The sequence below is a fragment of the Megalops cyprinoides genome, chromosome 15, assembly GCF_013368585.1.
Source record: "Megalops cyprinoides isolate fMegCyp1 chromosome 15, fMegCyp1.pri, whole genome shotgun sequence".
NCBI classification, from domain to species: Eukaryota; Metazoa; Chordata; class Actinopteri; order Elopiformes; family Megalopidae; genus Megalops; species Megalops cyprinoides.
In genome coordinates, this window is record NC_050597.1 from 30815995 (window position 1) to 31104352 (window position 288358).

Genomic DNA, 288358 nt, shown 5'->3' on the forward strand with positions numbered 1-288358 from the left:
GCTGAGCTCTGCTGACATAACTGTGAGTGGGAACTTCCCATTAGACACATTCATCTCTGTGAGTAATGAGTTGTGTGAGGTGCTTTGTACTCTGGTGAAAGAGTACAGATCTTGCTCCAGAGTGCATATCAGTTCCCTGACTTCAAAACAATTTAAATCCATTTCTTTTTCTTTTGCATTACTGTACAGTATTATTGCACTTGTTTTTGGAATTCATGTTTGCACATCTGCAGTCATGATGTCACTACTTACCACAGCACTGTGTGGCAGTTTGACACATAGCAGAGTGGTTTCAGTGATAAGGCCACTCCCCAAGACTTTTAGCTAGTGTCTTCATCTGCATCGGTGTGGGCAAATTTGCTTTAGCAGAATGGATACTGACATTGGTCATTATGATTAGTTGTGCGACAAGGGTTCCGATCTCAACTGGGGAGGTGCAGACCTTTTTCCCTGTTAGTTACAGATACATTGGCGGTTTTGTACGTACTGCTGTGTATGGGACGCTATTAGGTGCACTTCTGTACGCTTGCCTTTTAAGTTGCTGAAGTCCACTAACTAAATGCAAATGTAAACACATAGGAGTTTTTGAGTTGATACGCAGCAGTATCCGATTAGACCGTAGAACTGAACTGCTAAATCATAACTCCATATCGACAAGATCATTAGCACAGGCTTACCAGCGGTTTAAAAATGAAACTACAATGTGATTTCCTCCCAGTCGTCTAGCTCTGCATTGCGATTGGTTTTAGAGATAGCGGCATCCTCGAGCTTTCCATTGTGAAAATATGGAAAGTAATTCACAACCACTGAGGGGAAGGAAACGGCTGCCAGCTTACCGTAGACACTTGAAACACTGAATTAATTGTGCTGTCTGTAGTTTTGAATTGTGCTATCTGTAGTTTTGTATAATAAATAAATGATTAACAGAAAGTCTGCTTACTGTATGGGTGTCTGTTTAATGCCACACTGGAGATGTTCTATGTGCACTGACTGCAGAATCACAATCTCAATTAGACAATACTGGTGGCTGAATGTGACTAATGTGCCTGAATGTCTCTAAACCAATGTGTGTTTACATTTTTTCAAAGTACTTTTACCTTGTTCTTTATGTGTATTTCTCATGGTCTACATGTACACCAGGGTACCGCCCTCCCATCTATCGCTCAGAGTGCATTTGCTGTATATAGCCATACTTGCTTTTTATATATGATTTTAGATATTGCTCTTCCCCTTTTTGGTTATTGCCATCATTCTTTTAAAACTGTTTTGCACTCCTCTGAGTTTTCAGAGCTAGTGCTGTCCTCAAGATGATTTTATTAAATTGGCTAAGTTGGCTAATTGTCTGTCCAACCACTGAGGTGTTGTGGGACATGTCTTGGCACTCTGTTCAATGACTCCCTTCCTGGATGTGTGTCTCCTTGTCTTGTGTGGAAATGGCAAACATCTTGAGGGGCCAGCTGGGGTGCAGCATGGACAGACATACTGTGCACACATAGCCACTAGTTTGACAGTGTTTCTTTTCACAGTTTGTTTTCTCATTTGCATAGCTGTGGTCATAATGTAAAAAATGTGAACACCATAGAGAAAGAGAGAGAGAGAGAGAGAGAGAGAGCGAGCAAGAGAGAGAAAGACAGACAGGGGGGGTGTCTGCAAAGAAAAGGGAAATCACTTCTTGGAGCCTCAGTGGATACAGAACTTACTGAGGTCGTGCACTGCATGTAGGTCTCTTTTGTGTGAGCACAATGCCTTGCTACACCGTTACCGTGGCCACTGGTAGCCAGTGGTTTGCAGGTACAGACGACTACATTTACCTCACCTTGGTGGGCACCGAGAGATGCAGTGAGAGGACTCTGCTGGATAAACCGCTCTATAACGACTTCGAGAGGGGGGCGGTAAGCACCAAATTTTTCCTTATCTTCCCTTGCTCTCAACCATAAAGTAGCACATAAAGCTTTCAGATTTCACTGTCATACCTGCATGTAGATATTCATATACTCAATGTATACATGCAGTAACCACATACTACCTATGGCACTACCTTAGTATACAACCATATACTAAAAACAGGAAAGCTATGAAAAGTGCAGCATTATGCAGACATGCAAATTCTGGACTTGTATTAAGACAGCATGTTTACAAATCAGATGGCTACTGGAATACTCCATGTTACTGGCAGCAATATTCAACTTGCTGGTCATGGACAGGATTGTGTAGCTCAGAGACATTAGTTGTGGCAATGTTAGATGAGGACAGATCAATTACCTTTGATTCTGCATCGGACATTGCCTTTAAAAGGTTTAATCAGTGACAGACAGAATGAATGAGCAGCAGGTTTATGCCTGTCAACTTATCCTGTTATGTGGTGGTCAGTTTTGAATTGACTGAATATCCATGTGGTTTATTACATTATATTATTGGCATTTAGTAGACACTCTTATCCAGAGCAACTTACAATATTATCCATTTATACAGCTGGATATTTTACTGAGACAATTCAGGGTTAAGTACCTTGTCCAAGGGTACAGCAGCAGTACCCTAGTAGGGAACCTTTCGGTCATGAGCCCTGCTCTTTAACCACTATGCTACACTGCCACCCCATGAAGTCATTTATGAAGTGTATACACCAGCTGCCCAACTAGCAGCTGCTGGCTTATGGAATGTTCAGTTGAAGTGCACATATGACTTTTAAAGACCTACGTATGCAAATTCCAAGCACCAATAATTAGTTCACATCAACTATCTGTTGAAACATTGTTGCTCAATCCAGTGTGCTTCATCAACCCCATGTCCTACCCAGTCTTGCTCATGACAGGGGATTTTATAAAATGGACATACATTTCTAGCTGAATCTGACTTGGAATTCCTGTCATTTTCAAACAATAACAGTAACGCTAGTCAGGTTTTTAGCAGGATGTAATCACTCTTTTTTATGGTTGTTGGCTTTGTACAGTACACAAAAGCTATGTGGAAACGTTTTGTAAATAAGTACTATTCTAGATCCAACCTGCTCTACCTCAATAAAAAATTCCTTGTAAAAAAACTTACAGCTCGTTACAGGTTGACTGCAAACATAAAAACTTTAACAATAGTTTTGAAATAAGAAACCTGCATGCCTCAGGAGTTTGTTACTCAAAGACAACAAATATGGAAATGAATGCCCGAAACGTTTCTCCCAGAATCCAGATGCATCGCAGTCACAAATAATTCCCCATCGCAGAGGGGTTAGGAAGGAGTCAAAAAATGGCTTCCCTGAGAAGGACATGCAAATAAACCAGTGCAAAGCGGGGCTGGGGAGCACACATTTTGTTTAAGAAAAAAGAGGAAACTGGCGTTAGCACCACGCAGTCTGTAAGAAGAAGAACTGAGGAAACACTGCATGGTGGGCATGATGAAAGAGGTGAGGTAGCAATGAGACAATCATTCACAACCACAGTGATACAGTGCCAAGGTCTGTGGGTAGCTGTCATCTGTACTGACCAGAGGATGTGTGGTACTGGGTGCTCGTTAACAAAGCCACCTCCCTTTTTCTTATTTTTCCACAATTTTGAAACTGAATGCCACATTATCATTTTAGAGTGAATGCTCATCAAACTGATCGGTCCATCCTCTGATGAAAAGTGGTCATTTTAAAATGCAGTCGTTACCACCATTGTCAATTAGCAGACATGCTTATCCAGAGCAACTTACAAGGTGCAAGTACAAAATACATCTAATATACATGAAAAGTTGTACAAACAGGATGCTACTGACCTTATTAAGAATGTGTTTGTGCCAGATCCTGCTAGTTGCATGTATGTTTTGTTTTTGAGGTAAGAAAACAGTGAACAGTAACAGTTTTTTTTTTCTTTTTTACCAGCAAGCTGCTGGTGACAGGTTCCTTCCTCAATATGAACTTTTTTAGTCTTCCGCATAAGAAATGCTGTTTTTTTTGGCAGGAGATGCTAGAATTTTGTTTGCAGTTCTGTCCATACAACCCATGCAAATTGGATTATGAAATTGGTAGTTATCAAGTATTTCCCCAAGGCTTTTGACAATAGCAGTGCTATTGGTGGAAAAAGCTTGTACAGTCTGAGGGAGATATCTTGGAAGAGGAAGGACTCGGAGGGGATGTAAAGCATCTCAGATTACAGCAAATATCTACACACAATATAAATGCTGTGTGCCTTGCCTGGGGAGGAGCTGCACACTGCTTTGTAAAGGTGTCTGTACCATTTAACAGCACAGTGGCAAGCTCGTGGGAAAGCTCAGGCACATCCTCCTCACCTTACTGAAGATAATCGTGCATCACAAGATTGTCACTGCAATGACTAAGGCTCACTGAACTCTCGACCTTGGGGTTAAGTTCATGCCATCAGCAAATTCAGCAAAAAAATGTGCTGGAACAGACAAGACGTGAGCCATTGTGATGCAATAAATGAATTTCGCTCCTCCTATTGACGGATTGTGTGCCACAACAGTGGCTGTAAACATGACCCCAACCTCAGCCTTTTTTCAATGTTTTCCACCTTGGTCTGACGGCAGGTGGACTCCTATGACGTGAACGTGGCAGAGAACCTTGGCGATATCGAGCTGGTTAAGATTGAGAAGCGGAAATACTGGGTGCAGGATGACTGGTACTGCAGGTACATCACGGTGAAGACCCCATCCGGCGAGTACATCGAGTTTCCCTGCTTCAGATGGGTGACTGATGACAAGGAGATTGTGCTCCGGGACGGCCGCGGTGAGTGGAGCCCCCACACCACCGCTGCTGCCCTTCTGTCCCCATGTCACTGCGGGCAACCTGAGTGCACTCATGTAGAGATTTCGCTTTTCTTCCCTTTAGCGAGGCTGCCGCAGGACGACAAGACCAGGGTTGCAAAGCAGCACCGTCGGAAGGAGCTGGAAACCAGACAGAAGGTATACAGGTAGGACTGACACACGCCCCTGTGCACGTCCACACAGCTCCAGCGATGTTCCAGGAGGAAGGTGAAAAGTGAGTTCTCTAGGCCTGGCCAACAGGAGCCTGTATGTTTCATTGCTCAATGTTGCCATGGAAACAAAGCACCAAGAGCCTCAAATATTAATCTGTTCTCTTTCATAATCTTCTAGCTTACTTGCAAACACCACTAACACCTCTGTGAGCATGTGCCCTCATCTTCGAAGCGATGTTTGATGCTGAGATGGGTGAATTTACGGCAGTACTTTCTTGAAAAAAGGAAGTACAAATACACAGCACAAATGAAAACACTAATTAATGTTAACAGTAAGAGTTAAGGCTGTGTGCTAAGGCATGAGTTCGTGGTCCTTGTATGTCTGTGCGGTTTGATGGCGAGATGGCTGCATCATGCTTCCTCTCCCTCTCTCTGAAGGTGGAGGGAATGGCACCCAGGGTTCCCCATGAGCATCGATGCCAACGCCCACAAGGAGCTCCCCAGAGACATCCAGTTTGACAGTGAGAAGGGAATGGACTTTGTCCTCAACTACACCAAAGCGTGAGTGTGGAAGCGCAACCATTACACCTCAATGGCTGTGCTGTCCAGTTACCTGCTCAGTGCCATCAATGTATGCACTTAAGTGCAATTCATCCACAGTTCCCTTCTCAGCTCCATCAGTTTATGTACTCCAGTGCAATTTGTCCACAGCTGACTCATTAATTCTATCACTTTATGTGTTTAAGTGCAACTGCACTGCTTGTAAGTAAGCACATCAGATCATAAATACATGGATGTTGATTTTCAGTTTTGTCCTTCCCAGGAAAAGGCAAATAAATGCTTTGCCATTGTTGTCTGAAACGCTAGTATTAAACCCTTCACTAGAACAACGCAACAAAAAAGCAGAAAGAGACTGGCAGGGTCTATTTACTGTCTTAAGACCATCACACGACAGGGAAGTCACCATGTAAAACAATAACAAATAGACATTTGCATTTTGCCTGTGTAAGTCCATCCCAGCTTATAATCATACGACACGCAACACCTATAACATGGCACTGTCCTTGTGAGATCACCAAAATGATCAATCTCCTTTGTAGAATGTAGCTTACACAGAAATATTTTAGAAGTGGCAAATAACATTTTATGTAAACCAAAATGAGAGAACTGAAGAGGAACTACACAACGTTCTGTGGTTAGCTCAAAGGGTGGGGGTGTTTATTTATACCAAGAGATGTCACAGACATGATTAACCACTATTTTATTTGCATTGCTATGAGATCTGCTAGTCTGTACTGTCTCAAAAAAGCATGTGGCACGGGAATAGTTTGATCTACACCACAATCATCCATTAAAAAAGCATTTGAGCAGAAAATAATATATTCATTCTCATCCATCATTGCCAGTGTAATGAATGGTCACATGAAAACTGAGAAAGTGATCACTTTTCCTTCAAAAATGGAGTTAGCCTGGTCTCCATACATTAAATAGCCCTAATAACTGCATTTAGAGCGTACTTACCATACCTACATAGTTACTACCACATACCTTGATAATAACTACTTTGTACATACACACGCTACATGTAACTACACTATATGGCCAAAAGTATGTGGACACCTGACCATCACACCTATATGAGCTTATTGGACATCCCATTCCAGAACCATGGGCATTAATATGGAGTTGATTTTGGAGTGTGTCTGTGGGAATTTGTGCCCATTCAGCCAAAAGAGCATTTGTGAGGTTAGGCACTGATGTTGGACTGGCTCGCAATCGGTGTTCTAATTCATCCCAAAGGTGTTCAATGGGGTCAGGGCTCTGTGCAGGCCATTGGAGTTCCTCCACATAAAACTCGTCAAACCATGTCTTTATGGACGTTGGTTTGTGCACAGGGGCACAGTCAGGCTGGAACAGGAAAGGGCCTTCCCCAAACTGTTGCCACAAAATTGGAAGCATACAATTGTCTAAAATGTCTTTGTATGTTGTAGCATTAATGGAACTGGAACTAAGGGGCCTAGCTGAAATCGTGAAACACAGCCCCAGACTATTATCCCTCCTCTACCAAACTTTACAGTAGGCACTGTGCATACCAGTAGGTAGCGCTCTCCTAGCATCCGCCAAACCCAAATTCGTCCATCAGACTGCCAGATAGTCAAGTGTGATTCATCACTCCAGAGAACGCATTTCCACTGCTCCAGAGTCCAGTGGCGGCGTACTTTGCACCACCCCAGCCCATGGCATTGCGCATAGTGATGTTGGGCTTGTGTGCAGCTGCTCGGCCACAGAAACCCATTTCATGAAGCTCCTGACGCACAGTTCTTGTGCTGATGTTGCAGCCAGGGACAGTTTGGAACTCTGTATTGAGTGATTCAACAGAGAATAGGCGGTTTTTATGTGCTACATGCTTCAGCAGTCGGCGGCCCCACTCTGTAAGTTCGTGTGGTCTACCGCTTCGTGGCTGAGCTGTTGTTGTTCCTAGACGCTGTCACTTGACAAGAATAGCACTTACCGTTGACCGGGGCAGATTTAGCAGGTCAGAAATTTCACAAACTGACTTGTGGCAAAGATGGTATCCTATGACAGTGCCCTTTTCAAAGTCACTGAGCTCTCTAGTACGACCCATTATACTTCCAAGGTTTGTCTATGGAGATTGCATGGCTATGTGCTTGATTTTATGCACCTGTTAACAATCGTGTGGCTGAAACACCTGAACTCAATAATCAGGAGGGGTGTCCACATACTTTTGGCCATATAGTGTATGTGAATGTACACAGCAGTTATGCTATATGCAAAGAGGCACAGTTTAAATATGCAGATCTTAGTGCCACTTGATATAAAGTGGACTTCAAATTATTTAAGTAAAATTTAAATTATTTCCACAGTAACATGCACCATGCTTCTCTCCCCTGGCAGGATTGAGAACCTCTATGTGAACCGATTCATGCACATGTTCCAGTCCTCATGGAATGACTTCGCAGATTTTGAACGGATATTTGTGAGGATCAGCAACACGATCTCAGGTTGGGACAATCTCCTCTTCAAAACCCGTTCACACAGGGACTGTCTACACAGTACCCAGGAGATAAGATCTCCTACTGGTCTTTGATCTGTTGCTGTTAGAAGCTGATTCTGTAACTCTATGTGACAGTGCTGTCACTACGGTTGAGTATGCGCTCTTACTGCCATACTAACAAGCCTGGCTCTTTGGCATTGTGGTCAAGCTGCAGGTTTGGCACTATAGACCCGGGTTCGAGGCCGGATGGGGTGACTGCTCTCGCCCTTCGCTACATATGGTGTCAGAGTGGGATGGCTTGCCGCGAGGCCATCGGAGGAGTGCCCAGTGTGTGAGCTGTATGAGGGACCCCCAGGTTAGGTTGACCCCTGTGTAAGGGACCCCAGAGATGGGTGAAGCACCAGTGAGTGGGGCACCCTGGGATGGGCGAATGTGCAAGGGATGCCTTGGTACGTGAAGCACATGGGCGCGCTTCCCGAAGGGGAGGGCAGTGTGACAGAGTGCTGTCACTACGGTTGAGTATGCGCCCTGAATGCCATACCAACGAGCCTGGCTCTTTGGCGTTACGGTCAAGCTGCAGGTTTGGCATCCTATAGACCCAGGTTCGAGGCCAGGTGGGGTGACTGCACTTGCCCTTTGCTACACTCTAGCCATTTAATTCCTTGTATGTGGACATCACAATAACATCACACCATATATCAAATGAAATACTATTTAGATCACTATAAAACAAGATTCTAAATCAAGCAGAGGGAGTTATTTGAATCTAATGGTGACTAGGGTTTCACACTCTTTTTACAGCCAGTTGTCTTATTCGAGAAATTATTTTTTACCGGAAGTCTACTCATCTGCTGTTCTAGGTGCAAAAAGGTGCTAACTAAAAGGTTCTGTAATTGTAAAACCTGTGGGACTTTCCCCAGAACTGGAGTTCTAGAGACACCCACCACCCACCACTGTAACGAAATACAGTTACTCTCATTTTGTATTTTAAATACATAAGGCTGTTACATGTATTCCGTTACTCCTCAACCCTGCCCATAGATCAGTTTTTTATATGCGAGGTCAGATTATTTTTCACACCACTCAAAATGAAACTGATGAACAACAACCTGCTAAATGGCTTTGTCTTTTGGTGACCATGAAAAAATATGTACGTATAACAGACAGTGGTCAGCTGAGCAGCACTCTCCAGTAATGATTAAATTCTTCAACAGAATCCTGAGGTTGTGAGTTGCATGAGTTCTTATCACTTCAATACGTGGACTTTGACTCATATTCTGAGGGTTTACTGAGGAGGAGATTGAGAGGATTATTATTAAATTGAAAATTTTTTATAGAAATATTTACATGCACTAAACAGGGTGAGATTATGCATATTGCTGAGGCAATTTGAAGCCAGAAGTGTTTGCTGTCTTTGTGCTCCTCAGACGAATGATTGCTATTTTCATTTCCATGACATGTGGAAAACTTGCTTCTCTTTTGTTTAACCCCATGTTATATCTGGTGGTCATACAGTTACATTGTACTGTACATGCATACTGTATGAATATGAAGATAAAAAGATAATCTCATTGGTTAGAGGACAAAGATAACCTACAGGAAGGAAGAGGGCACAATGTTCAGGGCAAGGCGTGTCCGTTTTGCAGAGTACGTGATGCAGCACTGGCGAGAGGACTTCATGTTTGGGTATCAGTTTCTGAACGGCTGTAACCCAGTCATAATCCAGAAGTGCCACGAGCTGCCGAAAAAGTTTCCCATTACCCACCAGATGGTAGAGTCAAGCCTGGAGAGGGACCTCACCCTTGAAGAGGAAATCAAGGTGAGTCGCAAGCCTCGTATCGCCTCTCAAAGAAGTGTCACCCGTGACGGTGTCACCTGAGAAAAGCCTCAAGATGTGTGACAGCTTTTCCCACCACTTTATCAGATTCACTTTGCACTTACACTTTTCTAAGTCTCTCTGGATAAGAGCGTCTGCTAAATGACGAGGATTGAAGGAGGAGAATTTTTACATAATCCCTATGCAAGCAACCAAACTGAGACAAACCAGTCCCATCCACTAATATAAAAATACCACACACCACTTCCTTTCCCTGTCTGCTGTTCATGGCATCCCTGCTCCACCCCACCCCCTCTTTCTTTTTTCTGTTTATGATCTCCACACTGGGGGACAACAACCTCAGCCAGTGGGCAGGTGCAATCCCTTCATCAGACTCCAAGCCAAATAAAAGTACAGCTATATCCACACACATGCAACCTTCACCCTTTGATTGTATGGAAATTCATACTGTACTGATCTATGACCACCTTAATCTGAAGGCAGAAATTACATTTAGCCACACAAAATACTTCTCTCTCAAAATTTCCCTGGGCTTTCAGACATGGAAGATATAGAATATGCTAACTATTGAAAATGAAACAAACACCAAAAAACTCATCTGTTTACATTGTGGCAGATGGCAAAGACTAACTCCAGAAATGGTCTCTCTATCATTCAGTCACTAACCATTCCTCCACTTCGACCTAGTCACCCCCTGAACAGTGACTGTTTAACTCATTTATTGTAGCAGGATACCATCTTTCTTTGCAGCTCACAGTGCATTATTAACAATCAGGCGTTCACAGAAGGGCAGAAAGTGACTGTACCACTATGGGAGAAATAGTTTCCTTGTGACAGACAGAACATATTCCCATTGCCTTGTTTTGCTTTGCAGGCAGGAAACATTTACATTGCAGACTATGAGATCATGGAGAGCATCACCCCCAACAGCACAGACCCATGCACCTTGCAGTATCTGGCTGCTCCCATTTGTCTGCTCTACAAGAACATCCAGAATAAAGTCCTTCCAATTGCCATTCAGGTATTGCCATCACAACAGCATGTGAAGATCGGTAGCAGGATTATAAATGCCTGCTTCATCCAAGCAAACACTTTCCTTGGGTTTCATTTTACTTGTAGAACTACCAAAGGTGACCTTCAACACAGAGTCACTCTGCATTCTAATTTTAGGTGGTAAGGATTGGTCAGACTTATGTCTTGAAGGACAGAGGTGTCAATATGTTTATACTCCACATTTATACAAGCACTTGATTAAGAATGGTTTTGAGAGCTGTCTAGAAGAGCATGCTGGATTTTACAACCCTGCACTGCCAACATATAGCATGTAATAATGTTTCATCTATTTCCCATAACTGCCTTCTATGCTGTTTTCCAGGCGTTGAAGACAGTGTGGAGGCCAGGAGGTCAATTTTGATCATAGACCATAATCAAGCTCAAGATCGCTATTAATGCTTAGGATTTGTATTATGAAAGCACTCATTAACTATTTATCCTCATATTTTCTGAATATGATGTTATTATCAAAACCATTATCAAACTCATACTTGATCTTGGGATTTGCCGAGGCAGCTGTTGACTTACAGACTGGCCTCCGTTTTTCATAGCTGAGACAGACTCCAGGGGAAGACAGTCCGATTTTCCTCCCAAGTGACGAAACATATGACTGGCTGCTGGCGAAGATCTGGGTGCGGTCATCGGATTTCCACGTCCACCAAACAGTCACTCACCTCCTTCGTACGCACCTGATCTCTGAGATTTTTGGGATCGCCATGTTCCGCCAGCTCCCAGCTGTGCACCCTGTGTTCAAGGTAACCTGCTCTATGCTATGTCTTAGAAAGACAGATATAGTCGAAAACCAAAAACTAATCTTCCCATGGTCTTGATAGTACTGTTCTGGTAGGTATGCTATCATGATAGACTCTTGAGTTGGTGAGATACTGCCTATACCCTTCTGCAGTGGTGAAATCTAAGACCTTTCAGGGGCTTTCCTACTGACACATCCAAAATGACACAGAGGTTGGAGCCCTTACTGACATTGACTTGTGTGCTATCTAACCTCATTTAAACATACAATGTCAATACAGTTGAAAAGGCATCACAGCAGGTGCTCTTCTTGTAATGCTCTCTGTCTTCTGCATCTTAATCTTCCTGCCTGTTACATCAACATCAAAGTACCATTAAACTATAATAATACAGTGAGCCACACGTGGAAAGCGCTCCAAAACAGTGGTCCGTATTGTAATTTATCTGTGGACATGGAGTGCTGTCTCACTGGAGCATGGTGGGCAGTAAGCAACAACAACAAGCATGACCCAAACCGAAGAGTTCAATTTAATTCCTGCATATGCTGTGTGCATGCAACCATTTCATTTACAAATTGTTAAAATTTAACACATTAACATAAGCAAAAATAGATGTTTGTTAGCCGTTACATATCATAGGGCAATTTCAGCCTGGTAGCCTATTTCAGCTCTCATGGGCATAAAAATGCCTACGAGCACACCTTTGAGCATACCACTGCTCCACATGAACATTACCTTGAGTAAGCCAGCTTGCAGACACTGACTCCAGAAGGCGTCCTTGCTGTTTTGGTGGTGACTTCAACCAATCTACCCACAACACTTCATGGTCAACCAGACACAGATATCCATCATGCGCTCTCAGTAGGAGCAACCATCCAATCAAACACCATCAATGTCATGAAGTCAAAAACCTCTGGGACTCAAGGACCATAGCTGATGCCTTCATGATAACAATTATCCAAATAATTATATGTGTCTGAATATATTATATATGTTATCTTCTAACTCTGATTATTGGGACTTACATTAATTACAAAAATTAATACTGGTAGCACCTGTACTACTATTCTTACCATTAACCATGCTTAGTACATATTGTATAACTGTAGGAAAGATTACATTAGAAATATTTGCATTGCTGATGCAACAACAAACAACGAGTAACACTGGGAATTGTTTAAGCCACCTTCAACACGACAGTGCAGCTGAATCAGAATTGTTTTTCTCGAATACTGCTGGCCATTTAGTGCTTTAATGTGACAAAAAAGCCGACTCTGTCTTAAACAGGTCCACAGGATTAGAAAATGTAGAGCCAAGTCACATGAAAGGGTATACAGTAGCAAATATTTTATAGCACTGCTTTAAAATAGTGCACATTCAGTTTGGGTGAGCTGCTGTAGCCCATTCTGCTTTTTGTAACTTGGATTCATTCTGATTTTTTATATTTCATTCTGAAATATAAAAAATAAAAGTTTTTTCCATCTTGTGTGTCATGAGTTACATGACACACAAGAGTAACCTTTTTTTTGTTTGTTTTTTGTACTGTGCATTGGACATTGCTGAGCTTGTTTTTATAACTGAGAAATTCCTCTCTTTCTCTCAAATTGATTGCAGATGATACTATCCCCCAGACCCTCAGAGATTATCAGATTGATTGCGTTCCGTTCAGTTCCTAATTGCCAATATGCCGCTTGAGTGCCAATGCCTGACAGGATGGCAGAGTGATCTATTTTTCTCCTGTTGCCCTCATGCTCTGTGACTGCATGTCCCTCTACCTTGTCTCCCAGCTGATCCTTCCCCACATCCGATTCACCATTGCCATCAACACCAAAGCCCGGGAGCAGCTCATCTGTGAGTGTGGCCTCTTTGACAAGGTGGGCTCTGACAGCAAGGGGGTGGTGTTTAATGTAAATCCCTCCCTTTACTTTACATTATTGTCATTTAGTAGAGGCTCTTACCCAGAGTGACGTACATACAATTACAGTTACAATTTTATCCATCTATATAGCTGGATATTTACTGAAGCAAAACTGGGTTAAGTACCTTGCCCAAGGGTACAACAGCAGTGCCCCAGTGGGGAATCAAACTAGCAACCTTTCAGTTATGAGCACTGCTTTTTAACAGAATACCACACTGTTGCCCCTTTAAATGCTTTATGATATCCACCCCTCGTTATTGGGTCTCCTATTTTTACATTTAGGGTCACATAGTGTAAGTGTTAGCCTTGGCTGCACTATAACTAGACATTTCATAGACTGGGTTGTACATTCACCTTGCTGTTTTCACAGTAAATATCAAGGTAAACTGTCACCCCAGAGTAGTCAATTATTGTTATTGTATTTTTGTGATTTTTGGTTTTAACCAATATTACCATACTTAACTGTAGAAACATTGCGAACAGCCCATAAAAGTCAGTTAAACTTTAGTTAAATACCCAAACCCCAGGGTGCACTTGTCAGGATTGGATGTGAAGATCAGCACCATCATATGTGCGGTTCATAAATGCATCATGTGATGGATCACAGGCTAATGGTACCGGTGGAGGCGGTCACGTTGAGCTGGTGCAAAAAGCCATGAAGACGTTCACGTACCAGTCACTGTGCTTCCCTGAAGCCATAAAGGCCAGAGGGATGGACAGCAAGGAGGACATGCCTTACTACTACTACAGAGATGATGGGATGAGGGTGTGGGAGGTCACCAAAAGGTAATTCTTTTGGGGTGGGGGGGGGGGGGGTGTTATAGACATACATTGGATTAATATTCATACATTGGATTAATTCCTGAACTCAAAACAGAGGGACCTGAGCTTGCTCAAGGGTAGGATAGGTAGGAACCTTAGATTCATAACCAATGCAGATTACTGGACTAATTAAATAATTCAAGATAGCATTTGAACAAGTTGAGAAATGACAATCCCCGGATGTTTTGTCCAGGTGTTTATAAATGTGTCCGTGCAATTCTTATGAACAGTGGTGCTCATCGGGCATGTGTGCGATAATGTTACATCCGCAATACAATACAATCCTTACAATCCTCATTATAATGTATATTATACCAATGTATATTATTAACAATGTCTTATGCGTTATTTTAACAAGTTTGGAATAAAATCCATTATTTAAAATTTCAGTTTTTTTTTTATTTTTTATTATCAAAATTAAACAGGAGTTAGTGTTTGCATTTTGTGAAAAAGGAATGATGTGCAAGCAGTACCCTATTTGTGCTACTCATGATGGGTGTTCAAAATAATGTGTTGTGTTACCATAGTTGTTACCAAATTATATTACCATGGTACACAAAAATGCACTGACAATGACTATGTCTTTCTGAACCCTCCCAGTTTTGTGGAAGACGTTGTGAACATCTACTACAAGAACGATGAGGCTGTGCAGAAGGACGTGGAGATCCAGGCCTTCGTCAAAGATGTCTGCAGCTTCGGAATGCAGGATCTGGATCACTGTCGTGAGCAAACACAGCCACCCACCCACAAAATCAGTAACACCATTTCAGACATTCACAGCAGACTAGCAACTCTCATGAAATTTCGAGGAGGCGGTCGCTATTGCAAGCAGAGAAAGGGGAAAAGGATGTCAAATGACTATAAATAGCTCATGTGTGATGACCCTCTCTTTCCTTTTCCTCCAAACATTGAATACTTCCTTTGTAGGAAAGTCCACATTGTGGCAAGAAAAGCATAGGTTCCGCTGTTAACTGTGCAATTCTAAGAGAAAATAAGAACATGGGGAAGTGTTCCATCAGAGGTACAATTTATTTATAAATCGGTCTTCTGAGGTTATTGCCTAGAATGCTTGAAACAAATAAATATACTTTCCATAGGGTTCATTTTCAAATACATGACAACTTCAAATAACAGCATTTTCCCCAGAAAACTCCCATATAATTCAAGTGCCAATCAGATGTATTTGTCAGCTGAGAAAGGCAGTAAGTGAAATGTTAACTTGAAGAGCTGTTGAAAAATATTAATGTGGTTGATATGCACGCTAGAGGTTGTATGGAGCCATGAGGTCGAGACCACAGTAAACAAGTCTGGCGACACCAAACTTCTTGTGTGCTGCTCAGCAAAATAACTGTGGGTAATGTCTATCTCTTAGTGTTACGATAGGATGAATCTATCTTGCTCTCAGAAACAAAACATTTGAAGTCTTTTGGATTACAAACCTTTTGAAAAGATTGTAAAAAAGAGGGGTAAAAAAGTCTAACAATTCCTCTACATTATTCTCAAAGACTGAGGTCATTCTTTCGCCATAACACTCTCTGTGATTGGTGTTTGGCATGTGTCCAATCCATAGAATTTCCCAAGTCGCTGAAGACACGCGAGCAGCTGATTGAGTACCTGACGATCGTGATTTTCACCGCCTCGGCACAGCATGCAGCTGTCAATTTTGGTCAGGTAAGCCCGCCCACCCCCCTGTAACACTAAATCTCCTAAAACAATATTACTTCATGGAATATAGCTCTTTTTGCCCACTCTTTACTATTTGCTTCTACTCACAGTAACCATATTAGTACATATGCAGTAACCATGCATATGTACCATAGTTTCCAGTACCAGAGGATGCTCAGGCAGAAAATGAATGTCACGTCTGTCAGTAAAACTCTAGATTTAAACCTTTAACATCATTAACAGCAGAGTCATGACCGTGAGATATAGATGTTTCAGTTTTTAAAAAATGAACTGAGAAAGATTTAAGATCAGATATCGTATATACTCCTCTTGCATCACCACAGATCTTTATCTCTGCGTGGTTCTTTGTGGCGGCTGTGCGTCGGATCTGTCTGGTAGCAGCCCGCCATCTTCACGCCTCCAGCGCTCGCATGAATTTACCGCATTACGGAAAATCCTGAGTCAGGAGGTGCATACTGATGCTGATTAATAAACAACAAAAAAAGAGATTAATATCTGGCACTTCCGTGTCTAGACGCATGGAGGGCAATAAGCTACCCATCAATGATCATTAATAACTTAAATCTAATTGGCAGCCTTCCTATATCAACTTTATAATCTATTATATATTTTATGTTTTAATTTATTTCTCTTGCTGTTCCGATGTTTATTTATTTCACATCTATATGTTGTGTGTAAGTGACCATTTCATTCTCAAAATGTTAAACATGAATGCATTAACACAGGTAAAAAAAGATGCTTGTCAGCATTTGCATCTGATTGGAGAGTTCTATGCAAGTAGAGTTTTACACTGGTAGTATGTTACAAAACATGCTTTGTGGGCACATCTTTGAGGCCTGTTTCGGATGGGGATAAGCAACCTTGGGCCTGGAGCATTGGAGTCGATTCTGGTTTTCTTGCCATCTGAGCTATTCATTCCGGTTTTCTTGCCATCTGAGCTCTTCATCAGATACTGTAATTGCATCAGGTTTTTTATGCTTAATAAATGCAGGTGTCTGTGTGCATTTGGTCAAATGCAACATACCTCCAGGGCAAGGCAACAAGCCTCGTATGATAACTGATCCAGTCATGTGACTAAGAATGTGGGTGGACTGGGATCACCTCTGGATTTGTAGTGATCTTGCATATGGCCGCACACATAGTCTGTCAGGTGCAGGTAGGCTCTCATCTGGTGTGCTGTTCAGCAACTTGTAGGAGGGGTCTCTGAGCCTTGTCCATGTGTGCTGCAGTATGATTGGTGCTCATGGATCCCCAACTCCCCGCCCACCATGCGGAAGCCACCACCCACAGAGAAGGGTTCCGTAACGGTGCAGTACATCATTGAGAGCCTGCCTGACCGCGGCCGGTCCTGCTGGCACCTGGGTGCAGTCTGGGCCCTCAGTCAGTTCCAGGAGAATGAGGTATGCTCCCTCAGGGATGCTGGCATTGTCTTCCCAGAGGTTTCTGCTGGTCGTACTAACAGTCACCCATTTGAGCTGGATTAGCCCCTCAATGGTCCATTCTGGCCTGGGACCCCTGAACAGCTGCTTTGGATGGATGGACAGATGAACCTTTGTAAAAACAACTGCAAACAGTAATTTTAATGTTTAAAGACATGGTCACACCAGAAAAAACTGAGAAACACTCACCGATAGGACTTCAGGGGCTTATGAAGGTCCTGTCAGTTTGTGGGAAATATGAAACCCCTCTAAGGGAAAGTTCACTGATACCACAACTAGTGCTCTCTCATACAGAGACTTGCAAACTAATGATTCACTAATGCTGACCTTAGCCAGGAAGAGTTATGTCTGTGCCTTTCCTGCAGCTGTTTCTGGGCATGTACCCGGATGAGCACTTCATCGAGAAGCCGGTAAAGGAGGCCATGGAGAAGTTTCGCAAGAAACTGGCAGAGGTGTCCCGTGTCATCAAAGACCGCAATGAGGGCAAGAAGCTGCCCTACTATTACCTGTCCCCCGACCGAATCCCTAACAGCGTGGCCGTGTAGCAGAGGCTTGCAGTCCCGAATGGTCACAAGCAGTCAATTTGTGGTTTATTAAATGCAATTCATCACAAAAATCTGCATCTCTGAAAATCAGTTCAAATGAAACTTCGAGGAAGCTAGTTGTTCACTAGTCACTGAGTTGTTCCTCAAAAAACTGTACAGCACCTGTTACTTAATCTGTGTCCCGTTTGCAGTTATTTTCATTTGTTTTCAATCCTTTCCCTATTTTAATTGTGTCGATGTGTGTTATTTAATTACATCTCTTGCTTTTTAGGTATGTGGTGGTAATCTATAAAATAGCTTTGCTGTCTGGTTACTATGTGTGTACAGAGGTTAGGAAGCTCTCATCACTCAGCGCTGAAGGATTTTAAAATATTTTGAATTTCTCAATTAAAACAATATACACATCTCAAATGGACTATTTCTTTGCGTTACACCATACATTTTCTTTGCTATACAAAAAATGTAAATGTAAATCTAACTGGCAAATGGAAACACTGAGGTGACTAATGTTAGCTGGTTTGATTTATGGTTTATACAGCACTTTAAGGTGCCACAACCAGAAAATTACCTCAGTTTAATCTTTAAGATTGCAGCATGAAAAAAGCCAGCAGCCTCTCTTTTTCCATTTTAATTTTCTCATGCACTGTCTCACACACTAACCACTGACCATACAAGCCATTACCTTCCTGGAACGGCATTCTTCCTGTTCATGGGCCACATTGTATTGTTGTAAGGCCTGTAGCAGTTTTCCCAGTGCTAAGCACATCATATCACAGGTTCACCTTTTCATAAATGTGTTCATATTATAAGGGATGATATTAGTGATTAGAATCATTCCTCTAATGACTACTATTAATATTAAAATGCTTTATCATCGTATAATCATTCCCCTTGAGTGACTGCTGTGATGTACTTGTAAGTAGTAAGCTTGCGCAAAAGCTGCGGTCTCTGACCGGGGTTCCATCCCACTCGTGTCGTCACCGAGCCAACGGTGGAGGTACCAGTTGGCTTTGTTCCCCCAGGGATAGAGGTGGGTAGATCAGCCAAGGTCCCCTCCATCTCACCCCTCTCAGACACCCTGCTATTCACCAGGTGCCTCAGCGTTGCTTGGAGGATGCCATTCTCCACTGAGCTCCCTATGCAGCACGCTGTGTGACTCACAGTGTGGAAAGCAGCCATTGGCTGCAAGCTTGTGTGTGTCGCAGCGCTGCATGCATCACACCTCAGCACCCCTGCACAAGTGTAGAAGTTGCTGTGGTGAAATGAGCCTAATACACAGCTGCTGTTTCCAAAATAGGGCTGAATAAAGGGGAAACGCACAGCATACTATATAACATACAGAAAAGAAGAAGAAGCCAAAGCATAGTTGTGTCATTTTTTTTTCCCTCCCTAGCATATACTCCCACTTTGTGCAAGAGCCTATGTAAACTGCAGGCCCCAATTTCATGTCTGAAACTGCTTCACAAACATTTTTTAAAAACGCCAGACTGTTCACAAAATATCAGATATTTGCTACTGTACACATGTACGCAGTGACTTACATTTTGCTGCTGGAGGTTCATATGCAAATCCCGCAAGGTAGCAACACCTTCAGGGTAAATTGATGAGGGTTTGATAGCAAGGTGCTACACGGCTACATTTGGTCTAGCTGTTGCTCAGTATACACTGTCATTAATAGCTTGTATTTCTACACGAGTGAAATCAATAAAATCAGTAAATGCCATTTTTCCCCTCTTCTTTTGTTATAAAATCTGTTGGACTTTAAAGAGGCTATCAATTTATGAATTTTTGAATATTGATATTTGATGTGTCTTGTGCAATGTGATGTGATGTGCAATTATATATGTGGAAGTATATTTCAGAGCTTTATGAAATGGGGTATGTGGAGGTTTACTTGCATGTGTGTAGTATGTTTAGCATTATATTTGGAGTGATAGTCCTTAAGTTGTACATATTGCTTTGCACTTACACATCAATCTCAGCACACATTTGTGTTCAACATTTCATACTACTTTATTAGCAGCACTGTGTAAGTTGCTCTGGATAAGAACGTCTGCCAATGTAGTGATGTAATCTCTCTGGACTGTTTGTTCATTCTCTGTGTGTTTCATATTTGCATGCAGTGCATTTTAAAATGTAACTCATATAATCATTTCGATCACAAGGCTCATTCTGCTAAAAAAAATAGAAAAAATAGAAAAATAGAGGGAACCCATAACAGGTGTGTGTGTGTGTGTGTGGGTGTGGGGTGGGCCTTCGTAGGGGAGGTGAAGGCAGAGGGTGCCAGTGCATGCCTGTGTGAACACACAACATAACAGCAACAGCATTTTTGCAGCTGCATTACTAACTGTATGTCACAATAGTATAACAGGCACGACACTCTCTTTTAAAGTAGAGCCCAAAGTGCAATTTCTTACTCATGGAAAGGGATCAGCAGCAGAACTTTAAAGCAGCTGACTGCTTAAATACACTGACATGTGTTCATGTTTCTCTTGCTAAAGCTGTACTTTAACATCTTGTAACTAGTGTAAAAAAGGAACCTTGGGACTAAAAAGTTAATGTTGTTCACACCTATTTGGAGAAGCAGCCTTGCTTCTCTGTCCGTATAGCCCTGTTCATATATATTGTATATATGTTTTCTTTTTAAATCAATATTTACTTTTATTGCTCCAATCAATCACTCCTTGAAAACACAGCACAAATGTAGTCACTTACATCTGAATAAGACACTAAGGAGTCAACCTGCTAACAGTGTGATAATGCTGACAAAAAATATATAAACATACATAAAAGAATGCAAAACTATACATTTAAATTACATTTCCTTTTGTTTTTTGACAACAATCATATTCAGCTACTGAGAAAGCAATCAAGACTGTGAAGTGCTTTTTGCTGTAATTTCCCCAGCTTTCGTTTCCCATGTTATAGCACACTGTTGGAAAAAAAAAAGACTTATACCAACTCATATCTGACTAAAAGGACTTGTTGGGCCTCTCGTATGTCATTTTCTCAAGCAACTCACATGCAGTGTGAATGAGGGGCCCATTCAATCACAAAAGTAAAAGACTTTCTGTTAAAAGTTTAATTAATTTTATTTGGTTGGTTTCTGTTACCATAATCTACTCCTTAAAAATGGGAAATCAAATGACTCAAAAACAACAATATTCTTAAACAAACATACTCATACCAAATTTCTTCTTTTTTAACACAAGTTAAATTCACAATCAAATGTGCAGAATACAACGCAGGAAATAAAATGTCCACAATATTCGCTATAGACAGAGTCAGTAGTTCAGCACTGTCATTTTATGCAAATAACACCTTTAATGCAAAATTGTTGAATGTGATGGTTGTTAGGCCCTTTCTGTGCTTCCTGAAACTTGATTGGCTCGGGAGGGTGTGGGTATGTTCTGAAGTGTGCCCTGCCCAAGTAGCTTTGAAGTCACCAAATTGCCTCCTGTCATACTACCGTTGGCAAGACAACATGTGTGTGCTGCCATGGAAACTCTTCCGCTACACAATGCGACTGCATTAAACAGAGCAAACAGACGAAATGCAGACAGAATAGGACTGACTCACAGAAGCAAAATCATTTTTGTTCTTGCCATGTATACACTGTCTCAATAAATATCTGGCCAGTTGAAAATCTAAAAAGTCCAAATTCAGAATCTTAAGACATGTCACAATCCTGACGCAATTTAATGGGATGGTGATGTTCAGTGGTGAATAGCCTTTAAACGCTCACCTTTTAAAGGCTCAAACTTTTAAAGGAGCCAGCTCCTCTACAGCAATCAGAAAACAGTGATCAAACATCTAAATAACTTGTGAAAGAAACACATGTATATTGATATTCACACTGTACTGTGATGCAAAATGCATTACAGCACTAAACAGAGACCTAGAAATCAACAGACCTGAAGTTAATGTTTCTTCATATGGTAATCGGATGAATGCGCAAAGACCCTGCAGTTTCACGATCACAGACGGTGGCACGACATAACAACATAATGGTACTCGAGTATTAACAGTCTTGGCCAGAGAGTCAGAGTCTCATTCCCAGAATAGAAACAATGAGTGAGGCCTGTGATTTAAAACATTCAGTGTTAATTGCATAAAATCACATTGTATGGGGGGGGGGGGGGGGGGTGTGAAATTAATATATGTGTGTGTGTGCGTGTGTGATCAGTCTGTTTTTTTTTAATAAATAAAACATAAAAAAGTGTTCACACACACAAAAACCCTACAGGAAATGGCTATGTAACTATGTAAATCTGTTCAAATAGAGGGTAATTGCACTTCATATAACTAATTGCACAGAGTCTTTTCGGAATTGGTAAGATTACAGTATGTTTACAAACATCAGTCCAGCTCAAGTTCACATGTTGGCCACTAGATGGTAGCAGTGTTTGCTTGCCCTCTCAAAATAATGTGACTCATGAAAATAATTTCAGGGCAACTCAACTGAGTTGCAATTAGATTAGAGTATTAAGAAATGCAAAGTGACTACAAAAAAGCAAAACGACAACAACAACCACTAAAAAACCCATCTATGCCAGTTTTTATTGTCGTGATTGTTCCTCTGGAATTCCGTTAACACAAACGGTGATATTAACGATCCTATTAAAACATTTTAGTTGGAATGGCTAAGAGAATCTTTGCGGAGACAGCACCTCCGATATTTACGCAAGTACTCGCATATGTTGCTACAAAGTCCCTATAAGGCATGATTTGAGCTTGGAGAAATTCACAAGTTACGTTTTAAGGTGTGCTTTCATGGTCAGTCCACCAGATGGTGATCAAGTCACTTCCCCCTACTCCACATGTACCCTGTCTGTTTGCTGCCATCCCGCTGCCTCCACTTCAAACATTTTGGTAAGGTCAGATAGGATTTACATTACCACTTTGGCTTCGGGTTGTACTTCAGGTATTAATTTGGTATTCGGGGGTTATTCTAAAGTGTCACTATAATATTTTATGTGCATTCAAAATATTTAGAGATTTGGTAGATTTGTTATTGCCTTAGTAATAATACTGTGCTGTCGTTAGTCTCTTCAAAATGAAACTGCATTACGCATTAAATGCTGGTCTTATTTCATATGCTGTTACGTAAGAACATGCTCATAGGAAGATAAATCCTTTCGATTTTGCAGACAGATAAACCCTTTTGATATTGAAAAAACATTGCCCCTAAACAATTTAAAAAGTAAAAACAGCCTGTAGAATTGAGAAGTTTTCTCCCTAATGGTGTAACAGTATTTGTATTTAAGAAGCGTAAAATTACCACTCAAAGCTTGCAGAATGACACACCAAGGTGGTACCTGACAAAAAATTGGGCCACTGGGCACCAACCACTGATGTGAAGTCATTTATATACCATTTGCGTATGCAAACACTCCATTCAGGAAAAAATGCACAGTCCTACACCGAAAAAATCATGTATAATTATATTATGTGAAAGAATCGTGAGCTTTGTGCACAAACAGGAGAATCTTTTCCCAAATTTGTTTTAAATCAAAAGGTATGTATCCATGCTAATGAATAAGGGTGCAGAAAGGAATGCATCTTCCTTTGGGAAAGTTTTAACGGAATACCAGAGAAACGCTTTAATGAAAGTCTATAAATAAATACATAACAATAAAAATGACGATCAGAATATTGTTTGGTGGGAATTAGACAGAAACAGGTCAGTGAGGAAAGCATATTAAAATCCACCCAGCCATGTTTAAAAATGAACAGTGGCTGTCAGTCAACATGATGCCATCAGTCATTTCAAATCTAACATGAGCTCGAAATGATGAGATGGGAAGCAGGGGTATGATTGAAATTCAGCAAATGCGAATCGGAAAACCGACCTGACGGCCGCCCCATGGCTATCAGAGGAAAACACCTTTGTAAAAAAGAAAGCAGATCAAAGATTTCTCAGGGTCTTAGTCACAATTAAGCAAACAGACTAACAAAAAAGAAAAAAAAAAACACCACACAGACTACTAAAAGTATCATTCACACGATAGAAAACACCATTTTCATCTGAAAAGTTGTATGATGTTAATGGGTGTCACCTGGGCTGAAAAAACGACCTGGAATTGGTAGAAAAGTGTGTGTAAAAAGTTTTACATTCTCTCAGCTTCAAAGTGTACACTTGGGGAAAAAGTAAAGTTATGTTTGAATTGACTTAATATTTATTATATATTCTTTTTGTTATAAAGTAATAAATATCTGCCGCAGGGGAAGAGCGAGGTGGTGCTTTTCAGTTTACTTTCAGAGCGTTTTTCAAAGTGGAATGATCATTTCAGCGGAATTACATTTTCTAAATTTTTTTCTAATTCCTTTTTTTCATCCAAGGTATGTGTATTGGGTTACAAAAATTTATCGTATAAACTTCAAGTTTCTTTTCTAATATACACACATTACAAAGCAATTCATTATCGATAAAACCGAGCCGTGGTCGAGGAAAATAAAAGTGCTTGAATGCAATTTTTTCTACGGACTCCATCAGAACTTGAGCGGAGAAAGGTCGAGCCTCAGATAATCAGGTACAATAGCGGTAAACTGGCAGTAGCTGGAATGTTCAAAGTCTGGCACACAGATTTATACCGATTAGCCGACATCTTACAGGAAACAAAGAGAAATAGACATTATTTTTCCAACAGGAACTGGAAACACCGCTCAGTCAGTTTGGAAAGCCCCAGCGGGATTCTCGAGTGCGGCGTGGCTCCCGGCGGCCACGGCGGAGCTGGTCCTGGAGAGGGCGACAGTTTGGGGGGAGCGGGGTTGGCGGATCACACGTGTAGAATTTCCACACTGTAGTCCTCTGTCTCCGTGTACTGCGAAGAGTTTGTGTCCGACTGCGCGGGAGCCAGTACCTCTTTGTTCTCAAAGTTCGGCTCCATGAGGGCGGGCTTCTCGAAAACTATTTTTTTACAAGTCTCCGGGCGGTTCTGCACGTATATTACTCTGTTGTAGGCTTTCAGTCTCCTCCACAGCTGGATGTACACCTTGCACTGCACGTACATGAACACCAGTCCCCCGGTGAAGCCGATGGCAACCACCACCAGCTTGGTCCAGAAGGGCCACTCCAGTAGCCCTGCGGCACAGAGTGAGGGAAGAGACCAGGTGTCAGACAGCAGCAACGTCACCTGCGTCAGTGCCAACGAAAAACCCACCTTGGACTACCTGGAGGATAAACAGTTAAATAGATACTGGGAAGTGTAAACACACACACACGTACACGCACGCTCACATTTTGTTTTTAGTCAGGTATACATAGGTACACATTGCATGTCCCAAGTTTGTGTGCACATACGTATGTGCACTCTGCATTCCTGAATCATTGCCATTATGCTGCCAAAATCATCTACTGCACACCTGGGCTTGTGGACATTCTTACGGGCATTTCTTGGCACACCTTACAACGTATGTAGGTAAGGGATAAACATTGCCAATTTATATGTTCTCTTGATACGTATCGACACCTACGGGTGGAGGTGGAACCCAAGGCAAAGGCCCCTGGTGGTTCATTCTGCTTACACTGTCCCCAAAGTTTCTAGCTAGCTAGCTAACCAGGCCCACGACTCGTTCAGCTGTCACTGCCTTTGATATAAAGAAGCTACTTAGCTTTGGGTAACAATAAAAAGCACTTTGATAGTAACAGAACCTCTTTTTTAGAACCTCTTTTGACATTTATGAAGCCGTTTCAGGGAGGAAGTACAGTGATGTTGATCCTTTTTTGTGAGGCTAGCATGCGTTTGCATATTGTGGTGTTTGTCTGTGGAGTGGGGTTGGTTTCCCCTTGCCCCATCACACAGACAGGCAAACGGTACACCTGTTAACATGGGATTGAATTTAGAGGCAAAAAAGCTTGCACAGTTGTCATCAGCTTCAGAATCACACACTCAGAAACAAACACACACACACACTCTCATACACACACACACACATACACACACACATACACACTTAACTCACTCACTCCTCTGAATTAAATTAGGCAGGTCAACAAATGAAATGCAAATTCAATCATTTCTTTTGCATGAATACATAAAATATAAAAATTTAAAGGAACCAACACCACATGACTACTTTTTAACCAACATTTGCATTTTTTTTTTTTTCAAAAAGTAAGATGACTGAATGTATTAATTCCCCCACAATCAGTATTTTGTGCATCCTTCCTGGACTTTGATGACATTGAAAAGACCTCTGTCTCGGGACAACCCTTTGACAGCTCCTCCAGGTGCAATTTCCCCAACTCCATCTTTGAGTCTGCACCAAAGACACGCTGTTCACACTGAGGTTTGTAGATTGCCATGGGCAACCATGACATTGGTTTTGAACTCTGCAAACCCTTTTGTTGCAGGCTTGATACTCCACATTCATATTTCTATTTATCTGAGGAAAAAAGACTGAGTACAAACTTGCATTACTTCTTGTAAATCATCCTTTGTTGTTATTTATGAAGGTTTTGAATACCTTAAGTGGCCACACATACACACACACACACACACACACATATATATATATATATATATATATATATATATATATATATATATATATATATATATATATATATATATATATATATATATGTATATGTGTGTGTGTGTGAATAAATTTTTAAATACCCACTTTAAATGTAGTGATTTTGTGATTTTGGAAGCAGAGTGGCAGGAAGATTCTGGAATGTGACATGTGCACATACAAAAATGATCACAGACTACAGCTGAAATGGAGCGTGTGAGAGATGACATCTGAGGCACAGGCGTGAGAAACTGCCAACAGCCTGTCGATACAGAGGGCTCCTCTGCGCTCTCTCTTCAGCAAGTTTGGAAGTGGGTCACTCCGTCTGAAACGGAATAAGCTTTGGGAGGGGGTTTACAAGCTGGCACTGACATTTGCCCTCTGTCGTTTTCCACTTATATTTCATTGAGGTAGGGAGAATACAATTCATTCTTGTGTTTTTTGTACGTTCCCCCCAGCTCCTCTGCCCTCACAGCAGATGAGAGGGTGCCAGCTTGGCAAAATATTACACCTCTACATTGCCACTCAAGTGGACTAAAAGACAAAACTAGCTAGCAACATAAAACAATCGTAACTATAACCTAGTTAGCAGTTAGCCACCTGCTTGATAATCTAACTATGGTGCCAACCCTTCTTTGCCAGGTCATCTACCTATGTATAATTATTAATAAATATTTTTAAAAATATATTTCAGATATATTTAAAATATAATTTAATATTTAAAATATATTTCAGATTATAGCATATTCCTCACTTAAGCCATACTAACCTATCAAAAAGGTAACTCTTAACCACTAGAAGTACCCTTTAAGGAGTGTTGAGAATTTTTATGGATTCATTTTTTCAATTTTTAACAATGTTACTGTTACAAAGACACCTAAATGGACTGTTATAACAGCAAAGGAGTTAGAGAGCCAGGACCACAAATGGTTGTCCAAACAGCCTGGATTCCTGCGCAGGCTTTAGAGAAAATCTGTGAAGGTCATGCTGAATTCAAGCGGATTTCACATAGGGTGACCCAGTAATTCTGCACTTATAAAAGACCTGCTGTAAACCCACTGGAGACAGACTCAACATATGATCCGTTACACACACAGAGCTGCCTGTTACCTTAACAACTCCTGGGCAAAACACTGAAATGCATTCTTTAGCTTAAGAGTGTCTAGAGATACTGTAGACTGACCATACTTGCAGTTCACTTTAACAGCTACACATACTGGAAGTGCTACATCTGTCAGAAATACATCTGAGAAATGCTATCATCATGACAAAAATCTTTCTTCTGGACTGGAGATACACAGTTAACAACTGTGATGTTAGAATGTAGGTTGTGGGCCTCAATACTCAGAATGCGTCATCCATGCTGTCATCTGAAGCATGGCCTACTTGTCATATTTACAGGAATGCAATCTCTGCAAACCACTGTGGTCTGGGAGGTTTCAGGTATGAACCCACAGGTGCAATTTGTAGAGGATATTCTACAGTGGTCATCTCCTGCAGCACTTCAAACTGCCACTACCTTCAGACAACAGATGACAGTGCGAATGTAATACGCAACACATTCAGAACAGCATTTTCTTCATTCACAAGATTTGGCTTTTCAAGTCAGACATGAGGAATGTATCCACAAGCTCATCTATACCATATTGGGGTAATGAATAAATCTTTATTCATTGTTTCACGCCCTTTTCAGTACTTGAAAGAAATGGGGTATTAAAGGTGGAATGTTTACCTGGTATTCTTCCGGCTGCATGGTCAAAGAAAGTTTAAGTATAATGTATTACCAAAGACAGGCAGCGACCAAGAGGGAAAAAATAATGTCATTATTGGGTCAGATTAAGGACGAATTATCCATCTTGTAATGTACTGTACAATCTGGCATGTTCCCCCTCAATAATCCCAATTAGCATGATTTATTCCAGTTACCCACCATGGAAGGAAGGTTTACTACCAGATTACTAGCACATCCAAACATAGCAGACTGAACGGGGAAAAAAAACATCAGCGGGTACACTGTCACTTTGATTCTCAGTTCTGTTTAAAACCTTGTCTGTTATTGTGAAAGCTTTGATAATAATGCTTTGTACATATATATGTATATATGTATGGATACAATATACACATACATAGATATACATATCTGATACAACAGCACAGGTCCCGCCTCTCTGAATTGTGAGTAATGCTTGCCATGATTACTGGAGGCCAGAATCTCCCCTTGCCTCCGCCTCATTGTGTGGCAGTAATGACATCACCACTTTTGGGCCGATGGTAACCAGCCCACCTGCCACAGGAAGCCCAAGGGGGCAAATGGAACAAATGGGTCTTCTGATGTGATGACACGATACTCCTGGAAGGAGTGAATTGGTTTAGGAGCTGCACCTTTATCATAAAGGACAGTGTACAGCTAGGTGTAGCACCAGCAGCCAAATAGACTGATGTCTGACAGCAAGCACACGTGCCCTTTTATTTAGATGCCATGGCAGAGCCATGTCTGGGAACTGCTACATTGCTGAACGTCCTGCATAGAGAACAGTGTAAATCCCACAATCCTCTCCTTTTTCACATCCACCTTAGAGGTGATTCAGTGAGACACTGCTACTGTTCCTCTGTGGCAAAATCCTACCTCTGATCTTAAATGACAGGATAACCATTTTCTACATTTTTTTCGCAACACTCTCAGCAAAAGCTTTTTAAACAAAATACCATATACTGAGTCCTTTCACTTTTATTCCTCAAAAGTGTTTACAGTTATTTATTCTATTCATTTATTATATGAAATTTATTTGTATAAAAGTTACCTTAAACATAATATCTACTTTTTCCACAAAAAAGAAATTGGGCCAGAGGTAATTCTGCTGATAATTTAGCTATTGCCATCCTGCAAAGGCCTGACCTTGTTTGATCTCCTCGGCGGTGCGGTCAATCAGCACGTAAAGGGACCACACCACACAGGTGATGGCGATGACATGGAAGGTGACCGAGCACATGATCTTCCGCCTTTCGCTGGGCGTCATCTGCAGCTTCTCCCACTGTGGAGAGAGGAACAGTTGCATGACGTCAAGCTCGTTACCATCACAGCACTCACAACATCACAGGAGCCATGGACACACTCACAGCATGTCACACGCTTTCAAGATGCTCTGTCACAACATATATTATGCCACATACTTCACAGGCACACTGTTACAACATGTATGATGTCACACACATCATAAACTCAATGTCACAGCATTTAGAGACTAACTGTCATAGCATATGCATGCAAACCATAGGGCCTACACTCTACAGGGATTATTGGATGCCCAGATTAATCAACATCATAAAGTAGCAAAAGCAGTGGAAAGTGCATTCTTTGTTCTGTAGAGTGCTCTAACTGTGGAGAGTGTGTTTTTTTGACATACCTGCAATAAAACAACTGTTTTTTAATCCTAAACTACACAACTAAAATGATGAAACTCAGTCAATGGGATCTGATTTTATTGCTAACCACAGCTGCTGTTGAACCATTTCTTTTCTTCATCTCTTGACTTCATGAACCATTGCTATAATAGAAACTAGAGTCTCCTCCTGAGCAAATTACTAGCAGACAAGGGCTTCTGTTCAATGGACAATGAATAAAATCCATCATTCAAAAACAGCATTAGTTAACCGGGAAAAAACATCTTGAAGTACGCCCATTTTTGTATAATGGCATCATAAGATTTATGGCTTTGGGTCCGATTCGTTAAAAAAAGGCATATCAACCCAAAGAATAAGTGCCGGTAGCACAGAGCACAGAGACAAGCAGACTCTTCTCAAATGATCTGTCCTCGTGGAGATGGAGCATACTGCAGACTTTAAAGTTCCTGGCAGCAAGAAACACAAGCTATTTTGGTTTGAATAATTAATCATGTGGTGGCCAAAAAAAGGCAATTCTGCAGACAAAGCACATGCCGCAGACCGAAACGAGATCAAACTGCTGATTCGAGGCAGACGCAGCCTCGTTTTTCACAAACGCAAACATACCGGAGTCAGGTGTTCCAGAGGACAAACATTATTTCAGTCCTCATTTTAAAGCACCCCCCAAAAATAATCTTTGTTCTCTCACAAGGTAGAAGAGTTGAGGCAAACACTTGTGCCTCAACGGACCTCTTAGAAGGTCAAAGCCTCGGAAGAGATGACCTTCAAGAACTGGGAATGTCAAACCCCTCAGACACAGTTTCTGTAGATCTAGTAGAAATGCTGGTACGATCAAGAGCGGCATAAGAGACACAACTGCTCAACGCCTGCTTGGAACACATAGTTCCCATCCCGTTGTCATGGCGAGGCTGGCGTTCAGCTCTGGATGTCTGTTTAACAAGCCCCAGAGACGCTCTGTGCGGTCAGCCCCATTAAGCGGCACAATAACTCTGGGAGACGAAGGCTATTAATGCACAGACCAATGTTTACATTTCTTTGTCCTCAGATGTGGAGGGAGAAAAAATTAATTAAAATGTTCAATATTTGAGCAAGAACAACACGTTAGCTGGAATTACATCTTAACTAATCCACTAATCACAAAACACAGACGTAGACACAGCTCAGCTCAGACTGAATCATCACCATTAATTGGAGTCGAGAGTGCTGAGTTCTTTGCAGTATCTCTCTGGTTCTTAAACAGTGTTTCAAGTAATTTTTACATTATAAAGTCAACTTTTAATTATTCTGGTCTTCAGTTAACAGGCATGCTCTTGTTCAACAGAGCTAATGCCTTTAACAGGGACTTCAAACTATTCTATGAGACACCAAAAGCCAGGGACAAATTTCAGTGGACAGACCATGCACTTATAAATCATTCAGGGGCAATAAATTCTGCATCCTACTATCCGTGAGGTTCAGTTCAAGATATTCTGCAGAAAACCTCTTTCTAACTCCAAGCTTCAATTACATGTTCCATTACAACTGCATGGTTATCTGCTAGATTTTCAGAGGACAGTTTGAGGTCTCCTTCTAAGCATGTCTTCTTTTTTTCCAACTCTGAGCAATCAACCCCCCCCCCCCCCCCCCCCCGGTAATGTAGATGCTCTGATTGGCCAGCACTTGCCTTGCGCAGTGGCTTGAGCTTGGTCTCCATGATGAATTCGTACTTGCAGAGCTCGCAGCAGCGTGTGTCTGAGCTCTTGATCCACTGCTGCAGGCAGGACTGGTGCACAAATCGAAGGCTGCCAGTGCAGTGGCAGGGTGTGATCAGGGGACTGTCCTCATCTCCCTCGCAGTGGCAGATCCTGCGGAACAAGAAGGGAAAGGAAAACCAGGTTTAGGGCCCATTAGGGAAGCCACACTCCATCCCCCTGCCCCACCCACTACTGCCACTCTATTGGTGGAAGGCACACATGACACAGACACACAAATCAGTCCCACTCTACTGGTGCATGGCACACATCACATGGAAACAAATCATTCCCTCTCTATTGGTGGAAAGCACATGTCACATGGAGACACAAGCCAGTCCCACCAACTGGAACTCTTCCCATGGGTGTTTGCTGGGAGAGGGGCAAGAATGCATCCTGGGATTTTGCTACAGGCAACTGTGCACTGGGTTAGGGACAAGGAACAAAGACACAGTGCGTTTGTTGTGTGTTTGTTTACAGCAAGTTTGTACTGTACACACACAGCATGGGAAAGTCATTTGAGGAAAGCCAGCCACTGGATTACAGAGTAAAGAACACACATTAAGCACAAACTCTCTGCTCCCACATCGGCTCCTGACCAGAGCACCCTTTTCCTCGTCTCACACAAGGCTTCCTTCCTTTTCTTCTCACTGGGAGCTTTGTCTCTTCCCTGTCACTCAGAGAAATGTGGACGTAATTGAAGCCTCTCCTTGATACCTGTTTTTTTCTGCCCAGTATCACACAGCAGAGATCCTGACCAAGGCCAGCTAACCCGGTCCCTAAAACACAGTTGGGGCCTTTCTCCGGCTGTGACTGTGTCTTAATCCACTCAAACTGTCGGATTCAGTCAAGCTCTAGAGGATGATCGATGCTGTCGGGGCATGTCGCTGGCAGGGCAGTGCTTTCAATGCACAGCGACCGAGTAAAAACTGTCTTCAGTAAAATGGCCAGAGCTATTCCTCTGTATTTGGACGTACATTTCCATTCCTTCTGTCATAAGGTATCAATATGTGAACTGACTCAGTGATTGCTTCAAGGAGGCTTTAGCTACCTAACAACATTTTTCTAAAACCACAACTTTGGAAAAACAAACAAAAATTTTTCAAAACAAAGACAATGAGCTAGAGAGCTATATCTGAAAGGCATCCATCTTACAAGCTGGCCTTTTCCTGTATAAGTCGAAGTCAAAGTCAAAGTCAACTTTATTGTCAATTCTCATACGGACATACGGAGGATTGAAATTGCGTTTCTCTCAGGCCCATGGTGACAATACAACAGTTAGACGAAACACAGTGACACTGAGAGACAAGAACAAGAATTTTCACAGATATACAATAAACACTAACTAAAACAACTAAATATACTAAATAACTAAAATAACAGCTAAAAACGAAGAATTCTATTGCATTACCATCACATTCACAAGGAAATACCAGTAAAACCAGGAAAAGTTGCTGAATGAAGTACCTGTCACCTCAACGCCTTTTCTTACTCTCTGAAGTCTTATCAGTGACTTAGCAATGTCTTGCTGATACAAAGCTAAATTGCACAACATCACAATGAGGACTCAACAAGTAGCAGCCAATCACATACTCAATGCAGACCTGCATTGTGTACATTCAATCAAATCTCTCCCTCCTCGCCATACCTATACAGCCCCGTTTCTTAAGCCCCTTTCACACATGCACTGGACGCTGGAACGTATCCGGCCCTTAGCCAGAGGAGCTGTATGTGAGAACGCAAATGTCTGAATCAGTCAGACCGGACATGTAACGGACTTCGTTCTGCCAGCTCCCTAGTACAAAGTCCGCCTCATGTCGGAGTGAGCCCATGTGTGAATACAGCAGGCAACGTTCCGGAGAATCCACCGCAAGTGAGTGGGCGTGTTGATGAAGTTTCTATTATGTGACTGGCGCGAAACCTGAAGAATACAAACATCTGCCTCGTACTCTTTTCCGCATGCCTGTACATAGCTTTCCACTGTTTAGTTGACATTGCGGATATGTCCAAATACATGCTATTTTGAGTCCAATGATCATTAAAGAGATAGTTAGCCATAGCTATACTGCCAAAACTTGTCTCTTACGATGATTAATAACGTTGGTTAGTAGTTTATTACCTGGTTAGTAGCTAGCTAAGCTGTAGCTAAGTAATAGTGATAGGTATAGTGAGAAAGGTGAACTGGTGACCTAACATTACATAGCGAACAACAAAAACTTACCTTATTGTTATAATACATGTCAAATTAATAATAAGTTATGTGTACTGGTAGCACCATTTGGATGGCTATATGTGATTTTTTTATAGGCTACCCAAAAGTACAATAGCTATGTTTGCCTTCTCCTCGTCTGTGCCACATTATGTACCTGTACCACCGAAAGGTAAGACATTGAAAAGAAAAAAATATTTCAACTCGCGAATACTTTAGGTGATCTCGTAAATACTTTTCACTCGTGAGAATGCAAGTGGCGTCTAACTGGAAAATATCACGAGGAAATCTGGACGTTTCTAAAACTCGCAATGATTTCAAGTGACAATGTAACATACTACAAATGTAATTATTAATGGTTGCATACTGGGTACTACACTGAAAAATAGCATGCAGTATAGAGTATATACTTGTGCAGTGCACAGTACACAGTATGCAGTAGGCGGTTTCAAATACAGCCACTGTGATTTCTGCAGCGTACTTTTTGCGTCATGTCCTGCCTCCTGCACGCTCTACCCAGGAGCCGCCTCTCACTTAAACCAAACCGGAGTATTTCCTGTAGGTGAGAACGCGTCTGTCACACACAATCTCCTGTTACGTGCTACATGTGGAAGGGAAATTCCGGCCAAGTTGCGGACCTGATTCTCCGCACTTCATCCGGAGTTCATATGTGAAAACGGCTTTAGTGTGAGATCAAGAGTGGCTTCAAAGAGTAGGAGCTCCCCCCCGTGCACCTCTGAATCCTGTCCATGCCAGCCAGGTGCGGAGCAGACAGGCCATTTGTCACTTCAGAGGCAGGGGATGGAAGGTGTCCCGGTTGTGATAAGACACGAAGGGCGAGGATGAAGGGGAATGCGGCATAAGAGATTAGCCTCTGTGCTGGAATGCAGAGTGTTTTTCAGGAGTGCAAGGGAAATAATCGCAAACTGTGTTTGCAGTGCTGAGACAGCCTTCCTTCTCTCGCGCACACATGCATGCTACCTGTTAGTGCTAGGTAGGGCATAATAAGGATACAGGGGCCGGAAAAGTGAAAGAGGCTGTCTCTGAAACCCTATGCTGGTGCTTTTACGTTAATTTGCTGGCATCACCTCGATGGGACACCTACTAAATCCGAATGCCACCATTTTGCTCCTGATCACATGACTGATATGCCAGCATTTAAAAGAGTACATCAGAGAACACTGTCATTCAGTAGATGTGATCCATATCACTATAGACAACTAACTGGGTTCTGGTGGGAAATGGCGATCAGTAGATATTTCAACAGCAGCATTTTATTGGTTAAAGAGGGCATGCCATATATGAAACAACCGTGTGACGGATTAATCTTAAACAGGTGGTAGGTGGCAGAGTGCTTTAAGTGCTTATAGAAACAGCACACTGCCAGAGGGCCTTTAGAGACGCTTAACCTGAGCTTGATTCAGTAAATAAGCTGCTTCAAACAAATTCTGTAAAAAGATATCTGGAGCTTCAGAAGTTTTCTGCCTTGTGGTCAGTGCCACTTAGTTGTGGAGAATATACTTCCATCCCTTCTGTTATAAAATATCAACATGTGATTTCGTTAACCCTGAGGCAGTGATACATGCCTGCAGCGGGTTGGGAATGATCACACAGCTCTACGTGCATTGCCTTCTATTAGAAAATAAGCAGCTACAAAAAAATCCTTCAAAAACATGTCTGGAGCCTCAAAGCAAAGCCTCTGCATCCTCATATCATGAGATTTGCAAGTAAGTCCACTTGATCAAGCCTGATTTAAACAACAAGGGTGAGCACAGAATTTGGAAAAAGAAAGGCCCAAAAGTGTTCTTGAGGACTGAGCCATGCCCACCGGCAAATCAAACTGTGGGAAAATCTGTGTAAACTCAGATGAAGACGAGATTTTGCTGCAGGAAAGTGAACCCGTTGCCATGTACCATTTCAAAAACCACAGACAGAAGAGCTGCTGGAGCCATAAAGACAGAGCAGCCTCCCGGAGCAGAGTTGGCCGCTGAATGTGGAGGCAGTGCTACATGTACTCACTTGAGCAGATAATAGACTGCCCCTCTGCAAACATTGTCACTTCCCCTGGTCCTGTGGCCTCTTCAAACCCACTCTACGTCTCCACTGCAAACTCCCATTTCACAACATATGCCCCTTAAAATTGTAGAAGGGAGCTGTCACAGATGTATTTACACAAATATGCAGTTTTAGTTCAACTCAGACATCCCCCAGATGCAGCTGGTGAGAGTTTTGTTTCCCCCAATACTCAAACCTATCCTGGGAAACACAGTCAGTAATCATATATATGATGGTCACTCAGGAGAAAAGGACAGTGTGGGCTCAGCTGTGAAATGGAGGCTGAGCTGCATCTTAAAATGAGAAGAGGATTTCTCAGAACGACTGGCTTGGTTGGTGACTATTTCCAGCACCTTCTGATCTGGCCAGGGTTATACCAGATTAAGCGACAACGTGAACAAGGAGACGACAAACCTGCCTTATCACCACAGGAGGAAGATAAGTTACCAGGGCCTGTATAAATCCCATGCCAAATTAAGGTGCTGAGGACCACTTAACACCCTAAACATGCTAACTGCTCATTACTGGTAGAGCCCCCTCCTCAACTCCCACGCTGCAGAAGTCAGTTTGTCTTCTGTCAAGTCCTTGACCCACTGAGCCACTCTAAGGGTGGATGAAGGTTACAAAAATTCAAACGCTCATCCGTACGCTGTTTCCTCACAGCAAAATGCCACTGTTAAGTAACAAGCAAAACAGGTGAACGCCCGCGTAGAGATCAAGTCAATTTTTCCATTCCAACACCAACTGCCTGCCTACGTTAAACACACTCTTATAAACCACCGATAAACCTTACAAAGGAGACGTAAATGGTAGGAGACACAGAAAAAAAAACATGAAAGGAAGTTAGGATGAGAAGAAGGAGAAACAGGGAAAGGAGGGAAAGGGCTTTTGAAGGGGTGATGTGAGCATATATACAAAAAGCTGAGAATGTGCAGCTGGGGATAAGCTATCAGCCGTTCACTGGAGTGAGCGTGTGCTCACAGAGATTAGATCCATGATGCAACACTCCTCAAAGCTGATGAAAGGAGGGAAAAACAACGGCAGTGGATACACACAGCATCTGCGAGAGCTTGCAATGTGCGTTGACAGGCATCTCTGACTGTGCACGACAGGAAGACTTTGGTGTCGGCAAGATCAGTCAAAATTGACCCCATTCTGTTGGTTACAACAGCAACATACCAAATGCTCAGCGGAGTGTCTGGGCTTACTGAAACAACAGGCAACAACATCGAGAGCTCTCACTGCGTAAAATGCGCAAAGCAAACAGTCTACACAACAATGAATTAAACGATCAAATGGTGAAATGCAGTACATTAGTCTTCAGACCACAAACATGGTTGTGTTTACAATCAAGTCTTCTTGCTTCAGTTTTCATTGAGAAACAAAATTAATATTTCATAACCGTTCTGTTTACAGTATGTGACTATGTAAAACAGGATCTCTTCTTTGTGGCCACAAAGGAGATAAAACACCAGAGATTTCATTCTCCCGTCTTCAAATATTTCAGTCAGAATGTCTTTATAAACTCCATGTTAAAAATGCAGAATTAAGACATTTCAAAAGCATCCAGCTGGGATCTGATCCGGATAACCTTTTATTATTTTCATGGACAACATCTAAATTGGAATTGCTTCATTACATGTTTCCAACAGCTATCAGTTACATGACTTCATTTAACCAAAGCATTGTTTTTCTTTCTTGTTCTAAATCTCTTACATACTCTTTGAACCCATGTAATCACTAAATCAACTTAAGTACCTCAGTTGTGACTGTATAAACATGGACTCACATGAGAACCAAACCAGGCATTACCCAGTTCCAGAGTACACACCTTCCTGCTGTTTCCCTCCCTTCTGTTGGCATGCCAACCCCTCACTTAGCTCCACCTTATCTGTGGTCCTGAGAAGACACTTTTCCCAATATCCCTCCTATTAGAGGGTGTGTCAGTGCCCATTAGCGCTACCCCCAGGTGTGTCCCGAGTTCCTAGAGACAGCCTTTAAAACGTCACACCCGGTCCCTGCACACACTCTCAGTTGCCCAACCGCTGTGCGACCGTTGCCCGCCCGTAGCCTGACCGTGACTCAAGACGAAAATAACTGAAAAATACTGAAAATAAATCTAGGACAATTTCAGGAAAAGTTGCACAAATTTAATAGGTAACAGCTGTATCTGATATTTGACCAATGGGATGTTGCACTTTGGGCCCACATGCTAAATATCAGTTACACACATTTTACAAATCCTTTAAAGCAACTAAAATAATACAAGATAAACACAACCAGACATGAAAGTGAAATCTAAAAGAGGGCAATGAGTTTCTTATGTCACGACTGTAGCTTCATTACTAGTGAGTAATGTAACAGCTGTAACTTCATTATCAGTGAGTGATGTAGTAACTGTAGCTTTATTACTTGTGAGTGATGTAGTGGGTTGCAGCCTCATTACAAGTGAATGATGTAGCAGTTGATTCATCACCAGAAAGTCCATAGCAGGGCTTCGATCTCTGAATCCCTGTGTTAGAGGACTGTAGCATACACTAGCCTGACATTTTCCCAAGAGGCTCTGCAAATTCTGTATATGAACAAGGACTTTTCCTTGCTCCAAGTGTCTGGTTTTGACCTACACCCTTAATCCAACTGCACTGTCAAACCTGTGTCCTGCAACAGAGCTGGCAACAGTGGTCAGACCTGGCCCTCTGCCCTCCACCTTTTATCCTTCCTTTCTACCACATAGATAATTCAAGCGAGTTTCTCAAACTGTAGCTCCTGTAGTTTATACTGTTATAACATGCTCTCAAACTCCCAACCTACATATACATACACTGTGATATGGATCCAACCTTATGTTCAAACATAATAACCATAAGCAAATACACAGTGCAACTGCCACAGTACACAATATTACCTATGAATGTAAACAGAAACCCTTTCTTTGAAAAAGCCTACTCACTCTAGGCATAACAATATTGATTCTTAACAGTGAGAATGATCTCTGTTCAAGAGATGTAACTCATCTGGAGGACTTCAGAGGCTAAATGAAGGTAATGCTGCTACTCTGGGGGAGCCACTGAGCTGTCGCTACCAATCAACTGAAGCCAAAAACTGTAGTCAACAGTTTTCCATTTCATTTTACATTTAGGCAGAGGTGTTTTATTCATTATAACCTTCCAATTTTTAAAAATGTTTTCAAATATTAATATATCCGCAGGTGGAGTCTTACTCTCTGATAAAACAGCACACAGAGGAATAGCTTTGATCTAACTGTGAGAGAGGGGGAAGGAAGTTGGGATTGGTTGAGCAGGAAGTGCGGGGTACGTGGCTCAACAGGAAGTCACAGACAGGGTTGGCAGGGAGTCCAGGAAACCAACCTGCACCAATCGCCTGACAGCGAATAGGGTGAGAGTGGGGCGGTTTTCTCTGACAGTGGGGAGGGACAGCGGTCGAGGTCACTGTCCTCCTCCAGGGAGCACAGAGGGGCAGTGCGCGGGCCATCTGCCCGTGACCGCCACGTGGGCTCCTCCTCGAAGACGTCGTCGTCACTGGTGTTGTTGTCTGACTCGCTGCCCTCCAGGAGGGCACTGGATGATTTGGACATGTGCAAGCGGGAGGCATAGCTCCCCATCTCCGAGACATGGAGGCTGCCCGTGGTGGACGAGTGCGGGAACGGGAGGAGGAGGCGCAGCAGGTTGGGGCTCCGCTGGAGGTCTGGGGGGAGGATGGACAGGCCTGGGTGATCAGTCCCCAGCCCCGGAACAAGCTTGTAGTTAGTGGAGAACGAGGGGGCGTGGGCCAGGAAGGGTGGGGCCAAGTGGGCGGGCTTGCCATTGAGCACTTTAGCCCAGGTCACTCCCTCCTCCTGGGCCTCAGGTTTGGGGCCCAGCTCTCCTTCTGAGCATGTCCTGTCAATGAAATGCAGCCCGCTACAGAGGGTGTCCATCCTCTGGGCCACATCGTTGAGGGACTTGGAGAACTTGAGTGCGCCGTCCCGTTTGAGGTTCACAGGGGGCCTCAGGACGGACAGCCAGTCCCTGCATTTCAGCCTGGGGGAGGGGTCTGGGCAGAGGGTCGTGACGGCCAAGCCCTGTGACCCCGACCACTTGCCATTCGCGTTCAGGAGCACGACGGCGGTCTGCACAGGATTCTGGGAGCCCTGACCTACTCCGCTCAAACTGCACAAGTGGGAATGTGGGAACCAAGGGTACCAAGGGTGGGGGGGATGGGGAGGAATGCAGAAAAGGAAAACAAAGGAAGGAGGAAGGGAAAAGGAAAAAAAGAAGAGCATGCATTAAAGGCAAACAAAAAAAATAAAGAAAGGAAAGAGCTGAAAGGGAAGATGGAAGATCAAATCTGTGTTGGAGGAGAGATGAGAGCCTCGCAAGGAGTAAACCCTCATGGAAAGGTTATATTTCTAATGCACCAGGGATGGCGCACTGAAAATCCTGTAGTAAACTGATCCAACAGTGCTTGGGTCTTTCCTACTGGACGTCTGATTAAGTTAAGGCGGCAAACATGGAGTGCACACTTTTTAAGGCTTTTTAAAATCCCTACGGCATCCAACTATGAGTTTACAGGGGAGGTGTGGTGCTTGATGTGCCGAAAAAGCAAAGGCGTTGAGAAGGGGCGCACCGTGGAACACTTTTGTGAAACGTACCTGCAGATGTCCTGGTTCGAGGGTGTGACCGACGTCCGTGAAAAGCTGCAGGGGGCATTGATGGAGGTAGGGCTCCCCGCCTAGAAAGGCAGCAAAGGCCTGAGTTAGTGGTTGCACTCTGTGGTGCATGGAGCAAAAAACATATTCTCTCTGGATGAGCAGTGCTGTGATACACAGGACAGCCTTGCCTAATAACACAATAAACACAGTGATTACGACCTACATTTATGTAAAAATGCTATAAATGTGTGTAATGTGTAAAACATGGGAAATTGGAAGGAATATGGGAACTGGAAGTGGTCCCTGGTGCGAATATTCGAAACTGCGAATTGTAAATGACAAGGGCCTCCTGTCATCCCAACACTTAGATGCAACTGAAACATTTGAGTCCATTAAAAGCTCATTGCTCAAAACCAGTTGCATTTCAGCAGCAGTATGGAGTATATGCAACATTTAAATGAGCTGGCCTCTCCCAGTCTGGACCTGCCAGACACCCCTGGTGTCATGCACTTCCAAGAATTGGTCAACTCCAAAAATATCTTGACCTCGTGCTTTGAACGCTTGTGATAACCTCTGAGGGATCCCCAACATGGCTCTATTCTTTCCGTTTTCAGTTTTGTCCCACAACTAATTACCTATTGATTTTATTTACAGCTGAAGGAGGATTTCCAGCTGAGTGCTGCGCAGAGATCAATGCGGAATCGAACCTCCATTGTGGGCCTTCACACAAGAGCCTTTAAGAAGGAGTTCTCAGAGTCACTCTAATGAGCTCAACAGCCATGCAAGCAGCACATCGAATACCGATAACAAGAAAATGAATTACATATTAAAATATGAATGGAAAATGGAAGCAGAACAACACATAACAAAATGAATGGAGGAGATGGGAAGGACCTCTGTCCGCCAAATTTCATAGCACACAAACCATGCTTGTCTGATTATCAAAAACCAGTGAACTCAATCAATGACAAGCCTTGTTGCTTACGTACATTAGTATCTATACGAGCCGTGAATAAACACAGTGATAAACATCAGCCCTGCTAAATAAAGCCATTCTTGGACATGTCTGCGCTTTTACAAGATATTTATATGAATGCACAGATACACATTTCAACTTCTAATTATCTTCCGATTTCATTTCCAGTTCAACCGTGCAAATTTTTAGTCTCAAGTTTGGCTGTCTTGGGGGACACGTGTCACAAGGTAAACCTGGTTAGCATATTTAAATCACATGAGGTGCACTTCTTGTGTGTATGTGTGTGTTGACTGGAAAATATTTTTAAGACTACAGAATGCCATGTGGACCTGCACGAGTCTTTGGAGACGTAATAATCGCATTCTCCCAAACACTCTGAGCACTTTGAAAAAAGGGAGAAAGTCCCTGCAGATCCATAAAACTCTTTAAAAAAAAGTCAAAAAATCTGCATATTACTCATCGTCTTCAGAATGTGTTTCACATAGAGGACTTTCAGTTTAAAAAAGCTTTTAAAAGCTTTGTGTCATTATAGACAATTCCCCTATACTGGAAGGGGCACAAGTTACAATTACCATGCTTTTAAATGAACCAAAAACCGAGCACAACACCTAAATGTCAAAAAAACATTTATATCGGGCATTTATTTCAGGTGAAAGTCTGAGTTAAAAGTACTGATTTGTTACTCAAAGTGTTAACCCCTCTGATAGTTACTCAGAAACTATCAGAGGGGTTAACATTTGGGTTCAATCCCCTGCACAGGCTCTAATTGCATAAAAATGACAGCAGCCGAGGATCTGAGAGTCTGAAATACATCAAGACTGATAATCAAATAAATCAGTAATGACTCGCATTAACATGAATTCCACACAGCAACGCAAACATTAATAGAATTTCCACTCAACGAAATGATCCTTCTCACCCCATATCCATCAAATGCTCATACATTTGTCTAATTGTTTATTTTTCAGGCACGACGGTGATAATGAGTCCACAATGATTACGCACTATGCTGCGATTTCAATCATGCAATTGTCCCATCTGCCACGAAGCAAACAGAAACGGAATTAACTCAAAAACAAACCTACTCCATGCTTGAATTCTAGAGCTTTGTCTTTTATGTAAACATTAGCGACACTATTGTTATGAGATTACGTGATTGGCTAAATATGAAGGTGAGGACACAAGTTGATGATCTTGATCTTTCTGGAATGACGTCACAGGGTCACATTCTAGTGACATGAATCTGCTCGGGTGAAGCCAGTCAATTGGAAATCAGTATTTTCGTACAATGGAATGTTCAGAAATAGAACACTTCCCCACTGTATGGATGAATGTTGTGAGGACAAGCAGAAGGCAAAAGCATGTGTAAACTCATATTCAGATAAAGACAGCAGCATGTAATAAATATATCTGTCGTACTAAGTGACTGTTGCAAGCGTGTCAGATATATTCCTCGGGACCAATTAGCCACATCCATTTTAGTTTCCGGTCCCTGAGAGCATAAATATGTAAATATTGAAAAATAAGCCCCAAGATTACAGCTTGGTCTTACATGACGATAATGCAGGGAGTAACCACACCGCAAACTGGTACACAATTGGTCTATCTGACCGAAACAAATTCATTTCCTTATTACGTTTTAATTCCCCTAATAAAGACTGACGTTATGCTGAGTGGCCAAAATAAATTTCATACACTGAATGCATATGTTAAATATCATGGTACAGTACAGTGCTGTTTAACGATGATAAAAAATGTAAATTGAAAGCATGCTTTAAGCGCCCTAGGCTAGAACTCAGTGCAAAAATAATCTCACTAGCGAATCATGAATTAAGACCCAGGATGCATTAGCAGCTGTTATATTGCTCAGTAGAAAGTGAGAGAGAGAGCCCTGGCTGTGCTGCCATCAATGCAGAGCAGGCTTGTATTTTTGATTAGCAGATGGAGCTTTGATTTAATATGACCCCTTTCTGCACATAGGTTGAGCTTCCTGTAGTCAGACAGGGCAAGTGCTGTAAACCAACATCTGGCACACAACAGCCAACAAAGCATGGGGCTACTGAAAGACACAAGGCCCAGCAATGCTGTGGGACATGGGTTCCAGCACTGAAAGCTATTGTGGCATATCAGTCTTGCTGTAATATCACACAATAATGGTTCCTTTTAAGGTGCTGGTATCTGCTTTATAGGGAAAGACAATGAAGAGATAACGTTCAAGTAGAGCTAACACATCCCATAGCCTGCTTTGTCACCTGTGGCAGCCAATCAGAAGGATTAGCAAAGTAGTACAGTTTCAGTGTGTAAAACTGAACTGCTTTAAAACAGAATCCAAGGTGACCTGAAGGAGGTAAATGAGGTGGAAGGAAGAAAAACATTGAAATAATTCTCTATTGGTTTAAACAGTATCTTTTGTTTAACAATGACTACATTTAATATGCAACACGAACAAATGAAGGTTGCAAATGGAAAAGGTATAACAAGCATTTTCTCTCAGTTTATGAAACTATATTTCGTGTTTAGTAAGACTACATTTCATAAGCAACACATGAATGAATGCATTGTTCAGGAGAAAAGTGCAACGTGACTGTCTCTCTTCACCACACACAACAACAGCAGAAATACACACTCCTGCCAATCTGAGGAGGTCACCACAAAGTCAAATTGATCCCGTTTCACACGAAAGGGCACTGGTTGCACTGGTTTCCGCCATAACCGCATGCTTCAGATCACTGCTCCTGTTCAAACAAGGTTACGGTCAAGGCACAGTCAATAACAATCCCATCGACCAACCAATTTATCCAATGCTCATCAGTTACATACAAAAGTAGAAAGTGGAGCCCAGCAAGGGTTCAACCACGTTCTCATCAAAAAGGCTGACACACAGATGCCTATTTCAGTCACCACAAACACTGAGTATGGACTGAGATGAGCATTTTCTGATTTGCTTGTGGCAAATGACCAAGTCACAGTAATCGCATTGTGGTGTATTGGTTAAGGAGTACGGCTCATAACCCAAAGGTTGCTGGTTCATTTCCCAGGTAGTACCCTTGGGCAGGTACTTAACCTGAACTGCCTCAGTAAATATCCAGCTGTATAAATGGATAACATGTAAAACAACTGTAAGCAATGTTAGCTTCTCTGGATAAGAGCATCTGCAAATATAACATAAAATGAAGCATACACATCATCTAAATGATAAGCACATGCTGAATGCATTAGGCCAGTGGCTTGAGACAATTACAGCAGCTTTTCCCTCAGAATTCCAGCCGTGAGCTCCTTGCCTGTGTTGCAGCAGCGCATGCTCACTGAGGCACGTAGAAACAAACAATTGTATGGGCGGCTGAAAAGAGAACAGGACGACGGCGACTGCAGATTAAGCCCCTGTAACACCGCGAGATGCTGCGAACTAAGAGCACATGTTCACCAGACAGCAGCTGCCCCCAGTGCTGGAAAGAGAGGCCTCGCCAAGAAGGCAATGATATCGCTGCTGCTTAACTTCAGGATTATGGACTCAAACAGACCCTGCTGAAATGTGTTCAGCCAGGCAGTGGAAGACAGGTTTCTATATTAGCAGGCTAGTGCTTCATGCTTGCGGCAATACACTAGCAGTACTGCAGACCTCATACATAATGGCTTGGGGTAAGTGTTGTTAGCAGACATAGTTCTGTGGCCTTTAGTGAGCTCACTCACAGTACAGGAAAACATCCCCATTCACTGGAACACGTTCTAGGGATCCCTCCAAATGTGGGAAACTGTAACTGGAACTGTAACTGTACTGTACTTCACTATTAAGGAAAATAAATAACTCCACAAAAGGGGGATCTGCTCCCAAACAACCACAGTCTCAGGATAAAAACAATGCAATAATACAAGTAACCAGTGAGTGTGTTTAATACCTGTTTCTATAACAGTGCTATAAATGTGTGTAATGTGTCATATAAAAGGAAATGACTGTGGGTTAGCGTGGTGCTCTGCAGCCAGCAAAGTCAGGAAATACAGAGTGCTGCCTGGTGTGAATATTCCACACTCCCACACAGGAAAAGCAGTAAATAATTCATCCAATTTCACAGTGATGATATGAAGTCCCTGTGGCCAGGATGTTGGCCCTTAGCACGACTAAAGATCCACCTTAGCCATACAGGGGGCTATTGTAACTATTGATATTTCACAGGGGGTTCAGTTGCTGAGCCATGCAGGAGGCTATGCAGAGAAACAGGGGGTTCAGTAGCTTAGCCATACAAGGCTCTATGTAGAGAAAGAGGGGATTCGGTAGCTTAGCATTACAGGGGGCTATGTAGATAAACAGGGGGTGCAGTAGCTTAGCCATACAGGAGGAGACTGTAGAGAAAGAGGGCGTTCAGTTACTTAGCCATACAGCAAGCTATATAGAGAAAGAGAGTTCAGTTATCAGAGTCTTATAATGCAACTCAGTCAGGGGACACATTATTAAGTACAGAATCAGTGTGCCTCTACAGGTGAACAGTACTTCACGTGATTCTGATTTGGATGTCCATAATGTGTTTCTGTAAACAGAATCCTGGCAGTGGAACACCAGTTTGAGCTGAACCCAGTGAGTCAATAAAAAGAACTGGCATTGACTGTAGCAAACTATCATGAACTAATATTACAATAGGAGTGACATGAATAGGAACTGGGGAGGGGGGATTGTTCTCACCTTTGTATAAGTGATCTGCAGCATCTTGACAAACTGGGGGTTGGGAATAATCCTGACAGGGGTCCTGATTGGAGGGCAAGGGGGGGCTTTGTGTTCTTGGCAGTTGGCCAATTTTCCTGCCACCCATTAAGTGAGAGGATGTTGGGGCGGTTTGGGCATAAGTGGATAACAAGTGCAATGGGGCAATTTATACTCCTTATTGTGTCATTGGCAAATAAGCCTGAGGATGATGAGGTGCTGCTTCCACTCAAGGTGCGCATTAAAAAAAAAAAAACGCTTCCTGCACGATAAATGTCAAACCTTTACCTCCATCTGTAGTGCACCAGGATTACAGAGTATCTGAGCTATACACTTCAGTGGAGTATTTATCAAACAAACGCTTGTTTTCTGCGTTAATCACATTAACAGAACACTTCAGTTCACAGAGAAGTCAAAAAGTAAATATAAAAAATGTGGAGTTCACTGAATGTGCAACTGACAACAAAAGCAACCAGTAATTCCAATCAATTTGCAACTTGGAACATCTACCATACCAAGAAAGATAGACTATTTAAGCCAGGTTATTTTTGGTTGCAATAGCGATCACAAAATGCACATTGCCACCTAACAACAACCAAAGGAAGGCAAACAGGTAAGACAAGCCAGAAGAATCACCTTAAACATACACACCCCAGTGCACTGACATCACAAAACCTTACTGTCATGGTTACGCAAGCAACCCGTGTTTCACCAGCACTGTTATTTTTCTGCTATTGGCAGTATCCAAGGAATTACATGTACTACTACACATAGGCTATGTGCTTAATTGCCCACTGGCATACAAGTGTGTGATTTGTGACAGTACACAAGTACACAGTTACATCAATTATAAGCACACTTCTTCATCAATTAATAAATTTTGACCTTAGCTACAGTAGAGGCTAGCTAGCTAGGTACAGTATTTTGTTCTAATAACAAATACTAAAACTGCATGTTAAGCAACATGACAGTACATCAGGTGATCTGGGTTAGCATAATACTGGTAAAAAATGCCCTATTTGATAAGTGGAAATGGTTGTTTGCCATCTAGCTGCTTGTATCCTGACTACGTACAAGTGTTCAATCTTTCCGCCATTTTTTCCACTTCTGGACCCCACTTCAATTCTGCACCCTGATCCTTTTTGTTTTGCAATGAATTCTGGGATGGGAAACAAGAAACATTTCCTAAATAGAGTGCAGCCTTCTTTTTTCTGCCAACTGCAGCATGACATTGGATACTTCCAAGCATACTCTATCCATACTATCATATGTGAACTATAGAAGATGCGGTCACTTACTGATCAAATTATCTGAACCACATCAATACCCCAAAAAATAAAAACAGAACAGCACAGCCATCTATCAGCAGTTCTAAGCCTTGAATCTGGTTATATTTAACATGACAAATTGTGCTTATGTAATCCAATGTTCTTACTCCACCTTCTCATTGGCAGTGAATGTCCTGACAGCTTAAGCTGTACAGAAGTTCTGAACTTCATTTATGAAACCATAGGGGGAGGGGGTGACCCTGACATCAATTAGTGCATTTAAAGGGTTTATCTGTTAAGAGGCTCACCCCACTGCAGAAGACACCTAAGCCTTCCCCTGGAGACAGAGATACGGACCCAAGTGAAAGTGACTGATGCCTGTGAAGCACAAAGCCCTCACTGCTGAATTGTCCTGTAGTGTCACTGCCAATGGTATGGAGGGAGAGGGGCAAGTCACTGCAGGCTACGGAGGTAAAGGGGCACGGCACTGCAGGCTGTATGGTGGTAGAAGGGTAGAAAACAACAGGAAAATTCATGGAGGACAGAAGCATTCCTGGGTACAGACGGGAACAAAAACCCTGACTCTTACACAAACTTTTTTCCCATCAGATTTCACACTATGTACAATATGTACACAAGGAGGTCGACACCCACAAAAGCGGATAAAACAAAATACATGAACACAATCCCATTTTCGAACGGATTCATATCCACTTTCCTGCACTTTCCTCTCCTTTTCTGTGTTTGAGAAGGCCCCCACCATAACCCTCCTATCTGAACTAGGAGGAAGTGCACAGCACTGTGGAGGGAACAGGAAGTGGATGGTGCTATTCAGCCCCCTCTGAGCATCCAGTGCATCTCTACACGCCTGTCCCTCATACCCACAGGTGGAGGAAATTTCAGGGATTTCCATACCTTTGAAATGTTGCTGGACCGGCTTGCTGAATGACCAAGTGGCTTCTCATTCTGTGACAGAGAGAAAGAAACAGAGGGAAAGAAGTAAGTATTTCACTTACTGCTACAGGAAGCTATTCTTTATCCTGTTTACAATGAATATAAATATCAGTGTTGCAGTAATGTTGCTGCTGTGGTTAAATTCAGTCTGCTATTGTGGTTACAGCAGTTACATTCTCAAAGCTGCTCCAAAATAACATGATGTTGTAATAGAGAAACACTGCAGAGAAAGTACAACCAATAAAATCATGATTTCATCCAATATTTTTAGACATTTCTGAAAACAACCGGCAGATGATGTCTTTAACACTAATAAAGTTGCTCCACTTAACCGCATTACCATGGTGTATATATTCAACTTGTCCATCAATGTTCACCAGCTGGTTGGGAACTTTGCCAATAATCATTAAAACAGAACAGGTATTTGTGCAAGATATATTTATCTGTGGTAAGACCTGGGATTTGATAAACAGGCATTTGCAATATTCAGCACAGACGTGATAGTAAGCATCTATGCAATGTCCAATATGCCTTTAACCGTAGAGAAATTGCACATGAAAACATGAGGAAACTACATTTGCTATACAGTAGACACAGCAATCAATGAGGACAGCTCAGCTGATAAAGTTAAGATAAAGACATGAAAAGATCAGTAGATCATATCAGCACAGTGGAGATTTTTACTCTCCTCTTGAGTTAATCATGCGGTCACAGACCTAATCGTTCTCAGCTGCTTAAAACTGCAGGCAAACCATAACCTGAAAAGAACCACTTGCGCTCATAGGGACATCCAGCGACCAAAATAAAACCCTCCTTGTGCTGAACCAATTTTAATGTTAGTTATCATGGAAGAGAGAGTCTGACATCTTAAAGCCAATATCGGTGTTGTACAGGATCGACCCTTAGATGCTCAACTTTTGAACTGCATTCTGAACAGCTTATCAGTCCCACTTTACTGAGGCTCAAAGTCGGACTAATAGAATAATGATGCAGAGGAAATGGGAAAACAGGCTCCATCTCTTAGCAGCAGCAGATTCAATGTTACAGTAAGTACTAAGGTGTTGCTCCTAAATACTGAAAAAACAGTTCTTTTGTGATGCATATGAGTCCAACACCATACATAAGAACATAAGAACCTACCTATTCCATGTATTGATAACTCTTTGTGTAAAATAATATTTCCTTATATCAGTGCGGAACTTACTCTTAACTAGTTTCCATTTATGTCCTCTTGTTTTACAGACTGAACTCACCCTAAAGAATCTATTATAGTTAACCTTATTGATTTGTTTTATAAATTTAAATACCTCAATTAAATCACCCCTAAGCCTCCTCTCGCTTAGTCTAAATAGGCTAAGTAACTTGAGTCTTTCCTCGTAGCTTTTATATTTCATGCCAGGAACTAATTTAGTTGCCCTTCTTTGAACCTTTTCTAGAGCTTCGATATCTTTTTTATAGTGCGGTGCCCAGAACTGCACACAGTATTCCAGATGCAGTCTGACTAAGGCATTGTATAATTTCAATATAACCTCTTTAGATTTATACAAGGGATAGGGGGAAAATAACAAAAAAGAACCAACCTCACCCAATCAATTAATAAGGCGATGAAATCTTTTTAATAAAAATGTCAGACGCACTTCCTCCATGGTTACAAATGGTGCAGCAGGTTTCCCCTCCACCTTTTGCAGGGGCAAGGCTAAAAATTAACCAATGCCTGGTTGCTCCCAGCAAGCAATCCTCTAGTTCAGGCCAACATAAAATTTGACATATTTACAATAAGCACTAATTCTTTGGAGTGTCGTTTTTAGACTATTTTTTATTTTCTTTTAACTGGACATACAGATTACACACGTTCATTTTAGTGGTCTACAAGCACCCATCCCCACCAGTGTTCACAATAAATTATACTAGAGACCCAGACTAGTACAAAGCTCAAGACAACACAACAGTGTGTTACGAGACAGAAAATATCTACAGAAAATTTGTCAAATGTATATTTCTGTCGAGACCCATGTTATTGAAATGTTTGTTATTTCACACCCTGTTTTCCAGCAATGGCAAACTGTGTGAGTACCACAGGAGCTGATCTATGGCTTTTTTCTGACCCCGACAGGAGGTTGAGAGGACCATACCTCTGAGATGCAATCGGGGGCTGGAAAGCACAACCAGCACTCTAAAAACCCAAACCTGCTTCACACTGTGAACAGAAAACAGAACTGACTGATACAGCTGTTTGCTATGTTCTAAGTTCTCTCTACATACATTGTAAGGATGCAACAGGGAAGGTGGTGAAGTTGAGAAGAGGACTTTCAACAGCAAAAACAGCACAGTGCAAACTGACTCAACAACAGAAACTAATCTAAGTGCCATATAGGCCAGAATTAGTCCTGTGCTTCAGTGTCTGGAAGCATTAATCATGGTGCTTTTTAAATGTGGGTGAATAGCGCACCTAATTAATCTGGAGAGGTGGTCATCAAATTAGTCAGTTTTTATTAGCGTGCTAACTTTAATCAAATTGCATTTGAAAGGCACACATCTTACTTTATTCAGGGTATCTAGTTTGCATTTGGTTTGTACTCTTTTTAAGAAGGTGCATTAAACTTCATTAGCTACATGCAGACAGGTACAGCCCTTGCGAACAAATGAAATGACCAGCCCTTCACATGCAGTTCTATTCCTGTAGCATTGTGTTCGTTAATCTACCTCAGTGAACTCCAAAACAACTAATCAACAAACAGATGGGACTGACTGCATTGCCTGGGAGCACAAAGATTCTTCCAGCATTCCCCTCGTGGGTATCACAATGCACCCTCAGATACATTATACCTACCAATCACTACAAATGCATGTGACAGTGGAGCCCTGTAACCCTCCACTATCCCTATACAGTAACAAATGCTAACAATGCTATGCTAATATTAACACAAACCCACACGTCAATGGACCTCTGTAACCCCACATTACCCCTATACAGTAACAAATGCTAACAAACACTAACAAATGCTAACTATGCCACACTACTGCTAACACACATCTGTTTCGTCTCCAGTCAGCAGGAATTCACCACCAAAACAGGACGAGGTGAATCAGACTATTAATTCAATGGTAAGTGTGGCCAGAAAGCCCTCTATTTCAGGATCACACACAGGCTACACTACAGAGACACAGGAGTGCGTCAGTTAGACACAGAGTGTGACCGGCATTGGAAATCATTGTCCTGACGTTGTCACTGACCTGGATTACAGTTCAAACTGACAGACGGCACAGGAACATACAACAAGGACGTATTACACAGCAGCTGTGCTGAGTTTGAGAGAGCACAGAAAAACCCAGTGCTACCCTGAAGCTCTTTTGGGGTAATCATTTGGGGAAGCTCTTTGATCAAGGGGGGCCGGCAGTGTTCATGTTTAATTATGGTCATTTACTTGTGGTCTTCGGGGGGTTGCCATGGTGATGCTAATGCCTGGAGCTCCTCTCTCCTGTTGGAGAAATTCGAGCCCTGAGACACCAGTTCCCATGCAGTGTGGACTGAACCAGCACTCAGAATACCCAAAACGCATGGCGATCGGGCACACATTCACTTTAACCTCCGGTTAAGCAGCTATCACCCCTCCCCCCTCCCCCAATGAGCTGAAACCAAGATCTTAATGCCTTGTGGCAGAAAAGGCTGGGGTAGCCCCCTGTCTTTTTCAGAGAACACTGTCACAAATCGTACGTGCTCTGGAGTGTCCTGTCATCAATGATCAATCAATCGTGACAGGACCTCTCATGCGTTGAGCTGATGCCAGGACATGTATTCGGTCAAACTTCCTGTTTCATTCACAGTGCTGGCAGGCACACTGCAGCAGTTGCTAACCATTCATCCTGCTGTTGAATAGACAACCTTTTTTACAGGACAGGTTTAAGCACATCATTATGTGCACAGAATATTTACAGGGCTACATCAGTATGCTGGCCACTGGAGACTTTATGGAGCAGAGCCACAGCAGTCTACCTGAGGCATTACTATGTGTTGGGGGTGGTGGCAAACCATTGTAAAATTGCCTCTTATGATGTTATGGAAAATGCCTGATTAAGATGACAACAGCACAAAATGTAAACATGCATTCAACCTTGAATTTGAGCACTTAAGCCCTGCATTGGAAGATGTAACCTCCGTTCATATCAGTCTTTCATGCAGTCAGTGTGTGGTACTGTTTGCTATGAGAATACAGCATACAGGATTCTTAACACGTCAGACACCCTACAAAGCAGTCAAGTGGCTCCGTCTCTCCTGTGCATGGTTGTGACTCTCAGACTGTCAGGTGGGTGGGGAAGTGGGTAAGGATGTATGTCTGTTTTAAGGGTGCCCTCTGGGGTGAGGGGACAGGCCAACAGGTGTGTTTATAAATCATTCACTGCTCCAACACACCTGTCCTTACTCCCTACAGAATGCACTACTATCCCCACACAACACACTACCACCCCAACTCAAAGCACTACTGTCCCAACACAACACATAGCCATCCCACCACAATGTACTACTGTCCCAACACAACGCACTACTGTCCCAATGCAATGCATTACTGTCCCTGTGCAACACATAGCCATCCCAACACAATGTACTACTGTGCCAACACAATGCACTACTGTCCCAATGCAACACATTACCATCCCAACACAACCAATAGCCATCCCAACACAACAAACTACTGCCCCTATGCAATGCAAAATAATGCAATACTGTCCCTACACAAACACACTACTGCCCCAACACAACCCAGTGCCGTCCCAACATTATGCATTATAGATATCATATTAATGCTAATTAATTATGTTAATTAATGTTTATGTTAATATTAACATATGGACATATACAGCTTGTTCATATACATCACTACAACAGATGGGAAGTAACGAGCACATAGCAATGAAAGAGTCTGCTGTTTCTGCAAGCCCCCTTCTCTGCAGTCACTCTCCCTCCACTTGGCTTAAATGCAGGTCATTTAAAGCCCTCCTTTAAAATGATGCCGATGATCAGTCACTGCACAACGAGCATCATGTGCTTGTTAGCTCCTGGAACTCTGTGCCACTTGGCGCGGTTGTACCCTTTAATACAGGAGACAGCTGTTCATTGCAGTCGAACGGCATCAACATGAGCCCAGAGCGGCAGTGTTACAGCACTCTAGCATTTCAACAGAAGGGCTCTACTGTTCCTACAACTTTAAGTTTCTCTCTAATTCTATCTGCCCAGTGCCGGCCAGAAGCAGATGGGCTCCCCCTCTGAGCTGGGTTCTGCTCAAGGTTTCTTCCTGTCAATTAGGGAGTTTTTCCTTGCCACTGTTGCCTTAGGCTTGCTCTCAGGGGGTCTCAGGCCTGGGAACAATGTAAAGCTGCTTTGTGACAACTTGTGTTGTAAAAAGCGCTATACAAATAAAATTGAATTGAATTGAATTGTTGCTCTTGCTGGAGGATGTCAAATGAAATAAAAACCAAAGCATGCGGGGAGGATTTGGACATCCCTTCTAAAGTTGAGGCAGTAAAGCCCTCTCTCTGGCAGCACTTGAGGAGCTGAGGAGATTAAGAGACGGACTGTCTTTCCGCTTTGCAGAGGATTTCCTGTGTTTCAGAGAATGAGCTCAAGAGAACAAGAGACACGGCTGTCAGTTCTGTCCATCAACTCTGTGTGTGTGCAATCCAGCAGTAGTACATAACCTTGTCAACAATGTACATTCCACCAAGCTACACCTACCAATGAGTCACCTGAGCGGAGATTAATCTGATCACAGTAGACGATAAAACATAGTCATGTATTTACAACATATGAGAAAACAATGGCAGATACCCCAGCGGAGACATAATGTGACATCATGAATACCTGGTGAGCACGGCAAAAAAAGAAAGTGCATAACCTTATGAACAGTTATTTTCAACACATCATATGCAGCCGCAGAGCTGGCATAAAGAGATCCAATTTGCCGGTTTTATACGAATGGAAAACACTGTCTTCTCCCTCAGTATGTTCTGATGTCATCCCAGGGAAAGACACAGAAGACGGTAATAAAAGACCAGAGTGTGGAGCTACAGCTGAAGCTGCAAGATGCACGGACAGGTGATGTGTCAGGGTGCTCTCTGATTAAGCAGCAAGCTGCAGCGTCGAAGGGCCTCATGTAATCTGCTCTGGAGTATTTCACACTGCTGTTCCCATCATATAGCTCATATAATAACCATGCCAGTTTAACAGTGCCAATGTCCACAGCGTGCAGCTGTGCTCGCGCTGAAGCCTCGATACGGACTCTGACATAGGCAGGGGGTGATAGGGTAGCAGTTGGTAAGCAGCTTGTCAACTGACGTGTGCACGAATCACGGTGTACTTCTCTCTGTCATGGTTCCAATCACAGCAGAGCGTGTCTGCTTTGTACTTCGGAATGAACGTCTCCGTCTCCTGGATGAGCTTAGAGGTGGTGACGTTAGAGGTGCAATGCTCCAATCTGTATATGTTCTCACCTGCAAACCTTTGATAAGAGGTTTAAGTATTTCAATCCGAAAATCCTTCAGCCCTCATAAAGTCAAAAGTCACTGGCCTCCTGATATCTGAATCCATATCCTGAATCCTGAGCCATAAGCACCAGCCTCCACACCTAACCTGAGGAAAATCAAGATAAGTCAAATTCAACAGGTACCCGAACTGGCACTACCAACACTTTTGTGCCAATCTGGTTCAAATTTTTACAGAAATGTGAATGACTCGCCTGTCAGCAATAGGCAGAGGTGTTGAGAACTTGTCAGTCAGTGACAAAGAGAGGTGTCGGGAACTTAGGGCCTCTAAGACTGTCACCATGGCAATGGGTAGCTTTGGCAGCATTGGTTTGATGATGCATGTTGCAAACAAACAGCCACGGTGCCGTAATAATCTAAAACACCGTGCACTTCCACACACAAAAGACTGCACTTATCCTACAGCTCCCTTACATAAAAGAACCAAATGAAGTCATTTCAATGGTACGTGCTCAGCAATGCAAAAGCGTGCTCAGCAATGCAAGAGTGAGCTAATGGAGCTGAGCCATACAGGAAAATTGGATTCTTAATTTGCATGTAAATTTTGCTTTCGTTGCAACTTAATTCTTGCGTGAGCTCTGAGCTGTTCCACTGTTTCACTCCACCTTCAGTCCGAGGTAATTCGTTGAGGGCCAAAGACGCACCTGAACCTCAGCGTTCATTTAAGTACATAAACTGCTTAATTAACTGTTGGTAGCAGCATTTGCAGGGTACCATTAATAGTTGTTCTGGGCTGCTCAAAAAAAAAGAAATCAGAATATATTAAAGACCTAAGTAACTAAATTTTGGCACAGGGCCAAAAAATACCATTCTTCATTTACTTATGTGAAATGAGAGTGGCAATACCCAAGGATGGCGCAGTGATGAGAGAGGTCAGGCGCTGGACCGCCTAATCAGAAGACATGCTACAAGACACGTTGGCAGATGTAGACTGGGTCATGTTTCACTCCACCTCTGACGACGTCAACGAATACGCGGAAGTAGTGACGCGCTTCATCACCAAGCTGGTGGACGATGTAGTTCCTGTGGCAAAAGTTAGGACCTTTCCTAACCAGAAACCATGGGTAGACAAATTCATACGCAAAGCACTGAATGCACGCACTGCTGCCTTCAAGAACGGTCTTCTGAATGGGAATATGGACGACTATAAAGTGGCGTCATGCAAACTAAGGAGGGCAGTGAAAGACGCAAAGCGACAGTACAGGAACAAAGTAGAGTCACAATTCCAACTCTCTCACACCCGACGCATGTGGCAAGGACATCAGGAGAACCCTGAGACAAGTAAACACTAAGAAGGCAGAGGGTCCTGACGGCATACCTGCGCGGGTGGTAAAAACTTGCACAGATCTGCTAACCCCTGTGTTAACGACCATCTTCAACCTCTCCCTGGCGCAGTCCGTAGTACCCACATGTTTCAAAAGATCTGTCATTGTTCCTGTGCCCAAAAAGCCCTCCCCAACCAACTTAAATGACTACCGCCCTGTAGCCCTCACATCACAAATAATGAAGTGCTTTGAGAGGATTATGAAGGACTACATCTGTTCCTCTCTGCCATGCACTCTGGACCTCCTTCAGTTCGCCTATCGCCCCAACTGCTCCACTGATGATGCAGTCACTCACGTACTGCACACCGCCTTATCCCACCTTGACATCGGCAGAGGGAACTATGTTAGAATGCTTTTCATTGACTACAGTTCAGCTTTTAATACTATAGTCCCCCCGTACTGGTCAGTAAGCTTCTGGACCTTGGACTGCATAGCCCTCTGTGCAAATGGATCCTGAACTTCCTGACTGGTAGACCACAGGTGGTTAGGGTGGGCAGCCTCACTTCCACCTCTCTCACCCTCAACACCAGTGCTCCTCAGGGTTGTGTCCTCAGTCCCCTGCTGTATTCTTTGTACACACATGACTGTGTGGCAAAGAGTAGCTCCAACACCATCATTAAGTTTGTAGACGATACTGTGGTTGTGGGCCTGATCACCAACAACAATGAGAAGGCCTACCTGGAAGAGGTGGAGGACCTGACAAAATGGTGCCAGGTTAACTACCTCTCCCTTAATGTCAGCAAAAAAAAGGAGCTCATAATCGACTTCTGCAAGACATGACAGAGGAGCTACACCCCACTCTCCATCAACGGTGCCCCAGTAGAGAGGGTGAGCAGCTTCAGATACCTCGGCGTACTCATCACCGAGGACCACGCACGTGGCCCACTCACACTTCCACCCTGGTGAAAAAGGCACGGCAGCACCTCTATCACCTCAGACTGCTAAAGAAATTCAGACTGCCAAAACAGATTTTAAAAACCTACTCTGGTGCCATCGAGAGCATTCTGGCAGGATGCATCACTGCCTGGTATGGGAACTGCTCTTCACAGGACCGTTTTGTTACTCTCAGACACACAGAGGATCTGCAGTGACGCACTCCTGACTGAAGGAACAACGAGCAAACTGAGCAAATGGAGAGAATGTGCTTGCTGATTAAAAAGGGCCCTGCTCATGCCAATGTATTTCAGGAGAAAACTGGATGACAGCTTTCATTCCACATTCATTCAAAAAAGACAATAAGTGGAGAACAAAGCAGCAGTAATAATGACCGTCTCTGAGCTGGTGCTGTAATTGTAATGGGCACAATGGCAGTAAGGTTCTTTGTCAATGTGTCATATTCAAATGAAATGACGGGAGATTAGAGCATGCTCAAAGAGCCACTCGTGTAAAGCCATCTTCACTGTGTGCTAACCAACTAAAGAACTTTCAACTTTCATGGAACGTTCAACTGAACCTGTTTGCTGAGCTGTGGAAACTGTGCTGGCAGTGCACGAGAGGGAAGGGGGTGTGGCCAACTGATGTTTGGCCCCTCTTCTGCGATATCCCATCACCTTTTGAGCGAGTCATACATACAGGTCCTTCTCAAAAAATTAGCATATTGTGATAAAGTTCACTATTTTCTGTTATGTAATGATAAACATTAGACCTTCATATATTTTAGATTCATTACACACAACTGAAGTAGTTCAAGCCTTTTATTGTTTTAATATTGATGATTATGGCAAAAAAGTAAAGAAAAACCAAAAATCCCTATCTCAAAAAATTAGCATATGTCATCCGACCAATAAAAAAAAAGTGTTTTTAATACAAAAAAAGTCAACCTTCAAATAATTATGTTCAGTTATGCACTCAATACTTGGTCGGGAATCCTTTTGCAGAAATGACTGCTTCAATGCGGCGTGGCATGGAGGCAATCAGCCGGTGGCACTGCTGAGGTGTTATGGAGGCCCAGGATGCTTCGATAGCGGCCTTAAGCTCATCCACAGTGTTGGGTCTGGTGTCTCTCAACTTCCTCTTCACAATATCCCACAGATTCTCGATGGGGTTCAGGTCAGGAGAGTTGGCAGGCCAGTTGAGCACAGTAATACCATGGTCAGTAAACCATTTACCAGTGGTTTTGGCACTGTGAGCAGGTGCCAGGTCGTGCTGAAAAATGAAATCTTCATCTCCATAAAGCTTTTCAGCAGATGGAAGCATGAAGTGCTCCAAAATCTCCTGATAACTAGCTGCATTGACCCTGCCCTTGATAAAACACAGTGGACCAACACCAGCAGCTGACATGGCACCCCAGAGCATCACTGACTGTGGGTACTTGACACTGGACTTCAGGCATTTTGGCATTTCCTTCTCACCAGTCTTCCTCCAGACTCTGGCACCTTGATTTCCGAATGACATGCAAAATTTGCTTTCATCCGAAAAAAGTACTTTGGACCACTGAGCAACAGTCCAGTGCTGCTTCTCTGTAGCCCAGGTCAGGCGCTTCTGCCGCTGTTTCTGGTTCAAAAGTGGCTTGACCTGGGGAATGCGGCACCTGTAGCCCATTTCCTGCACACGCCTGTGCACGGTGGCTCTGGATGTTTCTACTCCAGACTCAGTCCACTGCTTCCACAGCTCCCCCAAGGTCTGGAATCGGCCCTTCTCCACAATCTTCCTCAGGGTCCGGTCACCTCTTCTGGTTGTGCAGCGTTTTCTGCCACACTTTTTCCTTCCCACAGACGTCCCACTGAGGTGCCTTGATACAGCACTCTGGGAATAGCCTATTCGATCAGAGATTTCTTTCTGTGTCTTACCCTCTTGCTTGAGGGTGTCAATGATGGCCTTCTGGACAGCAGTCAGGTCGGCAGTCTTACCCATGATTGCGGTTTTGAGTAATGAATCAGGCTGGGAGTCTTTAAAAGCCTCAGGAATCTTTTGCAGGTGTTTAGAGTTAATTCGTTGATTGAGATGATTAGGTTAATAGCGTGTTTAGAGTACCTTTTCATGATATGCTAATTTTCTGAGATAGGAATTTTGGGTTTTCATGAGCTGTATGCCAAAATCATCAGTATTAAAACAATAAAACACCTGAAATATTTCAGTTGGTGTGCAATGAATCTAAAATACATGAAAGTTTAATTTTTATCATTACATTATGGAAAATAGTGAACTTTATCACTATATGCTAATTTTTTGAGAAGGACCTGTATGTGTAAACCTTTCATAAGAGTGTAGGGATCATCCTTATCTTAGGCAAAAATTAATCTTCGGCAATCAATCTTAGGCGATAAAGTCAATTAAACTGAAATAAATGTTGTTTATTTTTAAAATAAACAATTTTTAAAAACTCCAACAGAGTAAAAGAAAGGAAAAAAAAGTCATGGTCTTTTTAGATATAAGAAGATGTAGGGACTGCTGGGCACATAGGCTAGCCTCAGCACTTTGGAATGGGGATTCTGAGCAGGTTTGCTGAGAGATTTCTGGCTTTGGTACTGAGCTATTTCAGGCTGGGGCTGTTACAGCAGAGTGTATTATACCGTCAGCTAAGGAATTATTAACGAAAACACTGGTGGTACCAGATCATGAGTGCTTACACAGTGGATGAGGGGGAAAAGTCAAGAATGAAACAGGTACAGAGCGCATGAATCTCTGCCTCCATTTAATAAGAACCAGTGGATCTACGTTCCATGTTACTTAATTCTGAGCCCCCCAGATCAGCTATCCATCCATGGTTCCTAAAACCCATGAAAAATGAACTGAAAATGAAAGTCAAAACAATGCAGCTGTTCTGTTGTTTTCACAAAAATGAAAAAAAAAAAGTAAAGTTGCAGATCATTTGGGTGTTGGTGTCAGAGTTGGGGTAAATTCCATTTCAATTCAGTTGATTCAAGAAACTCATTGAAATTTAATGAACAAACTGAAAATTGCCCATCACTTCCATGAAGATTTTTCAATTCATCAACTGAATTTCATTTCCTTAATTTAATTAAGGAATTGAGGAATTAAGTTAATTAAGTTAATTTCCCAAAATTAGTGAGCTGAAATGGAACTGACCCCAACTGATGTCTATACGTGTATCTTGGAATTTCAGGCAGCTCAAAATGATTAAAAAGCACAGCTCTACCACAGTCAGATGGCACTGTGAACAGCATTTTCAGGGTTCACCCTCCAATCTGACCCCACTGGGCAGGTTCCTGTTAATGAGCCCACTGTGCCTTGGCTCAATGGGAGCTATCAGCAGACAGTGGGGCTTGAATGACAGCATGGTGTTGGACTGCCGCACTCAGGGGGTACACTGTTGCACCTGGCCTCTTTTTACAAACGCCAACATGGTCCATCCCTCCACGCAGTTCTGCCATCAATGGATCCATTCACAATATTCAATGGTGTCAAATAAAAGTGATTAAAAAATCCTGGCTGAAGTTTTTAGTTACACACCAGGGGCTGAAGCAACAAGAAAAAACCTCCACAGGCCATCCATTTGACTCTTCCTATAATGCGGACCCCTGAGAGCGATCACACTGTTTCATCAGATCATGACAGCTGAACCCTCAACGCTCATGAAGCACCAAATGAGAGAAATAAAGGCATCCAAGCCCTGGTGCAAACAGTCCCCACAGACTGTATGTAAAGGGTCTCTGCTATCCACACCAGACAGTGCTGGACAGAAAAACAGAATTGTAAATAGCTAAATCAATACCTCCATGCTATCCTTATGTGATCCTGCTAACACCGGTCTATATTAACAATTCAGATAAATTTCCACTGAAATGGGATGCACTCCAAAAACTGCCTCGACAGCATGTGCACTTCAAAACAAGGCCTCGGAGTCACATTTTTCATAATTCCTGACAATGCTGATAAAATTGACTGTTCCGTAGGGGAAGGCCTAAAAATGCCAAACCTTCAATATGTGCAACTGACGGAAATGCTCCAAAACAGCACAATGGAGGTCTAACAGTCAATGGTCTGGTCATTTTAATAATGAAAAATATAAAGTTTGGTGATTGTCGATTTGTTAAAAAGAAGACCTCTAAACCTTGCCATGACAATAGCAATGGATGGTCAACAGCTGTCCTTTTCTAAGCCCATGTGTACAAGTAGGTTTACATTTACAGTAACAATCAAAAGTTTGGACACACCTACTCATAGAAGGTTTTTTTCTTTATTTTTACTATTTTCCACATTTTAGAATAATAGTAAAGACATCAAAACTATGAAGTAACACAAATGGAATTATGTAGTGACCAAGAAAGTGTTAAACAAATGATACTTATACTTTAGATTCTTCGAAGTAGCCAAAAATATATATTTTTGAATACATATATTTTTAAATATATATTTAAGAAGAAATTCATACATCAACCACACTATTTATGTTTGTCTATGAAACAAATTTCAAGCATTTCAGCATAGGTTTTTCATCAAAATGTCTTTGAATGCATGTTTTCTCTTTCTATCTTAATCAGGTGTGTCCATACTTTTGACTGGTACGGTACATTTAGTCGCTTTGCAGAAGTTCTTATCCAGAGCAACATACATGGTTATGCATTTATACAGCTGATTATTTACCAAGGCAATTCTGAGTACCTTGCCCAGGGGTGCAACAGCCTAATGTCCCAGGGAATCCAGTAACCAGTAACCCTTGGGTTATGAGCCCTGATTCGTAGTACTACATCACAAGTCAAGTTACAGTTTTGTCACTACAAAAACATGGTTCAAAGCCTGGTGTGAAACAGACACCTGGCACATGAAGACTAAAATGCCAGAATCTACACATGTTTACAAAAACTCCAAAAAACACATGCTGTACAAATAACAATATTTTTATCTCCCATTTCAGTTCAGCTATCCTGCACAGCACTTCCCCAATGTGTGTACCACATGTGCAAAAAGTTTGGTGCGAATACCTTAAGGCAATCAAATTCCATGAGCATTTTTCCAAAACCAGGTCCAAATGTTATTTTTGGTGCCAAAACTCTCTCACAGTTTGGATAAATGTTTTTAGCAAGCCAAATGTGATATGCAATAGTTTTTTTGCAATAGGCTTTATTTTAATTTAATTTTTTATTTATGGATAACTACAGCCATGTATTGTTTCAAGTGTGCAAGCTACACTACACTACCCAGAAGCAGCTGGTTTTGACACATTGTAGGGTCATTTGGTGTATATTAGCCAATGAAGGCTTATTTTAAACATTAGAACCTTCCCAACATCACAGCTGACTGATCTAGAACAATCCTATCACTGCCTAGAAAGCCACAAACATAACATTCCACCAAAAGTAAGAATTGAATGGGCACAACAGACAGAATACAAAGCTAGTATTTTTTTAAAAATAACATTTGCCAAACCTCCATGACACAAAAGTGATAAGACCTTTCACAGAACAGAACTATATAACAAGCAGAAGTGTTACTCAAACAGTTTTCCCAGCGTCAACCTGGCCCTGAAGCAGTTAATATCAACAACTGCAGGTCAAGCAGGATGTTAGATAAAGATACCACACAAAACCTTACCACTGTTACTTTCCTGCCAGTGCACAAACTGAATGTAACCTGAGAGCAAAGTGTACATAATCTTTACATAAAAAGCAACATGTGTTTTTTTTTGTGTGTGTGTGTGTGTGTGTCCGTATACCAACACATGCAAGCATATATATTATTATTTAAACTTTAAAATGTCTCATCTACCTCAAAGCAGGACCTTCAAATCCCTGGAGGGTGCAAAACTTTTTTAGCTGGTCACACATTTAAAAATAATCATGATAGATGGCACACATAAATATTCTTGCCTTGTCAAGCCCATATTAATAAATCATTCCTTTAATCAAAGATCAACAGGGAGAGGGAGCTTTTGAAGATTTTAGGCCAAAAAGTAATACATCTGAAACACAAAACTGCACATCTATTTCCCATGGATAATACACACACACACACACACACACACATATTTTCTAACAGCAATAACCCTCTCCACAAATACTAATTTCTGTATTTGCTTAAAATCTTTCTAAATAAAGAAAACTGTCTGTAATCTAAATGTGGTCCAATAGAAACAAGTTAATCTGTGATAAATATTAATTTGAAACCAACCTTAATTATTCAGTTTAGAACATGCGCCAGCTGTAAATGTAACATGAGGTGTGCTGATTTCACTATGAGGCAGCGCCTGTTTTACCAGGCCAAAATGACTGCATAAAGCAGACCACAAGTCTTTTTCAGGTGACCTCCTGAAAACCTAATGTTTGATGCACCTGTTTCTGTCAAACTCAACAACTGAACCAAAAAGGATCAGAGAACTTCATGAACTTTTGCCTCTCATGAGCCTTGAAGTAGGCAAGGCTATTTTATTTGTACTGGTTTCTTAACTTGACAAAAACTATTTTTGCTGACATCTAGGGCTGCCCCCTAGTTTTCATTGGTCGGTTAGTCGCAGAGAAAAAACCCTCAAACTCCATCCGGGAGCTGCGCCTTGTCGTTAAAAAGTTATCAGACTATGTCGGGCAGGAAATCATCCAAAGTGTGGCATCATTGTGAGCGTGTAAAGGACGACCACCAAGAAGGTGACATGTAAACTCTGCATGCAAAGATTCGCCAATCATTCATCGACCTCAAACATGATTTATTATGGCGTCAGATTTATGTCAAAAGTTGCGAGCGGGGAAAACATTCTCGCGCACAAAACACTCACCACACGCCAGAGAATTTCTGCTTGGTAAGCGCTGGAGGGCATATGCGCTCGCGCTGATTAACAGTGCTCTCGAAGTTGAATTCTGCTTATCCAAAGCGACATACAAAAGTGCAAATAGTGAGCAAACAACAGGCACAAGGGCAAGATGTGTACAGGTCATACAATGCAGATAGTGCTGAAGCTGAGGACAAGGACAGAACTAATCTGATCTGAGATTACATATATCAAATACAGTTACTGGGACAATAAAGTGCAGCTATACTACCTAGGCAAAAACGTGCTACAAATACAACGTAACTTGCTACAAGTACGAGCCAAGAATCTTAGATTATCAAGGTCAAATGGCAAGGGTGTCAATCCAGGAAGAGTCTGAAGAGGTGTGTCTTCAGCCCACGTCTGAAATTTCAAACAACTGAGAAATTTCAAACAACTTTCAAACATTTCAAACAACTGAGTCCTGACAAAGTTCGGAGTTGAAGGCACAGTGGACGGAACAATGGTGGCGACACCTGAAGATTTATATGTAAGTGATACTGATAGATGGCTTCGTCTAACAACCCAGCAATTTACTTAGCTAATTAACGTTAGCTATGCTTCCCCTATCATTCATCCAATTGCATGCATTAGACCTAACGTTAAATAACATAACGTAAGTAAATTGCTGTGTTCATTCCACATTTATACAAAATAGCACCTGGTATTGATAGAACACACATGTGAGTTGTTGATCACATTAACATTAACATTAACAAATTGCAAACTTAAGGCTATATGCAGCTATGCGCTATTAGGCTTATCCAAGTGTTCGTGGGGACTGGGGAAGACATATTAGGCCTACCTCGCTTACCGCATGTTTAGCTTCATGATCTGGTTTTTATTTATTATTTGTTTTATAAGTTATTGTGTTGGTGCTACAAGTTCATAAGTTGCATAATGTTATACTGTGTTGAAATAAACCAACAAAATGTTCAGTCTCCTTGCTGGTTGTTCCAACACATTCAGAATCATTACCGCGGCTTACAGGCGGCTTGCTTCCTGCGTGCTCTTGTAAAATTTATATTTTAAAGGCTCATTATTACAGTTTTGTATTTCTCTGTAACGTAGCACAGTGTTAGCAATGTTACTTATAACATTCTTTCTTGGCCCTGGAACTTAAACCATTTTCTGATGCCCCCCAAAAAATATACATTTAAATAATTAAGTTAATATCATAAACGCGTGACGACTAGTCGACTAATGGCTTGAACGAACGACTACTAGTCGACTAGTAAAATCTTTGGTCAGAGGCAGCCCTACTGACATCACTACCTTATTCATGTACTGCATAGGCTACTTTTGCATACTGATGATTTGTGAATCGCTGTCGGACACTCTGACTCCTTGGCCAATACAGAACCATGCACAGCTCTTTCTGGAATGTTTTACAGCTATTGCTGTCTAAATCCTGATAAGTGTCCAAACTTCCATGGCTGCATGTAGCCTCTGAGTCACAGTGTCTGCCCAGCAAACTTGCTTTAAAGAGACACTCTTTTTGTCATATGCTCTGAGGTCTTCACCAGGGCCAGCCTGACGCATAAGCAAACTAAGCGGCTGCTTAGGGCCCCCGTGGCCACCAGGGAGTGCTTGGAATGTCCCACAAGAGAGCTTGAAATGTTTTTTTTGTGATGTATTATATTTTGGGTTGTCAAAACAACACATTAATATCGATAAATTAATTATAGAAAAATAACACATCCAAAAAATTTATGCAGATTAATCGCTCTCTATGATGCCCCTTGACCCCATACGTCATTGTGCATTTAAGCAATAACAGCACGACCTCAAGTGTGATATTGCTTGTATACAACAGTTCTACAAACAAGGCTTATTATGTAACGATAATTTGAGACAACAAATTATTTTTTTTTTTTTTTTTTTTTGTCATTTATTCGGCTCCGCAGACAAAAATAGTTCCTTCAGGATTACATTTACACCTGTTCTCAAGCAACTCACAAACAGTTTCTTGTCTGCAGGTTACATTACATTACATTATGGACATTTAGCAGACATTCTTATCCAGAGTGACTTACATTGGTTACAGCTTTTTTTTACAATGTTATCCATTCATACAGCTGGATATTTACTGTTAGTTAGCTAGCTAGCTAGTTTCCTGCTTTTTTTATCATACACGAAAAGGCTAGCTAGCTACTTTCTTTCAAACCCGACAGCAGGCTCGCCAGCTACTTTTTATCATACTCGAAAGGCTAGCTATACGGTAGGCAAGCAAGCCACTTTTAATCATAGCCCACTACACCCTAGCGAGCTACTTTGTAGCATACATGGATGGGCTAGATATACGGTAGGCTTGCTAGCTAGCTATTGTTTATCATACCCAATTGCAACTGAAATGTATTCACTGTGCCCCAGTGAATACAAAGCAAGGACTATAAAGACATGGTTTGATGAGTTGGGTGTGGAAGAACTTGACTGGCCCGCACAGAGCCCTGACCTCAACCCCATCGAGCACCTTTGGGATGAACTGAAACGGAGATTGTCCGATTCTCGTCCAACATCAGTGCCTGACCTCATAAATGCTCGACTGAATGAATGGGCACAAATTCCCACAGGAACACTCCAAAATCTTGTGGAAAGCCTTCCAAGAAGAGTGGAAGCTGTTATAGCTGCAAAAGGGGGACCAACTCCATATTATAGTATATGTATTTGAATACAATGTCATTACAGTCCCTGTTGGTGTAATGGTCAGGCGTCCGAAAACCTTTGTCCATATAGCGTGTATATATATATATCCACCATATGTTACTGTTGGTCTATGTTGCCTAACTAATTTTAGTTTAGTTTTTTTGGCATCTAAAATATGATACATTAACAATCATTACAATGTCAAGGATAAAATGAGAAACTTATGGACTTATTTAGATCATTGTTCTTGCTGAAACATTTCTGATTTTTTATTTCCTCAATTCATTAGGTCATATTTTTGATTGTTATGGTAGGGATGCACAATGATATCAGCACGACATGAAAACTTAGGAAGTTAATTATCGCCATCGGCAGATATGAAAATTTCTGCCGATGTGCCTGGCCAATAAGGTGATGCGTTAACGCATGCAATGAAGCTAAATGTTTATTATGAATGCCAGCAACAAGCTTCAACATGTCAGCTGTATGGAAGTAGCCTATTTCAAAGCATCTGAAACAGATAACAAAATAGCTATTTGCAATGCTTGTAAAGCACCAGTGATGCGAGGTATAAGTTTCTCACTCTGGGAGGAGGCTAGCTGTGTCTTGCTAAGCTTTTTTCTGCTTCTGGAGGGGCATGAGACCATTAATATCGCGGCTCGGTAAGTAGAGAATGCGATGGGTAATAAGACAAGAAAGCCTATGATCGTGGAGCTTGTGCTTTGGGACTCGGAGGTCCTAATGGTTTTGACTGACCCCTAGCTATGTTTCTCACCCTGGTAGGATGCTAGTTATGTGAGACCATTTTTCAATTACGCGGCACCTATATGTACACTATATCGGTATCAGCATCAGCACTTACAGAAATATCGACATATTGTTAGGCAAAAATCCAATATCATGCATCCCTATGTTATGGCCATTATTGTGTATGAACAGTGAAAAAATGTTCTGAATGTATGGGATGTTAACCTTAAAAGTTTATAATGTCTGTTATCATTGATGCAGTCATCTACCAAAATTCATTTGAACTAAAATATTTTCAAATGCTTCTCACGGCAAATATTGATATATGCAATTAATTTAGATTAATTGATCAAAAAGCATATAATTAATTAGATTAATTTTTTAATTGCTTGAAAGCCATAATTACATTATGTCAATGGTAATCATACAAAAATATTATTCAATATGCAATATTATATTAACAATAGTCAACAGTATTAGTGGCGCCGAGGCGGTGGGGGGTCCCCAAATCAAATTCTGCTTAGGGCCTCATAAAGGCTTGCGCCGGCCCTAATCTTCACCATCATGCAAACATGCCATCAACATGCCTGGGGTAGTACCCCTCTACCAATATACATGCAACCATGCCTAGGAAAGGTCAGAGGTCAAAAAAGAGGGTGTCCTACAGCACGGTCAGCTTGCTGCATGACATGGAGCATGAGTGGACCAGGCTGATGTGTTTCAACCTACAAGTGCCTGTAGCCTGGAATCGGGGGGAAACACAAACCAACTCCCACCAGTCATGTTCCACCAGCCAGCCATTGTGGCAAGGCAGTTATCTTGTATGTCAACAATACCACTACTATTACTACTAATAATGTCATTAGCATTATCATGGCTATAATATGGTATTATTTCATTTATTTTTATTGGAGCATGATGGTTCAGCAAGAGCTCATATGTTTATGATTTTCAAAGGAAGAAAGTGGCCTCATTCAAGAGCAGCTTTAGCAAGTCCTTTAAAAAGACAGCTTCTCCTTACCACTTAGAGCCCTGCGAACAGGAGCACTATGGCCATAATCTGACAGTCAATGACCATGCTGCAATGAAACCCTTAAATGAAAGGCTGATCACTGATCTTGCATTAACCTGCACAAAGCAGGAAAGCCGAATCCTCTCAAAAGTGAGGCTTCTATGTATACCAGCGGGTGGCTTATGCCTCCACCAAAGTCCTTGTAAAATCATTTCAGTGACCCTGTTTGGTGAATGTATTTGCTAGATGAGTGTTTGCTAGAAGTGTGTTATTGTGTGTTTGTGTATGTGTGTGTCTGCATGTCCCTGCATGGGTATGAATAGGATGTTGGCCTATTTGTAATGTTAGGTTTTGTTTTGTGTTTTATTGTTTCCTTCACCTGCCCAGGGACTGCAGATGGAAATTAGCTAGTAGCTAAATCTGGTTCAAAGCATCTTTCCTCTTTTTGAGATTAATGTATTTTGTACATGGTCCCTGATATAAATAAATACATAAAAAATAATGAGCCAGTGCAGTGGTAGTTTCAGCGTGATGCATTTTACAGAGCCCAACCACACAGTAATCATGGGAAAAACGGACAATCTTCAGCTTCTCCCATTACTGCTGAAGCATAGTGGCCTGTTCATAACCACCAACCCCCTATCCCCCACAAAAAACATATCCCACTTTAAACCGGGCAGAGACAAAAAGGAAAAACAGATGGGAATTCTAACTATGTTGAACAATAACACTGAGCACGATTTGGTCTTTGCCCTCTGTGAACTGCAGAGCGCAAGCGTCCAGCCTGGACAGTCCGAGTCCCACGGAAATCACTGAGCTGATTGGGATGCATGGTATGGTCTGGGTCTGGTGTAAACAGGACGGTAACCATTAGCTCAGCAAACCGCAATTCCACCGAGCGCGACCATAAATACCCCCTTTGGTAAGCAGCAGGAAATAGCTCTCTTTTCATCTGGAGGAAGCCAGCATGTGGCTTTCCACTATCTCCCAGATCCCTGGTCATCTCTCCTGGCAAATTGCATCAATATGTTTGTGCAGGAAATGAGCAAAATGCAGCGACCTGCATTCTCTGTGACTTCTGTAATGCACCTGCAAGGCAGTCCTGTGTGAACACAATGGGGCTCCTCTCTGTTCTGCTGTGAAAAGGGCTACCTCAGAAAGTCACAGAGACACGTAGTTTCAGTAATCCTGGCCATTTCCTTGTGGAACAATCAGTAGCAGGAACTAAAATGGAGGAATCTGGCATCAACCTAACTGACAGAGATGTTTTTTTGTTTGTTTGTTTTTTTTTCTTTGGAAATACCAACGACTGTGTCATGTTGCTGTTTGCCTGCTTTTAACTTATTTTCCACCCGTTCACTCCTGTCTCGGCAGAGAGGCCAAGAGAAAAGGCTCAAAAATAAGAGAGATGTAATGTACTATAAATCAGATTTTCCAGTGAATCACCAGATTTTTGCTTTCAATTCCACATCAAAACACATCGGTGCTGAAGAGTTTTGTCTTGATTCTGACGAACAAAGGAGTGATCACATTTGGCCCTTTTGCGAGAGAACAGATCGTTCTATTCCAAGTTAATGTTCATTTGGGAAGGTATAATACGATGCTGAGTCAAATTTAACACACAAAATTCAGAATAATCATCTGGTAATGCCTTTTCAGAAACACCTTCAGGTACGAGTTGGAGCTAATCAGTCATGGCCCACTTTAAACCACAATCAACAGTTTAGGACAGTACACCTAGAATTTCTATACTTTGGTACATTTCATATTTAACAGTTAGATTGACAAGGTAATCTGAGATGATGTTGCATGGGAAAAATGACATTGATGAATTGAAAAATGACAAATGAATTTGTGACTGTAACTTCATCTGTAAACATACTGTACACATTGTTGCATTGTAAGCATGTTGCATTGCCCAGTGGAGGAACTCTCAAGGTCAAACCTAAGTGTCAGTCACTTTATGCTAACAAAAAAAAAACAAAGGACCCTTGATTGCAAAGTGAAATTATTTATTCAACTTTTTCACAAAACAACACCAGTCTTCAATAACAAGAGACAGAGCAGGATAAACAGCTACAGCAAGAACAGCATGTATCTGTACACCTTGTACTAATTTGCAATGGATACTGAAGCCAATTTACCTTGTTCCATTTGCTTTTTCTTTTCACACCGACAGCATATAAGCAATGTGAAGTTAGTGCCACAAAGATAATCCAAGCTTTCCTCTCCTTCTTCGATTTACAGTAATCTCCCAGTAACAGCACATGCTCTGGATCACGGTGACATTATGCACTTAACCAGAGCATGTATATAACAGGAGCAAGTAGGAGGATTACAACAAAACTGGCTGCACATTATGCAATAAAACCGTATGTAACTATCTGATATTCAGTTAATATAAAGTCCAACACAGTGTGTGCCTCTTTTGAATAACCAATGACCTTCTTCCAATGCCTTTTTATGTTTATATAATCCAAATACATATTACACAGTGGATGCCCCAATGCCTTTATGCATTATGGAGAGCATGCTGCATGCAGGAACCTAATTTGCAACATCTGCTTCACACCAAACATCGCCATGTGCTACTGTATGTCCAAACAGGACTGGTTTGGTCTACAGAGAGGCCTTTGAAAGCCAGTGGTGGCCTTTCTGATTGGTCTCCTGGATATTGACATCACCTGTACATTTGTTCTGCCCACCAATGTGGGAGCTTAATTGGTGGCGCTCTAAGATGCACATTAATCTCCACCCGGTGTGAACATTGCATCTTCTGTGTCTTTGAGGTGCGGCAACATGAACAGTATGCCCACAGCATGGGATAATGGGAGGTTTTCCGGAAGAACGGCAGCAAGACATGAGACTAGGAGACAACCCCCCCACTGAAACCTCAGTCAACCCTGGGAGAGGGGAAATGAACCTTCTGTCTGGGAGTGCAGCAGACAGCTCCTGTCCCCTTCTGCCACCCCCTCCACAGGTTTTAAGCTGCAGTGTGGCGGGGGGGACATGTGACCGCTAATCCCCCCCGCCCCCCCCCCCCCCCCTTCTGCTTAGGGATTTCACACAGAGCCACCGAATTTACGCATCCATCAGCATGGATCGTCTGGAGAAACGTCACATCAAGGACTAGAAACGATCAAATTAGGGAACTTAAAGGGGAGGAGCAGCCCAGCAAGTGGGGACTTGAGAGCTAGTCTTTTGGAGGCTTGCACAGCGTATGGCTTGTTACCTACCTTGGCGGCTTAGCCCCACGTTGGGATTTGGGGGGATGCTACGGGGGGAGGTCAGACCTGACCTGAACAGGCGCACATGACCGTACACGCTTGTCCTCAGCACCAATGGAGACAAGGGGTCAAGCACCCGGTGCCTGTTGGTTGATAATCCTGCTGCCCTTTAATCAATCAGTGACAGAGGAGAGAGGGCCGCCACAATGGGGACTCTCTTTGATGTTTAACACAGAGTGATGGCTCGAGATGTTTACTGCACTCGGCCCAGTCTGTTATGGCTGCCACTGTCAAAACAAATAAACAAAGACCCATCTAAGGGTGCACAACCTTGACCAAAAGTGGAGAAAATAAAGTAAACTAGTCAGCTGTTTTCTGTACCATCACCCACAAAGGCCTCTTTCTTTCAGCGCGGCCACCCAGCTGTTCCAACGTGACTTCCTTCCCCGCATCTGAGTCTTTTAAGTGTGGAGCACAATAAGGGGAGAGGAGACGTGGACAGAAATGGGGTCAGCCATTTGCATTGTCCTGTCAGCAGATGCTGTTCTGACCTGACACTGAAAAACAGAGGAGCCAGGAAGTGCAGGGGGACAGAGGGCAGACCCACATCTGAAATCCAGAAACCCCCCTGTCTATAAAGTGGTACTCTCCCCCCCGCAACAGTGAGCAAACAGGCCCATCTGACGTAACAGGTGGTGAAGCGTTCGAGCTGCCTGATGCTAGAGAACAGACCCACTGTGTTAACACACATACACGCGCGCACACACGCACACATCCTGTTAACAACAACAGCCACAGAGAGCTAAAACAAAAAGCAGTCTAGTCTGCCTAGTCTTCCTACCTGCAGCTTCATCTTCCAGCAGGAATGCATTGGTGGGTCCTTGAGCGAGGACGGCGCCTCCCCCACACACATACAGCCAGGCACTCCTTTTTGTTTTGTCTTTTTCCTGCAGAGAGGTTACATGCCCTTCCGTAAGCCCTCTGCGGTAGCTGCGGGTCGGGGGGGAGACAGGGTCCGTAAACACAGCGATGGAGTGTGGGGAGGCTGCGGCCGGCTACCCTACATTCTCCAGGCCCCCCGCACTCGCTCGCGACGGCTGCTGCTGCTGCTGCTGCTGCCTGTCTGGGCTCGCTGTGCCGCTCCGAAGCAGAGCCTGCCTGCCCCTGTCCCCGCGATTGCATTGGATGAGCCACTTCCTCCAGCTGACTCCAATCCGGGAGATGGGCTGATGCATAATTCATGAGCCGGGTGAGGGAGGAGAGGGTGAATCCTCTGCGGCGCTTCACCCCTCCCCCATGGCCCACGCCTCCCTTCGAGTGCTGAGAGCAGCTATTTGTCGACGAGAGAGGAACAAACAGAGCACTCCCTTCCTCCTCATTGGCTCTCTGTGGAGCTCAGAGGCAGGTCTCTTCCTCGTTCGCCGGCTAACCCTTTTGGAAAGAACAAACAAGGCAGGCTCCCAGCCATGGCTTGCCTGGGAAGGCCCAAGGAGAAAGAGACCCCTAGCTGCTTCATAACACCCAAGAGGAAGAGCACTTGGAGGGCATTACTCTGGTGTGTGAAAAATGCTAATTTGTTAGAAAAATGCTCACAGCTGCATCAAGGGGTCCTTTAATGTGGATTTACAGCCACATCAATACCTAGAATGCAGTATTGCACATGGGAGAAAACAGCAGGCAGTGTTATTTATGCCACTCTATTGGGACTTTCACTTGTGTTCATTTCCGGCGTGGAGCACAAGGACGTAGGCACAGTGGCATTTCACATTCATTAAAGGAAAAGTTGAAACAACACAGCTGTGTGCATCATAATATGCACTGTACGCATCACAATGCCCTCTGTACGAATCTAACTTTCAAACCATTGGACTGAACCCCAAACCTTGGGGTGAGGCATTTTGACACACTGCAGGTCTATTTTGGACACAGCTGAATTTAGCAGGATTTGTAGCTAACCTCGTTAGGTGCTGTGTATTCTGGGAAAAAGTTCCTGTCTCTCAGGGCACGTCCCACAGAGCAGCACGATGTGGTCGCCCTCGTGTCTACGGGATTAACCCCGTGTGATCTGCTGCCTGGGGACAGAGCTCCCTGCCAGGCATGCATGTACTTGGGGATTCCCAGCTAAGCGCAGGGTAAGCCATTTCCACAGGGTACTGAAATACCATGCCCCTCCCCCGTCACTTTCCTTTCACACCAATAAACAGCTACCTACTTCACCAGCCTAGAAGCTATCGCTAACTCAATTAGACCCCTGTCACTGGACTTTGGTTGGTCAACACATGAACAGATTACTGATTAACACATTTTTGCTCTCTGCAGCAGGAAGCACATTTTTCCATGCGTGTGGGAACCTGGTGAGATACATCATACTCCACACTCCACTTCCCAGTTGTCATCTGCTAAATAGTAGATACAGCAAAAACTAATGGTAAAAAGAATAATTCTATGTGATTATGCCATTTAGCATGCCCTATCTAAACATGGAAGTGACTAAAATAATACCATTTCAAGATGAATTTGTGCTTAAGGGCAATAATAGGTAATACCTTTTTACCTCTAGTCTGCCTTTCACAGCAGGGAAGAAAACTTCATTTACAGTCCATGCACAGACAAAAGCAGTGAACAATTCAAACTTTCAGACAAGGTCCTGAAAGAAGCTAGGAAGCCATACACATCAGTGGCTGTTATAGAAAACTATGTGACATAGAGTGACATAAATACAGATACATGTATGCGCACTGTATATAACATTTAAAATGACCTACAGGAGTATGTATGCAGCAACACTAGAGACCCCAGAGAACATGTACAGTATATGCACCACACTGTATAATATATGCACTGTATATGAACTGTACCTGCACTGTATATGCACTATACATTGTGTTGTATATGCACTGTCTACTTAAGCAAAAATGAACAGGTTTCACACGTTTTACAATCCCATAATTTCAAAGCAGCAGCTCCAGGAGCTGAGCACTCTCCATGACAGCCCATTAAAATAAAAAATAAACAAAGAGTTAGATTTATATTTAAATTTTCTATTTATATTTTATACAAATTGAAGCTGACACAGATTTATTATGTTCATTCACCGCTGGGCTGTTTAATTAAACTTTTTTCATCCCCAAAAGATAAAACTGTCACACCATATACAGTGTGATGACTTTAAAAAGATATAGCTGAAAGTAGACATTTCTCGTTCTGGCTGAAGCCTGCTTCTTTGCCCTGTTTGCCTCCACTATCTACAGCATCTTGTTGTGAGGTCACTGTAAATGAGCGGGACGTGGTGCAAAGGGACTGTGTGTGTAAGAACGGTATCTGGGGCTCTGCTTCACCTGCATCACCTGTGATTAACTGCCACCCTCTCCAGCGGCCTCCTGGTGCATCCATCACTGCAGCTTAAACAAACTGTTATCCCAGGAGAGAAAGCTGTGACCCAGCCACAAGGTCAGAGGCAAGGGCAAGATGGGGGGTATCAAGGGGCTGGGGGGTCGCTGCTCCATCATCAAAACCAACGTGAATCAAAAATATATCAATCTACTGTCTGGCAATAGTTTGAGACATTTGTATATTATGCAACAAGCAGAGAGACGTATAATTATTGTTGATAATGTTGTCATGTTGTAAACAGCTGATTACCCACACTAATGCTAATTGTGCAATTAACGGCAAGACCACTGTGACTGTGACTGAGCACTGACTGTGAGGGTGGGAAAGGCATTCATTAGGCATGTTTGATGTTGAGAGCAGTGCTATGAAAGAGTCAGGGAAAAAGGTACATCAATTTCCTCGGGGAGAGCCAAGATGCAGCCAACACTGAAAGAGGTCCACAGACACACCACGTGCATCATTCTCCTACGCTTGAAGCACGTGCTAAGCATTGCACATTGGTCATGTAGTAACTGTCACCCTCACTAGGATAATGCAGCGGTAAGGAGCAGGGCTCATAACCCAGTAGTTGTTGGCTTAATTCCCAGATGGAGTGCTGCTGCTGCACCCTTGGGAAAGGCTCTCAGACTGAATTGGATGGCACTGCGTATGTCGCCATGGGTGAGAGATAGGGGCATAATGTAAATGACAAACAGTGAGAGGTTTCTCGGTGTTGCTTTCCCTCGCCTTGTTTCACTCCATGCAGCAGACCACAGACAGTGACCTCCAGCACGATCATGACCAGTCCTCCCAATCCTGCTCAGAGTCAACTATAAGGGTGTCAGCTAATACATTTAAATACAGTAGGATTATGGGTATGGCTTATTAGCCAAAAGCCAGCCTCACAGTGCACTTATAATTACAAATATCTATGGAATGACATTGACTGGAAAAGCACCACAGCTGTAAACTTTGGAAAAAGTGGACAATGGAGGATCTTCATTAAAACACAAACACACAAACACAAAATCATAGTCTATTAAACATTTTTTAATTCATGTGGAGACTTTTTTCGATCTGGTTTCATGTATTCTCATGTTATTAGAGAATATTCATGCAGTTTTACCACATTACCCTTACAGTTGTGTGAAGGAGAGCCATCACCACCTCCCCCAGCTTCTCTACAAGTTGACTTCATATGCAAACATCTGTGAGTGAAAGGTGTTTGAATTTGTCAAAAAGAGTCAGCCATCATGCATGTGGCAGTCCCTCCACATTCCTCTCTATGGCGTCAGATTTATGTCAAAAGTCACGAGCACAGAAAGCAGCCACCACACACGAGAGAGTTTCTGCTTGGCGAGCGGCGACCTGAGTTTTGACAATTTGGGGGCGGAAACCAAGGGAGGCACTGGCCCTCTTATAATTCGTCACCGCCCCCAAATTGTCAAAACTCAGGTCGCCGCGTGAACAGAACTCAACTTCGAGAGCAGTGTTAATCCGCGCGAGTGCGTATGCCCTCCAGCGCTTACCAAGCAGAAATTCTCTTGCGCGTGGTGTGTGTCTGTCTGTCTGTCTCTCTCTCTGTCTGTCTCTCTCTCGTTCTGTCTCTCTCTCGTTCTGTCTCTCTCGTGGCCATCAGTGTCTACTGATCAAATTCTCCACACGACTGCTGGCTTATTATACCTCCAAACAGGTGTCAGGCCTAATTAAAAATGTCCCTCTTCTCCAAATTGCATGCTCACTACATTGGAAAGAAAAAAAAAACATCTATCTGCAAATATCACAGAGAGAGATGGGGAGCATCCAGAAATTTTAAAAAGCAAGTTTAACGGGCAAACCCTCATGCCTTCAAAACAGCAGACATGAGTGCTACAGTATCTTTAGTTCACAGAAACCAGAAAAGGAAAAAAAAGGTTTCACATTAAGTGTCTTTATCACACTGTTTTCTTTGCCTGATAAAAGGAGGATGGGGGAGTATCAGAGCTGGATGAACATCTCCAAACAGTTCTCCGGTAGCATGAGGCAATGGGGCGGGTTTTGGCTGATGCCTCAGTCAGTAAAGTCAGTATTTCGGTTGAATATCCTGTTACTTGTCTGCTATTAATAACACATTCTTATTAATAACGTGGAAAGAGTAGATGATCATTTCACGATTGGTGTAAGAAATGAATCTGCTATTTACATTTTGAAAATGTCATTGGCTGGTATGTCTTTCCACACAACTGTTAAGCTGAAGTAACAACAGAGGGTTGGAGGTCTAGAGAGCCAACAGCCTCACAGCAGGGTGGACACAAGGAAGACCATGAAGGGACTGTGGACACACTCATCTGAGTAGGTGAAAGATGCCACATAATCTCTGGCGCCACCACACAGCACTGCAACAGCTCCTAAGCCCCCTTTAAACAGCCCCACATTTAAAGATAGACCACAAGGCGACAGGTACCGGTATCATCCAGGGAAAGTGGCTGGTTTCTGTGATGCCCTGGTGCTGGGTTTCCCAGAGTGCTGAGTTCCATTGGCAGCATTTCCTTGACGTGAGCTTTTACACACATTCCCTGCGAAGCTTGTGCAGTGTCCTTCACATCTCATGCTGCTTTTAGTACTGCCCCTGTGCGTGTACTCCCATGGAGCAGAGGTTCTGTTTGGCAGTGTAAAACTGAGTTCTTTCTGACAGCGCCCTCTGAGTTTGTTTTTTCTTGTTTTGATTCCATTTTTAAAGCAGTGCGCAGAGGGAAGCTAAAAGTAAGCTTGATCCAGGTCACCCACATGGCCCCCCACTGAATGTAGGCAGTTAAGCTTCAGTGGAAGGAATGCCATTCCTGAGCAACAGGAACCACAAACATTACATTATTGTCATTTAGCGGACACTCTCTAAAATTGGTTACAATTTTATCCATTTATACAGTTGGATAGGGTACAACAGCTGTGCCCCAAGCAGGGAATTGAACCAGCAACTTTCCAGTTACAAGCCCTGCTTCTTACCACTACACCACACTGTGGCTCGTTTTGAGACCAGGCTCTGTGGTGTGTTGAGAAGGTTAATGCACATGAAGCTCATGACAATTTTGGGTCTATGTGCACAGGTAACAGAGAAGGTAATCAGACAAAACAATAAAACAAAATTTGACTGGACACGGTGAGGCTATTTGTAACCAACCGTCATCTCTGTTGCAAGGCAGAACTTACGAGACACACAGACAGCCACAACCATTGAATGTGCGCCACTTCTAAAATCCCCCACAGCAAGCGTGTGGTTTGAAATGACAGTTTTCTACACGGGTATCTGAATCAGTCGCAACCATTTGCGTTCTGTTCTTCCAGTAACACAGTCTGTGACAGCTTATTTTCATTTGAAAGGGCCTCAGTGTTATCAGCCACGGTGAAGTGCTCACAGTACCGTATCACCGCCAAACTCAGTGGAAAGATTAGAGCCTCCAACTGCTTTTCCCAAGGAACGCCGTGTTAAGCGGACCATGATTCATGTTTGGCTGAAGTGTAAACAAATAAAGATTGCACAGAGGTGGCTGGATACCTGCCAGAACTTTTTTTTTCCGCTATAAAGTCCTCCTCATTTTGGGGTAAATAAATTTCAGCACAGTAAATTCCCAAAGGAAGAACGTGACCTCGGCTGGCACTGCCATTATTGAGAGGTTTTTCAGCTGCCTGATGAGGTGGATGTTTGACAGTGCTTTGAGGATTAGAATGTGCCTTGTGGCAAACATCTAAGAAGCATCAAAAAAATTAAAAAAAAATATAAATGACACTTGAGACCTTCAGCATAAATTACTATCATGCCCATCCACAACCTTATAAAATGTTCAAAACTTGTGTTTGAGAACAACACCTTTGAAGCTCCCACAGGTGAGGCAGGGCTGGCTGTGCAACGCCTTCAAAGGAGGATCTGATAGGAAGTCAAAGCCAAATGACCGATGCCTGAGGATCAAGTTAAGGTTCACTTTTCTCGTAACCACAAATTCATCTCATTCGCTAAGGCTAATGGAAATCTACAACATGCAAAAAGGCCCTTTTCATGGTTTTGCATCTAACAGAAAAAAGCACTAAGCAACATCAATTAGGACAGTAAGCTGTGGTTAATGGAAAACCAAACAAATGAAATGTCTCCCTCGTGCTTTATCCAAACTGAAAGGAAATCTATAAATGGCTTACTGTGGTCTGGCAACAAGGAGTGTCAGGCATAGTGGTCGGAAAGTGTAAACCTAATGTATGAGAACAGCTAACTGGTGCAAGTGGACACATTAAAACAAAGCTATAACGTGATCTGGGGATTCCTGGATGCTGAAATTCATGAATCCTCTTTTCCGAATCTGACGCCCACTTCAGTCTCAGATCCAGAGAATGGAAGAGAAACAGGCAGGGCTGGAAACCCCCTGCAGCTCACATGCAAGGCCTCCTTGTTTGAACAGAACAGCTGTTTGAGAAGCGGGTGCTACTTCCTGTATCGAGGTCTCCTCAAACCTGGCCCCATGGAGCCACAGCCTGGGCTGCATTCCATCTTACTCTGAGCCACCACCACCACCCTCATCACCAGGAAACAATTTTAACCAGGTTCGATCCAGATGGTGGTGGCTTGAACCAAACGGTTGAAGGTGTGGGTGTAACAAACATTCAGACTCCAAGACTATCCAGGAACTTGGTAGAACAAGTAGAACAAAAGGAACATACAACAAACATGATAAATACACTCCCAGCACATCACATCATTCTGCTGCAGTCTATAGGGGGACAGTACATTCACAGCTACAGGAACAAAATTTGTCAAATGTCTTTACATCAAGATACTTAGCTTTGTCTGTATTCAGTATAGTACTTGTGAAGGAAAGCCTTCACCTTCCTGCAGAACATTTTAATTGTTGACTTGTTAAATGTCGAAAGACGTTTTTTCTGTTTTCATATAGTTTATAATTGAGCTCATTTCAGTTGTTAATTTTAGTTAATTCAGTTAATCGTCTAATTGTTAGTTCTCACTCTGTAAGCCAGCCATTGGTTAACAAGCCTCACTAGACTAATCACTCTTGTTAAAGATGTGAGGCTGCAGTGCTGGGAGACTGAGTTTGTTTGGTTGTGTGCTAAGGCCAGTTCCTTTTGTTTGTTGGTTTAATAAAACCAACATTATTGGTTGTTTGAATGTTTGCTCTTTACATGTCATTTTTTGTGAGAAGTGTTGGCCAGCTTCTCCACAGTGCTAGTACTACGCGCTGTGAGCTGTGGCGGGCTAATTCTGCAACTCTTGGTCCACATGTGTGGTGGACCCCACCCTGGAGGGTGCGCTAGTGTTGTTTTGAAGGCAGACCAATGTTTCTTGTGCTGGAAGCCACATGAAAGGGGAGGGGGACGATGCAATAATGATGCCCCGTGTCTCCCGGCTACCCCCGAGGCAGGCCAGTCAGCCTGTCCCGTGACTCTGATCAGCAGATGGTGTCCAGCCAACCGACCCTGGTGGATGGGGTGGCCTGCCTGTCAAACCAAAAAAAAAGTCCCCACTGGGGACAGGAGTAGGGCTGAGCATCGATGCTTGGTACTTCTAAATCACCAACCAAATAACGTTGGTACTACTGAATATCGAAATCTGTTTATGCATTCGGTGCTACATTTCAGTACTTTGTGATAAGGACTCCCTAATAGCTTTCTCATTTAAGGCTTTGCTCACAAAGAAATTCTCATTTGATTGTTCAACAAATATCAGAAATTTTGTAAAATGCACCAAAGGTTCTGATTGGCTGACAGCGCGCAGCACTGCATACACCAAGAAGATTGGAACAGGAAAACAAGAATTTACAGTCGTAAAGTAGCTTGAACTTTAATGGTTACTGAATTGCGTATGAACATTGAGATGTATACGGATCGAGCCAGCACTTGCCAGTCAGTGATAATGACCGCAGACGGCCTTGTAGCAAAGCCTATCATAAACAGTTCCCTTTACAAGGGAGCTCCTGGCTGGAATGTTTTAACTTTCTGAATGAATGAGTGGACAACTACTCCAAGGTTTCTGACATTCCGATACGTAGATATGTAGCTAGTTTCCTCATTGTAGTGGGTTCTCAGCTAAAAATCTCAGACAAAAATAGAGCTAACTAGCTGCAAACGTTTGTCAGTGCCTAAAAGCGGAACATTGCAGAAACATTAGTGCGACTGTTGTCATTTGTCATTGTGCTTGCTAGCTTACTGGGAAGCTATATTGATTCCATTAGGATTCGTTATAAAGCTATATATGTAATTGTTATTTTAATTCCTGTGAGCTGCATATAAAGCTATTACATAAAAAATTACAAGTTATTCGCTCGCTACAAATGAAGACTTTTTTTCATAACCCGCATTTTCTCTGTCAGCTAGGTCAGGTTCACAAATCATTGCTAACTAGCATTAGCTACCTACCTTAGGCATTATTATAAATGGATTGAAAATATGACTAAACCTCTTTTTTTGGTAGAATAATAAAATGGTAAAATAATTTTTTATATTTCATCTCTCATTATTTTTTAAAGCTGTTCATACAGTTATTCAGTAAGAGAACAATAAATACTTTGAACTGTAGAAATTGAGAAGTGTTGGTTTATTTTGTCAAATGAAATTAAAATTTTGGTTATTGTAGAAAAAATTGCTTACAACAACATGGATAATGAGGTACCAAAAAAGTATTGTTTTGGTACCGGCACCGAATTCCAGGTACCAGCATCGGCACCTATACTGAAAATTTTTAAAGGATACCCAGCCCTAGACAAGAGTGGGTTGATTGGCCAGGATTTCCTTGTCTCTCTGCTCAGAAAACTGCATTCGTAACGGCCAGCAGCTGGTGATTTGGTGAAATGGAGATTCCACAAAAAAGGAGAAAATGGATTAAAAAAAGAAGAGCAAGCTGGTACAGACCCCTTTAAAGAAGATTACTATGAAATTATGAACAACTGTTATCTATGCCACAGATCAAAAAAAAGCAGGCTTCAAAATCAACTTTGCAACACGTTTGAATCATAATGTTGATGCACACATAACGAGGACACCAAGCAGCTCGTTTTTTCAAAGGTGCGCTACCCTGTAATTTCCATGCCGCTAAATCTGTCACACTCTGCAGTGCGGGAACATCAAACAAACTCCTTGCCAACTACCGCACATTCAAACTCGAGACAGACATTCCAGGAAAAGGCACCAATGTCGCATCTTTGAAAGTGTCTTCCTCTCTTGACACCATCTCTAAACCTGTCTGCCACCTTGCCTTCCTGCCTCTATCAGTATGCCTGATGCCTGGTGCCACAGGAGCGCTGTGTCAACAAATGGTTGCACTATAACACAGAGACAGCATTCGCACCTGCATTCAACTAGAGTTCTCTAGAAACATACTCCTTTCCAACTCAGCTTGAAACATGATTGGATCTTCCCTTTAGAGCTTTAAAACCTCTCTCACCTGGTTGTTTCCCCAAAACATCCCAGCTCAAGCTACACACTGTACTGTCTCTTCTGTGCAACAAAATGCGGTCAGCTGCCTACTTGTACCATTCAGCACGTGCTCGTTTCTTTGTTCAAACGGAAAAAGCTCTTCTGCTATTACATGTACACTTGTGAACTGGCAAACTTCATCATAGAATAATGCTGTCTACAGAAAGTCTTGCAGTGTAAACAGATCCGAGTGTATGGGGAACAACACCAAGGGTGAGGTGTCTCTGGAGCTGTGCGTTCTGTAAATGTCTTGACCCACCACTCTCGGTGGTGTTGCTTCAGTACTTCATTCGCACTCTGCTATTTCTCAAGGCCTCAGGCTCACTGCAAGCTTTCTTGTGAAATGCGTGTGATCTTGAGTGATACTAGTGGTCTGAGAAACATCAATGTAGTCTCAATTTGCAGGGCCACAAGGACTTTCCCAGTAAAGTCTGGTAAAAAGTAGAGCGCTGATGAGGAATATCAGAAAAAGCTGTTCAACCCCCTACCCCCCACCCCCAGCTTCTCTGTCTGTCAAAACTCCACCAAACCAGGGCGCGAGAGAGCGTGGCTTGGTGGAAGGCTGGTTTTATTTGTTCAAATTTCAGACATTTTTTCTGGTATAGCTCCATGAGGTACTTTGGGTACTTGTAAAATACTGGTTACTCTGCATTTCCCTCTTTGTCATTTGCTTCCTGCTGTGTAACTTCTGTTGCTACTGTAAATCATTTGCTTTGGATTTTGCTCTGCAAAATGAATAATGATAAGTATGTTCATAAGAATTAATAACTGATTAATAACTGAAGCACCAACTATTAGGAGTAGTAATTAGCTATCTTTATAAAAGGGACTGACAGATTTGCTGTAACAGCAGTGCCACAATCTGAGAATGCTCAGACAACCTTTTCAGAACCTCATAAGACAGCACAAGATTGAGTTCTGGACCACTCACTCTTGGAGTCAGTGGCATAACATTTCGGGACGATTCACGGCACTGGTGAGCCTGCCACTAACACAGACATAACAGAAGCGGTCCAGGACATTTTCCCTGTTCTATTAGTAATGACAAACTTGAGCAAAAATGGGGACAATACAGAACAGCAACAGGGGACACAAGTCACGTTGACCAGAGGTGTGACAGCCACCTTAAAGATCAAACTGAGCCATACTATTGCACTGTTTTGAGAACCAGCTCTCTGACACTCCTCTGGTGAGGCTCTCAGGCGAGCGGAGTGGGGTATCCGGGGCTTAATGGGGCTGAGAGGCACCCCAGTTGCAGCTCCAGCAGCAGGCCCAGTGAATGTGTGGGATCTGGCCAGCCCTCGCATGGCCCGCCAGCTCTGGAGGCTCCATCTGTCTGAGGGTGTCACATTTTTGGCATTGCTTGCAGTTTACTAGCGGGGCAGAAGAACTCCGGGCTCAGCCGGCAGAAAGCTGCTTAATTCCAAGGGATTTTATTAGGGAAGGAAGGCATCTGCTTACCGCGGACATCACGGCATGCCACTCACGTTGCAGGGTCACACAGAATGCTCAGAGAGATATATTCAAAAAATATCTCCCCTAGTTTCTGAGGATGAGGATTGCTTTCGGATCAACAGAGGTCACTGGAAACCCTCAGAACTGTTGTCCAATATGAAAGAATTCACAGATTTTTTTCTATTTTCTACAAAGATCTATTTTGACATTAGATTTTCTGCTCATGAACTTGTCATGCACAAAGCTAGAACTGGCTAGGCTGTAGCTACATCTAACATACTGTATATATTTTACACATCTCTTCATTTTCACTTTATGCATCTTCCTGTGTAATATCACATAACAATACAGTAATTAATATTATAATTCCACCACATATTCTAGCATGTTTGAATCAGCAGACAGATGAAATGGTGGCCTATGTTTTTCTCTTGATTTGCTTTCACCAGTGCAGCAATTGGCATGCCTGGAACATTACAGAGGGGAGTATTACATTACATTATATTCATTTAGTAGACACTCTTCTCCAGACACAGCACAGCTTCCTGCACAAGAGAAAAGAAGTACATTCCTCCAGGTTATATGAGCAACAGTGCCAGACATGGTTAACAGCACTCCCAGACCAGCAACTGCGTGCACAACACCATCCAAGCATCAATATCTTTACTGTTGTTGACTATGACAGCTCAACACTTCACCTGCACATTATTCATTTGGCTTTCATTAAATATGCGTATGAGTTGATTACTCACTAATTAATATGATACCATCTATGAATAATTGTGTAAGAAAAGGAAGGCAAGTTCCCTCTCACCTATTTATGTTTGCACAGGATATAACAGGACAGATAACAGGATTCCAGATGGCTGAATATGCAAGATATTCATCATACTCTCCCTAAACTCTATGACTATTTTTTCACAATCAGCGCTTTGGCTGTTTGATTCTGACTGAAATGAGAGGTTTTATTTATTTATATATTTAACATATATAACATACACTATATGGAAAAAAGTATTTGGCCACACCTGTTTTTCAGGGTTTGGGCTGGGCCCCTTATCTCCAGTGAAGGGCAGTCTTAATGCTTCAGGATACAAAGACATTTTGGACAATGCTATGCTTCCAACTTTGTGGCAACAGTTTGGGGAAGGCCCTTTTCTATTCCAACATGACTGTGCCCCAGTGCACAAAGCAAGGACTATAAAGACATGGTTTGATGAGATCAGTGTGGAAGAACTTGACTGGCCCGCACAGAGCCCTGACCTCAACCCCATCGAGCACCTTTGGGATGAACTGGAACGGAGATTGCGAGCCAGGCCTTCTCGTCCAACATCAGTGCCTGACCTCATAAATGCTCTACAGAATGAATGGACACAAATTCCCACAGAAACACTCCAAAATCTTGTGGAAAGCCTTCCAAGAAGAGTGGAAGCTGTTATAGCTGCAAAAGGGGGAACAAATCCATATGTAAGTATATGCATTTGAATACAATGTCATTACAGTCCCTGTTGGTGAAATGGTCAGGCGTCCAAATACTTTTGTCCATATAGTGTATATATTACACCAAGAAGGTCAGGCAACAACTCATTTCTAAAGTGATGACCCTGGGGATCAAGATGGGCAGGGAAAGCAGGGAATTGCACAGCCAATCAGCCATTGGGAATGAATAGGTGGCCAGAGGCAGACAGCCACTTTGGAAGTCAGGGTTCCCTGATTGGCTACTCCCTTCCACAAGTACTGTGAGGTATTTAATGAGCGGGAGCTGTCTCTCTCAAAAGGAGATAACACATGTCATCTTATCAGATAAAGGATCTTTTTAACAGTCATCTTTGTCACAGACTTGTCATGTCACTGACTTATTAAGCACTCTTTCACATGAAAGGGCCAGCCCTTTGGCCACGGACCCATATGAAAATATATCTTTATATGAGTGGAGATATTATTGTAGCAGAAAAGTAATTTTGTTCTTTAAAGGAGACACTTAAGGGCACACATTTAGAGCCATGAGGATGGGAAACGAGGGTTGAGTCGCGATATCTCAGGAATTCAAATGTCTCAGCTGTTCTCTTTCCCGAGGTTCAGAACACAGAGAGAAAAAAGTTTGTGTGCCAGAGAATATGGAGCTCTGCTCCAACCTGGCCCCCAATTGCTATCCCCTCCCCTTTTCTCTTTGTTCAGAAATTATCCTCCAGAATTTCACCACCAACAAAATATAGGGTCTTTGGGTTTTCATTTAAATTTAAAATGCCTTTTAAATTTCCATTTAAATGCCATTAGCTTCAAAGTCTGCATTTGAATGAGGGGTTTTTCCATTTGCATTTCTGAACTCACTCTGGTTAAACCTGGACAAGCTGCCCCAGCAAAGCATGCTAGGATAGTCTTAGTTGTGGTTTCATCAACCTAGCTAAGGCAGTAAAAATATCTCTCGGGTTGAGAGGCTTCGTGTTTAAACTACGTCAAGGACAAACTACGCACAACTGGTGCGATCACCCCCTGGTCTTTATCTTCTTGAGCTATGAGAGGGGCAAGTTTGGACTGCAAAATGATGGCACGATCCAGGAAACAGATGCAGGAATTTATTGCTGTCTCTGTTGATTTTCACCAAATGTTAAAATAATCTGGGGAAAAAATAAGAGAGAAAAAGGCAAATTTCAGGGAAATTAAAAGCATTTTTTTAGAAGTGAATGCTTCTGAGTAGGTCCAAATTTAGAGGATTTAAATTTACAGCTTTCAGCTGTAGTTATTTGTCAAGTTTTTATGTTTTGTTTTTTTTTTTTCTGCCCAAAATCTGTCTAAATTTATCAGAGTGACAGCTAACATGTTTGACAGGTGTTTCTGGAACCCTGTTCAGAGAGTGTTTGTCTTCTCTGTTACGGAGGGTACAGCAACATCGATTGACTTGGTTTCTGCCTTATAAAGCATCAATGATGTTAAATCAAATGCAGGGATTGATGCCAATCAGCACACCTCTGCCCTTGTTGCAAGTGAGACGTGGTCACATGACCAGGACGGCCATCTCTACCACACGGGTTTGGAGCTTTGACCAACCCAACATAATGGGATGACTCAGCCTTGAAACAGCGGACTATAAATATCCTGCTGGAAGCCCAAATAGGGTGTTCAGGCATTAATTAAACTAGAGCCTGACATACCCAGTTACTATTAGGGGCTCGTTTGGATCATGCTGGATTCACACCCAATGCCAAACACCCCCCTTTTCAGCAAGTCATGTGGCACTGCAATTAAAAACACACACACACCGTTTCAGTTCCAGGCCATTACATGAGAACCAGCATTCCAGGAACCAAGTCAAGTTCACAAAATATAAGCATATATCTTAGGTTAGGGCTGCTCGATTATGCCAAAAATCATAATCACGATTATTTTGGTCAATATTGACATCATAATTATTTAACACGATTACTTATTAACTTTGGAAACATCATGCATTTACACATCACGCATAACTTTTAAGGCACTGCTACCTGGCCTTGATTTGTCAGGCTACCCCTTATTTATAGTGGCGATTTCTGTGCTTGCATAGGAATGGGGGGGCTGATTTAATCAGGGGAGGGCTACCTACCAATTGATTTGGTAATTGAAACAACCCTGTGAAGTTCTGTTTAATTGAAGATCTGCACTCGTACAGCCTAGTGAGCGGTATAAGGGGACAGGTCTGTGAGCGACCTGCTTTGGTATGATGTGTAGTGTTTAATTCTCCTCCTTTCAGTTTAACTCACTCCATAACTTAAACAGGGATAAGGGTGAAATTGACTTAGCAAAGTGTGTCCCGTAATTGAGTGTAACCGTTCTGAATTACAGTGGGTGTTTAACATGGCAGCCGTCAGCTAACAGTGAGTAGAAAGTCACCTCAGAGACATAATTGCTGTGACATGCTCTCTCTTAGACTGCCGTGACACTATCTTAGAGCCAATTAATGGCACTCGTTTTAACAGACGAATCCAGAGCCAATTGTTAACTATGTGATGTTTCATTGGAAGGAGCACAGTTTAGCAGTAAGAAGCAGCACTGATACCCCCAGAGGTTGCCAGTTTGACTCCCACCTGGGGCACTGCTGTTGTACATTGGACAAGGTACTTATTTCCTCAGGTTAAATACACAGCTGTGTAAATTGATATCATGTAAAACTGTAAGCTGCGTAAGTCACTGGATAAGAACATCTGCTAAGCAGATGAGATGTAATGTTAAATTGCTGTAAGTTAAACAGTTAAACATGGGATCCATTTTATGGTAATATATTTGGTGTTGCTAGACACCTTTTATACCTTGCTCAGTGTAAAAATGCAAACCTAAGACAGGGCTAGACGATTAATCGAATTTTATTTTCAATTATGATTTTGGCTTTCAACGATTATGAAAACAAGGTAATGGAGATAAAACACTTCATTTTTTAAACATTTATTTTTTTATATGTCTTTCGGTTGAATTATATTTAAAGTTCAAGAAAACCCACTGTTAAAAAGAAAAGTTTTTTTAACTGTTTTGCACGTAATTTATTTTTATGCTATGTAGCGCACATGTTATGTTACATGGTTCGTTATGTTTTCATTAGCTTTACTAAGCTTCTCATAGTTTTCAGTTAGCATTTGCTTTATTTTTAAATGTTAAATCACTGTTTCCTCAAAGCTAAAATTAGCTAGAATTTTTCCAATCTAGTGTTCTAATCACACCAGTTTTAGCATACGCGCTAAACAGCTAATCACACCGGTGTGACCGTATGCGCGAAAGGGTTAAGCCAGTGTCAGCCTCCACCCTATCAGTTGGTCTTTCCAAAAGAGCAGAACAGACACAGGTGTTAGAATAGCTAGTGATCGATGAGGCCGCGGGGGGCACGCGTATGGATTTTAGTAATCCTTCATGTCCATTTGCTGCTGATCCCATAGTGGGATCTTGTTCTTCCCTCAAAACTACCTGGACTCCTATATCTGCTTATACTTAGATGGCCATTCACTCTACCTCATGACTTATTAGGTAAAGCATTTGTTCACCTCGCACAAGGAGAGAAGACCAGCACACTGTCTGCTAAATGCCTAGTGCAGAAGGAGTGAAATCCAGAGGTCCAGAGACTCTATTGAATGTGAAATCTTAATTACGTCACTTGAGCAATCACTGCTGACACTCTGTCACTAGCGTTGCTAGTTTTTGGTCATATGCATTCAAACCCCCCTACCTCCACATTTCACAGCATTGGAGGGTGAGAATTTTGAACCCACCCCCCCACCACCACCAACCCTCACACTGGCCTTCCTTTTCTAAACCCAGACAGCTTGCACAAATGTCACATCTAATTTAATATTCCCGTCAGATGCCTGCGCAGAATCCGAGCTGACAACAGGAGTGGGCGACGACGATGAAAAAAACCCTGCCCATCTGCCCACGCTGTCTGCTCCCTGCTAGCATTTGGGGTGGCGGCCAGCCATAGTTACTGCTGTCTCCCTCACGCTGGGGGGTCCCTGGTGTTACATTGACTCAATGTAACAGTGACTCAATTTGGCAGTGACTTAGTGACTCAATGACCAGTGCGTCCATTGCCGAACACATTTATATCCTGAAATACAGATTTATGAACTTTGCCCGACTGCATGTTATCCACTGATCTAATAAATTTAAGTGATTGATTTATCTGTGTATCCAGGACCTGTGGATGAAAATATTATTTAAATAGCCTAAGCTATGGAGTATATCACAGAATACATTCAATGTAACTTCAATGCAATTCATACTGCACACTGACTCATGCCACTTCATCTACCAATTAATATTTCTGAAAGGTCACAGTACAGAGGTAGCTATTAACAAAACATGTCTTTATTCCAAGAAATGAATAGTGGGTTAGCTTGCCTTGACTGCTTCAATGCATTGTGGAAGACTATTTTGATTTCTGCTAAAAAGCTGGTGGTATTGTGCTCCATCTTCCTTTAAAGCATTAGTGAGCTCCAAAGCTGAAGGGCATCGTCTTGGCATTGCCCTCATGCTGTATTCCAATTCCAGTTCATGAAAATATTCTGTCAGGCTGAGGATGGGGGCTCTGTGCTGGCCAGTGTAATGTTCTAATGTTATCCTCTTCACACCACACATAATCATACCCATTTCCCTCAGGTGTCCAGGAGGTTGTCCCATGACTTTCTAGGATAGTGTATATACAGTGAGAGGCATCCGTAGCTTCTACAAGATACTTCATGTTTGTAGCTGGATCCAGTCAAATGTTGGTGCTGGTTTAAGCACAGTGTTACTTCATGCAACATCAATCTTGATTGTACTACAGTTTTTCCCTTTTTTCTCCACAGCAAACAACATCCTAAATATGCACAGGGGTGTGGTTGTGGTTTTCTTATATTTTCAGTAAAAGGTCGAGGAATGTGATAAACACCATTCTGTCACCCTGGTTTACACTGTAATTAGTGGCTGTCAAAGGAGCTGTCAACATTAGTGCATGGCACACGCAGAACCTGCCAAGCACACCCACAGCGACTTAATCATTAATTCATTTCCTATCCAGATGCCATTTGTGCTTTTAAAAGAATCTAATCTTTGCTTTTATTAACACTTCATCTTTATATTTATCTCAATCTCAATATATGGGTGTTGAATCTGCCCCATCATAATGGGCATTGCCAAAATGCAATTTGATTACTGACAGCATTAACAGAATGGCATGACCTAACAGTAACACACGCTAGTCTTCTATAGCTACTGCATAAATGTTGTTCTTATCCAGTGAAACTCCTCCTTAACCACAGCCAAGAGTTCATGATTTCTTCCATAATTTAAAGGAAAGTTCACATTTTCTTTTCACTAACAGTAACATATGTTTATCCTGCATATGCCTTCTGCGATACTAGCTCCCTGATCAATGGCTGTTTGATGTTGCTTAGTTTAGATGCTGAATATTGTAGGGGTCGACTGATTATCGGCCTGGCCGATTATCGGATCCAATATTCAGAATTTTTACGATTATCGGAATCATTTTTTTTTTTTATCCGATTGCCGATAAAATAAATTAATTTAAAAATGCGCTACTTTGGCTCTGATACAGCTGTCTCTCTCTGTCTGTAGTCACCACTCTGTGGTCTCGAGCAATGTCCCGCCCACAGCACTATCTGATTGGTTACACGTCATGAGTAATAGCCTATCAACACTGAAGGCTACTGTGCCACAGACGGGCACAGAGGAACGCATTTGCAGACTGGAGCTGTGTTTGGAAGGTAAGACAGCAGATATTGCCAAAATTGCAGTAAGCATCACAATCCTCTACGCTGAAGTTGCAAAAACACCACAATCTTATGATTTATCTCTACGATGACAAGCATGCCCAGTTTCCCAGTTACACTGAAAATGCCCAAATAGTGCACTTTGTTGCAGTGATATACAGTTAACTATAACGAGATAATAGAGTTTATTCATGTAGCGATAGCTACATCCTTACGTAACGTTGGTGCCAGTGCAACTGGAACTTATTTTAGCTACCACATTGCAAACGTAACATTACTCGCCCGTATGAGTTGTGGTTTTTTACATGTTATAGGTAGCCAATGGTCATAATAACATAAGCTAATGTTGGGCCTCATAGAGCTGACTTCAATGCAATAGCGAAGGTCAACAAGGTCATTTGTTGATCCATAATTTAACCAGCTGACTGGCTGAGCACAACTCTACTCTCTGCACCACAATCTGGTGCTGCTGAATTGGGACTACTAACTGAGACTCAAATTTCAGTATAACTTTAAGTTTTACTAGTTTTATTTATTTTTACTTTATTTACTTTATAAAACTTCAGGGAGCTATTTTTTTATTTACGATGAAAATACTGTAATGTTCAGCAGACACTATAACAGGAGGGCTGAAACACTGTAATGTTCAGCAGATGCTGTAACAGGAGAGCTGAAACACTGTAATGTTCAACAGACATCACATGATGGAGGAAGCCAAAAAACAAGCACTGTAATGTTGCTAAATGAAAGAAAAATAAATGATCATGAAGTCTCTCTCCCTCTCTCTCTCTCTCTCAGATAAACAGTAACTACATGTCATTTTGTAGCATTTGTAGCATCTAAAACTGAGTGAGACCTGTCATGTACACAAGTGTCCTTGACATGGACGTGTACGTTTAGGTGAATTACAGCAGGTTGGCTGGACACACAAGAACACAGGGATACAAATGGTTAAATGAGCGTGCAGTAAATTAAACCGCTTCATGACAGAATTTGCTCCAGTTCATCTTCTTTCCCAAAGATCATCTGACAGACTACTGTGATATCCGATGCCGCTGCCCATTGTTTCATCTGTCATAAGTGGATCTGGTGACTGAACTTCCTCAACCCTGTCAACTCATGAGGCATGCGCTGTGCGGCATTACCCCCGGCTGCTGAAGCTGTGCTGCGGGTTCTGTCTGATGTACTTTCCCATGGTGCAATTCTGCACAAACGCATGTTCTTTCTCCTTTATCAGCTGCTGCAGGCTCCTTCGGAGCACTGCTATGCTTTTCATTCCACATGTTGCTAATTAGTGAGAAATGCTGATCTCGCCCCCCTCCCCCACAATCTGTGCATCCCAACCCTTTCTGCAACCACAGTCCCAGACATGAAAGGACTACAAGCAACTCTGCTGAAAAGTAGATGAGACAGAAATAGCATTATCTACACTATATGGACAAAAGTATTGGGATGCCTGACCATTACATATTATTACATGTAATGACATTGTGTTCAAATACATATACTTTAATATGGAGTTGGTCCCCCGTTTGCAGCTATAACAGCTTCCACTCTTCTTGGAAGGCTTTCCACAAGATTTTGGAGTGTTTCTGAGGGAATTTGTGCCCATTCATTCTGTAGAACATTTATGAGGTCAGGCACTGATGTTGGACGAGAAGGCCTGGCTCGCAATCTCCATTCCAGTTCATCCCAAAGTTGCTCAATGGGGTTGAGGTCAGGGCTCTGTGTGGGCCAGTCAAGTTCTTCCACACCAAAGTCATCAAACCATGTCTTTATAGTCCTTGGTTTGTGCACTGGGGCAGTCATGTTGGAATAGAAAAGGGCCTTCCCCAAACTGTTGCCACAAAGTTGGAAGCATTGTCCAAAATGTCTTGGTATGCTAAAGCATTAAGATTGCCCTTCGCTGGAGATAAGGGGCCTAGCCCAAACCCTGAAAAACAGGTGTGGCCAAATACTTTTGTCCAAATAGTGTACCTATCGGTCTGTATCTACATAACTGTATTAGCAGTATAATAGTAACAGAGGTGTATAAGTGTAAATGAACATTTACATTAGAAATTCTCATAACCGAAAGATTGCTGCTTCGATTTCCCGCTGGGGCACTGCTGTTGTACTCTGGGGAAAAGTACTTAACCCCCAATTGCCACAATTATAAATATCCAGTTGTATAAATGGATAAAGTTGTAACCTTTGTAAGCTTCTCTGGATAAGAGCTTCTGCTAAATGATAATGATTTTTTTTTTTTTTTTTATTCATTTAACCTTTATTTAACCAGGAAAAAACCCGTTGAGATATAACGTCTCTTTTGCAAGGGTGACCTGGCCAATAGGACATCAGGGAACATTAAAACAGTTACATGACATTACATTTCAAGTAAGACATTACAGCATCAAAATATACAGCAACATAACATCAATTAACCGATCCAGACTACAGGAAACATTTACACTCTTCCTGCACAGCACTGTGAAGCAAATATTTAAACTCACTGAGGGGCACTAATACATCTAAATGTAGCATACTTTGTAGACTGTTCCATGCCTCTGGTGCACAATAGAAAAAGCAGTCTTGCCTAATTCTGTAACAGCCCTGGGGACTCGAAGTAGTAACCACCAAGCAGACCTCGCTAAATAACTGTTAGTAGTGAAAGAGAGAAGACTACAGAGTTAAAGGGGTAGTTTACCCAACAGGCCTTTATATATGAATACATACCAGTGTAGCTGTCTGTGCAAGGACAGCGATGTCCAGCCCACTAATTCATATAAGGTGCAATGATGGGTGAATGACTTGGCATTTGTAACAAAGCGCAGGGAAGCATGATAGACTGAATCCAGCCTTTGCAGCACAGAGGAGGCTGCATGCATATATATTACATCTCCATAATCAATTATAGGAAGATGTGGACTGAACAAGCTTCTTCCGAGCCTCGAATGTAAAACAAGCCTTATTATTAGGGGTGGGACAAAATATCGATACAGGAATGTATCGTATTACTTCCTCTTGTGATCCGTTATCGATACACTGGTGCCAAATATCGATATTTTTATTAAAACATGCAGGCGCTCCAAATGGATTCCCCGCCAATTTGACTTACCAGAGTCACTACTTCATGACTCTTCGTGGTGGCGCTTATCAAATGAATGAGGGTAAATTTGCAGTGAAGAAATGCGCACAACTTCTCTTTCTCAGTCCTCCCTGGAAATGAGACCTGTCCAACTCAATTTCAGTATATAACGCTGACTAAACGGTTTGGATGGCAGAGACTGTTGTTTTATAAGTAGCTAGCTTCAGTTGAGTAGTTAGCCAACTTAGCTAGGTAGCTCCTACTTACAAAATTGTTAAAGTAGTAATGTTATTCAATTTAAAGAGGAAAATATATCTTCACTTATGGCTGTCAAGTCGGCCAACTGGTCCCTCATCACATTTTTTTTTCTACCAAAGTTGATTTAAAAAATATCAGCTAGCATGGTAGCTAACATTAACTCCCTCTTACGATGTAATCCAATGTCTTGGTACTATTTCCCAGAATGAAGTTGAAAGTGTATCGATTGTTGTATACGGTGATTGTCACGTTGAATTTTGCTGTTAACTTTGCACTATATAAGGATAAGCCACAATGCTTAAGGCTTTCTGTGGTTTGTGTCTTCCCTTACGGTTAGCCAACCTCCCAACTCCTCAAAACTAATCTGAACTGGCCTCGGAAACACCTCTTCACGTTCACGATTGTCCACACACGCCATCACTACATCAATGGAGACTGGAGAAAGGGCATATTCAGTAAAAACAGTTTCGTACTGATGGTGTGGGGTTGTGTAGTGCTCTAATACGGAAACTAGACTGAACGATGTAACCATTACAAGCCAATCCAGGTAGTTCGTGACACATAGGAGCTTGCCATCAACGTGTCCCTACAAGAAATAACGGAGCCAGATGATAATGGGAAATTGGCTAGTAACATGATGTAGCTTGTCACCTACACTATATGGACAAAAGTATTCTTCTATTGTTCATTTCGACTGCAGGTTGTTTTTTCGCCACTGATTATTTTCACCCACAACCACCAGTAACATCTTCTCAGTGTAGTAATGGCAGTTTATAACTTTATTCCAATACCTTCTCAAAATGCGAAGGGGCCGCAATGATGCTGTCGATTTTCAACAAAATGACAGAAGATACAAATGACCTGACTATTTTTGGAACAGAGTTTATTCATCAGCTGCTAAACTGAGTACATGTTGGCAAATCTTTCTTAACCAAATGCAAAACCCATCGTCCTAGATCTTGATAGCGTCATCAGCCAGCTGACAGCTGCTTTCAGAATGGGGAAGGTTCAGTACCAGTGCTTTTAGTACAACGTGCAGTATTCTAGGGGTTTTCCCCAGAGTAGAACAGCAGTGCCCCAGCGGGAAATCGAAGCAGCAACCTTTCAGTTATGAGAATTTCAAATGTAAATGTTCATTTACACTTATACACCTCTGTTACTATTATATTATACTGCTAATACAGTTATGTAGATACAGACCGATAGGTACACTATATGGAAAAAAGTATTTGGCCACACCTGTTTTTCAGGGTTTGGGCTAGTCCCCTTATCTCCAGTGAAGGGCAATCTTAATGCTTCAGCATACCAAGACATTTTGGACAATGCTATACTTCCAACTTTGTGGCAACAGTTTGGGGAAGGCCCTTTTCTATTCCAACATGACTGTGCCCCAGTGCACAAAGCAAGGACTATGAAGACATGGTTTGATGAGATCAGTGTGGAAGAACTTGACTGGCCTGCACAGAGCCCTGACCTCAACCACATCAAGCAACTTTGGGATGAACTGGAACGGAGATTGCGAGCCAGGCTTTCTCGTCCAACATCAGTGCCTGACCTCATTAGTGCTCTACAGAATGAATGGGCACAAATTCCCACAGAAACACTCTTGTGAAAAGCCTTCCAAGAAGAGTGGAAGCTGTTATAGCTGCAAAAGGGGGACCAACTCCATATTAAAGTATATGTATTTGAATACAATGTCATTACAGTCCCTGTTGGTGTGATGGTGAGGTGTCCGAATACTTTTGTCCATATAGTGTAGCTTAACCACTGTATTTTAATACACATGGAGGCCATACAGAAAACATCTAATGTAAAATATAGAATGAACTCATGACTTGAATTGAATGACTTAAATTGCCGCAAAATATGTAACACAACGGCTGCATTTTCCTACGCCTTCTGGAGTTTCATTTGTGAAGTTTAGATATTTAATTGTCAAATTCTGTGAAACTGACACCACAATGCAGTGAATAAATACATAATTCCTGCTTTTTGCCTTTTTATGGGTATTTTTTTTTTCTTCAGTTACACAGATGTATCGTAGATGATTGTCTTGCAATGTATCGGGTATCACAGAATCACAGTATTGTGATACCATCGTTATCGTGGGCAACATATCGTGATAGTATTGTATCGTGAGTCACTCTGCGATTCCCAGCCCCACTTATTACGATAACAAAAACCAAGTTTAAGTTTCCTCACGAGACTGTCAATATGGGTTACCCTGCGAAATAATAATGCTAAAAGACTGAGAACAAGATCTGGTGAAAGTTATGAATTTCGTTTTGTGCACATTCAGGACTAGTCTGAGACCATGTAACGAGGTCAGTAGTGACAGAAATGCAGTCTGGAGCTCTTCAATGGCTTTAGTCAGAGAAGGAGCAATTGTGTAGATGACTGTATCATCTGCATACAGGTGCAATTTAGCTGGATGCATCCCATTGCTTAGGTCATTGATAAAAATGGAGAATAAAACAGGAGCTAAAACTGAACCCTGCACACCTCTAGATATCTTGAGAAAACTTATAATTCTCAGCAACAACATATTGTGTTCTGTCTGCAAGATAATTTTTACACTAGTTTACAGCCCCTTCACATGAAGTCTAGCTAACAACAGCTGATGATCAACTGAATCAAATGCCTTTGATAGGTCAACAAAAAATGCAGCATGGTGTTGTTTTTTATCAAGTGCATTTATGATGTCGTTTGTCACTGCCATGTCTGCAGTGATAGTGCTGTGTCCTGATCTAAAGCCAGACTGAACCCCACTCAGAATGTTGTTTTTAAGTAGGTAATTCTTAAGTTGAACATTCACTAAAGATTCGAGGCCAGTATAGGAAGCTTGGTGATAGGGCGGTAATTATTTACATTTGAAGGGTCTCCACCTTTTAACAGGTGGAGAACATAAGCTGATTTCCAAACCTATAATATCCGCATTTGTGGTATTTGCCCAAATTCTAATCACATCCATTTTTTGGATAAGACTTTAACATTAAAATGAACCAACCAAAGACCTGTTCTATTCTTAAAATCATCCGGGGTAGTAGAGAATGCATGGTATCTACCGGGCCAGGGTTCGGTTGCACATTTCCAGAGATCAACAATAAAAGCATTACAATACAACTGTTATGCAGTTGGGTATGCAGCGGAGTGCAGGCACATTTGAGTTTGTGAATGATATAGGTACAGCTGGAGAAAGAGACAAGAGTTCCTGATGGAAATGGCATGAGGGTCTTGTCAGAATATTTACAAACTGTTGGGCATGAATGGAAGAGAAGCCACTGACCCTTTGCTGATTTTGTCCATTTAAACCAGGATGGCAATGGATGAATAGCAAACATAATACCAAGTACATGATGTCTGATCAGTAGTTTATTTGGCCAATGAAAGTAACACAGAGCCGTCAGTAGGCCGGTAGCCCACGCTCCGTGGTGGCCAGATTCGTGTGAATCAACGAGTTTCAGGAATCTCCTCAAAAGACTGACCTCGATGGTACAACTTTGTAGGACCTCCTCGTTCTTAGATGGTTCTTTGGCGATCCTCGTCAATGAATTCGCCTGTTGACACCCTGTTGGAAGTGTTGTGCTGACTCACTTTTTACAGAGAAATCATCACCGGGTTCTTCAATCTGGCAACCTCTTCTCTGCTCCAGCTGTTAGTCGTCGGGGCGCTACAGACACTCAGCAGGCCTTGCATGCACACAGGCACTCCAGGTTCAGCGCTTCCCGATGAACACTCCGACAGGGGTACGGGTGGTTCACGGAGCGTAAGCCCGAGGCAAAAGGAGGCCTACTTGGTCAGGAGATCTTTGTCCCGCAATACCATTTGTTAAAATAAATTATAAATAATAAATAAATAGTAGCTTAGTTTTAAGAATAAGTCGATATATGCTGTGTCCACATTTATATAAAAATGTTTGTTCCCATAGACAGGATCAACTAAAACATAAAACACTTAAAAACTCAGATCTCAGTGATTCAGACATACAAACTAACAAACTGCCTGGCTGCCATCTTGGATACACTAATGTACAATAATGTAATGAATGTAATGTATGGAAATGTACAGTATTGATATTAAACACTATATGGCTTCTATATTCTATTGCTGCCGCTGCAAGAGGAGACAGTGACAAACGCATGAGATATCTCAAGGCAATGAAAGGAGTCACCATGCAGAGAGTAACTACAAGATACTTTCCTTTTGGGCTTATTCTCTATGATGGGTCGAAGTGTAAGTCCACCACTAAGGGCCAGATGAGGCAAAGGAACAGAGGGGTGAGGAGTGCTGGACCAAACCTGCACCACCTTCATAACAGTGGCAAAAAGAGTTGCATGGTGAGGGCTCAAACAATCACGGCTAGGGAGCAGTTTCCATGGAGACATGCCATTCTGTTCCCATGCCAGAATGCTTGCTCACTTCACCTCACTCCAAGTCAGAGCTTTGCGCATCATGAACAGTCCCTGAGTTTCATGCCTTGTGGTGACTGTTTCCTTCCACTAGGTGTAAATAAGCAGAAAATCCCACTAATGATAGGATAAGTGCTGCATTACGCTAGTAGCAGGGGGTTGAGGGGCTGGGGGAGAAGACTGACAAAATAACTTTCTCCCAGTGACCCAAGAATACCTCACTGAACAACAGTGGGTAACCCTGGATTTAGATTCTTCTGTTAGTCTATTAAAAAGCAGACACAAGTTGATGTTACCTTTGCCGACAGCTCCTTGAGTGGACAAAGAACAGCCAGAGCCTTTAGTGCATTGTATTCGGTGTGAACAGAAATGTGTACGCATGACAGTTTGCTAATAATACACATTAATCACATATTCCACAGTGTGGAAGCCACCACATACTTCCATAGAAGTAGGTTTTCCTACAATCTGTGTCCTTATAACAGAGCTTTCCAGAGGGGATTTTTTGGAAAAGTACCTTTAGGAAATGCATAGCAGCCTGTAGACTGTAGCTTTGGTTTTAAACCAACAACCTTCCTGCCAGAGAGGCAAGACCCCTACTGTGCCTGAACCAGATGATGTCAGTATCAGGCCTGGAGCTGTGCCTGAGTGTCTCATTTCCCTGCACTGGGCGAGTTGCACTGAGGGAGGTGTAGTGTGGCATAGGCACAAATACGCTTTTGGCATACTGTATCTCCGAGGCACAGTTACCTCAGCAACCAGAGCAGTCTCTTCACCCTGCTCACTGTTAACGCCGAACTGTCTTCTCTCCAGGACTGTCGGTAGGTTGTGGCAGAGTTCGTGCTTCTGCGAGTGACTGGGAGATAACACTGATAATAATAACAATAACACAGTAGCAGAGTTTATAGTAGCCTGGACTCAATGATTCCTCATCCTGGCTCAGGTTTTGTTATGTACGCAAACACTGCAGCTTTACCTCAGACTAAGGAGTGATCTCTGTAAGCTTGCTCACATTGGACACTGGTGTGTTTATTATTTATGTGTCCATAAACACATAAAGAAATGCATTAAATGAAAAACAATCAGCATATGGAAAACGCCACAGCATTACGAACTGCTGTCCCACCTGGGTTTCAGAGTGACAACGTACGCTCACAGGGTCACTGAATGTACACACCCCTGGGCATTGAGCAGCCCTCTGTCAGATTCAACAACAATAAGTGCTGACAGTGGGAAAGAGACCAGGGACAGAGGCAACACCATTGCTTTCCAACTAACTAGCTGTACCAATTCAACATAATATTGAGCCATCCCTTTTGCAAATATTCTGAACTATAATAAAATAAAGACATAACTAACATCTTTTGTAAAAACCTCCAATAAGACACATTAAGAATGAAGGTACTGCTAAAACTGAGTATACTCAATTATTTCCAGTTTACTTACTTACAATTTTGTTAATTTTAGTCAGAATCTGAGTTTTACATGCTATTACGTTGTTCGTTTTTTGTATGACACATCATTTCTGTACATAGCAAGCTGAAGTAGCACGAGGCCACTGAATCGCTCTGTGCTAAGAGAAGGAAACATAGTCACTAAATGAATTGCGTGAACTGAATGGAATGCAGAAGATCACACGCAGAGGGAACCAGGGGACCACTGAGTCATTCAGTTCAGTAAGTCAGTTCACAGGATCTTTGTCCAGAACTAATCCAAACGATCCAATTCAGAAAAAAAACAGACACCCACCAACCGAAAACCAAAGGCAGAAAACCAAGATTTCAATTCTTCTTGGAACTGAATGAAAATTTAATTTGTCATTTACATCAAGGGCGTAGGAGAGAGTTTTATATTGGGGATCCACAACTTGCTATGAATTTTATGTCTGTATACGTAATCCCAGTCCTTAAAGGAGCATATGTCTTGATTGCAGAATAAAACAATATCAGGATGGCTTGAAATGAGAAGGTACGCACGTGTAAACACCACTTAAGTGCTTTCAAGAAGAGCTGCACATCTCTGTTACTACTAAGCTCATCTGGACATAGGAGATGCACATCCGGGGCAGAGTTTGCCCAACATGAAGGTGTGTCACCCAACATTAGGATGTGTCTCATTAGGCCTATATATAGGAGAGTTATTTTCATCGTGGAGATGGAAAGTGTATGACACTAATCCACAACCAAATGTCACACTTTGATGTAATGATGGCATGCCATGTGATCACAGCAGAAGACTACCAATTATGGACTACACACAGCAGACAGGTTTTCCCTCACTGTATAGCCAGGGAAAACAGGTGCAACGTTGATGAAAATCTCTGGCTTTGAACAACAGGAAAGCATGGAAGTACAGTACATACTGTGTGCACGTTTTTTGTTTAACTTAATTAAAACATTTATTCGCCTGCAGCTTCTAAAACTTAGAATGTCAACTGAATACTGTGGTGAAGTTTTCTTCACAAAGTTGGTCACATAATTCTCCCACCGGTATTACTAGCTAGCTAGCTGATACCTCACTAACCTAACTTACCCAACCTAAAGTACCTAACTTTACTTCAGCAACCTAAAGTACCTAACTTTACTTCCTTCATAGGCCTATGTCAGTGAAAAAACAGCTGGCTAGCTAACGTTAGCTTGTTCATTAACGATCAGCGAAATAAGTAACAAGCTAAATATATATATCAAAATTTACAACACATTCAAACAGAATACTGTTCAGTTGTAGGCTACAGAGAATATGATACCGAAAATAGCGTGTGGCGAGCAGCCCAGAATACTTCCTACGTCCTTGATTTACAAAGGCAGTTACCTCGTGAACTCAATGTTTTTTTTTTTTTTAGACCAGTGCTTTTTAAACGACTGTTGTAGCTAGCTGTGTCGTCCCAGTTAATCTGCAGTGTCAACGAGCGGGAGCCCTGAGTTATCTTCGAAAATAAAAACCTGTTTAATGGGTCTACTAAGCTTGCGGTCGTCGTTTAACATGAATTCCTGAAATCAAATTTTACTTAACGTACAGTAGTTTCAACAGTACAGAAACTAGCTAGCTAGTAGCCTAGGTTACAATCGCTATCGCCAAATTATTCAAAAGATGACTTACGTGAAACTGGTTGCTAAATAAATCCACACACGCCTATCAATATCATCTACCATACTTAGTCTTTATTCCAAAAAACGATCTAATGTCTGTTTTTTTTTCTTTTCCCGGGGAGCGGGTGCATGTTTAAGACTTAGGTTCAGGCTGATAGTTCTTGCGCGTTCTTTGATAACGATCCAGTCAGTAAAAGTGGCGCGCTCACAAAACGTCATCAGGGAGAACGATATTCCATTTCCAAATCAAACTTTTATTCTAAATTCGCTGGTTGTTGTGACACGACTACAAATATTTTTTTTTTACTCATTTAGAGAAATTAATTTATTGGGGAACTAGTTGGGGGGAACAAAAATAGCCCACACAAATATTGGGGGGCGTGCCCCCCCCCCCGTCCCCCCGGTTCCTACGCCCATGATTTACATTAACCTATTCATTCTTAATAATTGACAATGTTTTGTTATCGCTGATGGGCTGCCTGTAAATAAATTAATGCGTTGTCATTGTTAGCGAGAAATTTCCATACTGAAACGGCTTCCCATGGGCCTGCATATAAAAGAGATTATTTAGTATATGGCTTCATGACGCAAGTAATGCCAATGTATAGGAAATTCACTCTGCCCTGCTTTTTTCCACAGCTGAGTTAAATACATTTCACCGTATAAAGCCATTAAAAAGGGACATCAAATGGGTTCATCTGGGACCATTGCTAAAGATCGGGTGTGCTTTGTGTCTGACCCCTTTGAAGCCGGTAGACATTAATGGCCATTCTTCCAGTCCACATGCTTTTTTTGCTCAGGGTTAGATAAGCTAAACACCCAATGCATTTGGATGGCCGCACTTGTCTTAACCATGGATCTGACTGAAAAAACTGCGGAATCGGAAATTCACAGAGGAGCTGCCTAAAACATTCCTCCCAGCATGGCACCTAAACTTCCAGTGTTTGCTTAACCTTTGAACCTTAAACCAAGATATGATACAACCAACAGTTACTGTGATTGTTAGGGATTCAAGGGCATGTTAGCACATAATGCAAGTAGTTCAAGTGCTGTGATTTATTCTCAGAATAGCACGCAGCAGACACAATTAGCACATAGCGCATGCAACACCGTCCAGTATACAACAGAAAAAAGCAATCATCTAGGTCAGTCAGGTCGTGGCCTGACAGAGAACTCTCACACCACGCTTAATTAGGGGACCTGGTGCCAGCTACCAGCTCCTGAATGTCTAACATTCCCAAGTGTAATGATCTGTCTTCGACCAAGCTGTGCTTGGGATGATCGCACACACTCACCCTCCACCTCCCTGTATCCCGGACGAAGGAGTCGGGCCCATTAAACAACTACAAGAAACTTAATTTGGAAATGCGCTCAGTTAAGAATGAGGGGTGTTTCTGTCTTGCTGAGTTCTCTGAATACATTATGGCAGTGTGGCATAGTGGTAAGGAGCTTGTAACCAGAGCTTTTAACCAAAAGATTTCTGGTTTGATTCCCCACTGGGGCACTGCTGCTTTACCCTTGGGCAAGGTTCTTAACTCACAAATACCTCAGTAAATACCTGTCCATACAAATGAATAAAATTGTAACCTAAGTCGCTCTGGATAAGAGTGTCTGCTGAATTACAAAAATGTAATGCAATAATATAATAACGCATTGGTGTGTCATTTTGACTCCACAACAATCTAACTTGACTGGGAACCTGATAGGCCGTGCCAGAGGAATATGGTGAATTCATTCACAATCCCACACACTATAAAAGTGTGACTGTCATGACAGCGTAAGAACCCACAGATCAAATCTTGACCTCCTTGGCAAAGCTTTATCAGTTACACCAAGATAAAGAGCAGCACAGGAAGCGATCCACAACCAGGTGGAGACAAAATGGTTTCAAACCTGCTGATGGATAAACGGGAAGAAAAAAAAGCCAGGGGACAAATATAATAAAAAAGAAAAAAGCCTTTGGGGAGATGTGTTGTGATCACGTATATTCCTGAACCTGCCCTGACAATCCCTGGAGCTTTGCCAAAGGACTGCATCACTCAGTACTCAAGTCCACACATTTATGTAATGGGTTGCCACAAATCCATACACTGGGATGTGGACACCCATCTTTCACTTTAAACAGATCCGTATCTGAGACTGAAACCTAACAAGCCTAAAATGAACAAGGGGAGATTTGGGAATGAATGGACAGGAAAGTCCATGTTTCCTATGCTCCTGAACCAAGCCGGTTTAAGATCCTAACTCCAAAGAGGGGAGGCAGGGATCCAGGACTAGACGCCTATTGGGTACAGGACTGAATGGCCCCTCATGACTGACTGTAGTGGAGGTGGTCCACATTTGGTAAGAGCCTGTGGTACAGGCACACAAGCAAACGTGTTTCTCCCCTCTTTACACCATCTCCTGTGCAGAATATCTCCTGGGCTTTTTTTTTCCAGTGAATCATCGGGGCTGTGGGAGTTCTCAGGACCGTAATCTACGTGTCACTCTTAATTAGGTGGTGCTCAAAGCAGCCCGGCACTGGGGGCTTGTATGGGAACAAGGGGACGGAGACGGGCCCTTTCCAGCGCTGGAGCCATTTTTCCTGGAGATAACAGGGGGCTGCATTTCCACAGCCCTCCTCGTCTCCCACCGTCTCATTGGTCAAGTAGCGGGGGGGGAAGAAAGGGGAACCATGTTCTGGGATTAATTAGAGGGTATCATCGTCCTCGGCCGCCTCTTCTCCCGTAATTGCTCTGTTGCCAAAAACGCGCCGGGAGAGAGAACGCCCCCACGCCAAATTGGAGCTGAATCGCTTTTCCTTCAGATGAAGCCGTGGTGTGCATTTTTGTCTTCGGCCACCGAGGGGATCATTTCCGCCGTTTGGTGCTTTCAGATGCGAGTCCTCTTTTAGGAAGATTTTTTTTCTATCTGTTTCCCACACATCAGCCAGCTGAAAGGGCCAGATGTGATTTTTTGGAAGGTGTGATTCCCCCCAGTTAATTTGATGTTTTTTCCTCTCCTTTCAGCTCTGCCTATATTTAGGCCTCTATCTTTATCTTTGTGGCATTGTGTTCTGGTGCAGCAACAAACCGACCAGATCGTGTAAAAGCAGGATAAACTTTTTGGAGGTTATTTTTATTTTTTATTTTTTAAAAGGGTTATCTGTCAAACTCCAGGGGTGCCCCCCCAGTCACGGTTGGCTGCCTTCGCAGAAACAGCCACTTGGTACAAGGGTTGCTCTAATTTCAGCTTCAAAGCGTAATCCTTCAAACCCCATTTGCTTACATACTGCATGCATGCATCCACTGTCCCTGATCCTGGGAGCTCAACAGCACCCCCCATGTTTGGCATTCCAGCAGTTGTGTGGTATCAGTGAAATGTCCTTCAAAGTTAAAGTGCTTCAGCAAGGCAACATGACATAAGAGGTCATTTTAGTATTGTGTCATGTGGAAGCAATACATTTGCTCACTGGAAAGCAGGTTTAAATGTGCATATGCAAACACGTAAATAGACAACCTGCAACAGTCTTAAGGTTCTAGTGTAAGTAGTTCAACTAGTTATATAGGTAGGTATATATATTGTTCAATATAAAAGTTACAGTCCAATGCACAATAATGTTTTACAATAGTTTTACATGATAGTAGTCATCCTAACACATAACAACCTATTTGTGTGCATCATAACACTAACAACAAAAAAAACCGTAAGGGAGACACTAAAATGTAAAACCAAAGGCAAAGTTTAGACCAAAAATGACGAGAGAACAACACAACAACCCCAGTGCCCACCCTCTCCTCTTACATTAACATGCAGGTGGAATATGGAATGATAATAGCGCTCCAGGAGCCAGACCTGTCACTCTTACCTTAAGATACCTCATATTGCATTACTTGTGCTAAGAAAAAGCTCAGGAGTGACTGACATGAGTTGAGTGACTTATACAGCTGGATATTTCCTAAGGCAGTACGAGTTGAGCACCTTGGCCAAGGGCACAACAGCAGAGCTCCCCACCTGGGAACCAAAATTGTAGGCCTTTGGGTTAAAAGCCCTGCTCCTTAATCACTGCCACAGTCTTTTGAGCTCAAGTGAAACTGTAATCCGTCTGGGGCTGGATAAGACAGTCATGTGAGGATACATCCCATTATAACAGCATACCTTGACTATGCAAACACCATGGCGACAAGATACAACATTAAAACACTCCGATTTGGCAGGTCATGTCATCTTGCTGGTGTCGTGATTTGTTTAGTACATTCCAAGAGTCAGAAAAAATTCCATTCCACTTTGATGTCTCCACTTGATGCTTTGGTAAGACGTCTCTCACTTCCTACCTTTAAAAACTTAAACCTATCACAGTGAATCACATAACTAATTGGGATGGTGCTGTATGCAAAACATCATCATAAGCTGTGACATCTGTCTGAGAAAAATGAGGGAACGCTTAACTATCATGAGCACAGAGGTGGCGCTTTAAAGGAGTAATTTATGTATTTTTTACATACTTTATATAAATGTTTCTCTAACGTGCACATCCAACTCAAAGTTCTCTGCCTCCTGTACTGTGCACAGCATATAATTACTAGCTTTTTCAACAATTCAATCCTGTGTGGCAAAGTTAGATCTACGGGGAACATTAAAGAATCTTCCAGACAGTCAGGTTCGCTAAAAATAACAAGCACATGGTTTCCTGTGAAGCAACCTCCTGGAGGGTTATGGGAAAAAAGAGGTGCTACAAGTGCGCTCACAATCACCTTCACCGTAACTGCACATCGCACAGGATGAGCTGTCAGCATTTCCCACAGCTAACAGGCAAGGTAATGGATCCACAGGCTTAAAGCTATCATTTGGAAATCCAAAAGGTACTGCCGGTTCAAGTACTGCTTTAAAGAGACTCTGTTTTTTTTTTTTCTTCAAAAAGTATCATACCTCTCTGTCTTTAAAGGCCATTCACAAATCTCAGCTATTAATGCCCTGGGGAACATTCAAACTTTTGATAAAATGATTACAAGGGTGGGAAGATAACTGCACTAATGTTTTCTGTGGTGGGAGCTGCGATTATTCTTAGAGCAATAGGCCTGGGAGGACAGCTGAGTCAAGAGCCAAAACCCAACGCCCAGCATGCCTTGGTGGGGTTTTTTTTTTTTTAGATTATAGCATAAATTACTCTTGGTCTTTACCAACACAGCTACCCTATAACAGCAATACAATCAATATTCCCCTTGTTTAATAATCCAGCCTCCTTCATAGTTCACTTATAGTAAACCAATCACTGCATTCCCATAGGTTTCCCAGCATTTTAAAGTCTAGAATTCAGCTAAGTAACGGTTCTATAGTAGTACTGTTCTATGGTAAAGTGTAAAACCTTAGTAGTTAAAAAGTAAATACCTTGTGGACATTTGTGTGGCTTATTTCACTCCCCTCTATACATGGTACTTATCTTTGTTTCAGATCTTGAACAGCAGGAAGCTAAACTGTATTGAATGTCTTCCTTCCTTTGAGAAAGGAGCAGTGTTTGGATTAGCTCTGGCTCAAAGCTGGAGCCAACACACATTTCGCCCCCTGTCAAATTTTCTACCTCCACTCCGTTTAAATAATGGTGGAACCAGTTGACCTGTACCTGCATTGTTGTGATCCTTGACATATGTGGGAACCAAATATGTGCATTTAGATGAAGTATTTAACTGCAAAACACAAGAATCACTGCAACCAGAAAAAAAAACTGTCCAGCCAGAATCTTTAGCTCAACGAAGTTGTGTTGTGTATGCAACACAACTTGTATGCTGCCTTCTGTGCAGCAACTCAGTACATTCACATTTTCAAATCACTTGCAGCAGTGAACCCCAGTAGCATTTTCAAGGGGGCCAGATAGGTAGGATTGGAGCAGATAGGCCCTTATTAAAGACTTACAACAGTAACAAACATTTCTGGCTCACAAACAGCAACAGTCAGGAAAACAAACTAACAGGAATAACAGAACATGTCAACAAAGAGAAAAACCTGGGAATAATATTTACTCAGGGTGCCAGGAGTAATAATTTTTTTCTTTGTTGTTGATCAAAGGGCAAAACAGGAAGTTGACATCTGGCCACATTTGCCCCCCAGGCCACTAGTTAAACAGGCCTGGTATCAGGCACAGATAAACTCACTCAGCGAAAATGAGGCCATGACACAGCGAATCTATTTTCAGCTTCCATCTTGCAGCCTGGCTCCCAAGACACAAACCAGATTTATCAGATTATAATTATGGCAAAAACCACCCCACAATTTTGCATGTCGTTCTGTGTTTTTTTTCATGGTGCTGGAAACAGATCTCCACCTAAATGTGCCTTGACAGTCAGATATTATAAATATTTAAATATTCTCTGCTTACCAGGTTCTTCCTATGATCTATTAATAATGTTGTGACAAGTAAACATCACATCTCTAGGCTGCTCACGGGAATGAAGTGCTGTGGATTATTCATATGTACACATATTTATACATGCATACACATGATTTAATTGCACATAAACATTCACTTCATGCTATGTAAATGCCCTTCAATGCTTTATTCATCTCTGATGATTGTTAAACTGCTTGTGCTGCTTGAAATAGGGGGAATCTAACAAACACAGGGTCCCCTATTCTGTCTCAGCGACGTACCCAATTTCTCCACTGTAAGAAAAATGGCTGAAGAGGCTTGTTCACCAACCAGGAGACAAACTGTTAAATAACACTGAGATGTTCTGTTTGACTGTAAAAATATGTTCGATATGATATGATAAAAAGCTATATCTTTGAAATGCAAAGAAGGGGCATGTTGTCTTGGGGTGCTGTTTCCTCTGTGACAAATGTGCACGCTGGATTCTGCTACTCTGCTCCCTCCCCCACCCACCACCTGAGACCGTCAGTGCGGGAGTGCGCTGTTCAGAGCAGCTGGTGCTGGGTCGTTCTGGGGAGTTGGACAAGGCGAAGGGGGTGAGAGGTGCGGCGCACCAGACAATTCCACATTTCAGCCAGATCAGACTGTCAGTCGATCCACCGCCAAATCAAGCCCTGACGCGGCCGCACGAGGGCTGGGGGGGGCAGCTCTACCTGTACATTTCACTGACTCCAGGAGGCATGCTGATGCATTGCGGACATCACAAATCATAAAACAGCGTTGACATGAGCACTTCAAACACACTGACCCCCTTCTTAATCGAGATGGACACAGCCAAACCTGCACTGTACCTGTTGCAAAGTATTCACTTAGTGTGGACTTTTAACTTTTACTTTTATGTCTCTGACTTATTACTGATAATAATAACTGGGCAGCGTCACTACACAAAGCTTTTATCAGTTACACACTAATCCTGATGAATTAAACATTAAAAGACTGTACCTAATATCCACAAAAGACTGAGAGCACTCCACACAGGGTTCGTTTGGCTCCCCTGTAGTGGGGGTGAATTTGCTCAAATTAGGCTTCATTTCTTCCCGATTATCATAATTTTTCTGATTAAAACCTTGAAACAGCAACAAACAGAACCACACAGCTTTCTACCATGCAACAACAGGAGAATGAGGATGTTTATAGTTGATAAATTAAGATTAATGGTCCGACTCATGGAATTAACAGCTATCACAATGTCACAGCTCTCACACAAGGTCACGGTGGCACATGAGTCTGCAGCTGACTCGTTGGCCTGTATTTTCGCTGCAGGACAAATCTTCAATTTGCAACATGATGACGAAAATGACATCAACCATTTCAAACAGATATCTTTACTGTATGGGAAATTAATGCACAAGACAATTACTATTTGATATCAAGCAAAATCTCAAATAAAACCGCAAACATATCATTAAAGCAAGTTTTGGACTAATTACACTGTGGATTTAACTATGAAGACTGCAAAGACAGGAATTTCATTTGTCTGTCTCTACAAAATCTCCATCAACATGCAGAAATCTGTTTCACACATCGCACAGGGTGCTTATAGCTTATTAGTGTTTGACACAGAGGTAGTAAGAGACCAGAAACATTGCTGTACATCAGAACTACAGCTTCCACACAACATTGCTGAGTGCCTGTGTGCCAAAAATGCAGATATTTATCAGAGTTGTTTTTGGCCACATCTACAATATAAGGATGAAGTTGCTTTCAGAGGGTATGAAAGGACATCTATCAAATGAGCACAGCACATGTGAGTCCGCTTGATACAGATTTTTTCAAGGGCCAGGCTGCAAGTGCCCACCACCTCCCCACTACTCGCCCCCTGCGGAGCCACGCCACCTTGTGCCACAGTTTCTGCAAGAGTTTCCAACAATCAAACAGCATGTATTGTGAGCAGAGCCATGTTTTTTTCCTAGAGCAGCGAAAGGCCACCCAGTACCTCTACACAGGTTTGGCCTGGTTTGATGTGACCGATCACAGACCCCCCCCCAAACGAACCTACTCAATCGGGTTCCGAGAGGAAAAGAGGAAGAGTCATTCTCCCCGTCCCAGGTCACGCAGATGTCCTGGGGGGCAGCGACCGCTTGTGTTTGAGCTGCAAACCTTATCAGGAAACGGCAGGGTGGGGATGTGGGCAAGCTGGATCATGGTGAGGAACAGACAGGGTGGAATTTGGGGAGGTGAGTGCTTGTCCTGAGAAAGCTGAAGTTCCCTTCCGCGGACCAATGATACCAAAGCTGTACGTCCTACTGGACCGCAACAGGGCTTGAATTTCAGTGCGGGATTGCGGGTATTGTGCATAATTTCATCGATTCCCACAAATCTAGCACTTATAATTCGGGAAATTTCCACACACATTTACAGCGATGTCTAAAGGTGTGTTTTAACCAAACGCGACGCGAAATTTACGAGCGACGTGAATGCATGAAAAGCCAATGGTAGGAGGTGAATGGGTGGAGTTAATCGTGGCAAAACTGAGAGCGACACGAAAAGGGCAAAATGATCGTTCGCTTGAGTTAAAAAAATGTCGAGTGAAAATTTCGTCAGGTGAAAGCCAGTCACCTTCAAGTAGGGCTAGAAGCCATGCCCCTTCACGCCCAAGCCACGCTCTCTTCTGATTGGTTGATACTGTGCACCCAAACTGACCGCCAACGCCGCGTCCAGGGGTACATCAAGCGAAGGTAAAGTGTAGCCAATGTGCTGACTCTACAAGAAATGACAAACTGCTTGTGTGCGGTTTTTATATATGTTAATTAGCTATCTAGCAGCAGTCAAACAACACAAGTTTCAGGCTAACTGGCTGAGAATATATCCGTGGCTCGAACCAACGGTGAAATGAGCTGCTCGATTTGTAAAATGTAGCCTACGGTGCTGCGCCTTTTACCAGCTGATGTTACAAAACGTCAACTTTAAGTCGCCACTCAGATGGCGTTTCTCATACAGCAGCCTTGAAAAGAAAGCGTGAGGCAGATTCAGCAAAGAATGTAATGGCTAATGCTATTGAAGTTGCGCAGTTGCCTTGTGAGGAGGAAACGAAGGGGCTTCTCAAAACCGCCTACTTCATAGCAGAAAACGAATTGCTAATTCAAAATTTGGTCATCTGGTTAAATTCATTAAAGAGATGGAGTGTCCTTTCAAAAAGCTGAACACAGACACATCAAGTTATGGAACCTACCTTAATGAGAAAGGTCTGTCAGAAATGCATCAGGCAATTGCAAGTACACTTGTGGAGGATGTTGACAAGGCTGTGCTAAAAAAACTATGTTTTCCTTACTAGTACTGGATGAGTCCACAGACATAAGTAACAGGAAGCGACTCATTACATATGTAAGGTACATAGATGACAACAAGATTAAAACAAAATTGTTATTATAGCAATGTATATAGTTCAGAGAATCCCTTAAATTGGAGGAGAGCGACGAAATGCAATCTGAGGTAAGAACAGGACAAGGTAAGACCTGTAGTTAAGCTCACAAGTAGTACCCCCCCAACCCCCAAAGTATATAAATCCCCCCTATGTGAAGCATTTAAGGGGGGAATTCCCCCTCCATTTTGAAAAATGAATTTCAGGCCCTGCAGCAACATGAGGAGAAGACAGTATGCTGCACATTTTCAGACATCCAACAGTTGGGCCTTCAGCTCAAATATACAGGGATGCTGCCAGTCCTGCTGTAACATTTAACAGTCTTAGAAGAAGAGTTGGGACATTTTCACTGGGAAGTTTTTGCCTCAACGACATTTTTTATCCCATGTCCCAGCAATACTACTGCATGCCTGAGCTGAAGGCCCACACCACATGAAGTCCTCCAATGTTCACTCTTGCAAGAAGAAACCTCAAACTGACCAAAAATTCTGCAGATTGTATTAGTATGTTTTTTTTAGAAATTACAACAAGATTACAGATTCCTAATAAACTGTGTGGTTTCTTCATCTGTTTCATCTTCATCTATTCTTTTGGAACACCACACAGTGGACCGTGGTGTACTGACACCATGCCCTTCAATGCTTTATTCATCTCTGATGATTGTTAAACTGCTCATGCCGCTTGAAATAGGGGGAATCTAACAAACACAGGGTCTCCTATTCTGTCTCAGCGACGTACCCAATTTCTCCAATGTAAGAAAAACGGCTGAAGAGGCTTGTTCACCAACCAGGAGACATATGGTCTGACACAATTCACATGCAGACATTTGACACAAACACGTTTGGTATGGATTTCCCACCATTTTGTCATGCCAGGTCACAGAGTCAAAAAACAAGCTGATGTTGGACCTACAACAGATATGAAAAGCAAGACAAAAACTACCCTGATCATGTGCTTACTGATACGTTGATAGGTTAGTCAGCAGGAGGTCATCTCCATAGCTCAGCTACTTTTGAGATAAGTCATTGTGTAAATGCTTTCAAGATTTCATCAGGACCATAAAACAAAACACTTTGCATGCAAAGGTAGGAAACCTCAATTGATAGATATTTAAACATGTATAATATCATATAAGAATTTATCATGATAAATATGATTAAATGCTAAACTTGCATCAGATGTGACTGTTTTATTGACTAGAGTTAGAAAGAGAAATGGCTGATTGCTTGATTGCTGGAGCTCTTCACCATATGTGCGATGAGAGGGGCCCTTGAAAACACCTGGGGTGAATAGCTGCCGTACTTGAGGCCTGGAATCTGTTGTTTGTCTGTGAAAGGCACGCTAACACGGCAACACATTGACTTAGCACATCTTTTGTTCTGACCAACTGGCTAAAAGCGCTTGAGAGCCCTCTGGGAGCAGCGCATGGGGGCAGTCCCACAGACCTGGCAGACGCCGAATGCAACCAAGCTAAGCATCCACACCCATTCGCTTCAGACAGGGGCCATGAAGAACTTGTCAGCAGGAGCACCAATGCAGGTGCATGATCTTGACTTGTGATCAGCATCAACCAAAAACAGAAGTCTTCTGAGCTGCTTGCTCAATAGCACAGTGCATAGAGGATGCAGCTGTGCTACAAACAGACAGTGGGGTCTTCTGATGAGACATCCAAGCACGTGTGTGTGATGAACCTGCATCTTTTCATGCTCATGAGGCTTCCAAGCCGATTCTCAACCAGCTTTCTAAAAAGTAGTGGTGACTGTCGAAGTTGTTGCCTATGGACTCACACATTCCTGTGGCCAGGAAAACAGCGCAACTTCTCAGACAAAACACAATTCTTTTGTCTCTAAGGCAGGGCATGTTGTGGATGTATATAGTCCCCTCCAAATTATTTGGCTGCAGATTATCTGGCTTGGAGATTATCCCTGCTGTAGTCTGTTCTGTCACCCTCTCTATATCTTGATGGCGTGTTGCTATGTTTTGGGGGCTTCATGTGGGCCTGGGGACGCGTCCTAGGTGTATGAATCTAATGAACGTTAATGTTTGCATCACATTACATTATTGTCATTTGCAGACGCTCTTATCCAAAGCTTACAGTTTTTTTTTCATTATCCATTTATATAGTTGGATATTTGCTAAGGAAATTGTGGGTAATGTACCTTGCCCCAGGAGGGAACTGAACCAGCAACCTTTTGGTTACGAGCCCTACTTCTTACCACTATGCTGCACTGCTGCCCACAAACTGCTGCTATCACACAATTGCTGACACAGAAACATACCATATTTAACGCAAAATGCAGTCAACCACCACAACAAGACACCCAAGATGAACTAAGCAGCTATTCTAGCTGGAAAAAAGGAAGCATTAATGAACTTTGCTTAAATTCTCCAGGAAACGTGCCCATCCTGCAGCAGTGTAAACTGCTCTGCTTGTTTCCCGAGGCTCAGCTTCGCTCAGGCAAAGGGGCAAATGGCTTCCCTCTCCCCTTCCACGATGAAAGCCAAACTATGCATCGCAGGACAGCCACATCCTCGCCGGTGACAGACCGCTCATTAGTGTCACCTATATGATCAACTCCCACAGGTGCAGGCTGCCCCTCCAAAACTGGACAGGCATGGGGAGGGTGGGCAGCATTTATTAGACATTTTTTCCTCCCCTTGAACTGCACACTACCAATAAAAATCTCTGGGGGGTGGGTGGTGGGGCTTCAGTGAACACCTGCTCTCGATCAGATGCTCCTAAATCAAACTGCTCACCCTGCGTGACTCAGTAGCTCCTCGGTGGTGCTGGTGCGTAAACAAAACAAACCACCCGGTCAGCTGGTTTACCGCTCATCTTCACCATCTGTGTCTTTTCCACGAGTGTGGCATGTCTGCCGAGCCAATGCCACATGGCTAAACGCTACAATCGCTTAGTGCCTCTCTCAGAGGGCGCTGGACTGCAGCTGACATTGCCCATGAGCACCGTTAATGCTGAGGTAGGTTTAATGCATCGTGACACAGTACTCCCCCTCTAAAGACTTCCTGTCTTGGTTGTTACTGCTAATATATGCAGAAATGTGCTGTTGCAGATTGCACTCTATCCGAAGTACAATATGAATTACCAATCTAGCAACATTGTGGTGGGAATAGGGGAAAGCTCGCCTGAATACACATCCCCTTTTCCCAGAAGCCCAGCTCAGTTACCTGTCCTCAAGTTACCGGTCCCCAAGGAAGTGCTTGTGGCTCCTCCTACCAGTCAAACGTCCTGTAATCCATTCCTCCCTTCTCTCTGGGAACATTGTTTGCTCAAGCGCAAGAAATAACACTTTTTGTGTCATTGTAATTTCCCTTTTGTACCAAAATTATACCAAGTTAAATCCCTGATAATGAACATGCTCTGACAGGTCATTGACGTACAGAAGAAAAGCCTTCCTGGAGCCGACCAATGAGAAGGGTCCCTTAACGTAAATGAAGGGTAACTTTAGATATGGTATCGTAAATCGAATGAAACAAACATGGCTCTGCTTCCCAGTTATCAGCCAATATAGAGAGCCTGCTGGGGGAGGGGGTGTGACACCCTACCTGTTTGTCCCGGTCCTTCTCTTTCGACTTCCCGCTGCCTGAGACCCTGGAGGAGGTGACATCGCGCGGGATCACAGAGATTTGGTGCAGTGGCATGCTCATCCCAGCCGGTCAGAGGGGCTCACACACACAGAAGCGGTCCCGACCACACCGGCATGCTGGCCCGCGCGGCAAAAGCAAACCTGCAGTGAGAAACAGGGGGAGAGGCCTGCCTCAGCCTGCGTCCTTCGGCGTCAGTGTTTACGAGCATTATGAAGATGCTGTGCAGTACTTCTGATTCATGCAGTTCACGTGCATGACAGAGAGTGTTCACAGAGTTTCTATATAACTGCTTATTCATATATAAATAACAACACTTTTTTTACATTCTGCAGTGAAATTAAAGAGGTGGAATTAATACAGCATCCAGAACAGGCCACCATCCAGAGCAGGCTACATGCAGCATTAGCGCACTTAACTTTCCAGCTACATTATAAAAAGCATATTGACCTGAACTGAAATATTACATTACACTATTGTCATTTAGCAAACTCTCTTATCTGGAGTGACTTACATAGGTTAGTTTTATCCATTTATACAGCTGGATCTTTACTGAGGTAGTTGTGGGTTAAGCACCTTGCCCACAGGTAAAGCAGCAATGCCCCAGTGAGGAACTGAACCAGCAACGTTTTGATTATGAGTCCTACTCCTTATTACTGTGCTAGTCTGTTGCCAATATGTGCAAAACTGACACATGGCAAGTAAGCAAAATGCATAATATGTAACAGCATATAAATTAATTTCCTTTAAAAAAGAGTTTAAAAAAGAAGTGCCAAAAAAAGCATAAGTAAAGTTTGCTGCCTTAGGCCCTGCCACGGTTTTGCATCTGGCCACTCTGTGATTATCAGAGAGGGAAGTGGCTCAGTGGTCATGCTGGGAGGCTGCGAACACTCAGTTAAAAATAACATTCTACTTCTCGTCCTGTAACCATCTGCTAAACCCGCGATAGCAGTCACACTGCTACCCCTGTCGCAAAATGTGTCTCCACTACAGCATGGTTACGGGGTTCTGTATCTAAAATGTCAACCCATGGAGCTGTGGGATCTGTCCACTAAAGGCAGGAGCATGTTGGGATTCTGCATCATTACACTAAGCGATATTTTATGCGAAATGCACAGTATTTAACTGATTTACAGTTTCCCAGACCTGATCCTGCTGGACTGCGGAGTATGTAGGTTTATGTTCTGACGAAGCTCAAGTGATCATGTTTGATTGGCCAGCTAATTGGATACTGACCTGGATGTGCCATCTCTGACAATTTCATGTTACAAGTCTAGGAAAGAAGTGTTTTTCTGGAGTTGTGCCTGTGTGTAAAAACATGGTTTCTGCAACTTATTTTGGTCAACCCTTACTAATTATGTTTTGAAAACAGTATTATTTTTATGGGACCTAAAACAATGAATCAACTGAAGAACTAATTGAGTGCATGATTAGTTTTTATTATTACTTTGGCCTTGTAAACAAAGTTTAAAAAACAGTGTTGCCTTTGTTCTTGTATTAACTCCAATAAATGTATCACTGCCTTGTATATTATGAAGCAGTTAGCAACTCTGGAATTTAAGTTTGTGAAATTTGCAAAATGAGCTAACGCTGTGCTAAAATAAACAGGAAAAAGAACAAACTCATCCAACTTGTTTACCCCTTCCTAATTAGAGCATCTTTTCTAAGTGCAGGGAGCATGACATGCACATTGTTCAAGCCCCCACGGCCTATGACTAAGGGCTACTGATGGTTCGACTGCAGACGGAGACCTTCAGTTTTAAACAACAGTCACAACTGGCCCCCTCTGTGACAAAGGCCACAACGCAGTGAGGTCACAAGGGCACTGCGCGAAAATAAAATAATCATTAAAAAAAATGTTTCCTCTTCTCAATCTAATGTGTGCACTGCCAGGAAAGGTCAGTCACCCTTCCAGTAAATGACTGTGGGAGGCTAATAAAGGGAAGTATTGAGATAGCAGCAGCACAGTGTCACCAGATGTGACAAAATCCCCCCATTTGTGGGGGGCTTAGTCCATAGCGAAAATCTGGGGGAACAGGGGTTGATGGTGCAAGGGAACACATGCAAACACATGCAAACACATGGAGGAGGGGATCAGATTAAGTGGATTATTATTATTTTTTTTTTTTAAAGAGGAGGGATTTCAAGGAGCTTGTTATTAATAGAGGCCTTAAATCACCTCCTTGTTTATTCTATAGTCATCACACCCCTACACATACTGCACAATATCTGTGTCTGATTCGGTTTATATGCACAGTGCTGGCAATGTTGTATATCTGCACAGAGAACAGAAGAACGATGACAGGTTGTCAGTGATCGTCACCCACATAATGAATACCAGTGCTCGTTATTCAGTTCACTGACCATGCCAAATGCTCAGTGAATCATCGTTTCTCAACCACTTAAGTACTGATAACACACAGCACGACACATCACTACAATGTGACATTTTCATCGGACAAAGAAGCCAAAACAGGGGATCCCAGAGCATATTTGACAACCGCTCCAGGACAGGCCTTTGAGCCAGGCAAAGATAACACTGGGGTATTACATGTGGGGTATCACACTATACACCAGTTTCTCTTCAGGGATTTGAACTGGTCACCATCTGATGGCTGTGCATTGCCGAGATCTGCTGAGCACTGCTGAGATCTGGGTGTGTTAAAGGCATGCCCGTCCATCTGCTTGAGCATTGGGTTTCTCCGGTTATGGAAAGGGCATATTAACTTGACAGGTTACACCAGTGAAGAGTACACTTCTCATGACGGAGAATGGATCTCTCTGCATCTCCCTGAATTTCTCAGGAATTAAACGTCGACAAAGACAGGGGTGAGGAGGCAGAAAACATGACAACAACAACATATGGACTTTGCAGCCAAGCCAGTATGGAGAGGGGGCAGTTCACAGAAGACCATTAAAAGCCCTTGAATGACACACAAAGGCCAACAACCACAAGGCATGACAACACTGCGTGTGGTTTCCAGCCACAAAACTGTGAGAACATTCGGAAGAGGGTCCCAAAACACAAGCGATGGCACCAACGGGCAAGATGCTCTGTGGGCGTAGCGCATTTCTATGCAATACCCTCACAAGTCTGCCAGTTAGTAAAACCCTCAAAATGAAGCCTGGGTTTTCAGTGTAGCATGTACAGGCAGTAACTGACAGCCTGTTTTGGCAGCTCTGAACAGCTGCTGAACCTTGCAATGGTGAAGATAAGTTCATCTGTTTTCAAAAAGCTTTATCTTCTAACAGGAAGCTCCTGCCAGTTTTGGAGCTACCATGTTGCTGGATTTTTTTCTGGGATGTTTACACCCTTATGTTTCCTTCCAAAGCAGTGAAGAAGACATTTAATTTTTCTCCATCCTCTGCCAATCTCTGCAGCCTCCTCTCGAGTGCAATCAATTGCACTCACAATGTCATGCCAGCATAAGGCAGACAGGTCTCATACGCTACTCATTTCCCTCTAGAATTAGCGTCACGGAGAGCTAACCTGAACCTATTATGTAACATGCAGTGGTAGACATGAGGCAAGTTTTTCCGTCAACATCCATATCCCAAATTTAGACAAGTGTGCTATTTGAATATCACCACTTAGAGAAAGCTAGCAAGATTTGACATTGCACTGCCATACTGAACGTTTTTTTAAATGTGACAAAAAGACTGGTTCCCACGCCTAAAAGTGATTTTTAAGAAATCCCTTGTTTCTGTGATAGCAGTTGTGGGGCACAGCTAAGGGTGCGGTATACAGGGTTTTCCCAACCATAGAAAGGCTTAGGTGCTGCGCCTAAGTGTTTTTGCGGAGCGCCTTAAGCCGAATTAACGTAAAAAGGCATTTCGGCAACATATCAAAATGAATGTAAAAATAATGGTGAGAGTTCTATGCGCTGGAAAAAAAAAAATGGAGAGGTGGCTTGATCTCAAACGGAAAGGTAAACTGGCTACAGGAATGACCTGCCAATCAACAATCAGTGTTTGGACGAACATTTGTGTGATTGGTGTGTGACAGATGCTAATTTTGTACCGTCAACTCGGGATGGTAGTTACAGCCATCGATTCGGATAAGCAAGTTGCAAGCCATCAATAAGGTAAGCATCAACAAAGAATAAATAAATGAAGTATAAACTTTTTTTTGTTCGGAAGTAATTCTTGTCGATGTTAACAATAGTGATAGCAAATACAAAGAAGATACAACTAATGCAGCCTATTTTACAACTAAAGAAATTACTAACCTAGCTAACTTACTTAGATATTCATGTACTGAATGAAGTTACGTTAGCCAGGCGAAGCTAGTTAGTCGATGTTACATAAAGATACCTCGACAGAACTAACATTAGAATCTAACGTGGCTTAGTAGCTAAACAAGTTAGGCTGTGTTCACATGTAGTGTCTTTTTCTGATGAAAACCAATGGTCAAAGCATTTTTTCATATAAAAAATGCAGCTGAGAGCATCCTTTCTTACCATAACTTACACTAACCTAGAGTTAACATTAGGTAACAGGCTAGTTTTGCTAGCCTTTGTTGTGTTTGAAATAAACACAACAAACACAACAACAAACAAACAAAACACAACAAACAGAAACTCTTAGGACCCAGCTGTTGATCTCAGATATCAACAATCTTTACCCAAGACTGAGGACTACACCTTTAAAATCAGTTTCATTTTTAGGTCAAGACCCCACTGAGAAACAGGCTGACTGATGGTCAACTGGAAGTTTGCTGCCGCGTGGCCATTGATGGACCTCAGCTTGGGATGTTGGACTACAAAAGATTCATCAGAAGATTTTACAGGGCCAACAAAGCTAGGAAAGTGTAGTGTTCAAAAGAGGCCTGCGATATTTGCAGTTGAAATAAATGTTGAAATAAATCAAGAAATTCTCTGTCTGTCTCCTTTATGTCCTTTGGTTGCTTCCTATGTGTACAAGTTAAGGCAATCCACATATATTTTCAGTAAATCTCATACATGTTATTTGGTGAAATGAATAGACTTTTGAATATATGTACAATATGTATTGCCAGCTTTCTTTCACAAATAGGGTAAGGATAATGGTCCAAAACAATGTGAAAAAAAAAACTTAAAATTAACTTAAAAATTCCTTTGAATAATTTCAAACCCCGCAACAACCACCACCCCCCGGAAGCCTAAGCACCTAAGCCATCTGAAAACCTAGGCAAAACCCTGGTATGTGCTGCTATTTCTTAGCACATAGTCACAAGCTTAGACTGCAGATGGCTGAGAATGTTTTTATATCATATTCCAGAAACATTTCCCCAAATACATATACTTGCCTGTTTTTAGCTAGCTCCCTCTAGGACAGGTCCATTGAGTTGCTTCATGTGGCAGCGCATATAAGGCAATTTAACGGTTCTGATCACTTTTCTAAAATACATTTACATTTATTCATTTAGCAGACGCTTTTATCCAAAGTGACTTACATAGGTTACAGTTCTTTACAATGTTATCCATTTATACAGCTGGATATTTACTGAGGCAATTGTGGGTTAAGTACCTTGCCCAAGGGTACAGTAGCAGTGTCCCAGCGGGGATCGAACCTGCAACCTTTCGGTTACGAGTCCTGCTCCTTAACCACTAAAATAAAGTGTATATTTTCCAATACATACTGAGGGTTCTACAAAAGCGAACCAAACTGACATAGAAAATTTTACCAAATTTGAACAACTTTTATAAAGGCTACATCTAACTGATATGAATTAACAAATGAATTGATAACTTTATTATATTTTTATATCCTTATCATATTTATTATATTATTATATGCTAACACAATGAGCAAGCATGCAGAAGGAGTGTTTTGTGCAGTGTTTATTTTTCCTGTCTTCCCGTCCCCTTAGGGTCAACCATGTGACCAATCAGAGGTCAGGAAGTACTGAGCAGTGGCCATTGGACATGACTCTCTTCCAGAATGCAGAAAATAAGTTCATTGAACTTGCTCATCTGAGTCTTTTGGCTTCACTTCAGTGGACTAAAGATGACCTTCAGGTTAATTTTTATTAAAGATGCTAGAAACTGAAAAAAGAACTGTGTATTTTTACCTGCGCTGAGTCATCTGAGTTACTAGAGAACTCATTGTGAAAGAACTTGACTTTCAGGAAAGAACACAACTGCCCTCCTTACAGTAACTGACATTAGAGAGGAACTCGCCTCACTTGCGTGCGCTTACAATTAGCAGTGCTGTACTTTTTTTTATCTGCAAGTCTCGGATTTACCCACATTCAGACCCCAATCTGGCCTACCATGTCACGCTCTCCTGTGTGACCTATCGAATTTGGGTTGGGGTACGGACGCCATGGTGCTTCTGCTCCTCACATCATGAGGCTCAAACAGACCTCTCACACCTCTCACCAGACAATCAACAACGCCACCTCGTCCGAAACCAAACAATGGGTGTCAGAATGGACAAGTTTACGTGTTGGTCACAGCAGTGATGTGGACGATAAACAGCGAAAAACAGTGTCTGCAGCTGGGCCCTGTTCAGCTCTGAATCACAGTCCCACACTTCTCACAACACGACTTCTCTCTTCTACCGGCACACAATAAGATTAAACAGCCCTAATAGCAGCCCTCTGAAGAGGACCCACTTACAGCACTTTGCCATTTTGCTACACTGCTGTCCTATTTTGTGAAACAATGCACAGTATGGGCTACCTTTTTTCTTTTCAGCCTCCTCATTTCCCTGTGACTGCCACACGAGTAACCCTCAGTTTGATAACAGTTTCAGCAGGCGCTGTAGACTTCAGGGGACTGTAACTGTGGTTTTTGGAGAAACCATTCTGTCAAAGGCAAGGGGCTTGATGTGATTAAAACACAAAAACATGATGTGTCACAACTATATCTTATGCACCCCTCACAACTTGCTCTGCAAAAATGACATGTAGTCACTGCACAGTAAGCCTGTCACACACAAGCCTTGAGAGGAACATTTAGATGAATCTAATGATGAATCTAATCTATGAATTCATAGACTCAACTCATTGACTTTGGTTGGCTTGTGTACAGTAAAGTGGTCTCAGTTTCAGTTGATGCGTCCCTTAAAACTGACGTTCCACCAATGAGCTGAAAGGGGCAGGGGTGTAGCGAGCGCTGGTTGAATAGGAAATAAAATGCACTAAAGAAGCGTGTCTTTGTGATAAACTACAGTCCGCCTTTTCAACAGGGTTGCCAGTCTGATTGCAAGTGACGTCACATAAAAAGCTGAAATCATGTTACACGCCATCAAAACCAATTCCTGACAAGGTTCGCTTTGGAAAAAGCACTAAAACACCACTCTGCCAAGTGTTTACTTACAATAAACTACTAACCGTGAAAACAAACCATGGCTATTTCTGCGCAGGAACGAGTGCTGAAATTGATGGCTAAAATGCATGTTTTATTTTGTTAAATCGACGCGATCTCAGTAAGGAAACCAAACTATTGCCATTTCAGTCATACAAGTCAGTGCAAAATCACTACCAATTAGGCAAAAATAATTATGTCAAACCTGGCAGCCTGGGTTAGTGGATTCTGCTGTATTTCCGACCAATAACCTGTTGTTGGTGTTATAAGTTAGCCAATGTTACTATAAAACGAAATTACCAAATCGTTCGGAGTGACGCTGTGAACGGGAAGCTAATTTTCGTTAATACGTTTTGATATTGTGGCTCATTAGATACCATATGGGGGCATTTTGTGATGATGTGAAACTTAAACGTTGCTCAATGTAAACTTAATATCCAGTATTGATTTGTTATTCAGTGTTGTCACTATGAAGATTAACTTTATATTCTCATCAATTTTTCAAGCTGAAGTCAAATTTCCACCCTTCATTACAAAGGTGGACAATACAGCTGTTTTCAGCTTAATTTTCTAAAGCACTTTGAGTTGCATGTACTTTCTGTCAGAAAGGTGTATTTCCTTTTAAATATGTTTATGCTCCCAAAAAGAAGCATATGGATGTTTTATGTTTTTGACAATCATCTCTGCAAATTAATAAAATTACTAGAGTAATTAAAGAGTAGTGTTTTTATTATTTTGAAATTTTATTTTAGATTTAGTTAATGTTAATTTTCTATAAAATATAATACATTTTAATGTAATGTAATTTCACATAAGATCAACATTTATTTTTGTCCCGCAGCCCTCCATCCAGATTAATTTTTGGCCCTTCATAGGAAAGAATTTGGGCGCACCTCTGGTGTAGAAGAAAATATTTTAAAGGGAGCAGGGGAAATTGAACTTTAATTTCTTATAGTTATAATGTCTTAATTAAGTTAATGTTCTGTTTAATTAGGTATTCATGTGTAATTTGTTCAATAAATGCATGTTCGAAATAATTTATTTCATTTCTTTATTCAGTGGGCATAGGTTATTCAATGTTTGGGGTCTATGTTAGCAGTGTACCTATTAAAGCAGAAAGACATAGGAACTGTATAGCTAATATGCACACTTCAATTTTTATTTATCACAAGTCATATCGTCATCGCAATTTTGAACAATGTTATTGCACATCGCAGATCTTCCTCATATCGTGCGGGCCTAATAAACACCCCCTGAAAATGGGAGCTTCCTGTGCCATCACGCCCCATCACCTACGCCCCGATCCTACAAACCACGGAAATCATGCAGAGGCCAACGATGGAGGCGACCAGTGAATTTTGGACCACGCCAAGTCCCCCACCCCCAATCTGGGACAAGCATGTTTTGAGGAAAGTAACTGAGCATGATCTCTTTCTCTCTTGGTGACCTATGACTGTAGGAGTGTCACCACGGTGACCTGTGGCTCATGTGGGTTTGCTTTGCTGGGTCTCACTTCCTTCAGTTGCTTGTGTAAAGCATCACATTACCAACCAGAGACACCTCAGAGATCAAATTCTGACTTCAGAGCTCTGCTTCATACATTTCCTATGGAAACTGCCATGCACACTCAAGTCTGCAAACAAAGCCCACTATTGCCAAGAGTCACAGCATACATAAACAAAACAAAAAGCTCCCGCTTGCAGGACAATTTTAACACACATCTATATATGACTCATGAGAAGAGATGACCACTCTAAATTTGGTACTAAATGTGTGGTCTTGAGGTCTTCTGTAACTGCTCTTTAGACAGCTCTATAGCAGCTGGAGCTGAAAGCAGCTGGCATGGCACAGCACAGACACTGATCATTCTCCAACACAAAAACATGTAATTACTACATGTGAGCAAAATTAACTGGGGGTGTGTGGTGTGTGTGTGTTATTGCATGTATGTAGTGAGAGAGTGTGTGTATGGTGTTTGTGTTTTGCAGTGTTCATTTCTCACCACAAATACCTCCTCATACCTGGCAACAGAAGAACACCAGGCAAAAATCCCCTAGCAGAGGTGTGGGAGTTATCAAATTTCAAAGTGCCCCTTTCAGAGCAGTCCAGTCAGACCACACAATTAATACCTAGAGTGCTAAACAGTAGCCAGTGTAATAAGTAGCCATAAGAATATGCAAGTGCACGCATGCTGACATGTTCTTGCTGAAAAAAATGAACACTTGTGGGATTGCATACATCATAAAAACTTCTGCCACATCACTGTATTGCAATGAGAAAGTTATTTTCTGGGCACGGCCGTCCTCACTCAACAACAATCTACTGCAAATAAGACTGTAGATTTCAAATAAGTGCATCTCAGAAAAGACATTCATTTTCAATCCAGATGTCAATTTCCTGAATTACACCTTGCTGGCAGAGTGTTTCTGACTGTGGCCCAATGACTCCACCTCAAGAGTAAAATTATCACTTTCGCACACAGGGGTGAAAATCTCAATGCAGCCAATGACATCTTTTTATTAGCTCAGAGAGAGATGGATATGCAAATTACACTGTAGCGGGAGGATTCATCTTTCAGTCCTGCCAAAACAACACAAACTGAAATAGTAAACAGTGCATTCCTAGCTGTCAAACAACACAAATTCAATTGGATACAAAGCAAAAATGATGCAGGCTTAGGACTACACTTTACCTAATTTATGTCTTCTTTCATCGGAAATTCTTTTTTGGCCCTCACTTCAAACTGGAAAACACTGAACTGTCTGTAAATCACTCAGTGACAGCTTACCGCAGCTTCAGCAAAGTTTACTGACCTTGGCACTAGGCCAGTTTAAAAGCCAAGATTCATTAAAAGCATCTTCCTGACAAACCAGGAATCAGGATGTCACTGCTAGCACTGTCTCTCTTGAGCAAAGGCATACTCCGCTGCTGCACTACTTCCGGGATATGTAATTGGTTAATTGGTCAAACTTAATAGGTTAATCAAATTTAATTGGTTAATTGGTCTTTTAATTTTACTTTTAACCCAGCCTGAGGACTAAAAGGCCATCAAAGTTCTAGGGCTGCCCCCTAATAGTCGACCAAACTGTTAGTTGATGAAAAGAGTCTTAGTCGATCAAGTTTTCATTGGTCGGTTAGTCGCAGAAAAAAACCCCTCAAACTCCATTCAGGAGCTGCGCCTTGTCGTTAATAAGTTATTAGACTATGTCGGGCAGGAAATTCATCCAATGTGTGGCATCATTTCGAGCGTGTAAAGGACGACCTCCAAGAAGGTGACATGCAAACTCTGCATGCAAAGATTTGCCTATCATTCATTGATCTCAAACATGACATTTCATTTGAAAAAAGTAGGGGAGAGCCGGGACGAAAGTAACACAGCGATTTTCTCTGGGCCCATACAAGTCTGATATGCCTGACGGCGTCAGCTTGTATAGCATGCAACACTTACCAGAACCCTAAAAAAGTGTGGATACGTCATACTTTTGCAGAGTTATACCCAAGAATCTGTTTTCGATCACGGAAAGTAAAGTAAAGAGTTTTCAGTTTAGGAGCAAGTCAGGTTTAACTGTCAGGAGTCATTGTCGGGACGATTGTAACAGTTGTTTCTTTCCTCCCTCTACAGTAACAATGATACTTCTTATATTATTATACTGAAGTCGTTCCACAACTGTACAAAATAGCACCTGGTATTGATAGAACACACATGTGAGTTGTTGATCACAACAAAAATTAGTTTCTGTCTGTAACGTTATCTTTTATAATGACGTTTATCTGAAAAATGTTACTTTCGTCCTGGCTCTCCCCTAAGTAGCCTAACATTATTATGCCTTTTGCACTTAACCGATTTTTCTGTTATATGTTACGTTACATGGTCCATTATGTTTTCATTAACATTATTAAGCTTCTCACAGTTTTCAGTTCGCATTTGCTATATTTTTTTATGATAAATTTCTGTTTCAAACTCAAAGCTAAAAATAGCTAGAATTTTTCCAATCTAGTGTTCTAATCACACTGGTTTTAGCATATGCACTAAACGGCTAATCACACCGGTGTGACCGTATGCACGAAAGGGTTATTCCATTATGCTTAAAAAATGAATGGCCTAATTAACATTAACAAATTGCAAAGTTAAGGCTATATGCAGCTAAATAAATATATTGTCATATGCGCTATTAGGCTTATCTAAGTGTTCCTGGGGACTGGGGCAGCTAAATTACCTCGCTTACTGCATTTTTAACCTCTGTTCATGTTCTTTTTTATCATTTGTTTTATAAGTTATTGTTTTGGTGTGCACTTGTAAAATTTATATTTTAAAGGCTCATTATTACAGTTTTGTATTTCTCTGTAACATAGCACAGTGTTAACAATGTTACTCATAATATTCTTTCTCAGCCCTAGAACTCAAACCATTTTCTGGTGCCCCCCCAAAATATATATATTTAAATAATTAAATTAATATCATAGACGTGCAACGACCAGTCAACTAATGGCTTGAACTAACGACTACTAGTCGACTAGGAACATCTTTGGTCGGGGGCAGCCATACAAAGTTCTGACCCACTCCTTAATCACAAACAGCATCCATCATATTTGATACAGAGTGGCTCAGTGAAAACAGCACAAGCTGTTGCAGACTGCTGTGGTCTCAGCAGGACTGCCCTGATGAGTCATTTCTTAGAGCTTCTACACATGCAGCATTCAAATCAGTCTTCTGATGCTTCACTTAGGTGTGAAACAAGGCGTGGGACATTTGTTTGGTTTCACATTAGTAAAATGCTGGCCATTAGCTACCCTGGAGATATGAGCCATATCCTAGCTCCCATAATGAACCGCATGCAAAAACATCTCTCACCATGTACCTGTCTGCACCCGGCTCACTGAAGCCAGATTGATCACTTTCCAGAAAAGTGTGACAGCCAAAAGCCCAAAAAGGAGAGCAATTAAGGCCAACATATTTTGATCCAACATTCTACATGCTTTCTGTGGCATGTCATTACAACCCCACAGAACCAATGCTAAATGCTACCTCCTAAATGGGAACTACAGGGTTTTTAACTGATGTGCAACATGTCCTTGTATCTTTATTAGTAACTGGTTAGTAATTAGGGGTGTGCAAAATATTGTTTTTTTCGTTTAATTGTTTAACAATTTAACAATTAAATTAATCGATTTGATATCGATCTGTAAAATTTATGGATCGAATTTTTAGGCTAGTATGCATTTTTCCGATTTTCTAGGTTCATTTCCTAAATAGTTAAACATAGCCAGAGAATTAAGTAGACGGGCACTGACATAGCCGAAATGTCGTATTAAAGGCAATTACTAGTCCCCTCATTAGGTGTCGCTCTCTCGTTTAACTTTTAACGTTTAACAACCTGCGAACGCATAGAGGAAAACCTGTTACATCGATTTTTTTAACTGATGCGACCTCTCAGTGTTCACCATGGCTAACCCTACGGTCACACGGACGACACAGGAGAGAGACAAAGCAACCGGCTGCCATTCATTTTCAACGAGAGTTGGCGATTTACAGCAATAAGACACAAGTGGCCTTTGGCTTTGCAACTAGGTGGGGCTAAAACAGACTAGACTCGAGGTCTGTTTTATGCAAATACTGAGCGATGCGACACGGCGAAGGCAGCGTGACACACGTTGCTGAAACGAATGATCCAACATTTTGGTTCCAGTCAGACATGGAGGACAAGTTTATCGTGGCTGTGTCGGGTTTCCCCATAATCTACAATTTGTATCTTGATACGTACAGAAATAAATAACAAAAAAAGATGCGTGGAGAAGGGTGCCCGAAATCGTGGAGATGCCTGGTATACATATTCATATACTGTATATTTGCACTGTAGTCACAGCTTTTTAGCTGTAACTTTAATACAGCGTACAACCGCCACCTAACTAGCTAGCTAGCGAAACTGAACAGCAACACTTGCTCACGAATGCAATGTAATTTAGCGCAACTCGAGAGAAACGTAGTTGTTCATGTTCGTTTGCTTGCTAGCTAGCTAGCTGTTCATATTAGGCTAGCAAGAAAACGTTCACAATTGCAAAGCTGCTACTGGCGGTCACCTACGTTTTGTCAGTCATTGTAGCTACCTTACACACCAGCTTTCCCTGAGCTAACTAACGCAAACGCATTGCTGCTTCGTGTCATTAATATAGGCAGTGATACACGTTGGTTTTGTTTTTAAGTAACTATACCCATGTGTTCCTCAAATAAAAAGGTTTTGGTATACAGCCATGCGTCGCTTAACGTCCAATATACGTTCTGTGAAATAGGACGTTATGTGATTTGGACGTTGTGCGAACACCATACTATATACTTAGCAAACCTATATGGAATAGGCACGAGATTGGATGCTGCTGCTTACGAGTCGAAGCATACGCTGTTATACGGTAAACTTTTAAATTGTAAGTATGCAAAGTTCACATTAAAACAACAACAAATACATATATATTATATGGTATACTGTGTACTGTACCATTATACGTCTGGCAGCGCAATCGCTTTATTTCCATGAGACATGAGATACACGTGCTGCGTGCGGTCCGGTTACGTGTGCTACGTGCCGTTCTGCGATCGGGGATTTTTAAACTTTACTATAACCTTATGGGAATACGGACATATATGCGAACGGACGTTGTCCGAATGGACGTTTAGCGGCGCATGACTGTACAAGCCTTTGGCCGTTTCTTTAGTGATTTTCACAATTTGTTTCCAGTGACTCTGCATTTGTAAATTTGTGTTCCTTGTAGAGCTTTTTAAACATCCCTCCAAATATGGAAAGCTGCTATAGTATTTCATATCTCATTCCTATCGAATCGGAATCAAATTGAATCGGATTTAATGGAATAGTTACCTTGTGAATCTGAATCGAATCGAATCGGGGCATCTGTGCCAATACCCAGCCCTATTAGTAATGTTAAAAAGAGTGTACTGTACAACAGCAAAAACTGGATCATAAATCCATTTTCTGGGACTCCAAATTCTGCATTTTGCAGGCTCTATGGTTTAACATTAGTAGCCCCACTATCCTTTCTGAGGGCAAACGGTTCTGAGTAGAGCCACTCAGGCTAGGACATGAGTCGTTCATAAATCTTCTTTTGAAATATAGACACACATAGGATAATGCTACTCTGAATCTGCCTTTATCGTCACCTTATGTCCTGAGAAGTGAGTAATAATTGCTGTCCCAGCCATCGCATAATTGAATTGTAGGATTTGTGAATGTGCGCCCACTGGAAAGCCTTGCAAATCCTTTGTGACTCAGCACTGTTCCCTGCCAAGCATTCTGACCTTGTGGCCCATCCATCTCGAATAAATAAGCTCAATACAAACAAAATCATCTAGTTTTTCTTTTTTTTGGGTGAGTTGATGTCAAATAGGTGATTTATCTCTACAAAAATTTCCCTTCAAGCTGAGAGCTTCATCAAGGTCACCCCAAAGTTAAAAATTAATGTTGACAAGAGGAATTAACCAGGGCTGAGTCTCTATGTTATGATCATGTGGAGCTGGGGATTTGTCTCACAGCAATCACAGCTTTACAGATCCTACCAGACCTTCACAGCATCCCACAGAACCAGACTCACAGTTGAAGCAATACAAGCTCAGGGGCAAAATGATATGTTTTATTCCAGCCTCATCTTAGGGAGGCCAAATTTCACATTATTAATTCATATCTTAAATCAGTTTCACGGTACTGGGAAATGAAGTAGCCGCACTGTGTGCTCTGCACACACATCTAACTCCAAATTGCATGGTGTCATGATTCTGTGAAAGATGTAGCTGGTGTTTCACTTGTGAGATCTGTGCGAGGCCGTGACTGGTTTGTCATAAGTTGTCGCAGTTGACAGTGACAGTGCAACCGGTGCAGTTTACATCCACCCATCCAAGAAAAGAAAACAAAAAACAGGTTGGGGTCATTCTGCAAGGTCATTCTGTTTCCTGTCCTACCTGGTGCTCTGACTTTAATTTAGACACCCAGTTGCTATGCAACAACTGGACACACAAAGTGAGGCTCTGAACATTTCTTTGGGGTCCGCACTTTACATCAGAGGTAGACAAGACTGAGGATTAAAGGAAAGGACATTACGGATAGTTGTACAGTTGATAGTTCATGCCCTTTTTGAGGACTTGAAAGTGATTCAGTTTTTCATTTATGAAAGTTAACACACAAAAACCAGTGAATAATGGTGTAATGGTGGTGTCACCCCTTCTGGCCATGCCAGGGTCCCCATAGTGATCTGGGGTCTGAAAATTTTGTTGCTTTAGGTGTTACCTCTGTAAGGTAACCACTAAATCTGGTCTGATCCAGTTTGATCTGACCAGTTCTGGGTGTGCTTACTCCTGATATTTGAACTATTCTTTGGCTGTTTTGAGTAGGAGTGAAACACTCTCTTCCATGTATGTACTGTACCAATGTTCTGTAAGAGAAATGGTCCTTCTCTAAATAAATATAAATTTTAAAAATAATTAGATCACCCCTGAGTCTATTACACGCAGAAATGGCAAGAGTGGCAAGAGTCCCGACAGTCATCAAGCATTCCAAGGAGCCCTTTAAAGCTGAGGCAGATCTGTATCTTCATTGCAAGCTTCAAAAGGACTGGTGAGGCAAGGTCTATCAAGCTGGTCAGTGAATTCCACTCTTTGATCCGGTTACCTTTGGTAGGTAACCCTGACCGTCGTCAAGTGTCTCAGAGCACAAGAAAATTATTTTAAAAATTCTGTAATTTACATCAGATCCTTTTGTATCAGGTTCTCGCCTATCACCAATACATTAAACAAGACACCCTTAGAGAATGAATGCAGATCTATACGTTAATGTCACATATTGCTGTGGTGGTAGTGTGTGGTACGATCCAGCATCTGGTGGATCAATGTTGCTTTGAGATTATGATAAAAAAAAAAACGTGTTCAGATAGTCGTGTTAAACCATGGGGTGGAATTGATGTGCTTTTTGATTTCCTCTGTGGTGAGCGGACTGTGGAGTGGAGCCATGAGTCTATAAAACACTGTGAAGAAGCCCCAAGATCACACTGGTTTTTGAACTGAAGAGGCCAGTTGGGAATACAGCTAATGAAACTGCGCTCTTTGATAAGCCTTTATAGCATCGTTTAACATTCAAATGCACTGCGTTTATGTTCCCTCAAACAGCCGGGGAGCCAATGTAAAACCCCTCAAACAGTGAAAAGAGTTAATTTATCGCTAATATCAGCACTGCAAAACCAATACCATCACTACTTTGACCTTTGCTCAAGCAGCTCTATGGCCAAAGCACGATGGTTCAAAGTCTGTCATTGACAGCATTATAGTCTGAATGCAGCAGTGAAGCGGTAAACTCATCACAATAAAGATTACAAAAAACAAACCATGTCTTACAGCTACTGATATGCAATGGTATAACAGGATAAATATAATTACACCCACCTGCTTGTGTTTAGGTGTAAACTGTGTAGTGCTGTAATTTGTCAGAATGTTTTTGCGTGACAGCCCATATTCTTGACGGGCTGAGAATAAAAGCATGGCCATTACGCTCTCAGACAATAATTAAAAACGTAACGACATTTCACATCATTTTAATATTTACCACTTAACACCCAGCTGTTAGCACCAGGGTAATGTGGAATGATATATATATATAGCCAGCTGACCTCACCCCTTGTAATTTACATAAGAGATTTCAATGAATGTTTGCCCTCGGCTCAAGCGACCTCATCACAGTAGACATCGTAAAATGTGCACGTGTTCCCAGGTGGCAATCGGAGCTTTGGTGCAAATGGCAGATACGAGGACCCTCCAGTGAAGTGCCCATCAGCCATGCCAGCTGTGAACACACACTCTGCAGGCCTGACCCTGGAGCACAACTCATGCTGAGCTCACAGTCCCAAGCCAACGTAAACCGAGCGGCCGAGAGGGCAGGTGTGTGTCTCAGGACACGTCCTTTATTTCTAGCCTGAACCTCAAGGTCACTTCTACTACCTTGAAAGTAGGGCTGGGCGATATAGCCATCGCAATATATCAAATAGCTATTTTTAGCGCAATAACAGCGATCCCCAGTATGTGGTTAGGTTTCTTCCCATTTTGTTTTCCCTTTAGTCATACCTGATGCGGAAGCACACGTCCAGTTTTCCGAGGCCATGTGAAATGCTTCTGGGGGAAAAAACACCACTCGTATCTATTCAATGTTGATATCACAGCAACAGCACTATGCTGCTCCCATGTGGTAGATAGAAACACATGGCTACAAAGATAAAGAGTGAAAACATATGCTATGTGTAAGCTAATAGGTAAGTTAACCAACATATAGATACCAGCAGTGGCTGTGAATTATTTATTTTATTGTTAATCAAGGATGATAAAAGGGAACAGGTTGAAAGTAATGATAGATTTAAAGTTCCAGCTGTTTCCAGCTCACCTGGATACAAGTGTTATTTTTCTTCCCTGGAAGCATTTCACTGAACTTTGGAGGTGTACTCCCGCATCAGGTATGACTAAAGGGAAAAAAAAAAACATGGGAGAAACCTAATGCCACATACTGGAGATCAATGTTATTGCGCTAAAAATAGCTATACGATATATCGCGATGGCTATATCACCCAGCCCTACTTGAAGGGAACAGTGAAGAAAACTATTAGTGCAGTTAGCACTACAGCTGTTTGCACATAAAGGGAAATTACAAATGTGGCTTTGATGTTCACCAAGGGCTTGTGGGAACGCATCCCTCACAGCAGGGCAGTGTGTCACCTCCCACAGCTGTGCCCTGCCTGCTATCCATTCAGGCTGAGATGGCACATTCCCCAGCTGCTTAACCTTATGAGCCTCATGCACATTACAGAGCGCCTCCTCACAGATACAGGTGAGCAGCCAAAGACCACGGGACTGCCACTGTACCATAGCGAGGGCAGAAAGGGTCCAAACACGAGCATGGCGGATCCACCCAAAACCCATCCAAGTCCACCCCCCCTTTTCTGGCAGTAGCATTCAAGATGATGAAGGACAATGGCCTTGTTTTGTGGCATTAGATCCTAAAATGGTACAAACCTGCCAATTTGTTTCCCAAAGAATCTGTCTCAAAGTATATCATGTATAGCAGGTTATTAGCCTTATGATGGAAAGTTAAGTAAACTTCCTCAGCAACTTGACAGGGTGATTTGACAGGAGCAACATCAAGGGCCTACCATATGGGAGATTCAAAGGAAAGGAAAGTGATGGGCAATGTAGTGATCATGATAATATGCATAGCAGTTACAGGGAAATAGCCAGCTATTTAAAATGTTATGCCTACACAGCTTGCATTTAGGAGGAAAATGTGGTCAACTATCCCATCAACCCAAACATCCTTTGATGAAAGCTAATAGGCATACCTTTGAAATACCACAGTGACATTATAGAAAATATTTTGCAAGACACTAGCTCACCTGTATGTGCAGGAGCACCATTAACAGCACAGAGAAGTACCTGGCTACAGCTAGCCAATTCATACGTTCATCTATCAAGCGCTAACATAAATATAAGCAGTGGGCACTTACCAGCAAGCTCTTAAGGGTGAAAAGCCTGCTTCTCTCTTTTTAGAGTTCAAAAGTAGTATCAATGAAATGAACCAAGGAGGTTTTGGTAATGGAACCATGGTTTGGACAATCAGTTCAAGCTAGGTGAAACAATACATTCAGTGTCAACTCTACAGCCACAGAGCAGTGTGTGGTCTTTCTGGATGAAATGATAAATTCAGAGTGATGGCTCTGTTGCCTAAACAAATTAGATTCCTGCTGGTGGAAATGATAAATTTAGTGTAACTATAGATTTAGTGACACGCCTGTACCCATTAAATGGCATGCGGCTCCAGCGGGTGAGAGGACAAATCCTGTGTCATGGTGGCGTCCTTAAACGGTGCGTCAGCGTGTCAGAGCAATAATGAAAAGCAGTCGAGACAGCTCAGCTGCGGCCTGCTGGGTCACCTTGCGCCATCCGTCATCCGGCTGATGCCTTGCCAGTGACGCTGGACGGATGCATCATTCCATGGGACGCCGGCTTGACTTTGGTGTGACTTTTGGGAGTCGGCACACACACTCCTCCAGCTGCGGTGTCCGGTTTTAAACTTGCATCCGACAGACTGTTTGTCTGGCTTACTTTTCGAAGAACACGTTTGGCAAACTTCCAAACAAGTCGATGAATGAGACAGTCAAAGCTGGTCAGAGCAGGCTTGCACTCCGTTTGACCAGCATCAAAACAGTCTGTCTGGCTCCGTGTGTTCCAACCGTCTTCTGAAGCTAGTGTGCCACTTCCTAACCGTTGATACCCCATGTCAGTGCCTAATTCCCATGCTGTGGACATGAGGTAGTCTTACGCCCTGTTCACACCTGGTATTAACATGCATCTTGGGTGATCCGATCACAAGTGGACAGCACTAAGTACAGGTGTGAACGCACCAAAGATGCATTTAGGACACATTGAGATCCGATCTCTCAGACAACATTCGGAGGTGGTCTGGGCCGCATATGGCCACATTCTTTTAGCAGTGTGAACGCAAATGCCTCCTGGGCCACACTGAAGGACCACCTACTCAACTGACATCCTCTGCTTAAGCGGAAGTACGTACTCATTTGCGCGCCAACGGCATTCACACCAGTGTGATTATCTGTTTAGCGCGTAAGCTAAAACTGGTGTGATTAGAACACGAGATTGGAAAAATTCTAGTTAATTTTAGCTTTGAGGTAACAGCGATTTCATGTTAAAAAAATATAGCAAATGCTAACTGAAAACTATGAGAAGCTAAATAATGCTAATGAACACATAACAAACCATGAGCGCTACATAGCATGACAAATAAATTACGTGCGAAAGGGTTTTAAAGTGCAATAACAGGCAACAACAACAGCTAGAGTTTGCAAGCTACCTCAAATGCTTCCAAGCCCCAAAGGTGTAATGAAATATATTACATGGAAAAAATGGTATTATAAATAATACATGAAGTGTTGTAGTTCTACAAATAAATGTTAGACTATTGTGGGAGTCAAGATTTACAATATCATGAATATCAAGGGGACATTCTAAAACGCTTAACGTGGCTTAACGTTCCAAAACAGCGATCAATGATCACCAAATTTGTCTGACATGTCACATATCATTAACATTACCTCCTATCAAAAAGGCATCCATACTAATAGAATTTCGGTTTTCATTTTTTGACAGGTGGAAGTGTTTATGACAAGAGATGTCCGAGAGAAATCTGGTGATCATTGATCGCTGTTTTGGAACATTAAGCCACGTTAAGCGTTTTAGAATGTCCCTTCTTCCATAATAAGCGTGCTTCGGTTTTAGAAAAGTAATTCATAGATGTATTCACAACACTAGCAAACCAGCAAACACCCTTTGATATTAAACTACATTATGAAACATTTTCATTGTAGTGAATAACATAAGAAACTTTGGAAATATCTTCCAAATATCTTGCTTAGCCCATTTAATTCAACCATACTGGCAAGGTGCCAGACAAATATGGCGAAGTTCAAAATGTTCTGATCTAGCGTTTCTGCTTTTTCCAATGATAAACAGAATTTAACAAAAGATCAGCTGCGGTATTTAATTTTAATGATGAACGGAATCTAGCTTGCTAGTCAACTAGGTTTTCATTTACAGATATAACACGCATTATTTCATAGTGACAGTCATAACGAGATTCGTTCAAGCAGACCTTTAAATGGTGCGTAAACTTACATTTGCAAACAGAAATGATGTACGTGTTTATTCGCATACAGATCGGGGAAGTGAGATCCGATGACAAGTGGTCACCTGAGACGTATGTGGGGACGCATTTTAATGCCAGGTGTGAAGACGTATTTAGAGCTGTCCACTTGTGATCGGATCACCACAGACACATGTTAATACCAGGGCCTTAGTGATAAAGCTACTTGAATAAGGTCCATATGAGTGTACTGTGACAAGGGGCTCAGCTGCAATGTGTCGGTATTCTGGTACTGGGTTTAAACGGCTCTCCAACAGGCATGACAGTCATATAAAAGCTTTTTAAATCTTGCACACTGAAACACTTCCATGAAGCAACAGGCAACAACAATCTCTTGGACTCCACTCCCTTTTCTGTTCCCCAAGCAGCAACTTTCAGACTCTGATGTTCCTAAACCTAGCAGTACGCTAAGAGGATCAGCTCCCAATGTTGATTAGTAACATTAAACTCACAATCAACAATAGCTGTTTGATTTTTTTGCCAAGAGAATGATATCGGTATTCACTAACTACATCCCTCATGTCCACACAAGCAAAATTAGCTGCCATGCCACCTTCTTCGTTTCCAGTTCCAGAAGAAATTTCAGTTAGGTCATGGCATATCTGGTGATGTAATTAGCATACAGTGGTTTGCGCAAGTGTTCTTCATCTTTCATGGCTCCGTGTTAATGTATGCATACCCGCCTGTCGTGTTAACCTGACTGGATGGTTTTTCTGTGCGCCAGTTTAATCAGCCTGTGGTCAAATGCGCAGCCACTCTCACCTTTGTACCACTCACAAGCAATACAATGAGACAACACAATGAAATATTAATCAATTGGCCCATTATAAATAAACCTCCAGAGAAAATACAGACGGAATTGATGGCATGCATTCTGGGCAAACTGGATGTAACTACCTAACTTTCCAGTCAGTTACCGGCTGATTCTAGGCTATCCATCACACACAAAGGCTTTCCGACTCTCATCAGCTAGTGGGGGAAAGCTCTGATTGAATTCTCTACAACTGTCATTCCAAATGGTGCACATTTAAAATATCTTCCATGTAATTTCTACCATATTCAGGCCACTCTCCCTACAGGGCTGTGAAAATAAGATGAACGTCGTCTGGGGCGGCTGTGCAGTCTAGCCACAGACACCTCAAATCATTCCTTCAAATACACTTCAATATACTTTCACAGATATTTAAAAGCCCAGCACAGATTTGGTTATTACTCATTTTCACATACAGATGTATAAGACTGACTGTTGAAGACAGTGTTTAACACGGTCTGTATTGCCTGCTCACAGAGAATGAATGGAGAACCTTAGTGCATTATTGCATTGTGGCACGTGTGTTCAGTATGGCACTGCTTATTACAGCACCATGAGGGACTAACTGTACGTTCACACCAGGAGCGGCGAGAGCATCAAAATTCGCTCTGGCTGCTCTGCTGACAATGCTGTCGAAGAAGTGGACGCTCTGATGTAGATGAAATAGGCGGCTACAAGTTCCTTTGGAATGCTCGGGCTTGCAAACGTGATTTAAAGGGGCCGTAAAGCAAACAAACGCGTTGACCGGTATCGTTGTGCCGACTGACTTCAAGTAGGGTAGTTAACCTCATGAAATCTTTTAAAGGAGAAGGTAAGAAATCGATTGATGAAGGAAGGATATAAACAATTATAAATACATTTATACATTTATAAATACATGTTTGGTAACAAAATAAACTAACAAAATAAACTAATTAAAAGCCATTTGTGTGGTGTGACTTTTGTATTGATGCTAAATGCTAAGTCAAATTTCAACATGCAGTTTATAGGACTTGTTTACTAGCCTTGATCTTTATTTAACATTAACGTTAATTTGTGTGTAGCCTCAGGTATCAACCTCTCCTCCATTGTTCTTGGGACCTAATGTTCTTTGGGAACAAAAGTCTCATCGTTGTGTTCTCTAGAATTCTCTAGAGTGTCACACTTCTATTCCAATTCGTTGCCGCCGAACCGCGTTATAGCTCAATTACCATAAAGTTGCCCAGACTTCAAATTTATTCTGACGCCCACACCACCCAAGATGCGGCGCCAACGGTCATGCCGCTGCAGGCCGCCGAGAGCCGCTGGCTCAAACAGAAAATGAATGACTTCCGGTCCCTTTGACACTCTCACCACTCCCGGTGCGAACGTAGGGTAACACGTAGTCACATGTGATTTGTCATTTTGTGTACATTCTGTTGCGCATGTCTTTATTAAATGCGCTTTCACACCCTTGCTTTTTGTTAAGTCACCCTGGATAAAAAGCATCTGTCAAGAAACTAAATGTAATGTAATGAACACATGTACACAAGCTCGTATATTTCACAGAAGACCACTAGCATTGCGTTACATCACATACAGTATTTTAACCTACCAGACACTCTTATCTACACTGAATTATAGCTTACAATTTTTACATTTCATCTATTTATACAGCTGGATATTTACTGCAGGAGTTCTGGTAAAGAAGAACGCAGCCCAAGGGTACAACAGCAGTGGGAAATCAAACCAGCAGTGTCTGGGTTAGGAGCCCTGCCTTCAGACATCCCTGAAGCTGTGGACTTGGCAAACAGGAGGGAGAAGAAGGAGAGGATATCAGAGCAAGCTGCTGTGGGGAGCTCCACTGCTGTGCCCTCCTTTGCTGACTCAGTCTGCTTCCACAGCTAACTCCCACTGGGCCACCCCACCTGCCCATTAAACTAGGGAACATGCAATGAGGATGAATACGAGAGGCAGCCTGACATGCTAACAGAACAGGCAGCTTGTGTGACCGATCTCGCAGCACGGCCTGCGAGACCCGGGTCACGCTGGTGCATGGGTCAGACAGTGTGGACCAAGGGACGGCAAGAAAGCAGCCGTTTTCCTCCAAAAAGCTTGTGTGTACTCTGTCTTTCCTGATGTGTTTGCAATGAGATCACGCTATTGCTGGCAAAGCATTTTTGTCAAACGTGGCATGGCAACCATTGGAGGACATACAGGATATCCTTTCATAAAGCCTAGGCAATGTCAAAAGCACATTTAGCGTTATAAATTAGAAACACTGCTACACAGGGTGTGCTATGAAAATGTTTAGGCTGCAGTTTTGATTCCTTTTGCACACCATGGACATATTTGATTGTTTCCATTTTATCCCAAGGCACACCTCGACCTAGGGGTCATAATCCAGCAAACACACAGGGGAAACTGTAATCTCCGGCCCTATGACCTGTATGATCAAGGATTCCTATATCAGACACACTAGACAAGTCTCAAATGATGCGATCATGACTCATTTCCATAGCAACTGTACCTCACATGTACAATTGAATCTCATCTGGGTATATCATTTAGCAATACATGCAACATACACAGTACATATTCACAGCCTACATAATAAAATGTTAATGCAATGCAAGATTTTCAATGTAAATAAAATGTTCCTGTTACTAGACTTTAAGCAGAAATACTACCCTTCCAGTGCAATTACAAAAAATTTACATTGTGTTGCCTGAAAAGTATTTAGTCCATGCAAAAGAGGGAACCTGTTTCATTGTGTGCAGTCCTTGCCATTCTATTATTGATTTGTGATAGAAAAATCCACTAACCTCGCCCCTGAGGACACACCTTTGAGAAAGGCAGCTTGTGCTGCAGACTATGAGCGGCCACAAGAAGTCTGACCACAAGTGGAAACTGCCACAAGCCTTTGGGGGGCACTCCAGCAAAAACAGCAGTTACATAGTTAACTGTCATTCAACTCAATGTTCAACTCACATTTAAGCATTGTTTCATTTGCCTTTTTCATCAAAATTTATGAAACAGACTTGAGCTGCATTTGGGAAAATCTTAAGCGGTTCAAGCCATTGAAATGCACGCCTAGGACAGACGGATCTTTGCTTCATTATGTAGGGTCTGCACCTCCCTCTCTACAACAATGCAGGACACTGCTAGAGAGAGGCCTGTGCCCAGGAATACGTGGCTCACGTTGGAGAGTGACTGTTTCTGAACTGAGTCTTGGAAAAGCCTCTGTTTACGCCTCTGAGTCTGCAAATCACAACAGTTTGCACCCTGCATTACATAACACTACCTTTAGCTTATTTAGACTGACTTACACAGCCAACCATTTCTACATATTATCCATTTATACAGCTGAATATTTCCTGAGGTGGGTTCAGCATCTTGCCCAAGGATGAAACCCCAGCTCATCTGTGAATCACATTGGAAACCTTTCTGTTAACAGCACTGCTTCGTACCACCATACCACAATGCTGCCCAGAAGAACAAAAGCATGAATGAATGATACAGGCCTACCACTCTGCCCTGTGTGGCAGGCCTACACAGGTATGGGGTTTGACAGATTAATCAATCTTTCATTTCCAGACTCAGAGACACTCAAAAACTACAAGTTGCAGTACTTGTTTTTGGAAGACTTTTCACAAGAGAATTCTTTTGGAAAATAAACAGAGAAGTTTAACAGCAATGTGGCTCAGACAGAGCCTGGAAGCATTTATGATTTTTTTAACACAACCTTTGCCTCACATTCTCTATAATTTAAGAAAAGTCCTGGCCTAACTGTAGCAAGCTGGTTGACATGACATGGGATCACTATCTGCCAAACCTCTTTCAACAAAACTTAACAGGTAGGTATTTTTACCATGTTCTTTCTTGGTATGCGAATCATGGCATTCTGGGATACCTGTTGAAGCAGCTGAGAAGAACTCTGTAGATCCATTAGTTCTGTAAATGACATCCACCACATCCTTTGTTTTCCGTTTCGGGGCCAGCGTGTACAATCTCCCCATTAACACTCAAATTGATACAAAGAAAAGCTTCACAAATTTATGGCCACTTACATGTACATGAAACTGGACAATAGAGAACTGCAGGAAACAAGCCCACTGGCTCTATGAAACACCTAGAAGAGGAAATGAGTACACCTGGCTCTATGAAACATCTTTGTGACTTGTAGTTATACACTGGGTTAACTCAATACATACACGACTTATCAGTCTAGTGCACTGGTGTGCACACTTTGAACCACTGGTATTCAGGCACCACCACCGCCAAGAACTGCAATGATTCAGCTGCAAAAAATCAGCCCTAGGTGGATAAGTCAGTGTCTGAGGCAGAGAGATGCTTCCTTTGGCTTGCTGTGAGGTGGGGCAAGGAAGAGGAAAGAAAAAGGGATCTGCCCTGCTGGAGGCTTCACTGAGGTGCCAAACAAGGCCAGAAACAAAAAAATGTTCATTTCTTTAAAAAAATGAAATAATTAGCTACTCAAGAGAAGAACACCCCTGAAAATTCCCGTAACTCCTCTGTTCCCTTTCAACCAATAAACAACTGGAACAACGGTTAGTCGTAATGCCCAGGAATGACCGAGGCATGCTGCTAAGTTAGACCTGTCTACCGCCAATGGTGAATGTCTTCAATGATTGCAGCCCAATCAGCCTTGTTTGTGAAAATACTGCATGGCAAAATGGGCCAGAGATATTTTCCTGAGTTAGTGAGGTGGAAACAAAGTCGTTTTTCCAGTCTTTTCAGGAGGGGCACAAACATGCCGAAATATGATCGCAATTTCGTTTTGAAACAGCGAGAAATATTGAGAGCAAACAATCTACTTCTCTACTGCCACATATAAACCTTCAGTCAGTGTTGTCTGCTTGTCAGGAAGGACTGGAGACTTACAGAGGCAAGCTTGTCCTCCAGACAGAAGATTTTGCTTCTACTGACATACATAAAAGAAACAATATGACATATACTTCAAACAGCCCAACTCAAGTCCTGTTTTATTCATATCTGTAATATATACATGCATAGGCTGTCTCTGTTCTGTCGACACACACAACAGAATGGTAGAAGGTGCATAGCGGGGGATTACTGTAAAATGTCAAAAAAAATGTAAAAAATTATAAAAAGCTCAACTGCACACAGGTGTCAACGGGAAAAAAGCTAGAAATGGCACATTGCATTTTACATCAGAAAATCTCATATTTCATGTGATAATGTGCATGTGCATGTGTGTAGCTTGAGGGATGGGAGGTGGTGTGGGGGTGACATTTATGTGTGCACACAGGTGACACAGCACCCACCCCTCTATCTTCAGATCCCAAGGAGCTGAAAGTGCAAGTTTAGCAGAAGAGCAGCACTGCCCAGCATAGTCCCTGGTACAGGTAAATGACAGCAACACACTAACGAGACACTACCCAGTGCAGGTAAAGGACAGTGACATGTTAATGAGATGCATCACTAATGCTTGCTACTCCCTGCCACGTTGACACCCCAGTCTGTTTGGCTTCTGTTCAAAGTAAACGAAGGAGATCTAAATTTCCCCTATCAAGAGGGGTCGAGCATGTGACCATAAATTAATCTGTCAAGTTCAACTCCCTGACGGCTTGAGCATTTTGAACAAAGAGAATTAGTGTTGTCACACACTGCGATCAGCAGCACAGTGTTTCTTTTTTGTGTTTTCCCCTAGTAAAAGAGATACAAGCCAAAGAAGGTTTATTCTTATGCAGAGAAGTAAGAATGATCAAGGACATCAAATGTTAAAACTAGAGACTAACTGCTAAATGTACAGGTGGCACTGAATCAGATCCATCTCTTTGGCAATTCTTTGTGATGAAACGGATTAGTTTTTTAAAATACACTGCAAAAATATGATATCAGGCATTCAACAAATGTTGAATGGAGAAGAAATGTTGCAATTATAATATAGTTACAATCAGGGGCGCAGGAACCGGGGGGGGGGGGGGGGGGTCATAAATTTCATTATTAAAATAAAATCAAAACCACTTTCCACCACTGTCTTTTTTCCCCTGGAGAGTGTTCATGAAGTCATTGCTGCATATGAAATACAATTGTGAAAATGTCTCTTTATGAGAAAAACACAGTGCCAAGTTTCTGAGTGAATCATCTCATTGCTCTACACACTACACAGAATTTAAAAATAGAGGCATTTCAAAAAGCCATTCTGCATTTAGTCACACAATGAACCCGTGTCAGACAATAAATTCAGTTCTTCTGAGAGCCCGCAAGCCCGTCCAGACTGGTTCGTGCCAATTACCTGGCTGAAAATGCATCTCGGAAAAAAAGAAAGAAATGGATTATGAGTTCATTTGCCTGCACATAAAAGCACGTCCCCTCCAGTTGTCTCGATTCTGAAAAGGCTTCTCCCCCCCACTCTCTCAATTAGCTTTCAGAGATAGATCGACACTGCACTCTCTCAGTTTCAGTTTTAATTAGCAGTTTCAACTTTGGTTTCCATTTTCTGACTGTTTGTGTCAGAACTTGGGGCGTCTTTTGCAGTTTCGCACCAGAGCTCGAAACTGGATATGATGCACCTGATACACATCAATTAAAGCAGAGGCATATAGATTTGCTAGACTTGCTGCTGTCTGTGACTAAATCGAATGGGCCACCAGCGTCACTAACTGACATTAATTACTGAGGGTAGCACAGCGTACATTTTCTTCTGTAAAGATAGCATCAGTGCTGGCCTATTCCAGTCAGCATTGGAATATGTAACTGTCTTTTGCTGGATGGAGTCCTTGTTTTGACCATTACTATCTGACTATAAACTCCACTGTGGGTGTGTGCTGAAGGGACCAGAGTGCTGGACTCCACACCTGAAGTAGAATGAGCTAGCTACAGCTGGGACTGCACGCTCTCTGTGGTTTCTTCTGCTATCTCCTACAGTCACCTTTCCTTGGTCTCCACTCAACTATGTCTCCTTTGTTCATTCTTAACTTAAAAGTCATAAGCATACTTACAGCTCATATCCCTATAATTTGCTATTTTTCTCCCTTTCCAAATGTACTCACATGTTTATTCCACAATTTAACTTCCTGGTCTACTACACTCAGAGGAAGCAGAGGAAATGGTAAGAATGTCTTCTAGGCAATGGCAAGACAAAAAGGAGCAGGTGAAGATGGAGACGATGAAGATGAAGGGGAGGGCCAGGTCTATGGGACTTGACCTACGCTGCATGCACCTGCATGAAGGAGCTATTTGTGTCCTTTTGTGAAAGCAGATAACATGGCTTGCTGGTAGAGCGCAGTCCTCCCGGCCACAGCTGTGGCCGCCGAGCGTTAACCTCGAGTCCCCTCGTCGGAGACCGACCCACATTCTCAGGCTACACTAGAGCTGTTGTGGCCACGACTGAATGGCATGCATTATACAACCGGTTTGCACAAGCACAAGTGCGCCATTGTGAGCACTGATAAGTTCAACTGCTGCCGAGGTGCGGAAGCTCTAACGAGAGGCGAAGGGCTGGCTGAAAAGACCCAAGCCCCTGGTACGCCTCCATCACCCAGCGCTGGACAGTGGCCAGGCTTGCGCCCACACGAATCCTTCACCTCCAGCAGCTGCAAGCACTTTCGAAGAGGGAGATCATACTGCCACACAGAGCACAAGGACAGGCTGGGCTGGGTTCAAGGTGAGCAGTCAATCCACAATTTGGGATTAAGCTGGAAAAAAGACAGACTCGAAAAAAGTGAAGCCCAAGGTCTGGGAGAGGTGACTTAAGACACAGCAGGTTTGTAAAGGTGATGCCTTTACATCACTGTACAGTAGCCTTTTCACAGAAGCAGGTCTTTATATACGTTTGAACATGTTTAGTGGTGTCCTGTTTGTACAACTATTCACGTCACTTTATTTGATGATTCATGCACTTTGTACTCATACTTTAAGGGTGTGTCTACACAGTGGCAAAATGTAAATGTAAATACGAAAATCTTGTGAGCTGAAACAGATGAAACATTTAGTTTATAATTATATACACAGCTTATACTGAACATAAAGGCATAAAATCGATCCAAAACGCAAATTAATCTCTGAATTCTATTGACTACAAAAGATAACAACCTATCATATTTGCTTTGTTGAGATAAAACTAAAGAACAGAGGAGTAGGCCATAGCAGAGTCCAATTTCTCTGCTGTGCACATTGCACACTGCACATTGTTTCATTTAGAAGAACGACAACAGGTGAGTTGCCAGGGAGGAGACCCCCACTGGCTTATAAAATTGCATCAGCCTTCAAGAACAGGCTCTGCTTTGCTGGAAAACCACTTCTGAAGAAAAGGAAAAGATAATCCATTTCACACATTACAAACTCTGCACATCCGTTGCTGAAAATGAGCAGACTTTGATGAATCACCTTCAGATTTCTTCTGCAGTGAATCAGGACTGATTTAGAAATAATAAAAATGTGTGCACTCAAACACTTAAGCTGGTAGTTTCTGGTTTGTATGAGTCACACCAGAACGCTTCTTTCCAGTCTGGTCAGACTGATGAGTTTACATAAGGAAGACAAACTACCAGCTTGACCTGTTTGGTATCTCCACACCCTTTGTGAAATATTCACAACACCCAGAAACTAATGTGCATTTCTACTTATTAGACTCAGCAGTAAGGCAGGATTTCACAGCACCACACTGATGTCAATAAGGCTAACCTGACAACACAGTCTACTGTTACATATGGCACACAAAGTCTGAGCTACACGCCTTTAACCATTCTTAGGGTACCTGCTTCATGAAGCCCCTGAATAATTTTTTAGATATTTATTGTGCTCAGTACTTCCTGTCTCCCATGAATACTTCACATGCTCCATCTACTGACACAATAAATCTGCTAGTCAGAGCAATAAGAGGGTCAGCTAGCTACACTGGCATTCACCCAAAGCTGACAGGAAAAAAAGAAAGGATGTGTCATTTCCAGGAATGCTTAACAATCACAGCGATGGACTATCGATGTCGAGCTGAATCTGAGTGAAACTCCATGCATTCGCCGCTGGCTGAAACTATTGCCAGGGTCACCACAAAAGGAGTGCGGTCATTAATCAAACAGTCCAGACATGTGATGAGTGATCATCCCTCCTGTGAGGCATCTACCTCACAAATCTTCTGCAGTGTTGGGTCTACCTGTTGGAAAGTGAAAACCCTTCATTTCAAGCTTCCTTGAAACCAGGTGTCTCACTGCTTTAGTGATTGCTCAAAAATGAATTACAAAAGAGACATAATTCTTTTACAGCGGTAACAGTTATTTTAAAAAGCACCATTTTTAATTTTGTTAAATTATCAGTAATATATAAAAGCATTACATTACATATATTATTTGAGGCTAGTCCTCCAGCTCAGCAGTTTTCAATGAGGTATCTTAACTATGACTTTAAATCTACTGTCCATAAATATGATCAGGATGGTATCAGTTCCCATGAACTGACCTAGTAGCGTCTTACAAGTCACACAATTCAGGCTCTGTTTAAACGGTATAACAATCAAATTGTGCACCGTAGTTGTGCTTTGATACTGGCTGCACAACTGACAGACTAGTGTTTCAGGTGAAATCCAGCTGTTATCTAGGCGTTTCAAAAGCACATGAGAATTTTAACACCAATAATAGTCTCAAACACACATTTTTAGCCCTATTGTAATAGCCATTACCATTAAACAAATGCTGCTACAATTTTTGCTTTTTAATTTGGCATGCATGTGCTGAAATCAAGGTTTTGCAGGTGGATGGGATTTAGAAAAATGCCCTTGTGAACACCTACAGACTTTCAATTTCAAACATTTAACTCTACTACCCCTAACCCTAAATGTCCTGAACGGTAACACACACATACAACTATCAGATTTCAAATTGTGAGGAGGGCCATCCCCGATTCAGCAGTAGTCCACTCTTGTACTGTGACGGAATTTCAGAAATCACACTACGTGTTCAAGGTTTTAAGGGTAGCGCGCTGAAGATGAATCGTAAAAGGATTGTAAAAATGGTAGAAATCTAGAAAATGTATTTTTAGGTAAATGGGTCAATAACAGGAAGCCATTACACAGAAGAGAGCAATGGTGCAGCAAGAAGGGGGTATAATATGAAAAGCACTTAATAAACACAGTATGTTTTACTCATTATTATTATCTTTATGAACAATAGCTATCAATAAAAATAGGTAATACAAGTTGAAGATGACCAAAACGGAGCATGACAATAATCAATAAGAAGGAACAGATGCAAAGATAAGTCAAGATGCCTTATGTAAGAGGGGGCGACTTCTGCGAATACTGCAGACACAAAATAAGTTACACGAAGTCAAAAAGGTAACGTGACAAGAGATGAACAAGGAGAGTTCACAGACTTGAATGTGAGAGAGCGCGACATGAAATCACAGCTCCCTCATATGTTGCAAAATGACTTGAGATGTTCACCAAAGAGTACTTGCGCTGAAACGCGCGTCTCGGTCACTCTGCGCAACAGCGAGTAGAATGGTGCATGTTCATTCAGCTATTCAAACGTGCTGAATTATTCTTCTTAGTGAGACCCATGCATGGCCGCACCGGCCAAGAAGATCAATAAAGCTGTTATACGAGAACGCAATGCCACTGTTGCCTGCCACAAAACACATGCACATCCAAAGGCTACAGCATTAAGAGGACCCTATCTTTTTTTTTTAGAGCACCAACGGCCCCTGCGACCCAAATAGTCAACCATGAAAAGCTAATAAGCTTCGCTGTAGTAGCATTAATCCGTGTGTCGACTTCGATGAGGGGAGAGAGGACACGGATTTCAAATAGACATTTTAAAACACACTGGACATGTACATAAAGACTGGAGTATAATTGTAGAATTGCTTTTGATAAAATGACACGCACGGACTTTGTACGTAGGCTACCGTAAGAGAAAGGCATGTTGTATTGTTAATATACTACAGCCAATACACAGCACTGACTGTGTGGCTAGGAGGAAATGTATGGCAAAGGCAAATCTTGTCTGGATGTTTTCTAAATTAATACAAACGAAAACGGATGAGACTTACCAGTCAGCTATTACTTAAATCGCCATAGACCTATTGTTCGCAAACTTCCCGTATAGCCAAGGTAGCCGACGTGTCGCATAATAGCCCAGCAATCTAACAGCCTGGTGCAATTTCATACCTTTTCAAAAAATATCATGCTATAACAATACACTGCACGATTAGACAATACGTATTTTTAAGCTACAGTGTCTGCCCTTGTCCGTTAAGAAAAACGAAAACTTGCAATTTCGTCATGGTAACGACGTTGCATCAATTTTAAGCAAATCACAAATCGAACATAAACATGTAGATTGATATCGATAACTTAATCTCTGAAGAATAACATATGGCTTAAAAACTTAGTGCCCTTTCTTACCTCGCCTTGTAGCATGCTACCATGCAGCTAGCTATGGTTTTCAGCAAGCTAGGAGTGGCAGAGTGTTAAGAAAACACACAAAACGTTCCAATTTAAATGTTTGAGAAAACTGTTATGTCGTTTTGATTTAACAGTTACACATTTTCCCGTCGGTGATAATACGAGACATCTTTACAAACAAGCCAGTTGATTTTTTTCCATAAGCCTGATGAATTAAGAGACAAATAAAATGTCTGTTGCAGGGTGAATTTCATTAGCAAAACGTTTGATTCAAACAACTTACGTTTCCTTGAATCTCGCGGCGTTGGCCCAGTCCTCAAATAGGCATATTATCCACTGTCATGCATGCGACACATACAAGAAGATAAATTCACTCACCCCTCAATTTTTTCCAGACTCAATGGCGATGTTTTGTTTATTTCATAGTCCCCATCTGATTGTGTGCGTCACTGACTTCCGCGTTAGTGAGAAAAGACAGAAGAATACTGAGCATAAATTTGGGCATGCGCGCTGGTATATCCGCTCACAGAGGGCCGCTTGTACCGCTTGTACGAGAGCTTATGAGAATCCAGGTGTGGAAAATGCTTGTTTATGAATGATGATGATAAGAATTCCAGAGTCGATGTTCATTCAATCTATACAATAGATAGAACAACAATTCCCAGATAAGAATTTTCGCAAAATGCATATAATAATAATAATAATAATAATAATAATAATAGTAATAATATGCAATGGCAGGTACATCAAAAGACACTTGTGCCATTTCATTGCATTTTCAGAGGATATGTTATGAATGTAATTCTACTCATACAAAAGATGACGTAGATTATGTTCGTGTGTACGCGGGCGGTCAGAACATATAATAAAGTGTGTATCTACAGGAGACAAGAATGCAGAGTTCTGTTTCTCTGAAATACTGTAGGTAATGGCTTTATTGTGGATAAGTTATTCACTGTCTTTTCCTCTCTCGCTCTCCACGCTTATACAGTGGAGAATCAGTGCCCAGTCAGTCGTGTGGGCACCTTTCATACCAAGAGCAATGATCCATACAAAGCGACCGCGGAAACGGCGGCCTCATGTCATCGCTTGTCTTTCAAACGCAAATTCTCTTAGCATTTTTGCTCAACATGCAAATTAAACTGGTTGCTTAAGCAACCGTTGTAGAATAACGACCGTAAATGTGAACGAAATGTGCGTAAAGTGTGTGAAATACCCGTAATTCACATGGTGCCCCTACCTGGCAATGTGGTAGACAAGGGCATAGGAGTTTGATATTGACACACACACACAAACACAACTTGCTATGAATTTTATGTCTGTATACGTAATCCTAGTCCTTAAAGGAGTATATAGGCCTATCTTGACTGAAGAATAAAACAGTATCAGGATGGCTTAAAATAAGAAGGTACGCACGTGTAAACACCGCTTAAGTGCTTTCAAGAAGAGCTGCACACCTCTGTTACTACTAAGCTCATCTGGACATAGGAGATAGGAGATGCACATCTGGGGCAGAGTTTGCCCAACATGAAGGTGTATCACCCAACATTAGGATGTCTCATTAGGCCTATATATGAGAGTTATTTTCATCGTGGAGATGGAAAGTGTATGACACTAATCCACATAACCAAATGTCACACTTTGATGTAATGATGGCATGTCATGTGATCACAGCAGAAGCAGCATATTCAAACAGAATACTGTTCAGTAATAGGCTACAGAGAATACTATACCGAAAATAGCAGGCGGCGAGTAGGCCAGAATACTTCCTACGTCCTTGATTTACAAAGGCGGTTACCTCGTGAACTCAATGTTTTTTTTTTTTTTTTTTTTTTAAAGACCAGTGCTTTTTAAACGACTGTTGTAGCTAGCTGTGTCGTCCCAGTTAATCTGCTATGTCAACGAGCGGGAGCCCTGAGTTATCTTCGAAAATAAAAACCTGTTTAATGGGTCTACTGAGCCTGCGGTCGTCGTTTAACATGAATTCCTGAAATCAAAATTTTACTTAACGTACAGTAGTTTGAACAGTACAGAAACTAGCTAACTAATAGCCTAGGGTACAATCGCTATCGCCAAATTATTCAAAAGATGACTAACGTGAAACTGCTCGCGAAATAAATCCACACACGCCTATCACTATCATCTACCATACTTAGTCTTTACTCCAAAAAACGATCTACTGTCCGTTTTTTTTCTTTTTCCGGGGAGCGGTTGCATGTTTTTAAGGGTTACATTCAAGCTCATAGTTCTTGCGTGTTTTTTATAACGATCCAGTCAGTAAAAGTGGCGCGCTCATAATACGTCATCAGGGAGAACGATATTCCGTTTCCAAGTTAAACTTTTATTCTAAATTCGCCGGTTGTAAACAGTCATGCTGCTTCCAGGAGAAGCAACATGGCAGCTGCTTGAATCAGGTTTATGAAACATGACATGACATGCAAGGCCTGTGTTAACTGTCACTCAAATTTTCCCACACAAAGGAAATGCTCTGTACAAAGGGCTTGTTATGACAATTGTCAGCGTCCATATTTTCGACAACTCGTACTGGATCTCCGAGCGGGCGGTGTGGCGAGACACTGAATCAATATCCTTTGTGACAGAGTCGAGCCAGGCTATTGGCTGCCCTCAAGGTGCATTTCCCAGCTCTGAGCAAACGTGAAACCCGCAGAGCCCTCCGACTCTACACCCTGCAACTCCAACTGGCTGATAAACCCCATGAATCGCTTTGGTTTTCCTCTAGCACGCAGGCCCCCTTGGCCCCCGGCCCGTTACAGAACAACTGCAGGAAGGACCACTCTGAACCTGTGATCTCCCTGAGCACAAAGTGGCTGAAGGCAGGAAATTCCTCACAGATTACTGGACAAGCAGGACAGATAATCTGGATGATTTTTTTGGTCGAAGTTAATGTCTATTTCACTGAGTTAAGAGCAACACACCTTTGCCGCTGTGAATTTAAATACTTAAATTTGTACAGGAGACCCTAATGACAGTTTCCTTTAGGACAGTGTTTCTCAATCCTACTCCTGGCTGCCCACTGTCCTGCATATCTTCTGTCTATCCTTCCTTTACCTACCTGACTGAACTCATCAGTGGCACTTTTGATTAGCTGAGCACACCTGATTTAATCAAGCAGCAAGGATAGACAGAAATTACGAAGGACAGTGGGCCGCCAGGAGAGGTTTGAGAAACGCTGCTTTAGGACACTTTTACACAATACATAGATGAAAACACTGAAGAGAGGAGAAAGCAGACATGTCACACTCCCATTTCTTTACCAGTTTAAACAAGCTTTTCTGACAAAGCAGCTTCCTAGCGAGCTATGGTGAGGATGTCTGAAATATGCTTTATTAAAAGGACCCTTTACAGGCAGTAATTGTAAAACAGCATTTCTTTAGAGAAAGTGTTCATTTGGATGTGCAATACTTACCAAGTACTCAGTAGTAAGGCAAATTGTAAAAAAAATCAAATTCTATTCCCAAATTCTATTATTCAGTTTTACGACATACTATTAAACATGCAGAGGAGTCACGTCTTCCTATGAGACACTGCCTCACCACGCCCTTTTTATGCAGCAGGGAGAGGAATGTGGTACACCAAGCAATAAAAATTGTTTTAGTTGGCTCTGAATGGATGCACTTCTGCAGAGAGGAACTCCCTTTAGGGCAGTGGACCATCATGGACTGGCTCCAGGGGAGATTCCCAAAAAACACCAGGCAGCAGACCTCCCTGTGAACAAGGTGGTACCGCAGCACAATTGAGCACGAGAACTCCAGGCCATGCTACCTGCCTCTGCCGGTGGAGACAAAAAAAGCAATACCCATTTAAAACACCCTCTCAACCAGCCGGCTGTGTAACTCACAAATAAGGCTACTTGTGTTGCACTTCAGAGCAACAAACCTTCCCTTGAGAAAATAGTTGTTCCAGCTGTCAATGAACTAAAGGGTCTTGCTGACAGCAGCATCATTACTCTTCAGAAGCCGGCAAAGAAATGGACACACTGGCTTCGGAGAACAACGTATTTGGTGAGCTATCCATACCACAAGATGACATCGGATTTCTCAAACTTTTTTTTACAAGCTTACATAAACAAAGACTCAGAATATGGCCTGTGACAGAGAAGACCTGGAACTTCTGCCGATGTGAGAGGTGAAGTGCGGAGAGCTTGGAAATCCATAATATGCAGGCACTTCATTTATGCAGAGCATCCTCTCTGCTCTTTGGCCTGCAGGGAGAGGATCATTAAGCCGGCTGGCTCGTGTTACAGTGCTGAGACGCCATCCTACAGCCATCTGGCACTAGGCTGACGTAGCACCACCAGCAGATTCTTTGGCCCAGTGTTGCAGCCCCAAGAAGAAATATTTCAGCAGCTGCCTTTTCCCATCTTCGCACAAGCAAATCTAGCTGAATATTGTACATTCTCCAGAGTAATCTGCCTTCATTATAAGGAGGCTGACAAGCACAGGTAAACAGCTGCACTCAAGTGGGCTTCGTTTTAGACATGCCCTGCATGATGCCAAGTCGTGGAGGTCAGCAGGACATTTGACCAAAGATTTTATGAAACAACATGCATCCCAAATCCAGCTGCAATTTACAACCACCTCAATATCCACAGAGTAAAGATTGGTTAACAGAGGAGGGCCATCGGTAACTGGTGGGCAGTGAAGGACTCCCAAAACTCCCATGTTATGTTCATTTCCTTGCTAATGTTAGGATCCTCCAGTGATCATTGGCAGCCTTACATTCTTTAGCTGAGCTCTAAAAGGGAGGGAAGCATCCTGAGGAGGCCATTAAAGCTAACGACCTCTTTAGCCTCCAAAGCTTTGTTAAAGTATTCTGCCAAGCCAGCCCACAGTAGTCGCAGTGCAACTAACGAGAACTCTCTCTGCGCAGAAAGAGCCAATCATCTACTGTGAGACACAACGTCATTAACCAGAGGACAAAAGCCTGAACTGCTTTATTGTCCGCAGCCAAGAAGGGGTTGCATAATCAGTTCTATTTCCCTTTATATTGCATTTTTTACATTGCAAACATGATGGCCATTTCTCTTTGTGCTTTTTTGCTTTTGTTGTTGTTCTAGACCTATAAAGATTAGATTCTGAATGAGCAAGTAGGCAATGCCATAAAGTACACATAAAGTGATGAAACCCCTATTAGGAGATAGTTAACATAAAACATCTGAACGACATCTGACATACACTGTCAGAGATAGATGTCAGAGCCATTATGAAACCAACCCCTGGCATTTGTCTGAATAGACTGGGCGCAGAACAAACCTCAGGAATCCAAATGATGATGATATTACAACAGACGTGAATGATGACTCATGATATGAAATGGGCAAAGGCTAAAGTCCGCATTTGAAGCTGTTGCAACATGCAACTATAAAATTATATTTTCCACTGAGGTCATTAAGGCCATTGGACCGCCACAAAGTCACATAATAAATGTAAATTTTTTTTTTATTCTGAAGCTGAAGTTGCCTCTTATGGTCATTCTCAAAGTGTGACTAATAGCTGAAATTAATCAATAGGTTATTAAATCACAGAAACAATTTTATTAGAATCCCAGGCCTCATTAAACAGCACTGAAAATGTTTAGAAAAACAGCTAATTGTACTGTGTAATTGATTTAAAAAAAACAAACACTGTGGCATTACAAAAGTGTCATTTTTATGGCAACCAAGAAGTTTTCCAAACCACCCTCCCCCCTCCAAGTGGTCACCCCAAGATATTGTCGACAGCCATATATAGAGCTGTTATTCATACATATAAATATTACATTGCATCTTGTCTTATGAAGGTGATATGGGATTGACTTAAAAACACAGATTGCTGAATCATGACAAAGCAGAGCCCCCAGTTATTTGCCCTTGGAATAGGAGGCTCTCTTCTGACAGTGACGCTGGATTCATGTGCCGGGAGTGAGCGGGGGAAGGGACGGCGAGGGGCGGAATAATAAACATTACGACCGTCCACATAAAAAAACACTTCAGTACAAAGACAAACAGGACAGCTTCAGCCCCGCCCTCACCCCCCATCAAACAGTCAAATGTTGATAAATATATTACTAGTTATTAAAGTGCATCTCTTAAAGACTTGTCTCATGATCTTCAGATCTATAGTTTTTTAAATGAGAAAACAGACAAACACAATCAAACCGACAAACGGAAATATAGACTGCATTACATGCATTCGTCCGGTTAAAGCCCCTCCCATCTCCTTGCAGGCGTCTTTTCAAACACTAGCTATGTACATGCTGGGGTTTTTCATTTAGGTTTTCACATTGTTTGGATAGGGGCTCGAGGTTGGGGGGAGGGGGACGGGGTTAGAGGGGGCGCTCGATTTGCATTCTCGTTTCGTACACCTGCCCCCCTCCAGCCGGGAGGGGGAGGTGCAGGGCTGGAGAAAGTGTATGATCTCTGGTCAGAGCTCCTCAGATCTTGGGCAGCTTTGGCGCGGTGATGATGGGGTTGGTCTCCTGCAGGAAGCGGCGGCCGGCACCTTTGTAGTCGTACGAGCAGGCATGGGTCTCTGCATAGCGGTGAGAGGCACAGAAGTTGTTGCCGCACCTGGGAAGGGAGAGGGAGGCAGTCAGCGAGCCTATTGGCTGCCTCTGAAACAGCTGCGGGAGGTGCATATGAACTGCACAGCCCCAAGAGACCATTACTGTAGGCCTAGTGCTGGCGGTATGACCAAAATTTTTATCACGGTATTTTTTAAGATTCTGGCGGTTTCACAGTATATCCTTTATATAGGTCCTTTATATAGGTTTGTGGCTTATTCTATTGTCAGGAGTACATAGAATATAAAAACATTTTTCATCATGTATATAATGAAGGCTTTGATTACTATACGGTTTTCTTGGCCCCACAAAATGATACAATATATGACAGAATCAGAATGCATGAAACAGTTGCAGGATGTAAACAATTTTTATTGTGCAAACTACAAGTAGTAAAAACAGAACTTAAAAAACCGGATATGCTAACAACTTTAACATTGCTTCCTTTTCAAAACAAAATATTTCAAGATAGTTACAAACATTATAAACTGACCTAAAATACTCAAAGTGTTAAAGTATTCAGAGATATTTCTCAAATGTTCTACTGCACAAGTAAGAAACAAGCTTACTATTAATTCACATTATGTTATCCTTCAAGCCAAGGTACTCAAGTATTAAAATGGCTGTCAGTCACAATTCCCTTGGTTCTCCATTTAACAAATAAAACATTCCAACTCCGGTCTCACTTTCTTCATCCTCCATCTGTGTTTTCAGTTCTTTATCTACCGTAGTGACGGATCCTCTCCCAGCTGTTAACAGACTGTTATGCTACCTGGCTAGCTAGCGAGTTGTACCCAGTATGCTGTTTGGCAGTGTAATTTTGTAAACGTACAACTATTAGTCTTACACAGTGGCGGCTGGTGAGCTGGAAACAGGGGAAGCGGAAACCCTACCTTTAAACCCATCATTACTTTCAACAATTACTTAAAACAAATACTTCACAAAATAACACCAATCGTGTAATTAGAATAAATGAATATGCTCAGCGCAGATTGTCTGAAATTTGTGTGCTATTGCGAAAGCGACAGCATGAGATTGTTTAATTGACAAGGATGGCAGTTTGAATAATTAAGTGGCAAGTAATCCCAAAGCTTTCTCTTAAATGTTTCACATTATAGCTTTCTTGTGTTACAAAATTCAAATTACAAAACGGAGCTAAATTTAGTTAAATTGATTTTAGTTAAATTACTGAGAATCAACTTTTAGGTTAGGTTGAGTGCAATGAACAATAACGTTTAGAACACAGACCTCACAAAAGCTGTGATGTGTCATGAGCATTTAACGTAATTTAAATTGATAAATGCCATCCTTGTTAATTAAACAATCTCATGTAGCTTTCACAAGCACACAAACTACAGACAATCTGCTTTTGAAGCCCGGCTGAATGCATAAAAAGTCAAGTGCAGGAGGTGAGTGGGCGGAGTTAATCGTGGTGAAACTGTGAGCGACGCGGAATGGGTGAAATGTGCGTTCGCAACGGTTCGGTTCACGCTCGAGTTAAAAAATGTTCAACTCGAGCGAAAATTTCACCTGGCGAAATTTCACCTGGGAACTGAAATGGCAACCTTCATGGTACAAGCCCTGCTTCTTACCGCTGTGCTGAGCCGCTGCCAAAAAACCCACAAGCCCAGCTATTAACAATTCACTTCAATGTGCTGACACTGCCATGGGTCAACAGCCATCAAGATTTGGAGCAATGTGGGAACAGATCACACTACAGCAGCAGTGGCCAGTGTGCTCTGGAACTGGCTCGGGACGGCTGCTCTCAGACAGGCAATTCCGGCATGAAAAAGCTGCAGGCAGGCAGAGCCATGCAGGAATTTGGCAAGGCTACGGTCTGCGAGGCAAGCCAATGAGCACAGTGGGAGCACCCAACAGCTGAAGGTTCCCCATTTCACACCATTGCATCACACTCAGATCCCCCCCAACAGGGGTGGAGAACAGATCAGACAAAGATGAAGAGCAGAAAACTCCTCCCACAATAATGGCACCTTTTGGAGTAACGGGGCAGTGCAAGCACTGCCAGAATGCAGATGTGTGCTGCTGGTTACGGCGTGTGCCAGCTCAATGGTGTGTCCGCTTAATGCAGTCTGACTAAACATACTGAGATCAAATGATAAGGTTCCACAAAAATTATTCGCCTTACTTTGCCTGCACAAAAATTAGAACAAAGTAAAAGACAAAATGATCCGGGCTGTAATCGGAGCGAGTGGTTATACTTGGACCGGCACATGGGCTTTTTGTAATCCAATTCCAACCTGTGGTCCCAGACTCTACTGCTGGTTTTTAACCTTCAGATTCTTACCTTTTGCTTAATGGATGCTCTTATCCAAAGCAACTTGCATAGCTAACAGTTTCACAGGTTGTCCTTTTATAAAGTGTTACCAGCACTCAAAGCTTGTAACCAGGCTGACTGGTCTTCTTTTATAAAGCTTTACCTGCACTCAAAGCTTGTAGCCAGGCCAGTCTTCTTCCCACACAAGAAGCAGTGCTTGGAGCTCTTCTTCTTTGGAAAAACAGGAGTCTTCACGAGTGGAAGAAGGTAAGTCGGAGTGCCTGAGGAAACAGACAAGCAGTGTCACCTCTGCTCCTTGCTTTTCCATTTTGTATTTTTACTTATGTATTTATTTTTATCACTATTTATTTATTTATTTAAGTAATCTGGTTCGAGTGTCACCAATTTTTATTTTTTGCTGGAACAGCTTTTATAAATGCTGCAGTTCTCATTTTGATCATCATGTACCATGTCCTGTCGTTCATCATGTATAGTGTCTGCAACCACCAACACGTGTATTTAATCTATTTAGCCAGTGGCACACTCTTCTCGCCAGATTATAGCATTATTATCTTCTTATTGATGGACCCCAAGCACTCGGGCTAGCTAGCAGGATCACTGTAACTTTCATCCTAATACTGTTAGCGTGCTCGCCAACACCAAACCTGAAAATCAACTTGACTGCGACGTATCACTCACTACCTTACTGACAAGTAATACAAATACATATAAATAGTTAGCTTAGATCTCAGTGACATGACCCAGCAAACCATGAGTATTATCATATGTATCTTGTCGTAAAACAAAAAACCAATGTCCTTACAGTCTTGGAAAGACTGGAGGTGGGTATGGCCAGATGATCAGAAATAATGCCCTACTGAGTGGTGCACAGCAATTAATTAACCAAAATTTAGGTAATGACTTTGCAGGCACAAATCTGAGACTGTATATAAGCATTGCAACAGCAGATACCCAACATCCATGTGCTAACCAAATGCAAATGGCACACCTTTGTACTTCAGCTTCGCCTCAAATCTGCAGATTGCCACCCTGTTGTGTTTTTCCAGCTTCTAGTAGTGCAGCGCTTTGCAGCGCATGGTAGGAGGAATCCAAACTGAATCTGTCTATTAAATTAGATCCTGTCCCCTTCTGCCAGAAGTCCTGTCTCAACATCCTGCTAACTGTGTTACATTTATGTCATAAGATCAAAGAAAACAGTAAAGTGTCCATGAGAGAACCAATCAGAACACAGCTCAAACCAAGCCAGAGCACTTCTGCTGAAGCGTCTTGTCTTCCAAGCCTCCTGCTCTGTTCTGCTTTCACCCAAAACATTCCTAAAAGAGATCAACCCACAGGCACGCTCATTACGTAATCGACACAGAAAGAGAAATGTCATCACACATAGCACGGTGTCAGTCAAGTGCCCGATAAACGCTGGATTTAATCCTTGCAGATTCAGAAATAATTTTAAAAAAATCAAACAGATCAACACCAGTGCATATAATCTGTTTGCCTTTAAGGCCAGTATGCTCAGAGCCATGTACAGGGAATCAGAGATTTAACTCAAGAAAAGCCACCATGCAAACCTGTTGTGGGAACACATGTATCCAGGAGCCAACTCTCTTGACTCTGTGAGTGGAATCTAGATTGGCTGTTAGCAGGTCCCCTCAACCACTGAGCCAATCAAGGGGTGTGACTTGTGGAGCACCTGAGCCTCTGTGTGAAGCTAACTCTCCAGCAGCCTTACAGATGGCACTTTCAGTTTTTGCTTTTCAACCAAACTTAAAAAGACTAAAAAGAGGCAAAGCCACCGTGAGCCATCCCAAAACATGACTGTCCGCACATGTAAATTAGCATTGCTTATGCACAGATAGTCAAACACAAGCATGACCACATGAGGAGGCAGTGTTGTGGTAAAATGGAACCTTGAGCCAATAATGTATATTTGTTTCTCACAGACTGTTAAATACAAACTAAACCAAACATGGTTTGTTTGCCTTTTATTGTGAAAAAAGAGGTGGCATCGACAACCACCTAAGTGTTCCATTTATTTCACTTTCCCAGCACAAACTGAAAGCAGATTCACAATGGCCATCTCCACCCTCCCTGCCCTTGTATGTCTGGCGTGGTAAAGAATGGTTATCTAGCACAGAGGTATTGCTGATCCTTATCGTTGCATTCACTACTTATAGGCCTTACCTCAAAACTGTGCAACTCACCCCTGAACCTCGCACCTATTTTCCACCACGCTCCACATTGAGAGGATGTTTCACCCTCATGCCACACACCAATAAGTCAGACCAATGGCATGCTTTATACATTTTTGCAATGTATGATAGCACATTACTTTCTTCCTGGGGGTGGGGGGACAAAAACATTCAGTTAAGCAGCTAGCCAAGGCAATGCTGTAAGGGACAGTGAAGTTCCGTCATCTGGACTCTCAGAGGCAAAGTCAATATTTATATTTTGAGAGAAATGCTCCCTAAACATTTACAGGAACAGTATGAGAACAGTTAGGGTATCCAAGAGGGCTGTAATCATTTCAGAGCTGGCACAGAATCACTGAGGGAAAATAGAGGTTGATGGAAAATAAAGTCATACACAGATGTTATACAAGTCACCAATCAGCAGTCCTATGTTAAATAAAGTGCGTGTTAACAGCGCGTAAACTAGATTAACAGGCACCTTTCTCCATGAACTATTTCACAGATTACAGTTTACACTGGATGTCTGAATGTTTCCTGCAGTTTGGAATTCAAACCTGTGACCATTTCACGCTATGTTAGCTTGATAACGGGTGTTACTGCAGTTTGGGATTCATATCTTTAACCCTCTGGGTGTAAGGCCAGTCCATTCAGCTCTACGCTGCACTGACACACAACACTCCCTTGTGGGTGTGAGGTTTGTGTTGTTTTCTTCTCTCTGAATCCTGCTGGGGCTCTGCTTTTGATAGCTTTTAATATTTAAAGCATTTGCTTCTTGAACTCTTTTTAAATATTAAATTTCTGCTCTTCTGGTGCAGTGTCAATGCATCATCTTCTAGCTGACAGGGTACAGTACAGAACAGTAGTGTTTGCTGTTGTACTGACCCAGGGTCAATGCTCTGTTCCAGTCATGACCCTGTAGGCCTGAGTGAGGTGCTACTGGAGCTACAGTTGAAGTCGGAAGTTTACATACACCTTAGCCAAATATATTTGCCCCCATTGCCCCCCCCCCCCCCCCCCCCAGCAGCTGAAATATGTCACTACAATGAGTCTAAAATATGTCCAAAATTAACCTAATTAATTACATGCTTTGTGATTAATTAAACTAATCACATATATCAATATTTGCCGTGAGAAGCATTTAAAAAAATATTCCTAGCTAGCCTGCAGTTGGGTATGATAAACAATGGCTAGCTAGCAATCCTACCGTATATCTAGCCCGTCCATGTTTGCTAAAAAGTAGCTCGCTAGCCTGTAGTGGGCTGATTAAAAGTGGCTTGTTTGCCTACTGTGAAGCTAACCTTTATATGTACGATAAAAAGTAGCCTGCGACCCTGCTGGGTATGTAAAGTAGCTAGCTAGCCTTTTCGTGTATGATAAAAAGCAGGAAGCTAGCTAGCTAGCTAACTAACCTGCAGTCCAGAAACCATTTATGTGTTGCTTGACAACACATGTAAATGTAATCATGAAGGAACTATTTTTGTCGGCGGAGCAGAATAAATGACAAAAACATAATTTGTTGTCTCAAATTATCGTTACTTGATAAACAGCCTTGTTTGTAGAACTGTTGCATAAAAGCAACATCACACTCGAGGCTGTGCTGTTATACTGAATATCAGCACGGCTGTGATTCGGTCATAGCCGAACCCAATTGTGTGCGTGTGTGCACGCTATTGGTTGGATATGAGTACGCATATTTCATAGTTTTCAATTTAACACGAAATTAGCTCATGTGTACACTAAATGTTTTAAAAGGGTAGATGGAAAATGAAAGCCTAACAGTATAATATAAACAAATTGATTGTGTGAAAGACAAATACCCTACGTAAGTCTATAGGCGTGTTTCCATTGGAACGGGGCTGGGGTAGTTTTACGGGGCCGGGCCATTTACAGGGTGGACCCCTTCCTCGGTCCTTTCAGCCGTTGTGTCTCCATTAGGAAAGTAAAGACCCCGGTAGGACCCACTGGCCTTTGGTATTGACGTAATCATTCTTTGACAGTTTTGATTGCAACATAATCGTTTTGCGACAGTTTCGATGCGACATCAACATAAAACACCGAGTAGGCATGAAAAACAAACTAGAACGATGAGATCAACATGGAAGGAGCCGAGACGGTTGCTGTACCGCTGCTACTCGCTTCTGGTGAGATAGACGCTTCTCAACGTCTTGTTGTGTTAACGTCATCGCCCGCCTACAGCATATCCAATCAGCGTTGAGTCAACACCACGCCCCACTTAGCACTTTTTTTGGGGCTGCGCGAAGTAGCTACCCCAAGGCAGGGTCTTGCCTCAGCCCCGTAATGGTTCCTAAAAAATCTCGTTGCGGGCCGGCCCTGGCCAATGGAGACACGCGCCACTGGCCCCGGCCCCGTAAAACTACCCCAGCCCCGTTCCAATGGAAGCACGCCTTATGTGTGATATAATACAAAGTGGTCAGAAACTGATTTGATGCGCTGTGTTGTTTGGCTTTATGGCAAGCTTGGCACTATTGTCTTCTGTTACTGTATGTATATACGCAACATGCCACGCAATAGTTGTACTGTGTACTGACATCAGTTAAAAATGTTTGCTCCCCCCAGCCCAAATGTCAAACTCCGCCTATGATTTCAATACGAATTAACATCACACTAACACATACAGGTTACACAAACTGTTAGCCAGCTGGTGGACACTTAATTAGCTAATATTTAAGCCGTGTTTAACGAGCTAAGAGAGCTAGCTAGGCAACATTACCCAGATGACTGTGAGGTGTGAGATCGAAGTAACGTTAGCTCACTCGATGACAGTAGCAACACGATTTACATATGAATGGGCAACATTTCAACAAGAAAGACCATCAGACTAACACATACAGGGTACATAAACTGTGGGCAAGGAGTGCACTTTTGAACTGATAGCAGGAAAACAACCGATAAAGCCAATATTCTACTTCATCTAAAGTTATCTTTAACTGACATAACTGGGGGGAACTGTTTGCTTACCCAACCAAGCCTCATTTTCATTTTCAATATGGCTGCAAGGTGAAAAAGGCAAATACCTTGACTTTGTTGTCCTTAAGCCATTTTGCCACAACTTTGGAAGTATGCTTGGGGTCACTGTCCATTTGGAAGACCCATTTGTGACCAAGCTTTAACTTCCTGACTGATGTCTTGAGATGTTGCCTCAATATTTCCATACAATTTTCCTTCCTCATGATGCCATCTATTTTGTGAAATGCACCAGTCCCTCCTGCAGCAAAGCACCTCCCCACAACATGATGCTGCCACCTCCGTGCTTTACGGTTGGGATGGTGTTCTTCGGCTTACAAGGCTCCCCCTTATTCCTCCAAAGGTAACGATGGTCATTATAGCCAAACAGTTCAATTTTTGTTTCATCAGACCAGAGTACATTTCTCCAAAAAGTAAGATCTTTGTCCCCATGTGCAATTGCATTCATTTTCTGGAATTTTCCAAGTTGTTTAAAGGCACAGTCAACTTAGTGTACTTCTGACCCACTGGAATTGTGATACAGTGAATTATAAGTGAAATAATCTGTCTGTAAACAATTGTTGGAAAAATTACTTGTATCATGTACAAAGTAGATGTCCTAACCGACTTGCCAAAAGTATAGTTTGTTAACATGAAATCTATGGAGTGGTTAAAAAATGACTTCAACCTAAGTGTATGTGAACTTCTGACTTCAATTGTAGTTCTATCAACTCTGAATGTCTCTTTTTCCTCACTAGTGGAACAGTAGGCAGGCCCAACCATAAACTTCTGGCTACAGCTGCTTTTCCATTTTCCAAACAGTGACCATGTGATGTGGCACTGTGCCTTTTCCATCCTGTAAGGAGGGCACTGCTTTCAAACTGGAGGCAGGGCCAAGTGCAGGGCTGCAGGACCATGTGACCAAGTAGTTCTGTCAGTCCTATGCATTACCTGAAAAGAACTTAGCTGGTGTTCAGTTTAGCTGGAGGGGCAGAAGCCTCATCTCTCTGCCAGAGTAAGAGGAGTGTTTATACAAAGGCCTCAGGGGTTAGACAGAAAGCAGTACTTTAGTACCATTTACAGCAAGCAACAGACTTGGAGCACTTTCTACCAACAACCGTTCTACAATTCTAGCAAAATCTAAGCATGACTTTTCACTGGCTATTCTAAGAATGGATCATTCGAGAGTTCATTCGTACTGTTAGCAACAGAAGTATTAACATTGTTTAGAGACCAATTATTGAAACTTTCATCTCTCTGTACAGGCAGACCGTCAGTCATCTTGTTACAGAAACACACCATGTCACAACCTCCCCAGACTGGTAGGGGTGGGGAAGTGGGCGGGAAGGGTTCAATAATTTCCTTAACAATTGAGTAATTAAAAGAACGAAACAGTGCAGGCCACAATAGTGGCCTACGTGGCTGGGCTTGCCCACCTTATGATATAGCATGTTGAGACAACACACAAGACTTTCTCTACACCTCTTATGCAGTTTTTCTTAAACATGTAAAAACAATACACTTTATTTAATAACTCTAAAAATTATGACAGGCTGAAGGTGAAGTTAAAGTTTAAGGATAAGAAAGCAGTAAGAGAAAAAATAAGATAAATATAGATAAGAAAGATTAAGATATATAAAGATATAAAGATAAGAAAGGTTAAGAAAAGGGCTTGAAATCAAAGCTCAGCTACCACTTCATTGTGGTACCGCTTCATTCCTGCGGAGGGGCACTTAACAAGCCCAGAGTTATGTGACGATTAATGTAGCTGGAGAGATTTTCAGAGATGAGAGGAGCCTCCCTGGCTCCACCTGGAAGTGACTGGCTTCACAGTGCTGTCAACCACAGCTCACCCCAAACACCAGGCTTCAGCAGATCACATGGAAATTGTGCCTGACTGTCGAGGAAGTCGTGGGCCTGAGCGAGGCTTCATTTTCACAGCCGATAAAAGCACCTCTGGTTCTGTGTAAACGATGGAGGCTTTTTACTGTTGCTTCAGCCCTCTGGGGCTCTGGAATAAAGATGCTTGTTAATACGGCCGCAGTCACTCACCCATTCTTCTTATTGAGCTGGAGGGGCCTCCATTTGAGCCATTTGCAGACTGAAATAAGAGGAGTTTTGTCAAAATGGAAGAAAATAAAGTACTACGCTGTATAATACTGCTTCGAACTTGGCAATGAAACTTAACTTTAATGTATTATTTATGCAGAGAACTTAAGTATAAAAGGTTTAACTGGATTTTAAAAGACACCTAGTGCTATTCTTCGACAAATTAAAGGTAATTTGCCATACAGCTTCCCTTTTAATTATATAACTAGATCTTTAATTTTAAAGCAGTATGTTACTTCGGGAACTGGACTTATTACCATAGAGATGCAGGTTCAAATGCTGCATGGGGCACTGTTGTTGTAATACCCTTGACCAAAGCACCTGGATAACTTCAGTAAATACATCTGTATTAATGCATAATGAAAAAAGGTACAAACGTCACTTGGGCTACAAGTGTCAGCTGTCAGCTATACAAATGAACAGAAACTCAAAAGACTGCGAAAAAATCAGACCCCAGGACCCCTAGCTTAGCTTGATATGCAATGCAGACTACAAGCCTACCAGACCAAAGGCTTCGAAAAAGCACATTTGAAAATTTACGGTTTGTCCAACAAAACATTTTATCAGGGTTTCACAGTCCTGCAGAGCCAGCCAAGCTACAGGACTCATGACATGCAAAGCACAGAGAATGCACAAATTCATAGGGCCTGCGACGTTAATCACATACTAATAACCGCAAAGCGTCCTGCATATCAGTACTGCTGTCAACTCAAGCCACTGCTCGACTGCATTTAGACTCAGTCCTTACAACCTCCTCTGCTCCCCTGGATTCAGTTTCTTTTCTGAATATACACAGACGCAACATTGTGCACAGGAATAATCCAACAAAACCTTAAGAACTCTGATCTATGACTGAACTCTGCTATAATATTTCAAGTTAAACAAAGGAATCGATGATGTTTCTCAAATTACGATCAAGCCATGTACCATGTGCCACTCCTCGGTCCTACTGTTAAAACCATAATCATCCTTTATAGCAATGGTATAAACTGCGGACTGTGTGACGATGACAGAAATATGCGGGCTAACTTGGCCTCTCTAAAATGACTCAGCTGGGAGGCCTTTGAGTGGCAGAAAGCTCTGATTGGTGGCTTACCGTGTAGGAGTTGGGGGGACCCAATACGGGCACGGCTTTCCTTAGCAGGTCCTCCTGGAACAGGTGGATGTTGGTGGACAGGGGCACACCTGCGGAGCATAGCCTCCCCAGTCCCACATGTGAGCCTGGCCCAGGACCGCCCTCCCGGGTCCGGGTACGGGACAGTGACGCCAGGAGCCCTGTGTTGCTGAATGACCCCAGCGGGTCCTTGGCCACCTTGCCAGCTGTGCTGGTTATGCTCCGTGCCTCTTGTTTGGATAACAACTCGGGCCGCCTACTCGGTGATTCCATCCGGACGCCCTGGATGCGGGCAGCAGTGAGGGTGGGGCAGTCCTCAGCCTTGAGGAAGGCGCGGGAGCAGGTGGGCCACAGCGAAGTGGCAGCGAACTCAAAGGGTGGAGGCAGCCTCTGGGGGGAGCCAGGGGCCAGCGGGGGGTTGGGGGAGGCGCAGAAGGACCCGAGCTGTGCCCTCGCGGGCTTGCGGCACACCCGGCGGGCCCCCACCGGCCAGGCATCCACCGAGTCAGAACTGATGACCTGAGACAGCAGGGGCGCAGCAGGGAGCTGCTCGGCCACCGCCCCCAGTGCACCCCTGCCCCCCATCTCCTGGCCCGGGAGGTTCAGGCTGAGGGGATCCGCCCCTGTGTCACTAAAAGGGAGGGCCGTATGGGGGTCTGCCAGGGTGGACTCCTCTATCAGCGCCACCCCGCCCACCTTCGGCTCCGCCTCCTCCATGGAGCCGTCGGGTACACCCCTGCTGGACAGAACAGAGAGGGGTGGGAGGAGGTGGTCTTTCAGCAGCTTAGGCCCACCCACTTCCAGGCGGGACACCTTGGGAGGGGGCCGGATTTTGCTGAGGGTGGGGCATTCCCAGGGCTCCTCCTCCTCCTGGATGAGGTCCTGGCTGGTTGGAGCAGGGGCGGGGAAGGGAAGGGGTGAGAGAGCCAGGTGGCCGGGGCCAACTTTGTTGGGTTGCTGGTCCCTAACTGCAGGTAGTTGCACTGTGGGGGCCAGGGGCTGGCCGATCTGTGGGAGGACACGGAACGGCTGGTGGTGGCGGCTGGGGGCCAGGTTGCTGCTGCAGGGCCTCGCCCCTCCTGGGGGCCTCGGCTTCAGCTTTGCAGTCTTCTTGGGCTGGAGAGAGCACAAAAAACACACACACAAACTGACATCATCCCCCACTTCCCATAAGCCAACAACCAATAAAATACCAAACAGAAATCTCCAATGCAGCACTATTCCTGTTGATTGTGGTGTCAAAGTGTGAATAATTCCTTCAATATGCGGTTCCGCTCAGACTATGGTACTTTCTTTATTGGTTAATCAGAAATATTTAAACAGCATTGGCAGAGGTGACATTTTCACAGCCAGCTGGAAAAGTATTCATTTTCTGTCTTATCTTGCAGTAAATGCAATCATATGCTTAAGGGAAGGAGAGAAATTAGCCTCATGGAACCAATCCAAATAATTTCCATATCTTGTAGCATTTTATGTGAATACAGCAGCACCAGGGTTGATCCAACACTAATGACAGAACCTTTGAATTCCAAGGCTTGAGGGGATTCACCCTGCATTAGTTTGAGGGGGAAGGATGTGCATGTGCAACACATTCAAGACGTCCAGACCATGTCTAGTTGGTGATTCTGGGCCTGCGCTGGGGTTGGATTGCTGACTCTCGTCTACATTGGGCTTGGTTGGCGAGTACAGTCTATGTTGGGGTTGACTGCCAACTATGGGCTATGTTGAGCTCAGATGGCAGTTACAGCCTGAACTGCAGTCAATTAGACACCATGGCTGAAGCTGTGGTCGGTTTGGACTATGGTTAACATTCAATTTCATGCCCATACCTTCTTGTTGAGGTTCATGCTCTCCATCTTGGCCTTAAGCAGCTTCATCTTGCTCATGGTGATGGAGTTCTCCAAAGCCTGCTGGCCCAAAGCTGCACCATCACCCTCTTCCTCATCCTCTTCCTCCGCGTACAGGTTATAGACCGAGCCGCCACTGAAACCACACACAAAGTCACCATGTTCCCCTCTTCCTCCTCAGCTCAGCATACCCTCTAAATCAAGGTTGTGCTGCAGAGCGACAGCATTTTCTCACAACAGCTATCTGATTATCTGAAATAAAAACTACCCATTGCAGATCAGCTCTTGAGCTTTTCCCTCCCCTGTACACATTGAACGTAACACTTCAAAACCGAGCTGCTCCTTCCTTTGCAAGACTATTGCCTTCCAAAGACATTTCAGCAGCTTAGGTTGTACATCCTGTCCCAGCTGCAGTGAACCACCCAAACAGCATCAGAAAAACCAAAGTGATGCAGTTTCAAAGAGAGCAATGTTCTCTCAAGAGCCCATGAAAATATTTGCAGTGGCCGTCAAACCACACAGAATTTGCAACTTGAAAGCATTACTGAACAGACAGTTAGTGTACACCACACACGAAAAAAGGCTGTGGGAAGCTTGTGTACTTTGAAGTAGGAGCATTTCCTGAGAACACTGCACATCCTGGTAATATTAGCCTTTTTGTAAATCTTAGCTAATAACCGTTATATTGACATTTGTAATCTAAAGCTGAGTTGACTATTACAGCTAGCTGTGGCCAGTGAGTGGAACGGCAAAGGCTTTTAGCATTTCAGCTCATTTAGGAAAGGAAAATGAATTCTGTTACATAGTAGGCAGCTGTCAGATGTAGGAGAGCTCTTACTTCAATGAGCCAAGCCTGCCTTTAAAGAGCATTTTGAGCGTTTGACTCAGAACCAGTTAAAATGCTGTATCATCATATGGTTTGTCAGATTTACATTTACGTTATGCACACTTAATATTTATACATGTCACCAGTTATGTGCAATTTACATTTACACTTTATCAACAAGGACAAAATGAAATGTTACTTTGAAACGGGGAAGCAATTGCCCCTGCCAAATGCCACGTTCTTCATGCAGGTTGCCATTTTTCTGACCTTATGGACTCAGAGACGGGTGTCAGGGTGCCGTCACCCCTGTCCACAACCCGGAAGAAGTTGAGCTGGTCGCCCTCACGATACACCAGGTAGGTGACCTGCTTGCTGTGCTGGCTCTTCTCCCACGCCTCCTCCCGGCCTGCCTCCATGTACTCGGTTGCCTCCTTCACAGGGTCGTCCATGGGAACTGCAGTCAGAGGTAGTCATGCTCAAAGTTCGTCACTCAATGGAGGACATAAATGGAACTTTGATCTCAAGTGACCGCTGCTAACCATGCCAAATTGTTTTGTTAACAAACCTTTGTGGTTTGTGGTTACCAAGAGTTAAGTGAAGAATACATTTGCCATTTTACATTTACATTTATTTTTTTAGCAGACGCTTTTATCCAAAGCAACTTACAAAAGTGCATACAGTAATTATAGCGACAGTACGGGGACAACGGGGATGTGTACAGTTCCAAATAAATAAATAATTTAGAAATTTATACACACTACCTATATATGTATTGATCTATGCACAGGTCAACCTTTACAATTACCAGTGTGGAGCATGGTGATTAGTCACATCCCGAATGCAGAAACCAGGTTAAAACAGCAGGCTGCACGTATTACTAGGTCTCAAACCCCTGGCTGCCATCCTGCGGTTTTCGGAGAAAGAGTGGTACCAACCTCTCCTAGTGTTGATAGGCCCTCCCCTCATAGCCAGGACCAGCTTCAGCGTGCAGCCCTCTGCAATGCTACAAACACACACACACACACACAGGTGGGCTGGAATTAACACACTATCGGTATATACCTGCTGAGCCAGTGGCCATATCTGGGAATGCTGCTAGAGGGGAGAGGATTTACAGCAGGCTCCGCATGACCCAGCCCCCCACAAATAAAACCAGCATCCACATCTCATTAGCAAATTCTCCTCTTTCTGCAGCAAGATGGCTAGATACCATATGGCAATGCTTAGACTGCACACATATTCAAACCTTACCAAAGATGTGTGAAGTTAAAATACTAAGCAACTTCTGACTTCACTCACATAACAGGCACTTTCTGATAGCAGCATGAACTCGGGTTGAAATAAAAGTTGCAGCTAAATCTAAATATAGATGGAATGTGTGCATATTTTGTCACAATGTTTTTTTATTCATACACTTCTCTCTTCAGTTGATTACTCAAGGATTTGGCTTTTGTTTTGGTCATGTGAATTGTACGCTGTGGGCACTGCGAGAGCAGTGATGGCGATGCCTGCCAAGAGTTGTGTTCCAGTGCATCTGTTGTTCGTTCCAGCCGACCTGAGTACAGATACCATCCTTCCTAGGGCCGGAATGACTGAATGAAATATGCCTCGCTTTTTCAACAATCCCCCGATGCATTCTGATGGATTGTTAACAGGTCACTGCAATTCAGCATCTCCTGGGATGTGGCATGCCTCAGACAATCTTAAAAATAAATGTGTCCATCCGTAAACAAGACAAATACTGCTACATTGCCTGCATGAAAAGTGTATTGCACATGGGTATGCACACATTAAAATAAAATGTCAAATGTCTAATCTATATGAGGGGTACATCTTGTGATCAAGGCTACAGTTGCATGCTGGGAAACTCGCCTGAACACTTACTTGTAATCATGCAGGCAGTACTCATCTTCAAGCTCCATGTTGTTCCAGATCAAGTGTTGCTGGGCAACTGGGATACCTTCAAAGGAAAGTATAAAATATACATACAGTGTATATATACATATAATATATATAATATAAATACATATATACATATATACATATAATTACATGCTTTGTGACTAATTCATCTAAATTAATCGCATATATGAATATTTACCGTGAGAAGCATTTAATAATATTTCAATTCAAATTAATTTTGCTAGATGACTGCATCAATGATAATAAAATTGGCCTGCAGTCCATTGCAATCCATTTAGCTACTGAGTTGGTTAATCTGTCACAGGTAGACTTACTCAGTTTGCATCTGAACGCCTGTTCAAGTGTCACATGACAAGACTGGCTGCTCACGGTAGCATCAGGGGCTAAACTAGGTCTGACCTCCGAGCTCGCTGCTAAGTACTTTGCGTTGAGGTGATATTCCAGGCTTGAACTACTCTGAAGGTACAAAAATTCCTTACTACAGAAATTGCACAGAACGGTGCTCCTATCAACAGTTCCATCTGGGCATTCTTTATATGTAAATTTTCCATTCACTGGGCCAAGCAATGTTTTGTCATCTGCTTCCATCGTGTTTACAAGGCTACTGTGCACCGTTGTATTTATGCTAAAATTGTGCTTCATACAACTGTTAGTTCCGACCAAGTAATTTGATTGAACAAGAGGCATTCCATGAGTGCTGATATTCAGTGTAACAGCACTGGGACTTTTAACTATACATGTATCACTTCACTTTACAGATGTTCCGATGCAATCGTTGATTACACCAATGCAAACTTAATTCGCATTTACCGACAGCGCAAATGTGGATACATTTCCATGTATGATATAAAAGAACCTAGCTAGCCTGCAGTTGGGTATGATAAATGCTTATATGCACAGTGACATATGGGGTCAAGGGGCATCATAGAGTGCGATTAATCTGCGTTAATTTTTCTGATGCACTATTTTTTCTGTAATTGATTAATCGAAATTAACGCATTATTTTGACAACCCTAATTTTATATATATATATATATATATATATATATATATATATATATATATAAAAAAAACATATTGAGAGCATGCATATTTCATCTAATCATATTGGGATGGTGGAGCCACCCAGGGTGGAGCATCCAGGTTACGCCAGATCATCTTGTGCAATAAAGATACGCGCATAAGGACATAAAATAAATAAACCACACCACCAAGTTCACAAGGGGCAGAGAACGGAGGCAGGTTATTGGTCGATATCGGGCTATGGGTGTCAAGTCAGGTTTTTATTGGGGATTTCCTAAGAGGACAAGGTTACTATAGTTCAATTTCACCCGCTGCCCCACGTGCAACTTCTAATGTGCCCATTGAGGAGGCTGAGGTGTGGTGGTTAGGGCACCGGACACTGGACTTCTGGACAAGGGATTTGCACCTGTGCATGCCACCTGACCTTAGTAAACAAATTCGAGATAAATGGCTTTCCGCCATGGTTTTCTTTTCTAGACATCACAAATGCAGGCATATTTCCAAGCCAGGCCTTAAGCCTTCATTTTGAGACGAAGCATTAAAAAAAAATCACACAAACGATATTTAAAAAATGGTATTGTTGCAGTTTTTACAATACTTCAGCTTGGGAAGGGGGATTTCTGAAGAAATACATTTTGGTAAACACGTCCACAGCAATTCTTGGCCCTGCGACATATCCCACTTCACTTCGTGGGAAGTATGAGATGTTTAAACAAAAACAGTCTCACACGAATGTGGAATTCACTCGGAATTCTTTCCGACAGCACAGAGCCCAACTGCCATGTAGCATTTAATTTTCCTTTCAGTGTTAGCTATTTTTATGTCTCGAGGTTCTCTATGCTTGTTTTCTTTCTTTATGTTTTGTTTTACTGATTTTCTCTGGGGAGGAGGGAACAGGGAGATCAGACTACACTGCACTCTATGCTCCTCTACTCATGTTAATATATTAAAAAGTGGAACTAATAAAAAATTGATCTCAGGAGAGACTGCATGCTGTGCCAGTGAGCCTGGGCGACCTGTGCACCTGAGCTCTGACCGCAATGTGCAGCACTAATGCTATTGCCTTTACTGGGAGCTGGGAGCTCTGCCTGCCACTTCTGGCTTCTCAGACACTGAAGCCAAACCTCACAACTTGAGGAATGGAGAAAAGCACCAGGAAAATAACTTACAACTGCCCCCTACTGGACACAACTGGGTAAAGCAGCCAGACAGGTCTGTGATCACAGCTGCTCAGTCCTTTTGATCTAGGACTTACTACAGCTCAATAATGTTAACTAAGGCATCCATACTAGAACTAGGTGACATATTAATAAAACGCCCTAGGTCCCAGTAAGACGGTCTCATCCAATAACAAGTAAAGAACTTTCAATTCACACAAAACTTTTACCAAGAACTTCACTTTTAAGGTCTGGATAAACTTGTTCCATAATCCTACTGTGACTATGAATGGAGAGACTTATTTGACAGCGGGCAGCTTTTGGCAGGGACCAGTATTTTGCAGGGAACAGCTCTTGGCAGGTTCCAGTATTTAGCAGGGGACACCTTTTGGCAAGGGCCATTATTTAGTAGGGGGAGGTGGTTCAAGTATTGGCAGGGGTCAGTATTTGGCAGAGGGAGGAAGGATCTGCTGCTCCACTGTTTTCGAGCATGCCTGGGCATGCCGGCCCTCCCACTGAGAGCCTTCTGGAACATGCTCAGAACAGCTAGCAGAGATCCCATGGTCCTTGCTAAGAGCAGGCTGCCGTGATTATCTTTGAGTGTCCTCTCAATGTACTATCAGCCCTCAATCTCACAGTCTGGAGTGCCCCCACCGACTACCAGCTTCCATTCCAGCAGAGCTGGCTTTACAGGGACACACCTGTCAAAGGTATGGACGTGCCAGGTTGTAATAGGATAGCAATCTTTTTAGCCTGATGGGATCTGAAAGACTGCAATTTAATACTAGACACAGACAGGGCATAGCTTGGCTGTTTATAGAACTTGTGGTCCTAGCACTGTAATATGTCCTATGCATTACACAATCCCCTGTTTGTGTACTGAGCCTAACTGACGGTGTGAGTGGTTAACACAGTCTAGTGCGGTCACATCACTCCCCCCCAGCAGCAGTAGACACCAAAAGGACTGTGTATCCAAATATCAGATTCATTGATCATGTGGACAGCAGGAGACTGACAAAAGCACTGTGTAAAATGCCATTTGTGGGAACTTTGTTCTAATCAGATGTCTTTGCAAACAAAACTGCTGGAGAGGTAAAGAGTGGGAGTAACACATTTCTTTAAAATCACAACTAAGCTACACTGTATCTACAAACACAAGACAGTGCTACATAAATTAATATTATTTTTTAACATTCAAGGAGTGTATATGTATATTTGTGAAATATTCCACTGACAACATTTCAGATAGCAGCTCTAGATATCCTTTAAGCCCACTTCTAAGCTCCTAGGAGAGCACAGGGAATTCTGAGGGGAAACTGTGCACTAACCCAGGTGGTTCTAAAAAGATTCCCCCCTCATTCTTGTTATGGGTCCATGCATTAAACTGACGAATCACAGGGCACCTCAGTTAAATGGCTGTAGTTACTCTGAGGTGATTGCTTGCTAACAAGCGCCTCCCTTCTATCTGCGCTTTATCATTAGAGAAGCCCCACCAAGGTCCTCAGGGCACCCAGTCTCAGAGTATATTAATAGCAGTTTAATTAAGGAGTCACACTAAAGCTCTGGCATGGTCCAGGGCCCAATTGATCTCCTGCAACTTATAAACACAAGACACGATGAAGCGCCTCGACTGGGCATCACATTCGCCCATCCTGTATGAAAGACCGAAGTCCTCTGACACGTTTTTCGCTGCCTTTCCCTTTGCTCCAGCAGATTACTAGGACAGGGTGGTCTCAAAAACTAAACATGTCAACATGTATGACTTAAAAGCTTTGAGCACTTTCTTGGGAAGAAGTCTGAAAAAATGCCACCCCAAATAAAATTAGAATTACATTTCACAAGATCAACAGTGTGGGCTTTCTGAGGTGACAAACGATGGCGCTGAGAGACAGGCGTGGAGGCACAAGTACCTTCAAGCCTCTGGATCTTGGCCTTGACCGAGACAACAGTCTCAAAGGGCGAGACACACAGCTCAAAGCAGGTGCCGGTCAGCGTCTCGATGAGGAGCTCCATAGTCTCGAAGAAGGTCGGCTTGAAGTGGAAGGGGCCCGTGTTGTCCTCATTGAAGAAAGGCGGGTTCTTCTTGTCAGCCATTCCCACGGCGACCAGGGCCTTCAGGGGGAGAGAGAGGGGAGAGCCGCTACCGGCAGGGGCAAAGGGGTGAGGGCTGGGTGGAAGGGGTCATCAAGGCCAAGCATCACACGGGACTTCGACACCTGCGGAGTCAAGGGAGCACCATTAATCACTGTGGCAACACACCATGACAAGGACAGGTACACGACAGACTCATGCCCTCACTCAGATATGACTCCACCTGTCCTCCAGACAACAATATTACACCAACTGTACAGGTAGGGTTTTTGTTTTGTTTGTATAATCACTCGTCCAGTAAAGAAAGGGAAATAATTATGCAAGGTTCAGTTTGGTCCAGCATAGTTACCACTTGGAACTGCGCATCTTGAGTAGCTCATTGTTCTCAGTTACTGCTGAATTGTTTTGAACTGCCTTCACAATGTGATTGGGAGAGCTCATAAGAACACACATGACCTTAACTGCAGGAGTGTAGCTAATAGCAGGGTAGCTAACAGCTATGCACTGCCATTCATATGACAATTACACAGTTTGACACTTGGCAAACTCTCAGCTGACAGCAAGGGCTGAAAAAGTCTCAGAAGTAGGTCAATTCTGTTGATTCCTGTTCAAATCCTTGGCAACCCGCCCCCTGCACCTGCTGAAGGGTGAGCACATTCCTTCTGAAAACACTGGGTAGTCTTACTCAAATTCCTATACTTTGCTGACTCTTATCAGCTCTTATGGTCACTTAAAAGCCCGGTGAAATTTCATTGATAATTTTCAGGCTGCTTGAACATTTTTTTCTCTTTCAAGTTTTTACTAAAAAAACAAGTGAATTGACATGTCATATTTAGACAACCCATTCTCAGCGACACAAAGAATGGACATATTAAACTTCATCCAGTTTGATCCACAGACCAGGGAGAAACAACACCCCTCAACATTGCCCTTTAACACAGACAGCATGTGCACCTGTAACTACTGTCACCACATTTTATTTAGCAGAAGCTTTTATCCAAGTTTTTATGTTATTCATTTATACAGCTGGATATATACTGAAGCAATTTAGGTTGAGAAACGACCCATATTTGTGTTTTGCCATGTTTTACAGCTTATTTGTACTGTTTCTGTGTTGTACATGGTTTAATTGTGCTGCCTCTTGGCCAGGTTTCCTTTGTAAAACAGACTCTTTACCTCAGTGGGACCTTTCTAGTAAAATAACGGTTAAATTACATACCACCATAACCAAGTTAGGACAGCAGTGGGAACTGAACCTGTAAGCTTTTGGATGACAAGCTGTCATGTGATGTGTTCTGTCAGTTCTGTCAGATCTTCATTCAAGCCCGCCCTTTCACCAGGGTTGACAGAGCGGCTCATGTGACTGCCATGACTGGGCAGATGGCACCAGTAAAGTGGGATGTGGAGGAAGAACTGTGCTTCCCTAACGTCACAGAGAAACTGCCTTCCTGCCCAGACAGCTGACCTCTGGATATTGTTTCCGTTGCACGTGCATGGATGGAGCCGAGCCAAACTTTCCCCCATTCGCCCACTTCTCCTTAAAGGGGCAGCCCAAACGCTGTGACATTAAAAACATCCAAGTGCTCAGACACCTCTTGACTGTTTTATAATCAGGCATGTGTGAAACCTGGGATATATTAATATTTTAGCAGACACTCTTCCAGAGTGAGTTAACTTTTTTTCCAATTTTTTCATGTTATTTTAAATTTATACAGATGAATCTTTACTAAGTCAATTCAGATTAAGTACTATGGTCAAGGGTACAACAGCAGTGGCCCCTAGGCTTACAAGTCATCACTGGGACTCAGTGCTGGTCTTCAAAGACTAAAAATCCAGAAAACCACCCACCCAACCATCCACAGGAAGCGAATCTACCTTTAGACTTCCCCAACTTTGGTCCCAACTTAAAAACATCTGTACAGCTTTGGGTGAAGGAAAAGAATCATGACTTCTGACCTCAAATATCAATGAATGTATACACATGAATCCAAGTTTTCAGAATTTCTAGATACCAAAGTCACCATGGAGGAGGTGGGGGGGGGGGTCACCCTTTTCTAAAGGAATACTCAGCTTGTGGCTAATGAAAAGGCCTCAGAGGATTTCACCTGGTCAGCTCTGAGTACTCTGATATAGTGTTTTCAATTGCAATGCTCTCTTTGCCCAGGATTCAGTCACTTTACACCTGCCAATATCAGTTCCTCAGCTATTCACATTGATGAATCAACCTCTGCCTCTGTGAGGTTTATTTTTCCTGAAAGCCTGAAGCCTCTGCTTCGCTTTGAAAGCTGCAGATACATTTTTGTCATATCTGATAAGCAGTTAGTCTTTGGACGTGCTCTCAAGCCCGTCTGTGGTTTGTGCTGTACGCCAACTGGTGTGACTCTGATGTGATATGACTGATGTGTTTGTGTAGAGAAGAGTCTTGAAGATTATATTTTTACTGATGAATAAAAAGAATGCAACTTGCTGAAAACAATCCACATCTCTCTGTATGTGATTCTGTACAAGTCTTCAAACATTTTACAGCCTTCAAAATATGTTACGTTATATCTGAAAAACATCTACTGTCAGATTACGTTTCTAAAAATTACCTGATAATCATGACTTAACACCTTATAAGAGCCCCACCTTACGGCAGGTGACATTTGCCCCTTTTCCACCAAGGCAGTTTGAGGGCTGGTTCGGAGCCAGTGCCTAATCTCGAACCAGTTCTTCGCATTTCGACAGCCAATGAACTGGCTCTCGGCCAGGAAAACTGGTTCGAGAGCGGCGCCAATACTTTGCTGGTCTAGAACAAAGAACCGCCAAGTCAGGGGCTGGGGGCAGGATTATCGTGATCAATAAGACCAACTAAAACTTTGTGACCACCATTTTTACACTGTTGGTCACCTAACATTACCCAAGCAAGCATAGCTACTAATTTCTCACATCAATGTTGCGTTCGACATTCGTATCACTGATGTGAGAAATTAGTAGCTATGCTTGATTTGTTAATGTTAGCTGACCAACAGCTCACTACCCAGCTACCGTAACCTTGGTAACAGTAGCTAATGTTAGCATGCTAGTTTCTAACACTGCCATTGACTCACCTACCAATGTCACTTAACGTTTGGCTTCACAAAAGGCTCACATTGTATAAAGCGTAGTAGCATAAAAGTTTGTTTTTTAAAGCAAGTTCTCTTGTTTTTGTTGTTGTTGTTTGTTCCTGCTAGCTTGCAGTGGCGGCTGAAAGCTAGCAAACCACTATGCTCGCAAAACACTGCAGATTGTCTGAAATTTGTGTGCTATTGCGAAAGCTACAGAATGAGATTGTTTAATTGACAAGAATGGCAGTTTGAATAATTAAATGGCAAGTAATCCCAAAGCTTTTTCTTAAATGTGACACATTATAGCTTTCTTGCGTTACAAAATTCAAATTACAGAACGGAGCTAAATTTAGTTAAATCGATTTAAATTACTGAATATAAACTTTTACATTAGGTTGAGTGCAATGAACAATAACGTTTAGAACACAGACCTCACAAAAGCTGTGATGTGTCATGAGCATTTAACTTAAATTAAATCGATAAAAGCCAACTTTAACAATCTCACATTGTAGCACACAAACTACAGACAATCTGCGCCTTTTCACAAGCATAATCATTTACTCTATTTATGCGATTGGTTTCGATTTCTGTGAATTACTTATTTTTTTATTAATCACGGAGGATTAAGGGGAACAGTTTGAAGGTAATGATAGATTTAAAGGTAGTGTTTGGGCTTCCCCTGTTTCCAGCTCACCAACCACAACTGCTACCTGGCGTTAGCGAAAAAGCAGAGATGTATACAGTGACGTAATGACGTGGCTCTATGGTGGCTCTCTAGCCCGTGGAAAAGCAAACTGGTTCTTAGAAGGTTTGCAAGTTGAACCAACTCTGAACTGGCACTAGCACCAGCCCAGAACTAGCACCTAGTTCACGTTGGTGGAAAAGAGGCCATTGAGTCACTTTGACACACAAGGTAACACAGAACCACTTTAAAAGCCAAGCAAATCACATTAATATCAAAATATGACCACCACACAAAAACACTGAACTGTGCCCTTTCACTGTTTTTTTGGATAAGCAGTGCGGAGCCACCCAGGACCTGGGATGAACCTTTGTCAGTTGTCTCCTTCGGCTATTTCGCTGGGGAGGGAGCCTGCCCTATTTATGTCACCTGTATCTGAGGGTGAGCTGAGCCCATTCACACAACTGGGGGCTCAGACTGCCTGTTGATCTGCTGTCACCCCCGAAAACTTTGCTTCACATCAACCCACAACCACCCCTGTCTCAGACAAACACGGGCCTGCCTGCTGCTCCTCTGTTAACCCCGCCCATTGCCACACCCCTGCCTGCCCACTTTGTGGACCAAATGTTTGCCCTGTCACAGCTCCTCAGTCTCCCGTGTTGTAAAGACACCTGCTGCAGTCACAGCACTGGGGGGCTGCCAGTCTCTGTGCATCTCTGTGCAAGCCAATGGTGATAACTCATCCACTTCAGTACTGTACATCTGACACAAAAATGTACTGTCACATCAGAGGTCAAAGGTAACCTCAAGGCATTCAAGCCAAATGGCTGCAGACTTTAACCCTGTTTAGAAGTATTAAAGGCAGTGTTTGAAATATTTGGCTGATGTAATTCGAGGGTTGGGCTGAATGAAATAGGCAAATTCTGATGATTAAAATTGTATCATATTAGTCATATCTAAATGTGGTGGTTGACTTTACCATAATGGGCGCAGCTGAGACCGGAGGCAGGCAGTTTATACAGGTCTACAATCACTGCGTGATGTGCGTGTAAATCGTTATTGAATGTTTTCAGAAGTGACTGACGTGAAAAACCTGTTCGATGGCCACAGTGGGCATGGCTTATGAGTCAGAACAACAAATAGGTAGCACACAGATCTACACACAACAAACAGTAACTGTCTGTTTGGGTTCCCATTTGGCACAATGTTGTGGCAAGTTAAATGGGAACTATTTCTGTTTATCCAGTATACCCTGAAGATCTGAAAAGCGCTAAATGCTGATTCAGAGCCAGGGTTTAGGAGATGAGCCGACCAGTCATCAAATATTAATCAGTATTCATGGTCTCTGCATCTCTCCTAACAACCAGGCAACACAATGCTGGTAAAGAGTTACATAACCGTATGAGGAGGATATGTTACATATGGCTGAAGGACTTCTGACTATTGTTCTGTACCAATTCAGCGCTCATGTCCACGGAGACACCGCTTGAGCAAAATTACATTATATGTCATTCAGCAGACACTCTTCCCCAGAAAGACTTACACAGGTTTCAGTTTTTACATGTTATTCATTTATACAAATCGATATTTACTGAGACAATTCTGGGTTAAGTACCTTGTCCAAGGATACAATAGCAGTGTCCTAGTGAGGGATCAAACCATCAACCTTTTGGTTACGAGCCCTGCTCCTTACTGCTATTCTACACTGCTGTTCAAAAAGAGCAAAATGATGCATGATGTGCTGGGGACCGTGGAAAACCCACTCCAGTAACAACCGTCCACAGAAGGGAGAACTGTTCAAATTTACTTGCGCATCACTGCCTGGCTTCAGGTGCCCACAAAAATGAGCACTGCACAGGTTTGCATTAATAAACGCGGGGGAATTTATAATCAGAATGACAAACTATAAACAATGTAGGAGGGTGACCCGCAGGTCCTCTCTGCAGAACGTATATGCGTAATGACATTTTCAAAGTCAATGTTCACATGCTTTCACCACTGTGGTGGGAGGTAAAATGCTGCACTTAATTTACTTAATTTTATGTTTTTCAGGGGGTGATTACTTTGCTTCTGTTGGAATGTTTAATGAGAATTAATGTAAATCACCTACGGATACTGATATTACAGGATGTGAAATGCATCCGTTTTATGACAAATCCCTCACCGTTCCTCATTTGATGAATATTTTCTGATATGTTACATGGAGTGTCTTCAACATAAAGCAAAAATAAAATGCAGCAAATTTCAAAATTATCCTTGGCTTTTTACTATGGTAGTTTTCCATACTGAAAACCTCTACTGTTTTAGGAACAATAAAAAGCATTCTTATGAACACAACAGCATTTAAAATGCTTTGTTTCTGAACCACCTTCATGCCATCTAACCAGTTGTAAGGCCATAATTTGTAGCTATTTGATTCATTTTTCCTTCTCTTCATTCAAATTAATGTCTTCTTGTTACTCATCCTTTAAGAACCACCCTTGATCACAAATACATTTTATTCAGACTCCAGTTGCTTGGGTAAACTGTACATATATTCTATTCTTTGTATGCAAATTTGGCTTGTGCCTTATAGTTTGTAATGAAAATCTGTATTCATTTTAGCAGCGGGGGGCGTGACCACCTGCAGACTTATCAACACATCACAGTGACAAGAAAACAGCTTAGGTTTACACAGAGATGGAAAGAAAACAAATTTATGGAAGGAAGCGGAGATTCTTGTGGAAGGAAACAGATTTTCCTGAACTTCAAAAATCAGTTCCTTGCTCTGTGACAAGTACTCATTCTAAATTGTAAGGTATGGAATAACATGGCAAAACTTTCCACTTCCTGCAAAGCTGTCGTTTAACTTGTCAGGCGTTAACTGCTGTCCTACTGATCTAATTAAACTCATGAAGCATTTATCATTAATAATTCGTAAAACATGTACCTGAAAAAAAAATTTGCTATACAAAGTCATTTCCTCTTTCAACTTGTTTACCATACACCTTGAGTTTGAGTTTGTGTTCAACAGCTTCTTCTCAAGCCGCATGATGCTAGAGCTCTTACTTATTGCCAGTGATTTTAATTTAATATAATTCATATATACTATTTAATTTAATATAATTCATATATACTATAATTTTATTTAATATCATTCATATATACTATTACTATTCATATATATTATACTATTACGACCATACGAATGCAATTACTGGGATTCAGGGATTCAGTTACCCATAACGGCACTCAACAAATGCAAAAGACCCAAACTCCCCCCAGCACATGCGTTCTGACATGAAAGTAAAACCCGTCCGTGTTTACTTTGATGAGCCTGCATCTTCCCGGTAATTCGGATGTGTTGCACTCAGGTACATTGTGAATGATAATCTCTGAATGCATTTTAATGCATAAATATTAATTTGGCGACTTGGTTGTGAGTTAAACCGTCATTTTCCTTTGCGAAGTATCCACAGTACTCGGGTTCACACCTTCCATTTTTATCAAAACCGTACCAGTATTGGACACCAATACAAGTTACTTCCTCACATTTTAGTGTTAGCTTAGCTTAGCTTCCGCTGTGGTAAAATTACAGGGGACAGCTGCATGCTACTATGAAGAGCACTTGATGGGCATGATTGCGTGGTTTGCATGGTAGGTTAACACTCTGTTTGCTGTTCAAGCATCTGTTCCTGGAAACAAGCACTGAGTGGTTTGTTTACAAATGCAAATCCATTGCCACGTAACTGTTCAATTCTTGCCTCATTGAATGTGCCTTAATGTTATTGTAAATTTAGGGTGCTGCCCTCACCCAAGTTATCAGGCTGTAGATAAAGGGTGCACTACAAAAGATGACGGATTACCTATAGCTACAGTATGTGTGAGTTTGTGTGCATGTGGACATTACAGTGAAATGTATTCTGCAGTTTCACTGGTGCCAATTTTCAACTTCATGTCCAAATAGATTTTCAAATACAGTATATGTACGAAATAAAGTCCCTGGTTCCAGCTAGCTAATATACACTGTATGGAAGTCAAACTACTTTTTGCGCTTGGCGTGAGCATTCAGGTTTTTGCCATTGCAAACGCAATGCAACAGTATGTAACTGACACACTGCTCTTACGATCGAGAAATGACAATTTTATTCTAAGAAGTGCCAATACAGTGCCTGTACACTTTAGGAGGGGATGTTGCCATCCGTACTCTCTATCATCTGCAGTGGCGCCTGTAGAAAATGTTCAGTGGGGTGGCCAGGTGGGGCAAGTGAAAATCTTGGGGTGGCACTAGCATGGTAACCGCAGGAGGTGGGGGATGTAATAACAGCAATTAATTTTCACGAAAACAGACTTGGATATTTCGCTTTTAATAGCCAAATGCAATAGAACAAACTGGATTTTTGGATTTAAACAAACTGGATTTATGGATTTAAATCTTGGGAGTTAAAACCTAAGGATACTGAACGCAATATTTTTCTCCTCATTACAAAAGGATTCTGTATCATATGGGACGCTTGACAACACTAACTGACACAAGAAGGCTGTGGCATCTGGCATGAGTGATTTATTTAATGTTAGCTACATACAATGCCATTGTGGGTAAAAGCCACTGGCAATTTTAGACTCTTTTTAGGGGTGCTCAAGCGACATCTCAGCACCCCTAAATAATGATAATAATAATAATAAATTATTATTATTATTGTTGTTTTGTTGTTGTTGTTATTGTTATTATTATTATTATCTGAAATCATTTTAGCCCTCTAACGTTAGATTTTGCAAACTTGTCTGTTAGAGATGGGACAAACAATTACAGGTCCAAATGGCTTTATTTAAACAGTTTTAATGTTCAGTATTCTTTATAAAGTCATGATGTTACACATTCCGGTATATTAGGAGGTGGCATGCACCTTTAACGTAGGTAGTCCGCCACGCCAGTGAAAGGAGAAGGAGACGAAGTAGGTTAGTGAATTTCATGGCGCAGATAAAAACACACCTCCTGTCTGTCGGGTTCGCCTCTGACACTTTCCTCCCACACTGTAGCTGGTTTACTGAAACCTGCAGAGGCACTAACGCTAGACGTTGTAGGTGCGGTGGGTGCACAACAGGCTGAGGCAGCAGTAAGGCTGCTAACGTTAGCTAGCTCAGCTTCTTCAACTAACTTTACACCTGTTGTAACATCCGCTACTTGTTGCTCCTCCGTCATGGAGTTTCTTGCCATATTGTCTTCTTTTAACTGACTGAAGGTCATTTGAAGTTCTTCAGTTAGAACAGTCAGAATTCTCATTTGGGTCTGTCCTTTAGTTCTTTGGCTTTGTTAACTGAAAAGAGCCTCCTCCAAATAGTTTTTGTTCACTAGCTATGATTGCGTTAAGCAAAATGGAGAAGGGCCTCACACTGGTCTTTATCCAAATCACTAAAACTGCCCCTGTACGTACATTTAAGATGACAGACACAAATGTAATGTTATCCACTTCACCAGCTAAGCGGACACTGTGTAGCTGGCTATATCATAAATTTCTAGTTAATGGGCTAAGTTACTGTAGTTTCAGTAGCCGAATCCTAGATGTGTTTTTTTTTTTTTAATGTAGGCTAATATGGTACATTTTAAAATAATTAAGTTTGGATGTGTCAAGCTAGCTATATGAATGGACTATGTTCTGCGGATGTGCACATATTGTAATATATATATATATATATAAATATTTTTGTTTCCAAAAATAATAAAATAGTAGCCTAATTTAATATGAGTTCTATGAATTATTTCTTTGGCCATGGTATAAGCGGAATAAACCACGACTGGCAGTGCAGTTCTATGCAAATGCACCACTTCAGGGTGGTTACCTCACTGCATTGCCTACAGCAACCCAATGTTCAATTAGAATAATGTTATAAATTGATATGAATCAATTTATACCTTTTATTAGATTATAAATTCTCTGGTTGTTACGTTTGCCTTTTGGTTGACAGCACAAAGAGTGAGAGAGGAGGACAGAGGGTGAGAGAATGAGAGAGCAGGATGGAGTTGGCAGAAAGAGAGAGCAAGAAAAATATTTTGTGGTGTAAAACTCACTTACTAGTAATTCATTAAAAGTATTATCGTTGTAAATTAAAATATCATGTATAGAAAAATATTAATGTATTAATTGTTATCCAATGAAATGAGTGATTTAGCAGGGGGGTTGAACACTTTTGCAAGGCACTGTATGCATGTCACATTCTCATTAGGGGCTGGGCCCCCCCCCAAAGGTCCGATCCTAGAATCGTCCCTGGTAAAAGCCATGTAGATAATTTGATTCTCTAAGCCTAAACACGATTAACGGCGATGGCAAAATATATCTGGATTGAAACAACAAAAACACGGTTACGTTTTAAATGGCGATGTATTACTAAATGATGTGATGTAACCAACTGGCTAATAGGCTATCCACAATCAACGCAGCCAGCTAATTTATTCATAGCGACCTAGGGAGACCGGACCGGACAAACACAACCATCTTACAAAAGGAAAAAAACAACAAACATCTGAAATCTGCAGTAAAAACAATAAAATACGCACTTTTCCAGTTCGAACTTGGACAAGTCCTGTCATTACAGATATAGTGTAGTGGTCAGTGTCTGATAATTCTGCGGAGTGGAAGCTGAAATTGCGAAATTGCAGAAATGCGAAAATACAAAGCTAAAAATAAATGTAACAACAACAATAATAATAATAATAATAATAAATTGGCTAGTGGGGGGTGGCATGGCCCCTGGCCACCCCTTGGAGGCGCCCCTGATCATCTGGGGCGATTAACCATCTGTGCGACCAGAGGTGGGTCGATAAGCACTAACGTTCCAGCAATGCATTTAATCAGAATCGTTTCATGTGAATGTCAAAGTACAGTCTTATGCGTGAATACGACCTAACAATGTAAACCGCCCTGGACAAGGGTGTGGGCCGGGCAAATATGAAACCTGTCTGCCAACATCCTAGTTAGCCAGCTTACTTTAACTCACTGGCGTGGCACTGTAGTGTTACTTAGCAGCGGTTATCTTTCACAAAGGCTTGCAAATGTATGACATGAAACAACAAGATGGCTATCCAGCCGATTTAGCGTGATACTCTAGTCTAACGTACTGTCCATGCTTCCTCGCTAGGGACATAACCCCTTCCTCCTAAGATGTTAGCTAGACGGCTGACCAATTTAGCCAACTAGCTGTAGTGGACGAAGCTAATTACCTGTAATGAACAGACAGCTAGCGGGCATTATGCAATAGGATCCTTTACTTAGCTGGTTAGTTGCCAACTAGCTAGCTATAAGGTGCCAGCCTCAAAACCAGGGACAATATACAATTGCAAAGACCGAGCAACTTCTAACAAGTAACATCCAAGCACTAGATAGACAGCTAACGACCTAGCTAGCAAGCCAGGAACTGGTCGAGTTTGCCAGTGACCTAGCTCATACATGACAATGTTCTCTCTAAAATACATCATGCACTTCTGCTATGGCAAGCACAAAAATTCGATAATGGGTCTCTAACTAACGTTAGCTTGCTTGCACGTTTATTGGTAATGCTAAACTATAAACATATTATTAAATTATAACGTTGCACAGCTAGCTAAAGAAATTGATATTGCTACCCTGCTCACCGCTGTTTCGAAAGACCAGAGGCTAATGATGTGTAAGCTGGCAGGCATTTTCAGAGAAATGTTAGAGTGACGATCAGACAGTCTCCCAGAACCGTGAACCTTCTGAACTTACCGTAACAGCATCCCTACAGTGCCAAACGCACGCAGGGATGGACTGAGTCTGGCAAAAGTCCCAATACAGGCAAAACCACGTTATTTCCACAAAGACTTCTTGCCACCGAGACAAATGGTTATCCTCTTTCTGTGATTTCGTCCGATCTTATTTTTTCCGATTGAAAACTAACGAGCTAAAATATGAGCAACCTATAGTGAGTTTGTAGCTAGCTTGAAGCTGGCAACGAGTCACACCTGATATTACTAGGTGGGTAGCTAGCTAACAAACAACACCTTGACCCTAGATCTAGCTAGCCACCTTTTTCAGTTCGGCTTCAGCGTCCTTATATAACACTGAGACTGAGTGGCTGTAGTCATAATTCAAGTTACTGTCCAATTTGAATCACCGACCGCCATACCAATTATGTAATTTACATCAGAAACCTCCTTTGTGAACAAAAATCGGTACACCCAGGTGATGGTTCCACCAAATACTTAGTTCGAGCATGTCCATTACAGCATTTTTAGACACAAAAGAAAACCAATGATGTCGGGCGCTCTCAAGAGCCAACACGGGGTAAGCCAATAGTAATTAAGAAGAGGTGGGCCTACTGGTGTTCGGTTGCATGGGCATTCTTGTATTTCAACTCTCCCGGATGTTGACCCTCGTCTCTAACAACAATTCACACGTGACTGACATTTATGATCCCAACAGGAGACATACATTGACATTTGCAGCCAGAGATCACGAAGCAAGAAATTCCCCGAAAGCGTCCCACTCTCAAATAGTGCAGATGCGACTGTAGCTCTTCCGGGACAACAGTGGTTAAAGCTGTACTGCAAAACAAAAATGTTTTAAAATAACCTAATTATACACTACAGTTAGCCATTATTTGTTAGATTCTGTGCTATAGAATTCGATAATCTCGGTGGCAGTTCATTATATCGCGTTATTATGAATTCTGACTAAATTTCTGATATAGAGAGATAGCAGTTAAATATGAGGTCTGCTTACACCTCAGGATTTTGATCAAGTGGGGCAATCACCCTACAGAAACCCTGCATGCAGAGTCCTGCAACAGAATCCTTCATGAAAAGACACCTAACAATGCATGTTGTACAGAATTAAGCCAATATCAATCGCTAATTAACACCAATAAAGGATACATTAAATTATGGAAACATCTACAAAGTAGTGAATTCTTATAATAAGGCTTTGAAATGCCATGGGTTGAGTCCACAGAGGAGTTCACCCAGTCAGCTGGTCCTGAGGCTGATAGATAGATAGATCCACAGACAGATACTTTATTGATCCAAAAAGGAAATTGCCTTTACTCATGGGGAAACATCAAGAAAATCATGAAGCAAAACGGCGTGCTACCTGGCCGTGAAGAGAACACACCGGACAATCTCACCACAGTAAAAATATCTGAAAACTACGGCAACGTATGGTCTCAGCAAGCGTAGCCTGGCCAGAAATAGGACATCACAGGTAGACATGGCTGCCCAAAGAGGAAAGGTTGTGTTCACAATGTCAACTAACAGAGGCTGAGACAGAGCAACACTTTTATTACTATTTTGAAATACAATAATATGAATAAGGAAGAACAGTCCTCTTTGGCAAATTTGCAAAGATTTCCCCATATTTCAACTCGTCCCTGAAGTGCAGAATTCTCCTAGGAGAGGTGGGGAGTTGTGTGAGCCTGGCAGAACAGTATATAGTCAGGCCCAGAATTACTAGCACCCTGGATAAAAATGAAGAAAATAGGCTATATATAATAAACAGCACTAATCTTTTTGTTATGTGAAAGCTATATACTTTTATTTCAATACATGTATTCTAATGTTTCATTGTTATTTATTACATAATCAATTTTTTTTCTGAAAACCAGAAGAGAGTGCTATGGTCAGATGAGACCAAAATTGAACTTTTTGGCAATACACACCATCAGCATGTTTGGAGGCAAAAGAGAAATACATACAAGGAGAAGCACCTTATACGTACTGTGAAATATGGAGATGGGTCATTGATATTTAGGCGATGTTTTGCTGCCAGTGGTCCAGGAGCATTAGTTAAGATCAACAGAATAATGAATTCCACCAAGTACCAGGAAATTTTGGCAGAAAATCTGGTTGTGTCTGGTAAGAGGCTGAGACTTCGTCATCGGTGGATTTTCCAGCTGGACAATGACCCAAACTACACCAAAATTCATACAGAAATGGTTAAGTGAAAACAAAATCCATGTTCTCTGCAATGGCCATCTCAGTCTCTGGACTTAAATTCCACAAATTCCACAGTTTACTTACTTAGTATTTTTTGTGCATATTTATCAAGGGTGACAATAATTCTGGACCTGATTGTCTCTGCCTTTCACAGCCTGACAGACAGTGACGTGCAATATATCCCTGTCTGTTACATCCTGAGAAACAGTGACAAGCAGGGCAGTAGGAACCCGGGGGGGGGGGGGCATGGGGGACGTGGGGGGATTCTCTGTTGCCTACTACTGAACAGTATTCTGGTTTGAATATGTTGTAATTTTAATATATAACGTTAGCTGTTACTTATTTCACATGATCATTAATGAACCAAAGCTAATGTTTAGCTAGCAGCTGTTCTGTCGCTGACATAGGCCTATGCTGAAGTAAAGTTAGGTACTTTAGGTTAGGTAAGTTAGGTTAGTGAGGTATCAGCTAGCTAGCTAGTAATACCGGTGGAGAGAATAAACGTGACCAACTTTGTGAAGAAAACTTCATCACAGTATTCAGTCGACATTTTAAGTTTTAGAAGCTGCAGGCGAATAAATGTTTTGTTTAACTGCCTCTGCAGTTAAACAAAAAACGTGCACACAGTATGTACTGTACTTCCACGACTTTCCTGTTGCTCAAGGCAGAGATTTTCATCAATTTTCACACACATTTTCCCTGGCTACACAGTGAGGGAAAACCTGTCTGCTTGTGTGTAGTCCAGAATTGGTAGTCTTCTGCTGTGATCACATGGTGTGCCATCATTACATAAAAGTGTGACATTTGGTTATGTGGATTAGTGTCATACACTCCAATCTCCACAAGGAAAATAACTCATATATAGGCCTAATGAGACACATCCTAATGTTGGTGACACACCTTCATGTTGGGCAAACTCTGCCCTGGATGTGCATCTCCTATGTCCAGATGAGCTTAGTAGTAACAGAGGTGTGCAGCTCTTCTTGAAAGCACTTAAGCGGTGTTACACGTGCGTACCTTCTCATTTCAAGCCATCCTGATACTGTTTTATTCTTCAATCAAGATATAGCTCCTTTAAGGACTGGATTACGTATACAGACATAAAATTCATAGCAAGTTGCATCCCCCCCAAAATCAAACTCTCTCCTTCGCCTTGGTGACAAGCCAACAATATCTGTGCCTATCACACTGGACAGACAGTGTCAAGTCAATATATCTGGCCTGTCATACCTGAGAGACAGTTGGCAGTGCAATATATCTCTGCCTGTCAGACTAAGAAAATAGTGGCAAACAGTATATGTTATTCCACAACTAGCAAAAGCCATACCTTTTTCACACCACCTCAGCAGGCAGATAAAATTTGCAATACATTTGCAAGTGTGGTAATATGCACTTATGTTTTGTTTGAATCATTATTAATTATACAAAAAAATCACAATCAATTCAACCCCATTTAATACACAATCAGACACAGTATCAATATGTAAACCCCCGTAAATGTAAATTTATTGGCACATTCAAACATTTCATAAACGCCATAATTAAGACTTTTTAGAAATAAACCTTACAGACTGAAAAGCTTTCAGATTTCCAAACCCAGAGAATAAAACTTCCAGATTTCCCAACAGGATCTCTAGGGTTTCCAATTTCTGATTTTCTCTGGAAAATGCACAGTCATGCACTTTATGACAGTGCAACTGGAAAAAAGACTGGTTGAATCAAGTAGCTTGTAGTGTGCATAACTTTTCAAACACTTCCCTTTACGGGCATTATAGAGTAATATTAGGGCCACGGCAGGGTTGACAAATGAGAACGCCATGCAATAACTTCAACAAACTGCAGCGCAATACAGTAGAGAAAGCCTTTATTGTATTAAATTCCTGAATAGCATAAGAAAAACCGTTACACTGATTTACTGAACTATGATGGATGCAATCATAACATCATTTCAGGAAGTGGGCCGGGTAAAATTATAGAGGACATTAATTTATTCTAGTAGTAGCTCAAATATCACTGTGTGGAATGTTTCCTTTCATGCAGGTATCGAAAACAGAATAGTTTTGATAGAGCTCACACATTTCATCCTTACACAAGAACCCAGGAAATGCATCACTCTATAATTATATTATCTTTGCTTAATAGTAGACTTCCAATTCTGAAATGCCCAGCCAGGAAACACACACTTATTTTAGGAGAGAGGGTAATGGAAAAGCACCTGAATAATCAGATGCAGATTGCAAAATGAAGGGATTGTGGAAATTCAGTTTGAGAAGTAATAAAATTATCAACAGGAATAAAATCCCCCACTACACAACGGATGATCAAAATAATTTCCAAAAATCGGATTTTTTTTCAGAGCACAATGGGAAGAAACCCTTCCGCACACATTTAAAATTTCACAAATTAAAAAAATAGCTTTTGAAAAACTGACTTTGTCACATGCAGAGCTGAGGAATTTAAGAGTTCTTGGTAAAAAAAAAAAATGAGTAACTGGGTAATTGGTGCATTCAGGTCAAGTGCTAACACAATCTCTGATCTTGTAATCTTGTGATGATCCAGTCCAGCGTGGGAATCAAACAGCAAACATATGACCCTCTAAGGAAATGTCTCCAACAGAATTTTAGCCATTTATTTGTTTTTTTTTTGCATATTTTTGACAGATAAATACATGCTTAAAGTGCTACCATGTAAATGAAACAAAACTGATCGAAATGCATCTCAGTGATCACACTTATTGAGGGCTAATGAATCTTGAACGGAGATGTCTTTGAGAATGTCAATGAGAGTTAATCATGAATTTATCTGACCTTATTAAAATTTCATTTAGAGGTTATTACTTGGAATTTATAAACAAACTATGAACAGTATTAATACATCCTACCCATTTTGGGCTCTTCAAACCACAAGTCTTTCAGCACACTCTTACGTGCAAAATAGTTCAGTTTCCCCCCAAGGCGTTTAGGGGATCATCAAAAATACTGTGGCTCTTGTCCTCCGTCGCACTTGAGTCCTGGGTGGGCGGGCTCTTCTTTGATTTGGAGCTGGACTTCACCACAGGTTTTATGGTGCTAGATGAAAAGATGTCATCTACATGACAAAAAATGCATTACATTACATAATTGACATTTAGCACACGCTCTTATCCAGGGCGACATACATGAGTTACAATTTCATCTGTTTATACAGCTGGATAATTACTGATTGTAAATATAACCCCTTTCGGTTACTAGTCCTGCTCCTTACCAATATACCACACTGTTACCACAAAATATTTGTGAATTCATGACATTTATAGTTTCACTTTGGCACAGTAATCTGCTACAGATCATAGTGTGGATAGTCAGATACAGAGTATGGATAGCCTGGCCCAGCATATGACTTGTATTTAGATATTACCATCACTGTGGCTGGTAAAGGACCGCACAACTCATACCCTTGGGACTGCATCACCTCAGGAGGGATGAAAGGGAACTATGCCTGTAGACCGGCAACCCACCCATATCATCGTCAAATATGGACTTTGTTTCCACTTTCTTCTTCGTCTTCTTCTCATTTGGTTTCGTTGTGGCAGTCAGGTCTGCGAAGATGTCCACATTGTCGTCGAACAGGCTTGCATCCAGGACCTTCTCCTTCTGCTTCTGCTTCTTGGGAGCTTTGTCTTTGTTCTCTACCACTTCATCCTTGTGGGAAAAGAGAGAGACATTGAGCTCCACTCAGCTTATAACTGTATACAGGTTAATTCCATGTTCTGTGGTCCTGCTCGATATGCAGGCGGTCCTGTTTGTATCCCACTAGCTTTACTTGCTCCTGTAGGATGTACACACTGTGCTTAAATGCACAACAATTCCAAGCGCATGCAATTATCAGGAGCCAACCCTATAATTAACTGTACTTACAACACAGGGTGGATTGCAATGCTGGAGGGTATTTTTCAGGGCTGCCCCCGACCAAAGATTTTCCTAGTCGACTAGTAGTCGTTAGTTCAAGCCATTAGTCGACTAGTCGTCGCACGTTTATGATATTAATTTAATTATTTAAATATATATTTATGGGGCATCAGAAAATGGTTTCAGTTCCAGGGTTGAGAAGGAATGTAGTAAGTAACACTGTTGACACTGTGCTACATTACAGAGAAATACAGAGCGAGCCGCCTGTTAACGACAGTGTTAACGGCAAAAGCGGTAATGATTCTGAATGTGTCAGAGCAACCAGCAAGGAGACTGAACATTTTGTTAATTCATTTCAACACAGTATAACATCACACAACTTATGAACTTCTAACACCACCACAATAACTTATAAAGCAAATGATAAATCAAAAAACAGCCTTCTGTTAAAGTTTTGTTAAGTTTTTGTTAGCTGTCGGCTGCGAAGACGAAGTTGAGGGCTGGGGAGTCATCTTCGCAGTATAGTGGATGCGCCTATAGAGAGAAATGCACATGAAGTTAACCCTTTCGCATATAACTTATTTTTATGCTATGTTACATGCTTCGTTATGTTTTCATTAGCGTTAAGTTTCTCATAGTTTCCAGTTAGCACTTGCTATATTTTTTAACATTAAATCGCTGTTTCCCCAAAGCTAAAATTAGCGAGAATTTTTCCAATCTAGTGTTCTAATCGCACCGGTTTTAGCATATGTGCTAAATGGCTAATCACGGCGGTGTGACCGTACGCGCAAAAGGTTTAAACATGCAGTAAGCGAGGTAATTTAGCTTCCCCAGTCCCCATGAACACTTGGATAAGCCTAATAGCGCATATGACAATATATTTATTTAGCTGCATATAGCCTTAACTTTGCCATTCGTTTGTAGAGCTTGCATGTCACCTACTTGGGGTCATCCTTTACATGCTCGAAATGATTCCACACTTTTCCTGCCCGACAAAGTCTAATAACTTATTAACGACAAGGCGCAGCTCCCGAATGGAGTTTGAGTTTTTTTTTTTTCCTGCAACTAACTGACCAATGAAAACCCGGTCAACTAAGACTCTACTCATTGACTAACGGTTTTGTCTTCTATTAAGGGGGCAGCCCTAGTATTTTTACTTTTGTGATGTAAAGCACAAGGACTTTTTCCCAATGGAAAGCTTGCCAGGCCTCCAAAGAGTCATTACATTAGTCCATCTCTGAAATGCTGACAGGCTGGAAGGCAGATGCTGCCATAGTTTGTGTGTTGCAAGCTGTCTGGGACTTGAACCCATGACCTCCCATTCTCCAGACAGTCACTCTTATTCTAAGACTGTCCCTTGTGCAAATGTTCAAATTCTTAATCATTACTGAACCATCACGAAATGTGGCAGTTTTTCTTTTATGAATTTGACTTAGTTCCTGTTTTATGAATGCACCTTGGTTTCTGTCTTCAAAATGAGACTTGTTTTTTGTTTTAAGAATCAGACTTAGATTCTATTTTAAGAATGACACCCTGCACATTGAATAATCATGATAAATGGCAATACTTGGAAAATGTTCTGTTTTGCTGAGTTGGCTTCGGCCTTAGCTTCTTTTTTAGCTGAGCTCTTTCCCGCCCCAAAAATGTCGTCGTCCTCATCATCTAGGAAGGGCACGGCCTTGGCTTTCTTGGCTGGCTTCTGCTTGACCACCTGGAAGAGGTCCTCCTCATGGTCATCAAAGATGGATGGGGCCGCCTGCTTCTTCTGACCACCCTTCAGCACCTCCTTCGGACTCTTGGCCTTGGGTTTTGGGGAGGGGGTCTGCTTGCTGACAGGGGTGAAGAGGTCGTCAGACCCAAAGAGGTCGTCGTTGGCAACAACAGGGGGCCTCTTAGGTTTGGCGCCTTCAGAAGGGGCGGAGTCTGCCGGGTTGGAGACTGGCAGCCTCAGCGCTGAAGCTTTGGAGGGGGCTGGGGCAGGGGTGGTGGCAGGGGCGGGGGCAGAAGTAGCTGTGGGCGGGGGGTGAGAAGAGGGCGTGGCTGTACTGGGTCCCGCCTCCTCCTGCCCTTCATCTTTTAGCTCGTCAGACAGCTGAGCTGCCAGGTGTCTGGCTGCCCTGGTCTGTGGCCTCCGCCGGCCTGCTCCTTTGGCACGACCCTGCAGGGTAGAAAAAGGTTTTGCTGGTGTTTGCAAAATGACTTCTGAGAGAACAGAATCCCTTTATTTTCAACCTACAACAGCTGGGCTGAATTTTGCCAGCATGAAAACCTGGTTTTATACCTTGGACAATATGGAAAGAATCAGAACTGCTATTTTAGATGTTCAAAACACATTGCAAGATATCACTTACTCGAAAGAAATGGGCCATACAGTACAGTAAGTAGCAACTATTCTTATTTGTGGAATTTTACAGCATTTGTTGCTGTTGTTTCCAAAGCTCTATCTATTCAAAGTAATGTTGTGCCAATGACTGGCCAGTGACAAAATTTCAATTTCAATACACTCCACTATAGTGCACACCTTCAAAAACTCAGACAGAACCTGAGCTTCTTAAATTAAAAAAATAATTTCCATATCATAGCATCCATGAACATCAAAGTTCATGGATGCTCTGAATGCAAAGCCAAAACCACAACTCAACTCTTAAAGGGCAACCTCTTTCAGTCTTGAATGAAACTATTCCAACTACTCCCTTTCAGGCAAGCAGACAACCTTTACAGAGTGCTTTCTCTGACATCCTCTCTAGCCTTTTCCCATAAGTCCCCTCTCCCATCCAGCATGCTCAAGGGACCCACCTTGTTGGCACTCTGTAATGTGGTGACCTGAGCGGGGGTGTCGAAGCTCACTCCCCCCTCCCTTGTCGTCTGGGGCTCGGAGACAGCAGCGGCGGGGCTTGGAGGCTGTCCCAGGACAGTAGTGGAGGAGGAGGGGGAGGGGGGTGACAGGCCCGGGATAACACTGACCGTTCCCGGGATCCTGAGAATGGCACCAGGCAGGAGGCTGGCCGGGTTGATGGTCATGCTGGCCTGTACATGGACACAGACAATATCTGTGAGGCAACTGCCTGAGTCCCACCCCTAACACACTGCCTTCAGCCAATCATAACCCACCTCACTCCCCAGCACAGGAGTTGTGCAATTTGGAAAGAAACAGGTTTACCCAGGCAGAGTACCTCAGTGCCAAATACAGAGCATCATAAAAGTGTTTCCCAAATGACAGCAGAGTGTACAAGTGTATCAATCAATCACAATCATCCCCACTTACACAATCTGCCATTCACACAGGCTTACAGCTCCCCCTCCCCCCAGACATTCTCAAGTTCTGATCCAGCTTACAGAGTGATTGAGGATGAGGATGAAAGCTGAGGTGCCGAAGGATCAGGTCAAGTAAAAATGCATAAGCAGAGAGGTACATACTTATAGGTATGTACATATACTTCAGCCTGGAAGAAAACTGCAGTGCAAGAACATGCCAACAATGCAGAAAAAGGGAAGCCTTACACCAAGACCAAGTTACGGAAAAAGACATGTACTTTTGTTCATCTGACTTCTGCTTTGAGCAGGAAGTTCAGGGTGCTTCGAGCAACAAGCAAGGCAGAAGAACGAGAGGCCATTCAGATGGAGTAAGGAGAGTGGAATTTTAAGGTAAAAAAGGGTAATAAATGTTTACTTGGAGCTTTCCAATCCGTGAGGAGGGCTCTTTAGATTTAACAGGGGTTGTAGGTTTCTGTGCAATTGGACAAAATAAGTCATATTCAGTACACTACACAAAAACACAGGAACAGCTTCATATGTATAATTCTCTTGACTCATATATACGATCTGTTTACTATATTGACCCAAATATAAGTCGGTCTGGATTATAAGACGACTCCCACAAAAAACAAATTAAATTTAAAAAAACTTTAAGAAATCAAGTATGAAAAAAATATACGTTTCCGCACTTACACAGAAAGTGAGGCACATGCAAATAACTGCATGAATACTGCTTGCCTGCAGCCAAAGGCTATTTTATATGCAAGTCCCACAGTGCACCACAAGACAGACAACACCAGTTGGAGGACTGGCACTTGACAAAGTGATGGCTGTTTTGACAGTTGCCAATTGGCAAGGAACATGTTTAAAATGTTAGAATTAAAAATGTCAGCAGTTTTTGGTGACATGAGCTCTAACTGAAATGAGTCTTTCTTTTGGCAGAGAAATCCCCAGTGTTTGACATAGCCCATGGATGTGGGCGAGCACCCTGGCTGCTTTGTAGTGGCACATGCTTTGCTTCACCTACTCCCAATTGACAAGGAGTCACAGTGCAGTGAGCTTACTGCTCAATGACCAGTTCCAAAGCCTAAATGAAACAGGAACATCAAAAATAACTACATAAATAAAAGCTCACACCTGCTGAATGCATGCTCTTTCCCGTGGTGTTGTTTTGGCCAATGGCACCACCTACTGGAACTTAGCATGACTGCAAGTTGGACCAGTCCGTGAATTCAGTGTAGTATGTTTTAAAAATATGGGCCATTAAGATGATAGGTATTTGACCATTTTTTCATGAGAGCTTGTTAATGGGAGCAAAGTATGTAACTATGCATTTCAATGCGTCTGACACTGTTTATGACTGCTGTACAGCACTAATTTGTAATGATAAAACACTAAAACTGGAAATTGCTCTAAAGCACTTATATTTATTTGACTCACCTCAGTATCTGCAGATAGGGGTGCACTGGCAGGTTTGACAGAGGTATCCTCGTTCCTGGGCTTCTCTGCCACTTTCTTTACGAAATCAAATCAGAGGAACTCTGCGTGAAGTTATATTTCACAACCGCGAGACATCTGCATCAAATCTAGTTCTACTGACTGCCTCATACTACATGCTGTCCTCACTCCAGAACAGAGAAGCGAGACCTGTCCTGGAGGGCCGCGGTGTCTGCTGGGGGTTGGTCTCTGCTTCATCTCTTAATTGTTTAACTGAAGGAACCATCTGCATATGAGGTCAGGACTGAAAACCTCAGGACTGAAGCGCCTGAAGTTCTGCCCATCCATGCCACAGAGAATATTACAGCTGGTAACATGCGGTAATACAGAGGGTGGCCCAAACGAGAAATTTTAAAATGGTAAATTCAGCACCACTACATCACTGTAGCTTCATCAAACTGAAGCAGATGATTTAAAAAAATGCATTTCAAAAGACAGTCAACTGGTCAGATTTAGATAGAATGTGGTTATAGCAATGCATTGAGTGGTGAAGTAAGTTCTGTACCGGGGGTGATTTTGGCTTGGCGGAGCTGAAGAGGTCATCCTCGTCATCGTCACCGAACAGCGTGGGAGCCGCCGGCTTGACCGATCTTGGTGGATCGCTCTGGAGAAAGAGAGCAGCAGTATACAGCAAAACCACTTGCATAACTCACAACCTGTCAGGCCATTTCGGTCATTTCATCCCACGTCCAATTCTGATAATCAAACCTATGGATCAGGAGTGATGGATTTAAGCACGTCTTCACTCTTTATACCGAACCACATCAGGGAAAGAGCATTTTTACCTCATCAGAATAAATCACTACAACAAGCTCCACAGGAAAAGAGGCAATTTCACAGTGCAGTGAGGCCAGGGATGCCGAGATACTGAGTGGATTAAGCATCTTTAAAGAATTTAATGGAGGTTATCCTGAGACAGTATCTGTAGTCCTAGATCCTTTGTCAAACGGGGTATGGGCACTTCACCTCAGCAAAGAGGGGGACTAAAGAGATATTTTATAACTGCTTGAGATCTGTCAACCTCACACCACAGGGGGGTCGATCCATTTTTATACAGCGTACTAATTGTATTACCATAAAGCTACAAGTAATGTTGCATGGATGTATGTTCATACATATGTGGGTATACATACATGGACATTTGTACAAAACATAAAAATATAAATTGTGCAGAAAATACTGCCTCTATGGATTTGTACAGATTACCTACATGGCTGTGCTGGAACAGTAAACATGAGACAGTGTTACAGCTGACTCTTGTGTTTAAGAAATAAAAATGTAGTGTAGGCAATCTATAGTTCTGATAGCACAAGATTATAGAAATCAACACCCCATTGACATGGGGAAAAAACACAGATGACACATCTTCCTCTCAGCGTGCTACAGAGCATGGGGGTGGCTGGGCTTAAAGAGATCCATACTTCGTGTTTCCCAGATGATGCAAAGAGGTCAACATCGGGATCATTGTCCTTCTGCTGCTTCTGGCTGAACAGCAGCTCCTCATCCTGGAAGACCCCCGTGCTCTTGGTGCGAGACCTCTGCTCCTGGACCTAAAACAGAGGCCAAATAACAATGATGGCACCCTTCCTGAAAACATACCAGTTAGCTTAGCTTTTTAGTGAGCTGAATTTTCCTGCTCGAGCCAGGATTGCTTTTCAAATTTCTTGAACTGGAATCAAACTTTAAAGGAATCTTAACCTTTAGTGTGTTTTTGGCCACTGGCTGAGTGGATACGGTCGTGGGCAGGGTCTCATCTTCCTCGTCATCCTCGAACAGGCTTAGGATATTCTTCTTGGGCTTGGTCTCCTGCTCCATGGGGGGAGGGCTGTCTTTGTACGGGAAGTCATCCTCATCAGGGTCGTCCAGCAGACTCTTGGTCTGATCATTCAGCCACAGTGAGAGAGATAAACATTAAGAGTCATACTGGAGTCACACCAGAGTCGCAATGGGGTCACAGTGGAGTCCACAGACCCACACAACTAAACAATGTATGCTATCCTACCAAAAGTCATCTGATTGCAGTAAAATGGTCGTGACTATGGGTTTGAAGAGGATAACAGAAGAGCCAGCAGAGCCCCCAAAGTCAACATGAGAGAAAATTAATCCCTATTATTGCTTTAAAGGAGTAGTGGACAATACCACCAGCTTTCTAGCAGAAATTTGAAGACTCCCACAATGCACTGAAGCAGTCATTAAGGTCAAAGGTAGCACAACATGCTATTAATTACTTGGAATTTTTGAAAGACATTTTATTCATAACTACCTGTATACCCTGACTTTTGGTAGGATTGTGTACATTTCGTTGTCTTTCAACCCATCCATAATTGAAGCTGATGAGGAAAACAGATGCCTACATGACATCACCAGATGCAAAGCAGTCTCACAGCACACATTTCTCCCAGCAGGACAAACTACATTGCTAGGAGCATGATGCAAATTGCGGGGAAAAGTGTTGAAATAGTCCTTGTATGAATCGCTTGATAAGGTGTATGTTAAATGCATCCAGTCAGGAGAACAATCTTGTGTTTAAGTGCTTTTTCTGTGTGATTAATTCAAGTACTATTTTCAGACTTTACCGTGGTATACGGAATGATATAGCCGACTTTTTAAACATTTATGAGGTAAACTTTAACGAGCCAAATTACCACAAATCCCACAGGTGACAGATTCTGGTTTAAGAAGAAAGTCAAAGAATCTTTGAAATCTCTTTATCTAATATTATCTTTTTTATAGTTTTTTCCCATGTAAGTGGTCATTGAGTGCTAGAAAAAAGAGCCATTTATTAAGCATATTGCAGTGAGACATGTCTGAGTCTGTGGAAGCCTTGCAGTCAATAGTGTGGTTTGAGGTTGAGTAAGAGAGTGTTTTATTAAAGGTACAGCAGTGAGACATCTGAGACTGTGTGATTACTAGCGGAACCTCACCTTGGCTCCGTCCTGCTTCTCCCCCAGCACATCGATCCCCCCGAACAGGCTGACAGCCCCAGGTGGCTTCTTCTTAGGCTCCACGCTCTCCGCCTGCAAGTTCTCTATTAGGGGCTTCTCCACCGGGGGTGGGCCCTGTTTATCCCCCACCTTCTCTCCACCTTTGGGGGTGGGGGCCGGGGAGCCGGTGGTTGAAGTCTATAGTAACCATAACGACAATAGAATTTCATCACAATCCAGGACTGCCTGCCTATTGGTCCTCACCCTCACTGGCAGTTTCCACTGTAGATACTCATCATAATGGCAGGAAACATCAGCACAAGTGCATCTCCATGGCAGAGCCACAGACTCCAGCTGCCTGTGGTATTTATTTTTCCATGTATGGTCCTACAATGGTCCTCTCAGTAATATTCCTCATATGGTTGGCAGTGTGGCATAATGGGTAAAGAGCAGGGTTTGTAACCCCAAGCTTCAACTCCCTGGTGGGACACTGCTTTAGTCTTGGGTATGAATAAATGTGAACATGTAAAAATTGTTGGTTGTGTGAGTCACTCTGGATAATAGCATCTGCTAAGCAAAGTAATAATATCAACCACTGATTGTGTAGCTAAATTGTAGATAAAATCATTTGCAATGTTTGCAATGTCAATGAACTTCTGTGGATCATATAAATTCAATAATCCAATTTCTCCAGGTTTCATCATCACCTGACCTCACAACTTACGGAAACCAAAATGGGATAAACACAGGTAAAAGTTCACCTTCACTTCAGCTGCAGTGCTGCTAGTATTTGGCTTGAAACCAAAGAGCGAACCCTTTTCTTCATCATCCTCGTCTTCCTCTTCAAACAAGAGGGACACTCTCTGAGGCTTCTTTTTACTGCAGGGACATAAACAGACAAGTATGCTAAAGCTAAAGCCCATAATAAAGCTGCTAACCCTAAAGTCTGTGCTGAACTAAAAATATATTCTGAACATAAAGAAATATGCACAAATGAAACCAAAATCCATTGGTAACTTGGTATATCAGGCAAGTGAGCTACATATGGAGTTACACTGCTACTACTGTCTGTTACACAGATAGTCATTAAAGATATCAACTTGCAGTGTATTTAGTTAAATGTAGTATAAACGCATCTTCCCCCATCCTTACCTCCAAATCCCAACCTCCACACCCAAACACTCTCTGGCAACAAACCCCAACCTCCACACACAAACACTCTCTGGCAACAGACTAGTTATTTATGCACATAAAGTACACGATTATATGAGTTAAACAGGCATTGAAATGCAGAGGCGAAATGAAGAGAGGGACAGGTGATTGTACAGAATCAATGTACGCCATCTGTCCTGACAATTCAGCAGTACCTTGACTCTTTGGTGGCAGTGAAGAGGTCATCGTCATCATCATCATCATCAAACAGGCTGTCTTTCTGTGGAGTTTTGACACCAGGGAGTCTGGATGGGGCACTGTTGCTAGCCTTCATTCCTGTGGCTTTCACCTCAGGTTTGGTCTCACTTGGTTTGGTGCTCATCCACTGGTCCTGGTGCAAACAGGTAAGAGACCCACAATTCTCAGAGCCAATTAATATACGCATATACATATATACATACATATATACATATATACATATATATATATATATATATATATATATATATATATATATATATATATATATATATATAAATGTATTTTTTTTATTATTATTTTATATTATTTTTTTTTTAAACTGGAAGATAATGATGGTTGACAATTTCACTATGGCCTTACAACAATTGTTATAACAATTTCTGACATATCACATTTTCCTATATTCAAACTGCTTTCAATTCAGTTTCATTTTCAATTCAATTTTCAGCTGCCACATGTTTTTACATATTATAAATGTTGACAGTCTATGAAAAAACTAGGCTGCTAATATGGAAACGACAGGTGGGTTTGTGACATTGTCTTCCCTTCATTTTGTGAATGAATTTGGCTTGGCGAGAACCTGCTTTGCTCACAAACACTTTCACCCCTACCTCGTCATCACTGAAGAGTGAGCTAGAGACGGGCGTGCTGGCTGGCTGAAGCGAAGGACTTTTGGCTTTGGACTTTGGAGGCGCAGACACAAACAGATCCTATAGGACACAAGCATTAATAAAAAACGCCAACTACAGTATCTGCGCTGAGCAGTACTCTTTTCACAAGGATATGCTCCACTGATCTGAGGAAAATGTAAACCGGACCTGGAGAAACAGCCTGGAGTGATTGGTTAAAAGCGCTTACCTCCTCTTCCTCATCGTCGAATATGGAGAGAGGTGCCTTGTTTGGCTTGCTCTGGACTGCAGGTTCAGTCTTTGGCTGAGATTTGCCAGCAGATGGAAAGATCTGTGAAAATTAAGCAGATGACATGCACACGGACAGCACACACACACAACGAAAAGCATTGAGTCAAATTGCAAAAGCATGATGCACTGTGAGAATACAGCTCCATAAGGTGAGCTGGTCAGATTTACAGTGCTCACCACTCCTGTGAGCAAATTTGAGAAAGAAAAAAAAATAAAAATGAGAAACGGTCAAAATTGCTCAATGTTTCTAAGCACTTCCTCTTTCATGGAATGACCACTTGGTGCACTCTTAAGAATGATGATGAAACCAGTGCGATTCTGTCTAATGCTCACTGACAGCCTCCCAAGGATTCCAAGCCCCTACACTTGACATTGGAGCCTTAACATGGCAGACACATTCAGACACAGGTACGATAAAGCAACTATGATCTAAAAAAGAGGCAAACTCATGTGGCTCTCAAAAGGTGACGAAGTGAAACAGGTACTAGCCTGCGTGTCCTCATCATCAGAGAAGAGACCCCTGGTCTGGGACTTGGCCGCCGGCTTGGGTGATGGTTTGACTGCCTCTGGAGCTGGTACACTCTGTGAGTGACAGACACAATGGAACACTTAGATGAGCAAAGTCTACTTTCCATACTGGTTAACACAGGCAAACACTGGGATCTCTCAAATGGTCAGGATCAAGATTGATCGGCTAAAGAGGGCGAAGGAGGGAAAGATGTAGTGAGATAGAGATGGAAGCGGGGATGGCGGCAGTACTTCCAGTCATCACAGCTTGAGCCATTCCAGGTTTCACAGGCCAGGTGAGTGTACCAATCACGTTCAACTTCCCAGTGGATGCCACTCAGCGCTCTCACCTGCTCTCAGTAAAACTTGGAGTGGCTCAAACTTGCTAGGCACCAGCAGCATAATCTCCACCCTTGGGATGGATTAACACAGCATCCCCTACCTCCTCTGATTTCTCAGACTCCTCACTGGTGGAGGCCTGCCGCCTCTTGAGCCCTTCCACCAGGATGTTCTTTGTCCCGGGCCCAAACATGGAGATGGCCCCTGCAGGCATCTGGACAGGGTCACCAACAAAGAAGCTTAACACAACTTAGCACATCTTAACACTGACAAATCCCCAAGTGAAGATGTTCGCTCTCTAAAAACTGTACTGTTTTTCACTTTTGTTTCCTTTCAGATTTGAGGCTCGTATCTGCGAGTGGCATAAACACACTACAAAATACAACATCCCTATTCATAAAAAGTATTCTTCTTTTAGATCTGTAAATAGATCTGTAAATATGCTGTAGAAGGTGTAGGCCACCAACACATTGTTCATTGTTCAATTGATTTAAGTAGAAAATGGAAGCACTTTTTTACTCTTTAATTATTCTTCTTCTTGTCAGCAATTTTAATAAGTATTCACTTCCTCACAGTGAAATGCAACAGCTGTTTGACACATGCAGTCCATGCAGAGGAGGAGCAGGGAGATATTGCCAGAGTTGGGGCTGATTCCATTTCAATTCAGTCAATTCGGGGAAAAAAATTAAATTTGGTTTGTGAACTCAAAACAGCCTATTTTTCAATTTCAGTTTCAATTATTGTATTGAACTTCAGTTCATTTCATTAATTGATTGACCTAGAGCTGGGCGATTTTCACAGTTTTCTCGATTAATTCGGTTTATTTTTTAAAGACAATTTTCAAAACAGGAAAATCGTTTAAATCAATTTTAAAAAACCAAACTTTTTTATTTATTTCAGTTATTTTTTTACATTTAATTTCACAGGTGTAAAAAAATGTTTATCTTAATCTGTTTATTACCTACATATTTGTGTACAAGGGTTTAGAAGACACAGAGTATTTCAGTAGGCTATTTTTTATTGTATAATATATTTCAAGTTTGAAATTAAATATAGTCTTTTTAGTATGCATTAGCAACATGATGTGTGGTACTAAGGAGTTGTTTGAAAATGACAGCCACAAAGTTTGAATGCAATCTGTTTTTCCTTTTAACAGAAAATGGTATGAAAGATCTGTTGATCAGGTTGAAGGGTTGATCATGTAGGTGGGGTCAGCAAGAAAGTTGTAAGTGCATTTTCCTTCAGATGGAAAAGAAGAAGAGACCTGGCGTCTGCACAGGCTGAGCTGGGCCTACCCATCAGCTCATTACAGAGTCCCCAGACAAAAAATGATCAACCATGTTTTGGAGCAGGAGAAAGCCATAGCCTGGGTACTGGGTTCAGACAAGAAGTCTCGGCAGCTAGTACCTACGTGGCAAGACATAGATGTGTTGGAGTCAGTGAACAAAGCTGTAAGTCCACTGCAAAAATTCACTGATGCATTATCAGGCGAAGAGTATGTTAGTGTGCCCTACCTCAAATCAGTGCTTCATCTGTTTGACAACAACATTCTACAGTTAAAGGAAGATGAGACAGCTTACAAAACATATCAAACACACCACACCACACAAGTACCTCAATAGCAAATACAGTGATTCTGCCATAGACAAACTCCTGTCTATTGCCTCTTTCTTGGACCCCCTGGTTCCACACTTCTTACATAGAACATGACAAAGTGGATGGAATCAAAGATCAAGCTATTACAGAGTTGATGTCTCTACCAGGTGAGAATAACACAGACCAGCCTGACGAAACTGTTCTGATGCAAGCAGCAAGTAGCCCACCATGCAACCAACAAGATAAAGCTGAAGTTGTGCCAAAGAAAAAGAAATCCCTAGCCAGCTTTTTCATGAAGACTGTGCCACACCCATCTACTCCCCTGTCAGAAGAGGACATAATCAAAGCAGAGCTGCATATCTGATGTTCCCTCACACAGACCCTGATACAGACAGCATGAGTCTAACTTCCCCAACCTACGCTGCCGGGCAGGAAATACCTTTTTATTCCTGCAACCAGTGCTCCCTCTGAGCGGGTTTTCAGTGCAGCTGGAAACACTGTGACCTGCCAGAGGGCTTCCCTCCATCCTGAAACTGTAGACAGGCTTGTGTTTCTTGCAAGAAACCTGTAAAAACTGCTGCTGTTGTTGCACTTTTCTTGGTGTGTCTGCACTTCAAAGCTGCTCCTGCCTGAATTGAAAGGACTGTTTTTGACTGTCAGGATGTGTCATAGGTGTTGTTGACTGTTTATGTTTTAACGTTATATCATAGGATGTTGCTGGTTGTCACCGTTTTGTACATTATAATAAAAAAATTCTTTGTTTGAAGAAAAATTTTCTTTTCATTATAGAACTAAAAAATCGAAATCGTAATCGAGAATCGTTCATGGCTTTGAAAAAAAAATCAAGATATCATCATCAAGTCATATCGCCCAGCCCTAGATTGACCCCGGGCCTGGTGGTCTCTCTCTGCTCCGCTTATAAAGACAGCAGCACAGGGTTCACAGGTCAAATCCAGGCTCTGACGGGTACCTTCTTTTCAGGAATGGGGGCTACTTCTTCCTCCTCCACATCCTTCTTGGGCTGGGGAGGCAGCGTGCTGGACTTCCCTCTGAAAATGTCACCCTCTTCATCATCGTCATCTTCATCGCCGCCAAACAGGTCCACCGCTTTCTTCTGCTTGGGTTTCTCCAGCCCAGCTGTAGAGGAAGGCAATTAGGGAGACCTTTCAGAACACAGGACACTCCTAATGCAGGTCTGGCATAGAATGGGGAACAGCTATAGCTGTTTTCCAAATGCAAATGAGGACAGAGAGAGGTGCAACACAGTGCAAGATTGAAATCTTGCAAAAAAAAAAAAAAAAAATTATAATAATAATCACCCTTTATGAAAACTACTTCCTGCAGCTTTCAATGTTAAATGAAACCCCACTATATTGAAATCTCACTTAATATCCTCAGTGGGCCAATGAGGATATTAACAGCGTTTACCTATATTGTATCATTGCAATGGTATAAACTGTAACCCGAGGGCTTTCTACATTGGAATACTTTGAAAGCGCACATGGATTACCTTGAACGGTATGCGAAAAGCACTGATGACTGAGTAATAAAAAAACATGGCCAAAATCCGAGGGCGTTTTCGCAAGACTCACCAGAAGCAGACTTCTTGAGGGTGCTGCCACTGAAGAAGTCGTCATCATCATCGTCGTCAAAGAGACCTCCTGTGGTGGCCTGCTTCGGTGCTGCCTGGGCTTTGGGTCTGACTGAACCTTCATTCTGCCTGCTCTCCAAGGACTCCAAGCCATTGGTAGAGGAATCGAAGAGGCTGCTTTCTACACGGGAAATAAATAGCGAACATCAAACAAATGCTTTGATATTCACTGCAACCATAACACTATGTAACAGAGCAACTTTGCACACCTTAATATGACATTATACCATTTCCCTTTCGTTTCTGCTGGCCTCTCTTTTCATTACAGTTAGGATCTATCAGGCCTTACATTACTGTCTGAACTCCAGATGCATCCATAATCTATGCCATCCTATTTTATGCATGCAATCTGGATTAAACAGATGACATATGGGCTGACAGATCTGGATACAGGCAAGGACAGAACGATCTGATAAATGTACTTGCTTCAAAGTGAGATGTTTTTGGTCTAATTTGTTTTTGCCTAATTTTTGTAGTTCCTGTAAGTAAACTCCATTCCTGTACCTGGGAATATGGAGGCAGCACCAGCAGGCTTCTTACTGTGCTTGGAGGACACCGTTTCTAAAGAGGCGAGGCAGAGCAGAGACATTACACTCCCTGACAGGTCACAATTTCACATTTTCAAATGTATATTTAACCATGACAAGTAGGGATGCATGATGATATTGGCACGACATCGGTATTGGCCGATAAAAAAAGAAGTTAATTATCGGCATCGGCAGACATGAAAATTTTGTGCCTGGCCGATAAGTTGACACGTTAACTATTCGCACGCGATGACGCTAAATGTTTATTATGAGCGCCAGCAACAAGCTTCAACATGTCAGCTGTATGGAAGTATTTTGAAGAATCTGAAACAAGTAACAAAATTGCCATTTGTAATGCTTGTAAAGCACCAGTGATGCGAGGAGGGGTAAAATATATAGCTAAGTTTCTCACCCAGGGACGATGCTAGCTGTGTGCTGCAAAGCTTCTATTTGCTTCCGGAGGGGCGTGAGACCATTGTATAATATCGCGGCTCGGTAAGTAGAGAATGCGATGGGAAATAAAACAAGACAGCCCGCGATCGCTGAGCTCTTCCTTTGGGGCTCGAACTCAGGGCGTAATTGTTGCATTTGTACACTTACAAAACGACACTGGACAGCGAATAACGTTTTCTGTAACTCTGCTCATTCAAAATAAATATTGCAGCTCCATAAGGAGAGAATGCGAAGGGAAATAAGAAATAAGACCATTTTTAAATTACGCAGCATCTATATCGGCATCGGTAATCGGCCAAAATGAGTTAAATGAGTTATATCAGCATATCGAATAACGGCAAAAATCCAATATCGTGCATCTCTAATGACAAGCTTACCAACATGCAAATCTATTAAGCTACGCATATCCCCTCTGAAACTACAGGGAAGTAACCATGCAATAACTGTGACTGGAATATTGTACAACCCTCATACTGGTGACTAGGTGCTAGTTTTTAGCTTTGCATTGGTTGCTAGTTGCACTGAGAGATAAAAGGGGTGGGACAAGGTGTAGACACCATTTGTCCTGCTATTGCTTACCTCTGTCCACTGTGTCTGCAGCACAGAAATGAGCCAATACTGTAATGTCACCTTAAATTAAGAGGAGGCCCCTCACAGTTTCAAGGAGGGAAATGTTTCACTGTGAGAATAACCTTCACCACTCTGCTCCTGACCTCACCTTTAACAGCTGCTGTTTTACTTGATGTGTCCTCAGGCTTTGGTGCATCAGAAAAGAGGTCGCCCTGTGAAACCGACAAAACACACAGCAATCACAACCATGTTTTAACATGCACACTGATGCCACTTCCTATCACCAGATATACAGTATATTTTTCTGTTTCTACTGAAAAAGTTTGAGTGTTACTGCACTCATGCATCACATGCGCAAGAAGTACTCAGCGACTGCAACTTATATCATGTAGTAGCTTCTGACTCAAAAGAAGAAGGAATCAGAAGCACAATGACCATAGCACTAACAAAGCATATTTAAACCACATGGAAGCTAGAGCTACTTTTTAAGATTCACTTGGGTTATGTTCTATTGTGCTTGTACACTCTCAGACAGATCAGAGTAGATACTGTGCTGTCTGTCAGGAAACACTGCCCAGTGGCTAACCAGCTGGGCATCAACACAGAGCTAAATAAAGCATTAACACTAACCTTCTTACTGTTAGCATTTAGCTACAAATTGATACATGTAGCTGGCTTCATTGTACCAACAAAGCCAACAGCTTCTGAAACCTTATTTTTGTAATATTTCCAAACATCTTTGTGACATTTCAGGGTGTAATACAGCCCAGCTACCTCATCATCATCATCAAACAGCCCCTTCCCTCCGCTGAAGAGACCCCCTTTGCCTCCAAATGGGGAGAAGTCCTCGTCCTCCATTGGGGGAGGGTTGAACATCTCATTGTCATCAGGGGGTGCTGAGCACGAAACAAACAGCAACTTCACTACATTGTCATTGTCGGACAGTGTATTTGAGTTTGTATGCAAATCATATCATGTAAAAAAAAAAAGAATGGAAAAAAGAAAAAAATAGCTTGAGAATAAATCCTGGAGACAGGCTCTAAGGCCACATAATGATTAATACAGTACTGTGTTGACTGAATACAGCAGAGTAATGCTGAAAACAGTAATAGACCAGTCAATGTTTATATAGCTGGTCACAGCCTGTCTCAATGACCATTAGGAAACTACGTTGCATCTTGGCCAAATTCCTTGTTGGGAAAACAAGAAATCTCACCCAAAAAAGAGAGAGAGAGAGATAACAGCAGTAGTAACCTGAGGCCAGGTGTGCTGTGTGCTAAGCAATGTGCGCTGCTCCGTTCCCCTGCTATGTAGCGGTTATTCTTGCAAGGGAGCTTCCTCTTTCACTGTGACTGACTTTCATTTTGTGCCAAGCAACAATGCTGATTCTGTTAGTGTGGACCACCTGTTATAGAGCAGGGGTCTCCAACACGTCGCTCGCGAGCTACCGGTAGCTCGCTGCCTGTTTTTGAGTAGCTCGCCAACAGGTTCAAAGATTATGTACAAAAACAATCGGACAACAAATAAATGCACCCTGGAAACCTCTTCCCATTTCAATCCAATCAAATACACAGATGTCCCACCCCCCTCCAATACAAAATGATATCAGCTGTCAATCAAATAAGTTACGCTAGTGTCAAGTTTGCAAACACGTCGTCACATCAGTTACCCTGTAGGCTCGCTACTGAGGTAACTACTGAGCTAAAGCAAGGAGCTTGGTGGTGTTAGCAAGCCAGTTTAGCTTATAAAATAGCCAGATTTAATATGAACAAAGAAAGTGGCCAGGCCACTATTTCCATGAGGAACGGGAACGCATTTTTCCCCCCACGAATGTGTGCGCCTCATCTGTGGTACCAGCGTTTCAGTCAGTAAAAGATGCAACGTTCATCGCCACTTCAGAGACATTCTAAAACTCTTAGTGTGAAAAGGCTTAACATGGCTTAATGTTCCAAAATAGCATCCAATGATCACTAAATTTCTCTCGGACATGTCTTGTCATAAACACTTTTACCTGTCAAAAAATCAAAATCGAAATCCTATGCGTATGGACGTTAGCTTACGTTAAGCGTTTTCCTCTCTATTGATGCCCATTATAAGGAAAAGGCTTAACGTGGCTTAATGTTCCAAAAAGCTATGGGGCGCCAAATGTAACAGACCTTTTTTGTGGACAGAATGTCTTCTGTGCTAGACGCATAAATTCATTACGAAACCATATAACACCGTAACGCCTTTTGTCCACGAAAGACACAAAGGCGTCAGCATTGTGTCCACGAAATATTGAAGAGAGCACATACTTTCGTGCACAGAAAACAAAACGGATAATTCCTTTCGTGCACTGAATTGACCGTTGTGCTTTTCATTTTGTGGACAAAAGGCGGAATTCACTTCGCACTATGTGGACAAAAGAAACTCATTTTGTAGACAAAAGTAATTCTTTCTACGTAACAGATGTCCTCGGCCAGCATTTATGCTGTTGTGGCACGAAATGCAGAATGCACTGTACTATCATCATTCCGTGCCATCGAATGTTCATTTTGTTCACTTAACTGTTTTGCTATGTTACTGAAAGTATGATGTGCACGAAAGTGATTTAGCACAATATATTCCGTGACTCCGCAGTTACAGAAGGCATTCCGTCCACGAAAGCAAAGGCTGCTTGAACTTTCGTAGACATCAGTGTTTTGCTTTCGCAGACAGAATGCTTTCTGTGCTACAAAACGCATAAATTCATTACAAAACTATGTAACACTGTAACGCGTGAAACCACGAAAAACACAAACGCGTTAGCATTGTGTCCACGAAATACTGATGTATACGAAAGTCATCAATAGCATGTCAAATGTAGGCTATGTTCTGTATCCATATGTTTCACATTTCAATGTGTCAAGCTCACATTAGTCACACAATATATCAAAACGAAACGCATAAATTCATAACGAAATTTGATTTAAGATGTTTTTGATCCAAAATGTGAGCTTTGGATATTGGCATTTGATACATGTATACACAAAGTAGCTTAATTCAGCTGGTTGACGTGAGTGTTTTGATACGTTATGTGAGTAAGTGTGAGTACTGTAGCTCTCAGATGAAAAAAGGTTGGAGACCCCTGTTATAGAGTAACACTGTTCTAATACTGTCCAAAATGGGTGTTATATGAGATCAGCCTGAGATAAGCCTTCACTGTAACAGTATGAATTAGGGTTAACTCAATTTAGGGATGAATTTAAAGTCAATGCATGAAATGAAAATCCCCTATCATTTTTGATGAACTTTTTTCAATTCATGAATTGCAATTCTGTTCATTCCCTGAATTAACTGAATTGAAATGGAATTTACCCCAACTCTGACAATTGGACAGGTAACCAAAAACTGAAATCCAGAAATGGGAAAAATAGCTGCAGTTTGATTACCAGAGTAAAAAAAGACCCTCAGAAAGATCGCGTGTTATCATTCCTACCCTGTGTCTTAACAGGCTTTGTGTCTTTCTTGCCTTTACTCTTCTTCTTCGCGGCGGATGTGGCAGATGTTAATGCTTCAAAGAGATGGCAGAAACACACTGATAAGCATGCACATGCACCGAGATGGAGCCAACCTGGCACATATTCCATGCCTTACCAAAAGGTCATACAAAAAGAGATGCAAAAGAGGTAGGTGGGTAGAGGTGATGGGTAATGAATGGACAGCTTTGAGCTAGTCTGGGTGGACCAGCGTTGGAGACCTGCCTGTATGAAAAACTTCATTAACAGTCTCAATGAAACAGAAACACCTCCAGATACATTTTATTAGTAATTCTCTGTTAAAGGAACAAACACAGGTTTGACCAACCGTGACTGTAATAGAAAGCTCAGAACTGATACTACTTAAGCTCTCTCAAATGCAGATCGGCATTCAATCAACAGCTTAATTGACCCTAATTCAGCTGGAAAGAAAACCAGCATACACAGTGGGCCCCCAGGACCAGGGTTGACAAATGGGCTAAAAATACATGTTAGAGAAGAGAAGCATCTGGAATTGTTTCTACAGCTCTTTCAGCTTGGGGGAAGTGCATTCCATTAGCTGCTTCAGTTTTAAATGAACAAGGCTTGAAAAGAATGTAGGTTTTTAATTCTGTTTCCAGTGCTGCCACCAACACACGCAAATGGGAGACCTGAGAACGGAGTGTAATGAGATTTAGGCCACATCAGATCAAAAGCAAAGGCCATGCCCACTTACAAGTGCGATCCTCTTCTGGCCTGCTTGCGGTCTCCCCTTTGATACGGGCTGCCAGCTCGTCTGCGAACGACGGCGGACCCCTCGAGCTCTGCAACACAACAGGACCGAGATGTCAGCGCCACTCGTCACACACGCTTCAACGGGACCTGGCCCTGATCATGAGTGCAACCACAGCCACTCAACTGACAGACTGATCTAAAACCTTGTATACTACGTTACATTATTAAATCATAGTTATTTACCCAGAGCAACTTACAATTTTATATCTTTACACAGTTGGATATTTACTGAGGCAAGTACCTTGCCTAAGGTACAACAGCAGTGTCCCAGCGGGGAGTCAAACGAGTAACATTTCAATTACAATACCTGATCCTGTTCAGCTGACACAGACTGATTTGAGACTTGTATATCTTTGGAGGGCAACAACTATAGCTAAGACGCAAACCGCAGTCTGTCTTTGTGGTAGGCTCCTGAACACGCACCCTTCCCTCATAGAGACTGACTTATACAAGGATGCTTGACTTCAGAGGTAAGCCAAGCATCCTTATAATCTACTTGATAGATCTGGTCATTTCAAGGGTGTCATCTACACCCTTTTCCATTATAAAAACCCTCAGTAACACATCTCAGCAACACTGTTTGCATTCTAGGAGTGTAGTGAAATATTATGAAACAAACTGATGTGCTATGGTAGTTCTCAACATTTTGGGTCTTCTGTGAAACTCAGGGAAGGTATTAAATTTGCATCTGACATCTACATTAAATTTGTACTTGTTACATTAAAAAAAATGTTACTCAAAACAGAGATGAAGGTTTTCCCACAGATAACAGTCACTACAGCGTCCAATGTAAAAACATGTAAAGTGCCAACAGCTTACCCTCGGAAAGGGTTTACCTTTCTGTCTTCATTGTCATCTTTGTCCGATTCACCAAATATGTCAGAGTCTTCCTCTTCGTCCTCCTCCTCTTCGTCTTCATCACTTGTAATGGATGACTTCTGTACAATTAAGAATTTAGTAGTTGAAGTTGCTAATGGAACTAGCAGCCAAGAGCAATCACCACCCATAACTACAAAGGAGATCTTCTTGGATCCTCATGTCCAAACAGCAGTATCACCTTGAGGTCTTGAATTACGAAAGAAAACGCGTGAAACAGCTGTTTTTCACATACAACGGTCACGTATCATTTAATTTAGAACTATAGTGGTTGGCTGTAAACCTGCACAACTTGACTAGAAAACATGATCATACATTACCATACACATGACCATAAACTCACTTTCTTGATGCTGCCTTGTCTTTCATCTTGATCAAAGTCGTCTGATTGCTGTTCATTTCCACAAAAAAAGAAAACCCCAGTAAAAAGATTAAAGTCACATTAAACAGACATTAAGTCAAAATGTGATTATAAGCAAGTCATTATCTGATCTTGATAATCTGCACATTATGCCATTTTCAAGATCCTGGTGCCAGGCGAGTGGCAAGGACAGGATTCATTCACACTTCATTGCCATTGGTCCTGAATTATGAATCATGCACACAAGAAACTGATTTTCCATTAATTACACAACAGTTTAGCATCATGGAAATGCTGTGCTGATTATTCAAACAAGGATGTGTAACTTCTGCAGATGACAGTTATTCTCGTAACATAAACACCAAAATGCTAACATTTGAAACCGTGACAGTGAAGGTACAATACTCTTGAAAATAAATATTAATTTAAAAATTCTTACATCTTCATCTTTGTTTTCTTCACTGTCGATGACACTGTCCCGATCACTGTCGATGGACATTTCTGTGAAGAAACAGCATGTCAGCTTCAGGTCTGAAAGGCATTTCCACATGAATAAAGTCCATAACTGTATCCTGAAAAGATGAATTCCACTGCCTCCAGCTCAGGCTGTGGGGTTCAGACCCAGCCTTCTCTTCATGCAGTGTGCCCGTTTGCCCTGGGCCTGTGATAATAAAGTTCCTCCCACAGTCCAAACACATCCTGATAAGGTCTTTCACTCCATCTCACTGCTGCGCTCTCCAGGACACCATGGTCACTGAAGGCCTAGCAAGAAGGAAGCTGATGATTTCAATCACTGATCTCAATCTCTCACTTTTCTTAGTCTACAGTCATCTGCATATTACTTTTTCCCTAGAAATGAATTAAACTCTTAAGCCTATGAATTCAAAATGTGTGCATCAAATAAGTACCAGACACTACGTTCATAATCAAGTCACAGTCTTCAAAAAAATAAGCACAAGTCAACCACTTGGTCAACCACTCACTGGCACACCACCATGTAACAATGAAACGTAAAGCTTCCTATGAAACAACTTTTCCTGTCTTCTCATATCATAAAGTGGGGTCGCTCTTAAATAAAAGTTAAAAAAAAGTTACACGAGAAAAAAGTTACACGAGAATTAATTATCATAATCCCCATGTGCTTTTAAAGTGAATGTTCAGATTTAACTACTTCTAATAAATATTATAATAAATTTTTACTATATGTATACTCAGTATACATATACAAATATACCATGCAAGTCTTTCTGGATAAGAGCATCTGCTAAATGACAGTAATGCAAATATTAGAACCTACATCTACTATAGTGATTATTATAGATGCCAAGGCTCTAATGTTGTGTATTCACATTTAACAGAGATTACCTCATGATTGCTCATAACATAACATAATCTTGATTTGCTCAGATTTAAGTCAGATTTAAGACCTAACTACTTCCAGTAAATTTTAAGAACACTGTCAATAGTCAATATTATTACAGATATATATTACAGTTTTATATATTCTACAGATGCCAAGTCTCATATCTCATGCTTGCATATTCACATTAGTGGTGTAACGGATCATTGTTGATCCGTGATCCATATGGATCTAACATTTGTATGAACATCTTTGTGTCTAACTGTGCCAGCTAGCTAGCTAGCTAAGTGACTAGCTAGTTGCAACTGCTAGCTATCACTAGCTAACTTAATGAAAGAAATAGCATCCAGGTTCATCTGTTCAAATTAGTTGAAACTAACGTTAGCTAGCTAGCTGGCAGTTAAGTACATCGTTCAAGTGTAAAATGTATATATATGCACTATATAGTGAATAGGGAGCGATTTTGGACACAACCGAGGAACAGCAGAACAAGCGCTCATATTGCACTTTAATTTAACAATTGAGTATTGAATATTTTATTTTAAGATTTTATTTAAGCATTGGACATCTTGAATGTTGTTTTCATTTAAGACCATCCATAGGCAAAAGTTCCTTGCTTTAAGTGTTCTTTAAGTAATAAATGGAAAACAAAGTTATATGTGTCCCCCCCCCTTTTTTTTTGCTGATCCGAAAAATGATCCGATCCGTGACTCAAAACCATGATCCGATCCGAACCGTGAGTTTTGTGATCCATTGCACCCCTAATTCACATAAATGAAAACTGCAAGTACAGTTAATCTGTGACTCTGTATCTGTCCAAAGCAATTACACGGGCACTATAGAAGACACTTCTCCTTCCCTTTGTGCCCTTACCTGAGCTGGTATTTCGCAGAGTTACCGGAAGGAAACATCATTCCCACCCCCACCCCCCAGCTAGCCTTTACATAAATTACAATTATTACAATTGCAATACTATAATATGTATATGTATCTTTATGTAATTTTGCTAACTTATTTCAGGAAAATAAACATGGGAAAAAAGCGTTTCTATTTTGCTGACAGACCACACTGATCAAAATGTCAGTGAGTTACAATTCATGATGTAGAGGGAAACAGAGCATGCAGCAAAAAAGAGTCCATTCCTCTTTCAACAGTATATAAATCAGGTCTATAGGATGCCACTGTTGGGTGCCGTGTCAGCTGAAGAAAACAAACTAAGCGCAGCAGTTACAGAGCTGCCATGAAGGTGTTACCTGAACGAGTGCATACAGAAGAAACATATGTTCAGTCTGAGAGCAAGTTGCACTACCTTCGCTGGAGAGGTCACCCAGCCCCACATCGTCCTGCTCCATAAAGGACTGGGATCCTATCAGGTATGGTAACGGCCGATCCACATATAGATCCTACAGGTATGGGGAGGAGACGCCACATTACACTTCTGTTACTTACAATGACAAATGATGCAATACAATATCAACACCTGAACAACCATACCAGAATTCATTATGGTATGATGCTATGATATAATATGATTTGATAAATTTCTATAGAGAATGTGGCATAGCGGTAAGGAGTAGGGCTCGTAACCAAATGGTTGCTGGTTCTATTCCCCACTGGGGCACTGCTATTGTACCCTTGGGTAAGGTAGTTCACCTGAATGGCCTCAGTAAATATCCTGCTGAATACATGAATACACATACATACATACAGAATATGAATACATAAAAATGTAATCTGTGTAAGTCACTCTGGATAAGAGTGTCTGCTAAATGATAATAATATAATGTAACATGATTCAATATAACCTTAAAATTATTCTATGCTTTTCAATAAATGTAGATTAAGCATTAGTTCATTATATGGGACTGAAATAACACTCAATGTTCAAAGATAAGAATTGTCACAAATGCTCTAGTTTCATCCACACTGCATTAATATGTATAAAAGTAAATGAATAAAAAAGTCAGTAGTATGGATTGATTTCCACCGCTACTCAGCAGACACTCTTGACCTAAGCTCACAATTTTTACATGTCATCCATTTATATGGCTTGGTATTTACTAAGGCAATTCAGGTTAGGTACGTTGCTCAAGGGTACAACAGCAGTGCCCAATGAGAGTGAACTGGTCTTTACTACTGTGGCAAACTGCTGCCTGTTAATCAACACACTTTAAGCCCAAGAAACACTAGGACAAGAACAAAACAAACACAAAACAAAGCACTATACATACTTTTCAAGGCCTAGTTAATTGAAAAGGGATGATTTGTCTGTGGTACACAGTAACTGATTACTTATTTTATTACTAAATGCCATTTATTGGCTTCTGTGTGCTTAGATGCTAGGTCCTGAATGAAATGCCATCGAAAAGCACTAAACAGTACTACAAACTGAAATACAAGTGGTGATGTTAGTTTCATTTGTTCTCTTAATTCCCTTAATATGAATTGACTGTTGGTTTTTACAATATAAATTAAATATAACTAACAATAAACACTTATGAGTATTTTGTATGCATCCCTCTGCGGATCCATCTGTAAACAACCATAGCTGCATACTCTTCTACGAGATTTGTTTACAGAGAGATATGGCACCGTCTCTGATTATAATGAAAAGGCTGCTGAATGCTTACACCTTTTGTTTTTTTTTTCTGACTGATTTATTTATGAAGCTGAGGTGTTTGGAAGGATGTCTGTGGTCCTACAGAGGTACACTCTAAAAAAATAATACACTGGCTCAACTTTAAAAAAATTAAGGTAACAAGTCGCATGGATCTTTTTAAGTAATTAAAACTCAGCCATTATTGAGTAAATCCCATGAGACTTTTATAGTACAACGAGCATGATTTGCTTTGTCCTTTAAAAGCTTAATTAAATCGAACCAAGTTAATTTTAATGAAAAAGTTTTTGGTGATATTAAGCCGTGCCCCCTCATGCTGTAGCTGTGCAAGGAGCTCTTCCATCTGCTGGAGTAATATCATCTTCCTCCCACTTCTTTTTTTTGGCAAATAATGTTTCAAATAACCAATAAAGGAACATAACATAAAATCAGAGCACAGGGGATAACACACAAAGTGATTTCATTTGCTTCTAACATCAAACAACGATTCTGCTACTACTACTCAATTTCACTGCACAACTTTCATTAAGCATCAACAGAACCAGAAAACCACACACAAACACCTTGCTCCGGTAGGAGGGAACTACAAAAAAGGGGAACACAGTCACACTCATGGTTGGTAAAATAACAGTCCATCGCCACAAGGCATGCTGGGAAGCTCCGCCCACTACCCCAACACACTACACAACTCTACAATCGAAGATATACAAGTTGCACTAACTTAATACTTTACTATTGTTAAGTGAATGCAAAAATGTTTATTCAAAATTGATATATATCTAAGTTAAGACAGTTTTCTTTATTTTCATTTTGACCAACTTCTTAAAATGAGTTATCAACTGACTAAAACATGTACATGTAACAAATTTAATTTTTTATGCTGAAAAAGCTCTTGATTTTAAGCTTTACTCACTAACCCTATGAATCATTTTTTAGAGTGTAGGCTGTCCCACAGTGGTGAGGGACAAACCTGAGTATTTCTGTACCTTGGGTTCCAGTATAGGTTCGACCCGATCGGTGGCCTCTTCGTCTTCTGAGTCCGAGTTTCCGGCCTTGATGTCCAGCTGCTCGAAAGCAGACTCCAGAACACTCAGGCCGTAGTTCACCGCCTCCTGCACTTTGGGGATCAGCTCCGCCTCCTTCTGCTCCCTTGTCTTCTCCTGTGGGGTTTGAACATGTTTCACTAAGGCCTTGTTAGGCCTTGTTAACTGCACAGAAACAGTCCTGCTGTTTAAACACATTTCAGTAAGCCTTCTGCCTTGTTGAGCACACACAGACAATCACATTGTTTGCAATAAGTTTCACTCAGCCTTAGGCCTTGTTAACTGCACAGAGATGGTCACACTGTTTAAGCACATTTCACTAAGCTTTAGGTCGGTCTAAGTGCACAGAGGGTATGCCAACGCTTGGTCAAAATCCAACAAATTTAGCCACAATGTAGACACAAGGCATCATTTTCTAATCCCTGCCCTATTTTAACATCATAGGAAAAATGAAAAATCATTGAGATAGGTTTCCTTCTGCTTTAGACCTGCTTGAGGAAGAAGCTGAATCTGTGATGGCAGACACTCAAAAGGACACACCCAAATGTCTTTTACAGACAAACCCATGATTTTTTTTCATGCATTTGGATTATCACATCCTTCAAACAATATGGAGGTGAACCTCCATATTGTCAGGCAGATGTCAACACAAGTAAAAAGACAGCTTAAATGGATACACTGCATCTTTTTTCCAACAATAAACTGGTTCACAGTTAACAGGCACTGAATCCCCAAACAGATCCTATCACCTCAAACAGACAGGGTGAAACACCAGTGCTTGGACACTCTCCATGGGGTCCTTACCTGCTCCGGCTGTTTCTCTGCTGCCTCAGGCTTCGACACTGGCTCATCCACCTCCTCATCGTACACCCGCTGCGGGATTCAACAAAACAAGAGGGTGTCACCATAAAAGCCGCTCACAATATTCAGAATCAAAGACCAGACAAGAAAGCTGAGATATCTAATGACTCTGCTCTAACACCCTTATGGTATTCCTTGTTAAATCCACACTTCATCATTAAGGCAACTGCCATCACTTTTTAATATATGTTATAAATGCATTTTTTTTTCAAAATGTCAATTCTTGATCACTCTGCTGGAGTGAGTTGCGTTCTTTCTGAGAACCAACGCTTTACTTCCAAAATCCCATTTAGGTAAACATCAACACTGGCACAGGACTGCTCATCAAATTTAGAGACATGTAAAGTTTAAGATAACTGAAAAGCACACCAAAAGGAACTGAAATGGTAAAGACCTACTGGCGACCGGCTGGTCACCGGTCTGTTCGAGGGCACCTTGACGGGGGGCCTTACGTTTTCAATGAACTGCGTGTTGGACAGCATGAGGAAGTCATTGAAGACCGTGTGCAGGCAGCAGTCTGTGGACTTGGTGTCGCGGATCAGGCCGTCCAGCTGCTTCTCGATCTCGTGCGTCTTGGACAGCATCCTCTGAGAGAAGTCTTGGAGGAACAGGAAGAGCTATGGAAGCCAGGACAAAAAGAGAGATTCCGTGTGAAAAAACTGTGTTTTAACCCTTAGGGATGTTCCCGTACATGAGTGCATCCATGGCTGAGTAGAACAAAGATTAGAGGTAATGCAATTCTAATATTCGTAAGTAACCTAGAGTACATACTTTAACACTCAAGACAGACTTTTGTTCATGAGTATTTACATTTTTTGCTGCTGTTGTAGCAGAGCTGAAGTAATAGCTCGTGTGAGCCCCGCGTAAAAGCCTTGGTAGCGGGTAGCAGGTAGCCGAGCAGTTGCAGCAGCTACGTCACTCCCCGAGACCTGGTTAAGTAGCGTTGTTGCCGACAGGTTAACGGCAATTTGCCTTTAGCTCAACTGGCAACGACGCTGGCTGCAAGGTTGGCAGTGAGCAGTGAGAACCTCGGTTCCTCGGTTCGAAACTCGCTCGCTCGCTGACCCATGTAACATCAAATAAAACACAACGCAAGACCCCACCCGTTACACTGTCAATGCACATTTGTGGGGCATCGCTTGGTGTTTGCGGACAAATCCGCACTGTACATCGATGGGGTTTTTTGTTTTGTTTTTAATTTTGCCTAAACAATCATATTTACCCACTAAAATCACTGATTTTATAACATCCCTATAAAACATTTTACTTGGGACATAGTGTTGCGTGTATTCATTAGATGAGAATCTCAGGGAAAGCCTTAAACCTGCAAGGAGCGACCTGACCTGCCCAGCTCTAACTGTGAACTTAAATGGATAAATGTCTCACGCCAGAGTCCGCAGCCAGGGACCAGTTAGCGCTGGTCTTGCGTATCTCTTCAAGGGACCAGGGCCTCTCCCAAATTTGCTCCCCCTCTCCATTCTTCTCGCTTGGTCCATTCGTTAGCGTCGTGGACAGCCCGCTCATCTGCAACACAGCATCCATAAGACATCGCCATACTTATCCTTGTACGTTCAGCAGAGGAAAAAAACATATCTTAGCAAGGTTTTCCCAGCAGAAAATATAACTTTGTCAAAAGAACAGCAATTCATTCAGTAAGAAAACAATGCATGTACTTTTCTTTGGGTCTGAAAACTTCCATGGGGGATGCTCTTCGCTCACCATGCGTCTTGTGGCTACTTGGCGATGACATTGTTACGCATGCGCCAATGACTAAACGCTCGTACCGATAATTCCACGTAAAACTAGAGCAGTTTTGGCATTACCTTCTCAGATTTTCTTGAAATTTGGCTCGTGCATTTATCATGCGGCCATTACAACATGAACAAAATTTAGAATTCACATCGTAAATATTTTTCTGGGAAATGCTTAACAGGGTCATTTAACACTTTAACCAACAAAAGTACCTTTACAAGAAAGATAACTAGTGAGAAAATCAACACTCCATCTAGCTATAAAGCTAATTAGCAAAATGTGACGTGATTAAAACGAACACCCACTGAAGTAACTGTTAGCTAGCTAGTCAGCTGGCTAACGAATCAAGTTGGGAGATGCTGCGATAAAGATGAATCAGCAAGCTGTGTTAAGTATTAGGACGACAGCTATCAGTTAAACTAACTAGCTAGTTAGTTTGTGTAATGCTAATCATTTCTTAGCTTTTAATTACAACATGATTGCAGAATGTGATTGTCAACCACAGACATTTCGCTAGCTACATACAGCTACTCTAGCTAGCTAGCTACCTACCTGCATTGCTTGGATGCTATGAGGCTGAGTAGCTAGGTTGGCTGTCTCTGTCTCAGACATTTTAATTGCTACTAAGCAGATAACTGTAACCGGACGTTGGTAATTTTCTTTGTCGAGAACAAAAGTGAAACGATTTTTTTCCATAGCCAGCTAAACGCTAGTTAGTTGGCTTCATAATCTCGAAAGCTAACAAGCTATCTAAGAAAAAAATTGCCACAAGCATCGTTCTCACCTTATATTGTCGGCGTCAAAAATGCGATTTCAACCTTAATTTTTTTTTCTCTATTGAATTTACAGAGTACAGCGGATGCTAAAAGAAGCTCCCGTTTTCTTGTCGGATTTCTGACAGGTCGGCCATGTTCTGTCCTGCAGGAATCAGCTGACAGAAGTCACCTGACTGACGACGCTCAGAGAATTGATGCTGGAGCAAACAGCAAACAGCAGATTACTATGTGAAAGACAAGGGAGCGATGTTGGGAAATGTACGATCGCGTTCAATTGTACTGATAGCATCAATTTATAGGCAGGTGATGGGGCAGAACTTGTCCGTTTTTTCTTGCAAATTTTGTCTGTTGTCTTGCAAAAGCCACGCTGCATTAGAGAGGAATCTACTGTGCTGGGGTTTGTGCGCTGTCGCGGTTGGGCCACGTGAAAGATATTCCTGACCAAATGCAGTCCAGCGTTTTCGGTTTACATACATTCGGTTTAAGTATCTTTGGTTAAAATATATGCTGAATAGCATGATTAAAATCACATTATGTGAGTTATGGAAAAAATACCTTTAAGGAAGGACAATAGCCTTTAATTGATGAAAAAAGTGAATATGAAATATGAGTTTTGAAGCTGCGTGAAGTCGTCACAAGTGGTCATGGAAACATTGCAAACATTGCAAATATGAATACTTTTCTGACTAAACGTGTGACAACAGACCCCCCCCCCCCCAACACACCAACACTCCTTTTTATTCTGTTGCTTATCAATGCTGGTGCAGCCCACACTACCATAGAACTGGGCCTTCTTCTGACACCTGCCATTTCTAGAGAGGTTGAAAAAAAAAACATCATATTGTTTCCACTGCTCAATTAAACCAAACTGATCGCTTTGAAAACCAACGCAACAAATGATAGGGTAATGTAATGGGTAATGTTGGCAATGTGATGATCATTATCTTCAGTCCATCATTAGACTTTACATAGCCAGGCCACTGTATTCGACCTCTATGGGATGCTTGACTGTTACCCCTCTCGCAATTATGCACCCCGGTCGTGTCCTTTGTCCAGCTTGCCCTCTGTGTGGTCGAATGAGCTTCCTGTTGTGATTAGAACAGCTAAATCCCTAGCCACATTCTGTCACAGACTGAAGACCCAACTCTTCAGACTGTACCTCATTTCCCCTACCCTAGTGTGATCTTGTTCCCCTTTTATGTATGTTTTACATATTGTAGTTTTGTTGTTTGTATTTTTTGTAGTTCTGCAGTTCTTCATTCTCATAATACAGCAATGCGTTGCTTAATGTCCACAATACTTTCTGTGAAATAGGACATCATGTGATTTGGACATTGTGTGAACACCATACTATATACAGTATATGGTATACTATGTACTGTACCATTATACGCCTGGCAGCGCATTCGCTTTATTTCCATGAGACATGAGATACACGTGTTGCGTGAGGGAAGTGTTGTGTGGTGGAAAATTTTTGACTAAGTGTATAAAATATAAATCATAAGCATTATTGCCAGTATATTATTGCCAGTATATGTTAGCTTTTGATTTTAACCACTTTAAAGTGGTTAAAGTGGTTTAGTGATTAAAACCACTTTAACCACTTTATTTTTTCTATGCACAGATAAATTAAATAAACTTCTTGCATGTAAGTAAAAATTAAAAGGAAGGGTCAGAAGAGTACAGAAGAGGAGGGGTAAGCAGCTGTAAGATATCTGTGTGCCATAAGTTACAAAGTGAGGCCTGTGTGCAGGAGACTGTGGGAAGGTATGCAGTAGTGAGATATTATGACATAGAGCTGAGAGGGAGTAGAGAAGAAAACAATTCTATATGTATGTCGTAAGTTACAAAGTAAGGCCTGTTGTTGTGGGAGTTAGACACTGTCCGGACATTGACCAGAAGATGGACCATGAGAGTAGGGTAAAGAAGAATTGGACACTGTGAGGAGGGGTTGCAAACACTGGGGTTCTTTGTTTGTTTAATGCTATTGTGGTGGGGAAACATTGTATATTGTATATCCATATGCAGTAAATCCATGTGTAGTTTGTAAGCATTGCCAGTAGATGTCAGTTAGGCTAAAGCAGGTAATCAGTTATTTTTAAGATGTGTGAACCCTGGGAATAATGTAAAATTAAGGTGGGATATATATATTTTTTAAAAAAGACAGAAATGTGCTGGTGGACCACAGAGGCATACTGGAGGGGGGAGAGATAACAGGAGAATGTGGTGTGAACGTGAAGAAGCAACAATAGTGTATGGAGAAGATAGGATGACTCTAAGGGAGGAGTTTGAGTTTCATAAGCAAGCATTGCCAGTGGGTTACTTTAGGTTAGGGTTATTCTAGGTTAAAGTGGAGAGTCAATTATTTTTTTAAGCATGTTTTAGTATGCTAGAAATGTGTGGCCAGCCAAGGCAGATATGGAGTGGGAACAAAATGTATTGAGACTGAGTTAGGGTGCATGTGACAGAGAAGCTGAAATAATGTTGCTTCTCTTGGTGCAGGTGAAAATCTTCACCTGATCTTCACTTCTCCTGACATCTTGTGTTGGGGATATGCCTGATGCCCCCTCCCTTTGCTTCTGACCACTGTGGGAAAGTCTTCCTGCTTCTTTATCTTGTTTAGCAATGACATATGTGTTTACTCAGAGGAGCTAAGGAAAAAGCATAAGAGAGAAGTGCTTTGGGAGGGTTTTTCAGAATGCTTGGGGAGAGTGAAATTGTGTTGCTCTGCACAGACCAGCCCGGTTTGTGATTTGCGCACCTATACAATAAACCTATTGCATCAGACTCTGAAGATTATTTTCTGTACTTATTTTCTGTGATTATTTTATAACATTGTTTAATTCAGAATTGTTACAGCACAAGTGTGAAGGGAGCTGTCAGGGCTCAGGCACGGACTTAAATGCAGACCACGAGTGCTCAGGTTCCAGGCAGTTTTATTGGAATCGTAATGGCAGAACAGGCAGGGTCAAAACAAGGCAGGCAGTCCGAAGGCAAAGCAGGGATCAAAAAACAGGAACAAGCAGGGTCAGCCCAGGAAACTCAAAACAGAATGACAGGGGAAAGAAGAGAGGGAAAGAAGAGAGGGAGGGAAGGAAGGAAGGAAGGAAGGAAGGAAGGAAGGAAGGAAGGAAGGAAAAGGAAAAAAAACTGCAACAAACTGGCAACAAGACAGAGAAAAGCAGGGTAGATATAGGGCTGGGGTGACGAGGAGATGGGATGCAGGTGGGCAGGCAGGCAGGTGGAGGAGATCAGGTAATCAGGTGGGCAGGGACAGGGCGGAGAGCGGGGCAGGGCTGGAACACAAGGAAAACAGTAAACAAAAGCACATGGACCACACTGACAGACAGGGAGAACACCAAAACAACAGCTAGAGGGCTGGAGTACTGACAGGAGCCTCCAGTCCGATTGACCTAGACTGGGAGAGGTTTTCTGCCACAGTTGCATTCACTACGTCCGGTTATGTCTACTACGTCCTGTTCTGCGATCGGGATTTTTAAACTTTATTATAACCTCATGGGACTACGGACGTGTATGTGAATGGACGTTGTCTGAATGGACGTTAAACGGCGCATGACTGCAATGGAGATATGATGTTTGACATGTTGAACTGATGTGTTGAATATGTAGGCTACATGTCCTTGTTTTTGTAAAACATTTCATGGTGATTTGTTAAATGCACTTTGTGTTTGCACATTGGAAGTTGCTCTGGATAAGAGTGTCTACGGAACGACCAAAGATAAATGTGAATGTAAATAGCCTACACGAAACTGGAACTTATGATGACTCGAGTGAAGTAGACAGGTCAAGTATACCATGTAGGCTAATAGAGAGGGAAAATGCATGCATACAGAGAACTAAAAATAAATGTTTTGAAATAATTCAGTAAGACAGGGGCGTCAGGCCCATTCAAGCTGGAGAGGCACATGCCTCACCAGATTTTTGATATCTGGATTTTTTTATATGTTTATTTTATTTTGTTACTATTATATTTATTTATTATTTATTATATATAAGGTCCCAATTTTGTTATAAATATGGCATTCATTTATAACTTCTAGGGGACATTCGGGGACGTTCCAGGAACGTCTCTGGTGTGTTACGAAATAACGTTATGCGCAGAACTTTCGGGGGACATTCGGACTCTTGTTTAGTATGTATACATTTACATTTATTTATTTAGCAGACGCGTCCAGAGAAATTTAATTTGTTAAAATTGGGTGTACATATATTTATAGATTTAATATTGTGTTGATATTGTTAGTGATTGTAAATAAAGTTTAGCTTAAAATTTGTTTGATTTGATTATCCTAGCTAACTATCTTAACGTCAGCTGTAAAGCCGGTTTTCCGAGCGTTTGGCAGTGGCACAACCAAGGTAAACTGAGATGATTTAACGGTAAACGAAAGTACTGAAGCGTAAAATTGGTGGGAAGTATTGTCGTGACTAGACTTGACTAGCTAAGTTACTCCCTAAAACACTTGTTGGGAATTAAATATGTTAGCTAGCGAACTTTGTTACATGGCCAACTACCCGCTAGTTTGTTAGCTATCTAGCTAGCTAGCTGGCATTTTGTGAGCTACTGTTACAACTTAAGAGTAGCCTAGTCGTAAACCCGGTAACCCGTTCTGCTTGAACAAGTATAGTTACCAAGGTTATAATAGTTTTACATTTTCAAATTCTTTTTTATTTTGATTATGTTTGTATTCAGTCTGAATTTCCGTTTAGTTTTAGTTAGTTTCACCAGTGTTTTCATTAGTTTCAGTTTAGTTTATATTTCATGGACTCATTTCTATTTCGTTTTAGTTTATTATAGTTTCAGTTTTAGTCATTTTAGTTAAGGAGAAAAAATTGTCTAAGATTAGTGCAGCGTGAAAAATAATCTGTTTATCATTGAAGATATCAACATTTCAAGACTAAACTTAACTAACATATGCGATACATTTGTTTCAGACTACACAGACTTTTGGGAGTGTGACCAATGTCGGCTCCTGCCAAATCTCTCGGGGGGAGGGGGCAATTTTTGCGATGATGGCTAAGCGGTGACCCGTTCAATGGGTAAATTAACAGTTAGCTAACTTGACATTGTCACATTGAATTGAGCAGGGGTAGCAGAACAAAACGTTACCTACTCCGCAGCCTCCGTAGCCACGTTTTCCGCTCATACCAGCTCCGCGAAAATCCCTAGTTATATGATTACCCCCCCCCCCCCCCCCCCCCCTTGTAGATACTTGCTTGATGTTTAAATTTGGTCTGGGTGGTCCTAATTCTTTAGCTGCCAATTTATCCTGCTTACTACGACGACTGAACGGTATTTTTTATGCCATGATCGAGTTGCTCTCAGTTAAGGTAACATTAGCCCCAGCGATCCCTACGCCCCCAGCCCACCCAGAACCCATATGTGTTGATATGCAGTATCAACTGTAATTCCAAATGTGACCTGCAGGGGGACCTACCTAGTTAAGATAAGGTCAATGAAGTTAGTATGAGATATACGAGCAAGAGATGGTTAATACAGGTTAACATGTGCGGATGTTTTGCTAGATAAATAAAGTTGAGCGCAAGCTCATTGTTCATTCAAAGAAGGTTTCATCTTTGGGAACACGAACAACACATGGTACCAGGAGTAAAACTGCGAGTCAAGCTACTGCGTGGATCGAGATGGAGATTCTGAGGCCACCGGAGGGGCTGAAACTGGTGGGAAATGTGGACAGCAATTGGCGGTCTTTCAAGCAACAGTTTGAGCTGTACATGTCTGCCATAGGACTGGACAATAAATCCGATGCCAGGAAAATTGCGTTGCTGCTTACAGTCGCAGGCCCCCAAGCCATTGAAGTCTTCAACACATTCGAATTCGCGGAGGCTGACGACAAAGAAATACGATTGCGTGATTGAAAAGTTTCATCCATATTGCTCACCGCAGAAAAACGCTGTGTACGAGAGGTACGTGTTCCGTTCACGAATGCAACAGCCAAATGAAATGTTTGATTGCTTTGTGACTGATTTAAAGCTGAAAGCACAGTCATGTGATTTTGGAGATCTAAGAGATTCCATGGTCCGCGATCAAATTGTTTATGGAATCCATGATAGAAGGGTTAGGGAAAGGCTGTTAAGAGACGCTAAGCTAACTTTGGAAGAGGCAGAGGGACTGTGTCATGCTAGTGAGCTAGCACAACAGCACGCGAAGACGTTTGATGAAACAAGTGCCTCTGTATTACACGAGAGTGCTAAAGTGGCGGTGGTTAAGAACAAAACGAAAAGAAATGATCAACAAAAGACAAACAAAGATGCAACAGGTTGCAAACGATGTGGTGGCAGACATGAACCAAAGCAGTGCCCTGCGTATGGTAAAAGATGCTCAAAGTGCAATGGCAAAAATCATTTTGCCAAACAATGTCTAACAAAAGAAAAGTCCAAACCAGTGAGGCTAGTTGAAGAGACAGACTTAAATGAGACTTTCTTTGTAGGCATGGTGTCATGTGACAATGCAAAGACTGGACATATCACAGAGCCAAATGATAGTCACTCAGAAGATGATGACACATGGATTGTTTCACTACCTATAAATGGAGCTCTGGTAGCACTTAGGATTGACACAGGTGCACAAGCAAATCTGATCAGCGTGACAGAAATTAATGCAATGAAAGAAAAGCCGAAAATAATCAAGAAAACAGTACAACTGAAAGACTACAATGGAAAAGAAATAGAAAGCAGAGGTCAGTGCAGACTGAAAGTCACAGTAAAGAACAAAGTATACAATGTACTGTTCACGGTTGTGCCCGAGAGTCGTGAGTCACTGATAGGAGGGGTAACCTCAAAGAATTTGAATCTAGTGAAGAGAGTCTATCAGATCAGCTGCTCAAAAGCAGCGAGTGCACACAAAGGCACAGTTGACTCCATAGTGCAACGTTTTCATGATGTGTTTAAAGGACTGGGATGCCTCCCTTACACCTACAAAATTGAGTTGAAAGAAGACGCAAAGCCAGTGATCCATGCACCTAGGAGAATTCCAGCTCCACTGAAGGAACGGCTTAAAAAGGAACTGGACAGGATGTGTCAATTGAATGTCATTACAAAAGTGGAAGAACCTACAGAGTGGGTAAACTCAATGGTGTGTGTAGACAAAAAGAATAAAAACAAAGAACTGAGAATATGCGTGGACCCAGGAGATTTAAACAGAAACATAAAACGTGAGCACTACCAAATACCAAAACGTGAGGAAATTGCAAGTGAAATGGCAGGTGCCAAATACTTTTCCAAGCTACATGCTGCACAGGGATTCTGGCAAATCAAGCTGGATGATGAGAGCTCAAGATGCTGCACATTCAATACACCTTTTGGTAGGTACCGGTTTTTGAGAATGCCATTTGGCATAATCTCAGCATCAGAAATCTATCATCGTGCAATGGACAACATGCTAGAGGGCCTAGAAGGGGTATGTTGCTATGTCGATGATGTGGTGATATGGGGCTCCACCCTGCAGCAGCATAACAAAAGACTGACAAAAGTACTCCAACGGGTACAGGGACATGGACTTAAGTTGAACCGTGCAAAATGTCAGTTTGGTGTGCAAGAAATAACGTTCCTCGGAGACAAGTTGTCTGCTGAAGGCATAAGGCCTGATGAAAGGAAGATACAAGCTATTCTATGCATGCCACGCCCCACAGACAAGAAAGGGGTACTCAGAGTAATGGGAATGATCAACTTTATTGGCAAGTTCATACCCAACTTATCAGTGAGGACATCAGCACTGAGGGAGTTACTCCATGATTCCAAGGAGTTCAAGTGGACAGCGAGAAATGAGCGGGAATGGAATGCTCTAAAGACCACACTCACCAATGCCCCTGTGCTAGCGTATTATGATCCCACTAAAAGACTGAAGATTTCGACAGATGCATCGAAGGACGGGCTTGGAGCTGTCTTATTGCAGGCAGAAGGAGATAGCTGGAAACCAGTTGCTTACGCCTCAAGGTCGATGACTAAGACTGAAACTAAATACGCTCAAATAGAGAAGGAATGCCTCGGACTGGCTTATGGGTTAGAAATCTTTCACTGCTATGTCTATGGGCTTCCCACTTTCACAGTCGAAACCGATCATCGTCCTCTTGTGTCAATCATCAAGAAGAATCTCAATGAGATGTCGCCTAGAATTCAGCGACTCATCATGAAGCTACAAAGGTATGACTTTGAGTTAATATACACACCAGGCAAGCACCTAGTGCTAGCAGATGCACTATCACGAGCGCCGGAGATGTGTCAGGTGAGCTCCACTGAAAAAGAGATTGAAAATCACATCAACATGATAGTTGAGTCTCTGCCAGTGTCTGATGTCAAAGCCAAACAAATAAGTGAAGAATTAGTCAAAGACAAGGAGCTACAAACAGTGATTGAAAACATACACAGTGGTTGGCCCAAAGGGTCCTGTCCAAAATATTATCACATCAGATCAGAGCTAAGTGTGGCAAATGGACTGTTATTGAGAGACAGTAGAATTGTCATCCCACACAGCCTTAGGCCAGAGATACTTAGAAGGCTACACAAGGGACACCTTGGGATAGAGAAATGTAAAAGGAGAGCCAGAAGCACTGTGTTTTGGCCTGGCATTAATAAGGACATTGAAATCATGGTAGGAAAATGTGAAACATGCAGCAAGTATCAGAGCAAACAGGCAAGTTAACCCATGATGATTCCAGATCTTCCCACTGCACCATGGGAGAAAGTTGGAACTGATTTGTTTCATTACAATGGAAAGGAGTATTTGCTAGTAATTGATTACTATTCAAATTTCCCTGAAATTGCTCTGCTCTCAAGTGCAACTGCCAGCAGTGTTATCACTCATGTCAAATCCATATTTGCCCGGCATGGGATACCAAAGACTGTAGTGAGTGACAATGGTCCATGTTACAACTGCAGAGAGTGGCAACAGTTTGCAGCTCAGTATGGATTTCATCATGTCACATCCAGTCCCCAGCATGCACAGGCAAATGGCAAGGCGGAAAAAGGAGTGCACATAATCAAGCAGATTCTGAAGAAGACCACAGACAGCAAGTCAGATCCCTACTTAGCTCTTCTAAGCTACAGAGCTGCTCCGCTTGAATGTGGTCTATCCCCAGCAGAACTGTTAATGAACCGCAGGTTATGCACAACCCTTCCCTGTTACACAGACATCAAACAGGACACAGGGATACAGACAAAACTGGAGAACCTAAAACAGAAACAGAAGCAACGTTATGACAAATCAACTAAACCTCTCAGTCCACTTGCAAAGGATGATGTGGTAAGAATCCAAGACCAGGATGCATGGAACAGAAAAGCAACTGTTCTTCAGGAGGTAGGACCAAGATCCTATGAAGTGAAGACTGAGGAAGGACATGTGTTAAGAAGGAACCGCCGCAGCCTTCTGAAAACAAAAGAGACTTTTACAGAGACAGAAAGTGATCTGGATGCAGTTACTGTGGATGCAGTACCAAACCTGAATAATGATGGACATTTGCAGGTCGACGCAAGCAATGTTCAGTCAGAGTTACCTGTTTTGAGGAGATGTGAGCGTCAGATTAAAAGACCAGACAGACTTAATCTGTAAGAGAATGTACTGAATGTTTGAGGTTCTATGTTCAAAAAAAAAAAAAGTAAGCTGATGTTTAAATAACTGAATCAGTATGTTAAGGTTATGTTTGGTCCATAGCTTCAAAGAAGGGGGGATGTGTTGATATGCAGTATCAACTGTAATTCCAAATGTGACCTGCAGGGGGACCTACCTAGTTAAGATAAGGTCAATGAAGTTAGTATGAGATATACGAGCAAGAGATGGTTAATACAGGTTAACATGTGCGGATGTTTTGCTAGATAAATAAAGTTGAGCGCAAGCTCATTGTTCATTCAAAGAAGGTTTCATCTTTGGGAACATGAACAACACACCATACAGATTGCATTGCAGCGCCTGCAGTTCGAAAAAATTGCCTTAACATGAGAGTCTATGAAAGCGATCTGTGCGATTTTCAACCAGACTGAAATCGCCCGAAAGGGGCGGTACTCCACGGAACACGACTTGACACTGATTGGACTATGACATTCAGAGGCAGGACAAACTGTCTAGAACAGTTACAGCTAGAGTTGTACTGTGGTAGGATGTGTGATGTAAAAAGTTCCCTCCCTTTCTTCCTTTGGTGGTGCGTCGCCCGATCGCCCTAAGGAACAAACCGCCCCTGAGTGTGACCTCCGCCGTCTTGAAACGATAACGACAATTATTTTTTGTCTTTTCTTATTTTATTTTTATTAGTTTTTTAGCAATCATTATTAGTTTCGTTTAGTTTTAGTTTTACATTTTCTACATTTATTTTATTTCAGTTTACAAAAATGTCAAAAAACCATTACTTTTCGTCTTAGTCCTAGTTTTAGTTTTAGTATACGATAACCCTGATAGTTACAAGACTAGACAGCTAGTTAGCTAGCTACCGATAGTCTTTTGAGGAGGAGGAGAGGAGGAAATCTAAGTTCTTTTTCCCCTAACAATGAATTATTATTTATTCATTTTTTATTTAATAAAAACCAGTGGCGGCTGGTGAGCTGGAAACAGGGGAGGCTGAAACATTAGGCCTACCTTTAGGCCTATCTGTCATTACTTTCAACCTGTTCCCCTTTATTATCCTTGATTAACAATAAAACAATTCACAGGATAATTGACACCAATCACGTAAATTTAGTAAATGATATGCTCGCGAAACAGCGCAGATTGTCTGTAGTTTCTGTTCTTGCGAAAGCTTCAGCATGAGGTTGTTTAATTAACAAGGATGGCAATTTGAACAATTAAATGGCAAGCAATCCCAAAGCTTTCTCTTAAATGTTTCACATTATAGCTTTCTTGTGTTACAAAATTCACATTACAAAACGGAGCTAAATTTCGTTAGATCGATTTAAATTACTGAGAATAAACGTTTAGGCTAGGTTGAGTGCAATGCACAATAACGTTTAGAACACGGACCTCACAAAAGCTGTGATGTCCTGAGCATTTAATATAATTTAAATCGATAAATGCCATCCTTGTTAATTAAACAATCTCACGTTGTAGCTTTCGCAAACACAGACACTACAGACAATCTACGCTGTTTCGCAAGCGTATCATTTACTAAATTTACGTGATTGGTGTCAATTATTCTGTGAATTAATTGTTTTATTGTTAATGAAGGAGGATAAAGTGGAACAGGTTGAAAGTAATGATAGATTTAAAGGTAATGTTTCAGCCTCCCCTGTTTCCAACATCCACAATAACAATAGGCCTGCTACTACTACTACTAATAATAATCAAATAAATATTTATTCATAACGTTCAAAGGACGTCCGAGGAATGTTAATAATAACCCCATGTCCCCCGCTCTAATTGTGACCCCCCAGAACTTTGCCTTGCATGACATCCCTGGGTAAGAGCTGTGAAATTGAAAAGTTAACATTTTATCCCTTAGATCAGCGTTTCTCAAACCTCTCCTGGAGTACCCCCTGCCCTGCAGGTTTTAGATCTCTCCCTGCTCCAACACAGCTGATTCAAATGATCCACTCGTTATGAACTCCTGAAGCTGCTTAATAACAAACTGATCATTTGAATCAGCTGTGTTGGAGCAGGGAGAGATCTAAAACCTGCAGGGCAGGGGGTACTCCAGGAGAGGTTTGAGAAACGCTGCCTTAGATGAATGTTTCACTTTCAGTTAATAAAACATCAATATCAATCTGTCTGTCTGTCTATATGTTATTCACTGTACTTTTAAACGAGAAGTCAAAGAGCATAATTCCCCTGAAAAAAGATCTTTTGATCTTTGTAATTTTAATCATGTTAATATAAATACATATATACATTCAGATTGTTTGTGTAATATCTTGTTGATCAGTTTTGACCTTTGATGATAGCTTCCCACCTCCTTGTACTGCTGTCAAATGAAGGGTTTTGGGGTGTTCCAGAGGTAATATCACATGTGATGTGTATTGCTGCCTGATGCTTACACAGATTCCCAGTGCTCTGTTATTCTGCCTTGGTTGATGTTTAGCCCATCAGAGGAAGCTAAATCAGCTACCCGTGATTGGCCAGCATAAGCTCAATTTCTTCCTCTTCCAATCACAGGTCTCCAATCTGTGAAATTCCTCTTGCTGTCCCAGCTATTCTGGCCACAACTAGCAATTGGTGGAGGGAGATGAGGAGAGGCATGCCATGCAAGTATTTTGGTTATAGAAAAGAAGAGCAGCAGCATTCTGTATGAGCTGGAGGGGCCTGATGCCACATTTAAGGAGACAGGCAAGGAGAGCGTTGCAACACTCCAATGAGGACAGCACACAGTTGGGCTATGCATGTTAAGACTGAAAGATGTTAAAAACTAAAATAAATAAAATAAACCTTGTTAATATTTAGTTGTATTTTTCATGCGTTACATTTTACTTTATTAGTTTAAATATTTTAATTTTCTTTTGATGTAACATTCAAGCATGTAAATCCACAAACATGACCATTCCCATGTGCTTTCTTCCAGATAGATTAAATATATCTGAATTAAACTGACCTGGACTGGTTTGAAAGCAATGACTACTACATGATCAGTGCATTACTCCATTGTACACAGATTTGGGAGAGCTGCTTAAGTTATACCTTGTCAGTATGTGGCTTTTTTAAAATTCAGTGTAAAATTACATTTTTTACAGCAACACACAGGAACATTATGTTAGATTACTTGTGAGAACAAGCACTGAATAATGACCTTATAAATTAAAATGAAATATATAACAAAGGTAGGGACAGGTAGGAACATATGAATACAATGCAAATCATATTTATTTTCCAAATGTATTGTGTTTTATTAGCTCATGCATGTAAGGAGAGAATACAGGGATAAGCAGATGTTAAACCTCACAATCCAGAACACTCCATATCCAGATAACCTAGCAGCAGTACTGTGTATTTGTGCTCAGTTCTATTTGAAAGCCAACAACTTTTGTTACCAGTGTTTTAGTTTCAGTTTTTCCCTTACATGTGGCCTTGCCTTTGTGAAATGTATTATATTGTGCATTTATTGAGGAGGACCTCTCTTGTCTACCAAATCTCTGTTTATTTCATTCTGCTGTTTTTGCTAGTGTTTCACAGGTTAACTCCATGCAGGGCATGATGGTCTCTTTAGTCTCAGATTGGTACTTTCTATGGCCTTGTCCTTGGGCCCCCTGGCCTTTCCTGTGATCTGCCTTTTGTGTCAGTGACCTCTGTGGGATCCTCTCTTATCACAGGTGAGCTTGTTTGGCCCTCTTCACTTCTTCACTTCTTGAGTGTTTTTCCATTAAATCTTTTCCCTCTTCTTCTTTAGGTTTGGTTGATCTCTCTTGTCCCCCATTTCCACTGGTGTCTCCCACGCTCACAGTTTGTTGTTTTCTGACTCCTTCTGTTGGAGGTCGCTTTGGGCACCTCTTGAAGTCCTCTTTTTCAATGTCAACTGAAGCCTTAACTTTATGTCCAGTGTCACTTGCTGTCTCTGTAACAGGAAGCTTCTCTCCAGTCTCTTCAGCGATGGCATGTATGATTTCCTTTTGTATCACATCACTTGTGCTTTGCCCTTTTGGAAGAGCTGTGGGCTCCTCTGTGGCAGAGACTGTATTTTTGGTAGGTGTTGCTTCCAGAGCCATTGTGCCTTTTTCCTCTAATTTTGGCAGGCTCCCCGCATCCATCATTTTGAGACCTTTGGGCGTCACACTTGTTAGTGGCCTATCCTGCTTGCACTTTGGAGTATTGGGACTTGAACCACCTAGTGATTTCACTGGGTCCGCTGTCTCTGTTTTTGGGCTATCCTTAGATTTCACACTGATATCTGATGACTTTTCTGCTTTCTCAGTTGCTCCAGAAATCTCAGCCTTCTTATGTTTAACAGAGCTACCTATGTCCTGGGCCTGCTCTGACTCCTTGACTTCTCTACTGACTCGGTCTTCTGCCTTAAACGTACTCTGTGTTTTGTCCTCAAAACCGTGAACCTGCCTCGTTCTTTCTTTGGTGTCCTCCTTTTCAGTTCTCTCATTTTGTAGGCTGACAGCAGGTTCTTTGTCCTCAGTTTCCTCTTCTGTGTCAGGCACATATTTGGTTCCCTTTATATCTTCCTCACCGTCCTCTCCCTCTCCAGTCACAGCACCTTTCTGATCTACAGCCTTGGGTGTTGACTCGTCCCCTTCTTCCTCCGGTCCCAGATCGTCCTCCTCCTCTAGGGTCTCTTCAAACTCTGCGGTGACCTCGGCATCGTCCTCTTCATCGCCAGTCACCATCTCTCCTTTGTCACTGGTTCCCTCACTGTTTGACCTGTCAGACTCTGTCTCAGTCTCTAACATCAACACTTCTCTCGTGGTTTCCGTTATGATCTCCTCCACAAACTTGTACTGCGGTTCGGCTCGGAAGAAAGCTCTCCTGGGCATGGTCAGATAAGGGAGGCTGTAGAAGGGAGACTGCCTGTATACGTGTGGCACTGAGCCCTGGGTGCACGAATCAAGTCGAGTTTCTTCACCTTCCAGGAGCCTCCTACACAATGCAAATACAATTAAAAATAAGGCAACACTCTGTTGTGACTATCATTCATGTTACATTACATTACATTATTGGCATTTAGCAGACACTCATATCCAGAGTGATTTACATCAGTTACAGTTTTTTTGAACAATTTTATCCTATCCTATCCTTATCTTATCCTATTTTCCTGAGGCAATTCTGGGTTAAGTACCTTGTCCAGGGGTACAGCAGCAGTGCCCCAACTGGAAATCAAACCAGCAACCTTTCAGTTATGAGTCTTGCTCCTTAACCACTATGCTGCCAACATTGCATTAGCAATGATAACCTATCTTGATTCCTCTTCAACTTCTGTGATTTTTCTATGCCGGTGAATATGTAGCTGATTCTGACCTGTAAGAAGCAATTTCCATATCTAAAGCGATTTTCACATTTAGCAGATCCTGGTACTCCTGACAATGCTGAGACATTTGTAGCCTGGAGTGTTTAAGCTCGAGCTCCAGTCTCTTAATAGTGTCCTATAAAAAGCGCAGAAAGATAAGAAGTTAAAATTTTGTTATGCACTGTAGATCCCAAAACCACAAATTATGACTGTTCCATGAAGAAAATTCCCATGCTTGATCTTACTATTACCATTAAACACATGTATCTGACTGGAAACTGGAAATCAACATTTATGGGAAAAATACATGAAATGAAAGTAATGGATATTCAGTGGTTGGACATTGCAACACACAAACAAAGCACACACTATATTTCCCTTGGACTTATCAGACAACCTCGCCTATTCAAAGGACACATCACAAGACAAAACCAGCGTTGTAGTAAATGTTCATTTCAACAGTCTGATTTACTTTTAAAAAAATTTAGCGAGAATAATGTTCAAAATCAGAAAGCTTTGTGACCTCAAATGAAGTAGGCCTACAGGAGAAATAGTCTAAATACAATCCAGGAAAGTGCAACAGTTAAACTGACGTGTTGTGTAGCGCTTGCCGCTTAATTGCTTGCTTTGACGATTATAATGAGCAAGATTCATTACTGATACCTGGTAGTAGTTGACCTCCGCATCGTGTCCTTCCTCCAGGTCATTCAGCTGTCTCAGCAGAGCCTCTCTGGCACCTTTCACGGTCTGCAGCTCGATGCTTTTAGATTGCAGTTGCCTTCTGTGCTCTACGATTTCCTGTTTCGTCGCTTTGAGTGCCTCTGTATTGATTTCAGCGGCTTTCAGCATGCTTGCCATCCGAGCCTGGAAACAATCCGCAGCTTGTTGGATGCTAGAACTGGCTTCACCTTCAAGCTGCTTTCTAATATTTCCCAAAGCGGTAGTGATGTCCGGTGTCCCAACACATTTCATGTCGATATTAAACCGAGCCTCGTGGATTTTAGCCATCATTTCTGACACCTCTTCTTGGTGTTTTTTCTTCAGCAAATCTATTTCTTCAGCGATAACCCGAGCTTTCTTGTCCAGTTGCGATTTATACAGATATGCGTCATTAATATTCCTCTGGACTGTCATAATGGTTTTCTCTGTCTCTGACCTACAACGGGCTTCTCGCTCATATTTTCCTCTTAAAATGTAAAAATCTTCTTCTAAATTCTGAAGTTCAATTTCAATCTGTCGCTTTTGTTGGGTAATTTCATTGACTTGTTTCCTTAGGTCCTTAATTTCAGTGTCGTACAGACGAGGTAAGGACGAAGAGAATTGTCTCTTTTGCCTAATGTCCCCGATTTCCTTCGCTAATATTTTGTTGTGATTCTCCAAATAACGAACCTTTTCTATGAATCTTGCAAAGTGGTCATTGAGCTCCTGAAGCAATTCTTTTTCATTAATATTCGTAAACTGCATTTCCCTGGAAAACTGGTGTGCAAGGTCAGCACTGTCGAATTCCCTTTGCACCATCGTATTGCATTTCTGAAACGAAGCCGAGGTGCTCCCGTCGCTCGCTGATAATTGTGGAGATGAAGAAGATGACCCAAGGCTCATGGTCTGAAACCGGGGATATTCTTTTTGGATACCTTTACTAGTAGAGCTTGAAACATACTCCATACTGTAGCTAATCTATTTTTGTCGCAGATGGGCTATGCTGGTGTGCTCCGCGAGCTATAGCCTACTCCACCGTTTGAACTGAACTGACAGCTGGCGTTGCGGCATGGAACTGTCCACGGTGCTAAAAGTGAGGTGTGTAAAAAGTGTGTATACTATTTTTTAGCATGACAGTGATCCAAAGCATTCATAAAAATCCACAAAGGTTAACTGGGAACAAAATTCAGAACATAATGTCAATCTCCAGACCTCAATACAATTGCACATTTGTCGTTCGAACTGAGGAAAGCAGTTCATAGGTGAAAACCAATAGATCTGAAAGCAATTCTGCCAAGAAGAGTCATCAAAAATCCTCTTCAACAGTTCCAGAGCAACATACAAAGATATCAGGAAGCACCTCGGCAGTGTAATCCATACAGTAACACATGCTACGAATAAATGTGATTCTGTGGTTTCTAAAATAAGATTCATTATTTGTGAACGATATGGCTTTGCTCTGTGCAATGCTACTAAGCATATAAGTGTAATATTTTAAGCAGAAAAATTATATATATATATATATATATATATATATATATATAAACCAATGACTGTGTTTATAACTATGTATATAGTTACAATATTACAATATTACACCTTTAACCATAAAATATATATATATATATGTAGTGTGTGTGTGTGTGTGTGTGTGTGTGTGTGTATACAAATCTGTTCAATAAAAATTGGACTTTGTGAGATGGTGTATTATATTATAGCATGTGTATTTGTATTGAAAAAGTCACTGGGACTGTAATTGATTGGGTGAAAGCCGTGTATACGCTAATGTGTCTCATGCACTTGCAGTTGTGCAATTTTTGTTTCATTAATTTGGTTTCTTGACATCAGTCAGCAAGAAGTAAGGCAATGAAGTCCACTGTCCAGCTGAAGAGGTTGTGCAGTGCCACATCTCTTTATGTTGGTTCAAGGAAAAGTGCCAGGAAGGAAACAGACAACTGCTCTTTACAGGCTAGCTGTGAGTCAGCTAAATTAGAGACATTAGAATGATTATTTACATGGAGGAAATGGTTATAGCCAGATGCAGCACACAGACTCTGAACATGCTTATACGACAGAGTTATTGAACTGATAAATCATTTATTGTGTTGATTTTGTTGTTAGTGGTGATTCATAAAATCAATATTAAGTCTAACAGTGACAATATTTTGTTGTTTAACAGTTTCTGCTTAGCAGAAACACCTCAGACTTTCTCTTTAAATATACCTTTAGAATAAATGTCACTCATAAATTCTGACACACTTCATTTTCTGTAATGAAGCAGAACACCTATGAAAGGATCAACATGCATGGAAAAGCAAGACCTTGGAGATACACGAGGAAATACCAGCATGCTTTGCTCTGGGACCCATACTCCATGCAGCAGAGAGGTGAATGTGAATGCAATGCTAGATAGCGGTAGTGACAGTAATAGTGAATGTCATTAATTAAAGGACCTGTGGAGGGAAGTAGCAGACCTGGGGGAGGGTCACAGAGGGTGAGGCTGCCCCAGGCCCACGGTTTTGCCCAGTAACAAGGGGGCCTGACTGAACATGCATTTTTGTTGTTTAGTTTAATATTTTGAATAAAGTTTGTCTGTGTGTCTTGATTGCCGCAAAAAATAGAAAGTCAGACTGAGGGTGTAATGGTTTCAACCGACCTCTAGCTATAAGTTTCTAGCCGCGATATTTATTTTGAATGAGCAGAGCAGAGAAATTGGGACCATTGTCTGACAACTGCTAGCACCTTCTGAGTTATGCCCCATTCATCTGTGATTCTTTTTAGCTCTAAACTGATGTTGACAGCTGTGTGTTGATCATGGAAACAACAGGTTTCTAAAAGAAATTCTTCCATTTGCCAGTTGTCAACAAAATGACATGTTATGACCAAATAGGCCTCTGTGGACCTCGATGTCCACATATCTGTGGTCAGAACCATGCTGTTTGCACGCTGTAAAGCTGCCTTTACTTCATTGTAACAGTTTTTGTACATCTGTTATCCCTTCCATTAGCTGTTTGCGGCTTGGGATTTTATAGCATGGGTAGAGAGTCTTCACAAATGCAATGAAACCCCTGTCCTCTACAACTGAAATAGGCTGGAGGTCCTTGCATATCATCTCTCCAAGGCGTCTTGTAATAAGTATGGCTCTCGGAGAGTTATCCATTAAAAAAGACAAAGCTTTCATAAAAGCTTAAATAGGCCTAGGCCTAGTTTCACCAAGTAGCCACAGACAGTTAGAATAGGCCTACTTAATGACAGATTTTGAATGAAACTGCAGCCATTCCAAAATCTCTTAATATCCACCATTAGATAAAATTGATAAAAGTGTGCTAACGATGACTTATAAAAGAGCAATATTCATTGTAGATGGCCTTTTCTCTTCAGACATCAGCAAGACGTGGCTTTAAAACATATTTGTTTTTCTTTTTGAAAATGTGTCCTATATAGGCCTATAGCTTCACACAGCCTACATCTGACAGTAGCCTAAAGCCTACTGACTGCAAAACCTGGGCTTATATGTAGGCCTAAATTAATCTACACCAATACCATGACTAGGGTTTCATACAATAAATATCCTGAACATCAATATCCTGCTTACATTTTACATGGTTAACAATTCTATTATCACCGGTTACCTGGATAATTCCTGCCTTTCTGAAACGCCTCTGCTAAAAAACTTTACCTCAATTGAAGTGGGGGTGTCTGCCTGCATTTTCTCCACCTCTTGTCGTTTCTCCTGTAACTGGTCATGATCTTTTGGGTGGTAATTTTTTAAATGTTTCATTTGTGGTATCGCCACAATAACTGTTTTGTCACATATACTACATTTTGAATCATTGCTATTTACCCTATCAAAATAACTCCACACGGGGCACGGGGTTTACATTCTGCAACCGGCACTGGGGCTGAGTGACTGGGCCTGTTTCTGTGTGTGCCTTATTACAGACGTTGTTGGGAGCTGAGTGAGAAAGCGGAAGGAAAAGTAGTTCCTATCCAAACTAACTATTCAAAAAAATGAGCTAAAATACTATGAAATTAAATTAATGAAATCAGACGTTTAAAGCATTACCTGTTATCGATTTTTTTAATATGAGGATCGATCCTTAAAACTGAATCATCAGGATCAAAATATGAATATTTTGGTATCGATCTGCCCATCCCCACTTCATACCAACGATTGATGTTTTTGTCTGTGGTGGTGATTGAAGAAAATACAGGAATTGACTCAGATGAGGAACCTGACAGCAACAACAACAGAAACGAAAATGCTGAGATGTAAAATGATGCAGAAGATTCAAAAGATCAAGCGTACCCTGGTTGGGCAATGACCATCAGTAAAAGCATGCATCTTATCATGTTATTTGCAATGGTTCATAATGTAGGTGGCTGTGAGTTAAGTGGCTTTTTGAGTCTTATCAGTCTGAGTAGACTAACAGGCAGCAAAGAGTACACCTCTCTTTTTCCTTGTCTGAGCATTCATTCTGTGTAGACAAGTAGACAAACACAAAAAAGGTAAACACATCAGGAATGTTAACTTCCCCCTCACATGTAATGCTAGCAGCTTCCTGCAACCATTTCTAGGAGGCATGACTGAGTCATAGTTCCAAAATAAAAGATAATATTTAAATAGTTAACATGGCTTTGTTGTTGCTTTATTTGCATTCATTTAATGGTTACCTACTCTAGAATCACCAAAATTAACCAATTATTATGACAGATCTAGAGTTTTTGGTACTGTATGTGTGGCAGGTGCACATATTTTGAACAAAAAAATGTGGTGTTCCACTGCACATTGAATGCCACAAATGCTTTCACAAGTAAAACTGAAAATTAGATTGAAAGCCTACTTGTTACCATGACATGAAAGGCCTATCTGTTGAATGTTCATTCTCATCCATGTGTTTGTTTTGTTCATGCAAGATTCACGATCATATTGCATTTATATTCTGTGTTCTGTGTTGCACTAAACAAAATTTGAGGGATAACATACCCAGCCCTCATGAATGTTGATGTGACTGAGAATTAATCCATGCTTGTAAGTATATAGCTTTCAGGCCGTCAGTCCATTTGATATGGGTTTTACATGAAATGTTCCTGAAAATAGTATACAGTAATGGCTCTTTATAGTCGAATGTTGCAGAAATGTAACATTTTTACATATTTAACTATGTTGATTGAATTCTTGAAATATTGTCTTCCCATATGAAATAAAAGCATTTGATAAGTTTTCATTATAAAGTTGTCTTTGGAAAAAAAACTCCTGACAGCACTTTTTAGGGCTGATATCTTTTTTTTCCCATTGCAAATTAATATGATATGAACAAAACAACAAAATGAAAGATATGTTCCCAGTGGCAACTTCAAATCAGATTTTCAAAGACAAATATTTCACATATTATATTTTGCAAATAAGTGAAGAAGTACATTGGGATTTGAAATCTGCACTGATAAAAACTGATGGTCCCACATACAGTGTCTGAACTGGTTGGTGTACTGTCAGACAGCAATTCACACAATATGTCTTTACGTGTAACACTGCCAAAATGTCTGTGTAAAAGTTTAAAACTATCTGTCTGGCCTTTACGCCTTCATAGAAATAAATTGTCTTACAAACAGAAACATATTGAACATGCTTCTTTATGACTTATGGTTTGAAGAGGGCAAACCTTTTTTACCATTTAGTGAAACTTTTTACAGTATAGTTTGATACAAGTGGTGCAGAGGCAGAGGTTTAAGTTTAAATGACCTTATGTAAAGAATGTTTGTTTGTGGCACAGCGTGCCAAAAACACCTAAAAACCTCCCCAAAGCCCCTGAATGTAAGCTACAGTGTATTTTGCATTTAATATTATCACTACTTGCATTATGTCCAAAAGACAATGCATACTGTGACAACAGGGTTGTATTTGTTTATGTTGTATAGTTATACCAAGTGCATCATGGGTGGACAACAGCGAGATTCAACAGGGTATCTTGTCTTCATAAATATTTTAGAACATATAATGTTTTTTTTTGTTGTTGTTGTTTTGAAAAGTAACAACACATTCTTACTCTTTTTTGCCTTCACTGAAGAAGAAGAAATGCTTGATGTCACTGGCCAAAATAAAGAAGATAGTAAGTGTGTTTTCTTACTGCTGCAATTGTATGATATAGCCTAATACAATAGCAAATGTCTTAGCCCGACCATGCTGCATTTACATTGGTGATTCCCTCTAATTGTTTTTGTCTATTCAAGGTGAGGATGAATATCATCCACATGTGACAAGATCTCCAGAGGGTAAGTTAATGAATAGCTATGATTAACAAACAGTCATTGTGCGATCTCCAATATATTATTGTCCTGGACAGAGAGAGAAGGCTTCTTTAAGTGTAAATGAGAGTGGCATGCTGAAAATGAGGAGTAAAACCAGAACTCCAAATGTTTTCTTTATGCAGTGTCTCCACATAGCAGTGCACACCTGTCAAACACTGAAATATTTCAAGGTGAGAGCTGTTATTCTTTTTGTAAGTGCATTTCCATTAATGCAGTTCAGTTTATTTATGGTGTTAGAATAGAGAGATTTACAGAACTTTACACCCATGTGACTTTTTGCATATCTTATGTGGAACATGTGCATTCTGGACTCCCACAAGGTATTTAAATACAAAAAAGGAAAAGCAAAACAAAAGAGATTCGATGCTTTCCCCATAATGCCATTATTAATATTAAACTATGCTCTGCTTTTATTGAGCATATATTATTAAGGTGGGGCCCTTTTCTAACAACAATTCAATGTAAAAGTTCTAATGGCACCTGACTTGACTCTTGTCTCAGAATGACACAATGCAATAATGTGTACATACAATGTAAAACCATGCACATAAGTTTTCAAATGATTACGTTTGCTTATATTACAAAATTACTATTCAATATACGTGAATACAGTAGACAGTGCTCTGAAAACATCAGCCACTAAACCTCTTTCAGCTCAAGATATTTAAATAAAAAAAATCATCCCATAACATCTGTACAGAACATATGAATATTATACCTCAATCTTAAATTGCACTGAATTGACAGCAAAGTGGTCCAAACTACAGTTCACACATTGAGGCAATTTAGGTTCATGCTGTTTGAAGTGCATGTTAGAGTACTATTCAGGGGTACAAACATTGCGTAGGTATGTTACTGTAAGTGCTATATTTTTTCAGACATCTACAACTTAGTGTCTGCAATGGAGGGAAGAATAATGCGGAACCTGGAGAGATTCCAGGAATATCATTCGCACCTCAGTGGAGCGGATGCTTACACTGTTAGAGGAGCGCCCCCAAGGACACAGTGCGGACACCATGGCACCAGAGATTTTGGAGAGGCCATGTGAGGCGGCAGCAGAGCTCAAGGACCTGTGTGCCAGGCTAACTGACAGCACATTCAAAAAGAAACTGGTAGGCTCCAGTAACACAAGGTTGTGACCATATCTCATATTTCATATGTCTCATATTTAATCCTGTTTAAGTTGTAATTTTTGTGTGTTTCTGTAAATGTTGTCTAGACCCGATACCTTGGTCTCCTTGGGGGAACTAGCCTTGGGGATGGAGTGAGGCGGATGCTTCGGAAAATTGGGACCAATGACCTCTGGGCAAACTACAGCATGAAGGGGAGGAAAGGGAAAAGAGCCTTCAGCAACCTGAGCATTTGTGATGCTGTAATTCGTAAGTCATGTGAATGTAAAGAGGATGACCATGTTACAAAATAATTCCCTTAACCTTCCCTTAATTAGAATTAAGTTTAAGTTTTGGTTGCTGTAAAGTAAGAACTGTCTACTGACATCACTGTGAATCGTTCTTTTTCTATCATGAGTAGCGCAACTCACTGATCCAAAAGACTTTTACTGTAGATCAATGGCACAGTTGCGTAGCCTAATGTAACATTAGAGGGATAGGATATGTAGCTCTTTTTTCATTAATATAACGTTACGTAGCCTATCACATAAAAACATCTGTTGCTTAGTGTCGGACCAAACACTTTGCGAGAGAAAATCAAATGAGTGCGTTGCAGGCAGGCAGGCTAGTTGTCAAAATGCAGTCCGAACACTCTTAAAACGAATGTGTTAGAAATCAACACATTTTTTGTGCAATGATGATTTCAACAAATATTGTGTTAAATCACAGCAGTTATCTGGTTGGAAAATTACACAGACGTTCTACACCAGAGCTGTCCTATACAACATTGTGTAAATAAATTGGCCAATCAAATCATCAGATCAGCCAGAGCCCCTCTCTCACGTCAGTTTGACGTGATTTGAGAAGAGCTGCTGCAGCCAGTGGATGGTTGGTGACCTCTGCTCTTAATTAATGCAATTAAGGTAAGTTAAATATGATAAAGTAGAGGTTAGAATCTTTATTATTTACGCTGCCGTGTGTTAGAAGAAAACAATACGTATGTATGAGTTTTACTGTGGGATTGTAACAGGTGTAACATACTGAGAATGCTTAGCTACTTTGCTAAGCACCAACAGTAAAGATGTGCAAAAACTTTCCCGAATTTCCAGTTGAGTTTCACCAGATGATAATAGCTTGGGCTGTATATCAACAATACAATGTTTAACTACAGCATTTACAGTAGTTAGCCAATGGCACTAACTAACACAGCAATTCGATTTTCCTAGATAGCTAACGTTAGCTAGTTGCCTTTTTCGTGGTGCCTTGGATGCTCACCTCAGTGTGGCAAATATTCACGCTGTCTGCGCCATTTTGTTGCCTTTAACGTTAGTTGGATTCCCTCATTCCTTACGTTAGTTCACCAAATAGGTAAAGCTACCTAGCTAGTTCGTTTGAAAATGCATATTTCAGCTGCCATATTAACAGTTTAGCGAAGTTAGGATGTGTAACTACAAGGTAGCCTGCATTGCTTCATGCTTAAATTCTATTTTATTTTTTCTTATTTGTAGGTGTATTTTCTGAAGTTGTTGGCACCATTTCCTTTTGTGGCCATCAGTAACCTAGGTAAGGCTTGATGGCATCCCATGGTTTTACTCTCCTGTAAAAGGACTTAGGTAGCTAAATTGATACTTAAGAACATCAATAACATTTGTGTAAATCCGGATGCTGACAACATTTTTATTTTTTGCATATTTACAATGGTGGATTCTCCCAAATCCCTCACAACCATGTTCTTGGATGGCCAAGAAATATGCAAGAAGACACACACTGTCAGCACCACCAAGGATATCATTGATGCCTGTACATGTGTATTGCCATGCCAAGCAGAAATGAGCAGAATTCTTAAGTTCTGCTCTGATTTCAATGAGTATATTGACACTGATGTGAACAATCATGTAGAAAATTTTGATAAGTTCCAAATTCTAATCAAGTCAGTTAAGTCAGACATCAGTGACATCATTGACACTGCTGGTAACATGCGAGGCACAGACATGCAGCAGGTATGTCTATTACAGTGGTATTTAATAGGTATACTACATAATAAATATGCTCACATGCTCATCCACTAACTGTTTGATTTGCCCTCCCAATACATTTGAAATATGTCTTGCACAATGACAGTTTTATTCATGTATGGCATGTGAGTTGGGGAACATGTTTAGGAAAGCAGTAGTGTCAGCATGACTTTTTAACATCTCTTAATCTCTCACAATTTTAGTGTAAGACTGTGCTGCTGAATTCTGTGGCTGTAGTGAATCCAGATGCTGATTTGATTAATAATCTTGACGTGAGTTTGTGAGAAGCTGGTGCCTATCAGGGCTAAAATTAAACTCACGTTTCATTATTGCCGATTCTGTTTCAGATTGCAAATTTTTGTGTTTTTGACTACTGTAGTTTAGTTCAATAGACCAAAAGATCTTTTGTTTGAACTGGTTTCGGCATGGTTGCATTGAGGTAAAAAGACTTGGTATGTGCTTTCAGTGTTCAAGATCAGCTAATGATCTTGATCCTGAGACCTTGAAGAATCATCTCCGACAAAAAGACCCCCCGGATTTTAGCGTTCTGCCAGGAGAACAGGACTCTTACCGAGAAATGGAGAAGGGCATTGGTAACGACTGCTGTGACCTACCTTGTTGAAAAAAGGGGATTGTAAGTACATTTTCTTCATGGATTGATTTTTTTGGGTTTATTTGTTAATGTGCAGAATGTGTTCTCCTTCTTACTCTTCATGGTGCTTTGTTTATTTCAATTACCCAGTAAGTGCTGATAAACAACTCCTTGCCAGAAGTATTGTCACACTCTTTCCATCACTTCAGATTAAGATGGAGGAAGAAAATGAAGGATATGTGAGTAAATATTTTCTAAGTCAGATGTAGAATAGTGTGTGCTTGCTTATTGACTCACTAATAATATTATATGATCACTAATTTACTTGTATTATACTTGTATTCTGTGTACTTTAGGAGCATTTCTACGATCCAACAAACCACTCAGGGTTTTTTGAGAACAAGCTGAGAAATCTACGGCGGAACCTGATCAGCGACCAGAGATGATCAGCGGCGTTATCACAAAAGGGGTGTGTTTAGTGGCTCATCTGAAAACACTGTTACACTGGAAGAAGTTACAGAGGGTGATGAAGAGTCTGCCAAAGAGTGGATAACTGTGATTAAGAGGATGAAGAGAATCTCCTGAGAATCTTTCATCAATTAAGATGGGTATGGCGAAAACCTACGCCCACCGTTAGGGCTATACAATATGATGATATATATCGTGTGACGATAGAAAAACGTCTATCGTTTCATATTATGGGTGCTTCTTGAAGTCAAGGAAGGATCCTTAACAGGCTGCATTTCAAGGATGCTACGTCATCGAATCCCGCCGTAGGACTGTTCCGATGTCAAGGATCCTTCGAATTCTACCAAGGACTGAGTCCTTTGCTCAGAGAATTTTCAAGGATGCATAGCGTGTATCCTCAGCGTTCTTAAAGCACCCACAATCCTATGCGCACGTACGCATGATACGCCTCCGTGTGCAACACCAGCACCTTTTCACCGGGGGGAGGGACACTGCCGCTAATGGATATTGGTGAGAATCAAATGTAGAGAGATTGTTTAGGTAGTATAAATATTGTTCAAGAAGTAGCTTAATAGCTTTATAATCTGCTTTGCTTTTGGTAGTGAAATGGTGAAGACTAGCGGCATCGGTAAACTTTTCTCCCCACCGGGAAATGGTATGACAACTACAAACATGAACTCTCATGAAGTAATTATGGATGCATAACTTCATTTATTGACATGGGAGAATAAAGACTCTTTGCTTGCTAAATCGTGCAGGAAGCAGGAAATAGCGGGAATAGAAAATAGAAGATATTTAACTAGCCTACTAGCGTACCTATTTCGCCCTCCATTTCAACAAAGCACTGGAAAAGCACAAACAGCAATACCGCGTCCATTATTGTTGAAAATGTGGCACGGAATTGATGGCGGGACCTTTTCAATGACACACACCCACACACTCACTAGACTGTTCCATTATTTGTTCTCCGAATGCTAGGAAGGAGTCTTGCCTAGCCTCGGAAGGACCCAACTTGGAAGGACCCTTCCTACCAAGGAAGCATTCTTGACTTTGAGAGACAGCCCATGCTCTATCGTTTATTTCGTTGTGTCGCAAATCACACACTTTACGGCAATATTTTTCGTCATTTGGACGACACTTTGCATTCTTCCACACGGCACGGATGCAGGCAGGAAATTTGCATGAAGGAAACAAACATGGAGGAGAGTGAATGTGACAGAACTATAGTTGAAAAGTGTTTTCGCTTTACCTTTTTATATTTTATATATTAATATTTTGTTACATGCTTAACCCTTTAGTACGTAACTTATTTTTATGCTATGTAGTGCGTGTTAATTACATGGTTTATGTTTTCATTAGCGTTATTAAGCTTCTCATAGTTTTCAGTTAGCATTTGCTATATTTTTAACGTTAAATCGCTGTTTCCTCAAAGCTAAAATTAGCTAGAATTTTTCCAGTCTAGTGTTTTAATCGTACCGGTTTTAGCATACACACTAAACGGCAAATCACACCGGTGTGACCGTAATCACGAAAGGGTTACGCCTCGTTTCCACAGTTTTGTTTGGTGTCCGTAATTCAGTATAATATATGCAATATTCAATTCAATTCAATTCAATTCATTTTTATTTGTATAGCGCTTTTTACAACACAAGTTGTCACAAAGCAGCTTTACATTGTTCCCAGGCCTGAGACCCCCTGAGAGCAAGCCAACAAGGCAACAGTGGCAAGGAAAAACTCCCTATCAGGAAGAAACCTTGAGCAGAACCGGGCTCATGGGGGGGCCCATCTGCTTCTGGCCGGCACTGGGCAGATAGAGTTAGACACAATATTATGCAATGTACATTTGTTATTGACAAACAATAGCAGTTAACAGTAGAGTGATTATAAGAATGTCTCCTAGGATGTCCGGGTCTTGGAATGCAGTTGGCTTTGATGGGCAGGGCAGCGAGGTAGCAGGACTGGAAAACGAGATGAGACGCTTGGGCTACAGCTCCGGACAGGAGCCCGGAGCAGGGAATAGGAAGCAAACAGAAAACAGTGGTTAGTGGATGATAAGAATGGCAGGGATGTAGAACAGAGGGGCAGGAGAGGAGGGGTAGAGAAAAGGTGTGCAACAAGGAAAGACCCCGGCAGGCTAACATTATGGCAGCATAACCTAGGGGACGGGAGGCAAGGGACCGGCATAGTCATGAGGGCGACCCTAAGACAGTCAACACCAGATCATGGCACAGGGTCCATGAAAGCAATGACCACTTAGTCCACCAGAGACTCTATGATCCACGCCAGCACCAGGCCATGTCCCTCAGCTGAAGGATTTACTATATAGATATGTTTTGAGCCTAGACTTAAAGGTGGAGAGAGAGTCTGTTCCCCGAATCTCAGAGGGTAAACTGTTCCACAGGAGAGGGGCTTGATAGGAAAAGGCTCTACCGCCTACAGTAGTTTTGCCCACTCTTGGAATGGTGAGAAGCCCGGCATTTTGGGAGCAAAGGGCTCTCTGCGGAAGATATGGATGAAGAAGGTCCTTAAGATAGGGGGGGGCAAGCCCATTTAAAGCCTTAAATGTGAGTAAGAGTATTTTAAAAATGATCCGGTATTTAATAGGTAGCCAATGGAGAGAGGCCAGAACTGGGGTGATGTGCTCAAAGCGTTTAGTTTTAGTTAAGATTCGAGCAGCTGCATTTTGCACCAGCTGAAGGGGTTTTAATGAGACGTTTGCACATCCTGACAAGAGGGCATTACAGTAGTCTAATCTGGATGTTACAAAGGCATGGATTAGTTTTTCAGCGTCGTTAATTGATACGATTTTCCTGATTTTAGCAATATTTCTCAGATGGAAGAAGGCAGTCCTAGAGGTGTTAGTTATGTGAGTTTCAAAGGAGAGCTCAGGATCAATAACAACACCAAGGTCTTTGATGGCTGCACTCGGGGCAAGGGAGACACCATCAAGGTCCAATGTAAAATGAGTGAGTTTGCTCCTGATTGAATTTTGGCCTATGACCAATATTTCGGTTTTGTCCGGGTTGAGGAGGAGAAAGTTTCGGGCCATCCAATTCTTTACATCTGTTAGGCAGGCCTCCATGTTTGAAATATTCAGAGGGACATCGGGTTTGACTGATATGTATAACTGAGTGTCATCCGCGTAACAGTGGAAATTAATGTCATGTTTACGGATGATATCGCCAAGAGGCAACATGTATAACGAGAAGAGCAGAGGTCCAAGCACAGATCCTTGAGGTATACCATATTTTACTCTGGAACGAGCGGAGGATTCGTTGTTGATGGAGACAAACTGATATCGTTCTGATAGATAAGATCTAAACCAAGATAGGGCATGTCCACTTATGCCAACCAGGTTTTCGAGGCGGTCAAGGAGGATACAATGATCGATGGTATCAAAGGCTGCACTTAGGTCTAGTAGCACAAGAAGAGAGATACAGCCATTGTCACAGGAGAGTAGAAGGTCGTTGAGCACTTTCAGGAGAGCAGTTTCCGTACTGTGGTGAGGTCTAAATCCGGACTGGAAAACTTCCAAAATGTTTTCCCTCTAGTGTTCAACGCAAGGAAAAGGAGATGGATCAAAACGTAACTCTCACTCGTGTCCATGTCATCATGGAATGAATGCAACGGTGAAGCAACTTCTATTTATATGCCAAATGAGCGGCAATATAATGGAGGGAAATCACAGCAGTAGAAGGGGAGGGAGATCCAAGTTTTCATATCAAAGTGATAAAGATGATCTGTATTTCTTAAGATTATTGGTTAAAGCTCAGTATTCATGTCGATGCAAAAGGTTGCCTGATTACACAAATTCTTTCTTCAAAATATGTTTAATGGACTCTCACTTTTATTTAACTTCGATCACAAGCAACTGAATTGAAGGAAATAGCTCGTTAGCTAATTTGTTTTTAAAAGTTAATTGTTTCGCAAACACATCAGAGATCACGGAGGTTCCCATAGGAATGAATGGACGTCCGGTTGACTCGAATACGTAGACAGCTATATGGAAACGAGGCGTAAATTGAAAATTTGCACAAAGGTTCTAAATAAAAGGAGAAAAATAATCAAATGTGAGAAAGTACCTTTTATTTGTCGAGTATATAATTCAAAATGTAATAAGAAATGGGCCTTTCCATGTGGTCATTTTATATAAACTATTTATCCATTGAATTTACAGAAAATGTGCTATATCGTGATATGTATCGTTATCGAGATATGAAATGACCTATATCGGGAAATGAGATTTTGGTCATATCGCACAGCCCTATCCACCATAGACTTTGGATAACCAATCAGTCACCCACTGTGGCAGAGATTTTTGAATACTACCCCCGCTTCATTGATATGCCATATCTGGTAAGTCAGTTTGCAAATTTAATCACTGTAACTTTAAATAATGAGATTGCATTTGTTTGTCATTATGACGCATCACTGATGTCTTGTCCTGCTGTTTTTACAACTTGTCAGATGGACAGTGAGTTTGGGAAAATGTTTCCAGGGAAAGCATATCTCTTTCTCTGCAAATGGGAAGCGACCATTGTCCCAAAGTTGCTAAAGCTGGCTGCACTGGAAAAGAATGTTGACGGACCACCACAAGCTAAGAGTGCTGGTAAGATGCAAGCAATTTTTATTTTAAAACTTGGGGGGGAAATAGAATCCTTGTCTAAATGTATAATGTTTAATTTATTAAGCATTTTCAGAATTCTGTTGTGACTGTGGCGGAGCTGAAGTGAGTAGCTTGTGTGAGTCCTGCGTAACGCCTGTGGGGTAGCAGGTAGCCAAGCGGTTGCAGCGGTTAGGTCACTCCCTGAGACCTGGTTAACTAGTGTTGTTGCTGACAGGCTAGGAGCAATTTGCCTTTAGCTCAACTGGCAACGACGCTGGCCGTAAGGGGTTGGTAGTGAGCAGTGAGAACCCAGGTTCAAACTCACTTGCTGACCCATGTAACATCTAGTTAAAATACAGAACGCAGCATACACCCGCTACATGATCTTAAGCACTTGGTGAAAAAGGACCCAAATGGTAGTTATGTTTGTTGAGTACTTTTTTGCCAACAAATGAAATCAATTATTATATGTTCTGATGTTGAACATGTGTCGTAATTGTTGCTGAAATTTTGGTGAAACAATTGTGTAAAGGTCTGAAAGGGGTGACCTGATCATTAGACGGGACAAAAAAATCTGATGTGACTGTCTGGTATTTGTGCTTTCTTTAGAATCAAAGTGCTTAAGAGCCCTCAAGATACTGACCCATTATCTGCCACCTACTGCATTGGGAAGAACTCGGGGATGGAGTAAATGCAGCGTGGTGTCAGCTCTATCTTACATCTTGGACATAAAGCCAGTAAGATCACTTTAATGTCTGAATGAATCACAACTTTTAAAAATGTGTATCTTCAGTTCCATGGGATAGTTATGCATTACCAAATTTGTGTTTTGGATGTATTTTGTATTTTTCAGACAGGAACAAGCATCAATAGCCTCCTGCAGAGCCCTGACACCGCAACAGGAGTGAACCAACCCCGTCTTGTGAGCTTAGGACACCCCAGCACAGCAGTGCAGTATGTTATCGTGGCAGCCAACAATCGTGTTGTGATTCCACTTCAGGATGAGGGCCTGACATGTAGTCTGGACAAACGCTTTAAGCTGTACTGGGTTTGCAACCTGGCCTATCCTTTACAGCTTGCCTTGGTCTTTGGGTTCATAGAGCACGTTTATGACATGCAGACCTCTGGTGGGAAGAGATCCAGAATCGTGGAGCTTGTCACAAAGCTCCAGGTGCTGTAAGTGAAGTCACCATGTACATCTGTCCAAAGTGCAAAAGACAAATTTCTAGAGATGTAAGGAGGCTTGTTAATCATCTGACATGTCCACACAATTTCTGATGGATAGGATTACACTTAAGTCTGTAGTCAAGACCAATGTCAGAGAACCTACCATAATTTCAATTCTTATGCGAAACATTTGAAAAGAGACCACTCCCATGCTGATAAAGTACTTTGTGAATCAGTTGCTAATTTGAGTAGTTTTCCTCAGATTTTATCTGTACCAGCCCTCTCCAGTGCTTCTGATACCAATCTGGACTTTTGACAGTATTTTGACAGTACCACTGACAATGTGGATTGCAATTTTCACAAGAACCACAAGAACTATGCGGCAGCTTTTGTTGCCAAAATGTACTCTACGTCAAATTCCACTCTGATAGGTGTTCAAAAAAGTATTACTTGCACAGAAGAGTTACCTGTAAACAGTCAAGTGTTTTGTCAAGAACAGACGATTGCTGTTCTTAACATGTATTCTGTACCACAAAATGAACAGGCTGTTCAAAGTTTACTAGATGAATTTGAAAAAGCATGGAACATGTTTGAAGAGGTTGATACTCTTTACACAGTGTGCAAGTATTTTTCAGAGAAACTGTCTTTAATCAAGCCAAAGGAAATATACTTGGGTTACAGAGGTGACACAGCCAGAAAACAGGGGAGGTTAACCCAAGTACTTGCAGCTGATACTTGTCAGTACATCTCTATCTCTGGCACATTTAAGCTCCTTTTCAGAAGTGAAAAGGAGATTATTTTTTTAGATGATTTGAGATTACTGGAGACCAGAGGCATTGAGGTTGAAATCAGAGGCCAGAGTACTTCTTTATTTGGAACAGTATGCCTTCTGATCGCAGACAGTCTTGCTTGCCATTCACTCGGTGGCTTTGTTGAAAGCTTCTCTGCAAACAAATTTTGTCATTTTTGCATGATTGATAAACAAATGGCACAACAAGAATTTGATGATGATAACATGGAGTTGCATAACAGAGAAAATTATCAGCAGCATGTCATTCAGGAAAACCCCTCTGCCACTGGTGTTAAGGAGGATTCTTGCCTTAATTCTCTTAATTATTTCCACATCACTGAAAATGTTTGTGTAGATGTCATGCATGACATACTAGAAGGGGTAGCTCCACTTGAAGTAAAACTAATGTTGCAGCATTTCATCTGTTTGGAAAAACTCCTTACTTTGGAGCAATTGAATGATAGGATAACAAGCTTTGACTACGGTTATACTACTGAAAAGAGTAAGCCTAGTGTCATTCTTAAGTTGAGAACAGTCGAGAATCCTGTAAAACAAACAGCCAGTCAAATGTGGTGCCTCATTTTTTTTTTGTTACCTATGCTTATTGGAAATTTTGTGAGTGACCAAAGTCAACACTGGCGATTGTTTCTACTGCTTCGAGATATTTGTGACATTGTATTTGCTCCTGTTGTAACCAAAGGAATGTCAGTTTTTTTTGAAACAGCTCATCATTGACCATCATAATTTATTTAAAAGTCTTTATCCAGACAGATGTCTTATCCCCAAACACCATTTTATGACTCACTATTGGTGCTTGATGATGCAATTTGGCCCCCTTGTACAACTATGGTGTATGTGGTTTGAGGGGAAACATGGTCCCTTGAAATGACAAGCTCATGCGGTCAGTAATTTTATCAATATTTCAAAGACTTTGGCTTATAAAAACCAAGTTCAGAGCATGTTTACCTGTAAATTAGGTGACCCCCTGAAGAGAAATATAACAGTACCCAATACCAGGAAGGTAAAATTTGATTTATTTATTGAGAACATGAAAGCACTTGGACATGACATAAAAATTTGTAGCACAATTCATGTGGCCAATTGTGTTGGTGTGTTTGGTCACTCTTACTGAACTCTTACTGGTTGTCTACTTGCTTTAAACTGTGACTTGGATGATGAACGTGTCAGGGCTCCGCCCCCCTAGCTGTGGTGTTTTGTTTTTTCCCTGTCCATGTGCTTTTTGTTTTCCTTGTGTTCCAGCCCCGCCTGGTCCCCGCCCACCTGATTGCCCCATTACCTTCACCTGCCTGCCTGCCCACCTGCATCCCATCTCCTCATCAGCCCAGCCATATTTCTACCCTGCTTGTTCCTGTCTTGTTTGCCAGTTCGTATCAACGTTTTTGTACCCGTTTCGTCCCCGCAGTTTTTCTTGATTTCTGATTTCTCCGTGTTTGACTCTGCCTGCCCTTCGTCTTCATTTTCTGCCTGCCGTCTTGTCCCGTTGCCTGATCATTTGCCTGCCCGGTTCCTGACCCTGCCTGCTCCTGTTCCCGACCCTGTTTTTGTCCACGGACTGCCCTCCGGTTTTCGACCCTGCCTGCTTTTGTTTCGCATCTTCGCTGTCGTTATTAATAAACCCGCCTGGAACCTGAAGCTCTCTTGGTCTGCGACCGAGTCCTTGCTTGAGCCATTACAGAACGTCTCTTTGGTGAAATAGTGCATATAGTTCCTGTTTGTAAGCGTGAAGAGGTGCTCATGTTTCTCTGAATATTAAGTGTTAAATATTTTGAAGAGCACCTCCATACTTATGTAATAGAGAGGAAAGATGAGTATGAAATGATTGATCTCAAAGGTGCTGCAGATACTGTACCACTAGATTTATTGTCTTACCGTGATGAGGAAATGCACATAAATACAAGATACAAACTTGTATAGTTTTATCTTTTTAACTTTGCAGTTTTTATTAATAGTTGATGAACTCCTGTACACATGCAGTGTACCTTTTAAAGTAGTAATAAAATGAATGTTAATTTGTAGTCATGGCTGTTTGGCAGAGATGTTCACAAGTCATTTTTTGCAAGTCCAAGTCAAGTCTCAAGTCTCTGGTTGAAATGAGTGCTCTTTCACTCCATTTGGTCTATCCATAACTGCATTGTTTTATCTTATGAATCCAAAGCATATACTGTACCATCATCTATCCACTACAGTATCAAAATTGATCAGTTGTAGGTTCACTTTAAAATGAGTATTGCAATGCAATGTGAAGAATGTGTGTCTGTGTTACTAACTGGATGTATAGGTCAACCTCACCATGTATTATATTTTTCAATATTTAAAGTTTTAGGAAACCGTCTGTATTGAAAGTGACCACACCATGGAGCAAAAATGTGAAGACTGATACTTGTTATTTAACACTAATACAGAATGAGAAAATAACCAAAAATGAATTGAAACAATTACAGCTTGAAAGTCTGCAATAAGACCACTTGACCTTCTAAACCTTCTAGGTCAGTCAAAACCACATGGCAACAAACCTAATTGCCCTTCAGTGCCTTAAGCCCTAAAATAAATTTAAACAGAATTGTTACATTTTAAAAAGACCAAGCTTGATAGTGTCTTTCCTGTAAGTCGGGCTCTGTGAGGGCTCATTATAAGCCCTCCCTGGCTGAAAACCCTTTCCACAGGGGCACTAGTGGCCGGCACAGCCAGAACCCTCATGGCAACAAGATAGAGCCTCGGGAATGTCTTTGAATGTCTCTTCCAAAACTCCATACAATCAACTTCGTCTTCATCAGACGACACCTGGATATAACGGATGAGCTCAGCCTTGACAGATGAGCTGCGGTCCACGCATTTCTTGGTGCTTTTCCTATGATAGCCAGAGAACAGACATGGAGTTTTAGCAGGTGGTGGCTCTTCCTGATCATCTCCACTACTGCTGCTGTCAGCTACAGTCACTTTCCGAGCCTCAGCCAAGACCAGGTCTGAAAAAGTTCAATAAAAACCTTGCTTAGTCATAATATCATGCCACTGATACAATCAGTGCACTGTAAAAAGTGATTTGTTAACTTTAAAGAAGTGTGGAAACTCGTTGCCTTAGAAAAACTAAGTAAACGTGTTATGGCTAAGTAATAATCCATCATTAGCCATAACAAGTTTTTTTCTTAGTTTTTCAAGTGCAACGGATTTCCACACTTTTTTAAAAGCAAAGTCAACTCTCACTTTTTACAGTGTGTCAATGAATCAATCAAGGAAGACAATATACAGTACTTGGCATTTTTAGTTTTGCATAATATGGTTGTCATGTGTTTGGAAATGGTGTATACCTACCTATTATCATCTTAACTTCACTCGACCTCATCTGGTACTTGGACATCTTCCTCTAGCCAGAAGAGGCACAATGATGGATCTAGTGATGTAGACATCATGTACACAATATCACCAAATGGAAGATCTACTGCCGGTTCACTGGAGTCAACCATTTTGACATTCACAAACATCCCCTTAAACCGGTGTTGGAGGGACTTCTGCAGCGCTTTCACTAAACCAACCAGGTGTCGAGTTCCATTCAGCATCCTGATAAGATGGCTGTTCAGTGAAAGCACACAAGGGAGAGCTGCACTGAGGGTCACCACTTTCTCCCCTTGAGTGAGGTCTGTTGCTTGAAGAAACGGGGCCAAAATTTCCACAAGCTTTTTCAGCTGACCCCATACTCTGGCTAATAAACTCAGGCCTTTATGGCCTTGGGCTTCCAAGAGTGTATTTAGGGTTTGGGGATCCAAGTCAGTGACTGCCTCCACAAGGCGCAGAGTGCTGTTCCATCTTGTTGCTACAATGGAGGGGATGCTGCGGTTGGCTCCATACTCTGCCTCAAACGCCTCTTTAAGCCCACAAGTGGAATGGAGCAAGCTGCAGAATTTTGTTACCTTTGCCTTTGTGCTGTACAGAACTTTTATATCTTTAAGTCCATCTCGCACAACAAGCTGTAGTGAATGTGCAAAGCACTGAAGTCTCTTTTGCCGGCAGCTGCTCTGGATAGATCATCTTTGTAATCCTCACTTACGTCCTCCCAGAGGTTCCCATTTTCCAGGTCATCGGCATCATCTTCACTACTTGTAGCAGCAGGAAAACACACCATGAAAGCCTGCTGCTGTTAGCTCACTCAGACATCTTGTTATGGTGTACTTACTGACTGGACAATACCTCTCATCTACCACGGACATTTATCATATAATGATATAATCATAATGTAATTCCTGAAGCTGGGCTTGTCAATCAAAGACAGTGGCAGGTTGCATGAAATGATGAGGTCATGAATGATTGATTCAGTGATGGCCTTCTGTCCAGGATGACCCTGGTGGTACACTTGCACTCCTCCTCTTGTCTGAATCAAGAATGAGTCAATGCTGTTGCCCTCTCCAGTTGCCTTTTTTCTAGCTTTGCTGAATTCTGTAAACCTGTAGATGAACATGTGAAACTAATTTGCTTAAGTGCTCTAAACAAATCAGCTCTAAACTGATATTGCAACGTTTCAATCATGTTTTCTGTTGAATAAAAACGTGGGCAGATAAAAGTGGATATGAACTAATGTCAAAATAACAGGGTATTTATTAGGTATGCTTTAATAAAGCTAGCCCATTCTTTTAAGAGTAGGCTAAATTCGTAACTAGTCTACACTTAGGAAATCGTGTAGATAGGCTACTAAGGAAATCGTATAGACTAATTTTCTGCTACTTTAACACATCCCATTTAGCCCTCAAAGCTAGTCAAATGTCAACCGATTAAGACTGTAACGTCATGTGGTCAACAATAAACATGCAATTTGCCTGAAGCCGTCTTTAGTAGACAGTTTGCAAGTGTTAGCTCGGCACTGGTCCGCATGCTAAGTTTAACATTTCTCATGTTACCAAATGACTGACCTATCTGGATGCGTTCTGAGATGCCTGATGAAATCTGAAGTCCTAGAACCAGCATCACTTATCTTTGCTCCGCACACCTTACATATCACTGCTTGTTTATTTGCGCTCTGTGTGAAATCTTTATATCCAAGTGATGATAAATGGTACAGCTGCGGATGAACCTGCTGTCACCATGGTCAGTGCTTTTTGAAACCTGAGGCTGCGTGCGCTTGGTGCATGCATTACGTTGCGCGTAATAGAGTACCAAGGTGACTACGTCACACTGGTGTCGGAAGTAAAATTCCCTATTCATTTTCATAGACTTTGAAACACACTTTGAAAGTACTTCTAGTGATTTATGGCTTACCAGCGATTTCCAGATTATATATTGTGATCCCAACTTGCGACGTATATTGTTTATTTTAATTGTTTTGAGCTAAATTGTACGTAATTTAATTTAATCTTATATGCTAGTACAACCACGAGCTAAAAACTACACGTCCCATGAAGCCACAGAGCGTTCTCATTCCTGCTCTCCGGCCTTGCTAGCTAGAATGTGGCTAATCATCGCTATCAACTATCACTGTAGTGGCTAACTTGCAAGCTCGTCCTTAGCAGTCATCACTATCAGCAAGCTCATCGTTAGCAGCATTGGTGTCTCTTAGCCATATTCTCGTCTTCTTCAAGGATGAGACCCGAAGTTTTCAGCGGGGCGAAATTCATGATAAATCAGGGCATGTGGAGGAATTCAGTTGTTTTGAGGGCCATATCACCGGTTTGGTCAGGGTGAGCATGAGGGATAAGACCTACAGGGTGTCGGTGAGTGTAGGCCAGTGTAACGTTAGGTAGCATAGCTAACCAGCTAGCTAGCTAGCAAAATCAGGTTACCACATCATCACCCATCGAACGTGCTATGTGGACTGATTAGCCCAGGATTTGGAATGATGAAAAACGCCTGAAGCCTTTGAGACATATCTAGAGTCAGAAACACCTTGATGATTAAGCAAAAAGATAATTCAGCTTACACATGTAGATTTGGGCACTCGACTTGAGTGAAAATGCACATTTAATTAGCTACATTTGATAGACGTCTCTCTGATGGTGTGCTTACAGAGATAACCTTCACGGTTTCCATAATGTAAAACTATGCCATGGGGCATTTTGGAAACCTGAAAAATTGGCAGTCATTCACATACGTGCGCATATGTCTGCAGTCCGGGACAAAGCACTGAACCATTTTGTAACGATTACGGTTGTTTGTTAGCTAGCTAACTACCAACTGCCGTCGTCTTTGCTACTGTGTCTTCCACTTGCAAACCTAGCTGGGTTCAGAGCCGATGGTTTTCTAAACGGAAGATCCCAGAATGCCCGGATGAGATGGTGGTATCTGATTTGTCAGGACATTCCCCCCGCATTGCTCTACTGGATATGTCATTCGAAAAGTGGACTACAACTCGAACTACAAGTCTTAAATCTTAACATTTTCGGAAAATAACGAAACATTTGATGAGTCCAAATATATCCTCACACCGAACAGGTTAATTCAGGAAATTCCCAGCTCCTGAAATTAATCTGAACTTGAGAAAAGATGGATAGGGAATTTACTTCCGACACCAGCGAAGAACCAGTGATGACTTACCCACCTCGGTACTCTATGGCAAGTGAGACTGCATTCAATTCACTGTTTCCCCAACGTTTATGCACCAAAAATAAACAAAATAAATTAAGACAAAAAATACAATAATTACATGAACTAGATTGTTTACGAGTCTCAGACTCGAGTCCCCATCTCTGCTGTTTGGTAGTCATTTATTTTGAATTGTATATTAATGAAAGTCTACACACGTGTTGATTTTGTGTAAGAGTAACACAAAGGTTTGTCACAAAAACTTAAACTATGTAACACAGCATTTGTGTAACAGAAGTAATGTGTTAGAAATAATACAAACTGTGTTGTCCTTATCTAGACATACAGATGTATTAAAAAAACAACACAAACTGTTATTTTTAACACATCTGTTCTTAGAGTGAAGAAGGACCAGCCACAAAGAGACTGTTAGTACAGGCAGGAATGTGAGAAACAATATGATGGGGTTCGAGCTTGCTATGAGGCCAAAAAGGCATTCTGCAAAGTCTACATATAAGACTTCAGTGTGTGGATTACAGCCTACACAAAGAAGAATGGACGTTTTTTTTTTTCTTCCAGAATTTGCGGTTGTCTGGGTTTTTCCATTATAGTCATCTAACCAACAACTCCCTTGCAACTGTACATGCTGACTGACTTCAAGCATAACATTCTAGGCGCTATCTGCTGGATAGACAAAGTCTATTAATAATAATAATAATAAATATAGCTGCAAGCAGCGATACAGGGGCCAAGCACGAGGGCCTGTTTTGCTACAGTACCTCTTTCAGTAATCAAAAATCTATGGATAACTGTTGTGAGGCATAGTCTCACTATGCTCTGACCCAGTTTTGGTGAAGACTGTAGAACATTTGTGAGAGGAGTAGCGAAAAGACTTTTCATTAAAATTCAAAATGGCGGACAAGCAAATATGGTGGAAATGAAAATTTTACATCTGTTCAACTTGACATGGCCCAAGGAATCAAAAGAAAAAAGAATCATAATTCTAAACTAAAGACATCAATAGTTATGAGCAGAAATTCAATTGTTTAAGTTATAGCGCCACCTAGGGGTGAAATGACACAAACCTTCTTGGACACTCTCAGGACTGTGTAGGAAGTCCATATACCAAGTTTGGTGTGAAGACACAAAAGCATTGCCGAGTTATGACCTCACTTCCTGTTTGGTGTCTTCGCTGTCAAACTCATTTGCATGTTACGGGCGAACGCTTGGGAATATATAAAATATTTTTGAGGCATGGTCTCAAGATATGTACCAAATTTGTAGGAGGAGTAGTGAAAAAAGTTTTCTTAAAAATTAAAAATGGTGGGAAATCCAATATGGCGGACTTTGATGGCAATGGGTGCGTTGGACTCGGCTTGACCTAAGGAATCTAGGAAAAAAACAGTTTTGAAAAAAATCCAACAGGGTCAGGAGTTATGGCCAAAAATGTTACCTGACCTTTGACCTGATGGTGGCGCTAGAAGGCTTGACCCCAAAATTGGTGAGTGGACAACTGGGACTGTCCTCTATGAGTGTGCCAAATTTCATAAAAATCGTACGAACGGATCTATGGGCTGCCATAGACTCCCATGGAAAAAAGTATAATAGTGAAGAATAATAAACAATTACAATAGGTGCCTAGCACTTTCAGTGCTTGGCCCCTAATAATAATATATAATATATGCTGATATATCAACATATAAGTAGTAGATATTTAAAACAGCGTTTGTTCATCTGGAAGGCGTCTCTGAGACAGCAAATTTAAATGTCTACGGTTTAACAACAAATTACAGTAAAAGCAAAACATCCGAAGCATTTTAAACGTCTTAGGGAGTGAACCTTGATACTTAAATACAAAAGTTAAATCTGCTTTCACATACAAATTTCTGCACGCAAAATGAGTGAAAAGAGCGAACTTTACTCAATTCGCCTGCACAAATTTGCGTGTAAGAAGACTGAACCTACTTACAGGGATTACATTTTTGTTGTATAAGTATTTCTCCACACCACTTTGATGTGGATAGCTCAATGGGTTCTTACCAATTACTACTGATGAGGGTCAGAAAGGCTAATTACTCCACAATACAAAACTAGCGTCGCTAGCCTGTGTTTCTCCACTTCATTTTATACGGCCCTGGAATATGACGATCTAATCAATAACGTCTTACTTCATCTACTTTCCAGTTCTCAAAACTGTCATCTGTTCCTGCATCCATCGTAAAACCACTATTTGTTCCCATCTAGTGCTTTCGCTCAGTGTTCCCATTTAATGCCACAATACTTTGCGCAAACCACATCACCAGCAAAGATGGCGAGATTTGCGAAACGGCTAATGGTTAAAACATTTTATATCCTGCCTTGGACGAGCGGGTTTTGTGCCTTGTTAACAGATATTTTCTACCATTTGTTGACTCTACAAACTCGTGAGTTACATAATATCTCTCTCTCTCTCTCTCGTTTTAGGTTCGGCGGTGTGGTAACATCGTGAAGCAAGAGGAGGAGATCTAAGTTCTTTCCCCCCCAACAATAAATGATGTATTCTTTTTTATTTAATAAAAACCCTTCCAACTACAGTCTCTGTTGTAATGTATTCTTCCCCCGGCTCGTCTTCAAGTGGGATCTGCTACTACTACTACTACTACTACTACTACTACTACTACTACTACTACTACTACTACTACTACTACTAATAATAATAATAATAATAATAATAATAATGTTACAGAAAAATGTATTCGCTGTCCAGTAGCCTATCTTTGTGTAAGTGTACAAACAGAAAAATTACACTATCTGTTCGAGTCCCAAAGTAGGAACTAGGCGATCGCCACTGGCTTGTTTTATTTTTTTTTCAAACTGCATAACACATCAAACACTACATCTATAATGTATACATACGTATCTTACACACATGCATCGTATACACAACGTTCTATTAATAATCTTCAAGTACTTCATTTTTGACAATTTTCTAGCTACAATATATTAAATCGCCATATATTTGCCGTCTCTGCTGACGGAACCTCGATGTTTAAAAATAACCTCACGCTCATGCTCAATGACCTCATGCTGAAGAAGTTGTTTGACGTTTGAACGAGCTTGGAGATCACCGCCTGTCTCGTTTTACTTCCCATCGCCGGGCCCATGCAAAAAAAATCGTAGCTATACTTTAAGTTTATTTTTGTAAGTATACTTCAGTATACAAAGTACATTATTTTGACTTTAAGTATATTAGAAATGTACTTATTTATACACTGTTTTTGCACTAAGTATACTAAATTGGCCGACTTTTTAAGTTTATTTTGTATACTTTAAAGTACATTTAAAGCTTAAGTTTTCTTTTGAATACTTTAAAGAATCTGTGTAGTGCACTTTCAGTTTATGAAGTAGACTTAAAGTACTTACAAGTACTTCAAGAAGTCTACTTCATAAATTCAAAGTGCACTACACAGATACTTTTAAAGTATCTCTGTAATACTTTAAATTTACTAAGATTTACTCAAAATGGGGACTCAAAATCAATATCATAGTGTAGCATAAGAGACATTCACAGAAAAGCTCCTGCCAATAGTTCTGGCCATCATGCCATGACATCACTCTGGATGTGGTATGATTTCTCCCTCTGATCGGCAAGGCTGACAAACAAGGCCAAGAAATGCTGGTGGGCAGGAACCACAGGTACAGCACACATTAGGACAGTCCTTATGCTAACAGGGTGTAGGGAATTGGAAACTGGATCTGCCCTTGGACCAAAACACAAGTGAGGGATTGTTTTGTCTGGCTGCTCCAGAAAGTTGACACTGAATTTTGTAGCTCTTGCCTCTCCATTAAAAGGGCTCAACAAAAATGGATGATGTGAGTTGTTCCTGAATACTCCGCCACAGAATTAAAAGGACCCCCCAGTCCTGAAGATCTCAGTGTCCTCTGAATTCTTGCCAGTCCAACTGGAGAGATGACTAAGGGCGGACCACCTCCAGGAAGTTTGTCAAACTCCTCATCTGCAGGAAATTTCTAGGAGTGGAAATGTTCTCTTAGAGACAAAAATTGTTTCAAACAACAATACATTTAACATGTACCTCTAAGGCATTGGATGCTGCCTTGAAATACCTACATAAAGAATAACAAATAAACAAACAAATGAGTAAATATGTACATATATAAGGTGCTATTTTTATTTTCAGGATTAATACATTATTATCTGGAATTTTATGCTTCTTGTTTCGGAATGCAAACATGTCATGTACACTGTCGTACAGCTTATTTACCGTACATGTGCAGAGTTGCATGGCACGTGCACGTCTGTCCTCATTTGACTCATATCACTCTACAGGCGCTCCAGTGCTGGTGCCATGGCAAACCTGTCGGGTATAAACAAAGGACTTTCACGCGGGTGTCTCAAAGGGGCTCAGACTTCCTCCGTTCCTTCCAGATCAGTCATGCAAGGATGCAAACAAACCGTTTGCCCAAAAGTATCAATTTAATGAGTCACGGGTCAGCGAGCGCCTTTGAAAGCTGGCTTGTTAAGGTGTGTAAACGAAAGGGACGTAAACACCTTAGAATGAGGGCATCACTGCAGTGCTGGCCCTGACCAATTTGGTGCCCTAGGCAAGATTTTAGCTGGTACCCCTTGCATCACAGCCAATTCTACCACCATGGTTAATTGTGGTTTTAAACTGTTCTTTATGGTCAAAACCTGACAAACACTTGCCAAACAGCTTAACACTTCACAAATCTGAGGTAGAACATTCAAAATAATTATAATGATAAAATCTTTCTTCAACATCAAAATATGCATGAGTAAAATTAAGTAAAATCCTTTTTCAGTCCTTTTTCCTCAACAAAATAAATATCTTAATAGAAAAATTAAGTGCTGTTGTGTGATACAGCACACATGTAAGATGACTCAGACTGTCAATAAATAAAACAATCAATAGACAAAGATATCTTAATTCTGGTCAGCATGCCAAACCCTTTGTACAGACGGGTTGAAACATTTTGTAAGTGTTTTAGCTGACAGTATAAACAAAATCAATAGACGAAAGAAAAATCTTAACTGTGGTCAGTATCTTCTCTACAAGTTTTAAACAAGCAAAGCCATTACCCTACAAGTTACGGCCAAGAAAGACAAGTCTGTCTACGGTCTCAGGTTTTAAAACTGCCCTGTGACAGCTGATGAGCTTCTTGAATCCCTCATTTTCGACAGTGCTAATGGGAAGCATGTATTTTGCAATGCAATATGCAATTGCATTTGTGATGTCTTTGTGTCTTTTCGTTTTTTTGTCATAAGGCACAGTGCTGGAAAATGCGGATACAATCGTTTGCTGCTGGGTAGTCGCACTGGGTACTGGTCTGGTGCTTGTCGAGGGTCCAACTAACAAAACTCGTTTGGGACTGTAATTTCTTACTTTCTGTCGGTTCTAACGGGTGATATTATTTCAAATGATGAAACAGGTTTTGTGGTGTTGCCTGTCTTTGATGGTACGTGTTTTCGGCACAGGTGGAATTGCACGCTGCTCTGTTTTTGTGAGATTGTAAATAGCCAAAATATTTCCAAACTACTGAAGCTGAGTGACCTTTCTTGTCGACGATGTCTTCGTCCTTCGAGACGGTCATGGGCAGTGCTTTTTCTCCGGTGTCGCTCATTTCGCTTATTTTGCTTATTCCGCTCCAACTACAAGTTTGTCAGCCGCTGTGTCTGTAAACAATACGACATGCTGGCCTGAATTTATACCTCTCACCGTGCAACCGAAATGTGCAATGCATACCTCTATTCCTGCGACATGATTGGCAGTTCGTGATTCATTTCTGTGCATGCTATCTAAACATGGACATTAATTATATCGAACATTTGTTATATTTCAATCAAGTAAAATTATATCGTAATAATTATTTTTATCGTTTTATCGCCCAGCCCTACTTACAACTATTAATTACACAAGGAAAAGCATTTTATTTGACTATTACAAGCAGGGCTAACGTTTGCTAACTAGACTAAGTTGTCAATAAAAATGTATGCCTGGCTCCTTGAGGCAGACAGTGGATGGTTCATGCAGCACACTTAAAAGAAAAAGTGTATTTCTCAAAATTATGTTGCAGGTTATTCCCCAAACACCTGAATAGTCTTTCCAACTTTCCCTAAGGTGGGAGTAACTGACGTTTACATTGGCGAACGTTACTGTCAGTACTCCGCCTCCCTAGCTGTGGTGTTTTTGTTTTTTCCCCCTGTCCATGTACTTTTGTTTGTTTCTCCTTGTGTTCCAGCCCTGCCCCGCTCTCCACCCTCCTGATCAGTTCCACCTGCCTGCCTACACACCTGTTTCCAGTTCCCTCATCAGCCCAGCCCTGTTTCTACCCTGCTTGTTCCTGTCTTGTTTGCCAGTTCGTCCCCGCGTATCTTTGCCTGTTTCGTCCCCGCCGGTTTTCGCTATTCTGCATATCACCGTGTTCGACTCTGCCTGCACATCGACTTCGTTTCCGCCTGCCGCCTTGTCCTGTTGCTTGATCGCCTGCCTACCTGGTTCCTGACCTTGACTGTTCCTGTTCTCTGCCCCTGATTCTGCCCTCGGACTGCCTTCCTGGTATCGACCCTGCCGGTTTTTGATTTCGCCTGTGTTTTTGCGTTTTTTCAATAAACCGGCTTGGAACCTGATGCGCCAGGGTGTTGCTGCAGGCAACCCAGAAAATGGGCTAAGTAGTTTATGTTGTGGGATTTTAAAAAAAAAAAAAAAATTTCGAAATAATAGTATTAGTAAAAAATGGAAAGTTAACTTTTTTCCCCCTCATTTGGAGCACACCTATGGATGGACGGCACCCCTAACATTCGCCTATACCGCCTATGCCAAGGGCTGGCCCTGCGTCACTGCCAGGGTTGTCTCCGAAGAAAAAAAAAACGCAGCGCCTAGTTCTAACATCTTCTCCCCCCTGCAGATCAGGGCTGCTTCTCTGACGCTAATTGTTTCTGCTGCTTGTGCCAGGTACCCACTGCTCTCCATCACATTATGGGAGGCGACAGTGGCTCAGGAGATAGGAAGGTCCCTGGTTCGAATCTGGCTCATCCTGGCAGAGTGTCGAAGTGTCCTTGAGCAAGACACTGAACCCCCAACAGCTCCCAGTGGCCAGTTGGTAATCCTGTATAGCAGCCTCTGCCACTGGTAGGTAGATGTGAGGCATATAACTGTAAAGTGCTTTGAGTACTCAAATGAGTAGAAAAGCGCTATATAAATGCAGTCCATTTACCATTTACCATATTCTACAGACAGGGCTGTGGACCCTGAGCCACTCTTTGATTGCGGATTGAAGTGACAGCTCTCCATCTTGTCCTTTACTGACAAAAGTTGCATTTCACACCACCAGAATGTCTTTGGTATAAGAGTGCTCACACTGAAAGAACACAAGACTTGAACAATGGTTGTGCTTTGGATATTCACATGATCTAGATTGCAGATCATGGACCGTGGAACGAATTTCGAATTGGTCGCGGCACAGACACACAGACGCACAAGATACAAGAAACGTCATTGATTAGAACGGCCGCAGCTGAGGCAATAAGTGCATCGCATTACGTTATCAATTTACAGGTTACAAAGTTTATTGTAGCTATGTGTGCGCTCAGTTTTTCATGTTATTGAATACGTTTGGCCAAAATCTCTAGTTATAAAAGATTAAGTGCTATGAACAGGCTATTGAAGACAGTATTGGCTGTGACTAAATGGCAAATGTTAGACTAAACTGCACTCCAACCTACTGTGGTTTACTTGCACTTTTCCGCTCCCACATGTTTCAGGCCTCAAATACATAAAACATTATCCTTTATAGACTTAGTGTTTCTTGGGTAAAGAAAACGCTGTACTTATTCAAACAACCAGTTCTTTATTTAGCCATGCATTGCATCTCTTGCATTACAAACAACCAGAGACTGCCTCCAAACTACCTACTACTGCTGTGTATTCTTCTACAGTATAGCTAGCTGCTATACTTCATTTATCATTGCCGTTTCAATAATGGACAGTTTTAACTAATAAGAGTTCTCTATTACTTTTGATGAAGTAGGGATTGATCTAGTTAGCGAGAAAAAGGCTATGAATAATAGCTAGCTAGCTACGCTAGTCTCCTCAGCAAACACTTCCATCTATCTATAATCACAATGTTAACATCAGTGCTAAATTTGACAGGTACACTGCATAGTTTTAACTGACCTAGGGCTAATTTGAAAACATTTTATTGAGCCATTTGCCTCAGACGAAGTCGCCTTGTCACTGTTTACCTTCAGCTCTGCTGTCAGCTGCACTTCATTCAAGATGGAGGCAGGGTGGAGCTCTGAGGTTTTGCCGACAGTTTGAGTTACGAGATTTAGTCACTAGCTCTTTTTAATACTTTTTAATACTTTTCACAGACAGACATAAAGGGTGACCAATAGCATTGATTTATGAAAAAAATAAAAATGATGAAATATGGCAGTACAAGGTTTCTGCCTGACAGCGACGATATGTGGCTACCGAGGGATTTGATTTTTTTTTTTTTTTTACATGTTTGATGTTCAAAAGTAGGTAGGGCCTGGGCCCTACTGGCCGTACTGGTTCCATGGTCCATGTTGCAGATTATGCTGCATCATTGTAGGATGACACTTTCACTACACTAAAAGTTTGAATATACATACACAAATCTTGTGCTCAATTAGTTCCTTCTTGACTGTATGTCATCATTATAGAAGATGAAGTGGGAGTGTTTTGTGTTATAATGTGTAGACTCAGAATGACTCGAGATGTTTTATTTTATCCATTCCTCCTATTACTTTGTGCTTACATACTGTTCTTGTGTGTGTTACCGTTTGTTCAATTTTCCTGGGAATCAGGTGTTAAGTTTTCTTATCCAGTGGGTTTGTTTTTCGTCTTTCCTCATGTGTCCAATTGTTTGTGGGCCCAATATTTCTAGTGCCCCGAGTCCAGGGTGAATGAAGTGAGCCACTAGGTGTGTGTCCGTGTCTTTATGGTTTTTGATGCTATATATGTGTTGCGCTAACCTGGTTCTGACTGTGTTCTGTTTCCCCCACATATTTTATGTCACAGTGGTTACACTTTATGACAAATGCAGCTCGTGTTTGCTGTGAGTCTTTGAGGTATGTTGTGTTTGTGGTGTCATTCCTTATTGTGAGTTGTTTGTAAAATATCAGGCCTTGTGTGGGTGCTGTGTTGTTTCCCAGGAGTTTGCTTGTTGTTAAGTGGTCCCTGAGGTTTTTGCATTTTTTGTATGCAGAGATGATTTTGTACTCCTGGAGCATGTGAGTCTGTCCCAATATATCTGCAATGTTGGTTTTGATCCTGTTGTTGACTGTTTGGCTGCATGCCGCATTTGTGGTGATTAGCAGGATGATTTTTCTTTCGTCCTGTTTTCTGCTCAAGAAGGGCTTCCTGATCCCTCTGAGGAAGGACTTGGAGTATCCTTTTGGTTTTAGCAGTGGCGGCGGGTGAGTTGGAAACGGGAAGCTCAAACATTACCTTTTAAATCTATTATTGCTTTCAACCTGTTCCCCTTTATCCTCCTTGATTAACAATAAAACAAATAATTCACAGAATAATCAACACCGATCACGCCACTGGGTTTTAGGGCTCTGAAGAAGGTTTTACTTCGCTCCTCAAAATCTAATTGTTGGCTGCAGATCATGTGGAACTTGAACAATTGAGACTTGATCAGGCCCCTGAATGTGTGTTTTGGGTGGAGACTGTTTTTGTGTAGTAGTGCATGTGTCCATGTCCTTAAAGTAGACTTTACAGTCTAGTGTGTGTGTGGGAGAATGTTGGTCCCTTGTAAGTGGTGGTGTCCAGGAAGTCTATTTGTTGGTTATATGTGGTGTATTTAACCGTAATGGATGTGTGGTGTGTGTTGAGAATTTGTATGATTGTGTGAAATCCTCCAGGCTATGTGTCAATGTTCCCCATATGGCACGCCATGCCATGCCACTGGTCTGTAAAAAGAATGCCTTTTTGATCTCAAATTTGTTCTTGGTGAGGTTGATTTCCAATAGTTGTAGGAAAAATGTGTCCAGTCGGCTAGGGTTAGGGTTGGGGTTAAGGTTAGGGTTAGGGTGACAAAAGCTTTTTACTGCAATGCTTGATAACGTAACTGGACAGGGCAAGCTTCACAACTTTTGTGCCCTCAGTGCCCTTAAATACTTTCATGAACAGGAATGAATCAAAACAGTAGGGAAAGATTTCCATTGTAAAGACAACATCTTCAACACACAGACACACACACACACACACACACACACACATACACCATGCATCATTGTCATGGAATCATTCAATGGAACCGTTATTGTGGTGTTGATTTGGGGTTAGGATTAAGGTTTGGGTTCAGGTTAGTGTTAGAGCTAAGATTAGTGTTAGGGTTAGCGTTAGGATTAGTGAAGCATTCTCCATGGCCACACAATCTATGTCCGGCATCACAGTGGTAACGCATTGTTTACTAAGAAGATAGAGGAAGATTGTCGTCTGCAGACCCGCTGCGGAGAAGCTGCCGCCCGGCTGGTTGATTGGCGCAAACAGCAGGAGCTTCCGTTGCTGCTGGACGGAAGGTGATCAGCAGCAACGCCTGCTTTATATAAGTGTGCATGTGTGTGTGTGGCAGTGCCTGGTCAGCCCTGTGCGGGACTGGCTCGCCCTGGACGGAGGGAGGCGCCAACTGCAGCTTGTGAGGGGAAATTGCAGTGCTTGCGTCTGCCCGAGCGTGAAGGTGTGAGGGGATCACTGCGTGCTGTGAGACTGGAGTGTGTACACTTACCTGTGGGGGGCGTTATCCCTTTGAGGGGAGGGGCCACGGTTCTGCTGGGGCTCACAAGTGGAGGAGTAGGCGAAGGGGGTGACTCCAGGTGTGCTGTCAGTGATGAACTTTTTTTTTTATTATAAGTTTTACTCCAACTTGAGAAAATAAGGTTTGTATTGCTACCTACCTGGTCTTGCGTTGTGGTGGGCTGACTGTGGTCGGAACAGTTCAGTGTCTGGGTTGGCTAACCCGTGACAGTGACACATTAACTATGTGCACGCGATGGCGCTAAATGTTTGAGTGCCAGCAACAAGCTTCAACATGTCAGCTGCATGGAAGTATTTTGAAGAATCTGAAACAGATACCAAAATTGCTATTTTCAATGCTTGTAAAGCACCAGTGATGCGAGGAGGGGTAAAATATATAGCTAAGTTTCTCACCCAGGGACGATGCTAGCTGTGTGCTGCTAAGCTTCTATTTGCTTCCGGAGGAGCGTGAGACCATTGTTGAATATCGCAGCTCGGTAAGTACAGAAATAAATAAACAAAACAAAACAACGAACAGAGGTCCTAATGGTTTCAACCGATCCCTAGCTAAGTTTCTCACCCTGGGAGGATGCTAGCTGTGTGCTGCTAAGATTTTCTCTGCTTCTGGAGGGTGCATGGGAAACATTTTAAATAACACAGCTCCGGAAGCAGAGACGGCAATTAGAAATAAAACAAGAAAACCTGCGATCGCCTAGTTCCTGCTTTGGGAGGGCGCCGCATAATTTTTGTGTTTGTACACTTACACAATGACACTGGACAGCAAATAACGTTTTCTGTAACTTTATTGGGTCACTGCTCATTCAAAATAAAAATAAATATCGTGGCTCCATAAGGAGAGAATGGGAAATAAAACAGACCATTTTTAAATTACGCGGCATATATATATATATATATATATATATATATATATATATATATATATATATATATATATATATATATACAGTGGGGAGAACAAGTATTTGATACACTGCTGATTTTGCAGGTTTTCCCCCTTGCAAAGCATGTAGATGTCTGTAATTTTTATCATAGTTACTCTTCAACTGTGAGTGAGGGAATCTAAAACAAAAATCCAGAAAATCACATTGCATGATTTTTAAGTAATTAATTTGCATTTTATTGCATGACATAAGTATTTGATACATCAGGAAAACAGAACTTAATATTTGGTACAGAAACCTTTGTTTGCAATTAGAGATCAGACGTTTCCTGTAGTTCTTGACCAGGTTTGCACACACTGCAGCAGGGATTTTGGCCCACTCCTCCGTACAGATCTTCTCCAGATCCTTCAGGTTTCGGGGCTGTCGCCGGGCAATACAGACTTTCAGCTCCCTCCAAAGATTTTCTATTGGGTTCAGGTCTGGAGACTGGCTAGGCCACTCCAGGACCTTGAGATGCTTCTTACGGAGCCATTCCTTAGTTGCCCTGGCTGTGTGTTTTGGGTCGTTGTCATGCTGGAAGACCCAGCCACGACCCATCTTCAATGCTCTTACTGAGGGAAGGAGGTTGTTGGCCAAGATCTCGCGATACATGGCCCCATCCATCCTCCCCTCAATATGGTACAGTCGTCCTGTCCCCTTTGCAGAAAAGCATCCTCAAAGAATGATGTTTCCACCTCCATGCTTCACGGTTGGGATGGTGTTCTTGGGGTTGTACTCATCCTTCTTCTTCCTCCAAACGCGGCGAGTGGAATTCAGACCAAAAAGCTCTATTTTTGTCTCATCAGACCACATGACCTTCTCCCATTCCTCCTCTGGATCATCCAGATGGTCATTGGCAAACTTCAGACGGGCCTGGACATGCGCTGGCTTGAGCAGGGGGACCTTGCGTGCGCTGTAGGATTTTAATCCATGACGGCGTAGTGTGTTACTAATAGTTTTCTTTGAGACTGTGGTCCCAGCTCTCTTCAGGTCATTGACCAGGTCCTGCCATGTAGTTCTGGGCTGATCCCTCACCTTCCTCATGATCATTGATGCCCCACGAGGTGAGATCTTGCATGGAGCCCCAGACCGAGGGAGATTGACCGTCATCTTGAACTTCTCCATTTTCTAATAATCGCGCCAACAGTTGTTGCCTTCTCACCAAGCTGCTTGCCTATTGTCCTGTAGCCCATCCCAGCCTTGTGCAGGTCTACAATTTTATCCCTGATGTCCTTACACAGCTCTCTGGTCTTGGCCATTGTGGAGAGGTTGGAGTTTGTTTGATTGAGTGTGTGGACAGGTGTCTTTTATACAGGTAACAAGTTCAAACAGGTGCAGTTAATACAGGTAATGAGTGGAGAACAGGAGGGCTTCTTAAAGAAGAACTAACAGGTCTGTGAGAGCCGGAATTCTTACTGGTTGGTAGGTGATCAAATACTTATGTCATGCAATGAAATGCAAATTAATTATTTAAAAATCATACACTGTGATTTTCTGGATTTTTGTTTTAGATTCCGTCACTTCCGTGGCTCGATTACAGCCACCCGACTCGGTTACGAATCGGGCCGCTTCCAGCGCAGACAGTAAAATACCCTTTGCCATACACTCGGCCCGATACCAGAACCCCGAGTGAGCAGATGCTGCTTCAGTTTCGTCCAAAAACTTGCTGCTGCGTACAACTTGGCTTAAATAGCTAAGCAGCTATATAGTTTTTTTTTTTTTAACAATATGTTTATTAACAATTTTATATATATGTATGTACATATATGCATTGTAATATACAATTCAAGAATCATACAATTGTACAATTGTTTTTTAACCATAGCACATAATATGGCACATGCGTATTAAACAAAACAAAAATAATGTGTAAAGTAAAAGAAAAAGGAAAAACAAACAAACATCTTCTCAGACATGTAAAAACAATACAATATTTTATACAAAACAGCAGGTAGTCTTGTCAATCCTCTCATTCTGGCTAATACTAATTTTGCGAGGTTTACATCACAAATATTTATTCCACCTCATCACCCACATGTTAGATTTATGTATTTCACAAAAGCGTTAAAGGATCCCCACGCTTTCTCAAACACATCCTGTCTCCCTTTTTGTACATATGCCACTCTGTCTAGAGGAAAAGTTATTAACATTTGCCTCACCCAGTAAACTAAACTTGGTATGCAAGCCTTTTTCCAAAAGAGTGCAATTGATTTTTTAGCATGCAGGAGGCACAAATCTATTATTATACGTTCACCCTTAGTGTACTTATGTTGCTTTGAGTAAAGTCCTAAAATAAAAATTGAAATATTTTTTGAAATAATCTCTTCTATTGTTTGTTTGACCTCCCTCCAGAACTTAGTACAATCCCACATACAATGAAATAAGGTTCCCTTTGCCTCAGTGCATTTTGTACATAAATCTGGAATATTGCTATTGTACTTATTTAATTTAACTGATGTAATATATGTTCTCATTAGCCAATTGAACTGTAACAATTTAAATCGGGTATTGATTGATTGGGTGTGGGCTTTGGTGCAAATCAATTCCCAGTCCTCTGATAATACGTCCATTTCTAGATCTTCCCTCCACACTTTCCGTTTTTATATCTGAGGTCTCAGTTGAACTGGATACTAACAAATTATATAGTTCTGATATAGCCCCTTTACTTAGACTATTTTTAGACAATTTTTTTTCTAAGTTAGACAATGGCGGCTTATTTAAGACATTGTTTTGGCTAGTTCTAATGAAGCTTCTAAGGTGAAGAAATTTAAAGAAAGAAGTCTGTCGTACTTACGTTTAATCTCCTCAAAGGACATCATACTATCTGAGTTAGGTAAATATAAGCCCAAAATTTTTTCTAACCCTTTTAATGCCCATTTTCGAAATACAGCATCTGCTTTCCCTGGTGTAAAACGTTGGTTTCCCCAGATGGGACTGTATTAAGATAATACATCAGGTTCCTTAATAAATTTCAGATTTTAACCATGTTTTTAACAATAGGATTGGTAGTTCGTTTCATTAAATTTCTTAATGTGTCCGAGTATAAATACAAGGGCAAAGGCAAACATTCTGATTCCATTTCTTTCCACTGTGAGATGTCTTTTGTTGCAAAATTTAATAGACCTTAATTGTATTGCCCAATAGTACAAAGTTATATTTGGACACTTTAAACCCCCCTTGCTGTAAGGTAAATGTAGCAAGGATAATCAAACTCTAGCTCTTTTCTTTCTCCATAAGAAACCTACAAATAACTTTTTAGTTCTTTTTAAAAAATCATCAGGTGGTGGGAGTTGTACATTCTAAAATACAATATAATGTAATAATACATACAATGTAATATCTTCAGGATAATGGTCATTTTTATAATATTAATTCTGCCAATCAATGACAATGGTAGGGGCATCCATCTATTGATTAATTCAGTGACTTCTTTCAGTAAAGATGCATAATTTGACTTAACAATTGAGGCTAAGTTGGATGTAATTTCTATTCCCAGATAAGTAAATTGCTCTACAATTTAAACTGGGAAACTTCTCTAGACGGGTTTTCCTTCTCTTTATTGTCAAGTAACAAAATGGAGGTCTTGGTATTATTAATTGTATATCCCGAGGTGTCAATAAATGCTTTTATCAACTCTAACAGAGCAGGAATAGATTTGTTGAGATGCGAGATGAACAGAATTACATCATCTGCATATAGTGCCAGCCTATGTTCTGTATGACAGATCTTCATTCAAGCTATTTCTGGGTTTGTTCGTACAGCTATTGCCAATGGCTCAATAGCTAAAGTGAATAATAACGGTGATAAGGGGCATCCCTGCCGACATCCTCTATTGATTGTGATTGGTTGCGATATATTTGTGTTTGTTAAAATTTCTGCTGTAGGGTTTGAATACAGTAATTGAATCCAATTTAAAAATTTAGTGCCATAAATGAATCGCTTCAAAACATTAAAAAGATAAGGCCACTCCACCTTGTCAAATGCCTTTTCGGCATCCAAAGAGAGGAGGGCCCCATCCAAGATACTGTGGAAATTTTGAATAACATTCAGGACCCTCCTGACATTGTGAAATCTTTGTCGTCCTGGAATGAACCCATTTTGATCTCTATGCACTACACTAGGTAATGTTTGTTGTAATCTCCGTGCTAGAATTTTGCACAGAATTTTAAGATCGGAATTCAACAAACTTATACTGCCGTACAAAGGGAAAGCGCAGTAACTACATATTTGGTCAAAATTGAGTTAAGACTCGAAATTGTGACATCTGTTATGTCTAGTGACAAACTCTCATGGTTAAATTTTGTCCCGTTTCAGAGAAATGAGAGGTTCAAAACTGCAGTAACTACCAAATCCCAACTAATACCAGGGCAAACCGCAGTAAGTGATGTTACTGCGTTCTGGCTTTGTTTCCTGGCTCTGACATCTCAGACACTGCGGTCTGCCTTGGTAGCTCTATCCCGACAGGGAATATGATCATACCACTCCCTCACACATAAACACCATGGCTCTATCCCGTGGAAAAATGATGGTGGAACTCGCGCTAAAACGCATATATCCAGAGAAGGGTAAGGAAGATAGCAAAATATGAACACCAAGCAAGGCAAATGACAGCTTTATCGGTTTTATCAGTTAACATTGGCTAAGTTACTGCCAAACCAGCTGCTGGCAAATGACAGACATTTTAGCCTACCTGCTCCCTTGAAGGCAATATCCACTCTGACAGGGTAATGATAATCCGATTTATATTCGCGTTGATGTTTCTTGATTGGGACATCTCTTCACATTTCACACTGCTAATCCAAGTGACAGAAGTTACTCCTTCAAAAGTTAGCTGGGTCCAGTAAAGTTGTAACATTAGCTAAGTGAGAGTTAGCTAGTTAGCTAGCTACTTAGTTGAGCCTCCTCAGGAAAGAGGACGAGCACGCAAGGCAGCAGCTGTTTTGAAATAGCTGTCAAATCTGTCTGTGTTTACTATCCTCAATTTGCAAACCACGTTAGACCACATCATTGAGATAAAATATCACGTTAGCTTTACTGAGCACCGGTGAAATTCAAAGGTTGCCAACCACAGATATAACTCTGATCATATCAGTGAATCGCAGGCATTTGATGTGTCAGACAGGAGCTCATTAACACGCCCCCCAAAAATTCAGTCCTGTTTTTGTTAACCTCTTGCCAAGTTAGCCTTAAATAGGCAACCCAATGTGATGATAGATACAACTGCTTGTATTATTATAGCTTTTAGTTACATAATCAATAAATTTAACAGAACTAGGCTATTTAATTTGTGTCTGTGTCATATTTTCAGTTGTCAGAGTCCAATTGCCAATTATGTGTCACATATAGGTACATAGGATATATTCATCTATATCAATTGTGTTTAAACAGGTTACTATTTTATAAATAAATAACTAAATCCATTCATTTGTTCATTCAAACATTCATTCATTCATTCATTCACATTCATCTTTCTTTATTGCAGTACATTATGAGGAAATTGCTCCAAAATTTTCTAAGGCAGAAGCAGATAGGGAAGAGGAGAGGATGAGAAAGCATTATCTGCAGGAGTTGTTTGCCTCACTGGATGCAGTTTGTCAGTCAGGTAGTTACACTGAAGAGTGGGCAAAAGAATCTGTAGCTCCAAGTAACAAACAGGATGAGGACAGGGTGATGAGGGCTGATGACAGTGATGAGGATGAGGAAGTTGATTATTATGATGAGAGGGATGCTACCTATGTGCCAGAGGATGAAGGTGGTGATGATGAAGATAGTGATGATCATAGCATCCAGATTCCATGGATGGGGAAGCCTTGTGGTGAAATGTGTAGAAAAAAATACACTAAAAAATAACAGAGGAAAGGAGACTGATATTTGCAGAATACTGCAACATGTCCTACACCGAAAAGAAAAACTTCATTTTCCATATGGTCTCACAGCGCCAGACCAAATACTACACCACAGCTGTTCCGAGCAGGCGAACCAGGTCACTCAGCTACCATCTAAATGACAACCTCAGCCAGCGACAGGAAGTCTGTAAGACAACATTTCTAACAACTTTGGGCTACCATCCAAAAAATAATAGACTGATAGTAACTGTTATTGGAAATTCAACCCCCTCAAGTCTAGTACCACCAAAAGAACGTAGAGGAAGGCATACTCCCATCAATAAAATTGACATGGCCCCAATATTTGAACATATTGAATCATTCAATCCCACTTCCAGCCATTACAGACGTGAGCATGCCCCACATAGGTGGTACCTGCCGAGTGACGTCAGCGTTCAGCTGAAGATTTTAAAGAAAAAAACTCTCTCAAATGTTCATATGAAACATATAGGAAGGCTGTGAAGGAGAGGAACATTAGCTTCACTAAGCTGGGGAAGAGGAATGTGAGCAATGTTTGAGGCAAGATGTCCATTGTAGAGCAGAACACCAGGCTGAAACCAGCATGCAGGAATGCCAACCCTGTCAACACAAGAGGAGAGCTGAGAGAAGTGACTACAGGTTGGATGCAGAAAGGGAGGAGATTGATAGCCTCTCAATCCGTAGTGTTGACCTGCAGAAAATCATTATGCTGCCCCGAATGCCTGGAGTGAAGACTGCAGTAATTACAAAATGCATCTCAGCCTTCCATGAGACCTTTGCCGCTGTGGGGAAAAAAAATCTTCCAAAAAGAATACCATTTCCATCATATGGCATGAAGGCACTGCTGGAAGGAAAGGCAGAGGAGGTGGCATCGGCTTTTGTTAGAGCAATTAATCAGGAACGGGACATAAAACACATCATTTACTGGGTTGACAACTGCACTGCACAGAACAAGAACTGGTGCCTCCTCACAACTTTAGTCAATGTGGTAAATGACCCCATGACCCCACTCGAGGACATTACTTTAAAATACTTTGAACCAGGGTACACCTTCATGAGTGCAGACAGTTTCCACCATGGGGTGGAGAAAGAGATGAGGAAGTGGCCTGGAGGTGCTGTCCTGGATTTTGAAGATTTCAGGACAGTCATTGCCTCCTCCAACTCTGGGAAAGTCAATATGGTGGAGATCCAGAGTCAAAACATCCTGGCATGGAGAGCTGGCCACTCACTGGCTAAACTGAAGAACGCACCAAATCTCTCTGACATGGCTGTTATTCAGCTAAGGAAGGGATCGAGAGAGATGTTCTACAAACTCTCACATGATGACGAGGAGTTCACACAATTGGACTTCCTCATGAAGAAGGTAAGAGAGAATAACAGAGAGTAAGAGTAAAATTTGTTGGTCATATAGAGTTCTAAACAGTGTACAGCTTCCGGTGAAATGTAAATTCTGGTTGACTCTAGGTGACTCTGAAGTATCCAAAACAGCTGCGACCTGGAGACAAGGGGATAGAGAAGGAGAAGAAGTTGGACATAATTTCCAAGCTTTGTCCAATGATGCCCCTCAACCGCCGTCAGTTTTGGGAGAACCTGGCTGAGGAGGAGTGAACATTTGGGATGACTGAACAAGCCACACACACAATTCTGCACACACAAACGAGCATGTACACACATGCACACTCGACCACTCACACAAGCACACACACACAGACACACACACACACACACACTCACAAGCACTCACATGCGCACACACCTACATATACATCATCTACTTGTTGTTCTATTCTATTTTTTTTGTTTAAATGAATTTCGTTAAAACTAATGCTGTTCTTGCAACTAATGATTTTAAAGCATTCTGGGCTGCAGAAACTGACATAGTTCAGTCCATTGAATCCACCCTTAGTTTTGGGAAAACCTGGCTGAGGAGGAATGAACAAACTTGCTTGTTGATCTTCTATTGTTTAAATTTTATTCACAATTTTATGTGAATTTTTAACTTCTGTTTTTTAACTTCTTAACTTTTTTAACTTCTGTAATTAAAATTTTTAATTAAGTTTATTTGTAATTAAAATAAAAATTCTAATCCAAGTCAGCATATTAATATTTATTTATTGTGTGAAATGCTAATGCTGCTTATGGAAATGATGACAATGAGAATGACAGTTTCTTCAAAGTTTAACGTTATTGTCAAAACACATTGTGATAAATAATAGTTTAACCTGTCATTGTCAATTTCTTAATGAGTAAAACACTGAGGTGAAAAGGGTTACTACAGATCACTTTAAACATTCACAACTTGCAAACATCAGTAAAACTATCAAAGCTATTAAAAACAACCAACATGAAGAAACACAACAAGAAAGTTGGATGAACAAATTTAGTTTGAAGATACTGCACTTTGCCTTTGCAATAGTGTTATTGTTGTTTGAGGTCATCCAAAGGCAAAGTGCAGTATCTGCTTTTTGGGGGTCAAAGGTCACATCAGTGCTCCTGGTTTTTATCTATAAAAATTTTCTTCCTAAGAAGACAATATATGAATGCATTACCAGTAATCTACCCACAACATGTTGGACTGGCTGGTGCAAAAACGTTAGAGGTATTATTCTCAATTTCAGTGTTTGCGTAGTTACTGCACTTTGCCTTTGTAGGGCAGTATAGGTCTCATATTTTCACATCTATCACTGGATTTTCCAGGTTTCGGCCACAATGTTATTAATGCACCTGTCATTGATTTTGGCAAACTACCATTATGATCTGCTTCCAAATACATTTCCATTAGTGGCTTCACTAATTTGGCTTTAAATTTCTTGTATAAGTCTATTGGGGGTCTGTCTGGTCCTGGCATTTTAGCAGATTTCATGCCATCAATAGCTTTACTTATTTCCTCTTCCTTAAGATCCCCCTCCAACTTTTCCACAAACTCCTTGGAAATAATAGGAATTTTCAGTTTATCCAAGACCCTATTTTCAGCCTTCAGGTGATGTGTTACTTGGGATTCATATAGTTTCTCATAGTATTGTCTGAATTCCTTATTTTTTAATAACAGGGTCTGTTATTACATCTTCGTTTTTATTTTTAATTAAAGGTATCGTTTTTCTTATTTCTAGCTGTTTGCCAGACAGCTAGAGACAGCTAGTTTGCCATCTGCCAGGTTAAAAGTTTGCCAGACTTTTCACCTTGATCGAAGAATGTTTGTTTAAGTCTGAGCATATCAGAGGCTGCTCTATCTGCAGATAATTTATTATATTCTGCTCTTAAGAGCAACAGTTCTTTTTCTTTTGCCAGGGAACTATTCCTAAAAACTTGTTCTTGAAGATTTTGTATTTTGAGTTCTAACTGCTCTCTCTTAGGTGTAGTTTCCTAGATTTAGATGAGATATAACTAATAATGTGTCCCCTTAAAAAAGCTTTGAAAGCATCCCATTTAATACCAGCTGTTGTTTGTGTTGTGTTATCTCTAAAATAATTATCTATTTCTTTTCCCAAATATTTGATAAATTTTTCATCTAGCAGCCATTTCTGATTAAAACTCCATCTAGGTGGATCTTTTACTAGGTTTTTATCCACATAAATCAGACAGCATGGTCCATGATCCGATATTAGTATGCTATCGTAATAGCAGTTTTGTATTTTCGAAACTATTGTTTCTGAAATCAAAAAATAGTCAATACACGAGTATGTCTGAAACATACTGGAGTCGCAGGAAAAAGCAACATCGTTTGGTTTCAAATGTCTCCAGATATCCACAAGATGTAACTCTTTGATAAAATGATGGATAGTAGTCCTACTTTTATTATGAGTCTGGTCAGTACCTATGGATCTGTCCTTACCTGGGTCAAGTGTACAGTTCCAGTCCCCCGCAATTATATATTCTCCTGAGAGGGACGCAAGTGTAAGAAGTAAATTTGTAAAAAATCTGAGATCATCTGAATTTGGCCCGTAAATGTTAACCAGATTTAGGTCTAGTGAAAGTAAAGATCCTTGAATAATCAAATATCTCCCAAATTTATCTCTAATTATATTAGAAACCCTAAAGGGCACTGATTTGTGGATAAGAGTCATAACTCCCCTGGCTTGTGACATAAATGATGCCACATAAATCCTCCCCTGCCATCTCCTAGCAATTTTTATATTGTCTTCATTTAAAGTGTGAGTCTCTTGTAAAAAAAAAAAAACAATTTTCAAATCTGTCTTTCATTTTACTAATCACTTGTTTGATTTTCTCTACAATTCCAGGAAGTGAACTTAAGTTCTACCTTTTGAGACATTTAAGTCTTTGTGCTATATATTTCCTGCAATAAAGGTATCATATCTGAGAAGGTTAACACATTTAACCATTAACACAGTCTTTAAACTCAGTGAACAAAAACAAGAAAACTCCCTCATTTACCCAAATGAATGGGAAACCCCCTCCTATCTTATGTTGCTTCCAGCTATTTTTATGGACAGATCCTTGGATCAGTCCTCTCAGCCTTCTCTAGCAAGCTTATAATTTCCAAAAAAACAAGTAGCATTCAACCCGTACTACTCCTTGCTACTTATGCAGTTATAAACACATCTGCTTAGGATATACTGCAATACACAAAAGTAAAAATAAATAAATGAATAAGTGACTGAGGTTAGAAATAATTATACTTTCATTTCTCTAAACGTTAGCATATTTAATGAAACCATCAAGTGAGAAACTGGAGTAGAGAATAGTCTTAATGGGCCCATGCTAAAGTGATAAAAAAAAAATCAAATTCTTATAATCTTCTACTATTGCCCACCACTCTTATTATGTAAACAAGTAAACAACCACATATCCGCATTAATGTAAACAATACACTCACATCCCCTATTATTTGCTCCTTAAAATAAATGAAAAACCATTAAAGAGTAGAGTAAAATAAGGAATAGTGCAAAATTAGAACTTTATCAGCACTCGAAACGCAGGTATCCTTTTTACTACAAGTTTAAACTTTAGCATAAATAAGTCAGTTATCAAAAAATATTAACCAAAATCGAGGGCTGTGATCAAATAAACATTCAATAACAAAAAGTGCTCCATATCCTGTTCCTACATAACCGTTCTTACCATGAAAGCATCTTATCTCTTCTATAGTACTTTTGTTTACTTATCCGGTTTCTTCCTTCATCTTGTTTATGAACTCCTGTGCCTCAGTCGGTCTGTTAAATGTGTGTGTCTGTCCCTTGTAGGTTACTACCAGCTTGGCTGGGGGTATGATGCCGTGTCTAAGTCCCAGGTTCCGCAGCTGCTGGCGTATTGAGTCGAACTGCCTTCGTTGTTTATGTACTTCCGTTGCGAGATCGTTGTACATTTGTACGTACTGGTTCTTGTACAGGATATCTCTTTTGCATTAAGGTCTTTACACATACAGCGCAATTTGTCGTTTGCGCGTCAATATATTTTTTCGAACGTCTAGGCTGTAAATGAACACTTTCACATCAAAGACGAATGTTCGTGTGCGAAAGAGCGACGTTTAGTTTTTCGCAACAGGCTCGATTTTCTAGCGTTTCGTCCACGACAGGAACGCATTCAACAAATCAGTGCGTAGGTTGTGGAAACGTCACACTGCTACAGGCATGGCGGAATCGCTCATTCATTTAGTGTCTCAAAACGCAGCGCTGTTTGATAAATGTAGCTCCTCTGGTAGTAAAGCATGAGGCCCGAGATCGTTTTAAATACAGGGTTTATTCATCATAGTTCCCGACCAACCCGTGAGAACTAAAAGAAAATAAATGACAAATAAATGCGACAATACACACCCGCCGCTACGTACAAATTACAATAATTACATTAATACACATACCTCGTAGGCTGCACACTACCATAAGGGCTATATCTTGTTCTTTTCTTCTTTCTTCATCTTCTTTGGTTTGATAGTTTACCTTAACTCTTCCTTTGTTTGATAGTTTAATTTAACTCGTCTTATCTTAACTTGTGTGGAGACAACGGACAGTGTTGTTTCTCCCTTGCCATGCTTGTCAGGTGGTGTATCACAAAAAAGGACCCGTGTAAAACAAAATAATGAACCCCGCCTTAACTTAACAGGTAGGTAGGAACCAAAAAACACAAAAAATATTAAACTGACATGTGAGGCAGTTACACTCCCACCAAAATCACATGTGATTTCGTAGATCCACATAAGAACTATACAAAGTGTATGAACATTAATTTAGAATATTTTCATTGGACATATCAATTATTTATCAGTAGAGACAAATAATAAACTAAATGGAAGAATGATGCACTATTGTCTTCAGTCTGCCTCCAATAGCAGGACTGTCTTCTGAATAGGCCTTTCTAAGTAGACTGGTTTTGAGGTGCGCCTTCCTCTTCCATCCAATGTTGAATCACTGAGCAACAACTTGAGTGTTCTCACCTTTCCGTCCCTTCCAGGATAAACTTGCATAACCCTTGCCAACTTCCACTTATTCCGTGGCATCCCATCATCCTTCAGAAGAACGATGTCATTCACCTGCGCATTCCTGCAGTCTTTGTCCCACTTCTGTCTGTGTTGGAGATTTAGCAGATATTCCTTCTTCCAACGTAACCAGAAGTTGTTGGCCAGGAGTTGAACTCGACGCCATTGCTTACGCAGGTAAAGATCTTCCCTGACGAACTTCCCTGGGGGAGGTGATATGATTGTGGACTTCATGGTCAGGATATGGTTTGGTGTTAATGGCTCTGGACTGGATGAATCATTCAGGTTATCAGTAGTCAGTGGTCTACTATTCACCACTGCCATGACTTCATATAGGAATGTTCGTAGAGAGGAGGAGTCAAGTTGCTTAGCAGACTGGTCTAGGATAGACATCAAAACGCTTCTGACAGTGCGAATCTGTCTTTCCCAGACTCCTCCCATGTGGCTTGATGCTGGAGTATTAAAGATGAACTCACATCCTCTCTCCTTGAGTTCTTCTTGTTCCATCTCTCTTAGCGCTTCAACAAACTCTCGCCTGGCACCTACGAAGTTTGTCCCTTGATCACATCTGATCTGCCGCACGGCTCCACGAATGGCAATGAATGAGCGCAGGGCGTTAATGAAGGCATCTGAGGTAAGGTCATCGAACATCTCAATGTGAATTGCTCTGGAACACATGCAGGTGAGTAACAGTCCATACCTTTTCAACTCTTTCCTCCCTTCCTTGATATAAAATGGGCCGAAACAATCCATGCCACAATAAGTGAATGGAGGTGTGGCTTCTGTTCGGTCTACAGGAAGGTCTGCCATCCTTTGCTGCTCCATGCCTCTTCTAGACTTCCTGCACTTGGTGCATTTGTAAATGTGGGATGAGACCAACTTGCTGCATCCGAGGATCCATATGCCGTTGGAACGGAGCTCATTTGTTGTCATTCCCCGGCCTTGATGGTGCACTCTTTCATGGTAATACTTGACAAGCAATGATGAGATGTGACTGTCACTTGGAAGAACTGCTGGATGCCTTACATGTGGATGCAAAGCAGCATGAGTCAAGCGGCCTCCAACTCTGATTACACCTTGGTCATCCAGGAATGGATTTAATCCATGCAACTTGGATTGGATTTATTTTGCGTCTCCTTGTTATTCTGGAGATAATGGATTTCTTGAGAGAAGTTGATTTCTTGAACCATCTTGATTATGGCTAGCTGTGCTTCACTCCTTTCCTCTAAACTGGTGACTTCACAGGACCGTGACCTCTGACCCTTGACTTCTTTAGCAAGGCGCTTCAGTCTAGCAATGGCCTTCACGAGTCTTGACCAATCGGAGAACTTGTGTAGGCGACCCAACAGTGACCTCACCTCCTTTGCCTGCGTCTCATAAACGTGGACCTTCTTGAGTTCTGGATCACTAATTGGAATCTCTTCTACCTTGACATCTCCACTTGGTAGATCCTTCTGCCAAAGCATGTCTGGGCCTGTGAACCAGTTAGAAGTTAGCAACTGGTCAGCTGAGAGACCTCTTGAGGCGTGGTCAGCTGGATTTTCCTCTGAACTCACGTACCTCCATTGCTCAGACTCTGTGCTTTGCTTAATACGTTCAACACGATTAGCCACAAACACATGAAATCTTCTAGCTTCATTACTGATGTAACCCAGCACGATCTTCGAATCTGTCCAGAAGACTTCTTGTGTGCATTCCACTTCCAGCTCTCTTTTGAGCATGTCACTGACTCTCACCGATACTACTGCCGCTGACAGTTCTAGCCTCGGTATGGTGCTTACCTTAGTAGGAGCAACCCTTGACCTCCCCGTGACTAGACTACAGTGCACTTCACCTGATGTACTGATCGCCTTGAGATATGAACATTCTCCGTATCCTGACGCACTGGCGTCGGAGAAATGATGCAACTCGTAGTGCAGGACCTTGAAGTCTGGTGGAACATAGCCCCTCTGGATCTTCACACGAGCCAGGTTTTTCAGGTCTAAGAGCCAGAATTCCCATAGGGGCCGCAGGTCGTCAGGTAAGGTGTCATCCCAACTGAGTTTGTCACGACACATCTGCTGCACAATCCTTTTTCCTACCAGGATGAACGGCGCCACAAATCCGAGCGGGTCAAATACTGAGGCGACCGTAGACAAGACTCCTCTTCGGGTGAGTGGGTTCTCCTTGACAACTACACGGAACTGGAATTCATCTGAGGTGACACACCACTGAACACCAAGTGCTCTTTCCATATGATGTTCACCAAGTGCCATATCCAGATCCTTGGCAGCCTCAACACGTTCCTCCTTAGGGATCGTGGCCATGACTTCTTCACTGTTTGAGATGAACTTATGTAGTCGGAGTTTCCCTGTACTGCAGAGTTCTCTCGCCTCTTTCACAAGCTGGATAGCTTGCTTTTCTGATGTGACACTTGCTAGGCCATCATCAACGTAAAAATTTCTTCTGATGAATTGGATGGTGTCATCACTGAATTTACCCCACCCTTCATCAGCAAGATGTCTTAATCCAAAGTTGGCGCAGCCAGGGGATGAGGCTGCACCAAACAGGTGAACTCTCATTCGGTAGGTAGACGGTCGAGCTTCCAGATTTCCACCCTCCCACCAAAGGAATCGTAAGTAGTCTTGGTCTTCTACCTTCACATGGAATTGGTGAAACATGCGTTCGATGTCTCACATTATCGCCACATGACCTCTACGAAAACGACAAAGGACACCAACCAAGTTGTTTGTCAACTCTGGGCCAGTTAGTAGATGGTCATTCAAGGAAGTCTCCTGAAACCTTGCAGAACAGTCAAAGACGACGCGAATCCTTCCGGGTTTCTGTGGATGATACACCCCGTGATGGGGAATGTACCACACCGGAGCCTTGTTGATGTCTTCTTCAAGAACCATTTCTGCATCTCTGCGAGCTATGATGTCATCCATGAAGGTTTTGTAGTCCTGGTAGTACTGTTCATTTCTTTTCAGCTTCCTTCCTAAGCATTTTAGACGGTGTATGGCACATACTTTGTTGTTTGGCAAACTAGGTCTCTCTTTCTTGAAAGGTAGCGGCATCTCATAGTGACCATCATCATTGAGCCTGATGCTCCCTTGCATCTGTGATAGGAATCGAAGGTCTTCTTGTGAGATGCTAGTATCATCTGAAGCCTTTTCAATGAAGTCAGACTCCAGGACCTTGATGATGTCAACTGGTGGGACCACTTCCTTGATCTGTGTTCTACAGACATAATGCACTTCACTTGTGTGGTCTGAAGCTGACTGACAATCTGGAATGACTTGCTTCACAACCACTTGGTGGCTCACTCCAACTGCATCTCCATAATCGAGACAAGGGTTGCCATAGCCTACTATGCTCCAGCCTAAGTCTGTTCTCAATCCGAATGGCTGATTTC

At 41.8% G+C, this 288358-nt stretch overlaps 5 protein-coding genes across 9 annotated transcripts; 1 reads left to right on the forward strand and 4 right to left on the reverse strand.

Moving 5' to 3' along the window:
- The first annotated feature begins 1713 nt into the window (after positions 1-1713).
- Positions 1714-18323, forward strand: alox5a (arachidonate 5-lipoxygenase a). The gene is made up of 14 exons (XM_036546734.1): positions 1714-1892; positions 4522-4720; positions 4823-4904; positions 5349-5471; positions 7827-7933; positions 9573-9745; positions 10638-10784; positions 11368-11571; positions 13353-13439; positions 14091-14269; positions 14906-15027; positions 15876-15976; positions 17221-17391; positions 17796-18323. The coding sequence occupies exons 1-14, from the start codon at positions 1743-1745 to the stop codon at positions 17973-17975; spliced, it is 2025 nt and encodes a 674-aa protein (XP_036402627.1). The 5' UTR covers positions 1714-1742; the 3' UTR covers positions 17976-18323.
- A 3828-nt stretch (positions 18324-22151) lies between these two features.
- march8 (membrane-associated ring finger (C3HC4) 8) lies at positions 22152-148978 on the reverse strand. 3 transcript variants are annotated; one of them, XM_036546216.1, is made up of 9 exons: positions 148809-148978; positions 115289-115470; positions 48395-48445; positions 40543-40622; positions 39260-40060; positions 31561-31741; positions 29392-29527; positions 28228-28242; positions 22152-25059 (listed from the first exon to the last, which is right to left on the reverse strand). In XM_036546216.1, exons 2-9 carry the CDS (start codon positions 115388-115390, stop codon positions 24755-24757), a joined length of 1671 nt encoding a protein of 556 aa, XP_036402109.1. In that variant the 5' UTR covers positions 115391-115470; positions 148809-148978; the 3' UTR covers positions 22152-24754. The 3 variants fall into 3 exon arrangements, with proteins under 3 accessions (XP_036402109.1, XP_036402110.1, XP_036402111.1); XM_036546217.1 differs by lacking the exon at positions 39260-40060 and having other exon boundaries at positions 148904-148978; XM_036546218.1 differs by lacking the exons at positions 28228-28242; positions 39260-40060 and having other exon boundaries at positions 148904-148978.
- A 5116-nt stretch (positions 148979-154094) lies between these two features.
- zfand4 (zinc finger, AN1-type domain 4) lies at positions 154095-186571 on the reverse strand. The gene is made up of 10 exons (XM_036546741.1): positions 186112-186571; positions 174442-174747; positions 170313-170388; positions 169364-169431; positions 168696-168882; positions 167585-167738; positions 165738-166871; positions 164585-164633; positions 157525-157642; positions 154095-155093 (listed from the first exon to the last, which is right to left on the reverse strand). Exons 2-10 carry the CDS (start codon positions 174623-174625, stop codon positions 154958-154960), a joined length of 2106 nt encoding a protein of 701 aa, XP_036402634.1. The 5' UTR covers positions 174626-174747; positions 186112-186571; the 3' UTR covers positions 154095-154957.
- A 3513-nt stretch (positions 186572-190084) lies between these two features.
- On the reverse strand, positions 190085-221943 carry washc2c (WASH complex subunit 2C). Of its 3 annotated transcripts, XM_036546437.1 has the most exons (32): positions 221780-221943; positions 220630-220767; positions 219696-219860; positions 219187-219255; positions 218326-218499; positions 216032-216125; positions 213802-213863; positions 213345-213392; positions 212962-213063; positions 212067-212154; positions 211312-211386; positions 208629-208750; positions 208003-208066; positions 206809-206865; positions 206246-206425; positions 205624-205790; positions 203161-203271; positions 202701-202793; positions 202150-202251; positions 201903-202001; positions 201246-201421; positions 200640-200757; positions 199879-200076; positions 198653-198832; positions 198376-198504; positions 197460-197558; positions 196898-196972; positions 195873-195929; positions 194999-195229; positions 193770-194360; positions 191812-191995; positions 190085-191402 (listed from the first exon to the last, which is right to left on the reverse strand). In XM_036546437.1, the coding sequence occupies exons 2-32, from the start codon at positions 220765-220767 to the stop codon at positions 191254-191256; spliced, it is 4197 nt and encodes a 1398-aa protein (XP_036402330.1). In that variant the 5' UTR covers positions 221780-221943; the 3' UTR covers positions 190085-191253. The 3 variants fall into 3 exon arrangements, with proteins under 3 accessions (XP_036402330.1, XP_036402332.1, XP_036402331.1); XM_036546439.1 differs by lacking the exon at positions 211312-211386; XM_036546438.1 differs by lacking the exon at positions 195873-195929.
- A 12664-nt stretch (positions 221944-234607) lies between these two features.
- On the reverse strand, positions 234608-238522 carry LOC118790163 (neurofilament medium polypeptide). The gene is made up of 3 exons (XM_036547015.1): positions 237329-238522; positions 236677-236801; positions 234608-236298 (listed from the first exon to the last, which is right to left on the reverse strand). Exons 1-3 carry the CDS (start codon positions 238328-238330, stop codon positions 235023-235025), a joined length of 2403 nt encoding a protein of 800 aa, XP_036402908.1. The 5' UTR covers positions 238331-238522; the 3' UTR covers positions 234608-235022.
- Between the last annotated feature and the right edge of the window lie 49836 nt (positions 238523-288358).

Excerpts from the sequence above, each read along its gene's own strand:
- alox5a (XM_036546734.1), top strand. The coding sequence starts at position 1,743 with ATGCCTTGCTACACCGTTACCGTGGCCACTGGTAGCCAGTGGTTTGCA. Across the intron at positions 1,893-4,521 it reads ACGACTTCGAGAGGGGGGCG|GTGGACTCCTATGACGTGAA; the intron begins GTAAGCACCAAA and ends GTCTGACGGCAG. Across the intron at positions 9,746-10,637 it reads CCCTTGAAGAGGAAATCAAG|GCAGGAAACATTTACATTGC; the intron begins GTGAGTCGCAAG and ends TTTGCTTTGCAG.
- march8 (XM_036546216.1), bottom strand. The coding sequence starts at position 115,390 with ATGAGCATGCCACTGCACCAAATCTCTGTGATCCCGCGCGATGTCACC. Across the intron at positions 31,742-39,259 it reads CTGTCAGGCGATTGGTGCAG|GATCTGCCACTGCGAGGGAG; the intron begins GTTGGTTTCCTG and ends CTTGTTCCGCAG. Across the intron at positions 29,528-31,560 it reads AGCTCAAGCCACTGCGCAAG|TGGGAGAAGCTGCAGATGAC; the intron begins GCAAGTGCTGGC and ends CTCTCTCCACAG.
- LOC118790163 (XM_036547015.1), bottom strand. The coding sequence starts at position 238,330 with ATGGAGTATGTTTCAAGCTCTACTAGTAAAGGTATCCAAAAAGAATAT. Across the intron at positions 236,802-237,328 it reads CGGAGGTCAACTACTACCAG|GACACTATTAAGAGACTGGA; the intron begins GTATCAGTAATG and ends CGCTTTTTATAG. Across the intron at positions 236,299-236,676 it reads ATGGAAATTGCTTCTTACAG|GAGGCTCCTGGAAGGTGAAG; the intron begins GTCAGAATCAGC and ends TGCATTGTGTAG.
- washc2c (XM_036546437.1), bottom strand. The coding sequence starts at position 220,767 with ATGAGCGGGCTGTCCACGACGCTAACGAATGGACCAAGCGAGAAGAAT. Across the intron at positions 203,272-205,623 it reads CCCCCATTCCTGAAAAGAAG|ATGCCTGCAGGGGCCATCTC; the intron begins GTACCCGTCAGA and ends GACCCTGTCCAG. Across the intron at positions 195,230-195,872 it reads CACGGATTGGAAAGCTCCAA|GCCAGCATGACCATCAACCC; the intron begins GTAAACATTTAT and ends GTCCATGTACAG.
- zfand4 (XM_036546741.1), bottom strand. The coding sequence starts at position 174,625 with ATGGCTGACAAGAAGAACCCGCCTTTCTTCAATGAGGACAACACGGGC. Across the intron at positions 157,643-164,584 it reads CAGCTCAATAAGAAGAATGG|GCACTCCGACTTACCTTCTT; the intron begins GTGAGTGACTGC and ends CTGTTTCCTCAG. Across the intron at positions 155,094-157,524 it reads GCTACAAGCTTTGAGTGCAG|GTGCGGCAACAACTTCTGTG; the intron begins GTAAAGCTTTAT and ends CTCCCTTCCCAG.